This window comes from Prionailurus bengalensis, chromosome D4, assembly GCF_016509475.1.
Source record: "Prionailurus bengalensis isolate Pbe53 chromosome D4, Fcat_Pben_1.1_paternal_pri, whole genome shotgun sequence".
Lineage (NCBI taxonomy): Eukaryota > Metazoa > Chordata > Mammalia > Carnivora > Felidae > Prionailurus > Prionailurus bengalensis.
This window is the reverse complement of record NC_057359.1, coordinates 16,356,371-16,625,476: the sequence shown is the minus strand read 5'-3', so window position 1 is coordinate 16,625,476 and position 269,106 is coordinate 16,356,371. Positions and strand designations below refer to the sequence as shown.

General features: G+C 40.0%; 1 protein-coding gene, 1 long non-coding RNA gene and 1 pseudogene across 3 annotated transcripts; 2 read left to right on the top strand and 1 right to left on the bottom strand.

Annotated features, from left to right (window-relative positions):
- Positions 1 to 32,908: 32,908 nt before the first annotated feature.
- RORB (RAR related orphan receptor B) lies at positions 32,909 to 234,258 on the bottom strand. 2 transcript variants are annotated; one of them, XM_043566981.1, is made up of 10 exons: positions 233,988 to 234,258; positions 97,593 to 97,678; positions 91,469 to 91,610; positions 82,115 to 82,516; positions 62,584 to 62,705; positions 61,031 to 61,163; positions 57,357 to 57,464; positions 55,737 to 55,847; positions 52,712 to 52,824; positions 32,909 to 40,428 (listed from the first exon to the last, which is right to left on the bottom strand). In XM_043566981.1, exons 1-10 carry the CDS (start codon positions 233,992 to 233,994, stop codon positions 40,273 to 40,275), a joined length of 1,380 nt encoding a protein of 459 aa, XP_043422916.1. In that variant the 5' UTR covers positions 233,995 to 234,258; the 3' UTR covers positions 32,909 to 40,272. The 2 variants fall into 2 exon arrangements, with proteins under 2 accessions (XP_043422916.1, XP_043422915.1); XM_043566980.1 differs by lacking the exon at positions 233,988 to 234,258 and adding an exon at positions 113,289 to 113,427.
- Positions 109,594 to 110,602, top strand: LOC122475219 (annotated as a pseudogene).
- Positions 234,259 to 234,338: 80 nt separating the features above from the next.
- On the top strand, positions 234,339 to 246,397 carry LOC122475220. Its single transcript, XR_006295118.1, has 3 exons — positions 234,339 to 234,915; positions 235,341 to 235,458; positions 246,291 to 246,397. It is a non-coding gene; the product is annotated as an uncharacterized LOC122475220 (long non-coding RNA).
- Positions 246,398 to 269,106: the final 22,709 nt, after the last annotated feature.

Here is a 269,106-nt window from a genome sequence, read left to right as displayed (position 1 = left end):
TTTTGGGTGTTCCTCACCCTGTTACTATTTTCTGTGGCTTTGCAAAACAAGTTCTGGGTGACTAAGACTTCCTAAACAACCATTCACTGAATGTTTAAAACACAATTGTATTTTCTTGGTGGTGGTTGTTTGTTACTGTTTTAGATGAGATGGATCACTAAGGTTCTAGAAGTCATGACACAGAAGCCCCTGTCCTGGTTTGTTGTCTTTCTCCGATGGTCACCAGCATCTAGCACTAAACATGGCACATTATGAGCTTTTGACATTATTTATTGAAAGAAATAATAAAACCTGCAAATGATCATGGATTTCATTCACTAGGTAATAAATCAGATTTGCATTTTTAATCTAGAAGGGAATGATTACCAATTCCTTAAGACCCAACACAATTCTTTTGATCTCTCTCTGTTTTAATTTTCCAGGAAATAGCTTTTAACAACCTACACCTTGTCTATTGAATTTTCCACCAGTTCTTGCCCTTATCACCGTTGTGATACAGAGTACAGTCCTTCTTACTGGTGACAATTGAAATGAGATGATAAGTTCCCAGAAACTGCCTAGAAATAATCATCACTTTATTACCCTTTGAAAAGAAGATTGATAGAAAAGTCATTTGAAAGATGGTTCATTACCATGCCCTAGTACGATTTCTTTACTCACATCTCTCCAAAGCATGAGAAAGGGAGGATTATTCTCTGAGGTCGGAATTTGAAGTCTGTGTGTTCGCCTCTTTGAAGTCTTGGTATTTAATTTTCTGTAGTCATTTCTTGGGCAATTTTCTAAGAAACTAGTTGAAGCTAATTTATCATAAGTTAAAGTCAAATGACAGAAAAGATTTTTTCCCCCCTTAACAGTCTTTTATTCCACAGAGGTTAGCTTCTGAAGGAAAATGAGGCTTAAATAGCATTTCAAATCTCCAGTCACGTGGGTGGGTACATAGAATAGAAAGCGTTCTGGAAACCACACTGTTTTTTTTTTTTTTTTTATTTAGCACAGTTAATACTTTGTGACTTTTCTTTCTAGACCATGATGTGCAGATAAAATATATTTTTGTGAAATGCCCTCCTAAAAATAATTAGTAAGTTGCTTAATTTTTCAAAGCGAGATTTTTCAGTCCTCAAGGGGTAACAGCCCTTGGTCTGTATCGTTGGCAGACTTTGGTATAACTTTGTATAATTTGTTTAACCTTTCTCTTAACCCCTAACTCTGAAATGGAGATGAGATACTTACCTTTTTTTAAAAAAAAGGTGAACAATAATGAGAGGGCATTTATCAAGCCCTTTGAGAATCTCATTTAACAGGCTTCTTGTGAGCATGGGATCCAGTTCAATAAATAATAAGGGTTTTTCATTTTTGATATTATGTGATCATTATTTAATGTTTACAGAGGATGCTCAGTGGACCTGTTTCAGTATAAACACAAAAGTGGTCTTTGCTATTTCTCCCTTTCCAAGGGGAAAAAGCTCATTGCTCCCTTATTGTTTTGAAGCTTAATTAAATAGTTCAAAATCAGGAAGTTCACCATTTCACAGTGTCTTCTGTTTATTTTGTTTTCCGATGAATTTAGGTTTATGCAGCTAATTTCTTTGTCCATCTTCTGCCCAAAGAAAGCCTCCCATAACAAGTAAAGCCCAAACTGGGCACTATCGTGGGTGATGTTTTGGGGAATAAAAGGAGAGCAGGTTTAGAATCTTGATGCTTGTAAAGCCTGATGTTTTACAAAAATTTTAAATAATGGTGATTAAATTTTGCCTGTAGGGGTCTGTTTATTAACAAAATTCTGGCCTCTAGCTTGCCAGCATCTTTTAGCAACCGTTGAACAACATGAGTTTGAACCGCGCACGTCCACTTATATGAGCATTGTTTATAGCACTGTACTGTAGATATATTGCCCTTGATTTTCTTAATAACATATTCTGTTCTCTAGCTTACTTTGCTGTGAAAACAGAGTTCATCACACATATAACATACAAAATATATGCTAATCACTGTTTATGTTATTGGTAAGACTTCTAGTCAATGGTAGGTTATTGGTAGTTAAGTTTCGGGGGAGCTAAAAGCTATGTACAGATTTTCAGCTATGGGGGGGGGGGTTGACGCTCCCAATCCCTCTGCATTGTTCAAAGGTCAACTGTAACCTCTTTTAGAATTCTCATCTTCTCCCAGTGATTTTTTTTTTTCATTGTGAAACTTTAGACATTCCATTTGCTATATTAGTATCCCAGAGGCCTTACAAGTATTATGGTAGAAACCCTATGACTAATGACTGTCCAAATGTGGACATAACAATTGCCTTTCCTTGCATGTATTTGGGGGAATCATCATTGATATCATGTGGTTGCATTTCAGCTACTAACGAGTCTTTTTTCTCTGTTTCCCTGTCGGTCACCAAGTAAGAGGTTACAGAGCCTCAGGATGCTTTGGTAACCAAAAGAAACTCTTAGTGTGTGTTATAGGCTAAAATATGCCTTCCCTTCCTTCGCACCTCCCCCCAGATTCATGGGTTGAAATCCTAACTCCCAGTACCTCAGAATGTGACTGTATTTGGAGATAAGGTCTTTAAAGAGGTAATCAGGTTAAATGAGGTCATTAAGGTGAACCCTGATCCGTATTACTGATGTCCTTATAAGGAGAGGAGATTAGAGCATGGACACACTCAGGAAAGATCATGTGAAGACACAGAGAGAAAGTGGCCACCTGCAAACCGAGGAGAGGTACCTCAAAGGAAACTAGACATGCCAACACCTTCCTCTGGGACTTCCAGCCTCCAGAACTGTGAGGGAATTAATTCCTTTTGTTTAAGCCACCCACTCTGCACTACTTTGTTATGGCAACCTTAGAAAACTGTTGTAGTTTGTCGCCATATTTGGGAACTCCTTACTTACTTTCGAAATTTTGTAGATAAGGACTTGAAGAGCAGAGAGACTGGTAACAACAAAGAGGAGGAGGAGGAGAGATGATTGTTGGATGCATTCATCTGCTGGGGGAGAGCACAGAGAGTCCTCATGGATGGTGGTAGGATTGTAAATTGTTTTATTGAGGGAGTAGAGGGCGGTGTGTTCTGGAAGTTCACATGAATGCGACAGACGAAGACAAACATGGGCTGGGGCTTCCTGAGACGGGATGATGACTGCTGAAGGGCTTCTGGGGATATCTTAGGGGATGGGTGGGGGGAGGTACACTCCTTAGTTTTGTACCACTGTTCAGTGTATATCCTACTCAAGAAATATTTATAGAGCCTTGCCATATCTTATGCCCTGACACTGAGGTTAGCCTTATTAGATAAGACCCATTTCTGTCTTCAGGGGTCTCCAGGACAAATAAAGAGTTTACAAAATGCTGATAATTATTGCTGAGCAGCAATAATTATAATGATAACTTATTAATACTATTATTATAGGTAACGTGTTGAGCACTCATTGTGTTTAAGGCATTGTGCTAAATGTATACTATGTGCAATTTCACTTATCTGAACCCCAACGTGATGGCTATGCCCATTATAAAGATTTGAAAATGCTGGTTGTAAGTTAAGTGACTTAATTAAATCAGCCACCCAAGGGAGAGCTGGGAGTTAAAGCTAGATCAAATCAGTAACAAAGAAGACTAGGCAATACTAGCCAGCATACTTGGAATTACTAGAGCATGCCTGAAAACTATAAAACACTTATGAAAGAAATTGAAGATTAAAAAAAGAAAAGGAAAATCATTCTGGGCTCATGGATTAGAAGAACAAATACTGTTAAAAATGGCTATACTACCCAAAGCAATCTATACATTTCATACCATCCCTGTCAAAATACCACCAGCATTTTTCACAGAACTAGAACAAACAATCCTAAAATTTTTATGGGACCATAAAAAACACTGAAGAGTCAAAGCCATCTTGAAAAAGAAAAGTGAAGCTGGAGGCATCACAACTTCGGACCTCAAGTTATATTAGAAAGCTATAGTGATGAAGACAGTATGGTACTGGCACAAAAACAGACACATAGATCAATGGAACAGAATAGAAAGTTCAGAAACGGACCCGCCACCATATGACCAACTAATCTTTGACAAAGCAAGAAACAATATCCAAGGGAAAAATGATAGTCTCTTCAATAAATGGTGTTAAGAAAACTGGACAGCAACATGCAAAAGAATGAAACTGGACCACTTTCTTATACGCAAAAATAAATTCAAAATGGGTGAAAGACCTAAATGCGAGATAGGAAACCATCAAAAACACAGGCAGCAACCTCCTTGACCTCAGCCCTAGCAACTTCTTACTAGATACATCTCCTGAGGCAATGGAAGCAAAAGCAAAAACGAACTATTGGGGCCTCTTCAGGATAAAAAGCTTCTGCAAAGCAAAGGAAACAATAAAAGTAAATGGTAGCCTATAGAATGGGAGAAGATATTTGCAAATGATATATCATATAAAGGATTAGTATCCAAAATCTATAAAGAACTTACCAAACTCAACACCCAAAAAACAAATAATCCAGTTAAGAAATGGGCAGAAGACATGAACAGACATTTTTCCAAAGGAGACATCCAGATGGCTAACAGACACATGAAAATATGCTCAACATCACTCATCATCAGGGAAATACAGATCAAAATCATTATGAGATACTACCTCACACCTGTCAGAATGGCTAAAGTCAACAACCCGGGAAATAACACATGTTGGCAAGGATGTGGAAAAAGGGGAACGCTCTTGTGCTGTTGGTGGGAATGCAAACTGGTGCAGCCACTCTGGAAAACAGTATGGAGGGTCCTTAAAAAGTTAAAAATACCTTATGACCCAGCAAGGTGCTACCAGTTATTTACCCAAAGGACACAAAAATACCGATTTGAAGGTATACATGCACCCTGATATTTATAGAAGCATTATCAACAATAGCCACATTGTGGAAAGAGCCCAAATGTGCAATGACTAATGAACGGATAAAGAAGATGTAGTATGTGTACACAGTGGAGTATTACTCAGGCATCAAAAAGAATGAAAGCTTGCCATTTGCAATGATGTGGGTGGAGCTAGAGCATATTATACTAAGTGAAATAAGTCAGTCAGAGAAAGGCAAATATCATATGATTTCACTCATTTGCAGAATTTAAGAAACAAAACAGATGGGGCACTGGGGTGGCTTAGTCCGTTAGGTGTCTGACTTCAGCTCAGGTCATGATCTCATGGTTCGTGAGCTTGAGCCCCACATCAGGCTCTCTGTTGTCAGCACAGAGCCTGCTCTAGATCCTTTGTCCCCCTCTCTCCCTGCCCCTCCTGTGCTCAAGCGTGTGCTCTTGCTCTCTCAAAAATAAATAAACATTAGAAAAAAAAGAAACCAGGCGAACATAGCAGAAAAAAAAAAAGGCAAACCATAAAACAGAATCTTAACTATAGAGAACAAACTGAAGGTTACTGGAGCGGGGAGATGGGTGGAGGGATGAGTTAAATAGGTGATGGGTATTAAGGAGGGGACTTGTGATGAGCACTGGGTGTTGTATGTATGTGATGAATCACTAAATTCTACACCTGAAACAAACAAACAAAAAACAACCAGAAAAACAAAAGAATTGCTAAAGCATGCATTCCTGAATAGGCTGAAATGCATATTTGAATGTCAGGACCTAATTTAGGCCATCAGATGAGAAAATCCAAACTGTCCTCTGTGAAATGTTACCTTGTATCTTCGGCATCTGTCCATTTCAAGGGTGGGGGGGGGGGATCTTTCCTGCACAGTTAATGGCCATTTATAGACTATGTGAGTCCATGGTAAAGCCACTCCCTTTTGACATCATCACAATGTAAGTGCAAGAGGATGAGCGGGTTCTTTTAAGTCTGGCATTGTGTATGCCAGTGAAATTTTCTGCCTCTACTATGCTCTTTTTTTTTTTTTTTTGCCTTCCTAGACAATTAAATATTTTTTGGTGAACACGGCAACTAACTATTGGATAGCATCTCATGACATTCCAGTTTCTCAAATTACAGTGAAAAGTAGAATCTATGAAAACTACAAAAACTTAATCAGCCTGACCATCACACTGTGTCCCGGGAGGCCTTGGAAGATGGATTATAATCAGAGGGTTGCTTGAAGTACATGGAATTAGAACAAAGAGAGTTAGATAAATCAATTATTTAATGGTGTCTGACTAAGACATCCTGTTTCAACCCATCTCGTCCAAAGGGATGGGCCTGCTAGGGGGAGTGCAATACCAAAGTCTATAAAACTCCAGACTGATTCCAGAGGATGCGACAGGATTTCAGTTGGACTCTTAGATTAGCCTTAAGAAATATGGACCATAATTTCTTATGGAAATTTCTTATGGAAAATGTGGAAATATTTTCTCACCTCCTCTCCCCTCCCCTCCTCTTCCCTTTCCTTCCCTGACTGCAAATGTGGACCAAGAAACATCATTAATTTTACAAGCAAGGCACCAATTTTTTCCAGAAATGTAGAATTAGAAAATGTGAGAGCAACAAAGATAGATGAAGTAATGAGATCCAAAGAGACTGTGCTTTGCCCAAAGTTAATATAACTATTTTCAGAAGAGAGACTAGAACTCAAGCCTTCTAAGTCACCATCATTTATCTTAATAATGGCCAAATTTGTGTTAAGGCAAATAGTGGTCTCTTGTTGTATTAAAATATTTCTCTATTTTCCTGGAAAATATGCAGAGGTTTCTGAGACTAAGTTTTTAACTTGGAAATATTTATATGGCTGTCATTAAGATGAGTCCAATAAGATTTAATTGTCTATGCTTTTCCATAATGATAATTCATGAGATATGTGATTGCAGAATTCTAGTTGCAAAATGATACTGCAAATTAATGCTTTTAACAATTCTCTTTACTTATTTGTATGTGTATATGTATGTATGTGTGTTTGTATAAGTGGAAAGTAGTTATTTGAATACCAGGCTTGGGTAACCATTGAAGATATCAAGTGAAAAGATTCTCTAACACTTGGAGTTCAGTGAATCTGTAAGATATTTCATTTATTGAGGATGATTTATGATCATTTCCTATTACCACAAAAAGCCTCTTAGCCCTATGGTATACCTTGAGTTTTCCCAGAACGGGTTACAGGGAATGGTAGAAAATTCTCTAGGCTTTGGAGCCAGATGGACTTAGGTTTGAACTGAAGCTTTACCACTGAATAGTTTGTGAGCTTGGGCAACTTGTTGAACCTTTCCGAAGCCAGTTGATCCTCTGAATATGGCAGGATAATCTGTTCATAAACTGACTTGTGTTTCTTCTTGCTATTTTCCATCCCAAGAACATAGGTGGATGCACTTGTCTCAGAGCATTAATGGCTTCATTCAGAAGTTGCAAGGTCCCAATATGCTAACCCCTTACTAAGATTTCTGGAACATTGATGAGGGCTGGAACTCGGAGTTGATGAAGCAGAGGAAATCTACCCCGGGAAAGAAAAGAGGAATTCATTCCTAGAGATAGGAAAGATGGTGGTGTTTTTGGTAAGAGGTATAGGGCTTGTGAAAGGGCTAGTTCATGGATATTAGGAGGAGTGACTGAGAACCATGGCCTGAGAAGTCATAGGGAGAAATGTATGTCCATGCTAGTCATGGACCAAATGGAGCCTCTTGCCTGTCAGTGAATCACATGGGCTGGGACCCTGGGCCTGATGGCCTAAAGGTTAGAAACCCTTCCCTACTTTCCAAGTGCCCAGTAAACTACCTTTGTTATTACATGTTTTATAATTGTTTTATAATATGGCTAAGATTGACCCTTACTATTTTAGAGAGAGGGGACTTCTATCTAGATTTAGAAAAATAAGGAAATGTGCCATTTCTTGTACCTGAATGTTGTGGAGAACATTATCTCTGCAACCTAATCTCTGTCAAATAGGATTATTCTGAGAATTAGAGATAACATGCCTAGAGCACTTAGGGCAGTTTCTGGCACAAAATAGACATGCTGAGCAATTATTAATAATTATTATTTAAGATATTTTTATTTTGTCATCAAAGCAACCCCCAACTCAAGATTGGTGGAACTAAAGCTACTTCTCTCTTTTTAAAAAAAATTGACTTTATTTTTTTAGAACAGTTTTGGGTTCACAGGAAAATTGAACAAAAGATACAGAGATTTCCCATACACTCCTTGCCATACATAACCTTCCCCATCTACTCCTCTTTTCAAACAGAAGAGTAATATGATAGTTCATGAGATTGATCCTAGAATGCCAAAATTGAAGGAGTCCTATATTAGGGAATACTAAGCAACAACGGTAGACACCAAAATGTGGTGACTTAACATTAAAAAAAAAAAAGTTTATTTCATGAGAGAGCACAAACAGGGGTGGGACAGAGAGAGAGCAGGAGAGAGAATCCCAAGTAGGCTCCGCACTGTCAACACAGAGCCCGACATGGGGCTTGATGTCACCAAACATGAGATCATGACCTGAGCCGAAATCAAGAGTCAGATTCTTAACCTGCCGAGCCACCTAGGAGACCCTTTCTTTAGAAATCTTTAATAAAAAATTCTCCTTATTTAGGAAAGGGCACACTTTTGACTAGCTGTCCATATCTTGCACCAGGCATCTTCAAAATATCATCAGATATATTCTCTTTTATTTTCCCATTATTCACTTACAATGGCAAAATCTGACACAAAAAGAAAGATGTAATTAAATGAAAGTAGGCTTTACTGAGCACTGCTAGTTTGGTAACAGCTACAAAATATGTCCATTGTAACTTTTCTTTCGCTGCTTGAACCCCACCCATTTTCCCCCTTACCATCCCTCTAAGCAACATCATGTGAAATCAAACATGTCTTGCCCTCATTTCTCAATTGCCTACAACCAGCTAGCAGGCATATAAGCAGTGAGGTAAGAGTAGAAATTTACATAAGGAGCCTATTAATATACTATACAAATGAGGGTCCTGTGGAGAATGTTAATTCATTTCTTACACTGAATGGCCATGATCACTGTAAATTTTCATCACGGCAAGAGCTAAGATGGAGGGGGAAAACTTGGGATATACCTAAGAGATGGGAATTGACTACATTTTGTGAAGAAAGTTAATTATCACCTACCATTTCCACAAAGTAGAGGGACTTAAAGGGTGCTTTGACTTCAAAGCTTGGGTGCATAAGCTTGGGAATAATTTTTAAGAGTTCTCTTGGATCATTTCTTGAAGAGCAGTGAGTAGGGAATTGAAACATTTTAATAAAATATTTCATTTTATCAGATTTTAAAAGTGAACCCATTTCTACAGTACTATTATGAAAATTTATGATCTCTTTTTTAAGCTGCCTAAGAACCACGGCTGATAGAGCGTAGACTGGACTAGATGTTATCTTTTGTGACCCTCTCCTTCCCCTGCCCCATAGCAGCTGCTCAATTACTTTATTGGTTAGTCATTGATTCATTGATTTAACTAAGATTTATTCACTGTGCCAAGATTAGCAAGGTGGCTACTCACAGGTCTGTGGGAAGACACATGTTTAAAAACCTCACTCTACCGCAAGCTACAATTGAGCCATTTGCAAAATGCTTTTAAAGTCAAGTGAAGGAGGGACACACTCCCTCGAGAAGGAAGGGAGGGCTTCACAGAGAATGATAAGAATTTTACCTGGAGAAGGGAATGGCAGCCAGAAGAGATGCTTCGGAACTGATGAGTAGTTGTGTGGCTATTCCTAGGGCACATCATGGAATAAGGTAGGAGGTGGTAGGAAGTGCAAGTAGGCATGACCCTGTAATTGACTGAGTTCTAGCCAATGGTATGAACAAAAAGATGTGTTTCACTTCTAGGGATGACTCATAAAGCCTCCCATGTGTTCTCCTCAGTGTTCTTCTCCCCTCCCAGCGACTGGACTGTGGATACCCAAGGGCAATCTTGAGATTCATCTGTTGAACACGGAAGAACCGCTGTCAGCCTGGGCCCTAGACTGTTAAGTAAGCAAGAAACAAATGTCTATTTATTCTCCTTTCAAACAGGAGAATTTGGGGGGAAATTTGTTAAAAACGTCTTCCATGTAATTCTAAGGAGTTAAGTTTTACCATGCAGGCTAGGGAAGTTAGGAACTGTTCTCCACATATAGTTAATACTGACTTAATTAATTAATTGAGCAAACATTTATTAATTATACACTGAGTATAAACTTCTTGGCCTTAGAAGTAGGACACTGAATATGATGTAGACCCTGCCCATAAGCAAGTTGCGGTTTGGTGAGTGATTACAACCAGGAGAGATGGCTCTTAGGGTTTTTTGGGAAGCCCTTTAATTGCTCATCCCAACGACTCCTTCCAACTTCACTTCATATCACCATTACCACCATTATTTCTTTGATGTGTCTGAAAGAAGTTTTTCTCAATCTATGTCAAGCACATTTTTAGAAAATACTGCTATTTTGTTGATACCTGTTGTGTATAGGAAGTCTGAAGCAGCAACAATGACAGGTTTTACTGTCACAGGGTATTCTATGAGGTGTATACTGAGGGACACACAGACCCAAATCAATTGTCATAGCCCAGGGTCGAGAGAGAGAGCAAGTACATGCAGGGGATCTCCTATGGGTGCTTAATGTGCTTAGCAAGAGGAGGCTTCCTGGAGGGGCTCAAGCTTGCGCTGAGTCCTGGGGAAATGAGAAAACTAGGGAAAGGCAGGGAGAAGGGCATGCCCAGCAGAGGGCGTGGCGGGGAACAGGAGCATCAGTGTTTTGGACCAACTGCTGTGGTTGCCTTGTGGAGGAGAGAGCGGAGGTTGAGAGTGGGAAATGATATGGTCGCCTTGATAAGTGAAAGGTCTTGAAGAAAGTGTTCAGGCTTGTTTGACCAAGATCTATTCCTTGATAACTATATAATAATTTAAGTGAGATGTGTAGGGAGAGAGGGAGCAAGGAAGGAAGCCCACTTTTATTGACTCAGCATAGCTGTCCCATAAATTCATTCTCTTGCTCCAAGAAACCTCATAAAACAATGAACATCGTGGCCCCGGTATAAACTGCCAAAGATTTCTTTGGCCACAGTCTACTTTTCAAGGTTGTTGGCACCTCTCTCATGGTCTGCGTGTCCTGGTCTGAGAAGTGAGTGTTGCATATTTGAGCCTGGTTGGTATTCCTCAACTACTGGTTTAGTAAGAGACCAATTTCATTGTACCTCAGGGTCTTAACTTGGGATTCAGGAGAAGCTTCCTGAGCAAAACACACAAAGAACTGTAGGTGCCCATGATTTTAAACAATAAAAAATGTCCTTGCCCTGTTTCATTTTTAGAGGAAGTAATGATAACGGAGGGGTAAATCCTCTAGCAGGGAAGGAGCATTTCAGCTGACCAGGTAGAGTTTCTCAAAAGGCCATGGACCATTGGTCCTCCTCATTGGGGTCATCGGCTCCACATTCTCCAGGAGTTGGAGGAATCTCCTGATACATGCTCTGGCCACAGTGCAGTCTAAGTTTTCTTTAGCAAGACAAGACCAAGGGTTTACTGGAAGGAAGGAGAAAAGTTTCGTGAACTGTTCTTAACTTTAGCATCAACTTTCCCAGCTGTGGCCATTTCAAAAATGCCCTCATCTGGTGCTGCCTTCCAGTATCTTCTCTTTTTCTACCGGTATTAACTGATTGCCTGTTTTAAACATCTGTGGGCCGTGTGCCTGATCCTTGCATCTCTGACTCCTGCCCCTGTTGAAAGTAATTCTTATATCATGAGAAAGTCTTCCCGTTGGATATCTCTGATGTACCTCCAACTCCTGCAGAGGAAGTATTTCATTAGATTTTGGAGAATTAGCAGAAAGCTCTGTCGGTCGCTGGGCAAAGGGGGATTCTACTGTGTGGACCTCCCCTCACAGCTGCTCGCCTACCTGGGAAGGCTACTTTGGCCCTCTCTTCTGGGAAGAAGGAAGCCAGATAAATGAGCAGTATCTTTGTTCCTCTCTTCTGACACAGAGAGCACCCATGCCTTCTGATCTTATTTTTGGCCCCACTCAGGTACAGTTCCCTCCCCTGTGTCCAGCGAGATCAAGAAACTCACCCCAGCCTCCACACTGAGCCTTCCGGCCCCACCAAGGACTTGAACTCGTGGTCCCAAGAGCAGGATGGATTAGCGCTCAGGGCTCCCACGCTGACTCTATCAAAGCTTTCCTCCGCACATCTCCATTATGTGAACAGCTCTGTTAACCAAACCTATTATCTTTCCCCCTTGGTTTCAAGTTGAGAAAGGGAAAGCAACTTCTTTAATGGCCCACAGATTGATGATTAACATTTTACATGTCCCTGCTGCTAAGTAAAAGAACTGCTTTGTGGACAGTGAAAATGCCTAGGAGAAAGAAGCGGGAGTCAGCTTGGTTTATTAAGTTGTGCTGCCTCATTAATCACAATCTTTTTTTATGGCCGTACTTAAAGGCCCATCCATTGTACTTCTCGGGAATGGGGTAGATCAAAAACAAGTGCTTTTAGTGCACCTTTGACATCTGGCAGAGCAGCCGGCTATGTGCGATATTGCTCTCAAGCAGTGTGGGGAGCTGCATTTTCTGTGACCATGCTGGCCCTTCTGATTTAAGCTACTGCAGAGGGCAATGAATTACCTTAAAGGAGCTCCACTGCCGAACTCCCAAGTTTTATGCCGGACCCCTGCCAGCTTCCCCACTTTATGAGTATGAACAATCAGACAATTGAACTGATTTGACTTTGCCACTCCCGGAGTTTCACTGCCGCGAACCCGGGGATGTAATGATGGCAATGCCATGCTAAGGGCTGCCCTGCCTAGCAGCGGTGCCCGCTGCCCGTTCAAGTAGGGCACCCATTCTTGTTAGCTGAAAACTCTTCTGATTTGCAGCAAGGGGAAAAACAGATCCCACGCAATCCGATTAACTCAGCTCCGAATGTTATTTTCATTTAACACTGTGGAACTAGGCAGTGTCCCAATTTTTGTTTTTAATGGTAAACTCATTAAAAGGCAGGGTTCTTTAGCAAGGAGTCTTCTAGCACGGGTGTGGAAGGCACCCGCCAGGTCCCGATGCAGGTTGTTGACACGCACACTTAGAAACTTACGTGCATAACGCTCTGTACCTACCTGCTCCATACACTGGCTCAGGCTTAACTTAGCATTGTCAAAAAAGGGCATCCGGTCCAGTCACAGTCTGAAAATGGGTAATTGGCAATGTTTACAACTCACGGCAGTGTATACTCATTCTAGCTCTTTGTGTGAAACTGAAGAGAAGTGCTAAGGTTTAGATCTTGTAAATTTTCTGTATCAGAGACCATATTTACTTTCAGGATTTATTACATGTAAAACAAATTTCCTCTAGAGGCACCTGGAGGGCTCAGTCAGTTGAGGTTGAGTGTCCGACTTCGGCTCGGGTCACAATCTCGCAGTTTGTGAGTTCGGGCCCCGTGTCTGGCTCTGTACTGACAGTTTGGAGCCTGGAGCCCGCTTTAGATTCTGTCTCTCTCTCTCTCTCTCTCTCTCTCTGCCCCTCCCCTGTTCACACTTTGTCTCTCTCTGTCTCTCTCAAAAATAAACATTAAACATTAAAAAAAAAAAACCCAAAACAAATTTCTTCTAATGTCTTTTGAAAATTACGTTATTGTATAGACAAGAACAATCCAATGCTCATTGTAAAAAAATAAATACATAAAATTCAAACAGTGCAGCAGAGAATCCAAAAAGATTGTATAAGTAATCCACTATCTTACCACTGAGAGATTCTGATTATCAAAACTTCAGACATCTCTGTAAATGTACACTGATGGATTGTTTCATTCATTCATTTTGCATCTGTAAGAATGTAAATATAGTTAGAACAGTGTGGAAAATGTGATCCAGTGTCTGTAAAATGAACACACACAACACACACATTTAAACATAAAAACACCCCTGGGATATCAGTCCCCTATGTTTAAATGTTTGCTTGACACAGACTGCTAGCCCTGGACTCCAGCAGACATCTAACACGATTTAATACCTAAACTCTTGATTTGTCCCTCCTCACCTCAAAAAAAAAAAAAATCCTCTGGTCAGAAGCTGCAAAAACTGGGGCCCGGGCCTGTGTTTAAGCTCCTTCCAGGTAAATACTGGTGACTGGGCTAGAGGGAGAGGTGGGGGAGGCATCCACCTGTCTCCCCAGTCTCTGGGGAGAATAGCAGTCAGCCACTATTTTTTTTTTCAATATATGAAATTTATTGTCAAATTGGTTTCCATACAACACCCAGTGCTCATCCCAACAGGTGCCCTCCTCAATACCCATCACCCACCCTCCCCTCCCTCCCTCCCCCCATCAGCCCTCAGTTTGTTCTCAGTTTTTAAGAGTCTCTTATGCTTTGGCTCTCTCCCACTCTAACCTCTTTTTCTTTTTTCCCTTCCCCTCCCCCATGGGTTTCTGTTAAGTTTCTCAGGATCCACCTAAGAGTGAAAACATATGATATCTGTCTTTCTCTGTATGGCTTATTTCACTTAGTGTCACACTCTCCAGTTCCATCCACGTTGCTACAAAGAGCCGTATTTTGTTCTTTCTCATTGCCATGTAGTACTCCATTGTGTATATAAACCACAATTTCTTTATCCATTCATCAGTTGATGGACATTTAGGCTCTTTCCATAATTTGGCTATTGTTGAGAGTAGTCAGCCACTATTTTGATGCATAGGTGTTGCTCAGCTCCTTTTGGATTTATTTCAAAAGAAATTGTTTGCTTGTATATAGTTGTGCATTTCATATGTCCACGCGAGGAGGGGAGCTCAGGAGCCTCCTATGTCACCATCTTGGACCAGAACTTGAAGTGGTTTATTTTTTTGAGTCTTTTCTCCTTGGGAGGTCAAGGCAGAGGAGAGGCAGGACAGACTGTTCCCCATGTTCCAGGAATCCTGGGCCAAGGGTCCGTCTGCTGCCCTGAATCTCCTGACCTACCGCTGTTTAGCAGTTTTAGATGCCTTCCACGGAAGCTTGATTTGAACCATAGCTGGTTATCAGTGATTACATTAAAGCTTTTTTTTTTTTTAAAGAACATTCTTGGGACACCTGGGTGGCTCAGTCAGTTGAATGTCCGACTTTCGGCTCAGGTCATGATGTCACGTTTGTGAGTTCGAGCCCCGTGTCAGGCTCTGTGCTGACGGCTCGGAGCCTGGAGCCTGCTTCGGATTCTGTGTCTCCCTCTCTCTCTGCCCCTACACCACTTGTGCGCTGTCTCTCTCTGTCTCTCAAAAACAAATGCAAAAAAATTATTTTTCAAAAGAACATTCTTGAGCCTATATTTATCAATACCAAATCATAACACTTAATTTCAATTCTTTATAGGCAATGAGTTTACTGTCTTTGCTTTAAAGATGTATTCTCCACTTTTTAATCTTCATAATTTTTGTCTGGAGTTCTGCATTGTATCATTTGAGACAAAAACTCTTTTTTTAGTGTTCAATTTTGTAATAACTGAAGTAAGGATTTAGATTCATCAGTCACCTCTTGTGATTCTTTAAAGCTTCATTAAAGGCAGTATAGTGTAAGGTCAGCAAGTTTCAAATTTGAATCCATAGTGCTGCAGTTCAAATCCTGGTGCCCCTTCTTGTTGACTGTATGATTTTGAGCAGAAAAGCAAACCTCTCTCTGTCTCAGGCTCCTCACTGGAAATGGAGAATAATAGTAGTAGCTTCCTCATTGATTTGCACAAAAAGATTGGAATGAATGACTATAAGCACCCAGGAGAGTGCCTAGCATATAGCAAGCGCTATTAACTAGTATTATTTTCTCTTTTCTTTGTGTTTGGCTCATCCTTCAGTGTTTTGGTAAGTGTTTTGGGGACGTGTCTTCTACTTTATCCAGAAAAAGTATATAGTTACTATTATTCTGCAATCTTGCATATTTGAATACAATTTATTTTTATGTATTTATTTATTTATTTTTGCATCTTCACACAGGAACAAGAAATTGGTGGAGTAGGAATCTTGGATAATAATTCTTTTTCTCTGAAAGCTAGTAAATAGTGTTTTATTGTCTTTTAGCATTTACTGTTGCAAAAGTCAATGCAATTTTTGTCCCTTGAAGGTGAATTGTTTTATCTTCTTGGATTAATTAATCAATTCGATAAATATTTATTATGCTGTTTCTGTGTATGAGATGTAGTTATATGCTTTAGGTATATAACAGCAAACCAAACCTTGTGAAGCTGACCACCTCATTGAGGTATAGGGTGGGAGGAGGAATTAGCTAACTCTGGGTAATTGGGTAATAATTAATTAGCTAAACTCCAGCGTCTGAGGGAACAGTTCCCACAAGACTGCTCTCACTTCTGACACCAATTACAAGCTTGGGGTATTCACAAAACCACCTTCAGATTTGATGATTCACTAGAAGGTCTCACAGAACTTGCTACAGGCTTTTATGCTCATGGATATGGGTTATTACAGGGAAAAGATACACATTAGAAGCAGCCAAAGAAAGAGAATCATAGGGTAGATACTTAGAGGAGTACAAAGCTTCTGGTTGGCCTCTCTCCATGGAGTCATGGTGGCATTACCTCCTCTTGATCATGTTGTGTAACAATTGCCGAGCCAGGAGGCTCATCTATTTTTTACTGGGCTCAATTGCATATGTAACCTGCCTTGCTGTATTTTAGTCTCTAGCCCCTCCTGGAGGTTGGGCTCCTACTTTTAGTCTCCTATCTCTCTGGAAGTTGGAACTGATGTGGCATGGCCGAAAGCCCCCATCATAACTCACGTTGTTAGATTTTGTTGGATCCGGTGACCAAAACATCTAGATTAAGACACTCCTATTAGGACATTCCAGGGAGCTGTAGTTCATCTCGAGGAGCCAAGGGCAAAACCCAGACCTCCTTTTGGGTGAGGTTAATTCTTCACTGCACACCAGTATGTATACAACAAATGCAGTGAAGAGTAACAAAGCATAGTAAGGGGGGTAGAGAGAGCAGTGGAGGTGCTTTTTCTTGTAGATGGGGTGGCAAGAGAAGTCTCTCTTGAAGTTGTCTGTTACATCGCTTTTTTCATAATTAACTTTTTGTCTTCTTGATAAATCTACTTAATTTTGATTAATTTCTGCTTTTGTCTACATTATATCTGTCTACTTTGTGTTTATTTTATTCTTGAGCTGAAAGCTTAGTTTTGTTTTTTAAAACATAAGAATATATATTCACATATATATTTATTGGTTCACACATATACATATTGCATCCCATTAAGTATTGGTATTTAGAGCTTAGATTACTTTCATTTCATTTCTTTTTTTTTTTAAGTTTATTTATCTTGAAAGAGAGAGAGAGAATGCGAGTCGGAGATGGGCAGAGAGGGAGAGAGAGACTCTCAAGCAGGCTTTGCGCTGACAGCACAGAGCCCAAAGCAGGGCTTGAACCCATGAATCATGAGGTCATGACCTGAGCTGAAAACCAGGAGTTGGGTGCTTAACTGACCGAGCCACCGAGGCACCTCAGATTACTTTTATTTCTAAACAATTTTTAATTTAAGAAGTTTTGATTTCCTCTTTATTCAGAAATTACTTAGAAGTTTATTTTTAAATTTCTGGGTGCTTTTTTTTTTGGTGGTAGTGGTGTTTTTATTTTGTCCTTTAACTTCTAATTTTTTTCCATTGTGGTGAGTAATTTCTTCTTTTCGGAATTCATTGAGAGTTTCTTTGTGACTCAATACACAGTCCATGTTTACAAATGTTCCGTGTGTTTGAAAATAATGTGCATTCTTTGTTTATTGGGTACAGAGCTAAATATTTATCTCTTAGATCAAAGTTGTTAACTGTCTAAATTTTCTTGAAAAACAATTAATTTTATCTTCTAGGATCTGTGATCTGTGTGATCTATTGTAGCTTTTTCAATTTCTCCTGGGAACTCTGATGGATTTTGATTTATATATTTTAAAACTACATTGATAGGTACATTAAAAAGTAGATGACTGTTGGGTGCCTGGGTGGTTCAGTCAGCTGAGTGTCGTACTCTTGATTTCAGCTCAGTTCATGATCCCAATGTTGTGAGACTAAGCCCTTCATTGGGCTCTGTGCTGAGTGTGGAACCTGCTTGGGATTCTCTCTCTCTCTCTCTCTCTCTCTCTCTCTCTCTCTCTGTCTCTCGAAAAAAAAAAAAAAGATGACTGCTCAATCTTTTAGGTGGATTTGAAACTTAAAAAAATGCTAAATAGTCCATATTATAATGTTCTTAAATTCTGTTTTGTCTATCTTTGTATATACTTAAATGGTATTTTTGTTAGCAATTATCTAGGGCATATTTTTAAATTTCTTTATTTGCAATGTTCATGTGTCAATTTGTTTTGAGGCTCTCTTAAAACAAGACATATTTAAATTTTTACAAAAACCTGATTTGTGCCTCTACCTTTAAAAGGGAGAATTAACACATCTGTTTTAAATTATTACTATGCATAAACTTCTTTTTGAGTCATTTCATTACATTTTCTACGTATTATGCTTTCTGTTGTTGTTGTTGTTGGTATTGTTGTTTTTCTCATTTTTCCTCTAGGAATTCATTGTGTTGACTCTTTTTCTGCTTTATGAGAAAGTTTGTTCATATGGGCTCTGTACTTTTATTGTTAATTTGTCACTGAACTTTATAGTATTATTAATGTAGTGAATGAGATTTTTTTCCATTTCATTTCTTAGTGATATAATTTAAAATTTAGGTTTCTGCATATTTATCATCCATGAAGCTAATGAAATTATCTTTTTACTTTGAATAGATTTTTGAAAAGTAGTCTTTTGGATTTTCTAGATATTGTTTAGACTATAAGGATGATTTTGCATTCTACAGCTGGATTTTTCAAGTGCTGATTACAAATATTGATGATCTTCTTAGCACCCGTTTTTCCCCTAATGGGCTGTTGTGATGCTCAGATGAGGGATATATGTGAAAAGCATTGTAAGGTGTAAAGAAGTCTGCCATGGTTGGTCACTATTATCAGAGTGGGCCCTCAGTCAATATGTGCTGATTCAGTCTGATACCTGACTTGGCCACCTTTACCACATGTTTCCTTTTTCAATTATCTGTGACCTTTCCAAAAGGCATATGGGATCCTGTGCCCAGAGACTTAGTAGGTTCTGTGGGAATTACTTATTCAGAAATGAATTACAACATAAAGCTTCCTTTTAGAGGCAGACATTAGGTTTTTTGGTTTTTCATTTTGTTTTGTTCTTCTGTTGATTCTGACAACACATCTGTCTAACACATGCATCCCTGTGGTCATTTGGTCAAATACAAAGCTGAGCAAATGCTTGCTTGAGCCCCAACCACCTGGCAGGACTTTGTTGTCTCAGCAAGAGTCTCTAGACTAGGAAATCCAAGGACACATTTCATTCCAGCTGAAGGCAGGACTATGATCTGATGATTTACTGTGAGACCCAAGCTTTACTATAGGCACCGTTTGGAATGGAAAGCTTGGGGATTTGCATCCATCGGGCACAAGGACCAGGAGCCAAGAGGTGAATAATAGACCAAAGCTGTTTCACCAGCTGGTGAGACTTTGTGATTGAATTCCAATGCAGGTAAAGTTGTGTTCATTACAAAGGGCAATTAGGCAAGCTGACACAGACCTTGCCTACAAGGGCTAGGGTGTTGGCCTAGAAGAGCCCTAGATTCCCACGAGACAAGTGGAAACTTGGAGAAAATATCCCCTGGCTTCTCCTAGGTTGAGTTCCATGAACTATTTCCTAACTAGAGAACTGGAGAGCCTCTGAGAGTCTTCTTCTGCTTTGTGCTCATCAGATATGTTCAGGTGTCAAAGCTGCTGTGACTCGTGTTGCTCCTTACACAAAAATAATACATTATTATCAAATATTAAGATTATTCATGAAATAATAATCATGTTTGCCTCATCCCTTGACTACAGATATACATATCAAATTATTCTTAACACCCAAGAAATCTGAGGACTGAGAGAACAAACTGAACAACTAGAGGAAGAAAAGATGACACATTGTAGTGTGGAAGGTAGGAGGTACAGAGATGTGATTTAGGGAAAAAAAGAATCACAGGTGCTGTAGAGGGGAAGTAGTCCTGATCACGGTGAGGGGAGAGAGAGAGAGAGAGAGAGAGAGAGAAGTAAAGAAAGCAATATGCAAAGGATTGCATAAGAAAAATATTCACAAAAACTATTGGAGGAGGAAACATAATCTGGTATTATCCTAACACACAGAAGACAGAGACCTAGACAAAATGCCAAGATGAAGGAATCTTCCAAAGAAAGAACAAAAGAGGTCGTGGCCAAGGATCTAATAAAAACAAATATAAGCAATGTGCCTAAATCAGAATTTAAAACAACAATTATAAGGATACTAGCCAGGTTTCAGAAAAGCATAGAAGACACCACGGAATCCCTTACCATAGTGATGAAAGATCTAAAAACTAGTTAGGTTGAAATAAAGAATGCTATAACCAAGATACAAATTGACTGGATGTAATGACAATAAGAATGGAAGAAACAAAAGAATGAATAAGTGATACAGAAGATACAATTATGGAAAATAATGAAGCTGAAAAGAAGAGGAAAAAAAATTGGATCATGAAGGTAGACTTAGGGAACTCAGTGACTCTATAAAGCATAATTACACTTGTATCATAGGAGTCCCAGAAAAGGAAAAGATGGAAACGGGGGCAGAAGGTTTATTTGAGCAAATTATAGCTGAAAACTTCCCTAATGTGGGAAAAGGAACAGACATCCAAATCCAGGAGGCAAAATAACTCCTATCAAAATCAATAAAAGTAGGCTAACACCAAAACATATTGTAGTAAAATTTGGAAAAATACAGAGATAAGGAAAAAATCCTGAAAGCAGCCAGGGAAAAGAAGTCCCTAACTTACAAGGGAAGACAAATCAGGCTTGCAGCAGATCTCACCACATAAACTTGGCAAGCTAGAAGGGAATGGCATGATATATTCAATGCGCTGAATGGGAAAAATATGCAGCCAAGAATACTTTATCCAGCAAGATTGTTATTCAGAATAGAAGGAGAGATAAAGAGTTTCCCAGACAAAGAAAAGCTAAAGGAGTTTGTGACCACTAACCCAGCCCTGCAAGAAATATTAAGGGGTGCTCTTTGAGTGGGAAAGAAATACCAAAAGCAATAAAGCTAGATAGGAATAGAGAACATCTCCAGAAACACTGACTTTATAGGTAATACAATGACACTAAATTAATATCTATCAATAATCACTCTGAATGTAAATGGAGTAAATGCTCCAATCAAAAGACATAGGGTATCGGATAAACAAACAAACAAACAAACAAACAAGAAACTCATTGTAGAACTAAAGACACCTGCAGATTGAAAGTGGGGATGGACAACTATTTGTCATGCCAATGGATGTCAAAGCCAGAGTAGCCATACTCACGTCACACAAACTAGATTTTAAACCAAAGACTGTCACAAAAGATGAAGGGCACTATATCATAATAAAGCAGGCTTTCCAATAAGAAGATCTAACAATTGTAAATATTTATGCCCCCAACTTGAGAGAACCCAAATATAGAAATCAATTAATAACAGAGAAACTCGATAATAATACAAGAAGAGCAGGGGACTTTAACACCCCACTTATAGCAATGGACAGATCGTCTAAGCAGAAAATCAACAAGGAAACAGCTTTGAATGACACACTGGATCCGGTGGACTTAACAGATATATTCAGAACATTTCATCCTAAAACAGCAAAATACACATTCTTTTCAAGTGCACATGGAGCATTCTCCAGAATAGATCACATACTGGGTCACAAATCAGGCCTCAACAAATTCAAAAAGAATGAGATCATACCATGAATATTTTCAGAATACAACATTATGAAACTGGAACTCAACGGCAAGAAAAAATTTAGAAAGACCACAAAAACATGAAAGTTAAAGAACATCCTGCTAAAGAATGAATCGGTTAGACAGCAAAGTCAAGAAAAAAAAATACATGGAAGCAAATGAAAATGAAAACATGACTGTCCAGAACCTTTGGGGTGCAGTGAAATCAGTCATAAGAGGGAAGTATATAGCACTGCAGGTTTACATTAAGAAGCAAGAAAAATATCAAATATACAACCTAATCTTACACCTAAAGGAGCTAGAAGAGGAACAGAAAATAAAGCCTAAAGCCAGCAGAAGGAAAATAATAAAGATTACAGCAGAAGTAAATGGATATAGAAACAAACAAACAAACACCACAGTAGAACACATCAACCAAACTAAGAGCTGGTTCTTTGAAAGAATTAGTAAAATTGATAAACCCCTAGCCAGACTTACCAAAAGGAAAAGAGTAAGGACCCAAATAAATGAAATCATGAATGAAAGAGGAGAGATCACAGCTAATACAACAGAAATACAAACAACTATAATATTATGAAAAATCATACACCACCAAATTGAACAATCTGGAAGAAATGGACAAATTTCTAGAAACATACAAACTACCAAAATTGAAACAGGGAGAAATAGAAAATTTTAACAGACCCATAATCAGCAAAGAAATTGAATCAAAATTCTTCCAACAAACAAAAGTCCAGGGCCAGATGACTTCCCAGGGGGATTTTACCAAACATTTAAAGAAGAGTTAATAACTATTCTTCTCAAACTGTTCCAAAAAAAAAGGAAGGAAAACTTCCAAACTCATTCTATGAGGCCAGAATTATCTTGATTCCAAAACTAGACAAAGACCCCACTATAAAGGAAAATTACAAGCCAGTGTCCTTGATGAAGATGAATGCGAAAATTCTCAACAGGATACTAGCAAATTGAATCCAACAGTACATTAAGAGAATTATTCACCACGATCAAGTGGCGTTTATTCCTGGGCTACACAGATGGTTCAATATTCATAAATCAATCAACGTGACATACTACGTTAATCAAGGAAAGATAAGAACCATAAGATCATGTCAATCATGCAGACAAAGCATTTGACAAAATACAGCATCCATTCTTGCTAAGAATGCTCAGCAAAGTAGGCATAAAGGGAACATACCTTAATATCACATAGACTATATACAAAAGACCCCAGCTAATATCACCCTCAATGGGGAAAAACGGAGAGCTTTTCTTCTATGGTCAGGAAAATGACAGGATGGCCACTCTCACCATTGTTGTTCAACATAGTACTAGAAGTCAGCCTCAGCAATCAGACGACAAAAAGAAATACATCCAAACCAGCAAGGAAGAAGTCAAACTTTCATTCTTTGCAGATGACATGATACTCTATGTAGAAAACCCAAAAGTCTCCACCAAGAAATCTCTAGAACTGATATGTGAAGTCAGCAAAGTCATAGGAAATGTACAGAAATCTGTTGAATTTCTGTACACCAATAATGAAGCAGCAGCAAGATAAATCAAGGAATGGATCCCATTTACAATTGCACCAACAACCATAAGATACCTAAGAATAAACCTAATCAAAGAGGTAAAAGATCTGTACTCTGAAAACTTATGAAAGAAATTGAAGATGACACAAAGAAAAGGAAAAATATTCCATGCTCACGGATTGGGGGAACAAATATTATTAAAATGTCTATACTGCACAAAGCAATCTACACATTTAATACAATCCTTATCAAAATATCACCAGCATTTGTCACAAAGCTAGAGCAAACAATCCTAAAATTTGTATGGAATCACAAAAGTCCCTGAATAGCAAAAAGAAATAGAAATAGAAAAAGCAAAGCAAAGCTGGAGGCATCACATTTCTGGACTTCAAGCTATATTAGTTGCAGCAATCAAGACAGTATGGTACTGGCACTAAAACAGACACATAGATCAATGGAACAGAATAGAAAACCCAGAAACAGACCCACAACCATATGGCCAACTAATCTTTGACAAAGCGGAAAGAATATCCAATGGAAAAAAGACAGTCTCTTCAACAAATGGCAATGGGAAAACTGGACAGCAATATGCAGAAGAATAAAACTGGACCACTTTCTTATACCATACACAAAAATAAATTCAAAATGGATGAAAGACCTAAATGTGAGATAGGAAACCATTAAAATCCTAGAGGAGGAGAATAGAATCAGCAACCTCTTTGAGCTTGGCCCCAGCAACTTCTTACTAGACATGTCTCCAAAGGCAGGGAAAATAAAAACAAATGAACTGTTGGGACCTCATCAAGGTCCCAAAAAAGCTTCTGTAAAGCAAAGGAAACAATCAGCAAAAGTAAAAGTGGCCTATGGAGTGCGAGAAGATAGTTGCAAATGACATATCTGATAAAGGGTTACTATCCAAAATCTAGAAAGAACTTACCAAACTCAACACGCAAAAAACAAATAATCCAGTTAAGAAACGGGCAGAAGACATAAATAGACACTTTTCTAAAGGAGACATCTGGATGGCTAATAGACACATGAAAAGTTGTTTGACATCACTTGTCACAGGGAAATGCAAATCAAAACCGTGGTAAGATAGCACCTCACACTTGTCAGAATGGCTAAAGTTAACAACACAGGAAACAACAGATGTTGGTGAGGATGAGGAGAAAGAGGAACTATTTTGCACTGTAGGTGGGAATGCAAACTGGTGCAGCCACTCTGGAAAACAGTATGGAGTTTCCTCAGAAAGTTAAAAATAGAACTACCTTACAACCCAGAAATTGCACCACTAGGTATTTACCCAAATGATACAAAAATACCAATTTGAAGGGATACATGCACCCTGATGTTTACAGCAGCACTATCAACAATAGCCAAACTATGAAGGATCCCAAATGTGCATCGATTGATGAATGGATAAAGAAGATGTGGTATATATATATAATGGAATATTAGCCATCAGAAAAGAATAAAGTCTTGCCATTTGCAATGACATGGATGGAGCTAGAATGTATTATTGTAGGTGAAATAAAGTCAGTCAGAAAAAGACAAATACCATATGATTTCACTCATACGAGGAACTTAAGAACAAAACAGATGAACATAGAGGAATGAAAAAGAGAAAGAGAAAGAGAAGCAAACCACAAGACGCTCTTAACTATAGAGAACAAACTGAGTATTGATGGAGGGAGGTGGCTGGGGGATGGGCTAGATGGGTAGTGAGTGTTAAGGAGGGCACTTGTTATGATGAGCACTGGGTGTTATAGGTAAATGATGAATCACTAAATTCTCCTGAAACCAAGATTACCCAATATGTAAACTAACTAGAATTTAAATCACAACTTGAATCAAACCACAAAAATAAAAATAAGCTTTCTATTAGGCATTCCAGATCTTTTGTAACCAGCCTACTTTTGACTTTTTTTCTACTAATCTTCCACCATTGCTCACCATCAATTCAATTGTCTAAGGAGCCAGGCAAGTTAGGAAATGAGTAGAGAGCAAAACTAGAGAAAACCCGTCTTGTCTAAAGGGACAAATTTTCCAGATGAGAATATGGGAACATTGTTGTTAGATCTTCTGTTTTGTATAAAAGGATCTGGAGATTCTGATTTCATATGAAATTTACTATTTAAGAAAAGCCCAAACAAAATGTGTCTGAGGGTCATATTCAGATCACAGCTACCAGTGCTCCATGTTATAGACTTCTCACTCTGTTTTTGCACGTTCTTTTCCCCCAACTGGAAATATTCCTTCTTCTGACAAACATCATGTCACACAGCTCAGGGCTCAGTTCAAATGGCACTCTTTCTCTGGATCGCCCCATTTTCTCCTACAGCGATTCCCAAATAGATATAATTACTCCTTCTTTCCGGTTATCCGAACCCTCTGTTTAAACACTTTGTTTGAAATGTGTCACTGCTTTTGTTAGCTGGTCTATCCACCCCACAGTGCTATGCCATGAAAATCTCAAGGACAGGGGCCATGCTAACTGCCTTTTTATCCTCTGGATCTGGTATAATGCTTAGTGCATAGTAAGCACTCAGTGTTTTTTTGAATGCATGAAGGAAATAGACATGACTTCGGGATGTGAGGCCTGAGCTCAGCTTTTTTCTGCTTAACTTTTATACGTTATTTTAGTTTGTTTTGTTTTGTTGATCACAATGCCTTGCCTTTTGGCAGTTGTTATCCCTGACCTCTAGGGAAAAGCATAAAAATAGCTAATACAATCTATGTGAAAAACTAGTGTGGAAAAACAATTTGCTAGTTGTTTTGAGCAAATGTCTGGGCTCTTTCGTTGAAGAGTTTATCTTTAAAGAGTATTTTACTGCACAGTCCATTGAGGGCAATTGGGCAAACGTTTGTTCTTGCCAGGGTGAAGGGGAATGTGTGAGTGAGGTAAAAGCTGGATATTGGACAGAACAGTCTAGATAGCACCCGGGACTCCTCTCCAAAATGTGAATTAGAAAGAGTAATCTGACTGCTACCTTGAATCTGTCTGGATAAGAGATTTAAAATCTAAGAAATAGAGAAGTATTTCCCATAGAGCGATTCCATTTAACTAGCTGAGGGTTGAGTCTCCACGAGTTCATATAACATTACTTGTAGGAATGTAATTCTTAATTTCGGGGGGGGGACAGTATTTTGGAAAGGAGAATTTGGAGAGAGAAAACTTAAAACCCCCATCTCCTCACTAACCTGGAATAATCAATTTTAATTTAAAAAAATCAATAAGGATGAAATTTTATTGTAGTTGGATGATGTAGAATTAAGTTATACACCAGGGGATTTTTTACAGGGGAATATTATTTTAATAATTAATATTTTTATGACTGGTTCCTCCAAGACTCAAAACATCTTAGGGCTCAGTTGCTTTAAGAACAAAACAAAAGCAACAGTTTCCATGTGTGTATCTTGTTTTTATCTTGTCTAGTATGTGCACAGGGAGTTTCACTGTGTAATGAGCAAGAATTCCCTAATGATGTGGATGTGGGGCTTGTGGAGGGAGAGTTTCTACAGACTGAGGGTCATGAGAGTTACTATTTATTTGGGGAGAGTCTTTCCTGACTCTGCTTCCCCCACTTATCTACCCCCCAACCCTCAGTCAGCTCCATCCCACCTTAAAATGGCATTCCCCAACTCCCCAAGATGTCAGAGAGCTGCAGGGCTTCAGGTTTGTAAAGTGTGGTGAGGATGGAAAGTACCAAGGAGGAAGTTGTTAACACGTTCTAGATGATACTAAATAGTATCAGTATGGATCACAGCTCAGGTAAAACTTTCCTGCCACTTGGCAGATGGAAAGGATTGTTAATTCCCTTCTCCATCCTGCTGGTTAAATATTTTTAGCTGGCTGTGAGGAAGTATAAATTCTCGGTTCATGTTTGGATAGAGAAGTGGGACATCTCATATCTGGGAAAAGTACATGGAAGGATGACGGAGGGTTTGGGATTGGCCAGCCATACTTGAATCTCGGAATTCACACTTAATTCACTTACCTCTTAAATGCCTCCTATAGCATTCTTTAAACAACTTTATTTCTTCCCTCTACCCCGTTATTTTCTCATGCTGCTTCACCCTCTTTCCTTTGCATTATGAACAAGTTGTGTGATGTGTGGATTATTGGTTCACAGAGGTGTTCAAGAAAAACCTTTATTTTCTTGAGATCAATTTTGAGTGTCATCTCATTGAGTGGGTGGGAAACTACAAAATATCATTGGAATGAACACTATATGAGAGGAAGTAACTTGTCTGTTTGTTCATTACTTCTTCCCTAGTTTTTATCAGCTGAATCGTGTCTCTTAAAAAACAAACCACAAAATATTTTGGCTTCTTAACCCCCGGTACCTCAGAATGTGATCCTTAGATATAGGGGCTTTATAGTGGTTATTGAGTTAAATTGAGCTCATTAGGGTGGTTCCCAATCCCATATGACATATAAAAAGGGGAAATTTGGACACAGATACATGCACAGGGTGCATGCCAGGTGAAGGTGAAAGCAGAGATTGGGATGATGCTTCTATATGCCAAAGATTTCCAGAAAACCTGAGAGGTTAAGTGAGAGGCATGGAACAGATTCCTTCTCACAGCCCTCAGAGGAAACCAACCCTGCCGCCATGTTGATCTTGGATTTATAGCCTCCAGAACTGTGAGACAATACATCTCTGTCATTAAACCACCCAGTCTGTGGCTCTTTATTACAGCAGCCCTAGTGAACTATTATTGTAACGATTGACACACTGGCTGGCCATGGTAGGTTCTTAATAAGTAAGAGCTGGATGAATTAATAACTGCTGTCCCCCTCACAGGGGAGGTCTCTGCCAGGCCTAGAAATTGGGACTAAGTGCCTGTGTTCTAGTCAACATAATCACTGTGTATATCTTCATGATCCAAACCTCGAAGATGAACATTCTCTTCTTTGGTGTTCTGTGTGAGACAGAATCATCCTTGCTGGGACCGGGACGCAGGAGCCTGGGACTCAGCTTTCTACTTTGTAAAAATCCTTGAAGTAAGGAATTGAGAGCCTAAGGTGTGAGTTTGAAGCCGAGGAGGGAAAATGGAAAAACACAGATGAATTTCTCAAGAACAGTCTTTCCACAATAGCCAGAAATTGTTCAATTCTTCACATAAAAGGTTTGGGATCAGGTCTTCTCTCCTGTGGGTCAATAGCACAAATCAATGTGTATTAAGTATGTCTTTTTATTGTGATGCTTTGACATTTGGGGCCTTGCTGCCCCTGCAAAGACTAAAGACTCCCCCCTCCCAGGGCTAACCAATTCCTAGGATAGTAAATGATTCCCGGAAGCGATCCCTTCCAAATGTCTAGTGGCCAGTCGGAGCCCCTGCGCCAACCACTTCTTTTACTGGGTTCTCACAATCTGCTTACTGTCCCCCCCCCCTAATTATCCAGGGGCCAGGTATGGAGGAGGACTAGAGACGGGTCCTATACCCCAGAGCCTGCTGAGATTATCCAGATCCAATGTTCTAAATTAGTCAATCCTAAACCTGCTCATCTTGCCTCATCAGTTCCTTGCCACGGAAACCACAAGAAAAGCTCTTTCCTGGTTTCTCCCCCATTCCTTCTGCCTTCTGACCAACCTGGTGCTTCCCCACATGGCATGGCATGGAATGGGTGCCCCCCTCTCTTGGGGACTTGGCAACAAACTCTTCAATGGTCACTATCTCCTGATCAGTTGGCCTCACTGTACCTGAATAATAACAAAACATAGGTTTTAAAACACAGGTGTCTACAAACGCCATGTTCTAAATGCACATATGACTGATACCATTGATATGGACAGAATCCCCAGTTGCCCCTCTTGTCACTGATAAGCGTTACTGGTTGTTCTGAAGAGGTTCTTCAAATGAACAATACTTGTCATTATGAGCAGGTTATGTTGTGAGAGATCTCTGGGATAACTGTGAATTTTTAATGTGTGCAAAGGAAGACTGGGGGTCGGAAGTGAGAGATGTATTTTATTTAAGGCATTGATATGGTAAAGAGGTTTGGTCACACAGTGCTCGGCTTAGTCTCAATAAGCCAAACCAGCTTTTTTACTGGGATAAAAGATAGGACAAAGAAGATTTTGTCTATTTTTTAAAATTATTATTATTTTTTTAACGTTTATTCATTTTTGAGAGTCAGAGAGAGAGGGTGAGTAGGGAAGGGGCAGACACACACACACACACACACACACACACACACACACATAACACACACATACACACAGAATCTGAAGCAGGCTCCAGGCGCTGAGCTGTCAGCGTGGAGCCTGACATGGGGCTCGAACTCACTGACCATGAGACCGTGACCGGAGGTGAAGTTGGACGCTTGACTAACTGAGCCACCCAGGTGCCCCTGCTTTTGTCTCACTATTAAGAAATTTATTAAATAATTAACAGTGTTTTTAAAAAAAAAGAAAACAAAAAAACCAGAATGGCAATGATGAATGAATGACGAGTGATAATGACTTCAAGAGTAGAGTTAAATAGAGAATAAATGACCATCTGTAGGAGTATCCTGTAGTTGTTTTTGTAGTTAGTAGATTGGTTGTAATAAAATTGATCATTTATAGTTATTTGTATTATGTCGGTGTCCTCTTGTATATCCACCTCTCTTGGACCCTAAGAGCAGAGTCTAATCTCTATCTGTCGTATTTCATGATTTGTTATTTCTGGTGAACAGTGCCCGGCATATAGTAGCGGAAATAAATATTTGTTGAATAAATGTTTGTTGCAGTACCTGGTAGGAAATGAAATGAGAGACTTTCTTGGATGCCTTTCACATTGGTGTCGGGACTGCTAAGTGTTTCTAAACCCCGGTTTCCTTTATCCTGTGGCCATACGAGTGGACAGCATTCCCCACAACCTTTACTGTTGTTAAGCCAGGGGCCTAAATCTGATTGGTGGAATGTGGGTAGACCAGGTCCATCCAAACCTACTGGGTAATCTTGAATGCTCTCTCTTGCTTTCCACATCTCCTGGCCACACGCAAAGTAGCCAATGACTAAGAAGTGGCTTACCACTTTGCTGCAACGGGAATGCAGGATTACAACTGTAATAATTTCCATCTCTTAAAAAGCAGTAACTCCGCTAAAATTTCTTACTTGTACCGTGAAATAGCTAAATAAGTGATCTGTTCTCCAGATCCTCTTTCCCTCTTTTTTTTAAATAATGTTTTATAATGTTTATTTATTTTTGAGAGAGAGAGAGAGAGAGAGAGCACAAGCAGGGGAGGGGCAGAGAGATAAAGGGAGACACAGAATCCGAAGCAGACTCCAGGCTCCGAGCTGTCAGCACGGAGCCTGACATGGGGCTTGAACCCACAAACCGCGAGACCATGACCCGAACTGAAGTCAGACGCTTAACCGACTGAGCCACCCAGGTGCCCCAGATTCTCTTCTTTTTGACCGAGACTTTGTGATTTGATCAGACCAGACTGGGGGATTTGAGAGGGGTATACCAAGCCCGGGCTATTATGTCCAATTTGTTTTACAAATTGGGCTCCCTGGTTTTTCTGTTTTTGTTTTTTTGTTTTTGTTTTTGTTTTTGTTTCTTGCACAGCTGAGTCGTATGTCTAACCTCTAATAGCCACTCAGGCTCCTTCTCTTATTGCTTTTGGTTAAATCTTTCGAGAAAAGAGGGGAAAGAACATTCTTCTGGTGCCCTTTGCCGAGGGACTGCCATTTACACTTTCCCTGCTTATGGTAAAAAACATGTCTAAATGGGGTGCCTCTGCAAGAAGGTGATTTGCTCAAGGGTAAAACCAGTGACATGGCAGCAAGTAGCTGGGAAGCTAAAATTACAAAAGGAAAATGGACTTCAATACATGTAGTGGACACATGTATTCAGTGCTTACACAATGCCATGCCCTGCTTCATGAACTCGGGAGATTTAAAGATCTGTGAGACATAGCTGTAAAAAATTTTTACAGTATCTTATTTTATAGTAATAGTTATTCAACCAGTTATGCTTACCAAGGTCAAGTTCTGAAAACAGTGAGAGAGTGTAGCCCGGTGTGTAGCCCGGTGGCTTGGTCATGTGAGACACCCCCTGCCTCCCACCAAGTTGGCATTAGGGGTCCGCTTCACTTTGGCTTCTCTGATTGGGTCAGGCATCTGCTGCCATGTAGAGTATGGTGACAAACCCTGGCCACTGCTTTGCTCTCCCAAATGTCTCATGCACACTAGTGTGGTGTGACGCTGGGGACATGTCGCCAGTTCTTACTCTTAAATAGAGAAGAGAATCTATGGATGGAACAAAGCTGTGCGCACAAAAAATGGCTTACTTCATAATTTTTGATAATGCTATCAAAGGTTAGAAACTGTCATCCTGTGTGGTCCAACCGGAGTTGAAAAGGGTGAAGTTTCATTTTGTGTTTCACTGCTCCCTCGATCTAGGTTTCTGGAAAAAAAAAAAAAAGATTTTACAGTAAAGAGTTTTTTGATCAATTGTTGGTGCCAATTGGCATGAGCCTGGGATAGGTGGAGATAATATATGTGCTGTCTCCGACCAGTCATTTGAAGACCTGATCAGAAACCAAGGGACAGACATGGTGCTCTAACAGAAAGATCGGGGAGGTTCTGTTTTTGTGTCCTCTGATCAGGGCCCCATGCAATCTGGAGGTCTGGAAAAGAGATGTTGCTTGAAACATTCTGCAAGGATTTCCACTGTTTCCAAAGACTGAAGTTGGGAGGAACGTTACCGAAGCCTCTCTAAGGCTCATCTTGTTGTGTGGGTCAGTGCCTTCAGTTTTAAAATCTGTTAAATCTTGCTTTAAGCTATTATTCTTGGAGCATTTCAGCTCTAGCGACGCCAACATGCAACAAACTCCAAGCACCTGAACAATCACCAGCCTCTCTCAGAATTGCCTTTTTCAGCATCTCTGAGAGTCTGTGATTATCCTCAATTACTTTCTACCACATCTCCGCATAAAACTCAGGGTGTTCATATGTCGGAGCATTGAATTTGGTGATGGAGCAGCGTGGTCTTGCTTTGTTAGAAAAAATCAGACCGAGAGATTTCATCATTAGTTATTATCTGAAAGCTTTCATCAGACATAGGGATTGTCACATTTATTGTAAACCTGTGGCAAGAGGTTCCAACAAAGTGTTTGCAGAGGCGTTGCTATGGCTTTGCTAGTTGGGGCTTTCTTTCATGAAAATTCTAGAAAAGGACGGCCACCGTCTTTGAGAGCTGCTGTTCTTATTTCTTTAAATTTCATTATTTATTTATTTATTTTTATTTTTGAGAGAGAGCAGGGGGGGAGAGAGAATGAGCAGGGGGCAGGGACAGAGGTGGGGGGGGAGAGAGAGAGAACCTTAAGCAGTCTCCATGCTCAGCATGGGCTCAATTCCATGACCTTGGGATCATGACCCGAACCAAAATCAAGAGTTGGACGCTCAACCGACTGGGCCACCCAGGTGCCCCGCTGCTGCTTTAATTTTAATTGTAACTTACAGTGAAGTGTGGGTCTTCTCTCAATGAGCACTTCTAACTCAGGCCAGGTCCATGAGGGCAGAAGAATTGCCAGAAAGAAATTACCCACGATTTCTTGGAAAAGGGGCAACTCTGTAGGTGAGGGCCCATGGGATAATGTTTCGAAAGCCAAATTTATCTTTTTCATTCCCTCCTTGTTCCCTGTCAGGGGAAAGAAAACGACTAGGCAAGATTTTCATCTTTTTCTTCTTTTAATTTTGTTCAGCATTAAAGGAGGGAACTTCATAAACATTGATTGTCATTTACAGAAAACATTCAGAAATCATGTGTGCATTATCAGGGAATGCTAACAGTATTCAACTAATAATTTACAGGACATAAAATAAGGACAAAAACCTATTACATTCTAAAGTAATATAAAACTCTTTTTTTTAATTGTTAGGGAGTGCTGTTTTATTCTAGTATATTTATAATAAAAAAAACCCAAAACAACAACTCAATGCTTACTTCCTAAATGACTCAGGCTGCAGTTTTACTCACGTACACAGAAATTAGGGCTTATATATTAAACAAGGAGAGAGAGATCAGAAAATTGTAGATTTTAAAACTATATGTCACTGGGTTTATTTGTGGTTTGCCTTTTGCCTCTATAGGCCAATAATAATAGTAATATACGGTAATAGTGTAATTAAGCTCCAGAAAAATCAATGGTGACTATGGGAGGCATTATTCTTTTTAAAAAGGTACAATTAATATGCTTTTTAGAGTGAATGCTTTTATTTTTATGTATGTTTGGCAATGCAACTCTTGTGCATTGCCAGCAACGGTGTGCATGCTAACAAGAGATGTCAGGTGCACCTCACGGCCGCCCCTCAAGGTGCGATCCTGGTTGGTAGGTACAGCCGAGCCCCCGACAGTCCCCGGTTCCCCAACCGCTGGGGGACTTGGAGTCGTTCTTCACTTTAGACGTGCAGGTTGGAGCTAACATAAAAATTAAATTTCTGAATGTTGGAAGCATATGAAAATCATTTCTCTCAATCCTAAAAGCAGGGAAGCATTGTCAGGGATTTAAAAAATACTGGAAAGTCTCATTTAAATCTAAATATCTTTTTTTTTTATTATAAATTGATCATCATAAAATACTAGCCTTTTAAAGTCCTATTTGGGATGCAGGAAAAGCATCAGGTTCATCGGACTTGCTCCTGCCTGTGTTGTTAGAGCTCATATCACCTTCGATCTTCCTCCCTCTTGGGCTCTCCCCCAACCCTCCCCCAGGTTCTTTACAACATTTATTTGGTGAAGGTCAGTTATGGCTTCAGCAAATGAGTGATCTGACCTCAGGCTACTAATACGAAATAAACGTGTATAAAAATATTTTGTTCATCAGAAAGCAGAGTTTGTGTTCCTTAAGCTAGTCCATGCAGAAGGGATTTGGACAAAGCCATTTGCTACAAGGAAAGATGACTTATTCAGGCGATGTGTTTTTTTTGTTTTGTTTTGTTTTGCTTTTGTTTTTGTTTTCTTTTTAACTTTCCTTTTTCACGTTGTCTAGTTCAGATAGCGTTTGCAGGTCTTAGAGGCCAATCTTCAGTACAAATTCTTTGGAGCACATCTAATCGACAGCCCTGTCCCTTTCTCAGCTGTATTACAAAAAGAAGTGTACACATGACACCAATGGCCCGTCAAGATGCTTAACCTGTTTACAACCAGTTTCTGAGAAGTACATAACACGCAGAAAGGAAGCAAGTACATATTTGCTCTTTGTTGGTTTTCCCCCTCTAAAAAAATTGTTACAAAGTCTTAAGCTTAAACAGAGACATAGAAAAATCAGTGTATTCACTGTCTCCAGTTATTTACAGCAAAAATTACAGAGACAGCATACATTGTATTAGACCTTCCACAAGCATATATTAAAAGTAATTACATTTGAAAAAATATTTTTATTTTTCCTCTACATTTCTACAATACATACTCAGTTTTCTGTGGGTGTGGTTTTCATTCTTGTGTGTGTGGTTCCTCGGGTGGAGGAGACAGGACTGTGCTTGGGTGTGGGGTCTGTAGCTCTTCAGACATACCTAACGTGTGTCACGACAGAGGCACGCAGATGTCCTCCGTCAGCTACCGCCAGAAGAGTACGGTTTCATACACGGATCGCGCTGCCCAGCTGGGGTGTAGACACCCCGTGCCTCCCTCAACTGGGGGCTTTTTCAATTCTGGTAACCTTGTGCTTTAGTTTTGGCCATGAGAACAATCACTGAGCTGCTTCTTCTGACCCACTGGAGGTCGTGCTTACAGTCATGCAGGAGGCAAAGATTACTATGGCCAATTCACTTCGAAGGGATCTCAGCAGCTTAGGCAAAAAGTGCACAGACAGATGACCTCCATCTGTTGCATAGGAATCTGAGGTCCCGCACTTCAGAACACGGAGGGGACTACGTTATCACGACTATAGGATAAATTCTGCAGATACGACTAAGGGAAAAATGAAACTTGTCACAGATAGTGAAGCCACACATTTAAAGAGACACACCGAGACTCAAAAACGTAAAAGTCGTGCATTTGACGTTCAGAAAAAAGTGGCAAGAAATCTAACCACCTGGCTCTGCGAAGCTAAGAGTTTGGGCAAGGCAAATAGAAATGTCCTTTATATGCCATCGTTAAATGAATTGTCTTCATTTTTAGACTGCTGTGTTTTCAACGGAACTCTTACTATGTCCTCCGGTAGTGATAGTCAAATATGGAAACCAAATTGAGTATCAGTGGGCAAGAGTTCTGCTCCCTCCCACCCCCCCACCCCCCACTCTAATTCATTCTGAGTCCTGTCTGGCCAGACTTGCTGCCAGGAAACAGGCCCTTGGATTCAATTTTGTGCTAAACCAGAGGTTGCAAACTGTGAACCTTTTTCTGCACAGAGATGTATTTGTCTGGTCTGCATTAGGCTCTGAATCAGCTGACATCACTTACAACCAGACAGATGTTATAAGATTCAGAAGCTTTAGCCACACTTGTGCTTTAGCTGACGATCGGATGTCCCTTTTCAGATGGGGCATTTCCTTGCCAGCTGGCCATTGGACCACTTGCGCTCATTTGCATCGGCTCCCTGGCCCTTTTAGGCTCTTGGATTTTTAACCCTTGCTTTAAGGGAACACGTGCCTCTGGTCCTGAGACCTGGCCCCTGCCTGCCCCTCCAAAAATAGGTGGTCAACTCTTGTCTAAAGGCCCATGTGGTTTCCCATATCAGGTTGCTGCTTTCATTAACAGCTGGAAACAGAAAATTAAATACTACTTCGTCTAAAGCAGATGGTGGGCTTTTTTGTCTTCTTTATACAGGGGGCTTTGTGCAAAGTTTCACTACAGATGCATACTTTCAAGTTATTGCTGTTCTATTGAACGGTGGCTCTGTCAGGGCACAGGCATCCTTGCCTGAATTCACTGCCAATTGCAGTAACTTCATTGGAAGTGAAAGTGTATGGAAAAAGAGAGTCAGGGAAAAGTTATTTCTTCTAATTTCCAATAGCAGTGGAATTTTTCCTTGCTTCTATAATAAATGGAAAAAAAGAACATGGAACAGAACTGATATCATTTGCATCTGACTGATGTTTTTGAAAAAAGCTGGTTAAGTTTTAGGTTGTCCTTGGGACGGAAGAATCGCTTTTGCATTCAAGCCTGGTACGCTTGGGACTGTAGAGAGTGAGCGTGAGTTGACTAGCCATGTGCGTGGTTTTCTACAATTTAGCTTGACTGCTGTGAAGTTATGTGTCGAACAAGGCAGCTACGATAGGAAATGTATGGGTGTCTCCCCGGAATCTCTTATTCATGTCCAGAGTTGACTGTGATTTAGGGTGTCACAGATTGTGTCCAAGAAGTTGAATTACCCAAGAGACCACCACATTCTCCGTTTATGCCTACACTGTGGTCCTTTATTCCAGAGTCCTGAAGACCAGTATTTCAACAAGGGAAATCCAGAAAGGGTATGCTTGTAAGGGACACCTCTACTCTCAGCTTTCAGTCTCTGGGGAAAAAAGAGCCACAGAATAAGGGACACAAAGATGACCCAAGTCACGGACAGTAGGAGTTTGTGTGGCAAATTAAACCAAATCTGGAATCCCTTCTTCTCCTGCATTCCCTCCAGAATCACAGTGGAATTTGAATTCACACAGCTTTACCTCCCTTGTCAGATTCAGGTAATGCCACTCAGATTTCTTATTTTCCTTGCTCAGGACTTGTACAGGAAGCTTGGGGCTGCTTGGGAGAGACATATTCCTATTAATAGGGTAGCTGGATTATTTGGCTCTTAGCAGATTTCAGAAAATGAGACTAAGTTGTCCTTATTCATGTGCAACTTTTCAACAAGTCCAAACAGTTAACAACACAAAGTTACTGCCTACTGTTCTGAAAGCCTTGTCAGAGAGGTTCTCTCCCTGGCGTATTTAATTTGTGCCATTTACGTTTTGTTGTCATTTTCCTGTTTTTTTTTTTCCCCTCCTTTTTTTTTTCTTTTTCTTTTTTTTTAATGAAACATCCCTGAGTGGTTACAGTGCAATATCTGTGCCAAGCAGTGATTGTCATTTACGAAGCAAGAAGTGAAATGTACAGGTCACGGGTTCTTTCTTCCAGTGCCCGTTTTACCATGAAGGTGTGGTGAACATTTGTGAGTCTTCGTAGGGAAGGGACAGAGATTGCATGTGGTAAGGAAAGGCGATCTTAGCAAAATTTCAAAACGCCTCGGGATGTAGTCACAGGAGATGTTCAAAAAGGCAGCTTTTCAAGGCGTTTGTCGTTACCACTGAAAATGTGACTGGTGGTCTTTTAACGGACAGATTTGGCAACTGTGGCGAAGATGGCAATCTCTTTTCTCAACCGAAGTGGGCTGAGCGTGTACTCGTTTCCACTGTTTTGTTCTGGTTCGGTCGCTAGCTGTTTCCTGTCCCCTAGCTTCAAAAGGTTCATGCGGTCCCAGTGAAATGCTTGCACTAGTAGAAACGACAAACACATTCAAATCGAGTACCTCCTGAGGCAAATGTGGGGAGCAATCCTTTTCCTACACCACCCATGGGGCAGGGAGGAAAAAATTCTCAGCCACTTCATCAACAGAACCAATTTAAACCCTCTAAGGTAAATTGGAGGAAACAAACGATTCCCTTTGCAACTGAGCGGGAATTGCAGGCGGACGATGGAAAACACTAGGCCAACAGAACAATGAAAACAAAGTTTGACATAAGTTCAAAGCTCAAAGGGAAACACCAAGCAGACACGTTGAGCATTGCCTATCACAAGCCAATCATAAAACATACATTGCATTTGGAAACGGCTTGGTTTAATCGAGCGCCTTCCATTACCCTGTTTTCCTAGCAATCAGTAAAGTAATCTTTCCATTAGAAGGAAATATGACTCTTGGAATTAATTCTTTATACAAAGAGCTAGCAGGAGTGACATTTACACCAAAAAGAACTGAGTCTCTACAGCCACATAATAAGCAGTCTGCAGCTGTCTTCTTAGACACCGAAGGTAATTTGGTTCAATGTAGTTAAATTAATTGAATATAACAGTAGTTGAGAAAGAGAGTCATTATTTTAAAGCCTTTTTGTTTTTCCCCATTGGTTTAGCATTCATCAATCATGCGGTGGGAAAAGGCTCTGTTTTCTAGAGAAAAGACTAGCACTACTGTCTGATCATCAACGAGGGGTTTTGTGGCCTTGCGGAGACAGCTCTCAAGACCACGTAACTTCAGGAGAGCGTCAGAGATTAAAAGGAAATCAAGGTTTCCACCGATGGAAACTTTACCGAGCAGGTGTGCGTGTGTGTGTTTGACGAGGAGAAAAGGGCGGGTCCTCGGGAGCTGGCTGCTGGGCTTTACTCACAGGAGAGCGTGAATGTCACTGAGTTACATGAGGCTCTGCTCCGGCTTCCTTTTTAAAAACTCTTAATTTTGGATCGGCTAAGACCAAAGGCATAGGGCCTCTGGAGCACAGGCAGAACAAGCTGCTTGGGATTTATGCTTTTCTGGTATTCAGTTTGCTTGGGGAGCAGGTGGAGAGGTGAGACTTATACTAGGAAGTCTTAATACTCCAAGCCTCATATCCCCTCTTGTATTCTGTGTTTTTGACAAGTTGCTAAAAGAAAGAATCCCAGGCCAGACGGATGATCTAATTGCAAACTGCATAGGAAATAGTTTGGGCTTTGGGGTGTATTAGTTCTACGGAATAACTCCGATGTGTTTTCATTATCTGTCAAGTTCTTGCTCTGTGTTTATAGTACAGCACTTTGGAGTTGAGAGAAATTAGAGGACCCCCCCCCCCCGCTAGAAGGACATATCACATCCTGCCTCCCCTTTTATTGCTGCTTTTTCTAACAAATGTAGCAAAGAGAGTGAATATAAAGAACCAAGCTCTTTCTACCTCTTCGTTGCCAAAAAAAGCCCCCCAAAACAAAAAAAACCCCTCAAAAAACAAAAAATATCAAACCCAGACACAACAGGTTAGAGAAAAAATGTCTACATGAAATGGCATCGGGGCCCTGGGTTCTGGTTTCCTCTGTGACTCTAATTTTATTAGAAAAAAATTGCTGGTGGTCAAACCTACAGACTGCATTTCTCTGGTGACAACACAGTGAGCACCAAAATCAGTTTCTTTACCCACCTGAAATCCAAAGGAAAAAAAAAAAGTGTTTTATGTGTCCTGGTGAAAAATAGGAAATAGTGATTGGTCAAAAAAGTCCTGGACTCCACAACGTTATCTGTGGCCGAATTCTTAAAACAGGAAAATGGCTCCAAATATTCCCCCCACCCCCCCACCCGCCGATATTTACCATCCTGACAAGGCTTTGATGTCATTGATAGAAACAGAGTTCTTATACAGAGGCCGTGCATTATATTTATTCCTTTGTAGACGTTATCTCTGAATTGGTACCATCCTGCCATCGACGATAGTTGAAGATTCTGGCTGGGAAAACAAAATCCTGATTGTCTAACATAAAGGTAACATATAACACAGAAGGTAAATAATATAAGAGAGCCTGACTGAACCTCCTTTGTTAGTATGTATGGGATTTTAGGTCACAGTGCATGTGCATGTATAAGTAATAGTCATATATAATATTCTCAGATATTATATGCTTATTACATACATGCACAGTGCTTTCCAAGACAGCTACAAATTTACACATGCATCAGCTATCTAAAAACATAGAAATAGGTAAGCCTATTAAGTGGAATTTTCTTAAATTATATTTGAACAATTAACAGGAAAAGTAATCATGTAAAGTACCGCTCTGTTCTTGTACGTATCTACAATAAAATTCTATAAACAGTTGTCTCCCAAAACATACCCGAATAAAATAAAATTAAAAAAAAAAAAAGATAACACCCAGTGTCCTATATTTGTATATTTATGGTCATTTCAAAAACAAACAAATAAAAGAGCCCCACTCAGGTGCGTATTTACATTCTTCAAACTGTAGCGGTGAAAAATAATTCTATTAAGTGCAGGACATTCCTAATGTTGCAGTAGTGACATTTTTCTTAAGTCTTCATGAACACATTGCTTTTGTCTTAATGGTGACGCATTCCACGACTAGGAGACAGTTCTCTCGTTGCCTTCACTTGCAGACGGTGGCACAGTCAGGATTAAAGAGCTCCTTGTACAATGGAGGAAAGAGTGTATTCACTATGTCTGGATGTGATTGTTTAAATACCTGCAGCTTCTCCCCGTGCAAGTTGCAGACCGCCGTGATGGTTGGTATCTTGGCTATTAACTGCGGAGTCGGGAGACCAGGGTCGGGTGTTGTTGTTGGGGGGGCGGGGGACGGGGAGTAGGGAGGTGGGGAGAAACAAAAGGGGAAGCTCATTAGTGCTCTGGCTTCTGAATCAGGGTCCTTCCTGGCCTGGGATGAAGGAAAATGGTTTTGGGAAAAGACGTTCACAAAGAAAGAAGGCTCACTTTCAGCTTCTCCTTCCCAACAAAACAAAACAAAACGCACCTCCTACCCCCCTCGGGAGAATAGAGAAGGCAAGCCAGCGGGGCCAAGCTTCCTGAGTCACTGCTCTTAAATAAAATGTGTATGGGAGGTAGTCGAGTTTAATCGATACGAGTGGGTGCTTTGCAGCCAGGCTGACTGAGTCAGAATCCTGGTTCCAAAATAGCTAAATGGCTGTTTGGCTGTGAAATACTCGGTCTCAGCTTTCTTATTTGTAAAATGGGCCTACTCATATTGTTGTGTGCACTGAGGTAATTCATATAAAAGTGGTAAGAACACTATAGGTGTGAAACGCAATTGGGAGCTAATATTATCTATTATTTCCCAAAGATTTTTATGATATGAACACGAGATTCTCGGTTTTGGAAGGCGACGTTGTTAGGAAAGGTAGGACCTAAACTGTACGAGGCGTGATCCATAACTGTCAGGACTAGCCTGCCTGAATCTTTCTAGTTCTTTCCCACTGTAACGCATAGAATGAAGCCTATATTTAATCAAGAGAGAATTTCAGAGGTCACTGGCACTTGCTTCCTTGAGGCATTTAAAAAACTCGTGGGGGAATATCCACTTACCATTGGTAGGTTTTATTGCATATGTATCATGCAGGACGTGATTTTATTTTATTTTTTTTGAGTTCAAATACCCAGAAGACATTTTAAAATGTCCACGGTTTGCAAAATGCTATAACGTTCTTAGAAGATGAACAGCTCTAGCTTTTCACATATTTATAATTTAGGAACATGTAGAATTCATCATTTCATGTCAAAATTAGCTTAAAACCAAGTATCATTGTGATCAAATTACTGTTGGAATCAGATGTGTTCTCATATAGAGAACACTGTCAGAAAAGATAAGCCTGATAGTTTATATAGCTGACCATAGGAACACTTGAAAGTGACGATAAAAATAAAATGAAATAAACCCCATCTAGTCATCAGCTAGGCTCATTGTGCCCCCTCCCCTATTCGGTAATAAGAAGCAATTTTCAGCCTTTGGAGTAAAAGAGCAAATAATTAGTTACTTTGTGGCTCTTCAAAATCAGAAATTTTCACATTCATTAACTTTCCTTTTAACAACTCATGACTATGTAACCACACTATGAGCAATTCAAAATACCATAAGGATTAGAGCTGTTGAAATATTCTTAAAGGGATCTAGAACACATAAAGAAATTTGGGGTGTGGACTTTCCATTTCCAGGGCTATTTAACGATAGGGGTAGCAAGAAGAAATGTGAAATCTTTGTTTATGGAATGGATGTTAAGTTTTAGACTGAGAATCCAGACTTTCTTTCCAACATTATGAGTTACTTAAACTCATAGCAGGCACTCTGCTAGCTGCCAAAATGCTTAAGACAGTACGGTTCTCTGCTTACAACCACCTTGTGAAGACAGATGTGAGTAACGTTACCACACACTCGAAAGCAGACTGAAAACCTGCGGTGGGTGCCATGCAGGAATGATCTAGAAGTGGTAGGTAAAAGGACGTTCTGACTTCTTCTGTCAGGCCAGGGAAGGCCTCCCCGAGAAAGTGCCATTTAAGCTGAGCTCTGAAGTAAAAGCAAGAGCCAAACAGATGTTGGCGTCCATGATATGCCGCAGGGCCAGGCATAAAGATGGCGTCGTGCTTAGCGCACTGGAAGAATTGAGCAGTATGGGTGAGCAGGTCTAAGGGAAAAGCGGGAGAGATGGACGTGACCAGAATCCGCAAGTCTATGTTAAGATGCTTCGGAAGGGTTTCGGGCAAGCAAGAAAGATGATAAGAATCACACGATCGAAGAGTCACTTTGGTTCCAGGGTAGAAAATGGTGTCTTTTCCGTATTTTCACAGGTAAAGATTATCCCAGTGTCCACATAGCTAAGGTCCCTTGGGAAATCATCCAAGCTCTCTCAACCAACTGGTTCACACAGACGGAGACTACAATTTGGAACACTTCTTATACATGACGGTCTCCCTGAAATAGCTATTGAATGCAGGGAGGTTTTGAAAGCTTTCTATAATCATCTGCAGTTGAACTGATGCTATGCAGAGCTCCTGAAACTTCCAGATGTGATTCTATAATGACTGCCAACCTTTACTCTGCATAAGAATCACTGGGGTGCTTCCTAAAAATGCAGATTCCTGGGATCTACCCCTAGGGACTCTATTTCAGTAAGTCTGGGTGGAGCTGAGACTCCACGTTTGAAACAAACATCTCCTGGGATACTGATGGACTCGGTCCATGGAATGGACATTAAAAGACACTATTATAGGGGCTTCTGGGGGACTCAGTCGGTTAAGCATCTGACTCTTGGTTTTGGCTCGGGTCATGATCTCACAGTTTCGTGAGTTCGAGCCCCGTGTGGGGCTCTGCTGGCAGCACGGGACCTGCTTGGGATTCTCTCTCTCCCTCCCTCTTTGCCCCTCCCCCACTTGCACTGTCTCTGTCTCTCTCAAAATAAATAAACTTAAAAAAAAAACTATTACAGAGGTTCAAATCATATAAATTTACAACTAATTTTCAAAATTGAAAAGTAAATTCTGTATCGAATTTGAAACAGTCCTGGGAGCCAAATGGAAAGTCAGCTCCTTCTCAGGAGGCAGAGACAGAATCATCATTCCCAGAGAAGGGAGGTTCCATTTGCTTAGCTCTATTAGTTTGCTGGGGGGACAGGTAATGGGATTCCCTGAGTTCCCTATGACACACAAATACAACATAGAGAAGATTAGCCTAGTGATAAAAACAAAAACAAAAACAAAAGCTATGGGTTAGAAAGCCCAACTGTTGGGTTTGAATCGCGGACCTGCTATTTACAGCTGTGTGATCTTGGGCAAGTCAGTTAACTTCTCAGCTTCCTTATCCATCAGACGGTCCCTACCTCAGAGGATTGTTGTCAGGGTTACCTGGGTCAATCCAAACTGTCTATAGCGGTGCCTGGGACATGGTGGCCATATACGTGTTAGGTGTTATGCTTCCGTTTCCACATAATGTTTCCTTCAAAGAGAGGAACAGTCAAGGCTATGCTCGATCAGGGGGCAAGAACCCAACGTAACCCTTAACTGAGCACCGAAAATGGAGTCACGTATTAATGTATGGGGAAATCAGCCATTTACTTTTGTTGAAATGAAAAAGCAACATCATATGGATGATCATTTTTTTGGAGCAATTAAAGTAACTTGCTGATCTAATAAACTGTGATGTATAAAGTAGAAGCCTATAGAATTCTTTTTTTTAATTTAATTATTTTTTTAAATTTACATCCAAGTTAGTTAGCACATAGTGCAACAATGATTTCAGGAGTAGATTCCTTGATGCCCCTTACCCATTTAGCCCATACCCCCTCCCACAACCCCTCCAGTAACCCTCTGTAGCATCCTATATAATTCTTAAAACTTTTTTTTTTCCTTTAGTGAAGGGGAGATATGAGAAATTAGATGCATAAGAGGATGACCCTTCTGTAGTTGCTCATTTGCACTGGTAATATTTAGCCATGAGTTCGGCTTTGGAAAATGAATATGGACTCTTCCTTCCTGCTCCAAACTGGGGTTTAAGAAACGTCTGGTTCGGGTCCTAGCTCCTCCCTCTTTTATGGGATTTGGATCTTATCCCTGCTGCTCATCTGTATAATGGGCCGAGATGGTGAGGATAACTTTTTCTTAAGGGCAATGGGGCTGCTTGAGCAAAGAGCACCCTAACCTGCGTGCTCTTGGAAGAGGCTGTTTTAGAAGCCTCCAGTCAGCTGTGGAAATAGAAGTTCTGACAGGGGCATCCATCACTCCGGAGGCGGGAAGGGCCAGGAGGCCATGTGGACACAGCAGCAGCACTTGTCAGAGCCCAGAAGGGCCTGGTGGAGGAAGCAGCAGGCAGTCACTTACTTGCTCATTAATATTATGTACCGCAGCTGGGGGACCCCCATTTCAAAGGGAGTTTAGAGCAGCCTCCGCAGCAGTTAATGGCTCAACAACTTTTTAAACAGCTGGGGAGGTGATCCAGAAGCATTTGGAGATGGAGGGGGTAGTCAATTTCAAATCATCATGAAATGTCTTCATGTTTAAATAATCCCCATAGCAGGAGTAGACAGAGGGTCTAGAAAAAGGCATTTTCACCCTCCTCTTTCTCTTATGACCAAGCATTTCCTATAAGGAAGCTTTAGCTTATACCTACAGGGGTTGACCAGAAGAAAAAGCAGCTGTTGGAGAAGGGCCAATAATCCTATGCTTCTTTCTAGGGAGTGGTTTTATTAGAAAATCCACAATTTTATAACTAGTACATTCGATATGGAAAATGGAACATGCAGAGGGTAAAACTAGTGATTTTGTTCATACGGGCTTCCCGGCCATTGCGATGCCCTCCAACCTGAAGCAGGAAGCCAACGATGGTTTGACCAAAGTGGAAGAAACTTCAAAATCACTGATAAACACAGGGCACATCAAGTGAGGCTAACTATATCCATTTCACTTGCTCACTCGCTTTTCTATATTTTTTATTTTGCTATTTCCTTATTTCTTTATGTTTAGCTAGACCTAGACACGTGGATTAGAATTGGAATATCGGTTGGGGCGCCTGGGTGGCGCAGTCGGTTAAGTGTCCGACTTCAGCCAGGTCACGATCTTGCGGTCCGTGAGTTCGAGCCCCGCGTCGGGCTCTGGGCTGATGGCTCAGAGCCTGGAGCCTGTTTCCAATTCTGTGTCTCCCTCTCTCTCTGCCCCTCGCCCGTTCATGCTCTGTCTCTCTCTGTCCCCAAAATAAATAAACGTTGAAAAAAAAATTAAAAAAAAAAAAAAGAATTGGAATATCGGATTTGAAATATTCATCAGGTCATAAGCCTTCCCTGCCCGTCCTCACCCTATCCTTGGCATCCATGTGGAGCTGGCCAACTAAAGTGGCAGTGGACATTGATTCATCTGCGGTCGAAATCTGGAATTGGACCGAGAGCCAGCAGCTTACTTTCTAAATGTAGCAGAAACTTCCAGTAAGTGAAGAAGCTGAGAGCTAGCTGTATTTCACCACGCGGACCAGGGAAGCAGACTCAGCTGGTATTCAGGGCGGGGGAGAAGAAGGAAGGCTTTCCGATTCCTCGTTCCAGGGCCACCCTGAATGGTGGCCGAGTTTTCATCCTTAGGTTCCACGAGATCTCTCTCCGTTGTTTTATTTTTTTCTTTTTGCTTAAGCTAGTGTGAGTTGGTTCCTATTACTTGTTATTACAGACTTCTAATGAATGCACCAACTTCCAACTTGACGTGTGGGAAGTTGCATCAAGACCTCTCTTTTCATTTACGGACCGTTAGTCTAATGGAGAACCTCTGGGATGTCTGGGTGTTAGACATGTGGCGCACGTCAGCAAACTCTGGACGGCTAAAATGGACCAAAATAATCTGATCCTTCACAGGAATTCTGCAGGGGAACCGCTCAGGAACACCACCATGTGTCATCACCACTTTCTCCCTTGCATCTGGCACAGAGCACATGCTCCTAATAAACATATGCTGAGGTGGAAAACTACCCCAGAAGAAAGCTGTATTTCTTGAGTATGGATTCAGAATTTGAAATCTTGAGCGACGTGCTGAATTTCTTTCTATAGTTTTGCCTATGCATGGGTTATTTTAAAGCATAAATACCATTGTGAGGAAGCCGGAGAAGCCTAAGTAGGCCTTCTGGGGTGCCCGGTTTCACCCAGGGAAGTGGTTATGTGGGTATGTTACCTTTGTGATCATTCACTGCGCTATCTACTTATCATTTAAGAGCTTTTCAGCATGTGTTATACTTTAAAAAGCATGGGATTTTTAAAAAAATTTTTTTCTTAATGTTTTTATTTATTTTTGAGACAGAGAGAGACAGAGCATGAACGGGGGAGTGGCAGAGAGAGAGGGAGACAAAGAATCGGAAACAGGCTCCAGGCTCTGAGCCATCAGCACAGAGCCTGATGTGGGGCTCGAACTCACAGTCCGTGAGATCGTGACCTGAGCCGAAGTCGGACGCTCAACCGACTGAGCCACCCAGGTGCCCCCATGAGAATTTTTTTAACGTCTATTTATTCTGAGAGAGAGAGAAAGAAAGAGCATGCACGGAGCAACTGCACAAGCAGGGGAGGGGCAGAGACAGGGAGGGAGAGAGAATCCCAAGCAGGCTCCGCACTCTCAGTGCAGAGCCCAACATGGGGCTCAATCCCACGAACCATGAGATCATGACTTGAGCTGAAATCAAGAGTTGGATGCTTAATCGAGTGAGCCACCCAGGTGCCCCAGAAAGCACAGGAATTTTCAAGTGTGAAAAAAGCCCTAGCCAAATAGAAAGAGGAATGAGGAGGCTCATCATTTAGGTAGGGGCTCCCAAGTACTTGCTGGACAGACTGCTCTTTAAGATTAAAGTGACCCCAAATCCCTAAAGCCACCTATTAAGAATTCTAGTATAACACCTAGTGTCTTCCAAGAAGAAAGCAGACTTTAGATAGCAACATTCCATTATTAGTCAGGACATAGTCTGTTTTGACCTCATTGAGAAAACAACGAAGGTCAATGTAAATGACGCTGTGCGGTTCTCATCCATCTCTCAGGATTTGCTCCATAGACTCTGTGAATCAACATGGTTGTTTTTTTTTTTTTTCTTTCTAAATCTAAATCAGAAGCACACCATTAATGTGAGAGTGACCAGGAATGACTCCTTTCAGGTAAAATTTCAATTTGTTAACATGTGAAATAGAGCTGTCTAAGCCTTCCATCTTGTAAGGTTTTATTTACTATCTTGGTTCTGTTACAGCAGAAAGAGAGGCTTCCCTCTCTATGTTGACAGTACAGTTTTGCTGCTGTTATGCTAGAAAGGGCCTCGGGATTTAAGACGTTAGTGTATCTGTTGGCTTGTACCTCTCCCAGCTCAACCCCTCACAGTTCTCTCTGGGAAGGCTAGAGCCTTCCAGATCTGAGAAAATGAACCTCAAGGAAACAGATTTGTCACCACATGGTGCAAACATTGTTCTTGTTCAGGACAATCTCTTTCCACAGTTTACCTGAGCTCTCTCCTGTGTTTTCATTAACATGGTGCAAACTTAGACGACTACCTTATGGATTGAAGGGTTGTGGTGGAACACCTTCCCTGGCAGCAAAGGCTTAAAAAGAGTGGAAGAGAGAAAGCCACAGGGGCAGGTAAGAACTTTTTGGCCATCCAGGAATAGGAGGAAAGAGAGGAGTGAGAGACATTCTGAGCTTTAGCATAATAACTAGACTCCTCCATATTCTAGAAGAATTAGAAGTTCCGTTGGCACAGAGCTGTATGTTTAAAAACACCCAGAAGGGTGGCGTGGCCCATCTATAGGGCATGACAAGGCATGAGCAATTGAACACTGTTTGGAGAAGTGAATTGAAGGCATGGTCGTCGCTGAAGTTGTGGTAAAATAAAATGGCACTCCCTCCAGTCCCTGCCTATGGCGAGATGAGTGAGCTTGGGGGTCCGACTTGCCCTACAAGCTCTCCACGCCTTTCCATTGGATATGTGTTGTTATGGAGTTTGCTACTTGTAAACTTCTCAGTACAGCCTGGGGCAAGAACATACCTTCAGGAGGGCTGCGTGTCTTTACAGGAGTGCTAGGCAAAGTAAATATACTGCCTAGTATCTCACGAGTCTGATTATCCAGGAGACTCAACAGTAGGGGCTGAAGACTTTACCAAACAAGCCTCCAGCTATGGCCTGACCCAGAGGCTGCACTTAGGGTAGGGCTGGGATGTGAGCAAGTCGTCCGGATCAAAGCCCTGCCTTTGGCCATGAGTGTGCTGCCACAACCTGGCCCGAACTAACTTGGCTCCTTTGTTTCCTTCACCCTCTGTCCTCTGGTCTGAGCAACAAAAATGGCAGATTTAGTGACTTGTCATAAAGGAAGCCCAGAGGCCAGAGAATGGAATTGTCACCAGTCTGCAGCTGAAATAGTCACTGCACCCTGGCAGTGGTCATGCTGGTCTCAGCTGAGTGGAGAAAGAACCACAGGAACAGGAACTCCCCCAGCACGCTCCTCTCCCAGGAAGTAAACACCTCAGACTGAGCCACCACGGCACCCAAAGCACAAGGTGATGGAGCCCCGGCTGAAGGCCTGACAGGAATGCTGAGCTCCGGCCGGGGGCTTCGAAAACACTGTGCTCTTTGCAGCTTTGGGGCCAGAATATCATCCTGAGCTAGATCACTGTAGCTTCAAGACTTTGAAGCTTTAAGACCTGGTGAGAGCAGTCTATTTCTTTATTAGCTGTAATGGTAGAATTACGAAAAAGTCCTTAAAATGAGTCCGTTGCACTGAGTATTAGAGGATGAATGAAGATGTCAGGAGCAAGCTTTGTTTTTCTCTCTTGGAGTCAAAGAACATTCTACAGAAGGGACCTTAATGACCAGCCAATCCAACCTACTCATTTCCTAGACAGGGAAAGTGAAATTCAGAGAACAGATGGGAGCTTAAAAATATATATGTTGTGGGTTTTTTTTTTTCATTTTTTATTTTTATGAGCTTAGCGAAAGTGACCAGTGTCCTCTTGTTTCCTGGCTTTTCAAATCCAGGATGCAGACAGATCTAACCATCACTTATGAGTTCAAACATACCTTGTACTTTCTTACCTCTTATCATTTCCCCATCACTTAGAATGCCAAACCCCATCTCCTCAGCCCTCCAACTTGCATTTTTTAAAAATGTTTGTTTATTTATTTTGAGAGACACACAGAGAGAGGAAGCATGAGCAGGGGAGGGGCAGAGAGAGGGAGAATGAGAGCATCCCAAGTAGGCTCTGTGCTGTCGGCCCAGAGCCCAACGTGGGGCTCCATCCCCCAAACTGTGAGATCATGACCTGAGCCGAAATCAAGAGCTGGGTGCTTAACCAACTGAGCCACCCAGGCGCCCCCAGCTTCCATTTTTTGCGTTTTCATCCATTCGTGATTAACTCAAAAATACCACTTCCAATAAAAATGTCCCTGCCGAAACAGAATTTCTTCCGTCCACAGCTACAACAATAGCACTTACATACCGTACCTATTATGGACGTGCAGCTTGCTTGCACGTAATACCACTCGGTCCTCACAATAACCACATGACCTTGACACTACCCTTAGTCACATTTTACAAATGAGGAAACTGAGGCACAGAGAAGTTAAGCCACTTTTGCAGGGTCACTCAGCTAGGCAATGGTTCTGATGGTTTATTATAAATATGCTACATACCATCACGATGCTGATAAGGAAAGGAAAATAAGTTCTCCAAAAGGTTTTTTTTTTTTTAAATATAAATAACTAAATCAGCAAAATGATTACTATATTGGGATTGAAATCGTCTAGTGAGTGGATACAGAATTCCTGAATTCTCATACCGTCCCTAGGTCCAAGTTTGGTTGAAAGGATAAGGCACGGCTACTTGAACTTTCATTTCAGGAAGTGAGCACGGCTGAAGTGTGGTGGAGACTGTTCTTTCGGGATGAAGCCCAGTGACTGCATCCGAGCCCTGCCTCTCTCACCTGATGTCCGTTACATTCCTTCAGGGGCAACCTGGTCGGCACTATAAAAAGTCTTTGCACATCACCCAGAAGGCAGATGTACCCCAACTACCGCAGACTTGAATACCACAGTCGGGTATGCGCACATTTTTCTAGAGATGGGTTTCATGATGTTTGCCAGGCTCCCCAAGGGGTCTATAAATAACAAATATTAAGAACGGTTGGCACTGTTAATAGAGGCACTGTAGAGGCCGAAGAGTTCCACGGCTATGAAGGCAGAAGGGGAATTTCTGCAAAGATGAGAATTTGTGGTAGGATAGACAAATAAAATGATTTCTTTTAGCGGGCACGATGAGAGGGCGTGCCTATACATCGATCGCACAGGGTCCTCACAGGGTTAAAGCAGTCAGGAACCTGAGACACTTACCCATCCCTCCTGCCACCCCCAGCCCTTGACAGCTGAGGAATCTGAGACTTAGACAAATAGAATGACTCAGCCAAAGCCACAAAGTTCAGGACTGGGATAAACTAGAATCCAGGGCTCATTCTGTTTCATGGTCCCTCCACCTTAGCTGGTGGTCCCTCCTTAGTTTCATGGTCCCTCCACAGAGCATCCTATTAAAATGCTGGCTTACAAGGAGGGGCCACACAAACCCCTATACCTACACATGACCTGTGGAAGCAATGCTTTGTCATCTGGCTCCAGTGAACCTTATACAAGAAATAATCCTCTCCTAACTCTTTCTCTGCTCCCCAGTTTTACAACACTTTATAAGAATAGGACTGAACTGTGTACTTCTCCCCTGAAAGATGGCGAGTGGAGAGGGGAGGTGACCCACAGTCAGTGTTTTATTTTTATTTTTTGTTGCCATTAAATATCTTTCATGCTTTAATTTCTGTCTCCTTTCTATAGCAAATACCTCCGACTGCCACCCTTAGAACACCAGGAGGTAAAAGATGGTGTAAGCGTGAGAATTTATGCACTGTAATATCTTAAACCTCAAAACATCTGTACAAAAGCAAAAAATGATAATCCTCATTATCCTCACATCAAGGCCTTAATTTTAAGACGGCAAATATGGGGAGGTCTTTGGGACATCCGAAATGCAGGAAACATCCCCTTCCATTAAGTGGCCAGATGTATTTATGGTATATTCTGCAGAGCGATTATAGAAACAGATGCATATATTTCTATAACCGTCTTTTCTGCCCAGGAGATCTGCAAGCATGTGGAAGGTTTGCCTTAGACCCAAAGAAAACTGAGGTGCAGAGACCAGGTGATTTGTCCTTGCTCACATAAAAAGTAGAAAGTTCTACCAAAGATAACTATCATTCTTCACTGTAAAATGAGGTGTTCATTTGAATAAAAATGTCACCATAATGAAACAGCATATTTGATTCATAGAGGTTTTTTTTTTTTTAAAGGAGCCTCTGTATGTGTGAAGTCATATCTGATAATATCTCTGAGAGAGTCTTCCCCCTTTTTTAAAAATAAAGAACTTTAAGAGCAAAGTGGGAGGGTTTTAATGTTTATAAATATAGACTAGGATTCTTATCATCTTTAACCAAGAATATGCCCCATTTCCTAGTTGCTTACCGGCTAAAAAAGTCCAGTTCTTAAGAAATCAAAGATACTTTATGATCTAAAATAATGCTGAGTATCAATCATGAGAATATACTTCCTCTTATGAGGATTCTACTCCGGTAAACATCTCTTCTTAAAGATCACTATTGTTAATTAAGCTGAACCAAGAAATTGATGGCATTTTGCCCCTGGGATTCTTCACCATTTTGAAGGGACCCCAGGGCATATCTTGTGTGAAAAGATTAGAACTGAAGGAAAATGTACAAGTAATCAGTCTAGTGTTCTACTCTGGGAAGGACTCTGACTTACAAGACACCTGAGAGGAAACCAAGCGGTATCTATTCGACTATGACCAATGCCAGGGAGCTCACAACCTCACCATGGTGTACCCCTCTGGTCAGCAATTTTAATCATTAAAAAAAAAATTTTTAATGTTTATTTATTTTTGAGAGAGAGACAGAGCGTGAGAGGGGGAGGGGCAGAGAGACAGGGAGATGCAGAACCCGAAGCAGGCTCCAGGCTCTGAGCTGTCAGCACAGAGCCTGACGTGGGGCTCGAACTCTCGAACCACAAGATCATGATCTGAGCCAAAGTTGGCCGCTTAACCGACTGAGCCACCCAGGCGCCCCTCTTATCATTTTATAGTTCTCTTATTTTGAATAAATATCTACTTGCTCTTAACTTTGGCCCGCATCTGACTTCTAAAGTGACACAAAGTCTCCTCCTTCATCACATGTCAATTTTGAAGGCTTGATTCCCTGCTTCATGCTTTTGTTTTTCAGATAAAACGCTCTAGGTTTCTTTGCTTGTCTTCCTATGCCTGGGGTTCAGATCCATCAGTATCATCCTTTCCTAAGAAAGGCATTCTCCTCTCAATCTATTATAATTTACTAGTCTCCCTTTTAAAATGGCCACCTCGACATTTATGCACCTTTGGTAACTTCCAGAAATTGTTGCTGCTGATAAATGCCTTTGCTTTATAACTAGCCCTTTTTGGCCATAGTGCTTTGAGTGGCCACAGCTCTACGATCTGAGGACGTACCTTTGCCAAGGTCTCGTCATCCAGGTGATTCTTCTGAATCACATGTTGAAGTGCAAAATAAATTTTTTCCTGAAGCTTCTGGACCTTCCTTGGTTCTATCAGCCAGGCTCGGTCTGACAAAGGAAAAGAATTAGGTAAGAAGGGAGGGGATGTAACCTTTTACCTACGTATATAAGTGCTTAGTTTCCGTTTACATAACCGCACATATTTTATAAGAAATACCCTGATGACAGTAATGCCAGATACACTGACACAGGACATGAGGATGGAAGTAGTTAGAACCCAATGGTTCCAATAAACACCAGTATTTTTTTTTTTTTTATTGCCTGTGACCATTTACATCTCTCACTCTTTTTGGGGGACATATCCTTAGATTCTTTCAAAGTAGAAGTCAGTGACTTACGAAGAAAATGAATTATAGAAGTAAGAAAATCTGCACAGGACTGTTTTTTGTATTCAGGATTCCCCTTCCCTTTTTAAACTATAATTCCCCTTCCCTTTTTAAACTATGCTATAATTCATAGAATCTGCATGTATCAGTTTCAAAAATTCAATCCCCCAAATTTAACTAAGCTGTTTTTCTACATGGAATTTTAAAATGGTGGATAAGATAATCCCTCCTTTCCTTCTTCCCATCCTACCTTCTTTTCTTTTTTCCTTCCAACATCCCTCTCCTCATTCCCTCCCACCCCCTCCCTCCTCCCTTCCTTTCTTCCAAGGAGCTTTATATGCCATGGTGACAAAATTCAGCCCAACATCAATGCCTCAGGTTGGCGCTTCAATGAAGAGACATCTAGAGTCTCCAAATGATGAACAAATACTCATGGAAAAGAACTTGGAAATGATCCATCTGAACACAGTTCAGGTCAGGCAAGAAACTCAATTCTGTAATCCTAGACAGGGTAAGGACAAGTCTAGCCAAGAGTTAAGCAAACCCTTACGTAAGTGAGCACAAAAGCCTTCAGTGACAATTGTCAATCAGAATAAATTAAGTTTCCTTCCCTCTCCCTTCCCTAAACTATCTGGAGCTGAACAGAGCGTGGCTATTAGGGTAAGAACTGGGGGAAGGGTGGGGTCTGGCATGAGATAGAGCAAGACATCTATCTGTCTTTCCTCTCTTTTTGAATGTGACACTAGGCCAGGGTGGCAGACGAGGTATTTGAGAGTTTCAGAAGCCTCTGAGTGTGGGTCTGCTACAAGGACTGGAAGATTTTCCACTAGGTAGAGTAAGAAATGTCCTGTTTCCAAACCCAGCAGAATTTGATGGCTATACTATGTTCTGTTTGGAAAAAGGCTTATAATCCAACTGAGTTCTGACCTATAAACAACAGGCTTGCCTTACATCTCGGGCAATTATCTTCATGGATTATTTAGGCTTAATAACACCATGTCGTAAGTATTTGCTGCTAGGAATTTACTGGCTTATTACAAACGTACCTAACAAGGACAGTGAACTTCGGCAACACGTTCTTTGAGCAAGCAGGAACCCGAATGAAGCCTCCTCCCTCATCTTAGAAACACAGGCTTAGAATGAATCTAACGCTGAACTATATTCCATAAAAACAGTCAAATGCAATAAGAAAGTGGTAGCAAGGAAAATTATTTGGCATGCGGTTGCTATCAGATATAAATCTTTCTTGTCACTTCTCCCATTTATCTTTGTGCTTCTAGGCCTGGGAAACTTGGTCAGGTTCAAAAAAAAAAAAGAAAAAAAGTAAAACCAAAAGAGGCCTAGAGGAACAGCTTGATTGTAGACAGAGCCACAAAAGAAACTGTTAGTGATAACATGCCAAGTGGTAATTTCCATTTTTGATAATGTGGTTAAATAAAAAACAGAAGCACATTAAAAAAAACCTTCATAAGACTTAAAAATAAATAGATAAAGCTTCACTGATAGGAAGGGTAGAGGCTGGGGTTATCGGTAGATATCACTAGAATGACACGTCAATGTACCGTCACCGGTGAGATTAATTTCTTCCAGCCCCACTGAAAACTATGCTAAGGTATCAGAAGGAATCTCGTCTCTAAGGTGGATTTTATAGAAAGAATGAGGCTCTTGGCCGTAAAAATTATTAGGAATGGGTTCCAATAGAGAACTGTAAATGGCACTGCCGTCTCCTCACCGAATTCTAACCGAGCAGACAGCTGAGAGACTGAGTTCTCCTTCTGGCTGAAGGAGCCACGTATTCATTAGCAATCTATACATTTTCGAGCTGGCATATACGTTTAAGCAGCATTTCAATTGCTACGATTCTGTGTGGCCTATAACCGTCACCCCTTACCTTCTCTGAAAATTTTGGTATTTTATTGCATTTTAGAGCTAGGTAGAAATGATCTTCATTACAATGAAGTCAAACCCTATTTATAGGCGAGGAAACTGCGGGTCTGGGAGGTTGAGCATGTAGGGTCCCACAGATAAATGATAGATCCCCGTTCTGGAATGTCCACTGGCACATCAGAGACTCTTCCTTTTCCAGTCTTTAGAGGGAGTCATTTTCCCCTCTGTTGTCCGTACCTCCTTTTAAAGCCCCTAATATCACTAATTTAGGTGGAGAAGCCAACACAAGAGGTATTTAAAGAGGAGAAGGTGTACGTTTTATTTACTTTTGTCCTCATGCTGGATCTCTCATTTAAATACATTTCTACTAAGTCTCACTTTTCTTCCTGGGCATTTTTTTTTTTTTTTTTTTTTTTTTTTGCGATGTCTTTCATTCTCAGAATCAAAATAGGACTTAGCTGTAACTCAGGCCGCCGTGTGTCCTCATTTATCTGTTAAGAAATGCTTTCGCTTGTCTGAATCTGGAGTGACCCTTAGCACACATCCTACTCTTGCTTGTGGGGCAAAATCGGTCATTTTAATTAATTTAAGGCTACATTCCTTTGAGTGGTCCATAAATATCACAAGCTTGTCAAAGTAAACACAGTTCTTTCAAATTTCTGCTGACTACCTAGGTTTAGTGGGGATAATCCACGTTAAAGATAGGACTTTCTTTTTTTTTTAAGACAGAGCCTCACACCTCCTTACCTGGAGATATCAGAACAGCAGATGAGAACAAAGCAATCTCCTCCTCAGTCAGCTGCAAGGAACACAAATTCTTTGCAAAGTCAAATGCTTCATTCACTAGGTCATCAGAACCTGTAAGAGAAGGCGGATTAAGTGAGAACACTTGAATGGAATGGGGCAAGAGTAAGAAAGTCCCACAGTCGAAAAGTTACTCAAGGACTTGCACACGAGGCAACAATATTTCCAAGTTCCTAATAATTATAGAATGAAGAAATTGGGAAACGTCTTGATCAAGTACGGAGTGTTGACGTCACCAATGAGGGGCTGACAGAAATGGTGTATGCTCATTGCCATATTCCCCTGGGAAGATATAAACTAAATCTAATCTTGTAATGTTGAGATGAGTTCCAACTAGAAAAAATTTAATACATGATTTCGGGATCCTTTGGTATAGAGACAGCATTCACAGAAAACCTAAAACATGATGTATGAGGGGCCAAGGGCTGTCAGTCTTAGTGGCACTTGAACCTGGCAATTTAGAACGCCAAGAGGCCTCAAACTGAGATGTTAAAAACGTCTTACAGATGGAAGATGAGGTACCTTTCAATTTGGTAACTTCCCTGGAAATCTTATGGAGGGGGCAGGCGTTCTTGCTTTCTGCTTTCTGATGGATGCTTCAGGTCAGTCGCTTAGCAATTGTGAATTTTGGCATAATAATGCTTCATCCCTACACTGATCCTTGGTAAATGTTTATTTTATGAAGCTGGAAATACAGCCAAGTTGCCTGCCAAGACTTTTCCTCCTTTCTTGAAAGTCTAGCCTTGTAGATGACATGGATGTGTATCAACTGCAGAAGGGAAACGCTGCCTGTCGGATGGACTTGCTGTTAGCTACCATATCAGCTAACAGCACAAAAGGTGAAAGGGCACTGGCCTTCCGTGATGCCCGTGGGCCGGGTATGGAACAAGTGGCACCGTCATCGTGAAAACCTTTCCTGGCATGGGCCCATCTGCTAACGTTCTTCTTATCTGCACCGTGTACTGATGACTGGATGTGAATGGTACACAACACTCCCGAAGATTGACTCTGCCCGTGCCCACCCACAGGAAAGGTCTGGGGATCATTTGGGGCAGGTTGGCACCCACTCTATCTGTGCTTCCAGAGCTGCATGACTTAACAGGAAGAATGTCAGTGCTCTTAGCGAGAAGCCAGTGAAGAAGCTCTTGTTTTAATTAAATATCTTAACTAACGATTATGGATTTACATAAGAAACTTAAGAGATCACCCATGGACCACCAGAGGTCTACCTAATATACTCTGTGGGGCAGTAAGCTACAAGGAAAATAAAAATTGATCCTTCAAAGAATGATCTAGAACACATCTCAGCTCTTCATTGATTTCTGAATGAGGTGTGGTCGATCTCAATGGGGTCTGTGGTTCGCTCCTGCCTTTCATATTAGGATGCACGATTGTGCATCTCACAGGTTGGATAAAATATTGGAGGCTCACCTGGTCCAGACCTTATCAAATGAGATACCAGTTGACATTAAAGAATCAAGGCATCTCATTTACCCACTTCGATCTGAGTGGAGAAACTGAAGGCAGCTAAGAAAATTATGTCACCACCAAAGGTAAACTTACCTAAGGCCTTGAACATCTGCATTCCTCCATATTTTCCTTCAAACAGAACAGTGTTGTTTAATGGGTTGAAGGCACGGCACATTCTCACTAAAACCACTTCCAGGCAACCTATGTATAAAAAAAAAAAAAAAGAGAGAAAATAGGTATATATGTGCAATAGTAAAGCAATTCTTACTGTATTTAGGTCAACAGACTTAAAAAACTTTAAAACACACCCATGCAGATGCACAGACACACACATTCAGAAATGCATCAAGATGTCTTCCCAAGTAAAAGATAACTATATTAGAAAGAGATCTCTCTACATGCTTACGTGAGGAATTAAAGATAAGATACCTTAAATTAAATTAAATTTAAGATACCTTAAAGGTGGCTAAAATGCAGGGCAGCAACAGCACGTGTTGGGGAAGCATACATAGTTTTTGGTTTTTGTTTTCTGGACTAGTATTAAAGGTATTTTCCACTCATGAATTCACAAGGAGCTTTGCAGTTGGTTAACTTTTGTAGAAGTTTTGCTGTTGGGAAAACTTGCTCTCTGTTTCAGTTTTGAACATCCTCCATGTACATTTCAGCACAGGATGACTTTACACAGGAACCCCTTGAGGGTGTTTCTTGAGGGCACCATTTACATCTGATGTCTTGGAAATGAAGTTTTCTTGGTCAAATGAGTTTTGGCAAAATACTGAATATTATCTCACTTCAGAGAGTTATAATCCACATTCACAGATCAAAGGCTTGGGAAAGTCCCAACATGAAGGAACTTGTTCAACCTCGACCCAGCATTTCTCTGAGTTCACTGTTAGCCCGGTGAGGGTGGGACCTTTGTCCGCAGCCACAGGTAGTGGTGCTTATTTCATTCACTAGTATAGCTCCAGGACCTCGAAAAGTTCCTGGCACGTAAATAAATAAATATTTAGTGAGTGAATTAGTTTGCCACCTTTGTTTTTCCCTCTGAACATTTATTGATGTTCTGAGGAACCAGCGCTGTGCAGTTTCTCCACATTATGGACAAATGGGCTTTTGCCCCGAAGTGTGTTGGAAGGTGACGGCCAGACTCAGAAGCCACAAATTTGCAGGAGAGCATGATACGGGTGCTTTGGTTACATCCATGGTGTTCCCAAGGGACCCGTGGTGCCTTTCTTATGCTGCCACTTAATATTTATGTCTCTGTCTTCTTTTTTTGATCTGCTGATTTCTCCTTGCTTTCCCTTATATGCCACCTAGCACAGGGGCTTACACATCGAAGGGGACTTGTCAATATTAATTAAAACAGTGTTTTTCTGACAAAAACAATAATAGGTACCGTTTATTGAGTATTTATAGGGTGGAAGTCACTTTCCTTGGCCCCTTACATTATTTTATTTGCTCCTTACAATACCATTTCAGGTGAATTTTTAAATGTTTATTTATTTGTCGAGACAGAGAGAGAGAGAGAGGATCTGAAGCAAGCTCCACACTGACAGCAGCGAGCCCGACGTGGGGCTCGAACTCACGAACCGTGAAATCATGCTCTGAGCTGAAGTCAGATGCCTAACCGACTGAGCCACCCAGGTGCCTCCTGGGTGACTTTTATTAGCCCTTTCTTATAGGTGAGTTACAGGAGGCTTAAGGAGGTTACGTACTCTGCCTTTTATACTAGAGTCAACATTTTTACAGCAGCAGGGATGTTAAACGATTATATGGTGCAGTGGTTCTCCAATGTCAGTCTATGGACTGGTTATATCTGAGACTTGGCTGGAAAGACAGTGAAGTGGGTTCTGGGTTCTCTTCTAGGAGATTCAGACCCATGGGCCTCAGATGGGGCCTCCGACTCAGAGCAGTCAATATTCTCCTCTGATGCTGCTGATGCAATTGTAAGTTTGGAATTCATTACTTCTGGTCCATCTCTTCATTTTGCAAATGAGGAAGCTGCCATCTACAGAGGTTAGCTCAAGGTCATGTATCAAATGTGGCAGATTTTTTTTTTTTTTTCCCAAGGAGAGCTGCAAAAATATGTTCCATCCCACATGCTTTTTAAGAGCCTTACCACTCCCCCATCAAGAAGGATCCATGTTCAGGGCGCCTGGGTGGCTCAGTCGGTTAAGCGTCCGACTCTTGGTTTCGGCCCAGGTCATGATCTCACGGCTTGTGAGTTTGAGCCCTGCATCGGGCCCGGTGCTGATGGTGCAGAGCCTGCTTGGGATTCTCTCTGCCTCCTTCTCTCACTGCCTCTCCCCTGCTTGCTCTCTCTCTCTCTCAAAATAAATAAATAAACTTAAAAAAAAAAAGGGGGCAGATCCAGTTCATCTACCCTTGAGCCCAGGTGAGCCGTCATGGCTGCCTTGACCAATAGAGTGGGGTGGAAATAGAACTGCATGACTTTTAAAGGTAAGCCAGAAAAATGCGATGCACTGTGGCCTTGTTCTCTTGGCGTGCTAGCTTTTGAAACCTCACAACCATGCTATGAGAAAGTCCAAGAGGCCCATGGAGAGACTGACATGGATAGGAACTGGGGCCTGTGGCCCAGAGCCTTGGCCGAACTCGGGATCGTCAATCAGCACACAGTGCCAGCCGTGTGAGGGAGACAATTTAAAAGCGGATCCTCCTGCCTTCCGTCAAGTCCCTCAGTGAACACCACATGGAGCATTCCTCGCTGAGCCCTGCTCACATTGTAGCTTTGGGAGCAAAATAAATGATTACTGTCATCTTAACTAAGTTTTGGGGTTGTTTTTAGCCAGCAATAGATAACTGATAGGTCAAGTTCATGTTTGGGTCAAGGTCTGCATCAACTTTAATCACGTGGTGAGAAAGCAGCAGCGACTTATACCTATTCTATTTGGCCCAAGTTCAAATGCCAGCTTTGCCATACGTTGGCTTTGTGATATTGAACACAGCCCTTCACTTCTGAGAATCTCCCCCTCCTTCTATAAGATGGAAATAATACTGGTGTCACGAGACTAAATGAGCTGTCATGGGCAAACATTAACATATGCAGGTGCGTTATCACACGCACACGTATACATATTATGCTTAGTACTCTGGCCCAGGTCCATGAGGGTTAACAAACACCATGGTGGCTCTTATTTTCTACTTTCAAAGCTGGGGGTCAGGGAAAGAAAATTTGTTTCCTGTTTGGGTAATACCATCTGCGAGGTCAGTCATGTGCGGAATTTCTTGAGCTCCTTCCTAAGTGTGCGTGTGTCACAGAGCATGTGTTGGAAGAAGGGGAGGGAAGGATTAGAGCTCAGGGAGTTTCTCCGGGTCTATACTGGCTGCAGGCTATCCTCATTAAAATGATTGGAGATGACCACAGAGGCAGAGCTCTGCTAGCCTGGATCCCCACCCCCCCCCACCCCAACAGAAGGCAAGTAGTGCATTTTAGAGCCAGCTCAGCAATTCAGCCACCTTGACACGCTAATTACTTGCACTGCCTGTCAAGCTGGGTATCTCAACCTCCGCAATTAATAGCTCCACTTTCAATAAGCAAAATTGTGTTTGACTTCAAAGGGGAACTGAATGAGTATCAGGGCATTTTTATTACTGAGAGTTTCCTTTGGGAGTTGGCTGACAGTGTGGGTGGTAAAAATGAACTACATACTGGAAGGAAGATTTTTCTACAGCCAACACTGAGCAAAGGGTTGACCACCCCCCGGGCTAAAACAGGTGCCCCACCCATGAATCTTCTCCTCGCTTACCTGACTTCAGAAGTAGAATCTGATCATTTTGACAGAGCTCCATGAAGCCCGTTATCCGCTTTGCAAACTCTACCACATACTGGATGGCGTGAGTGATCTGGATGGCGCATTGCTGCCATAGTGCTTCCCTGGACTTCAAGAGACGAGACACACAACGTACATGGAGCAAAAGCAACGTGGAGAGTCAATGCAACATTCAGGGTTTCCCTCCTGGAGCTCACCCGTCACTTGGGGCCCAAGGTGGGACTCTACCCCATTCCTTCCAAAGAGGAAGACAGTATTTTTGAACAGACTGTTTTGCCCTGTTTGAGCCTTGCTACGGCACAAATGTCAATGTACTGAGACCGAAATAATGGAAACACTGCAATAATATGTAAAGATAGATATGTACGGTTTCTTTACTCTCTTTCTCCTCCTTCTGCTCACCTAAACAAACTCAGGCTCTTAGTCTGTTTTGTGAAAACAAACTTTTGCACTGAGGACTAGTGATTTCGTTCCCAGGCTTCTGTACGGTCACTTTTATGTGTGCCCAGCAGACACTATATCTGTAAGATTTTTACGTTGTGTTCTTTTCCCGGAACTTACGGAGGTTGCTTTTTTGGTATAAAAAGAATTTCACGGGAAAAGACCTCAAATCAAATCACTCTCTTAAGTAATATAGAATCTCAGAAATGTATTTTGATCCTGGGGTTATTATCTTTGGAACTGGAAACATAAATCCAAGTGTATTGATTCTGCTTTTTATTGACCATAACAATACCTATGCTTTTGTTTCCTTATTTACATAAAAGGGGTAAGATATGATTGTTCCCGTGGAGAAAAATCAGTATTTTGTAATCATATGTTCAGATGTAGACACATTTATATATTTTATTTAAAATAAAATGATAATACCAGTCATTTACTAGTAGATCTTGTAATTGTGGCTATCAACCCCACAGGAAAGTAACGTGAATATATAACAGCAGCAAATTCCTTCTCTTAAAAACTTCTCTAATGGACAAAGTAGCAATCAAAAGAATAATGGTAATAATAATGAGGTGAGTTGTCTTTTTTTTTTTCCCTTTGGCCTTTTTAAACATGTAGGGCAAGAGAAACATTAAAGGTACTTTATTGCATATCTTTGTAGTATAGATTTACAACTATTATTACTGCTATAGTTTCTCAATCGTTTCTCTTCCTTGCCTGGCCCCAGGAAGCCACCGTGAAAAGGTTCTAAAGTCATCTGATGTGGGCACAGTCTCCCTGGTCACTTAAATAGGGCAGTGGTTTTTTTTTTTTTTTTTTTTTTTTTTTTTTTTTTTTTTTTTTACTTGGGGCGGTTTTGCCTTCCAGGGAACATTTGGAGACACCTGATTGTGACAACTGTGTGTGAGGGGGCTGCTATTGGCATCTAGTGGGTAGAGACGAGGGATGATGCTAACCATCCTACAGCGTGCAGGACAAGTCCCTACACAAAGGCTTATCCAGCCCCAAATGTCAATAACGCTGAGTGAGAAAGCCGGAAATAGAGACATCACAGGGAGAAACATTGTCATAGTTTCCCAGAGTACCTTGCTCTGATAGGCTTTAATTTCCTCGTAGGTGTGGGTCTGCCATGCCAGCTGGTGCAGCTCCTCCGTGGTGTACTGACACGTCTCCAGGTGGGACTTAATGATGTTCTGTGCAATTCGATCTGTGGGAAAGAATGTCAGTTTGAGGGCTCGTGAATACATTCTCGCTCTGCAAAGAAACAAGCGCTTCACGTTTACCACCGGAATACCTTTGGAGACACTTCAGTTGTACTCGACTGTCTTTAACACTACTTACTCTCTATCTAACAATCTCCAAGCTGTTGTCCTCTTTTTTTCTCCCAATTTTCAGTCTTTTAATCAAAATTTACTGCCTTTACTTCCCCCTTTTGGTCACAAATCTGAGGGCTCATGAGTTGTAGAGTGTTCAAATAATTATTTTAAAAATAAATACAAACGACCACGTTTCCTACTCTGTGGCCTAAAATTCCACTAACAGTCTTGACATGTATGGTCCAAAGACTTTAAAATATCTTTAGAATCACGAGAGCTTTTCTTTAAAAAGGTTAAAAAGAGAAAATGATTACATTCACAAAAAAGCAGGAACAAACACCATCAAGTCTTTGGGGGCTGTTTACCTCAAATGAGTTGTATTCGGTATTAAACTTTCAATACTGAACATTCTTGATTTGGAGGTATGGAAATTGAGCAACAGAACCAGACACGGCAGATTTCTCAAAAATCTGCAGCGAGTTCCCTGAAGTTAGATACAGCTGTGAGGAGGTTCCCTCAAAATCCCCCCGCTCTTTGAAGAAGGCAACATCTTGGGAAACCAAAGGACACAGGGATTCTGTCTGGGGGGCCTGAGTAGAAAGGAAGACGACCACATTGTCTGCCTGATAACTGTTCTTGGCTAATAGAGAAATAGATTTTTTCTAGTGTTTTAGGTCATGCCATTTCAAATGCAATTTCTGTTCTTTCTAAATAGCCATATTTCATTTCTCCAGGATAACTCTCAAAGCAGTGCTTGTAAGTACCTTCCTTTTATCTCGCTAAGCTTCTGGTATATGTGGTATGAAATATATTGAGCTTTGGTGATGTAGAGAATAAAAAAACGGAAGCTTGCACCTCTAATGAACTTTCCAAAAAAAAAAAAAAAATCTTGTAGAGCGCACTGCCTGGCATATTACAAACACTGAATAAATGGTACCCATAATTATCATTATTAGGACATTCTGTAGAATTTGTCATCAGGGAAGCAATGCGATGCCTCCAATTGGCACAAAACAGAGGTATTTAATTTTGGAGTCAGTGCTACTGAAGGAAGCCATTTCAATGTTTACTAGAGTTTCTCAATCAGAACCATCAAGCGCTAGATGTAGAAGATGCTACAAAATGCTAACTTAGGATTATAGTCATGCTCTATTGGGTTCCTCATTTAGCATTTCTAGACTTTCATTGCTTATCATATTCTAAAATCCTTTCTTTAAAAAATCCTATATGCAAATTTTATTGAATATCCTCCTATGTTGTTAAAAAAAAAAGGGCAGGAATTACTTTATACATCATATTAAAATAGATGTCATGGTTCATCATTTTTCAATTTCACTTGGGCAGTCTAATTACTTAGAAGCTAAAAAAAAACATATCTATTTCTCAGTCAGTATATAATGAAAACATAAGATTTCTATGGCTTTCTAGTTTTCAAACCTTTATCTTCTTGGTGTAGTCTGTTTTCGTCTTCAAAGATATGCTGATTTGTCAGTAATTTACAGGCTTCAGGGTTTATAAGCAAAACTACAGCAGACACTCAAAACTGCATTATGAAAAACTCTTTATCTGTTCCTTTATGGCATCTCCTGGGAACTACTGGCCAAGGTTTAAAAATTCTCTAGCCTTCTGCCACGAAAGCTTGGGGATGTAGGGCATAAGGAGGAAGGAGTGGGCATAATAAATACATGGACAGGTTAAGGCAAAATTGGAAGTTAAATCCACACACAGGCTTTAGGACTCAGCTCAGATGTCCATTACTGGTGAAGGTTTCCCTCCTCCCCTGGCCCTTTGGTAGAGGGGTCGGCGGCTGTTACACTTGATTCTACCTCCAGAGCTCTTATTCCGCTCAGACTTGCACAGTGGTTATTTGTTTGGGTCTGTTTGTTTCTTACCCTTCGAGGTTGTGTGAATTCTTCAAGAGCTGGACTGTAGAGCCCAGCACAAGTGACTTCATATACTCGTTCAACAAATATTTTTTGAAAGGCTATTATGAACCAGGTTATAAAGTATAGTTTTTTTAAAAAAGGACGTTGTCTCTTTTTTTAAAAGGATCTTACAATATCATGTATCATATCATATCATCATATCATATTGTATCATCATATCATAATATAATAAATGCCCTTGAGTTATTGTGGGAGCTCAAATAAGAATGTATCTAACTCAGTCTGGAGGAAGCTGGAATACAACCACAGAGAAGATGCCTGTTGATCTGGGTCTGAGGAGACGTTTGTCACATGGAGAAGAGATAGGTATACCTCAGGTAGAGGGAGTGATATTACAAAGGTACAGATAGAAAGCTAGTTAGGAGCTAGATAATTTCTCATATTACATTTCACGTCCTTACAGTCCTTACCTTTTACAACCAATTTCCCTCTTACTGAGGGAATGAGGGAGTGACTTTAGATCCATTTTTATAGAGCTAGCAAGTGGTGTTTTGAAATCAGGTTGTCTTTCCCGGCAAGAACACTATCGTGCTTACGGCACAGAGTGCATGGAGAGATGGGGAGAAATGAGACCAGGCAAAGAAATTGTCACTAGAGATCCAACAGCTGAGTAAGGCACGCCGAGGAATCTGGATTTTAACTTTAGGCAACGGGGAGCTAGTAGAAGCTGTGAAGCAGGAGAATGACACGGTCAGTTTTTTGTCTTACAAAGGTGACCTTGGCCATGGCAGAAAGATGAAGTGGCATTAGGGAGTACGTGAGATTAATCAGGGTTGGTGATCATTCAAGCAAGATACGAGGAGGTTCTGGATTCAAGACAGTTCTGAAATATTATGTACAGGACCAGAAGATGTGGCTGAGAGGGGGTGGAGAGAACATTAAATACGGAAGGTGGTCAACCAATGTTGAGTTAATAAAGGTAATATTGAAAATGTCCATCTATCCATCCATCCACCCACCCACCCACCCACTCTTCCATTTTCTGCTTTATTTCACAAGGATTTTAGAAAGCTTATACTGATCCTGTGTTCAAAAATCTTTTTTTATTTTTTAATTTATTTTGAGAGAGAGAGAGTGTGCGTGCAAGCAGGGGTGGGACAGAGAGAGAGAGGGAGAAAGAGAATCCCAAGCAGGCTCTGTACTGTATTACGTAACTTGCTCTGTACTGTCACCGTGAGATCTTTTTTTTTTTAACATTTATTTATTTTTGAGAGAGAGACAGAGTGTGAGTGGGGGAGGAGCAGAGAGAGAGAGGGAGACACAGAATCCGAAGCAGGCTCTAGGCTCTGAGCTGTCAGCACAGAGCCCAATGCGGGGCTCGAAATCACGAACTGTGAGATCATGACCTCATGACCTCATGAGTTGAAGTCGGACGCTTATCGACTGAGCCACCCAGGTGCCCCTCGAACCGTGACATCTTAAAGCCTAAGCACGCACGATGGCTTTGAGGTCAAACATCGAACGTGCGCTATTATTTCCCATGCCCTTGTGGCGAGAAATAGAAGGCAAATCTCTGTTTGACATAAGATTTATAACTATCAGCGACAGTAAAGACACAGTAGTGGCAGCTGCAGGACAGCCCTTCCCCACTTTGTTCCATGGGTCTGCCATGCAGAGGCAAGCCACATGCAAAACCTGACGGCCCTCTCAAGGCTCAGGTCAATAAAACACAGGGTAAAGCTAGACTTGGTCCCACGGGAGCAGGGCCCGAGGGCACGTTCTGTCGCTGAGAAAGATGCATGGCCATTAGAGGAGATGGTCTGCCTGGACTGAGAGTCTGCAGTTGTGAAAAGGGGAGAAGGATTTAAGAGGAAGGGGACAAAGGGAGAGACAAAGAACACAGTATACAAAGTTCCTGCTAGGAGCCAAAGGAACTTTCAAGAGTCCTTGCCTGGAAAAACAGAAAAGGTAATAGTAAACGCAGTCCTCTCCAGGGACCGACCACATGAGAAGCCCAGACAAAGAGACTGAGGTAAAAGAGTAGAGGACAGAGAATCTTTCTGGGCAATCGCACGCCCTTCATCCGTTTCCCGGACTTGGATTGCAGTTGCTTGTTAGGGCCCAGTTCTCGTCGGATTCTTTAACCAGCGTGGGCCCTGGGTGGCACATGTTACAGACAGAGCCCGCCCGCACGGTGCTGGGATGAGGGGTTCGACAGCAGTATGGCCCAGGTGACTGGCAAAGGGGAAAGTTTCCCGCCCTGAGAAGCAATGTCCATGAACTCTACCCTCTGCTCTTCCTGATATCAGGGATGAGGCTAGATATTTCGAAAGTGGATAGGAACACGCAGCTACATTTTCTCAGGAGTTAAGATTGTATATGTGTTCTGTACATGTTCAGTGAGATAGTGGTTTGTCTCGCTCACTGAGAGTACGCAAGCTGCTTTGCTAGTTTATAAAACGATGTCAAGGAATGAGAAAAAACCAATTTTATATGCTCAGTCACTTCTTTTCGATCCTCATGAGGTGAAATGCAAACATAGATGCTGGCAAGGGAAAACTGGGTGTGTAATTACAGGTTAAAGTCTATGATCCTTATTTTCTGTTTATAAATTGTATGAAAAAATGGCTTGCTCTCACTTTCTCTCTACCCCTGCCACCGCCCACCGCCCCCCCCCCCCCAAATGGCTGTTGGTTTTTAGACTTTGACCCTGCTACTTTTCTTTATTTTTTAATTTTTTTTCCAACGTTTATTTATTTTTGGGACAGAGAGAGACAGAGCATGAACGGGGGAGGGGCAGAGAGAGAGGGAGACACAGAATCGGAAACAGGCTCCAGGCTCTGAGCCGTCAGCCCAGAGCCCGACGCGAGGCTCGAACTCACGGACCGCGAGATCGTGACGTGGCTGAAGTCGGACACTTAACCGACTGCGCCACCCAGGCGCCCCACCCTGCTACTTTTCTTGAAGGAAGGCTTGTTGGCACACAAGACTTACAAGCAACTAATAGAGTTGGTAACTTCACATATTAAGTAATTTTCTTTATGAGATAGAAATAACAACATCTGAGCCAAGTGTAGGAGTCATCCTAGAAATCTTTAAAATAACTGTTATAGGGAAATGTTTATGGCACAGATTTTGGTACACATATCTCCAAACTCACCGAGTTGCATATTTAATAATAGGAACAGATTTTTGTATGCCAATTGTCCCCCAATAAAGAGAAAGTAACCGATATAAAAAAATAAAATAATAAAGAAAGTAACTGATATAAGCAAATTACCATCGTTGATGAAACAATTCTAAAAAAAATATTTTTAAAATTGTCACACTTCTCTGGAACTCTTAGGGGGTAATCTTAAATCCACTTATGATGTGGGCGATAAGAAGAGAAAAATTAAAATTTTGCAGAGAAAGCTGGAATAAAATTGACGGTAATTCTCAGTGGTGTGTGCAAAAATTACAGAACCCTGGGGCTGGAGCTAACCTCTTTCTTCCATTTCCAAATGGACTGTATCTAAATAATTCCAGAAGTGAGTTGGCTCCCTAGTCTCTGTGCACACCTCTCCCCCATCCACATCAATGTTCATCATGATCTGTTGAATAAATCAAAAAAGTAGGAAGGAAGTCTTTTCTTAAAGCATTTAGAGATGGTTGAGATGCATATGATAAAGTTCACAAAGGTAAAGGGAGTTTTAAAGATCAATCATAACATTGGAGCTCTTGGGTGGCTCAGTCCGTTAAGCGTCTGACTTCGGCTCAGGTCATGATCTCGAGTCCGTGAGTTTGAGCCCCAAGTCGGGCTCTGTGATGACAGCTCAGAGCCTGGAGCCTGCTTCAGATTGTTTCCCTCTCTCTGCCCCTCCCCTGCTCACACACTCTCTCTCTCTCTCTCAAAAATAAATAAACATTAAACAAAATTAAAACATTAAAAAAAAAAAGAAAGGGGTGCCTGGGTGCCTCAGTCAGTTAAGCGTCTGACTTCGGCTCGGGTCATGATCTCACAGTTCCTAAGTTTGAGCTGTATGTCAGGCTCTGTGCGGATCGCTCGGAGCCTGCTTCAGATTCTGTGTCTCCCTCTCTCTGTCTGCCTCTCTCCCACTTGCATGTGCGCTTGCTCTCTCTCTCTCAAAAGTAAAATAAACATTAAAAAATTTTTAAAAAGCTAATCATAGCACAATGCCAAAAATAATATTTGGAAGTAACCCTTAAAGAAATACACGAAAAATAGTTTTTCATATGTACTGCTCCGCACAGCAAAGCAGTTTGGAAACAAGTCGTCCAAATTAATTAATTCTCTGCAGAAAAAAAGGCTACGTGTGTCTATTTCAGCGAGAAATACATAAACTGACAAGCAAGGTGACAATTTCTTGTTTATAACTGTGATGCTATAAAATGAGGACCAGCTTGCAGCTTTTAAAATAGCAAGTGACCTTCTGCAACTCTGATTTCAACCAGTCAGCGGGTTTTTTTCCACCAAAGGGGCTTATTTTAGCCCTCACTAGACATTTCAGCAAACGGTGCTCTCCAAAGGCTGCAGCATCTCTGACACGGATTACACAGGTGGTTTCATTAGAATCCCACATCCTGGGAGCGGGGAAAGTTGAGTATATCTTTAAAAACTGCTGCTTTCAGTGTTATTACCAAGAGCACCGTGGCCCAACTGTACCAAGGCGAGAAAGCTGAGACTCCACGCTATATATAGGACTAGAGGGGGTTGCATCTGAACTTCCTAATTCTTTCTCCTCCCCCTCCTTTTTTTTTTTTTCATGAGAAAGTACGGCTTCTTCTTGGTGAACTATACCCTCTATTCATTTTCCTCCACAAGAGATTTCTTTTAAACTTGGAAGTATCCTCCCTAAAATACTGTATCTCAGCCTCCATCAAAATGATTAATGAATTTTTAATTTATCACTTGCCTTAAGGATCTAGAGAACCACTCAATTCTCTGTTTCGTTTGTACTACTAGTGTGAAAGTGGAATTCTTAGGGGATTTACTTTGAATGAATGCCAGGATATCTCTACGGACTTGCTCAAGGCGAGTTTTAAGTGCCTGTGTTAGGTTTTTGGGATATCACGATTCCTCAGAATCCACGCTCCGAGGCAGTGACTATAATATATTAGAACAACTGGTTGAAAAGTGAAACATTGAACCAAGTGTGCATTTTGCTTTTTGACCATAGACCGCTAGGTTTGTACATTTTCTGTCATTACATAGAACAAGTGTACTGGTTAGGATGCACTAGGAGACAGTGTCAGAGAGGACAATGTCAATTTTAAGACCTTTCTGGTTTTTCTCATCTCTACTTAGTGATTATTGTTTTTCTAGCATAAATAGAATTGTGCTGTCAGCATAAAAACATCAACAACCTTTAAGCTTAATTAAAACGGCCACCTATTAGTGACGCATAGCCTCGACAGGAAAGTAGTATATTTGTAGCATTTAAGTTTCTCAAATTCTTTTAAGAAGGAGCTGGGGCATGAATAACCCACAGTCCCTTTGTTGGCGCACTTTCACCGTCTAACCACCATTACTCCCTCACCAGTGAATTAAGAGAGCTTCTGGTCTCCTTTTCGTACAAATTCTATTGCCAATTACTTTATCAAAAACTGGCATAACAGATTTGTACTTCATGTGGACTGAAACCAAAATGTTCGTAGAGTTCTTCAGAAACAATACATTAACAAAATAAGAGACGACGTCCCTAACTCTAAAAAATGATGAAAAGGTGATCCACACAGTTCAACAAAATAGGAACATAGAGAAAAACAATGAAAAAGATAAGTAATAGTATTATCTGAGCAAAGACTGAATGAATGGATGGTTAATAAAATGGCGAACATTTTCTCAAATTTCGGGAGGCTCAGGTAAGAGCATTTTAATAGAAGGAAAGGAAGCACAAAGTAAAGCGTAAAGAAAAACTGAAAGAATCTATCCAGCATTTGTGTTAAAGCCAAATGAAAAAAGCATCATGAGCAGCAAAAGAAATGAACCACCAAGGGGCGGCTTTCTTAATAATTTAATAACGGAAAGCTGTTTGGAGTCGCCAAGTGTTTTGTTTTATTGCGATGGTATATGTCTAACTTGGGGGGAAATTATAGTTTCTTTTCTTCAAACTAGCTGATAAAATTGAGAAAGAGTCTATCATGAAAACATTACATTTCAAAGTTAACTTTCACAGTGAAAGATCTCCTTCAAAGAACAATCAGAAAACATCAACTTACTTCAATGTCCTAGAGTTGATGAGTTCTAAGGGAGCTATCTTGTAAAACAGCAGAAGCCAATATGGACCCCTTTAGACTTCTCCTTTGTGCCCTTTGGGACGTCACTTAATATCTTAGAGTCTTAGTGTCTTTGGGTTTGATTTTCTATCTACAGAAGGATTTAGCAGCAGAGACATCTTCTAAGGGCTGTGTGAAGCATGGCGACTTGAGTCTGAGGGGCTATGTGGGAATTTCTCTTTGTTTTGATTCATAAGGGGAAGTCTTTCAGAGTTACAGACAGTGAGGGTACAGCTCACAGTCTGAAAAGCATTTGAAGAGTCTCAGATGGAACAAACAAGAACAAGGTAAGTCAGAGCCCATTAAAATCCTTCCCTGCTCTCTTGAAAAAAACTGCACCTCCATACCCTACCCAAAGGACAATTAGTGGGTCACAAATGATGAAAACCTAATTATGAAAACTGCTCAGGGCCATCATTAGGATTGACTTTTTCTATTTGGATTTTGTTGGCATACGGATTGACCATTAGGTAATTAATTTTAAAGTTTATTTATTTATTTTTGAGAGAGAGAGAATCCCAAGCAGGCTCCACACTGTCAGCACGGAGCCCAACGCAAGCCTCCAACTCGCTAACTGTGAGATCATGACCTGAGCCAAAATCAAATCAAGAATTGGATGCTTGGCGGGGGGGCACCTGGGTGGCTCAGTCGGTTAAGCATCTGACTTCAGCTCAGGTCATGATCTCACGGTCCGTGAGTTCGAGCCCCGCGTTGGGCTCTGTGCTGTCAGTTCAGAGCCTGCAGCTTGCTTCGGCCCCCACTCACAATCTGTCTCTCTCTATCAAAAAAATGAATAAATGTTAAAAAATAAAAAATAAAAAATTTAAGAGTTGGATGCTTGGGGCGCGTGGGTGGCTCAGTCAGTTAAGCATCCAACTTCGGCTCAGGTCATGATCAAACTCAGGTTTGTGAGTTTGAGCCCCGCGTTTGGGCTCTGTGCTGACAGCTCAGAGCCTGGAGACTGCTTTGGATTCTTTGTCTCCCTCTCGCCCCTCCCCTCCTCGCACTCTCTCTCTCTCTCTCTCTCTCAAAACAAATAAATAAATATTAGAAAAAAAAAAAAGAGCTGGATGCTTAACTGACTGAGCCACCCAGGTGCCCTGGATTGACCGTCAATTTCCTCCTCCTCCCCTTTAGTCAATGTACTTCTGACCTTAAGGAAAAACTAATTCAGAGGAAATCTTTGGAGGTAACTTTTACATTTTCAAACATTTAATCTAAAATTTTAAAAGTAACTTGATTACTTAAATAAGGCCTTTAATTGACTAGTGTTTTAAAATAAGTTTTTTCTAAGTCATCTAGCACCAAATCGTCCTACGACAAACCTGTCTGAAAACCACAGAGCAGTTCCACAATGAGTCTTACAAATGTGACTCAAATTTAAAGAGCAAAATTTTTTCTCCTCAGCGTTGAAGGCATTTTGTCACAGGAAAAAGTTTATATCCAAAAATAAAAGCAAAGCAATAATAAAGTAAAACAAACAAACAAACAAACAAAAAGTCTTTCCAGCTTGGAACACTTCCAACAGATCTCCCCACATTTGTGAACATCACAGAGGTAAATCCTGTACCTGTTGAGCAGAAGAGCCTCTGAAGTTGGTTGTATCTTCTGCCAACAAAACCCGAGTGTATTCACCTCCAGTCACCTGGCCATCAAATGCCATGTCTGTGTTCCATGGCCCATGTGGAACACATGGTTAACCTTAACCAGTTTTTCCCAAAATAGGTGCTTGAGACTATGGTGAAAGTGGTACATATCCACTCCAGTCAGTGGAAAAGCAACTCAGGGCTCTCACCAAGAGCCAGTGTCAAAGCTCTCAATGACCTGAAACGCTCTTCTGACATGGGGGCTATTTCAGAGGCTACCTTATAAGCATAGACATTTCCTCCCTCCACAAGCCATAGGCAGAATCTCTCTCTCCTTTCCTCTTCCTTACTGTGGAATATTTCATATCTACTATGGCTTTTGAAATTGAGTTTATAAAGTGGAATTGGTTTTCTGGCAGCTTCTCAATATTGATTGATTAATTGATTGATTGGCTGGTGGATTTTAGAGTTTTCTTACAATGTTCTGAATTCTGAATCCAAAATTAATCCCAAACTCGTATCTCTAGGAAAAGTCTACTGAGGAAGATCAATTTTGCGCATTTTTGTAAAAAAGAAAATTTAATATTTGTTTATTTTTGAGAGAGAGAGAGACACAGAGTGTGAGCAGGGGAGGGGCGGAGAGAGAGGGAGACACAGAATCTGAAGCAGGCTCCAGGCTCTGAGCTGTCAGCACAGAGCCTGACGTGGGGCTCGAACCCACCAACTGTGAGATCATGACCTGAGCTGAAGTCGGACGCTTGACTGAGTGAGCCACCCAGGTGCCTCAATTTTGCACATTTTCAACTGAAAGTCGAAAAGGTGAGTTGGAATAATTACCTCACATAGCGAATGCTAGCACATTAGGAAAGCTGTATTAGTGGGGGTACAAGCATGTAGGGACTAATATGCATTCACGTACAAATACTTGAATTGCACGTATGTCTTTGTATTGCTTATAATGTAAGCCATATTTATATTTGTTTGTAGAGCCTTGCTGGTCACAAAGTACTTTTGTATCCATTATGCCATTTACTCCAGTTGTGGAGAATTGCTGCACTGAGCATACTAAAGTGGGTGCAACATATCAGTGGGTGATTTCAGATCATCTTTGAGAGGTTATTGAAGAAAATCTATAAGGATATGGATTTGAATGACCCTAGAAAAGAACTATAGTTCCCTGATCCTAGGACACTCTAGAATAATGCATGGCTACGGACTGGTCAATACAATAGTGTGACCACGGTAGAGATCCCAGAAATGTGACAAACGGAGTTGATTAGCCCAGTCCCCATACTCAGGAAATTTCTTTTAAGATAGAAAGCAGGATTCCAGAAATAGCAGCCTCTCCTGTAGGTGGCAAAGAACAAAGGGGTGTTAAAATTTCAGAGGAGTCGAGGAAGACCTGACCAAGGTGATCTGGGTAGGTCTGGGAGGTGAGGACAGGTGGATTTACCTTGAAGCTATGTCTGTACAGCATTTCATCCTTTACGTTGAATGTAACTAAACTTGGGGCATTTGGAGATTGGTTGCCACCTTCTTTTTCAGCTGCCTCTGGTTATCCTTGAAGCTCATTTTAATCTGGTTTCTTGTTTTTGTTTGGTTTTGTTTTTTCAGGAGCAGGAATGGAGAGAAGATGCTGGTACATAGTTCTGGTTTGACTGTGGTTATTAACTGCGTCATGGACAGGGTCATCCCACCCCCTAAGGTCTTCCTCCCTGTGAAGGAGGCAGGGCTGGCCATGGTCTCAGGCTAGGGTTTGAGCTTCTCTCAGGACAGTCTAGTTGCCAGCAAGCCCCCCTCTCCACCACCCTACCCTTCTCTTTGGGAAGTGGCTGTAACAAAGGGAATGTCTATACATAGGATCAAAGCTCCCACCACAAGGTGGGAGAGTCATAGTTTTTCAAAGTCATTATATGCAATCCACCTGATTTTTCAGATGAAGAGACGGAGCCTCAGAAAGCTGAACCAAGTTTGAACAAAGTCACATGGCGAGCATGTAGAGTAAGGACTCTCAATTTCAATGTGGTCCCTAAACTACCTGCAAAGGGCCTGTGGTTGGGGACGGGAGCAAGAGGTATTAGAGAACAGTGGAAGCTCACAAGGTGTCTTCTCCAAAAGCACGACAGGAAAAACAAACAACACTGCATTTTCCTTTTCCCCTATTGCTCGAATCATTTTTCTCATTTAGTCTATTTTTATCCATTTCAATGACTAAGCAGACAGTTGTTCTGGAATCGTGTGCGTACCTGTCTTTGCCACCAGTGCCTTGAGAGGGACGAGGGAAATACGTAGCTAGAGTTAAATTCTATTCCCTGTACCATATCTGAACGAGTAGTTAAATATGCATAGAGAAATGTATATTTATTAAATATACATGTGAATATGCATAGAGAGATTCAAGCAGTTATAGAAGATTGATCTGTAGAAGCATGTGTCATTAAAGGTGCTGCCTTAAGACCATAGCACCTGCTTGGTGTTAATAAGTAATGATTAAAACAGCAATCTTGATCGAATCCCCCAAATAAAACATACTAGCGATATCCACTCTGTCTCTGTGTAGACTTCATAGAATAAAGTGGTAGTGGAAGGGACTAGATCACTTTCATACTCCCCTCTTTTTGTACTCTCCTCTATTAATACTCAGCATCTGGAACAGGTAACTTTTTTCAAAAAAGAGGTTTACGTCTAGTTTTGATGCTTAAAATTTCAGGCTCCATAAACAGAACACACAAGAAAGATGAAACTAAATCTACATTTAAGATTATATAGGCGAGACCAAGGAGTTCATATTTCTTTGCCTTTATCTGGAGAGAAAATTACTGAATACAACAGCCAACTCAGGTAATGTGTGTAAAAGGCAGTTTATCCCCTTAGTCTCACAGCTACCTTGATGGATTTCCCCTACTGTTTTTAAAAGCATATTTGCAGGGCACCTGGGTGGCTTGGTCTGTTAAACATCCGACTCTTAGTTTCAGCTCAGGTCACGATCTCAAGGTTTGTGAGTTTGAGCCCCACATGGGCCTGTCAGCACAGAGCCTGCTTGGGATTCTCTCTCTCCCTGTCCCTCTCTCTCCCTTTCCCTCTCTCTCTGTCCCTCCCTTACTTACTTGCTTTCTTTCTCTCTCAAAATAAATAAACTTACCCACAAATGTATGGCCACCTAATCTTTGACAAAGCAGGAAAGAATATTCAATGGGGTAAAGAGAGTCTCTTCAGCAAGTGGTGCTGGGAAAACTGGACAGTGGCATGCATAAGAATGAACCGGGATCACTTTCTTATACCATACACAAAAATAAACTCAAAATGGATGAAAGACCTAAATGTAAGACAGGAAGCCATCAAAATCCTCGAGGAGAAAGCAGGCAAAAACCTCTTTGATCTTGCCCGCAGCAACTTCTTACTCAACACGTCTCCAGAGGCAAGGGAAACAAAAGCAAAAATAAACTATTGGGACCTCATCAAAATAAACAGCTTCTGCACAGCGAAGGAAACAATCAGCAAAACTAAAAGACAACCAACGGAATGGGAGAAGGTACTTGCAAACGACATGTCAGATAAAGGGTTCGTATCCAAAATCTATAAAGAACTTATCAAACTCAACACCCAAAAAACAAATAATCCAGTGAAGAAACGGGCAAAAGACACGAATAGACACTTCTCCAAAGTAGACATCCAGATGGCCAACCGACACATGAAAAAATACTGAACACCACTCATCATCAGGGAAATACAACACAAAACCACAATGAGATACCACCTCACACCTGTCAGAATGGCTAACATGAACAACTCAGGCAGCAGCAGATGTTGGTGAGGATGAGGAGAAAGAGGAACACTTTTGCACTGCTGGTGGGAATGCACACTGGTGCAGCAGCCACTCTGGAAAACAGTATGGAGGTTCCTCAAAAAATCAGACATAGAACTACCCTATGACCTAGCAATTGCAATAGTAGGTATTTATCCAAGGGATACGGGTATGCTGTTTTGAAGCGGCACATGCACCCCAATGTTCATAGCAGCGCTATCAACAATAGCCAAAGTAGGGAAAGAGCCCACATGTCCATCGATGGATGAATGGATTAGAAGGTGTGGTATATATATATATACAATGGAGTATTACTCAATAATCAAAAAGAATGAAATCTTGCCATTTGCAACTACGTGGATGGAACTGGAAGGTATTATGCTGAGCGCATTTAGTCAGCGAAAGACAAATATCATATGACTTCCCTCATATGAGGACTTTAAGATACAAAACAGATGAACATAAGGGAAGGGAAGCAAAAATAATACAAAAACAGGGAGGGGGACAAAACATAAGAGATATGGAGAACAAAAGAGATATGGAGAAAAAAAGAGATATGGAGAACAAAAGAGATATGGAGAACAAATGGAGGGTTAGTGAAGGGGTTGTGGGAGGGGGGATGGGCTAAATGGGTAAGGGGCACTGAGGAACCTACTTCTGAAATCATTGTTGCACTATACACTAACTAATTTGGATGTAAATTAAAACAAGCAAACAAATCAACAAACTTAAAAAAATTAAAAAGAAATGAAAGCATTTGTTTGGTTATTTGGACTATCTTATTGTCTAGCTCCTCACAGATACATTATCAATCATCTTGGAACTTAAATGGGCTTTCGTTAAGAGTATTAGTCCTGCGGAATCCCCCAGCCCATCTGAGAGCGACGGCGGGGAGGGCATACAAGAGTCTCCCCTTTCTTCTTTGCTTGCTTGCCGGGTACCCCTTCCCCAGCATCCCCTCCCTACCACCAACCACTGCAAAATTTTACCCCGAAAGATAGAACACATCTTCATGCCAGCTTGCAGTGAAATTCCAGCTAAACCCAGTTAATACTCCTGCCTAAATATTCATCTGCAGCTTACTTTTGTCCCTGCGTTATTTCATCGCTTTTCCTCCGATGGGATTTTGAGAAACCCAAGGGTACAATTCTTGACATGTTTCATATTTTTGTTTGTTTATCCACATTTTGTTTTGCCTTACCAAGACCATGGGAGGAAGCCATCTCTGATAAGAGATATGGCTCGGGGCAAGCCATACCCCCCTCTTCCTCACCTCCAGGAGGGTTTGTGGTAACATCATGCCCAGGACTTACAGTAAAGGACGCACTGAATTGCAATGAGTTTTCTTCATGTCCACGTCGTAGCTGGTGAGGGCAGGAGCCACGGTCTGCTGGTTGTGAGTGCCTGGCACATTTCAAAAATATGTTTTTGAAAGAATGCCTGGCAGTCTGAGGTAGTAACCTACGTTGGAATTTAAGCTTTACCACTTAACTCACTCTGTTCAAGGAAAATCCCCTAATTTCTTCATCTGCACAATGGAATGATTTTGTCACTACCCACTTGAAGGCATTGCTATGAGGTTCAAAATGGCCAACATGCATTTTCTACACTTCTCTCCTTACATTGGGTCTTAGGTCCTTAACCTAAGAAGTCTGTAGTTTCTTTGGTACATTTTTAGAAAGACAAGTTTGGATTTTCTGGGGGATATTCCTGACTCTGATGATATTCCTTAAGCTTACTTTTTGGGATCTCCTGCTTTTGCTTATACACTTGTTTGACGCTTTTTATAAAATATTTATTCACTTATTTTGAGAGAGAGAGTGGGGGGGAGGGAAAGAGAGGGAGAGAGAGAATCCCAAGCAGGCTCTACACCATCAGTCTAGATCCCGACGTGGGGCTCAATCTCACCAAACGTGAGATCTCGACCTGAGCCCAAATCAAGAGTCGGACGCTTAACCAACTGAGCCACCCAGGCACCCCTGTTTGATGGTTCATAAACATGTATTTTTATTAAACAATTCCAAGCTGTAAGGCCATATTCTACATGAACTAGTCCGAAAACTGGTTTTACAGCTGTTTTTATGATAATTCAGTATCAGAATAGTGTCCTGCTTGTACACAGTTCACTGTTCCTTCAGAAACCAGAGGAAGCAGACCAGGATTTCTAACAGCCAGGCACGATGTTCAGAAATCCTGTAGCGCCCTTACAGCCTTCAATTCACCCAGTCAAAAATGTGGCTAAAATCAGATTGTCTCTTTTGTCTGCATAGGGTTTGTTCTGTGACAGCTTGTCACCAGCTAGATTAGTATAGATGCTCATTAATCAAGTCAGGTCAGGGGAATCTGAGTGGCTCAGTCGGTTAAGCGTCTGACTTCAGCTCGGGTCATGATCTTACAGTTCACGGGTTCGAGCCTCTCATTAGGCTCTGTGCTGACAGCTCAGAGCCCGGAGCCTGCTTTAGATTCTGTGTCTCCCTCTCTCTCTCTGCCCCTCCCCCACTTGAGGGTCTCTCTGTGTCTCTCTCAAAATGAAAATCAACATTAAAAAAAATCAAGCCAGGTCAGAAGGTCAGCTTTCCCACTCTGAGAGCTCCTTTGTAGCACCTAGAAGAGCAACAGGCAGGCAACAAACACCAAGCATGTTTTGCTATGGGAACGCCAACTAACTTGCGAGGGGCTCCCTTTGTCTGGTGGGAGGGCATATAATATGATGGTCCAAAGAATCGCTTTTAATGTTACTCAGACCTGAGCTCATATGTTTATTATGCTTTTTTTTTTAAAGTTTTGTAATTTCTGAGCCTTTTTTTCCATCTGTAAAATGGACATAAACATACTTCCATAATAGGCATAATACAATTGTTACGAAAATTAAATATAGGACGTTGCTCAGCACAATGTAGGTGCTCAATAAAAGGTAATTATATTGTCTGTAACAGCTGGTAATGTTATTAATTATCACAAGATGAATAAAATTGCAATACCATTTCTATTATAATAAGGCGAATGCTTGATTGGTACTGTCCTAAGAACTTAGGAATATTAACTCACTTCATCAACACACACTGGTGGGACTATTGTTCCAGGTTTACAACTGAGACTCAAAGAGGCTATTAGGTAACTTGCTCATGGGAAAGGGCACACCCGGTTTTGAACTCAGGCAAAATTCAGCTCTAGAATCATACCACCACCCCACACTACCGATGCCTTTCTGCCCAGCGATGCTGTTGCGGACTTAATGTTTTCGTGAAATGAGTGGCAGTTTTCTGGATGGTGCAGGAAAGAACAGTGTATCCCATTACTGCCGCTCGTCAAAGGTACCTACTTTTGATACCCATGGCAGGAGCTTGTGTCCACTAGATGGCGTTGTTGTGTTAACGAAACGAGAACCAAGTCAACACTTTGGCTTAGGAGCCAGCTAAATTTGAGACCAGCCACGACAATCTAATTCCATGCCTGACAGTCTGATGGAAGAAACCTCCAAACTTGACAGCATATCCAGAGAACTCTAAAGACTAGTGGTACCGAGAACTAGTTAGGAAAAATCTATGCTGGCTTTTTTCTGAGCATCGAAGTTTGCAGAAAATCTGGAGGCGTTTTGAAACCATGTAGTCCAAACACATCAGTTCATAAATAAATAGACTGAGGGCCAGAGAGGAAGTGTTACTTGGGAGAAGGGTACCCAGACTTGATGGCTTTGGCTGTAGTTCTCTTTCCCTAATACTTCCAACTGATTCTAAATCACAGAGAAACTGCTTTCTGAATTCTTGGAAGACTTTCTAAGTCTTTGTACGGGGCAGAAGACTGCCCGACGATGACGAGTTTTTGCCTCATTATGTTTTATACAGATGTTCAAAATCAGTAGCAGACTCAGACACTTAGCTATTAAGGAGAAAATGGAACCTATTTCTTTTTCTTTTTAACATGTCTCTTGGAAATTGAGTGAGCCCACCTTAAAAGACTGTCCCTATTGGTTGACAGTGCAGTTCGTGGATATTAAACCCAGAGCGGGTAACAGGGTAATAGATAAGCAAAAGGACTCTGGAATCAGACTGTCCTGGTGGACCCGAAGGTACCCTGGGAAGGTCATGAGACATCTCTAAGCCTCTGTGTCCACGTCTGTAAAATGGGAATCCTACTTTTACTTATAAGGTGTTTGTAAAATTTAAATGTATGTGAAGTGCCTGTGACATCGTTAAAAAACAAGGTTAAAGGGAGCAATAATAATGAATAATGAATTTTTGTTGCGATAGCGGATGTTCTGTTTTCTGTGTCTCTCAGTTGTGAATGTCTTTACAGGGGCTTTGTCAATCACCTCTTCAGTCACGGTCACGTGCTAAATTGCTGAACGAGAGAAATAACGTTTCAGGTTGTATAACTGTGTAACATCACTTCTTCCTCACCCAGATGGCAGAAGTAGCCAGGATACATATGGCGTGTGCTTCATTATGTGTTCACGTCAACTTTATTTAAAACACTCGTAGGCTCCGGGCTCCTACTCACAGTTTAGACAGAGAAGGTGACTGGCATCCAAATAATAACAGCTAAGAGCAATTGAACACTTGCCGAGTGTCCAACATCCCTCTGCTTTGCGAGTATGAACTCAAAAATTCTTACTTACAACCGTGTGATCTAGGAACTAACACTTTTCTCTTTTTAAAGAGGAGGAAGCCGGGATCCAGCAACTCATCCCAGCTGAAAGAAGCCAGAGTCAGCATTTGAACTCAGGTGGCCTGGGTCTTAAGGACTCTGCTCGGCCAGGATGAGGTCAGGATGAGAGGGGGAGGTTGCTCCAAGGTTCCTGAGACCCAGCTTGCTCCCCACCCCCCAGCACCCAAATACCACAATGAAGCCTGATAGAGACATGCAGCCTTGGTACCCAGGAGGCTCATGTGTTAAACCATCAATATTTTTATAGCAGTTAGTTGATGAGCTCAACTGGTTAAACATTTAATAGACTCCTGAGCTTAACAGGGTAAAACAAAGTTGTAACAGGTCGGGAGAGCGCATACCTAGGGACAGGGCACTCTTGAGGACCACGCCTTAAGGGATCAAAGCTCACTGCAACCAAAGGAAGGTCAGGTTGCTGAAGCAAGCATGCCATCGTGCCTGTGACTAGCCCTGTTCGCTGTAACTCATTTGTTGCTCGTATGTTCCGTGACATTCCAGACTACCCTCTTTTCACTGCCAGTGATTCAGACTCTATTCCCATGTAGAATTCATGAATTCAGATTTACAAGAGGCTTAGCCATCTTTCTGGTCTACCCCTCTGCCTTTGAAAAGAAGCAAACTGAGGTCCCATTTGCTTACGGTTTGTCCCAAGTTATCTTAGAGCAAGAATCGGAGCCCTGCTCATTCAGTTATCACATACCCGTTCTACATCCCTTCCCTATTTTATTTTAAATAGTATCACTCAGAATTCTTGCTGAAATTCCCGTGTTTATGCCAAATTGAGCCCAAATCCAACAGATAGGTTCTGTTCTTTAAGGATAGCGTCTTTCCGTTTTCAATTTCTTCTCTCCTCCTTTGCTTGACATAAACTTTTATGGGGCTGGAGAACAATGCCATTTATTACAACACACTTTTTAAATCAGACAGTCTTATTATTATCATTTTTTTTTTTCTTTAGAAGCCACGAATGCAAGTCATTGACTCTACACCTGAGAAAATGCCCGGCCTAAACAAGACCATGGCAGCTTCAAAGCGCGATTGCCAACAGCGAGGTGGGGGAGGAGACCGCCACTTACCGATTTCAGTCATCGTTATCCCGGGTGCTAGCTGCCCGTTGTTGAAAGAGCTATAGGTAAACAAGTTGGGTACGGAGGTGAGGTCATAGATAGGTTCTTGCTTTATCTGTTTGATTCCAGTCATGTCAAGTCCTGACTGATCAGGGGACGGCTGGCCGGAATCCACGCTGTAATAGCCCTCGGACTTGGGCAGGTCGATGACGTGTCCGTTGGCGTAGGCGCCGCCGGCCTCGTTGCTCAGGTTGCCCAGGCCGTTGCTGATGCTGCCGCTGTAGACCCTGGCGAGGGCTTCCGCCTCCCCGCTCTGCTGCTGCCGCTGCTCCTGCAGCCGCTGCTGGTGCTTCTGCACCTCGGCGTACAGGCTGTCCCTCTGCTTCTTGGACATCCTCCCGAACTTCACAGCTGCGTTGGAGAGACAAGCAGAAGAGGGCACTTGGGGTTATCATTCCCGATCCATCCGAGGGGTCACGGACGGTTGTCCCCTCGGCATCCAGCGCACAAAATCCCAGCACCATAGCGGAAGGCTCCGTGCGTTCGCACCCCACATTTGGTGAAAGGCTATGTTCAGGGGTGTTGTGCTGGTGTTATGAGCAGAGCGAGAGCTAACCGTGAGCTAGGAAGGAATGCCAGGACTTAAGTTTATTTCTGATGGCCATGAAGTTAGAAGGCATATTTCCTGGTTCTTTCTTACGTGTGGGGGGAAAAAAATCCACAAACCAAAAACTACAAATGGTACCTGCTGTTAAAATGTCAACCAACATTCAATATTAGCTTCCCCTACTAAGCATTAGGGTTCCTAGATTGTTGGATAGGGCCCTATTATTTCACCATTTTCATTTTTTTTAATCTCTGGACATGCCTCACCTTTTCATTATAAATGTTTATTTATTTTTGAGTGAGACACAGAAAGAGAGAGGGAAACACAAGCGGGGGAGGAACAGAGAGAGAGGGAGACACAGAATCCGAAGCAGGCTCCAGGCTCCGAGCTGTCGGCACAGAGCCCGATGAGGGGCTCGAACTCACGAACTGAGAGATCATGACCTGAGCCGAAGTGGGACGCTTAATCGACTGAGCCACCCAGGCACCCCCTCACTATTTTCTACACAGCATGTTGGGTAAGGCCAACCCTGTGGGCAGGGTGATAAACGCAATTTTAAGTAAGTATTTGTCTTCAGCTGGCTTTTGGGATCCAATTCAAAGAATATTTGGAAAACAGCAATCTTGTTAAGCCCAATACTCAGCAAGGAAGCCCACAGCCACCCCTCCTTTCTTGTTCTACCAGCCCCAAGTTTTATATTGCCCTTCTCTTCTGGCAAAATCCTTAGCCATCGTGAGGAAAAAGGAGGAAAAGTCTCTAAGAGGTCACAGAGTAATCTGAGGATGCTTTGATCTGAATTCATTGTTTCTTAACTGGTAGAGTTTGACCTCCTGGTTTGTTATGGATATTGACATTCTCCCTCACAAACTGTCAACTCCCAGTTTAGGCTGTGAATATTTTAAGTGAGAGGCCACCTTGTCTGCATCATCAAACACCATGTCCTGCAGTTCATGTTAACGGTGGGGACTACGGCAAACTTGGAGGCTCCTGAGTTTCTATTTTCTTTTCTTTCGTGACAGTGTTCTCATCACCTGTTGGTATTTGGAAGCCCAGGGAATGTAGAAAGAAGGAAGTGGAGGGTAGGAACAGGTCCAGTTCCTGGATTCAGTTAGTCGGGTTCGTGAGAATGATTTCTGAAAATAACTACATGGTGAAGTGCTTAAGGACTCCCCAGCACAGAGGGCCCACAGAAGAGATTCCTACTGTGGAAGAGCCACCCCCCTCCCCGCTGGCCGAGTTCCATCAGTGCTCGTCTTCTCCTTCTGTTGGCTACAGTTATCAAATTTTATCTGAGCATCGGCTGTTCAGAATGGAGACCACATTTCCCAGCCTCCCTCACTGCCAGGTGCAGCTATGAGATTAAGTTCTGGATAAGAGGAGGTAAATAGAAATGCTGCATATACTTCTCAGTGTTGGGGCTCACTGTTTTCTTCTTTCCTGCCTGCTGGATTGTGGATATGAGGACTGGATTTGTAGCAGCCCAAACTTCCTGTTTTTCCTTAATCCTCAGTAAAAAAAAAAAAAAAAAAAAATAATGTTCAGGCAGGCATTCTGACGCTGCCTAAATAGAAAAACAAAGGGGTGATTTATCCAGTAAGTTTTCTGAATGAAGACAATTCATCTGTTTAATTCAGACCAAACTCCCCTTTCTACCTCTACTGTCATTTTAATAGAGTCTCGAATCATTTAGATCATTGTGTTTAACTTTGTTGGTAGAGATACTATCTTTATTAGGTTCTGTTTCTCAGAGACACATGGATTTGCTTATTAATTGCCGTGATATTTCCAGTTTGTCCATGGGGCAAATCCTAAAGTAAATTTTAGGGAAAGCATTCCTTTGTACCTTTCTATTATAACTTTACAAATATTATATATATTATGTAATATAATAATTTTTAAATAAATAAATTTATAAATAAATAAATATAAATTCTCTGGGGAAAAAACTTTTTATATCAGAAAAAAATAAATCATGATAACTTTTGATTCAGGAAGGACTTCCACCACCCCCCCCCCCGCCCCCCCACCCCACCCCCAGCAAGATATGAATGCGACATTCTTCTTTATTTGCTAACCTGTCTTTTGCATTCAGGTAGGTTCAGAACAGCAATTTGTTACAGAACTCCTGAGGATGATACAAAATTTCTATCTATTGGTAGATTAAGATTTTGGTGGAAGTAGATTACTTTCTGAGTTACTTTAGTAGAAGAGCTTTTGCATTTGTTTGTTTAAAATCTATTAGAGAGCAAAGACTGAGAAGAGGAGGCTCTTCTATCATGGAGACATAAATGCAGTGCCTCCTTTTAAAACCCTTTCCATTTAAACCTTGCTTTAGATTTCCATGCACTCTATAGTTAGGTGAAATATACTTGTGGTAGATTGATTTCATTAATGACCCTGATTCCTCTTAACTATTTCGATGACCTTCCTGGTGTAAATATGCAATGCCCTTTCATTCCAGGCAGGCACCCTGCCTCACCACTTGCCTCAGGGGCACGTTGATGAGGGAGCTTAAGGCAAGCTGACAGGCGACACCCCCCCCCCCCACAACCCCTACCCCCAGGTGGGATATGTGTGATATTCCTCAAGCACTCCTGGCTGCCCAAGAACAAAGGAAAGGGGGAAAAATGATAGAGATCATAGTCCTGAAGGACCTAAAAGTCTCCATCAGCCCTCCAGAGTGATTGTGGGAAATAAAGGCTGAAGGAAATGGCATATAGAACTCCATTTCCTTATGGCCTGCAGCGCATTGATAAATACTGAGGCAGGCAGAGTAAAATGTTTCTCCAGGAACTAACTCCTTACTGTCTTCGTGTTAATGCTTTGCTAGAGGGAAAACAACGTTAGCTTGACAACAGCTCAGCCTCCAGTAACCAGTGAGTCTTTAGCATATGAAAATCTCTCTGGAAACTTCCCTGGGACTTTACCTCCCCCAACCCCACAGTATATAACCAGTCTCCCCTGGTTCCCTGGCAGCTCTTCCTGCCCACGGGTCCTGTCCCCATGCTTCAGTAAAATCACCTTTTTTGCACCAAAAGACATTTTCAAGAATTCTTTCTTGGTTGTCAGCCCTGGACCCCATGAGCCCCACTGTCACCCCCCAAAAACCTCATCAATGTGACCTGCTTTGGGCCAGTGAGATACTGACATACGTGATACAAACAGAAGCTACAAAAGTTCTTAGGTGACTGAATCTCTCACCACAAAAAGGATGTGCCTGCACTAGCTTGCTAGACGATAAGGTCTTTCCAGAGAAGGCCATCTACCCTCAGCAGAGGCACAGACTGACCTCTAGCTGGCAGCTGATGAATGAGCGAACCCAGTTAAGACTCTACATTTAATAATTTTAGGTCCAGAAATCTGCTGTTGACCATAGATCTCATAATCCAGGCAAACAATGTCAAATCAGTAGGCTGTCAAGACCTCTGTCCTGGTAAACATCTGAAAACCCAATGGTGAATAGTGATGCCTTTTCCAAGGTATTGACTTATCAGGTCACTGAGCAAACTGAAATATTTTCAGAGACGACCTAAAGCTCCACTACATTTTGGAACTAACAGACTTCATTCTAAATAAAGAACTTTGCTGGCAATTACTCTAATATTATTTTAGAATAGATTTTTCCATTCATGTCAGAAACAGTGATGTCCTAGTGGTTTTGTGCCCCTTTCCTATCATAAAAGTAATGGCATATTTGGGGAAAACAGTTACGGTACATGGAACAAATAAATCTACCCAACTTTCCTGACATGTATAGAATCCCTTTGTCACTACCTGTAAAAACATTTGTTGTATTCATAGGGGTATTTTTTTTTTTTTAATTTTTTTTTTCAACGTTTATTTATTTTTGGGACAGAGAGAGACAGAGCATGAACAGGGGAGGGGCAGAGAGAGAGGGAGACACAGAATCTGGAAACAGGCTCCAGGCTCTGAGCCATCAGCCCAGAGCCCGATGCGGGGCTCGAACTCCCGGACCGCGAGATCGTGACCTGGCTGAAGTCGGACGCTTAACCAACTGCGCCACCCAGGCGCCCCCATAGGGGTATTTTTAACAAAGGCTGTATTAGTGTTCTATTTTCAAGGATTAGCATTCTTCTTACCACTACCCATTAATCAGAATGGCACATGTTTTAAGTGTTTGCCCCTCTCAGACTTGAATCATTCTGTTAATGATTTTCACTTGAGTATAGAGGCAGCCTCTTGTTAAACTGCTAGCTCTCAAAGAAACTTGCACGATTCTGTATACATTGCAAGTGCCTTATAAATATTCAGTGATGGTGGTATTTACTCATGATATGCTCTTATCACTCACTCTGATCTCATACTAGCAAAGAACGATTTTATGCAAAGTATCGGGGATCTTTTCATTTTTATTTGGATTGTGGCATTCTAAGTGGAATGGAAGTTTTTGGAGTAACTGTAAAACAAAGTCATTGCTTCTTTGAAGATTTCTGCTTACCAACACACGACAACTAGATATATGCTGTTGGTTTCAAGAGAGCCCAATTGTAGAACTATCATCTGTGACTTTCTGTAGTCATTTTGGAAATTATTGTATCTCACAATCTTCTGGCTGTAAAGTTCACCATGCTTGTATCTTGTTGCTTCCCAAGTAAACTGGTCTTAATTTAACTTTTTTCAGTTTCAAGGATGTGCCTTTTTTTTATAGTGCTCTAAGCTTTGAACGTTTATTTATTTTTGGGACAGAGAGAGACAGAGCATGAACGGGGGAGGGGCAGAGAGAGAGGGAGACACAGAATCAGAAACAGGCTCCAGGCTCTGAGCCATCAGCCCAGAGCCCGACGCGGGGCTCGAACTCACGGACCGCGAGATCGTGACCTGGCTGAAGTCGGACGCTTAACCGACTGCGCTACCCAGGCGCCCCAATATAGTGCTCCGAGCTTTGTAGAAAAGATCAGATTCAATCTACCCAACCTTATTCCTAATTTCAAAATATTCTCTCACATCCCTCTCCTTTTCCAATAGAACTTCCTGTGATGATCGAAGGTCATCTATGCTTTCCAAAATGGTAGCCACAGGCACATGCGGCTATTGAGCGCTTGAAATACAGCTAGTGTGACTGAAGAAGTGAATTTTAAGTTGTATTTAATTCTAATTAATTTAAATTTAAATAGTGACATGTGGCTACCATTCTGGATATCGGACAATGCTGTTCTGGATAAATAGAAACCTAATTTGTGAAATGTGTCCTCGTAAGGTAGCTACTTACATATCGTTAGGAGGATACCTATTCAATTATTGCAATGTGAGTATCATGTTTTCTCTTTGGGGCTCAGTATCTTCCTACGGACACCAAACATTTTTCTGGTTTTTATTTGTTTGTTTGTAGTAGTACGATTGGAAACAGTTTATCCGAAAGATTCCTGCAACTAACATTTATGAAGCTTCCAGTTAAAAAGAAAAGTAAATATGATGGTGGAGAATATGTGATGGGCATATACATGCTATCAGCTCTCACACATAAATACATGCATGTCTTCACCTTTAAAAATTTTTTTTAAGTAGTCTTCACGCCCAGTGAGGAGGCCAACGCGGGGCTTGAACTCATGACCCTGAGATCATGACCTGAGCTGAAATCAAGAATCGGACGCTTAACCAACTGAGCTACTCAGGCGTCCCGGTTTCACCTTTTTATACACATAAACACACGCGTATATATTCCAAGTGGATTTGATTTTTGATTCTCTGCCCAAACTAAATTTGAACAAATCTGTTACTGCTGAATTTTTTTGTCCACTCATCTATGTGCCATCATGGCTAATAAACCATGATCAAAGTGGAAATTCAGGACAGAATGAAAGTCCAGGGATTTTAAAAGTTATATCAAGCTATCTACAAGTAGCCATCCATGGTTTTTCAGTGGCCACGTAGGTGAAATAAACATTCTTGGTACCATGCATCCCTGACCGAAAACAAATGCGATTATCAAAATGAGGATGCCACTTTGTGTCTGAAGGAACGTGGGCAAGGTGTATGTGGAAAGAAGCTAGGTATGAGGGCATCTGAACTTGGTTACTAGCACTACTGTGAAAGCACTTTGAAAATACCTGCTCAACCAGTAGAAAGTAAATATAATCAATTAAGGGCAGGGGAAGACCCAGCTCTCATTGCTGGGTCCTCACTACAAATAGGTAATCACCAATAAGTTCAGGGATTTTTAAGCCATCAATACCACAGGCCAGACATTACATATCAAACAGGAGATAAAACCTATTCAGCTACCCTGGTATTAGTAGAATTTATTTGGTATAAAGGAAATACTCTTTGTAATCAAGGTTCAGACGAAACTTCCTCTTGCGTAACAGGAAGAATTGTTCTCCCTTAGGAAGAATCCTTTTTTTTTTTTCCTTCTGCTGGAACCTCTTATCCTCATTTCCAACCACCGCTCCTACCCTGGAGCATTTCTCCTTGTCATTAGTTTTACATAAGACACAGTCAGGAGGTATTTTGGAGGATGTCCCTGGCATCCTCAGAATGGTCTCTGGATCTAAAACCAAGATGGGTCATTATCCTGAATCTCCAGTATCTTCAGACACTGTATTGTTTTTACTTGCAAGTTTATATGCTACACTACATTTCTTCCCCCCCCCCCCCCCCCCCTTGAGAAAAGATCATGGCTCTGTCCATTAAATGACCCTCCCTCCCAACACACTTTTTTTTTTTTGCCATGGTATTCAAACAATCTCCTAGATTTTGTAGACATTGGACCATAAGCCCATTTCTTGTCTATGATTCTGTTCACCAGCACAGACCAAAGATCTGCCCTTCCAAAAGAGACACTTCCTTTTATTGTAGGAAGAAGTAACAAAGAAAAATAACCAATGGCTCAATCTCTTTGCACAATTAGTGGAGTTTTTCATATACTGTCAATTAATACGCTGCCTCCATATAGCAGAAACAAAGTACAAAATCACCAACTAAAGTTCCCGTAGAATTGCACTAAATAAGTGCTTAAAACCACTAAATCCCCACCTTCCACTTTCTTCACTTTAGTTATGTGAAAGTACACACCCTAGGAGTATATTTACATGGCTAGCAAGTCTAGAAAAGCAAATAAACACAAAGTCAGGTAGTTAATAGAAAAGCTTGGAAACATATCTCTGCAGTTTTAGAAGCTACCTCTAAACTGAAGGGCTCAAGGTCAAATTCTTTTTATTTTCTGGATCCAATTTGCCTCATAGGTATACTTTTATGCAATACAAGTTTAGGTGGGATGGGAAGTAGAAAAAAAGGTAAACTTTTATGATATAAGTATTTGGAGAATGCAAGCTAAGAAGTAAGCAGTTTTTAGGTTTAGATATCAAGACTTATGCAGAACAGATTCTATCCAAATGAGTAAAAGGCTCACATTTAATTTAATAGCTCATAAAACTCCCTATATACCAAGAGATGGTGTATGCCAATTATCCCTATTTCTTTAAGATCTGGAAGTCTCCCTCTCTCCCTCCATCTCTCTGTCCCTCCCTCCTTTCTTCCTACCTTCCTTCCTTCCTTCCTTCCTTCCTTCCTTCCTTTTGTCCACACTACCTTGAACTTCATTAGAAGAATGTGACCAGGAGTAGAGAATCTACAATGATTCACATAAAGAGAATAAGTACCAGGGGAACTGTCTGTCTCAGGCTCTAGGTAAAAGAGAATTCCATGGTTCATTCAACAAACATTTAGGTGCCTGCCTTTAACCAGATCCTGAGGATACAGTGAGAACAAGACAGAAGTGCCCTCAGGACTCAGGGTGGCTCACAATCTGATACAGAAGTGCTGTAGCCAGTGTCGGGGGTGAGAGGGTGGGGGTAGGGTGGGAGATAATGAGTTTAGACGAGTGCTTAAAAATGGAAGCAACACTAGATAAAATTCTTTGTGTGTGTTTATTTGTCTTCTTTAATTAATCTAAGAAAATCAGTGGGGGGCCCAGCTCACCCATTTGGGTCATATTCTGAGAAGGACACCAGTTACACAGCCCTTTTAAGGCTTGGACTTATGTAATGGCTTTTGAAATTTTCATGATGCTTTAGAAAGTCCATGGCCAATAATAGTAGGGCTTCTGGGCTTCCTATGGAAGTAGGTTCTGCTGCTTAATATCTCCACACACCAAGCAACTCATGTACTAGTCAGACTCACCCAGTGACAAAATGGTCCTGGTTTGCCTGGCATGTTCCCTGGTTTTAGCTCTGAAAAATCTCACATCCTAGGAACCACTCATGCACATGCAAACTTTTGAACCTAGGCCAATGTGGCTTTCACCTAACCTTATTAGTACAGCTTGCTCCATGAGCTCCAGCAAAGTCTTTCCTGTATTCCTATTTCATGGGCAATGCAAAGTTTTTACAAGTTCTACCAGCACATCGTTTTCTTTTCTTTTTATCCCCAATTCCCTTTGTCTAAAATCCTTACAATGGCGGAGAATATGTGATGGGCATACACATGCTATCAGTTGGTCTATGGAATATAGACTCCAGCAAAGCATCCATGTGAAAGCCTTTAATTTTTTTACCAATGTTTATCTATTTTTGAGAGAGAGGGGGTGTAGTGGGGGGAGAATATGTCAGAAAGGGAGGGGCAAAGAGAGAGGGAGACACAGAATCTGAAGCAGGCTCCAGGCTCTGAGCTGTCAGCACAGCTTGAATTCATGAACCACAAGACCAAAACCTGAGCTGAGGTCAGATGCTTAACCAACGGAGCCACCCAAGCGCCCCAAGTGAAAACCTTTAAGTAAGAACCTGGAAGGCATGTCTTACCATCTCTCGACATCCCGAGGGCAAGACACTTCTGCAGTCGGCAGTGTTGGCAACGGTTTCTGTTGGTTCTGTCGATTAAACAGTTTCTCTGCCTTGGGCAGGAGTAAGAGGCATTGTTTTGTTGGCTCCTCCTGAAGAATCCCTAGAAGAAAAGAGAATGGGAGGGAGATATTATTTATAAGAAGGAAAACGGAGATAATTAACATACATGTTTGAGACAATTAACATACACATTTGCTATATTTTCTACCGTGAATGTAATGGAGTTTAATAAAAAAAAAACAACAACTTTTTTTGGATACTTCTCCTTGGATATCTTACAGATGATTTGCCTGGGGGAAAATATGTACCATCTACAGAGATAGGAAGGCATCTTTCATTCATTCATTTAATCAGCGTTTACTAAAGACATTTGTGCACTGTGTTCTTTGCAAAGAAAAACAGGACAGGGTTCCGGGCATCAAAGGAATGGCAGAGGACAGTGTCACTGCTAAGCCAAATATGACAAAACTTGAGGAGGAAAATAACACAGGCTTATGTCAAGTGCTGTGGGGGACATTGGTCACAAGAGCCGTACTGAGGAGGGTGGGTTCAGCATGTGCCAATATCTTCCCGGTTTCTAAGAAGCATTTTACCCATTTGAAAAACTTTAAATATGCCCAGAAGGCATCTGCAAGGTTGTTTTTTTTAAACCAGTGATGTGCCTTATAATTAACCATATTTTTAAATAAAGCAAATATGGTATATATAAACTGTTCAATAAGAATAAGCAATAAATAGGGGCGCCTGGGTGGCGCAGTCGGTTAAGCGTCCGACTTCAGCCAGGTCACGATCTCGCGGTCCGGGAGTTCGAGCCCCGCGTCAGGCTCTGGGCTGATGGCTCAGAGCCTGGAGCCTGTTTCCGATTCTGTGTCTCCCTCTCTCTCTGCCCCTCCCCCATTCATGCTCTGTCTCTCTCTGTCCCAAAAATAAATAAACGTTGAAAAAAAAAAATTAAAAAAAAAAAAAAAAAAAAAGAATAAGCAATAAATAGACTATAGAGATGTAGGAGGTTTTCGTGCAAGTTAGGTTTCTTTCTGGTACACAGTTAACTGCCATGAACCATACATTACCATTCTAAATAAATCCATAACTGAGTTAATTATTAAAAAAATTTCTTTGGGGTGGCTAGGTGGCTCAGTTGGTTGTCTGACTTCGGCTCAGGTCATGATCTCGTGATTTGTGAGTTCGAGCCCCACATCAGGCTCTGCACTGACAGTGAAGGGCCTGCTTGGGATTCTCTCTCTCTCCTCACTCTCTGTTCCTCCCCCACTCCTGCTTTCTCTCTCTCTCTCAAAATAAATAAACTTAAAACAAATTTTTTTAATTAAAAAATTCTTTGGATACCATGTGCCTTAGCCATCTTACAAAAAACCCTGAAGGTGGGGCAGGGGGCTCCTGGGTGGCTCAATCAGTTACACATCCAACTTTAGCTCAAGGCACGATCTCGCAGTTTGTGGGTTCGAGCCCCACGTCACGCTCTGTGTTGACAGTTTGGAGCCTGGATCCCGCTTCAGATTCTGTGTCTCCCTCCCTCTCTGCCCTCCCCCTCTCATGCTCTGTCTCTCTCTCTCTTTCTGAAAAAATAAACATTAAAAAAATTAAAGAAAATGTTAAAAAAAAGAAAAGAAAACCCTAAAGAGGAAAATCTGGGTTTCCTCGATTATCAGCAGGAGGACAGAGCAGGGCTGGGACTAGGGTGTGGCTAGTCAGGCACCCATCTTGGCCGCAAAATTTAAGGATTGCCAAAAAACCTGTCAATCAGGGTAAGTAATATTTTAACACAATATATTAAGAATCAACATTAATGCAAAACACCCCAAAAAGTTTAAAGAGGATCAAGATCATCGATTTTCCTTTAGTTTTGGGCTCTCCTAGACATGGCCTGTCACTATAAAGAGAGCTTGCCACTCTTTTCTTTTTTTTAAGTTTATTTATTTTGAGAAAGACAGAGATGGTGTGAGTGGGGGAGGGGCAGAGAGAGGAAGAGAGAGAATCCCAAGCAGGCTCTGCACTGCCAGCACAGAGCCGGATTCAGGGCTTGAACTCAAGAAACTGCGAGATCATGACCTGAGCCAAAACCAAAAGTCGACGCTTAGCCGACTGAGCCACCCAGGTGCCCTGTGAGCTTGCCACTCTTATGAAGAACTTCGGAAATGGGTAACTCGGAAATGGGACAAGAGAGAAAAAAATGCCAACTGGTTTTGTGTTGTAAGCCCCAAGCCATTCAAAACAAGGACTAGTTTGGTCCCCACGGACCAGTGGTGGCAGGATGAGATATCCAACTGTCCAGTGTGAATGAGTTCACAGAGCCCTTTCAAACAGAGATCCCATCCAAGCTGCCAGGGATTGAAAGGACGTACTCCATATACAAACGGTCCCTGACTTCAATGGTTCAATTTACGATTTTTCGACATTACAGATGGTCTGAAAGCAATACACATTCAGTAGAAATCATACTTCGAATTTTCAATCTGGATCTTTTCCCAGGCTAGTGAGAGACAGCACGATGCTCTTTTGTGACGCTGGGCAGGGCTGCGGCCACAGCTTCAGTCAGCCCAGCGATTGTGGGGGTCAACGACCGATAGCGCTCACAGCCATTCTGGTTTTCATGTTCTGTACAGTATTCAATAAATTACATAAGACATTCCATGCTTTATTACACAAGGAGCTTTGTGTTAGGCGATTTTGCCCAATTGTAGGCTAAAGCAAGTGTTCTGAGCACATTTAAGGTGGGCTAGGCAAAGCTATGATGTCCACTGGGTTAAGTGTATTAAATGCATTTTTGACTTAAGATGTGTTCCGCTCACAGTGAGTTTATAGGGACATGACCCCATGTAAGTCAAGGAAGATCTGTGCCAGCAAAGGTGTCAGAAAGCGAAACTTTGGCCCATCAGTCTTGGTGAAAGATGACTTGGGAATTTACATTTTCAGAAAGAATTGGTGGTTTTTTATCTTCGGATACTCCAGTGCCACTTAGCAAAAGAGCTGACAGAGAAGACTTCTAAAGTCACAGCTACAGGCCTAATTTAAGGCCAATTTGACATTAATTACGAGGCATTTCTTGCTTATCTGTTGCTCATTATTGCAAATGAGGTTTTTGGCACGAAAAAGAGATTCTGTTTCAAATGTTATTGAATGAATAGGAATTTGAATTAAGTGCGCAAGCTGAACTGATGTTATTTAAAATGGGTTGTTCATGTTGACTCAGAATGGTATTATGAAAATTCAGAGGTTGATACCGAATGCGCTGACACTGACATCTTATTCTAAACGGAATTTCTTGAGTTTTCCAGTTGGAGAAAAACACAGCATATTTACAAATGTGGGTTTTTCCATGAAAAAAAAAAAAAAAAAAGTAGTGCCGCGTAAAATGTCATTTTGACTAAAACTTCAGAGTATGCTTCAAAATAGCATCATAATTTCTTTGATTGTGTTTCCTGCTTTAAATAGAAAAGATGGCCGTACCCTACACACTTGTTTTAGCTGTTGGTCTATGGAATATATTTGTAAGGTTAGTTAAACCTTCTGTGTAAAATGTTTTGCTTTTTAACAGGAACATACCTTCCTATTTTGAAATCGGGCATTTTCCAAAGAGAGCTTTCACAAGGACACAGATCTCCACTTTGACACTGATCTAAAAATATATATGCTTGGTGGGTACTTAATAAACTAGACCAGAGGCCTTAAAAATACCTACTAAACCAACACAGTAGTGTAAATGCTTTCTCTGGAGGGTTTGGATTCCGAAATTATTAGCATTTATGAAGAAAACTATTTGCCTACCTCCTTGAGGTAGTAATAGCTTACTCTAACGAGGGTAAAAAATTGCTGATTAGGAATTTTGCTTTATTGTGTCTTCTGATGAGTTGAAAACTTTGCATCAAGGTGGATAACATGCAGTTCTTAATCATAGGTCCGCAGAGCAAACAGAGGAATACAAGGAATATCTCAGGATGTTCAAATATGGATTATCACTAATCACCTTCGAGGTCAGGATGTCGATGGGCGAGTTACGTTCACGTTATTCTCCCTTCTCTGTGTCCTCTTCCCACTTTAGTTTCATTTCTTTCTTTTCCTTTTCTTTGCTTCAGTTTCAATTTCAGAATTCATACTTTTTGAGACCATTATGAAGACCTTGTCAAGTGTTGTCATAGCATGACTACTGGAGAGTTATGGTATGTTTTGTCTCATGTATGTTTGACTCTGTGAGGATTAAGATTAGTCCTTAGAATCCGTGATCGTGTTACATCTCTTTCAGGCTACTTATTTGTTTTGTTTTTTTTTTTTTTTTTAAATTTTTTTTTCAACGTTTATTTATTTTTGGGACAGAGAGAGACAGAGCATGAACGGGGGAGGGGCAGAGAGAGAGGGAGACACAGAATCGGAAACAGGCTCCAGGCTCTGAGCCATCAGCCCAGAGCCCGACGCGGGGCTCGAACTCCCGGACCGCGAGATCGTGACCTGGCTGAAGTCGGACGCTTAACCGACTGCGCCACCCAGGCGCCCCTGTTTTTTTTAATTAAAAAAATGTTTTAAGTAATCTCTACACCCAATGTGGGACTTGAACTCACAACACATGCTCTATGGACTGAGTCAGCCAGTGCCCACAGTCTACTGATATTAAATTCTTTCTGCTTGCATCTTTTTAAAAAAAATTTAAAAGTTTTAATTATTTATTAGAGATACAGAGAGAACACAAGTGGGGCAGGGGCAGAGAGAGAGGGAGACACAGAATCGGAAGCAGGCTCCAGGCTCTGAGCTGTCAGCAAAGAGCCCAACGTGAGGCTCGAACTCACAGACTGTAATCATGACCTGAGCTGAAGTCAGACGCTTAACCGACTGAGCCACTCAGGCGCCTGCCCTGCTTGCATCTTTGATCAAAAATATGATTGTTTTCATCAATAACTTCGCCAACATATCACTTTTCACTCCCAGATTACACTGCATTTTGTTCCGGTGACACGTTGCCCTTTGAAATTAGGTGTGGAATTGTTTCTTATTTCCCCCTTGACACTTAGTGTCTCTTGTTTTTCCTTCTAAGGAAGAATTTTAAACACTGTGAAGTTTCAAGTTTCCCTTATTTCAGATTAAGTCTCCGTTAACTGCTATTTTCAACTTTGTATTTTAAGAGCATCTTGCTCATAGGAATTAGGTTGTTTTTGGAAGGATTGGTTCAATGTCCTTGGAGGGGAACGCTGGACCAAGAATGAAAAATCCTGTGTTTTTGGCCATACTTTTTCACTAATTAGATCAGTGATGTTGGCCAAATGACATAATCTTGTTTATACTTCATTATCTCATTGAAAATGAGGTTGGGGCAGATAATTTTTAATTACTTCAGAGATTATCTGGTATCCTTCTAACATTCCACGACTCTACTTCTTCTTTTCTGGAATGTGAGAATAAAGGATGAACATATGCATATTGCAACTGTTACCTTGAACTTCTTTTGTAAGCAGATAAGGAAACATAGGCCGTTGGCTTGCCATCTTTAACCTTTGGTTGTTTCATACAGTAATAAATGCCCTTGAGTTTACTGAAGGCAGTACAGTTAAAAGAGAGCAGGAGGCAGTATTTATATCTCTGTAAATGTGAATAATTCAAGCTCTTAATTTTTTTTTTTTTTTTAACGTTTATTTATTTTTGAGACACAGAGAGACAGAGCATGAACAGGGGAGGGGCAGAGGGAGAGGGAGACACAGAATCAGAAACAGGCTCCAGGCTCTGAGCCATCAGCCCAGAGCCCGACGCGGGGCTCGAACTCAGGGACCGCGAGATCGTGACCTGGCTGAAGTCGGACGCTTAACCGACTGCGCCACCCAGGCGCCCCATCAAGCTCTTAAATAACAATCCATTTTCCAGTCACGGTTGACCAGTTAGACGATCACAAAAAGCTGAAAGGCCAAGAACGGGAAGCCAACCCACCCACACACCAAGCAGAGATTCCCGAGTGTCAGCAGAAAGCACAAGAATCCTTTAGCAGGCCCTCTTTAAAAAGATGTCACCACGCACACGGTGACATACACGGATGCCTGGGGCAAACACAGACGCTGTTGGCAGTGTCCTGTCAAAGTCCCCCTACCTTGCAGCCTTCGCACGTGATGACTCCGTAGTGGATCCCGGAGGACTTATCGCCACAAATTTTGCATGGTATCACTTCAATTTGTGCTGCAAGGGGAAAACAGACATTTTGAGCTTCTTCCTTTTGCTTGCCTGGCTCCCTCCCCACCTCCCCCTGGCACGACCTGAGTGTTGGAAGACCCTGGCGTGGGCTCACCCACCACTATTGGCCCGGCTTCCTGAATCTTCTTCTAAGTGAAAAGGTATCTGTCCATCTACCAAGGTTTGCTTTGCTTTTCGAAAACTACAAAATATAACCAGGGACCGGAAGTCTTCTAAACTCTTACTTCACTGCTTTCTCCTTTTTATTTATTTATTTTTTAAAAATGTTTGTTTTATTTCTTGTTGAGAGAGAGAGAAAGAGAAAGAGACAGAGTGAGAGGCTGAGGGGGAGTGGAAGAGATAGAGAGAGGGAGAAAGAGAATCCCAAGCAGGCTCTGCGCTGTCCGTGCAGAGCCTGATGTGGGGCTCGAACTCACAAACCATGAGATCATGACCTGAGCCGAAACCAAGAGTCGCACGCTCAACCGACTGAGCCACCCAGGCACCCCTGCTTTCTCCTTTTTAAACCTGACCCGGTTATTGGGGCACCTGGGTGGCTCAGTCAGTTAAGTGTCCGACTCTTGATTTAAGCTCAGGTCATGATCTCACGGTTCGTGAGTTTGAGCCCCGCATCGGACTCTGCACTGACAGCTCAGAGCCTGGAGCCTGCTTGGGATCCTGTCTCTCTCCTTCTCTCTCTCTCTCTGCCCCTACCCTACTTGCACATGCTCTTGCTCTCTCTCTCTCTCAAAATAGACAAGTAAACTTAAAAATTTAAAAAAAAAAAGCACATTCAAAAAATAAACCTGACCTGATTATTAATTAGACTAAAAAAATCCCTTGAACCAGTGGCTTCGGTTTTCTTATTTTGCACTTCAAACATCAAGTCACTGAGAGTTATCATGCTGCTTTATTTCAACAGTATTTTAAATAAGTAAACAAAGCAAAGCTGAAATGGAAGGGCGTGATTTTCTAAATAACGTGGCTGGATGTTTACTTCGAGTATGTCAGTGGTGACAATATTTATTGAGCACACTCCATACGTCCGCTAAAATAATAAAAGTTGTTGACACCAGATATATTAGTGACACAGATTATTTCATTCATAAAAAAAATCGATGCATGGAAAAACCAGGAGAAAATGATAGAAAATGTGGCTCCTATGACTTCAATACGAAGAAAATAATTTCGTGGAGATGAAGACATTAGGGTTGATTCCGAAGACTGTTGGGCTGTAGTGAAAGGAAAAGGCTGTTTCTGCAAGCAGAATGGAATGAAGGACGTCTGGAATGACTGTGGCTCGTGATCGTTGAGACAAACACCTCGGCTCCACTGGAGACGTGGGCCATATGGTTGGGTAGAGGGAGGGATAAGAGATTATGGAGCTCCTGGGAGTTAGGCAGAGGAATTTCTACCTGATACCACTGGCCACAAGGGCTCAAGGGAAGGAACGGGGTGACGACAGGATCAAAGTGGTGGTTTGGGTACCTCTGCTAACTGGAAACAGGCAGGAGACTAAAAGGCTATTCCGAACCCGGTGTCGGGAGATGGAAGTGTGGAAGACGTCAGTGGCAGGATAAGGGGAGAGGGAGAAGCAAATAGAAGGACAGTTCTATGAAGATAAATGAAAGAAAGGACACAGAGGTAGAAACTGATGAAGCCTCCAAAGATGACTTCTAGCTTCACCCTTAGGATGAGGTTCAACAGTTGGTTTGATACAAACGGAATTGTTGGTAAGGCAACCACTTTATGGAACATGGTGGGGGTGGGGGACAGGATTTCCAGTTTGCATGTGTGCATGTGCAAGCACCTGTATACAGAACCCTCTGGAAAGATGATTTTAAGGCATCAGCATTGAGGTTATGGATGAATCCACGAGATAAACTTTATTTAGAATGTAGTAATTCCTATGTCTCTGGTAGTATTCTAAGTGTTGTTAAAATTATACACACCAGGAAGATCTGCTATTCCCGTTCCCAATTTAAAATAATTATGCAAAATATGCCTCAAAGTGCTTTGTACATCAATCTGCCATGTGGATGCTTTTCTACAGTTTCTCACCCTTGAATATACAACACAGATAAATGCAAGACATAACCCTCATTGTCTTACTATTTTACATTTTAAAAAAGATAATACTTAGTTTGAGGAGAGCATCTTAAATTTTTTTTGAAATTCAATATTTCACGGTATGTTCAAATCATCTTTATAAGCAAAAAATTCAGCATTATGGCCTATTTTTCATATGAGAAAACTCAGAATCCAAGTGGTTAATGATGCCTTTGAGTTGAATTGGGAGATGGCAACCAGAAATTAGCCAATTTTCCTGATATTTTGTTCTGTGACCCTTTCCCTGCTTACCACAGAGACACAACATGAATACAGTTTTAAATTTCTGTATTATTCTAATAGTGCCAGCTAAAGAGACAATGATAAAAATATCAAGAGACGAGACAAAGTCAACTAAAATACTTATTAGACTAATATTTCTAGTGCTTCTGTTTTTTCAGCTTTCAGATTATATGAACTAGTATTTGTTTTCAAGATTTTGTGATATGGGGAAAACATGCGAGATCTGATGTAATTTCTATTCTGTTTTCCTGGATTCCTGTCCCGAACCTGATAATGATTGGGTCCATAGGTAAGATAAAAGTCTTATTTTGTTTCCTGGTTTATAAAGTTAGCTGACAAACTTCATAGATTTGTGAAGTTTAATGAGATATTTTATGTTGAACTGCCTTGCAAATAGTGAAGAGCTACAAAATGTCAGTTTTTAACAGCGTCGGAATCATTGCTAACTGGTACTTCTAATGCTATTGGACGAGAATTATGACAAGCCACATTATTATTCCTTTACTAAAAATCTTATTTAAAAAATACAAATGAATGACACTATACATAATTTGTATTTTTTTTTTTTAGCGATAACCTGTCACACAGTGGATTCTTTACAATGATTACAAAATTGACTAAAAATACCAGGTATCCATTGTACAGTTGTTAAGCTTATATGATATTAAGTCAGAGGTGCTCTTTGCATAAATTACTCCCCAGGGAGTAACTTACACGTGGGGAGAATCTGCTTCAATAAGTTCTTAATTATAAAATGATCTAACTCTAAAGGAAATGAAAATAGAGGTAATTTGCCCCCTAGGGTGTGAGAAGATGTTTTTGAAAGCCACAAAGGTTATCTTATACAACTTGGAAAATACAAATGGGATCAGGAATGATTCGGTAGAGTATCTGCATATTTATACATATTTATTATCTTAGCTCAACATGTAATCCTGAAGAACCATAAACATTTTAACAGTATTTTTAAAGAGAAAGAAGTCACTTAAAAGGACATACGTGTGTTGATATGTGTGGGGAGGGATTATCAGTTCAGAAAACCCATGGCCACTTTACCTATTAGGACAGAATGGGTTATATGAGGTTTGTTACAGGTGAAGATACTTTTTTTTTTTTTTTTTTGAGAGAGAGAGAGCGCGCAAGTGAGCAAAGGGCAGAGAGAGAGAGAGAGAGAGAATCCCACGAGGGGCAGAGAGAGAGAGAGAGAGAAATGGGGCTCACCCCAAACAGGGCTCGTGTTTTACCCGAGGTGGGGATCATCCTTACCTGAAGCAGGGTTTGAGCTCACCTGATATGAGGCTCGAACTCACAAACCGTGAGATCGTGGCCTGAGCCAACGACAGATGCTTAATGACTGAACCACCCGGGCGCTCTAGCTGAAGATAAACGTAAATAATGGAAAACACTAATCCTTTTCCTTTGCGCTCCTTTAAAATACACTGCTTCTGAGCTACAACATCATAGTTCATACTATGTATTTTATAATACTTCAAGGCGGAGTATTCCAGACAAAGATGAGGACAATGCATGACGTAATTGCTCCGATGTTTGCCCCTTCCAAATGTCTAGCCATTACTCCAGCCACTGTCTCCCGGGCAGTGATCTTGCAGTGAATGCAGACACGGTGGCATGCTCTTTGTCATGGCTTCAGGCTGGACATCTAGGGAGGATTGGGTGGCTTGGACCCCACCAGCTGTGACAATGAAGGTGCTCTAAGGAAACTGTGGGGGAAGTTCAACTTTCCTCCTTTTGCACGACTCATGGATCGATTCAAAGGCAGCGTTCTCTGAGTGACAAACGTAGGGGAGCCCCCATGCCCTGAGAGATGGCTCGAGGTGCGCTCTTTTCTCACTTTCTACATTGCTTATATCTTCCGCTCCCTTATATTATTTCTATTGGTAATCCTCTGTGGAGACTATACTTAACATTGCATTTACCAATGAAATCTCTTTGTATACAAAAGCATATGTAAGTTTTTGGGGGAAATGATATTCTTAAAGAATATCATGAAATATTGAAACTAATTTGATGTTGTACCTTGTATTAGAACACTTAATGAAGTACAATTAACTTAACACCCTATGATTTATCAGGAAGGTCCTATTCAATAACTATAAACTAGTCACAGTTTGTGTCTTCTTTGAAGATGGCGGGTCTCTCCTCTCCCCCCAGCACCTCCTGAAGGCCCTTCCTTGCTTAGCACCCCTTACAACATTGCACAAAGCCACTGTGTGTTCAGTTCTTCCTGATTATCAAAACGTGCATGTCTTTTTGTTCTGCTCCCTCAGAACCCCCTGCTGGTGAATGCAGGTGTTAAGTGAGATGAACTAATCCAGGCTAATGCATTCACCAGAAAATGCATCACTTTGATGCACCAAAATACCTTAATTCTTTTTTTTTAAGCTTATTTATTTTGAGAGAGAGAGAGAGGGAGAGAGAGAGAGAGAGAGAATGAACAGGGGAGGGGCAGAGAGAGACAGGGAGAGAGAGAGAATTCCAAGCAGGATCTGGTGCTGTCCACCCAGAGCCCAATGCAGGGCTCGAACCCACGAACTGTGAGATCATGACCTGAGACAAAATCAAGAGTTGGTCACAGGACCAACTAAGGGACGCAGGTGTTCCCAAGATACCTTAATTCTTAAAAGAATCCATCAGGCATGGTAGTCACAGTGGACTGTGCAGGCACTTTCTGGTCGAAGTAAACATTTTTATTGCATGTGTTCTTGTGGCTCTCATTTCCCCATTTCATCTCCTGTAACTCAACCTGGCCCCTTCTATAGTCTGGGCATTTTAAGCCCATGGAGGAAAGGTTCCAGGCCCAGATAATACTTAAAAAAAATTTTTTTTTCTATAGAGACCAAAAGAGAAGTTGTATAGCTCCTTAAAGCAGTAATCCTGATTTTCTTTCTTTCAGTACAATCAAGAGATTTGACATATTCCTTTTTATATTAAAAAAAAAAAGCTTTAAACAATACTGATCTCCCATATTTGGGCTGAGGAGTAATAATCAGAATCTTGAGATCAGGGTGGGTATATATTTTGGAATAGGTCCCCAAGTGATTCTGATATGGTCAGAATCTGATATGGTCAGATTCTGATCTCCCATTGAGGATTCAACGAATCAAGTCCTGAGCTAGGAATTCTCTGCAGCAGGAAAATCACCTGCAAAGGAAATAAGACCCAGGCACAAGGTGGTAATATGAAAACACAAAGGATGGGGCTACTGGGTGGCTCCGTGAGTTAAGTGTCCGACTTCAGCACGAGGCATGATCTCGCGGTTTGTGAGTTCGAGCCCCACGTCGGGCTCCGTGCTGACAGCTCAGAGCCTGAAGCCTGCTTCGGATTCCATGTCTTCGTCTCTCGCTGCCCCTCTCCCACTCACGCTCTGTCTCTCTCTCTCTCTCTCAAAATAAATAAACATTAAAAAGAAAATACGAGGAAATGACCAATAATTTCTCTCTGTGTCCTGACCTTTGGTTTGGGCTATACTTGTAGCATCTTGTTTTCTGCCTTTTTTTTTTTTTTTTCCTTAAGGGAAATAAGAGGCATCTATTCAGTGCACAATAACTTCCATTCCTGGATACTGGGTTTGCTCCTCAGTTCCTGTTTCCCAGAATTTTACAGTTCTGCTAAAAGTGGGCAGTGCAGGAAAAACTCTTAGTGTCTGAAAGAAACACAATTTGCACATACGAAACTTCCAATAAGGATGACTCTTGTGGTGAAAATTCCCTCTGCGCCCGGTTTCAGCAGCCCAAGTTGTACTGTCTACCATTTGTGGGAAGCCCACATTAAAACCCCTGATTGTAGCTTCTCCCTCACTTCACTAGCAGATGGATAACTTTCTGCCTTTATGAGGCGTACGATCTTCTGCTGTCACCTAAGAGCAAACCTATAGGATGAAGCAAGTATTTCTAAGATCTGGCTCCACTCTAAGTTTTGAGTGATCAGAAAAGAGCCCCAAGATTGAGGCGGAATGGAAGTGTGGGAAAAGGAGACCCTTAGGAAAAGAAGTAAGTGTCTTTGAGCTTCGATGTCATGCTAGGTGGTGAATCTAAGAGATTCCTGACATTGGACCAGGTACGTGTTCACGTACGTCTCTTCCGGGCGCACAGCATCTCAGTCCCAGCTTCCTGCTTAAATGCCACCTAGAGTGCTTGCAATTCAGTGCACTCTAATTCTTACTAGAATCCTCCAATTCCTCTATCGGCATTTGGGATCTCCCTTTCATCTTAACCTCTCCTCTCTCTCCTCTGTAATATTCTGCGTGGTGGTCTGTGTGAGTCTTCACTTCCCATCAGTTGATAGACGGCTTCTGAGCGACCTATAGATAAGATTTATTTTTCTATTATTATATCCCTGTACTACATGTCATTGGAAACTAGGGTAAGAAAAAAATTACTCTCAGATGAGAATGGCAAAAAATGATTTTTTTCAAAGGCATGATTTATAGGATTATTATGAAGGGAGTTGACTTATCTTACATAGGAGCCTTCAGCCCCGAAGAATTGTTCGCCTATGCTAACTCTTCAGAAGACTGAAATAACAGAGATTGAGACCAACATAGGACAGTAGCAGCCATTAGTATTATCATTAATAGCAATTACTGATAATAAGGGAAATATCCCCCTTGAAAGTCGTAGTGGTTTTAAACTCGTAAATTATGAATTAATTCCCATTAAACACATCTTGTCCTATCAAAGTTTTAATTATAACAAGATAATGTGTGTGTAGAACCTGACATCATTCAGGATGAAAGCAGTAATGTCTTCTGTATGGCATTGGCATGATCTGGGGGCATGTTAGAAATGCAAAGAATCAAGATTTACCTAAGACCGATTTGAATCAGAATTTGCTTTTTAACAAGCTTCCTAGGACAGACAGCATTGAAGTTTGAGAAGAACTGTTCTGTGATGTCCAGGTAATTACGGTTGTAGCTATTCTGAGAACTAATGGCATTTTTAATTTCTCCGGCATTAAGGAAAATTAGAAACTATACAGGATTCCGGAAAAGCAGTTCCTGCTATTGTCTGTTAGGTATTTCTCTTTTGTTCAAAAGGCAGGAGGACACTTGAAGGGTTAGTTACAAAAAGCCCTGGTCATTAACTGACAAGGCAGAAGAAAGAAAAGCCAGAAACATCTTGCATTGCTGTCATTAACACCCAGTGTACCCGGTTTCCTTTACAGGTTTCACGATTGTGAATGGCGTCTACATCATCTTCATGCTGTTAACACTGTGTGGTAGTACGTCCTCCCTCTTCTGTGGACTTGCTCTTGGGGTCTGGCCCATTAGCTGACTCTCTGGATACTCTGGCAGAAGAAAGTCTCCCCTGAGAAGACTTTCAAAGGTAGTTTTTCTACTTAAAAATTTTAATTGCACAATTTTTTTTTTTTTTACTTCTTTTGGTGGCGGTAAGGAGGTGAAACAATATTTGAAACAGGAACGAACTAATTTCAGCTCTCCGTGGTAATTCCGGAAATGATACATTTGGAAAGCTGCCCCATCTCGTGGACGCAGATTAGGTAACACGGAGCTCAGGGGTCATGATGGCCACTCATCATATTCCTCCCATCTATCATCACGCTGTCCTGAGCCATAGTACTCAAAGCGTGGTCCCTGACCAGCAGCACAGCATCACCTGGGCGCTTGCTAGAAATTCAGGCATTTGCTTAATACCTTAGGCCAGTATAATCAGAATCTGCATTGTAACATTATCTCTGTGATTCGTATGCACAGCGAAGTCTGAGAAGTTCTGGGAGAAAGAAAGGGAAGATAATCTACAATTTAAGTCTCAGGGTTGTCTGGCCCCAAACCACAACTCCATGTGAGGAGAACTTCGTATTGAAAAACGAAGACATGTATTCTTGCTAGTTAATGTTTTCAGCCGCAGAAAGAAGAAAACAGCCATTATTTTGCTTCGTGGAAAACCCTGTCTCTCGGTAGTTCCTTCGTGTGTTTCTGAGCCCCTTTCTCTAGTCTCCCTTACAGCTGAAATCTTCAACAGGAAGCTCATGTTTGTGAAACACCACCTTCACTGAAGGAGAACAAGAATGGCGAACTCTACACAGGTGACTCAGAGTGGCTCAGGCAGGCTTCATTCCCTTGATAAAAACTCAAAAAGAGGAAAAACCCCAGTTTCTGGAAGATGAAAAAAAGACAGCTTTTCTATGTTAAAAATCAAATTGCATGAAGAGTATGAACAGACAAATCACAGACAGACAGAAAATATTGTAGCACATGTATCTGATGGAGGGCTTTTATTCAAAATATTCAAAGAGTTCTCCAAATTCAAAAAAATGGGCCAAAGACCAGAACCATACACCTCAGCAAAGAAGGTATATGGATAGCAAATAAGCGTATGGTGAGATGCTCAACATCCTACGTCTTTAGGGAATTAGAAACTAGAACAACAATGTGATGCAACTACATGCTTATCAGAATGACGAAATCTAAAAAACTGACACCACCAAATGCTGGCAAGGATGCAGAGCAAAAGGAGGGCTTATTTGTTGCTGGTGGGAAGGCAAAATGGGACAGCCACTTTGGAAGGCAGTTTGGCAGTTTCTTATAAAACTACATCGTCTTACCCTAAGACCCAGCAACTGAATTGAAAACTGTCCATACAAAAACCTGCACTAGGGGCGCCTGGGTGGCGCAGTCGGTTAAGCGTCCGACTTCAGCCAGGTCACGATCTTGCGGTCCGTGAGTTCGAGCCCCGCGTCAGGCTCTGGGCTGATGGCTTGGAGCCTGGAGCCTGTTTCCGATTCTGTGTCTCCCTCTCTCTCTTCCCCTCCCCCGTTCATGCTCTGTCTCTCTCTGTCCCAAAAAAAAAAAAAAAAAAAAAAAAAATAAACAAAAACCTGCACTAATGTTGATGGCAACTTTATTCATACTTGCCCCACAAACAAGATATCCTTTTTAAACATTTTTTAAATGTTTATTTATTTATTTAGAGAGAGAGAGAGAGAGAGAGAGTGCAAGTAGGGGAGGGGCAGAGAGAGGGGGAGAGAGAGAGAGAATCCCCAGCAGGCACCAGCGCTGTCAGCATAGAGCCCGACGTGGGGCTCGATCCCACGAGCCATCAGATCATGGCCCAAGCCGAAATCAAGAGTCGGACACTTAAACGCCTGAGCCACCCAGGTGCCCCCCAAACAAGATGTCCTTTCACATGTGAGTGGATAAACCAACTGGGGGCATGCAGACAAGGAGTATTATTCAGTGATTTAAAAAAAAAAAGGTGACCTATCAAACCATGAAAAATCATGGCAGAACCACATAGGCATACTGGTAAGTGAAGAAGGCAGTCTGGACAGGTTATGCACTATATAATTCCAAGTCTATGACATTTTGGAGAAGACAAAATAGAGACAGTAAAACAAAAGTCATTTGGGGGATGGATGCCTCACCAAGTAGGTGAGGCAGAGAGAATTGTTGGGGGTGTGAAATTGTTCCATATGATATGAAGATGGACACATGTCTGTCTATTTGCTGAGACCCATAGAAAGACACAACACAAAGAGTGAACCTTAAAAGTACGGACTATAGTTAATAATGTATCAGGACTGGCTCCTCATTTGTAACAAATATATCACACTCATGCAAGGTATTAATAATAGAGGACAATTGTATGTGTGTGTGGGGGGGGGTGAGTAGATATACGGAACTGTACTCAATTATTCTGTAAATCTAGAAATACATTCAACATTCTATTAGTTATTTAAAATAATTCCACAAAAGCACTTCTATTTTCGAGGTAGTGAGGATCATGTGAGACGGCCCAACCAACACAAGTAAGGGATACTTTAAGACAATTGTTCCAGCAAATATTTATTTGTTTCAGGCCACAAACACATGCACATTCAAACTTCCATCTTCAAAATGAATACAGTGATTGGACAGCCCCACACAGGTCTAAATAATTTGAATACAGGGCAGACTCAGAGACTGCTAGATGCACATGGGGAAGAGATGTTGATTTTAACTGGGGGGAGCCTGGAAGGTTTGTGGATGAGGCGGTTTTTGAGCCACCTCTTAGACGGTGAGCAGGACTTCAAGTGGTAACTATAGAGGAAAACGGCACCCCTAAAATTGGTGACTAAAGATTGAAAGGAAAATTCAATGATGAGAATAAAATTCCAGATGAGGGATGTAAACTTATTTGGGGGGGGCTCGTTATTGGGGTTAAATGACAGCAAACAGTGGCAGAATGCTTTCAGAATTATCATACAACTATGCTTTCCATACGTAGTCACAGACAACAGGCTGAACTACAGGAAATTGTCACTTTTTTATGCAAGGAAACACTCAGCATTGGCAATTTTATATGGCTCAATGGAGTGTTACTGTTCACTGTGCTCTAAAAGGTGGTTTATATACTACTTTCTTAATGTTTTATTTATTTTTGAAACAGAGAGACAGAGAATGAGCAGGGGAGGGGCAGAGAGAGGGAGACACAGAATGTGAAACAGGGTCCAGGCTCTGAGCTGTCAGCACAGAGCCTGACGTGGGGCTCGAACCCACGAACCGCGAGATCATGACCTGAGATGAAGTTGGACGCTTAACCGACTGAGCCACTACTTTCTTTTCAAGAATACTTGGAAAGGCCAGTTAGCTGGGACATAGGTGATAAATATGAAAATAAAGACATTAAATTATATATCTGAAAATTCAAAGGTTGGAACAGGAACACTAAACACACACACACACACACACACACACACACACACCCCAAGAAAATCCCAAGTGACTCAAGTTTGGGATGGAAAGCACACAATACTACTTCTCATTTTCTTCATTGGTAGAAGCAGTAGAGACCATTCCTGAAGTTCTCAGCACCTGTTCAGAGAGTTCAAAACCAAGAAAAATCTGTCTCTCTCTGCTTGGTGGAAAAGAAAGACTAAATCTCTTGAAATATGTTTAAAAAAAAAAGAGACATGGAAGGACCACAGGGAGAAGAACTAAGTTATATTCTAAAATGCAGTGATCAGAATCCAATATCAATGCCTTTGCTCTGGAAAAGGGAAACCTTGTAAAATAAAAATGGCATGCCATCCTCTCATAAGATATTTGGGTGGATCACTGTCCCATATGAAGACAATGTCCACATATTATCAGAATGTTAGCACCATACTAACATTTTTTCCCCTAATGTAATAGTGTTATTTAACTGGCTCATAATGTCCTATAATTTGCTTGGATGACCAAAAACTAAACAGTGGCATTATTTGTCACCCTTTCATATTTATAAGCGTATCTGTTTTTTTCATATTCTCTCAGCCACTGATGCAGAAATTGATTATATAAGCAAACTTTAGCACGTAGATGAGATATTTACATCTGTTTTACGTGTCAGAGAGACAGAGGAGAGAGAGACAGAATGAAATGGAAAAGGAACAGTTACTTCAAAGACTTTCTTTGCCATCAGAGGGTTGGTTTAGGGAAAAATTTGTATGAAGAGACACTGCAACAGGACATTAGGGAGTTTTCACTTATGGGAGGACACTTTGGATGTAAAATGGCATCGGTGACTGTACTATAAGAACTCAGATTTTAGGCGAGCGCTTTTGGAATTATGGCAGCCGTGGATATCCAAGATAAGCTGCTGGGAATCTCTTGGGTTGACTGTTCCTGGATCCCCATTTTGAACTGTGGATACGTCCCGGATTACATTTCAGGAAGAAGTAATCCTTTCTACGACAGGACATGTAACAATGAAGTGGTCAAAATGCAGAGGCTTACATTAAATCAAATGGTTGGAGTGGAATACATCCTTCTGCACTCTCAAGAGCCCATTCTTTTTTATCATTTGGAAGCAACAGCGGCAGTCTTCTACCCAAGTTATCCCACTGGCTGATTCCTGTATCATCGCTGGAGTGATCTACCAGGCACCAGACCTGGGGTCAGTTATAAACTCTAGGGTGCTTACTACAGTGCACGGCATTCAATCAGCTTTTGATGAAGCTGTGTTGTACTGTCAATACCATCCTTCCCAGGTTATTGGTGGCACTTCAAAGATCGTGAAGAGCAAGATAAAGTCAAACCTAAAGCCAAAAGGAAAGAAGAACCAAGCTCTATTTTTCAGAGACAACGTGTGGAGGCTTTGCTCCTGGACCTTAGGCAGAAATTTCCACCCAAATTTGGGTAGCAAAAGTCTGGAGAAAAGCCTGTCCCAGTGGGTCAGACAAAGAAAGAGGCAGAATCTATACCAGAGACTGTTAAATCTGAGGAAAAGGAGACCGCGAAGAATGTCCAACAGATAGCGAGCACGAAAGGCCCCCGGAAAAACGAATGAGGCTTCAGTGAGTGCTGGTCAGAGAGAAGCCTGCAAGACTCCTCTTGTCCATTATTGGCACCTCATTACCATGACAGGCTCTTGAACTTTAAAATTCTTTGTCACGACCCTTCCATTTGTATAGAATGTGCTTGTTCTTTAAGAAGGATGTAAGGATCCTCATGCTTTTGATAGGAGTATTTTTTATGTATCTTTTGTAACCTTTCCCCTACTAGACTTGAGCAGCCTCTTACTCAAATGTATACTGCTATATATACATCTAAAAACAAAATAAAAGTATTTGTATAAATCAATAAAAAAACCCTCAGATTTTAGGCACTCATGTTTTGGATCATCTGCAAAAAAAAAAAACTTTATTTTTAAAGTTTATTTATTTATTTTGAGAAAGAGAGAGAGAAAGTGCACACGCAAGTGGGGGAGGGGCAGAGAGTGGGAGAGAGAGAGAGAGAGGGAGAGAAAGGGAGAGAGAGAGAATCCTGAGCAGGTTCCACACTGTCAGTGCAGAGCCCAATGCAGGGCTCGAACCCACGAACCATGAGATCATGACCTGAGCCCAAACCAAGAGTCAGATGCTTAACCGACTGAGCTACCCAGGCGCCCCTGATTTTATTTTTAAAGCAGATAATGCTACAGGAGCAAAACATATGGCAGGTTTCTGCATTGAGAATTACATTATTATATCATTCATGTTCTAGCAAAGGCATATATAGGTTTAGTTCATCCTTACATAAATGGCCTTTTTCGAAAAATGAGGCACGTAGATTTTAAAGGAAGGTGTTCTCACCTTCACGCAGCACCAGAAATTATTTCAGGGGTCAAATGATAACTCAGGATGTCACCCTCAAAGCTCTGTCTTGTAATTTCACCCTATGCGAAATATCACAAAGGTCCCGTATCAATGTAGGCAAAGGCTTAGCCACTCAACAAATGGAGAATTATGAGTGCACAGCTCCCTCGAAGACCAAAGTGTCTGTTCTGCTGATATTGCACACTTTCCCTAAAGAGATTACCAGCATAATCCTAAACATTATAGGACCCAAGCTATCTTATTTTTGAGCTCATCAGATCCAGCATGCTGCACGTAATCCGTCCCAGCTTTACTCAGTGTTTATGTAAGCTGGGGAAAGAATTGTAGCACCAACGGTAACCAAGTACTGAGAACAAATATCGTCATTTTCAAAACACACTTTACCAAGTTTCTTTTTTTTGCTACAAGCCAAAAATGCATAATCATTGTTTGATAGTGTATGGTAACATTTGCATGGGGATGTTTGTGGCTGTGTTTCCTATACATTAGTTTCTACCAAAGGCCCTTTGAGAGGCTACCCGTGGACTGAATTGGTAGGAAAAAGTAAAGTGTTTTTTTTTTTTTTTTGTCATTTCTTTAGAGGTTTGAGTTACTTTGGAGATACTTATTTTGGGGGGAAATAACGGAGGAAAAAGACTAGTGAAAATCAGAAACTGCTAAGCACAGTACTAAGTATTCTACGACAGTGACTTCACAAAAGCTGCGATTTCAATTTAGGATATTCCTTTTTATTGCACTAAAATTTAAAAGGAAAGTAAAATATTTGTTTCTCTTTGCAATACGTAAACACACATTGGCTCATATAATTCGTTTAAAAAAATGAGTTGTGTGTGTGTGCACATGTTCTTAAAATCAAAACCTGTTTTCTGTAATTTTATAACAGGGAAAATTCCTGTTTTTCTTTCCACCCCACCAAATCAGGAGAGAAAGGAACACTTATGTTTACCTGTCAGCCTCTGCTAATTGTAATTCAGACCCAAAGAGGATTAAGTGCATAGACGTTAATACGTCCAGTGTTATTAATTTCTAAACAACAATAGCAACAATAACCTGAGTAAATCTGTCAGTAGTGAGGATAAATAGTTGTTTAAAGACTCCATTGATGTCACAACTGCAATCTGCTGTTAATGGCTTATTTCACTGATACAGTCTTCAAATACATACATTGTGAAATCAGCGAATAATTGCATTGAAATAATATCCATTCTTGTCTAAAATTACAAGCAACGGGAGGCTCGAAGCATTGTGCAAAGATGTAATTCCGAGTTTATAAACATTTGGGGAAGTTTTAGTTTGATTAGTAACTTTTTTTGAATAATCGTTAGTTTTGTATTATTTGAACCTAACAATTATGTTAATTTACATTTTAATATTTCCAACTGTTGTTCATTGCTATTTAGTACTAGCCAAAAAATGGCAAAAAATCATACATCATATTGCCCTGAAATATTTTTAGAACAAAGGCTCAAAACCTTTCTATGTTATGAGATAATGTGCGTTTAGGGAACTAGGTACTAAGTTGTTAAAAATTTAGCAGAAAAACTCAAATAGGATTCACCTGATTGTTAATAATCATTCAACCAAATAGATCTGTTCTTTTCTTTTCTTTTCTTTTCTTTTCTTTTCTTTCTTTTCTTTTCTTTTCTTTCTTTTCTTTTTTCTTTCTTTCTTTGTTTCTTTCTTTCTTTGTTTCTTTCTTTCTTTGTTTCTTTCTTTTTTGAAACTAGATCTTTTACATAGGAGGAACTGTGTGGTATAATATATTTATGAACTGAATATTTAACAAGTCAGAAAAGTGAAATGATCATAATAATGATAATGCCAATGACTAAAATCAGAGCTACAAAATTGTGACAAGGATGTTCATAGAGTTAACCTCACGCTCGTGTAATGTGGCTGGTGACTACCTGAATTCATTCTCAAAACTCATGCATTTGGTAATTCACTACAGGGTATGATGATACTCACATATAAATATGTTCTCCAGTGTAAAATAAAGCCTGAGTGGCTTATTTATTATATACATTTGCAAGTCAGAAAATATTTTATTGTTCCCACACCTAGACCTCAATTTCTTTTGCTGAGAGCTTACAAACGCTTACTGTTTTACCTGAAGGATAGTTCATACAGCTAAGCGTCAGAAGAGAGAAGAAAACGGAAAACTCACCAGTGGCGTCAGCTTTAGTTTTGAGCTCGTTCTCACACATTTTGACGTTAGCAATTAAAAGTCTAACTGAGAAATATTGCACTTTTCCCTGGAGGTCTGACGGCTGCCCCAGTGTTACTCCACAACTAGAATCCCAACAGACTGCATTAATGAGATTAAATGAAAGAGGGAGTTAAAGGCATCAACTGTTCCATTTCATTAAGTAAGGGTGAAGGGCTGCCCAGGCAAGGAAGGCAGGAGGGAGGATATTGGCTTTTCCTTTTGATAGCACTTATTCACAAAAGAATGCAGCATTTGCTAAATCACAGTCAGCAGTTTAAAAACGTTATCCAGCTGCCCCCCAGAATTGTATGGAAATATATTATTTATATATATTTATTCTGCACTTAAATTCTTCTTTGTTCTCATCCCTTTGCAAACAGATCCAATAGGCATGTGCCATGTAAACAAGGGTCGTCTCTGTGATTCCAAAAGTATAATGCAATTTTCCTTCAGAATTACTTTGCTCCAATGATTCTAGACCCTCTGTTGAGGTCCAGGGATGAAGGATGGTATGAAGCTATTACCGTGGTCCTGTTCTTCTAAATGTTGGATCATAGTTGTCTATGGAGTAATGAATACAGCACGAGATTTTAGAAGAGCATATTAGAAAGAAAACACGCATGCCTTACAGCATGTCTGTGGCAACAGAGCCTGGGAACCCGGTCTGAGGACTTAACACTAGGTGGGTCACCAACCTCAACCCTGAGGTCTAAAGTGACTTCATTCTTCCAGCATGCCCCAGTGCTCCCACTTGTAAAATAAGAATGACCAAGTCACCTAGACAGAAATTTCTGATCCTCAACCCTTGTCACCAGGAAGGATAAATATATTACTATGTAAAAATTGCGTTAACTTCCATAGAAAAGAGCATGATCTTTATGTGAGAGCAAAATGCTCCTGAGCAGCAGCATTATTTAACCTTTGCTTAGAGTTACCAGATTGATTGAGTGATGAATCTCAAACCTTTCTCTTCACCTTTTTCTTTCCTACCATCTGGGACAGTTCTTATTTTCTTTTCACTAATCATTTGTCACAAATGTTTCTTGATCTTCCCTACTATTCCTCTCTTCTCTTAAACATCTCTGTTTTTTCCTGACCTGCAGTAGAAACTGCTTTCCTTTTTTTTTTTTTTAAAGTTTATTTATTTGAGAGACAGAGCATGAGAGAGAGCCAGGGAGGGGCAGAGGGAGAGAGGGGGAGAGAGAGAATCCCAAGCAGGTTCTACACTGTCCGTGTAGACCCCGATGTGGGGCGCTATCTCACAAACCATAAGATCATAACCTGAGCCGAAATCAAGAGTCAGACGCTTAGCCAACTGAGCCACCCAGGTGCCCCGAAACTGCTTTTCAAAGGGAAGTAAGGCAAGGAATGGTGAGGTGGTCAGAGGAGGCTGTGCAAACCCACTCGGTATTATTGTCAGCATGGTGGAGCTGAGCCCAGTGGTTCTCAGCTTTGGATGCCCATTGGAATAATCTGGAGAATTTAAAAATATTGATGTCCAGGGATTTCTCTCTTACCTTCTTCCATTGATTTGTTTCGTGTGGGCATATGGGGTTTTTGAACAATTCCAAAGTGATTCTAACGGGCAGCCAGGTCTAAAGACCCCAGGAATGATTCTCAGAATCACCACAGACGCATGTCACATGTACAGGTTCCTGACGCCCACCAGCCACTGAGTCAGAATCTTCTGAGGAGCCTGGGAAGCTATTGTAGTAAGCACTCATGTATTGGCAATGATTAGATAAGTTTTGGGAAAACCTTGGACTTTGAATTAGGACATCTGGTTTTAAATTCTTGGGTAGGTTACTTAACGTTTTCCGTGCTTCCGTTTGCATATCTCTAAAATAAGATCACAACACCTACCTACAAGATCACTGACCACTCCAACCACCATGATTACCCCGGGACCCTATGTATCTACCACTCATTGGTCCTGGTATTCTTCATTAATCCTTCTCAGATGCTTACGTTTAACCTTGACTATAAGCTCCTTAGGGATAAGCACTCTCTGTGTTTCCCAGTGTCTAGCGTAGGGATTCAATAAATGTATGGAGCCCATCAGTGGGTGAGTATATGCCTACTGATTGACTGCATCACTGGGGGATCATACACAAGTCTCACTGCCTGTCTGCTCCCACCATTTCCTTTACCTCAAGTTTCACTTTTCTGGCTATTGGATCTTTGGGGCTTACTGGCTTGCTGCTCCTTAGTGGAAATAAGAGAAGGTTAAGAAAAAAAATTTTTGCCTCTTTGTGTTCTTTATTTAATCTTAATTTGTAATTGGTTCTTAGTGTAGGAACAAGGTTGGAAAAAATAACCTCTCTTGATTTCCTCTTTTCCCTTAATCTATGACTCTCCTTCCTCCCCTTTGTGAATCATCTAATTGCCTCTTTGAACTGTTGTCCCACTGGTTTAGGTCTTTCTTCTGTCCTGTTGGTGGATTGCTTTTTCTCTGGTTAGAAGTATTATCATTAGTTGACCTCTCCTCCTGGATGACTCTCCCTGGACCCCACTCTGCTGTAGGCAGAGGCTCTTATATACTTCTCACACCAGCGTGGTACTTAGACTGTCTCTGGTATCACAAGTCATTAAGCTAGAGGGACAGAAAAGCTCTTAAAAAACAAACAAACAGGGGGCGCCTGGGGGGCGCAGTCGGTTAAGCGTCCGACTTCAGCCAGGTCACGATCTTGCGGTCCGTGAGTTCGAGCCCCGCGTCGGGCTCTGGGCTGATGGCTCGGAGCCTGGAGCCTGTTTCCGATTCTGTGTCTCCCTCTCTCTCTGCCCCTCCCCCGTTCATGCTCTGTCTCTCTCTGTCCCAAAATTAAATAAACGTTGAAAAAAAAAAGAAAAAAAAAACAACAACAAACAGACAAACAAACAAACAAACAACAATTCCCCAAATTTAGGGAGGAACATGAGAGAAGAAGCTTCTTAAACAAAAGAAATGTCATAACAGAGGAAATGGCTTGGGGCGCCTGGGTGGCTCAGTTGGCTGAGCGTCTGACTCTTGGTTTTGGCTCAGGTCATGATCTCATGGTTTGTAGTATTGAGCCCTGTGTCCGGTTCTGTGCTGTTGGATTGGGATTCTCTGTCTCCCTCTCTCTCTGCCCCTCCCCCACGCGCATGCACGCACTTTCTCTCTCTCCCAGAAGTAAACAAATAAACATTACAAAAAGAGAATCAAATAGATTGATTTCATAGGAAACACGTCCTCTTTGGCGTTGGGGTTCTCAAAGTACAGGTCCCCAGATCAGCAGGGTCAGTAGCAGCACCTGGGAATTTGTTAGAAATGTGAATTCTTGGACCCAGTCCAGACCTACTGAATCAGAAACTCTTGGGGGGCGTGGCAGGGGTGTCCAGGTGCTTTCACAACCCTCCAGGTGGTTCTGAAGCACAGAGCCACTGGTTTACAGCATGGGTTTTTCAATCAGGAGGAGCCAGAGTTAATTCACAGCTCTGTCACATTTTGGTCGTGTGGTTTGGACAAGTTCTTTAATCTCCTGACACCTCAGTTCTATCATTTGTAAAATGGCCATTAGAACACCTACCTGATGGAAGTGTTGAAGAATTTAAAGTGAGCTAATTCCTGTGAAGTACTCAGCACAGTCCTAAGCACAAAATAAGCACTCAGTTCCTCTGGGCCATTACTCTGATATTACCTCAGTGGAGAATAGAAAGTAGTTTGTACTTTAAAAACCTCCGCTCTCTGCTTTTACAAATGTCTCAAAACTTAGCTGCATGTTAAAATCACTTGGAGACCTTAAGAAAATATATCTGATTCCCAAGAGACTCACTGCAGATTAATTCAGTAAGAATTCTGGAAGTGAGGCCAGGCATTTTTATTTTAATTTCACAGAGGATGACAAGATGATTCTGATATACAATGTAATATACTGTTGTTATATATTAAAATCAATATTAAAAGAGGTGTGAGATTAAATGCAGGTAAGGATGAATCATGAGGAAAGTCAGATGTCATATTCATTATTTCCATGATTTCACCCTAATTCCATGGTACAGAAGTACAGGGAAATGCTAAAATGTAGGTTCTAGACCAGGGTTCCCCACCTTGCCATTACTGACATTTTTAGGCTGGACAATTCTTTTTTTCTGGGCAGCTTTTCTGTGAATTGTATTTATCTCTGGCCTCTATCTGTCCTCTAGATGCCAGTATCATTCCGCAGTTGTGACAACCAAAGCTATACCAAGTATTGCCAAGCATCCCCTGGGGGGATGAAATAGTGACAACTCTAGTTCTAGAGTTTCCGTGTCTGGATACAAATCCAGGCTTTACTATGTAACAGCTGTATGATTAGAGCAAGCTACAACTCCTTTGTGCCTCAGTTTCCCTTCTTCTGAAATGGAGGTAATAATACTTCCCTCATAGAGTTGTGTTGTGCGTTCGAAAGATAAAAGAGAAAATGCATCTAAAGCCCTGAGAACAGCATCTAGAGCATGGCAGACGTTACAGACTGAATGTTTATGTCCCCTCAAACTCTGATGCTGAGATCCTAACTCCCAATGTGATGGTATTAAGAAGTGGGGACTTTGGGAAGGTCCCCACTCATGAGGTCATGAGGTAGAGCCCGCATGAATGGGATTAGTGCCTTTCTAAAAGGTCTCTGGAGAGCTCTCTTGCTCTCTTTTCACATTGTGAGGAGACAATGAGAAGTCAGCAGTGGGCAGCCTGAATGAGAGCTCTCACCAGACCCAACCATGTCAGCATCGTGATCTCAGACTTCCAGCCTCTAGAGCTGGGAGAAATTCGCTGTTTATGAGCCACCCAGTCTATAGTACTTTGCTATCATAGCTTGAATAGACTAAGATAGTACATATTTAGTAAATGTCAGCTATCATTTATGCATATGTGTGTGTAGATGTTATGTTATATATGTATATATAGCATATGTATGTGTTATATATGTATATATAGCATATATATATATATATATATATATATATATCTTGATAGTCTTATTTTGATTCCAAAATACTGGGAGAACTCTTTTCCTAAAGTCTTTACATGCAAGTTGTATATCCATTCATCAATTTATTCCCTGCGTAATGAACCAGAACGACTAAATACTCATGTACGTCCTGGGGTCTGCCGCTGGTGTAGAAGACAGAGAGAAGAGTGAAAGCATAACAGAATCCGAGCAGGGTGGTTTCTATCCTTTTGGAACTACACATTAAAAAAAATTTTTTTTAATGTTTATTTACTTTTGAGAGAGAGAGAGAAAGACAGAGCATGAGTGGGGCAGGGGTAGAGAGAGAGGGAGACACTGCCTTGAGAAAGCAGGCTCCAGGTTCTGAGCTGTCAGCACAGATGTGGGGCTCGAATTCACAAACCATGAGATCATGACCTGAGCCAAAGTCGGACGCTTAACCGACTGAGCCACCAAGGCGCCCCAAGTAATTTTTTATTTGCATAAAAAATGCTGAATATTTTATAAAAGATTTTATTTTTTAGATCAGTATTAGGCTTACAATAAATTTGAAAGAAAGATTTTCCACACACCTACTGCTCACCAATGCGCGTAACCTCCCCCATTATCAACATCCTTCACCAGAAAGGTACATTTTTTTTTTTTTAACAAGGATGAGCTGACATTGACACATCATAATCACCCAAAGTCCGTAATTTACATTAGGGTTCACTCTTGGTGTTGTACATTCTATAGGTTTGGACAAATGTACAATGACTTATATCTATAATAGCATACTGTCCTAATAGCATATAATTTCACTGTCCTAGAAATCTTGTGTGTTCTGCCTATTCATCTTCCTCTGTCGCTTCCCCAAGCAACCACTGATCTTTTTATTATTTCCATTGTTTTGCTTTTAATATTTTTGATATTGATATTTTTGATAAATGGCTTAAATCCAAGCCATTTAGGAGTTGAGACCTGAACATTGGAAATGGCTGAAACCTAACTTCTTAAATTTGGTATTTGTTCATTTAGCAAATCCATGATTGTTGAATGCATCCGATATTTTGATAACTGAGTTAAATAGCTTCCCTTATGCATTCCAAGTATGTAACTGTACTTTGCAGGAGGGCCAAGAGATTTCCCTGGTTCTCATGTAGCATCTGTTTGGTTACGGTCAATCATGGGAGGTTCAGCACTTTGCAAGACATCCAGTTTCACTATTGCATTCTCCTGCTGATCAATCAATGATGATTTCCTAAAGCCCACATGTAGTATGCCCACAAGCCTTGCTGAAATGAAAATATGATGCCTCTGTTGTTCTGTTGGTCTTATCGTATTATAGAGTTATAAAAGCTCTATCAAAAAGTGCTTGGCAGGGGGTGCCTGGGTGGCTCAGTCTGTTGAGTGTCAGACTTCGGCTCAGGTCACGATGTCACTGTTCACAGGTTCGAGCCCCACACAGGGCTCTGTGCTGACAGCTCAGAGCCTGGAGCTTACTTTATATTCTGTGTCTCCCTCTCTCTCTGCCCCTCCCCCACTCACGCTTTGTCTCTCTCACTCTCTCTCTCAAAAATATACATTAAAAGAAAAAAAGTGTTTGGGGTTAGTTTGCCATAACTTAATTTCTGGTGTCTCAAGATGAGTGCTGGTGATACAACTTTACCTCCCTGGTCCTATGGCTCTAGTTAGTAATTTGTTCTAAGGTTTTGCTATTGAGGGTCTTTAGTGCATATGTGTATATATGCATATATATGTATAGACATAACACATATCCATATCTGTATACACATATGGTATAAATACTTGCCTATATGTAATTCATCTTTCTCTGCCTGTTTCTGAATGTGGGGCATTTTAGTTATTTCTAATCTTCGGGAAGATTTTAGTTTGCCAGGAATCTCAAAGATTACCACGAAAGAAGAAACAATCTGCAATCTCCAATATAGCATTCATCTGGAGACTTGTCCTTACTTAAAGTAGCTAACTTCGCCCTCACAACCCTCTATTCACTGGTAAACTTCAACTCTGCCTTAACGACTCTTGTGCCTCCTTCCAGTCTGAAAGTCATTCTCCCGAGTGGAGGAGACACCATTGTTAAAAAGATGCAAAAAGATTGATACCATTAGAAGGTCTTCCAAGGTATCTTAACTTGGAAGTTGACTTCAGATAAGCTCCTCCGTAAGCCTGTATATGATGGAGACTAACATTACCCGGTGCCATGAGAGACAGTAGTAATTTTGCATGTTGCTGGACTTGCATCAGTGGATGTGATAGAGAAAAATCTGTTAGAAGATGGCTGACGGGACTGATAGGGAAATTCCAGTCCCCAACCAAAGGCTCCCCTTCTGTGTTCTTCTTTCCACCCTTCTTGCCGTGCTTTCTGCTAATGCGGGATGTGGAAGTAACAGACTATAAATTGTTCCCTCTGCTTATGCTCAGTGCTCAGACCTCTGGAGAGTGATCTCTGAGCCCGCCTGTGTAAAATAAACCTCCTGCCTTCCAAGATCTCCGAGTGCCGCTTGGTTCTTCAGCCGGGTGATCCAGACCAGGTTCCATACCAGATGAGCTTTGAGGGCTTTAACCGGACCTGCATTATTGGATATTCTTGCATGGGCTTCATACATACCAGCTCAGAATTTTCTAGCAAAACCATTCTTATTTCTTAAGAGCCTGGTCTTCTTTCATTGCAGTAATCAGGAAAAATAACATTATAAACATCAGTAATTTTTGACCCTACGTATCTAGGCTCTGTCGCTTATTGCTATGGCTTAGATTCTTTTTTTTCTTTCTGTATAAAGGCACCAACAGCATACCCTAATTTATATTTACATGAGAACCAGGCAATCCTGAATCCAGAATTCAGGTACGTTCATCAGGGCTAAGCCAACTCAGTTTTGCTCCAAAATCAGCAAAGGAGTTGAGTTTCTCATCTTGTATCTTCTAAGGAACATATTAGCCAAGAGACAACTTTTCAACCGGATACAGCAAATTCACTTAAAAATGTAGAGCCCAAGAATGGTAGCATTATCTCCGTGTGCAGTCCACGTTTGCATTAGGAGAAAGAAATCTGTCCCTAAAGTACCTTGCAAGATAGAACTGTCTACGGTTGTTTTCCTTCAGTCCTCCTGGGACCTCTTACACATGTCACGGCCAACCAACATCGTGAATATTTTTACTGAACAGAATAAGAAACAAATGGAGTATGTAAAACACAAACAAATCACATGTCGGTAAACTAAATGTAGATTTAGCATCCTTGAAGAACAAAATCTTTCCTCTGTAACTCAAAAGTGAAAGCAGGAGTTCACTCTGATCTAAAGTTCAAAGCAGGAAATCCAGAGGACTGATCAAAGGCAAGTAGATGGGGCGCCTGGCTGGCTCAGTTGGTGGAGTATGCAACGCTTGATCTCAGTGTCGTGAGTTCGAGCACCACATTGGGTGCAGAGATTACTTAAAATATTTTTGTTTGTTTTAAAGGCAAATATATGAAGCCATTCACTGTTTTCATGTGCAGAATCCCCCTCCAGGGCCTATAGAACTACAGGGTCTCAGCTAGCAGAGACTGAGAACTTAGTGTGTTAAAGAGCTTCAGCTGCATTATCTTATGTATTGTCACAACTCTGGGAAGTACCGTGAGTACCCTCAAGTGGCTGGGAAAGAGACCGGGTCGCAGTGGGGCTAGGAAATAGAACCTTATAGTGGTGGTCTCAAAATGCGATCCACAGAGGAGTAGCCCAGGATTGCCTCCCATTCCTCTGTACTTGTTAGAGTGCACATTCTTTGGACCACCCAGGATCTACTGAGGTGTGGTCCAGAAACTCCAGGAGTGAACATTATACCACTCTGTGTTTTAAGAAGCCCTCTGACTGATTTTAATGACTGCTAAAATCTGAGGACAGTGGCTTGTAGTCCACATTTAATAATGGTGAATCCATTTCTGTGTTGCCCATGCTCTAAATCATATACGCAAGGTATACAGACTTGTTCACAAAGGTGAGTGATATTTAGAAGCACCACAATGAAGACAGATGTGTTTACTGTTAAGTATTAAGCATTGCTTGTTCCTTCTATTTGAGTGAGTCCTGAAGGCCTGTTACTAGCTCTGGGGGTTTCAGCAGGCCTAGATGATTCCAGCAAAGAAGGACAAGTTGCATATTACGCAAGCCTTTCCCTCTTTATTTTTAAGGAGCAGACTGACACTGGGTTATCTCCTTGCTGGGTGCAGATTAGTGCTTGCCATGGTGGATAGCGTGCCCACACTGTGAAAAATGGAACACGTCACCACTGCTGAGGTTAAAATTCCACAAAATGTTTCTCTTGCAGACACTGCTGGCCCATAGAAAGTTTAACTAACCCATAGTGCTGTGAGTTTTTCGTTCTAAAGTTGACCTGGGATCCTCCTAGCCCTCATGAAATATGATTACCTATTATAAATCTGTGTGTCTGGATGAGAAACGAATTGTGACTTTATCTTCTCTTTCTACATTTTAATCATGATATGAAGCGGGGGTGGCATTTTTGTCACTACTGTTTTTACTTAGTATCATTAAGTGCCTTTACTACACTTCATGGGGGATGTTACTTCAGAACTCAAAGCAAGATTTAAACTCTAGTCCCCCTGAAGAAAGAAAGGGGAACAAAGAACAATGCATGCTTAAATTCATCTCTCCCTTTGCTTCCTAGGATTAAAGGGTTACTGCGTACAATCGGGAGGCTTACTCTATTTTGCCACAATAAAGGGTAAAATAATGTGTGTGTTGGGGGGGGGATACAATTTAGCCAATGTAGTGACACTGCCCTGACATTTTTTTTATATTTTGTTTGTTGTCCTTAATACTTATTAGGTGTTCAAGTCGCTGTCTTAAGCACTATTAAGTGGTAAATTAAAGTTCTTTTCAAACTGCTTGAAAAGCATTATCAAAATATTGCTGTTTTGGAGGTCAACAAACCCTGAGGAATTTTTAGTGATAAATGTCATATCAAAGACTTAAAGACTTCTTTTCTTACCCTATTTAGGCAATTTTGGGGGGGGGGGTGCAGCTGAGATAAAATCACCAAGTAGAAATAATTGCTAGTTAACACCATTACATTTAGTAACAAAAAATAACTGGCTGATCTGCAGGAATAAACACTGAATTATTGTTTTATGGCTGAAAATTAAAAACTGTATCCCATCGGCTAAAGAATCTTTCAGATGAGTAGGGCATGAATGCTGCAGGAACATTTCAATAAATAAAGGACAATACATATCTTTGACTCTGTGACAGAAACCCTCATAGAGTGAATAACCCAATTTGCCCCTGCCCTTACAGCTAATGGGTCCAAGAATAGTGAATGCTTGGAATCTGAAAATTATCTTTTGTTTGCTGAAGGCAGTTGATGGGTGATGTGTTGGAGAAGGAACTGCCTTAGGTATGTTTCAGAAAAGTGCTTATTCTGATTTTCTGAAAAAAGACTAAATGGCCTCACTGAAGAGTTTATGTAGCTTAGGGTATGAAAAGATAAAATCGTTAGGATACCTTAAAACAGGAAAGAATTCAAACATTTACTCAAAAAACAAATCAGTGTGAGACTTAAGACAGAGCTAATCAGTACCGGATGCATCGTCCTGCCTTATTTGAGATTCTAGATCATTTATTCTGAAAATAACAATGGGGCTTTTTTTTCTTTGAAGGATCTTATCCTATATAAATTATATGGATATGTGAACAACAAAATAACATTTTAGGCTTAAGCTCACATTCCATGTATAGGAAAATAATGCCAGCATACTGTGTTCTGTCCACATGTAATGGAATAAACTCTTTGCAATGGACTGAACATTTGTGTCTCCCCCAAATTCATATATTGAAACCTCAACCTCAAATATGATAGTATTAGGAGGTGCAACCTTTAGGAGGTAATGAGGTTGTGAGGGTGGAAGCTTCGTGAATAGGATTAGTGTCCTTATAAGAAGACGGCAGAGAGCAAGCCAGCATGTGAGGATATGAGAAGTCTACAACCCAGAAGAGGGCCCTCACCAGAATCTGACCTTGGTCCCAGATTTTCAGCTTCCAGCACTGGGAGAAACAAATTTCTGTTGTTTCTAAGCCAGTAAGTCATGATACTTTGTTATAGCAGCCCAAATGGACTGACTCTCCCCTCTCCCTTTCCATGTTAGCATAATGGTAAAGTTGGAGCACACTTAGACCAGGCCAACACCTCGGTTCACCCTCTCCCACTTTCTAGAGGATTTCCAATTGTCTGTGGGTTTACATATGTAAAGTAGCAACTTTACAATGTCATATGTTAATCTGAGTTTCTCACAGAATAATAAATTGGAGCCGTCTACAAGCTACTCAATTACATGTTAATTTCAGTTAATCAACATGATAAAAACTTGTAATCCACCAAGTAAATTACTAGTCTAATGTAAAAATGAACCAGTGGAACTGTCATTTGCCTATTTTAAGAACTGGAAATAAAAAGGGCTTGTAATATTTAGTTAGAGATTGGCCTTGAGGAATTCATGGCCTTCCCAGTGACTCGAGGATCACACTTTGAGAGACACTAGTTTGCAGCATGGGCTCCGGACCTGTGCTCATGTTCTAGTCCACTCAAGAGATGCATACTTAGTCAAGATGATCAACCTCGCTGTCTCTTGGTGTTCCCATCTAACAAATTGGTGTGATAATTCCTACCTCAAAGGGTTATTGGAAGAATAAAATGATATCCTGGTGCAGGGTAACTGGTCCATACGTGGCACACAGAAAGTGGTCAGCATATGGTAGTCATTACTAAGCATGAAAACTGCCTATCCCATGGGGGACGTATATGTTTGGGGGTTGACTACCCGAAACTCCTATGACTTGGCGTATCGTGTATCAAGAAGAGCTGTCCCACTGACCACGCATTCCTCCCCCAGATGGGACCTCACCTCCCAAGCTAGTTCTTACTCCCTTTAATTCCATGACAGGAAAAATTACACCTAATGATTAATTCAGCAATAAATTCTTATCAAATGCATACTAATTGCCTAGGCCAGTGCTCATTTACACTCTCTAGTTATGCAGCTACCACGTTGCTTGTTATTTTGGGAGAACATTATAAACACTATCATTCTTACACTAATTATAACGGCAATAATAGTTATCATAAATAACAATACTTTATATGGCACATTTTTATGTACATTTCTATGTGCATTTTAGAATTTGAAAATGTTCACCATTTATAAATGAAACCAATTTACATAGTGAATAATTTCTTGGCAAAGCAGAAGGAAAGGTATTAAATAACAGATATGGGGAGAGGAATTGTTGCCCAGACACTGGAGTTCTTCAGACAAAAATGGAGCTATGTCATTCTGGGGTCATCCATTTTTAACCCCTGTGCAAAGATGGCTAGAGACGAAACAGTTCAGGGACACGAGAGCCCGTTAACAAGGTCAGCTGCGAAGGGCGGACCCACACTTGTGGTCACATTGTACATCCTGTCATCATTAGAGCCAAATGCTGCAACACGTCTTTCTCAAGCACAACTTCTTTCCTTGTCCCCAGAACTTCCGCCTGCACTGTTTTTATATAACATAATACACAGTGCCAAAAGACAGCATGCACACATCTTTAAAAAATATTCTTTGAAACAATACAAAATTCATCCATTTGAAAATTCTTGAGTGCTTATTGGTGCCGGGTTCAGGAATTTAACCAACAGTTTATATAAGAAATTTCATTTACATCTTAAGATTTGATTTGATTTTACTTTTGTTTTAGATAGTGTGTACACGTGCCTGTGTGCTGGTGTGCTTGTTGGGGACGGGCAGAGAGAGAGAGAGAGAGAGAGAGAGAGAGAGACTGAGAATCCTAAGGAGGCTCCACGCTCAGTGTGGAGCCTGACACAGGGTTTGATTCCATGACCCTGGGATCATGACCTGAGCCAAGATCAAGAGTCGATTGCTCAACCAACTGAGCCACCCAGATGCCCCACATCTTAAGATTTTATTTTATTAATTCTTTTAATGTTTCATTTATTTTGAGAGAGAGAGAGAGAGAGAGAGAGAGAGAGAGAAGGGGAGGGGCAGAGAGAGAGAGAGAATCCCAAGCAGGCTCTGCACTATCAGCACGGAGCCAGATGCGGGGCTCACACCCATGAACTATGAGATCATGACCTGAGCCGAAATCAAGAGTTGGACACTTAACTAACTGAGCCACCCACATGCCTCACATCTTAAGATTTTAATCTGAGGAAAAAGCGCAAAGTTTCAGCAAAAAAGCCACAGTGGAAGACATTTTATTCTGCCCGGAGGAACAGTGGGTAGGGTTGCTCTCTAAGGTTTCCAGTTTCCTGCAAGTACAGTGAGGGTGGTGGCTTTGACGAAAGGCCAGCCAGGAGTTAGATGCACTGTACTGATGTAGCTGGACCCCTGGTCAGCGTGATGTAGAGCAGGAAGAGTTGGTGCTGGGTGGCTAGCTTATGCCATGAGCTAAGCTAAGTTCAAGGTCCAGTCTTGCTTCTAAGGGGAGAATGTGGTTCTTCCTTATCACTATAGCTTGTGCCAAGATTGGGGGGGGGGGTTATGTTGCTTATTCTGCACATTTATACTAGAAGTATAGTCTTCTAGTAGCTATAGTCTAGGCTTACAGAAAGGAAAACTCATCCACTCCCATTCACCCACCGAGCCATAACAGGTTGCTGAGAGTTTGGAGTGAAAGTGCCCTGCCTGCATGACTCCAACCCCTTATTTTGCTCTTGATTACAGGTCCCTATAGACAGGTGGGCAAATAGGATTTCTAGCAATGTCACACAGTATTAAGTCTTTCTGCAATGAACATTTTGGAAATCTCATAGGAAGCTTTATAGTAAGAATTGAGATACTTAGAGTAATAATTTCTTTTCACAAATTTAATATGAGTGTCCTCAAGGGAAAGTAAATACTTTATTCACATGTGTTAGAACTTGTATGTGCATCAAATAACTCTGATATGATAAATAAGAGACTGTTTGTCTCTGATGGTTAGAGGTGAGGGGGGGGCATTTATGGACTATCTTTTGAACTATTAAAATACTGTGTGTATATTATTTGAATATTCCCTATGCAGAATTAAATTCAATTAAAACTTAAAATAAAAACCAAACAATTGTGAAAATAGTTTCAAATAAACATTAATTTTAGGAGCTATGTAGTACTTCTTTAAATGGTTTGCCTTAATTCATTCAATTTTATCATAAGTGGTATCTAAGTTGTTTCTAAGACTTTTTTCCCTACAGTAAAATGCACATTTCTGTTTTATTTTCTTAGATTCCCATAAAAGGAACAGCTAAGAAAAAGGGCATAATTATTTTAAAGTTTCTTTGAACACTGAGCATGTTATGAGCATGCCTAATTATACTCTTTCTGACATTATTATTATTATTTCAAAACAGTAATTGCTAATGGAATAGGTGAAAAATGGCCTCTTGATATCTCAAGGTTATAATATGATAACATATTTACCCCGGATTCACTTCTATCTACCATTTAACATAAAATTGTGGTTCTTGTATAGTTTGTATCTGAGGAATGCAAATTACCAAAAGCTATTAGTCTAAGAAAATTATAATTTTAAAAGGAAATTCGGTCAAGTCAACCCTAGGTAGAAATAGTCTTTAGGTTTCTTTTGGTTTTGGTAAGATCTGCACTATTTTAGTTCTTTGTTGGATGGACAATGCAGAAGATAAACATTAGGACTGATAAAATAGGATTGTACTTCAACAAAGATTTTAGTATATGTGCTGCCGAAGCGAGCACAACAAAGATTTTAATTTATTGCTGTTTCTAGTCCTGGAATTCATCTTTGGAATTTCTTACTACCTTAATATCTGAGTCTATCTCAGTCAGAAAAGTATACCAAAGCCAACAGGAGACCTTTGAGTTGGTTCAGTTCATGTTGCACCAAATGACAGGTTTGGGACCATCTGTTGTTCAGATGAAATGGTGACTATGAGTGACAGTCTGGGTGGCCCATTAGTGATCTCAGGGACACGAAGTGCCCTCGTGAGGGACTTTGTGAAGGTTTCTGCATCCTAGGGAAGATGGCCAAAGCATCTCAGTGGTGAATAGAGAGGTTTAGCTTAATTATGAATACAACCTTCACCTACAGATAGTTTCCATAATCTGATTAAGGACACCACCAAAATCTGAAAATATCTCATTTCTCACCTGCTCTGTGTCTGAAATTTCCCATTTGATCAGTTACTCCTTTGTTGAAGATATTCCTATCTCTAAGGAATTCCTTTTTTAAAAATTTATTTATTTTGAGAGGGAGCACGAGCAAGTGGGGGAAGGACAGAGAGAGAGGGACAGAGAGAGAATCCCAAGCAGGCTCGATGCTGCCAGTGCAGAGCCTGATCCTGGGCTCGAGCCCATGAACTGTGAGATCACTACCTGAGCCAAAATCAAGAGTCAAATGCTGAACCGACTGAGCCACCCAGGTGTCCCTCTAAGAAATTACTTTTAAGAATGAAACCACCTCTAAGGGCCCCTGCTCTTCTGAATGTGAACTAATTGTTTGGGGCTCAGGAGCTCAGCAAAGCTCTAAGTGAAGGATACATGGGATGGATAAGCTTTAATGGAGAAGGGGCAAGGGATATGCCTAGAGCTTCCCCAAGTGTCATCATTGAAAAGTAGTCTTTATGAAGCAGTGGCAAAGTTTGGCTATCTTGGGAGATGACATGAGACCAGCCAGGAGATGGCAGGATAAGAAGGGAAATTAGAAATCTGTGAAAGAAAAAATTCAACCCCTTCACAATTTGTCTAGGGCTGGTCCTTGTCTTCAATTGGTCTGGGGAAGTTCCATACCAGTACTATTTCAGTTTCTGAAATAGCTTGGATTTCTGGGATGTTTGACGTTTGCTTGGCATGGTCTGGCTCAGAGATGATCACGGGGCAGCCATTAGGACCCCAGAAGAAAGTCAGATATGGTGTAGCTAGAAGACAGAGCTACACCTCTGCCACAACTCACCCTTATGACCCTGGACGTGTCACTGAACCTTAATTCTCAATGTAGCTATAGTACTTACAACACACTGGCGATGATTTATTATTTCAAGTGAAAGAATAAAAGTTCTATAAATGCTAAAGTACTCTGAAATTACAGAATGAATACTATTGTCAGTTTTGCCATTATTATTAACAGTTCTCTAGGATTTTGCAATCTTTGGGAGCAGGGGAGGAAAAGAGGTGACCACATTCATAAGTTTAGTAGGTTGTTTTAGTTTTTTCCTTTAATTGTGGAAGAAATTACATAACAGATATGTTTTAAGTACATTCACCCTGTTATGGATCCATCGTCTGCATTCATCTCCAGAACTTTTCGTTTTCCCAGACTGAAACTCTGTACACTAACTCCCCATGCCTCCCTCCATCTAGTCTCTGGAAACCACCACTCTTTCTGTCTATAAACCTGATTACTTCTAGGTTTCTTATCTAAGTGGAATCAAACACCCTTTGTTCTTTTATGACCAACATAGTTCACTTAACATGATGTCTTCAAGATCTATGCATGGTCAGAATTTCCTTCCTGTTAAAGCCTGAATAATATTCTATTATATGAATATAACACACTTTGTTTATCCATTTATCTATAGGTGGCTGTTTGGGTTACTTCCGCCTTTTGATTATTGTGAATAATGCTGCTATGAACATGGCATATTGATTTCATTAAAAAACATTTCATGTGTGTGTGGTAGAAGCAAATTCCATAATTTTGACCTTGGTGGTCATTGAATAATAGCTAGCCTTTCAATTCATGGGATTTTTGTGTCTGATGGAAAGACTTTTTGGAGTTGGGAGCCCAGTGTTTTGCTATACACAGTAGAAACAAACCTAAGTTAGCTACGAAGAAATGTGTTTAGGAATTGCAGCCCAGTTAGAAAAGCATGTGTTATTGGTAATGTGGGCCTGTCGTGTAGACCTCTGTGGCTTAAGGAGATTCAATCATCTTTCTCTGAAGTGCAGATAGACACTGAGCTGTCAAGGCTTTGAAAGGGAAATCTTTGGCAGGTTGGCACAACGTTTGGAAGAAAAGCAGTGGAGAGAGATTATCTCCTGGCAGTTCATCTTGTAGGAATTACAGACTTTTAGAGTGTTATTACAGGGCCTTTTGGAGATCACTAGTCTACCACTCCTCTCCTCCAACCTAGGACCCCAAATAATTGATGGTAAATTGACAGTCCAAGAGAGTGAAGTTAAATTCTAGATCAGCACAGTCCAATAGAAATATAACGCAAACAATATACATAATTTAGAACTTTTCTAGCAGCCACATTAAAAAGTAACAAGAAACAGTTAAAACTAATTCCAATACGTTTTATTTAACCTAATACGTACCGAATATTATCATTTCAGCATGTAATCAATACACACATTATTAATGAGATATTTTACCTTCTTTTTCCATACAAGATCTTCAAAATTTGATATGCATTTTACACACCCATCTCAACGTGGATGTTAAATTTTTCAACGGTTTAAGTTAAATATAGTTCTGCCAAAAGAATATAGCTGAAATAAGTGGAAAAATATTTTACACTGCTTTAATATTTAAATTATGATTATATATAATTATAATTATATTAAATAAAAGTTAAATAGTTTTAATTTTTAGGGGCACGTTTCTAGTGCTCACTAGCTACGTGTGGCCAGTGGCCGCTGTCTTGAACAGTGCAGCTTTAGATAATACTTCCTTTCAGTTACAGAATCGAGGCCTGATATTCGTAGCCCCGTACTTATGCTGGTATCACTCCTACTTCATAGAGAGCGTAGTTCTCAAAGTGTGGTCTAGTGAACAGCAGCATCTGCATCACCTGAGAACTTGTCAGAAATGCAAATCTGAGGGACCTCTCCTAGACCTACTGTGACAGAAATTCTGGGGGTGGGACCCAGCAATCTATATTTTAGCCTGCCCACCAGGTGATTCTGATTCATGCTCCAGTTTGAAAACTACCACGATAGGTCTAAAGGCTTTTCTTGGGGTGAGGGATGCCAGGAGAACAAGAGCCTCCAATTTGCAGTGCTATCCAATAGAACTTTCTGCGCTGTCCAATATCACACGCACCAGCCGCATGGCCACTGGCCACGTGAAACAGGGCTAGTGCAGTAAGGAACTAGGTTTTAAATACTATTTAATTTTGATGACCTTAAATCTAAATTTAGGTAGCTGAGTTTGGCTAGCGGTTATCGAATGAGCCTCTCTTACAGGCGTGGGGTTTAGTGACTGTGCAGGGTCATTGGTCCAAACCTGCAGTGAGTTAAGGGTTAACTCAGAGGTGGAATCTGATAGGCAACAGCCCTGCCTTCTCCAGGGTTACTCTTTTAGAACAGAGATGAAGTGGATTCACTGAACCGGTGTGTGTTCTAAACCCAGGATTACTGGAATCAAAACAACCTGTAGCCCACTGCTTGCTCAAGACTTAGGGACTTATTTTTCCAGGTCAGAAGTAGAACTACAAGTTCTGACAAGGAGGCTATGACACAATAATGATATTTTGTAATTAATGATTGCACAAGCTGTTCTCTTTCTTTGGCTCTTGAGTTATCACAGTGGACAGTCTATTAATTTTTTAATGGTACAGGCAATCTGGCTGTGCTTATGGTGACCTTTTGTATTTTTTTTTTTTTTATTTGTTCATTCTCTTTTCTAGAAAATGCTTTCTGGAGCTGACAAATGTCCCTACCTTTCTCCTGGACCCTTTCCCCCTCCACAGTTCTGGAGCAATTACTATGGTTTCCTTGAGCGTCCAAAGTATAAGCATTTTCCACAGTGACAGAGAGAAAAAGAAAATGGCTGTGTTTCCAGGTACTAGATAGAAAAACCTCAGTGCTATGACTCCTCTTACTAAAAATGACAATGCATAGGAAGACAAGTGGCTTGGATTTTTTGTTCGGATCATCACATCTTCCTTCGACCAACTTAACTCCCATGTTTCTCTGGACGTGAGCCATATTTGATCATGTGACTGATGTAGGTTGTATGGAACTAGGATGTGGTTTCTGATGAACTGTACCTGGCAAAACAGAGGGACAGCGTAGCTGGCGGCACCACTGGGCCCCGTCACAGCATGCTTTGTAACGCGGGTGCAGCCATGAGGGTAAGGTGCCCTCAAAACAACTCCAGTTCCTGAATCTCCCATCTGCCTACTCTTCCCAGAGACAGGAGACTCAGCTTGTACCTAGTTGTAAATGCTAGAACTTTTATGACGGCTGTGCCATTTTTATTTGTAAGTAGAACCAAAAACAACAACAACATATAATGCACAGAAGGTACCACATAAACTAATAAACTGGCAAAATAATTCTGTCGTTGACCAAAGGAAAGTGACACAAAGCTGTTGTTCTCGATACGTCTACCTGAAACCTTCCCGAACAATGGTCTACCTCATCCATCTGACACACCATAATTGGCAGACAGGGAAGTCTGATGGGAAAATAATGATCTCTTAAATACCTGAGAATGAAAAGCAAATTAAGTTAGCACAGTGTAAAAGGCATGTAATTACATAATGTCAATCCCGTTTTATACTGTTTAGTCTTAAACAGCACACGAAGAACGGGCATGTTTAGGAGAGAAAAAATAAAGTACGTCTTTAGCTGGGTTATGCCCTGCTTAGCCGGTGGAGCAATGATTGTACCAGCAAGAGGCTACCTGTACCCAAAGTCTTCTCTTTCTCCAGCCTGTCCTAATTTGTACCAACCCATGACAGGGTGAACATCATTTTGAGCCAAGGATTTTTTTTTTGGTTCATAGATGTGTTCCTGAATAGGAAGATGACCGGGCTGCACATGGGTCAAAAAGGAAAGAGTCACAGACAGCCTTAAGTGGCCGAGAGAGACCCAACTGAAGGAGGATCCCGATCTTTGGCTGTACCCAAGTCTGGCTTTGCGACTTCAGGCTGGTTTTTACCATCCACCAAAAAGGAATATTCTCGGGGACTGGATTTGTAGAATGATCCGTGGTGATGATAGGGAAGCCGCATACAATAAAAAGGGCAGGAAATCCCAGAATGGAGAAGGATGAAGGGAAGCTGACAGGCTCAGTGGCATTTGGATCAGAGAGCCCACCTGCTCACTCTCCCAATCCTTTCCCTACCTTTCTCCCTTCCTGCTTTTCTTCCTTTTTTCTTCCTTTACTTTCTTCCTTTCTCCTTCTTTCACTGTTTCTTTCTTCCTTTCCTTCCAAATGGAAATACTAGTATTTTATATATATATAAATATACAGTATTTTATATATACATAGTATTTTATATAGTATATATACTATATATACTTATATGTAAAATAGTATACTATAGTATACTATTTTACATATAAGTATATATATATTTATATAGTATATATAGTATATATAAATATATATATTTATATAGTATATATAAAATACATAGTATTATACTAGTATTCCAGTATTATATACATATATGTGTGTGTGTGTGTGTGTGTGTTCTTTGCAAAAACTTCATAGAATGCAGAGATCTAAAGAAGAAAGTAGATGCAAGTAATCCTATTTCCCAGAGAAAAACCACTGTTAAAGAGTTTAGAGTGTATTTGTTATGAACTTTTTCCTGGCATATTCCCATTTCTCTCTCTCTCACATATATGTGTGTGTGATAATGTAATATAAAATATATATTTGAATTAAATATACTATATCAACATACATGTTAGGTACAAATTGTACATACAATTTCCGTGATACTTTATACTCAGCCCTATTTCTGCATATCCCCTAAGAAGCAGGCAAGTAAGAGTCAGGGTTCTTTTGTTTGAAGTTTAATTGAAATGATCCTTAAGAACCTGGAACCGGGTGTTGAAATATGGGAAGGGCATGTTGACATCTCTGAGTCCTCAGATATATCACGGGCAAATGCTATGTGATGTTCATAAATGTACATCTGGCACAAAAGCTTCATTCATTCCAAAGGTATACTATAGTATATAGAATAAATTAGGGTCCAATAGAGAGGATGTTCCTAATTTCAGTGTGTTGATGTTATGCCAGGTAACCTTTATCCCTTTAAAAACATACTAAAGCCTCATATATCCAGAGCGATATAGCTTTGAGCCTTTGCAAATTCCCCTCAAGTGCTGTGGTTGCTCTTTCAAGCACCGAGATTTTTCTCCTGGAGCCTCTTCTCGTGGAGAGGTTTCTAAAATAGGTTGCATAAGTTTTATCTTTCTTTAAACTAGTATTCTGAACGTGATTTAACGTTTTGGGAAGGTTCCGCTCCCTTTTAAGGATCCATTTCACTGATGTAACACACTGTGGCCTGGATCTTGTGAGGTATAGAAATGTTGGTATCGACACCAAAATGGTTTCAGATGGCTGTGCTGTCTGAGCTCTTCTGCCTTCTGTTTGCAGATCTCTGTCTCTTTCTTTATGGACAATCTATTGCCCTTCTGACTGAATCAGTGCGTTTTCCTGGGGCAACAGCATTAACTGTCCTGTCCCTTTCTTTCCATCCATTCCAATTCGCTCCTTCTAGGGAGGCCTTGGAAACCAGATAACCGAGCTTGCTGGAATTGTGTATAAAGTAGAATAAAACAGATGAATAAAAATAGACTCAGAATTAGGCCCGTCCTGATTCTACACGGAAGAATCAGCTACATGAGCTTCAGTAATTAGCTTCGTTGCCTATTTTGGTTATTCGAATTTTTTTTTAATTAAAAAAAAGTTGAGTCATGAGTACGGTGCCTGACACAAACAGTCAATAAATATGTCAAATTGAATGAAACTAAATTTCTGATGTGTATCTGCGGGTTGAGCTATCGATGGATAAAGGGCGACACTTGGACACTATCAGGATCTGGGCGGACCCTTAAAAACCACCGCAGGTAGAAAGCTGCTGTGACTGTCACCGGCTCAAGAAACAGTGTAGACCACCTGCTCTACAAGCAGTAGTACACAAGCAAGACCTTCCTAAGGTTCAGCAAGGTCTTCACGGGCCTGTCACCAACGAGATTCTCCAGTGCCCTAACTCCCTTCACCCCTGAATCGTGGCTTTTGGAACATCCTTGACAGGCTCACAGTGTCTCCTGGCATCCATTGTAGGTTTTGAGACACGTTACTGAGACACGTTATTACCCAGCCTGAGTCTGGCTTCTCAGATTACACACAGGCAGTATCTGCTTTCCCCCTTGAGGTCCTTCACATCTACACTTCCACTGGCCCCTAAATCACCTATTCCTGGAAAATTTGCCCAGCAGTGAGTGATACAAGAATATCATTTTCTTGACACCCTTGGCTGTATCTTACTCTTCTTACTTCTACAAACTATACAGCAATGTCGTGGGGATATTCCAAAAAACCTGGGGGTTGGAGCTGGTCAGCAGTCTAGGGGACCTCCCAGGGCAATGTTTCCTCAGCCTTAAGGTACACAGAAATACTCTAAAAATGCAGATCTTGGTTCAGTAGGTCCCAGGATGGACTTGAAAGTCTGCATTTCTAATAAATCCTTCTACTCCGAGTATTACATTTTCTCTACCAACAAAGCCAACTCCTGTCTTGTTATTCCTGATGTTCTGCATTCCCACCTGTTATTTTCCAGGGAAAAAAAAAGCAGGAAGCAGGAGATTGAGGGCTCCTGGCAAAGTGAATATGGGTGGCGATGGTCAGTTTCCTATCAATATCTGAGCCACTGTACATAGGAGTCCACTCCCCATTTTGCTAAACCAAACAGAAACAAACCCTAAATAATGATACATTGCCAGCACACACAAAAAATCAACTGTCATCTCACATCGCAAACACACACACACACACACACACACACACACACACACAAACTTCTCAATAACATTCTAGGCATTAGAAATGATGAGAAACATATCTGGTTAAACGTAGGAGTTAGGGTCCCTTCTATTTGTTGTACATTAATAAATGAAATGTAGTTTATCTACTGGAATCCCTGTGATATAAACAATTTAATGGGAATACATTTGGCTTCCAGCTGTCAGTGAATTTAGGTAAATCCAGCCTTGAGAAAAACATGCTTTATGTGAAAAACAATTTCAAATTCCCTGAAAGCACCTATTTATTATCTCAACCATATCACTCTAGAGCAGTTAAATGAATAATCAGACCAGTCACCAGGACTTTATGATCTATGTCCACTTAGTATCAGCTTTCCACCTTTAATTAGAATGTTTATGGCTTTGTTTCGTCTATGTTTGTTTGCTATAAATCTTAAGTTTTCTTTTTCTTTTTGTAACTAGGGTGTGTTTAACTTTTGTGTTCTCCTAAAACATTTTTAAAGCTAAGGGATTTCATCTTAAAAAGAGAATTAATGAGAAGACGGGATGTTTTACCTGCTGAATAGACATCAACTCCTGTCATGGAAGGCCATTCATTTACATGCAGACTATCATGGTCCCAATTCAACATTGGGGTGACTTTTTTTTAAGGGCAATAGAAGGTTAGCTGAATTTTAGAAGCTCAGTCTACATTAAAGTCCATCTTATAAGATCTCAGTTTGGTTAGAAATTTCAGGGCTTTCTAGTATTTGGTGGAAGATGTCTTCACCATTCCCCTTTCCACTGCCATGCAGGGGCCTCTGAAATTTCCTTTAAAATCACCAAATTGCTCAGATTAGGAAGCTTTCCAAAGTGAAAATACAAATAACTCCTAACATGCAACAAAGTACCCTTTGGCATTCCTTGTGAAGGACAGGATACAAAGCTGGACGGGTCAGAGTTCTTACTTAGATTGACAGCCAATCATGGAAAGAGCCTTACAGTGTGTAGGTCAGTATGCATAACATTTTATTTCTTTTTATTTTATTTTATTTTATTTTATTTTAGAGAGAGAGGGAGAGAGCACAAGCAGAGGAGAGGGGCAGACGCAGAGAGAGAGAGAGGGGGGCGGGGAGAGGGAGAGAAAATCAAGCAGGCTCCATGCTCAGGGCGGAGCCTGACTTGGGGCTCAATCCCCTGACCCTGGGATCGTGACCTGGGACGAAATCAAGAGTTGGGCGCTCAACTGATCGAGCCCCCCAGGCACCATGCATAACATCTCACAAGTATTATCTTATTTAATCCTAATGAAAATCCCCATTTACTGGCGAGGAAATAGAAGATTGTGGAGGGTAAGTAAATTTCCCAAAGTGACACAATATGTAAGTGTAGAATCATAACTTGAACTAAGGTCTGGCTGAGATCAGAGTATAGACCACAGCACTATAACTCTTAGGGTATAACCCAGTCTATTAGCAAATACTGTTACTATATGACTGATAAATAATTTATGTTACATTTTAGAAGGACTCATAATTGACACAAAAGCAATCAGTCTGTCAACAAGCATATCTGAATGCCTCCTATGTGCCAGACGCAAACCTAGGCACTGAGGATAGTGGTAACCAAAAGAGATGTGCCTTTCTCTCCAGCAAGGGGTGCTGCTACTCAGTGTGCTTAGTGCGCTTAGTCCTAGAATCAGTAACGAGTGCTACTACCTCTACTATTATCATTGCTACTACGACTTGGACCTTGCTATGTGCCACGCAGGATTTTAAATGCTCTATTATCTCCTTGAAACAGGTACTGTTGTTATCTTTGTGTTACAGATAAGGAAACTGAGGCACAGATACTAAGCGACTTGCCCAAGGTCACACAGGTAGTAAGTGGAGGAGGTGGAATTAGAATCTAGGCAGCCTGACACCAAAGTCCATGTTCTTAGCTGCCACAGAAAGCCAATCATTATGATTGAAGTTGATCCTGGCATTCAAATTTCATGCTATAGAATGAATTAATAGCAAATTGCCAACTGCAACAGAAAGAATAAGGTGTGGGGCACCTGGGTAGCTCAGTCAGTTAAGCATCCGACTTGATTTTGGCTCAGGTGATGATCTCACGGTTCATGAGATCAAGGCCCGAGTCAGGTTCTGGGCTGACAGACGGCAATTGGGACAGCCTGATTGGGATTCACTCTCTCCCTCTCTCTCTGCCTCTCTCCCATGCACGCTCTCCCTCTTTCTCTCTCTAAACAAATGGATAAATAAACAAACAAACTTAAAAAAGAAGATGTGTGTAACTAGAGACCCAACCTAGTGTCTGGGTCTGAAAATGCTTCTCTGAGGAAGACCGGAGGCTTGCAGTTTGGGATGGAGTGCAGAGGGCCAGCTTAATAGGTCCTTGAGAGAGGACAGAATGGGAGAGGCAGGAAGGTGTGTGAGAAGCCCCTATGATGCTCTCATCCTATGGTTTTTTCTTTTCCTTTTAAATTTAGTGTCGTGGATGTGGAGATAAGGAAGGAAAGTGAGGAAAGGATAATGGATATTTATTGAGTTAGGGTCCTTCGCTAGATGCATTCCAGACAATAAATGACTTTTAGTTCTCACACATGTCCTGTGACACCATTTAAAGAATGAGAAAACTGAGGCTTCCAAAGTGACTTGCCCAGAGTCCCACAGCACGTCGGTGACACAGTCAGGTTTTAAATCCAGTCCAGTCCTGGGCTCTTGTCACTGACCATGGGGACTCTTTTTTTTTTTTTTTTTTTTTTTTTTTTTTAATGTTTGAGCGAGAGAGTGCAAGTGGGGGAGGGGCAGAGAGAGAGAGGGACAGAGGATCCTAGGTGGGCTCTGTGCGGACAGCAGCGAGCCCACTGTGGGGCTTAAACTCACAAACTGTGAGACCATGACCCGAGTCAAAGATGGACACTCGACTGACTGAGACACCGAGGTGCCGGGGACCCTGTTTGAAGAGAAAACTCTAAGTCATGGAATGGGGTCAGGACCTGTATAGTCAGGTTCCAGAAATGGAAGAAATAGTAGTGAGACCCAGAAACCCCATTACAATTCTTTTAGGGTCACAAATTTTTTCATTCAATCACTGAAGAACCCCTCCCCCCTTCCTTAATTCCCCTTCCTGCCCATCCTATGTGCAAAATTACGAAACTCTTAGATTGAATCTAACTGAGGGAAAAATGATTCCAAAAAAATGTTATGACCTCAAACATGGATAAGTTTTTGAAAGGAATGTTTTAAAAATGTCCTATAATAGCATGTCCAAGCCATCCTGCTCTCTGAATGTTAACACAGTGTTTCATTTTAGAGAGAAATTATGGTCAGAATCACTCTTTTGCCAAACATGCATGGAAAAGCCTTTATCTCTTTCTGGGTCTCTTGTTTTGTTTTTTTTTTTTTTTTTTTTTTTTTTTTAATTTTTTTTTTTCAACGTTTATTTATTTTTGGGACAGAGAGAGACAGAGCATGAACGGGGGAGGGGCAGAGAGAGAGGGAGACACAGAATCGGAAACAGGCTCCAGGCTCTGAGCCATCCGCCCAGAGCCCGACACGGGGCTCGAACTCCCGGACCGCGAGATCGTGACCTGGCTGAAGTCGGACGCTTAACCGACTGCGCCACCCAGGCGCCCCTGGGTCTCTTGTTTTTAAAAAAATTCCATCTAATGGTCAGAGCCAAACCCAAAGGAAAAACAAGAAGAAATAAGAAACGTTAACAGGGACAGCAGGCCAGAGAAATATACAACTGTTTTCCTCAGAGGATTAAAAGATATCTCGCTCTGAATCACTTTGTACCCATGCAACAAGGTAATACATGTTGTTTAGCTGACTAAACAAGATTCCATTGATAGCTTAAAAGCTCCGAGTGTTCTTATGTAATGAACTATTTCATGTACTAATGCCTCAAAAAGAATGAGAAATGCTTTTTTTTAAATCTTTTCTTCAGAAGAAAAGTTAACTGAATGATGAATTAAGAATATAATACTCTTGTTCTAAATCAAAGAATACTCAGCCATAATAAATGATGAGCTATAATAATATTAGGTCGTATATAATGCATTTATTAGGATGAGAGGTAAACTCATTTCCATCGCTAGCTTTGGCTCTTGAAAGCATTATTTTATGTGGAGATAAAAAAGCAGGTATTGATTTTTTTAAAGGCAAACATCCAAATTTATTGACTTGAGTTTGCCAAGGTCAATATTTTCCTCACAGAGCAATATATCCGTACGTTTACTGAGGCGCAGAATCAGGTTTTATACTGTTATACATATTCTGGACACCCTGTGGTGTAGACTTTCAGAGTCCTTAGCCTAAATGCCTTTCTTTAGGTGAACAGATTGATTCTCACTGAAAGGACGCTCTAACCGATGCAAACCCCAAATCCCCAAACCATCAAAACATAAATACAGAGCACTGTGGGTCCACATGGTCGGCATTCTTTTAATTATTTTTTAGTCGTCCATAGGTTTTCCCATAATTTATCACACCACTGTCCATTTACATGAAGTTGTTAGTTTTATTTACGGAGAAAGTGAAGCTCAAAGTTAAACAGTCTGTTCTGCAAGGAAATACCAGCTAATATTGGTGCTAAGAAAATGCACACCTTGGTCAGGAGCCCACTGGAGACCAGACATGACTTTTAATATGGAGCATTAGATAAAGAAACAATGCATTCTCATTGACACAGACAGGAAAGGGCAATGCTGTTAATTTTATGATTACACTGAAGCTAAAAACTGTTCAGTCTGACCAGTCTCCTGAGTGATGCCAGCACACATTACTAGAATTTCTCTCACTATCTCTTCTCTGCTCGAAATTCAAGTACATGGCAAAGCACAAATAAAGACATTTGCCAGGCTCAGAGAGAAGATCCAACTTTGTCCATGTGGAGTGGCATAACACAGAAGCAAAAATAAGAGTTCCAAAAATAAAATTCTCTGAAAACACACATAACACACACACACACACTCGTACATACACAGTTTTATTTTTCTTGAATCAGTAAGTACCAATAAAAATAAGTGAAATATATTTCTTCATAATATAAGCTATCTGTTAGTTCTAGAATTTCATATGCCATTGGCATCTCTCGATCATTAGCACTGTGGTAAATTATGGACATGTCCAGTGCTAAATATCCTGTATGAAAAACAGTGGTGTGGGTGGGAGTGGTGAGGAGGGATGAACAGGTGGAGCACGGAGGATTTTTAGGGCAGTGAAAATACTTTGTATTACTATTATGATAATGGGTACACACCCTTATACATTTATCCAAACCTATAGAACGTATAACACCAGGAGTGAACCCTAAGGTAAACTGTGGACTGTGGGTGATTATGATGTGTTCGTATAGGTTCATCCTTGTTAAATAATGTACCATTCTGGTGAGCGAGCCTGAGAATGGGTAAAACTATGTATGTGTGGGGGCGGGGAGTATATGCGAAGTCTCCGTACCTTCTTCTCACTTTTTCAGTGAAACTAAGACCGCTCTAAATAAAGTCTAAAAATAATGTCTTAAAATTGGCTGTGTAGATTTTTAAAAGTATATCTAAATGCTCATAAACTTACTTTGGGTGAGAATGAAGTGATAATATGCATACGCCTAAAAGTATTAGTTGAAAGCTAAATGTCAATAGCTTCTCATGGGGGAAAAAGAAGGGACTGATTGATAGCACACAGTAGTCCCGCCTTATCCACGGGGGATATGTCCCAAGACCCCCAGTGAAAACTGCAGATAGTCTGAGCCTTACATATACTATGTCTTTTTCAAATGCATACATACCTATAGTAAAGTTTAATTTATAAATTAGGCACAGTAAGAGATGAACAACTAAAATAAGATTGTGATAATACGATGTAATGAAAGTTATGTAAATGAGGCCTCTCTCAAAATATCTTATTGTCCTATATTCACCCTTCTTGTGGTGGCGTGGGATGATAAAATGCCTACATGATGACACCAAGTGAAGTGAACGGTGTAAGCATTGTGACGTAACGTTAGACCACTGTTGACCTTCTGACAATACATCAGAAGGAGGACGGTCTGCCTCCAGATGGCGGTTGACCACGGGTCCCTGAAAGTGGGGAAATTGAAACCGCGGATAAGATGGGCTGATGTACCAATGAAGTTGTTCTTCTTCATAACCTAATGGTTAAGACAAACAAAAGGTAGACTATGGCTGTCATCTGACTTCCCTCTAACATTTAAAATTCAGAGAGACAGGAAGACTTACCACGATCGCTGAAAAGCAACAGATCTTCAGTTTGACAAACCTTGAGTAATTCATGATCTGGTTGAAAAATCTGATAGCAGACCCTTGCTTATATTCTTTACAAAAGCTCCATATAGAATATGGTTATTTAACTTTTGGAGAACTCCGTTAACTTCTGTATTTTCATACATTACTCTTTGGGTCCCTGATATATTTTGAAATTAGGCTAGGGAGAGTGGTTTACAAAATTTGGAATAAAAAGACTTACTTAGGATAGGCAGATGTGAGATACATCCTAACTTATAAGAATCTGTTGATGGGGAAGAGTCACAGTTATAAAATGCTTCCAATGCTCTCAGTGAAGCGTCTACATTTGAAAAAGGGTCACATCTATCTGTACAAGATAACATTTTTAGCCTCAGGCAGGACTTTGTGTGCCTACAGGTTGGGTGACTCCGCCATTACCCTGAGGGCCTCTGGCTGGACCACTGCATTAACGCTGAGATTAAAAGGGAGAATGGAGGCCTTGTCCACCAGAGCCCCGGGCGTATTATCCCATAGCATTACATTAGTGCGGTTGTTTTGTATGTGACAACACAACTTTACATCCACGGACAGTCAGTCCAAGTGTCAGAATCCTTCCAGCATTTAACTGGTGATCTCCCTTTGAAGGCAGGCTCCAGATTCATTCCATTTCTGCTTTCCTTTTGCTTACAGCTCCCTTAGTCTAAGGGTCTGCCACAATAGTTGCTGAAGAAAGATGCGTAACTATTGGCAAAGCATGGGTCTCCGTTACCGGTAAACAATGAGTTTATATAGAATAAACTCATATCTAGCTAAATGTGTCCTTAATGGTTTCTGTCCTCTGTGACACTGACCTGACGTGAAGAACCGTAGACTCTTGACTAAACAGATAACCTTTCCAATGCAACGAACGGCCTTGTGGAAGTCCCAGACTGCTCCAAAAACCTAGCACACTACACTTCCCGGAGAAAGAAGAAGAAATCAACATTGAAATCAGTGCTTGCTACATGCCAATCATTATAGGAAGTCTTGTTTCATATAGTATCTCACTGAATCCTCACAACAACCCCATAGGTGGTTATAGGATCATAATACTCATTTTGTACCAGGCAACTGAGGCATAGAGAAGATAAATGTTTTGCCTAAGGTCGTCTAGCCAGTACAACTCCAGACTGACTGGCTCCAGAGAACGTCTGCCACTCCATTATACTGTCTACAGTGCTGTTGAAATGACAGAGCTGTATTAAAAAAATTAAAAAAGGACAAAACTCATGGGTAAGATTGCATAGGGATGGGAATAAAATTCTGTATGATCTGCAACACAGAGCCTACCAGGAATAGCCCATTTAATGATATCAGTGGATATCAGTGGTCTTTAATTGTCAGTCTGTGCAGTCAGAGTCTCAATCTGGAGAGAATGTTTATCATCAGGACTAGCATAGAGAGGGACAGCACAGGCTTTAATCCTCTGAAATGTCTTGTTAGCATCATGGAAGCCCTCGTGGAAAAGTTTCAGTTTGTACCAGCTCTACACAAAGATAGCATTTGCATAAACTTGAGAAAAGCCAAGGAAATTCTGAGCATGTTTCCTAGCGAATTTATTTTCTGGCTGGGCAAATGCTGAATTCTGCCTTGTGGAGGGAAAAGGCATCTTTAACTTGTAGACTACCCATCAGAACTAACACGGAGCATATTTGGAATCAGCCATCAGAGTCTGAAACATTTGAGAGGTTTAGAGCTAAGTTGTATTTACTCCTTAGATGCTACATCTCAACTGTAAGCCAATGCCCTCACATCCAGGAAGGATGAAGCTGGTTTATAGTCTGAAGGGTTTGTCTTCTGTAACTAGCAGATCATCGGCCTGGGGACAACTTTTGGCTAGACAAGCCTATTTGACTAGACAAGATGATTATTTTTGGCAAATAATTACACGTAGAATTAGCAAACCAAATAAAACAGATAATAAATACTCAGAAATAGGAACAATCTTGCAAAGGGAGAAAAAGGGGCATTGGTTTTGCAGAATTACCAGGACTCTGTACAGGAAATGGATCAGTGGATCCATAGGGACTGTCTGGATGTTCAGGGAAGATGCTTGGGGCATGTGAATCTTTGGGAATTGCCTGCGTGTGTCAATGCCCGTTCTTTAGTCCAAAGATTGCTTCATAAACCATGTACGTAGGCAATAGTAAATTTCTAAAGAGAAACACATGAGCCCTAGAATTAGAAAGTAGGTTTGTGTCCGTTCTAGAAGTGGTAAGCCTTGCAGACTTTGGGGGAAAGAGGATGGGTATGGGAACCTAGGTATGCATTCCCTACCCTTTCATCTTCCCACACCAGGGTGTAGTCCATGTGCCATACAGCTGCCTTGTGTATCAACAGAGCCCTGAGGACACACAATCCCATGCAAAGATGGGAGCAAGTGGTAGAACAGCCTAAGTCTTCTCTTGAAGACATAGCAACTTTCACTTTACTAACCTTTGGAAGTAAATTTTGACATCTACCGAAGACTGGATCTATTTTTTCCCCCCAAGGATCAACTGCTGAGATCCTACAACTGTGTAACTTGTGCATATAAGAACTTTAGGAGGTTGCAAGCTCAAGTACCTTCTCAGGTTTGGGTAGGCAGCATATGTGGCTAACAGCAGTTGAGCACAAGACAACAGGGGATGGTGGAGACTGTGGCGAGCTGGGAAGCGTGTGCTCTGTCCAAAGGAGCAGCTTTGCTCAGATCCTGCTGCCAGTTGCTAAGCACGGCTCTAGACATAAGGGGTGCCCCAAATTTTGTGTGACATCTTCCAATTTTTTAAAAATGTGTATTTATTTGAGAGAGAGAGAGAGAGACAGAGCAAGCACACGCACACAAGTGGAGGAGAGACAGAGGAAGAGAGAGAGAGAAAATCTCAAGCAGCCTGCCAGCTCAGCGTGGAACCCCAAACCAGGCTCAATTCCACAACTCTGAGATCACGACCTGAGTCAATGTCAAGAGTCGGACGCTTAACCGACAGCCACCCCGGTGCCCCTTCCCATTTTTTAACATCGGTAAATGGTTCGGGTATTTTCAAATCCTGTAGGGGTCAAACAAAATAATACTGTTGCAGGTATTTTGCTAACAGCCTTCCAATTTCTAACCTTTGTTAGGTTCTTTTTAACTTAATAATTTGGTCACATTTTTAAGTGACGCTGGCATTCCTCACCCGCCATTCTTAGGCCATTTTTCTAATATTGGTGACAACTTCCACTCGTCTACTTAGCCTCTCGGCTAAGCTCTTTTTTGTACACATAGTAAAAGCCAATTGGAAAATGGTATCAGAGACGAGGAGGAAGTAAATTACCACAGAAGAGCTAAAAAGCTCATAATTTCCACCTTAAACCTTGGTCTTATTAATATCATGGCCCAATAAACTTAGCAAACCAGTCATGAACTTTTCCATTTCACTTAAAATATAATGCTATTTTGGGTGTTATTTCTTCTGACAGAATGCAATATTTCATCCACGCTGGGAATTTCAAGAAGAGATATACATAGACACTGGATAGATGATAGAATGTTTATGTTGTCACCATAAGCCCAAGGAATCTGATTTTTCTTTGAACTGATTGATATGGGTGAGAATTCTTTATTTTTCTTCATGAGTACAGACTTTAAGTAAGAACTAAAATAATAATGCTATTTTTAAATGTAAAATAACAACTATAGCAGGCATCTGAGTTTCTAAAGCTCTAGAGAAATAGCGGCATAAAAAATATAATCAAGTGATCCACCAGAGGAATGCCCCATGCTTTAATGCATACTGGTGGTCATGGATTCAAAACCAAATGTTGGCTCTTGGGAGGATCACTTCATGAAGAGACAATTTCATTGCAGGTTATACAGACTGGGGCCTTTGACTAGATTGATGCAGGTGCATCTGTAGGAAGAGTGGGATATTTGAAGAGATGGATGTAGGCTCACATTTTATCATTAATGCCTCTTGTGCCTTTGCATTCTGGTTTGAGGGCTACACACTTTTTCCTCTCAAGTAGATAGAGGTATTTCCTACCATTTTGGTGAAATTGCAAAGTCAATCAGTTCACTGCTGGTAAGCTTGCTAATAGAAGCCTTCCTTTGGTCTTAAGTTCCTGGGATAAGAGATAAAAACAAACAAACAAACAAATCTGGTCTCCTTAGTAAATGATCTCTTCATTTGCTAGTCTGATTTTTATTCATCAGCTGATGAAGGAATGGAGCACATAGAAAATGTCTGTTTACAGTTTAAGAAAAAGGAGACCTTCTGGATCCCCCACCTTTGACCATGATCAGTTTTCTGTAGAATGGTAACATTTTTGGTGCCTGATGTTGCATAAGCCTGTTTTCTAGGGCTCTGGATCTTTTAGAAGGTATGGGCTAAGTTCTCCAAATGCTGGTGAAATTTTATGAGGGAAGAAAGAAACTGGGAAACATATCCTTACTTCCACTTTGGGACCCAACGGAGATATGTAGGGTTTCTTGGGTTTTCTGCTACCAGTGGCAGGGACTTGAGCCTTCAAGATAGAGTGAAGGAGTCAGGCTGTTTTCCCATCTGAACTTCTGGCTCTTCTCCACAGCCTGATGGGACAAAACTCCATTCTCATCTGGAGATTCAATGGAGTATTTGATTCTAAAAGGGTATTTGATTCTAACTTTCCATTGCTTAATTTTGGACTTACTAGAGAAGTTGTCCTCACTACTACTTTTTCTGTTATAGAAATTCCCATTATATAGTTAGAGTGACTGAGGCATGGTTTATTTCAGTGATCTCCCCAACGTAAGGTGATATCATTGGTATGTAGAGTGTTCTTGCCACTCAACTGGGCTGATTTCTGTGAATTCCTTGGGGATTACAGCAGCTTCCTTGGGTCTCCGGAGAAAGCTACAGCTAGTTATTTGATCTACCATCCCTCACAAATAAAGTTTAGTGGCTTTAATTTCCTTCCTTGGAAAAACAGTATATTCCCTAAATCATTATAGAATTCTTTTTGAGGAGCTGCAGTAATAGGTAAGAGAAGTGACATTTTCTCTCAAATCATTCCATAGCCGCCATTAATTAGTACACCAAAAAGACTTCAATGTCTCACACTGTCTTGCAGGCAGTAATTCTCAGAAAGATGATTCTGAATCCCAGTTAAGGGGCAAGTCAGTGAAATAAGTCAGACAGAGACAAATACCGTGTGGTCTCACTTATATGCTGAATCTAAAAAACGGGACTCATAGAAGCAGAGAATAGAATAGTGGTTGCCGGGGCAGGGAGAATGGGAAATTGGGAGATGTTGGTCAAACGGTACAAACTTCCAGTTATAAGATGAGTAAGTTTGGGGGATCTAATGGACACCATGGGGACTACAGTTCACAATGCCATGTTGTACATTTGAGAATTGCTAAGAAAGACCTTAAATGTCCTCTTTATCACAAAAACAACAAAATGGAGATTTACAACAAAAACAATGGTGATGGCAATTACCTGAGATAAACTATGTGTTAACTAACCTTATTGTGCTAATCATTTTCCGATATACATGTGTATGAAGTAATCACATTTTACACCCTAAACTTGCCCAGTGTTATGTGTCACTTATATCTCAATAAAATTGGGGAGGAAAGGGGGCAAAAACACCAGAATAATTTCACTTTTTTGAATATTCATGCAAATCTTGGCAAGATGTAACATTGGCTTAGCAAATTAACATAGAACATAGAACATTCAAGTGTATTTCATGCATATTTTGGAGACTGTCACAGGGAAGTTTATGTTAAACTGTCTGATGATTGCCTCATTTCTTGTTGAGGCTTGCTACATGTGTGTCACTTCTAAATTTTACCTCCTCTTAAATAAAGGCCTTTTAAAGCTATTCTGAAATGCCTTCCAATGTTCTCTGGACAAATATGTCTATCCAAAGGGAACACAAACTGTCCCCTGGCAGAAGGGAGCCAAGGCTGACTGACACAAATTGAAATCAAAATCGAGTACTTTCAAATTCTTACAGTTGATGCTTTAGAAGATACTCCCATTGTGGTGATGTGACATGATGGGGAAAGTGCTTCTCAAGTTCAGGATTGCAATTTACATGCTTAGGCAAATAAGACTTCTTTTCCACCCCCCATTTATTTACCATCAACATTTTAATCTTGTGTGTCTATGCAACTCTTGTGCGTAACAACACGGTAGCTTTTGGTAAGAAAAAGAATGGCCCACCCCTCAGAGTCCAGTTAGCCCTGATGTGACTCAAGGAGGAAAGCCTTTGGGAATTCAGCCCTCTAATCATGCTTAAAAGAGGCCGCCAGAACTTCAAACAAACAAACCAAAGAAAGAAACTGAAAAAGAAAAAAAGTGAAAGTACACTCTGCAATATGTAACTTATTGTTAATATATAAATAAATAGTAGTCTTGCTATTACCTAACACTTAGTGTCTACTAGTTTTAAGTTCCATGTCCATATGCTTGACTTGCTCAAAGTCAAAATTGGAAACGCCTTAAGGAACTAAAATATTATGTACTAAGTGTAAATTATTATTTCAGATGAGGGAATCATGGAATAAGCATTAGAAAATCACAAAAAGAACTTAATGATCAGATAAAAGATTCATTTATATAATATATATATTTATATATGAAATGAATACAGTAAATAAACTGGCTTGCTGGGAAGAGGTACTCATCTGCTCATCTATCTATTATCTATCTATCTATCTATGTATCTACCGTCTATCTATCTATATAAAATCAAGGTCAGGAGTGCCTGGGTGACATAGATGGTTGAGTGTTGGACTCTTAGTTTTGGCTCATGTCATGATCCCAGGGTTGTGGGATTGAGCCTTGTATCAGGCTACGTGCTGAGTGTGATTTTCTCTCTCTCTCTCTCTCTCTCTCTCTCTCTCTCTCTGCCCTTCTCCTGGTCACATTGCATTCTTTCTCTCTCAAAAATAAACATAAAAAAAAAAAAAGGAATCTACCACTTCAAATAAACTTCTAGTATTCAAAATAAAATCTTTTTCACTGCATTTTTATGGTACAATTTTTAAGAATCCATTTGAAAGACAACTGTGTCCCCTGGCTGTCATAACCAACTTCCCAGAGTCCTTCCATGCCCTGGACCTGGACACATTCACTAAACCAAATTAAATATAAAAAGGACCATCCCCAAAGAATATGTTCAGTTTGCATCTTAATCGTGCTCTCTGTAAACTGTTACTATTCTTTCTCACATGAGCATTCGAAGGCCTGATATAATCTGTATTTTCCCTGACTTTCCTAGAACACCTATTTTTATCTTCTGATCTCGGTGGTCATTGGAAACAAGGCTTAAAATGTAGAAATAAGATTGCTCTTGGCTGACCCCTACTGGCCCAAGACTTTCAATACAGAAAAAGAGCAGCAAGAGAAATGAGAAAGGCCCAGAAGACAGAATGCTTAGTTCCAATTTTTGTTCAGTGTTACTGCCCTCATTTCACAGGGTTGGAAACTGAGGATCAGAGAAGCCAAATAACTGGAAAGTAGGAGAGCAGTGACTTAAACTCAGGCTTGTCTTGTTTCTAAGCCTGTTTAGTTCAATTTCACTTTGGGGGTATCACTCTTTACTTAAATGTCTCTGAGGAAGTATTTGCTCTTGAGTTTTTTCAATTTTTATTTATTTATCATGAGAGAGAGAGAGAGAGAGAGAGAGAGAGAGAGAGAACGTGGGAGGGGGAGAGGGAGAGAGAATTTCAAGCAAGCTCCATGCTGTTGGCACAGAGCCCAGTGTGGGGCTCCATCCCGTGAACTGTGAGATATGACCTGAGCCAACACCAAGAGCTGACCTTAACCGACTAAGCCACCCGGTTGCCCCATGTTTGCTCTTGATTTTGGAGGTGATCTACCACTCACCTCATGGTCTGTAGCACTCATTCTCTCGCAAATGGAAATATACAAACTACTTTGCCTATTAACTAGCCTGTTCCACGTGAAGACTCATGTCCAGTGATGCCTGCGATTGTTCTCTAGAGCAAACGTAGGATGAGGCGAATGAAACCAGGTAGATTCGTAAAAGTAGACCTATGGCCACCTTGCATTTAAGCTCCTGACTCTAATTTAGGGAAGTGATAATTTAGAAAGCAAAGGGAAAAACACAAAGTTCATCCACAAAAGGGAGGTGGGACTCCTCTATAGAACCATTTGGACATAGTGAAGAAACTAAACCCGATTGATAGAATCAATTTCAGAAAGAAACCGAGAACATAAAAGAAAGAAAACAGCAAAATCCAATTGTTTCCATGCATAAGATCCACAGATCATGCAGATACGCACACACCCGGAACCTCTGTGGCACTCGCCTGGGAGTCAGGAAGGTGTGGTGGCTGAGAGCATGGATTCTGCGACCAGTCCCCTTGGACACACAAACTGATTCCTCCCATTTCTAGGCTGTGCGACTGGAGATGAGTTAATTAGCATTAGTGTGCCTCAGTTTCCCTATGGGTTCATTATGAGTATCGAGTTAACATATATAAAGAACTTGCCAGTAATGGCATGTTGTAAGTCCTAGTTAACTGTTAGCTGTTATTATTATATCAGAATGTTCTTAATCAAAGGCTTTTGGAACCCTACTGGTATGAAACTAAAAAAAAAAAAAAGCCTTTCAAAATAGCATTTTCTTAGTCTCTCAGTTGCTTCCATGGGCAGTTTCAAAAAATAGAAACTGATTAAAATTTTCAGTTTAAAAATGAAGCAATACAAGCTGATGGGATAGTTTTCCAAAATGAAATCCAGAGGTTTTCATGCTAGTCTTTTTAAAAAAGATATATGTTTGCATTATAATCATGGCCACATGTACAAGGACAATTCCATTTCCTCCCTCCTACTGAGCTCTCTTTTGTCCACTATGAAATCTTGAATTCCCTTTAAGTTCCTTTCTCCCTGAGCCTAGCTAATGCTCTGGTCTGCCACTGTTGCCCTTATCCCCACTTCTGTGATGTTTCCATACTTCAAGGCGGGCCACAGAATGGCTGGCATACAACTGGGAATTCCTGCAAGGCTCGCCAAGTTAACGGTGATTAGCTGCTACAGACAGGAGCCAGGATCAGGGTAGATGGTCCCAAACAATAGGCTGTAACATTCATCCGCAAAAGCTTTCATCTCGAGAACATAACCTCTTGTGAGATATAACCGGAAGTCTCAAGGGTAATTGCATTTCGCTGGAATCAAACCTAACAAGTATTTTATAATTAAAGATCATGCTGGTTTCCTTTACCATCACCTGCAACTTAATCATGTACTTGAAGCTTCCCACAAATAGCAAGGCTGTTTAATATTTATTGAACATCCACAATTACCTCTACATTTTGTTTCTCTGGAAACACTCCTTTGGTCTGGCTTCTAGGGACCTTGAGGAAGACCATTATTTCATTAAGAAGGGAGGCAGAGAAATCCTGTGTGATAATATCATTAATGACACAAGCTTACATTTCACAACGACTTTTCGTTTACAAAGTGCTTCCACATGTCTCATCTAATTTGATTTTCACAAATTTCTGTGTCCGATTTGTCCTCCTACTCTGTGGAATATAATATTCCCTGTATCTTCCATTAAGGAGACTGCTCTTTATCCCTTCCCCTTCTGACTTGCACTGTGTGCAAAATTTCAGGAGGCAAATCCCTAACTTGTAGACAGGAAAGTGGGTGCCAGTCAGACCTTTAAAAATTGAACCTTTTGGGGGGGGCACCTGGGTGGCTCAGTCGGTTAAGCATCCGACTTCGGGTAATGATCTTGCGGTTCGTGAGTTCAAGCCCCATGTCAGGCTCTCTGCTGTCAGCACAGAGCATGCTTCAGATCCTCTGTTCCCCCCACCTTCCCCTCTCCCACTCGTGTTCACTCTCTCTCTCAAAAAATAAATAAATATAAAAAAATTAAAAAAAAAATTGGGCCTTTTGGGATAGTTAGCTTATTCCTGGGTCAACGTCCAGACATGTACAATGATTTTGGAAGCCTGTAACAGTGAATAAGTCACCGCCGATGGAACATTTTGCAAGCAACCTATAAGAGCACAGGCTTTGATGTCAGGCACATAGATTCAAATCATCCTGGCTCTGCCACTATCGGGTAGACCTGAAAAAGTTTCTCACCTTTTCTGGTTAAGGGAGTAGCAGCGCTAAGCCATGTGAACGGACGTTCAGTTTAAGTGAGAAAAGAGTCACAGCCACACAAACGCAGCTCTCTCCCTTCCTCCCTGAACTGGCTCTTCCAAGTGGATGTTGCCATTGAGAAATTCTAGAGCTGCCATTGAGGCTGAGTCTCAGCTTCCTCATTTGGAAAGTAAGAGGAATAATACCTATTTTTCGGGGTAATTTTAAAGACTAAACAAGGTGATTCTTTTATCACAGAGGCATAGAAAAGTCAATTTTGCAGCTGCTGTTAGTAAGAGTGAGGCATGCTTTCTGCCCTTTCTGTACCAGTCCAGGTACTTGGAACGTCCACGCTCATTCACACATGGCGCAATTGACTTTTGAAAAGAATCGGGACGTACTTAGAGTAATTTGAATTTCTTATGCTTCTTTGCTTCTGTATTCTTCTCGAACAAATACTCCTTTGCCCCCAACCCGTGCCAGGCTTCAGTCCCAGACAAGCTTTGAACCGAGCAGCGTTCGGCACTGGTTCTCCCTAACGGAATACTTCCTTTTTGGAGCATAGCACCCTATCTTTTTCTCTTCATTTATCATCTCAGAGGTCACTAGAATGAAAAGATCTCTCGCCTTCTTGCTAATGTCAAAATCGTCTCACTGTGGGCTTGGGTTCTCAACTGTATCGCTGGTTTGGGGCTTTTTCATGGTCTTTCCAAGTTCCAGATTTACATGATAACTTTACGTATCAGTTACAGAGGATCCAGGAAGGCTGAAGTTTTTACGCAATTCTGACTTTGTGAGACTTTGTTCCTTTACAATAATCTGGTTACACTGTAACATGGGCGGTGATATATGCCCAAAGGCTAAACGAATTGTGTTCTCAGCAGATACCGTGCTTAATTTCAGAGCTCTTTAAGGCTACTTCCTTATGCAATTGTTATTAACAGTGTATTTTAATGAACAGAGAACAAGATATGAAGGGAAAATGTCCATGAGGTGCTAGAAGATAATTTGAAGATAAACATTCAAGGAAACCAGCTTGACATATTAAGATGACTTAACAACATGGCAGGATGGGGGCTCTTCCTCTCATAAACTCGTTCTCTAAGTTCAGATAGTACTTGATTTACTCAACATTGTGTCTACAGAGGACCTCCTGACAGTGACTCCGTGCCGGGACTGTTTGCTGACAATACAGTGGGAGGCATGTGTGTGAATGCAAGCTGTCCTTGCCCCCTTTTGGGGGAGGGGTGGGTATGATAAGGACAGTGCCAGCCGATCAGGGAAGCCACAATGGGGAGGCAGTCAGTCAAAGCTGCGGCTATCTAGCATGGACATCGTCTTCGTCTTGCTGGGGTGGTGTGGGTATCATAATGGCTCCTCTGTTCCTTTAAAATGCTGCTCAGATAATGGCCCGGCCTCCCACGCACTCGGAGAGGGTGCCTCTAGCTTTACGGAAACCCAATCCTGACCACAGACCTTATTTCCCCTTGCAGCTTTGATACCCTGTCCAGCCAAGTGACCCTCTGGGGACACAGTTGCTGTGTCTTTCGATGTGCTCCACAGTGGTTTTCGAAATTGCTTCAAGAGCACCTGAGGACAGAGGTACCCCTGCCCGCCCTCCCCTCTCCCTCTCATGGCACACAGATATTGTCAAGAGTTTCATTAGTGAAGTTCTTTAACATTCATCTATGGAGACAAGCTGGCAGTTCGTTATCGCATTGAAAGGCAACCAAGAGAAGTTGGAAACCAGACTGTAACCGGGAGAATTTTTGCCAAGTGCTTTGTCCTTGCCACTTTCTGAAGCAGTGTAAGTCATTAGCAAGCCCATGCTAATTGAATTTGATTTAATGTCAACACTGTCACAGTCACATAGAGGACACCAATAAAATCCCAACCCTGTTTGCGGCAATCATTAGGCCCGGTTTTTTCACAACAAAAGCCCAGGCTTTGGTTGAAGGTTGTCCCATCAAGCTTAGAGAACACAGTGCTTTCCTGGCCTTCCATGGAATAAATTCAAACGCTGAAGTCATCATTTAGAGTGGACCCAAAACTGAGTGGGAAACATCCACTTGTACAAATGTCACAAGTGGCTGATGGGCCCGTCGTCAGTATCTGATGTGTCACCCCTTCAAAACAGTTATAGATCACACCTGAATTTTTTACAGGATGCACCAGTTGATCAAATGGCCAAGATGGCACCCTGTATTTTGTTCAAAAACTAAGCCTGATAGAGTTAAGATGTGGAAACAGTGCATTTGAAAACTTGCCAATGGTTTCAGTGATCAAAACACATGTGAAACCTATAACCTCAAGTTATATATTTTATAGGTTGGGAAAGTGGGCCTCCTGACTGAATTACCAAAATAATTGAATGCCAAAAAAAAAAAAAAAAAAAAAAGGTGAGATCTTAGTACTCTACAGTCAAAAGATTCTGAATGGTGGAAATCATCTGTTCAAATTCAGCTATAGTTTGCTAATTTTTAAATAGTCATTCGATAAGCAATTTCCTCACATTCTAGAAATTCTCATCCTTTGTGCCACATACATGACAACACAATGGGGAAGATATTTTAGTGGCATTGGGGCCTGTTTGACTGTCCTGTTACACCTGGATGAGGAAATATATGAAGTAATGAAGTGAATCCTGCTGAGGAAAAAAGGAGATTTCAGCTGATTTTAGCTAGTTAGTCCCAAGACTGGCCTCGAGTGAGAAGGAAAAATATTCCAAGGGGTTTCCTTACCGGGTTCAATTTAGCTCTGGGCAATGGCAGTGTGGTTCTGCTGGTTTTGTATCTCGTTGCCCTCAAGATCACCCTGTCTTCCTCCTGTGACCTGAACTTAAAGGGTGATACCATTGCCTCATCAATTGCCAATGCCACCAGTTCAATAACCGGATATCACTGTGGGGCATCTCTCTTGATGAGCGGCAACTAGAGATCTTGGCTTTCTCCAAAAATAGCCTGCGTGACTATGCCAAGAGCATCCCAGGTTTCCTCAGTCATCCAAGCTCAGGAAAGACTTTTCATCCCTGCACTTTCTTTGAGATGCTTTCATAGTCAACTAAAGATTGCATTTCCTGTGACTTCGGTCTTGAGACATAACTGACCATGGCATTTTCTCTAACGCCAGTACCCATGACGTCCATTTTTCTTTAAAACCAGCAACAATCGTTATATAAATAAATGTGATCTGTACTCCCCCTTCCTGTTGAATTTAGTGGTTTGAATTTTAAAAGAGAGGGGGAGAGAGAGAGAGAGAAAGAGAGAGAGAGAGAGAGAGGCTTTTATTTCGTCTCGCATGGCACAATAAGATTTCCTCTGGGGAACCTGCTTTCACTCAGCTCTGGCAAAAGTCGCAAATTGATATCTCGGGTGGAGATACGGTAGAATTTAGAAGTCCTTCCCCAGGTAGGGACAGAAGGTTCCCAGAGGGCTCTGTATTGTGCAACATAACGTAAGGTGGGACCAGGTAGGAGCCACAGGTGAGAGGGGGAGGTGCAGACACAGGAAAGACCTCAGCGTTCACTGAAGGAACGTCCCCTCTTAGCTCTGCTGCAGGAGATGGCTCAGAGACATTTATGCCACCCTGCATTTCAGCCTTGCCTCTACTCCAGGAGAGCAGATGGCTACATTAACATCTACAACCTCCGATTTCATCTAACGACAGGAGCAGGGCATAGTAGAGATGAGAGTTATATTAGATACCAGCACTCTCCTTTATGGAACTTGTAAGTTCAAAGTTTAAAAGAGACTTACTTCTTTTTCTATTATGAATTGAAAAGGGAATTATGATACAACACTTCTAAACTTTTGGTGATGTTAGGTGCTCCCCAGAAATGGTAACATTTGATTAAAACATCATAGATAGTTTAAGTGGAAAAAAAAACAGGATAAAATTTAGTTTTTAAAGTGCTTTTAATACTGGTAATGTTTTTTTTTCCAACATTTATTTATTTTTGGGACAGAGAGAGACAGAGCATGAACGGGGAAGGGGCAGAGAGAGAGGGAGACACAGAATCGGAAACAGGCTCCAGGCTCTGAGCCGTCAGCCCAGAGCCTGACGCGGGGCTCGAACTCACGGACCATGAGATCGTGACCTGGCTGAAGTTGGACGCTTAACCGACTGCGCCACCCAGGCGCCCCTCTGGTAATGTTTTTTAAGTAAAGAGGTGAGATGGTGAATAGAGAATTCTACCCTCTCTTTTGAGGAAAACAATGACTGTCCAACTCTAATAATTAAAAATAGTAGCTTTTTTTTTTTTAATGCACAGGAGCAAATGCTCTAGTAAAAAATACTGCCCTGTGTACTCTGCACGTAGTTCTATAACTCATCAATTCTTTTTTTTTTGTAATGTTTACTTATTCTTGAGAGAGAGACAGAGAGAGACAGAGCACGAGCAGGGGAGGGGCAGAGACACAGAATCCAAAGCAGGCTCCAGGCTCTGAGCTGTCAGCACAGAGCCCGATGCGGGACTCCAACCCATGAACCGTGAGATCATAACCAGAGCTGAAGTTGGATGTTTAACCCGCTGAGCCATCTAGGTGCCCCAATATAACTCACCAATTTTCACAAGCGGCTGCACACTACTCTAAAAGAAGTGTATAATTTAAGGGACACATTATTAGTCATGGTATAGGTGAAGTACTTTGTTTCAAATATAATTTAGACAATATATATTTAAGTTCTATTTTTTCTGAACAGTAATTTTGTTCCAGATTTACTGAGGTATATAGTTGATGAATAAAATTTTTTTAAAAGTATTTATTTCTGAGAGACAGAGAGAGACACACAGCATGAGTGGGGGAGGAGCAGAGAGAGAGGGAGATACAGAATCCAAAGCAGCCTCCTGAGCTGAAGTCAGATGCTAAACCGACTGAGCCATCCAGGCACCCCTGATGAATAAAATTTTAAGATGTTTATAGTGAACAGGCGATGATTTGATATACATAACGCATTGTGATACACATAGACATTGTGAAGGGATTCCACTCATTGAGTTCACACATCTGTCACCTCACATATTTGCTCTTTGTGTGTGTGTGTGTGTGTGTGTGTGTGTGTGTGTTTGAGAACACTAAGTTAAATCACAGAAACAGAGAGTAGAGAAGTGGTTGCCAGGGGCTGATGGGTGGGGAAAATACGAAGTTGGTAAAAAGATACAAACCTTCAGTTATTAAGATAAATAAGATCTAATTACCTAATGTGTAACATGACAACACTATATTGCAGAGTTCAAATTTGATAATAAGAGTAATTAAACTGTTCTTAGGAAACTCTCTGACCACTGTAGATACCAACATCAACCACACGATGTCACCAATAACTACAGTACCGACTTAGAGCTCTGGGGAAGAACTTTAATGCATGCATTTCCCCATAGGTTAAATCATTTCGTATTTTGTTCATGAATTTTCTTTCTATTCATCAAACTACAAACACTTAATATCAATCTATTACTACATTTTTATTATTTACTATTAATTTATAACTATAGTGCAATTCTCAGAATTTATACATTTCTAAATTTATTTTTTAAAATATTAATAATGGAATTTAAAAATATCTTTTCAAAATATCCATTTGCTTATTAACTTTCACATATGTTATGATGATATAATTCAGGAGTGAGAAGAATTCATCAAAGATTACGTATTGAACACTGACTCTGCTGTGTTGCAGAGATAGACACATTTATAACACGTGCGCACACACACACACACACGCACACACACACACAGCTGTATTACACTGTAGTCCAAATCAATACTACCTTCTGGTATTCTTTTCTTATGTGAAAGTTGGAAATAGGATAATCTTGCCCCTCAAAATTATATCAATCATGTTTAATATTTATTACATAATTATGCTTTTTGGCATAACACAAGATTAATTAAAATAATATTTCACTTCTCTTCATGAAGCAAAGCCAATCTTTTCTACTTCCAATTGTTTTCACAGATGCATTCTGAATATACAAGGTTAAAAAAAGTAAACATAATGTGATGGTAAAATCCATTTTTTTCTTTAAAATGGTTTATCATAATATTATGCTTAATTATGCAAATATGCTGGAGGATTTTTTATGGGTACATCAGCCAAATTCAAATACATTAAAGATGACAAATACATATTCATTTACACATTCAACACATATACGCCTGTATGCGAGATTCTATTAATTTAACAAATAATGACATGTAATGATACATTAAAAAGCGAGAAAGTATGGAAAAAACTATTTGACAAACTTATGTAAAAATCCCTTTTACTAAAAATAACTCTAAGTTCTAGGGATTCATATTTTTTTGTTGTTGATTACTCTCTATGTCATTCCCAAAAAAGTTTCAGAGGAAGAAGGAACTTTAGTGTTATAAGATAGTTTCATTAGCCATAAAGAATATCCACTGAAGTTTTCAATTATTGGAATGTATAAGATGTTCCTTTCTAAGGTACATAAGAGAGGGAGGGAGAATAAAAAACATGATCTCAACCAAACACTTTAATAAGATCTGAAAAAATGGAATAAAAATTTTAAATGCTTCCAAATATTTGGCAGGGAAAACATATAACTGAATTTTTTGTGGTTATGCCTGATGTTTGACTTTATCTGTATACAGCCAAAGAAACAGAAATTTGCATTTGTATTATAGTTGTCAAAGAGTCACATTTGTGAAAAATGCAGTGCATGGTTTTCTCTTTATAAGTTCCCTGAGGTGTTTTTAACTTATTTATAAACAAGAATATCAAAATTTAAAGATCATTTCAAAGAATGAGTTGGGCCTCAAAAAGCAACACACATTTTATCTTTGAAGCAAAGTATCTGTGACTGGTCTTTACATGACATTTCAATGCAATACATCAAATTTATTAAATAATCTTACCCCCAGACACCATAAAGTACAATGTAAATAGTTATTACCTTTTTTGTATGTAACAAGCACTCTAGAATTGGCCTCACTTTTTATGCTGTCATCATAATGAACTTCAGCAAAAATTAGCATTGACATTTCTAATAAACCTTGACTATGGCCACACTATATAATTTAATATATATATATTTAATAACATACATTCCTATAAGTGTATATGTATATTCCTAGTTCCTTTGAATGCAGTCCTTTTAACAGCAACAAAATTTAAAAAATGGATCTCGCATTGTTATAAAAACTAAGAAAAATAAATCTGAACTTTGTAAGCTAAAGCTTAAAGTAATGGCAAATAGGTATTGCATTCATTAATAAAATCAAGGAAAATTGATTTTCCACAAATTTGTTTTTTTGTAGTCCATTCAAATTTTTCCCATTTGTGTGTTGCGATTGAAATAGGTTGATATATGCTTTATTCATATGATAACGTCTCAAGAGTTTATATTCATTTGAGGAACAAACTCTTTAACAAAAACGTTACTATTGGTACATTCACTATAATTTCTTTAGCAGGGGGATAGCTCTTACATGTGCCTAGAAGAGTATTTCTTATAATTGGAAATTTTGTGAAGTTTATGATTTTCAATATTTGGTATAATTATGATGAGGGATTTTCATAGCTGTAGAATTGTGACACTGTAAATATCCCGAGGAAACTATAAATATTTTAATAGATATTTATATTTAGAGATATAATCTTAGATTTAGGTTTGAACTGTTCATCTAATCTAGATGAAAATGCTAATTCAAATTTTAAGACAAGTTTCTAGATTTTTGGGGATGGAGAAGAAATGTTTACTACTCTCATAGTCATATTTTTTTGGCTAATTCTAATCATTAGGTGACCTTTCTTTATCCCCAATGTAATGACCTAAAAAAACCACAAGAATTTTGCTGGATTTCCATTTTCAGAAAATTTACATAAATATTTGCTGCAGGCCAATATGGAAACAGAATACTTTACACCTGAACCAAGCAGCTTTGGGGGAGTGCTGTCCAGTGCTGAATTTTATTTATTTTGTTTTGTTCAGCAAAACTGCACTTCTAACATGTGAAAGATGTTATAAAAGTTTGAAATATTTGGGTCTATTGGGAGTACTGAGAGCAGGAAGGAATGGAAAATATGAATGGAAATGATACGCTCGATGATTAAACAGGAGAATTTACGTGTTTAAATTACAGATTTATGATTAGTGAACATATAGAAAGACTCTGAGTTGTTAAAACTCTGGGTTGTAAAAATAAAATGACATTAGATTTAAAAGCTCTGTGACAAATCATCTGACCGCTCCTGATGTTTGCTCTGTAATTGGTAAAAATGTGTTTTCTTTCATGGCCCTCCAGTCGAAAGGAAGTATAGATATTTGCAATATATTTGAATAAAAGCACCCGCTCACCCAAGAAAAGAGATAGGCTGTTTCAGAGTACTGAAAATCAGACTGCTGGGTCTTTACATTTCATAAGAGGAATCATTTTCCTTAAGACTGGCAGCAAAGTTTCAGAAAGAGAGGAGATGATGGTGCTGAATTAAATTTGATATGTGCCATTGCTTTGAAAAAGATGGTACCCATCAAAATTATGGTTTCTTTGTAGACCCTCATTGTCATACCTCCCCCACATTGACATACCTCTCATTGTCATAGAACCCACACGGTTCCTGTTCCTGAGAGCCGTAACATTGGGGAAGTCTACTCTTCACTCCTTGCCATTACCTCCTGTTCTTCCCCTTTTTCCTAGTTTGGTTACATGAGCTTAATTACTAAGAAGAAAATGTGAAGGCCCAATTGAACTGTGTCTAAGATGAATCTTGCTTCATCTCCTTTGGAACTCACCAGCTCTCCCAGGACTAGAAAGTCCTGTCAAATAGAGGGCATCCCTGCCCCAAATGAGGCAGGTAAGCAACAGCTTTTGGAAAGCCAAACCCACAGACCAAATTCCTTTAAGCAGAAGTTTCTGGGCTATTTTAGGTTCCCCCAAAGGCAGATAATTCATATCTAGTGATGACATCAATATGGTTCCATTGCTGAAATACTAATGACTTCTCTGATTTAATTGGGGCTATTAGCGGCTCCGTAGCTCAGGGGTTAGAGCACTGGTCTTGTAATTGGGGCTATTAGCCTTACATCTTACCTCACTTCCCACAGCTAACTTAGAGAGGGATTATCAGAAGCCTTAGAGACTTATAAAAGATGAAGATTTAGGTGGCATAAGGAACCCCTGTAGAAATATAAAACTGTTGATAATAGTATAGGCGAGATAATAAAATGAACATTACTGATAAAATAATGGAAAATAGCAGAAATACCATGTCCTTCAAAAATGACAAGAAATGTGTATGCAGTATACCATAACCTTCCAACATCTGCATGAAGCAGGATTATTTTTGAGGTTCTAACTTAAATGTTTAGATTTCATAAAGCTGGGAAAAGTTGGAGAGCTGTAAAAGCATTAATGGAGAGAGTTTTGACGAATGCATTTCTGGTCTTGAATTTTTATCATCCCTTTGCTTTCCTTTCAACAGTTGAGGTGATAAACGCTGGTAAAGGACAGAAGAGAAAGGGAACAGATTTACCCCTGGGTAGGGGACTATCTGACCTCCCTCAATAGATAACAAATACATAGGTGATTACAGTATTTTTCACTAATACTTTGTCAGTGCTTGAAAGCGAGATTATGACGCATGATGTATTTCTACAGAACCTTTTTAACAGGGAATTTTAGGACCAGAGATCATCAGAACATCTTATTCAAAGAGCCCTTGCCACTAATCAGGGCAGTTTCATCTGAATTAGACAATTCTGATATGCATGTAAGAGGAGGTCTTGAAGGGGATATGATTTATGCCGAAGTATGAAGAATAAAACTAGGAGATCTCACTGACAGAACGGCCACGGGTCAATCACATATAACACGAAAGAGACACAGTTTGCCAACACACAAACAGAAAAGCTTAAACAAAAATGTATGAAAAAGATGCTTTTTAAGAAAAAACATAAGATATTAAGACAGGTCTTTATATCGTACGTTTTGAAAGAAATGTAAAGATAAATAATCTTTATCTTAACTTGACTTCACAGTCTTTAAATTGAACTGCTTATAAGTCATGTAAGGGCCCACAAAATGGAGTGTCTTTAAAAATAAAGACAATCACATTGATCTGTAAGATATAGAGTGCTTATGATGAAGTCTGATGCTAATGCCAACTAAAACTGAATAATAAACGATAACCAAATTCATCACATGTGTGAGTTCTTAAAAGTTTATTTATTTTTGAGAGAGAGAAAGACAGAGTGCAAACAGTGGAGGAGCTAGAGAGAGAGGGAGACACAGAATCCAAAGCAGGCTCCAGGCTCTGAGCTGTCAGTGCAGAGCCTGACGCAGGGCTCCAACTTACCAACTGTGAGATCATGACCTTAGCAGAGGTTGGACACTTAATCAACTGGGCCACTCAGGCACCCCTCATTTGTGTGATTTTAATCAAAGTTCTGATTTTAATGTGGTTGTCTCAACAATTCACTCCTGTAACCAAGGTTGTTAAGTGTTAAGCCAAAGAAGGAACCGTCAACAGCAACCCCATGGTTCTCTCTAGCAATTCTCAAACAGAAAATTTATTTGTGCAACTTTGTGAATAAGTGGATTTTGCCTGGGAAGCTCTCTTCTGAGGGCATATATTGTGGGGTGTGTTTGCAAAGGGTGAGTGCTAAGAATTATCCTGTTATCTGGTATTTATGTCATTAGGTCCTGGGTACCAGTTTCAAGTAATAGAAATTGGAACCACCACTGAAAGAAATTTAACAATAAAATAGGAAATTTTAAAGAGATGCCTTATTTTCTCTTCATGTATCTGACAAGTGCCTATTGCATTAAAAATAAATTCTTTGTAAGAGTCACCACTGCTTGAAGACGCCAGTGAATCAATATTTACTCAATCCACACTGAGAAGATGTAAGTAGCAAGATGTTTGGATATTTTCTGCCAATCAAAAAGCTACATTTCCCTCTATGTCACCAGTCTAAGCCTAAGCTCCTGGCATCTTTACATCCTTAAAAAAAAAAGCACTAGGACTGAGATTCAGATCCTTTAAATCTCCACCTATCAGTGCTTTGTCTCATCCTATTTTTTAAAATCTTCTTTTCATTTCTAAGTACTTTTGAATCTTGGAGGATGCTATTTAAAAAAAAAACATGAAAACCATGTTTATATTCACTCTATTTACCTTTCACCAACTGGATATTTACAGACTATTGAAAGAATCACGGTCACTTATACAAAGTATGACTACAGAAATTCAAAAGGGGAAAAAAACCCAGAGAAAACAAGGGACGGAACAGTCAAAATAGTTCAGTTCTTTTCAGAGCTATCCCAAAATGGGAGAAAATGGTGGGTTTGCAAGTTAAAGCTATTTATGATTTATGTAACTCACAGGGAAGTAGTGATATAGTAGATGCAAGAAAGGCACACTACATGAGAAAATGGTTTTCTTGGAAAACAATTCTAATAAAGAGGCATAGCTGTCCTCACCTCGAACGTGAGGCATAAACACAGATTATGCTTCATTTATTCTTGCTCTAAGTTAACGAACTGTGGCTTTCATAGCCCCACACCTATTACATAGCTCAAAAACAATCTATGCAACTCCACCATGAAGGAGAAGGACATACGTTTAGGACGCTGACCTTACAGAGACTTTGAGGGGTTAGCGTCTGGTCTAAGGTAACATGGTGGGAAGGAGGTGATGCTAGCAAATGAACTTAGGTTTTCTGATCATAGTTTAGAATCCTTGATATTTTACGGTATAGAACATTACATATTGGAGCTTGATGGTAAGTGTTGTTTAGAAGAGGAGGAATGTGAAGCGGGAAGCTTAAATGCTGCAGTGGCAATTCTCTTTTCGTCTACGGATCTATTCTCTTTTCCTTTGTTTATGAACATCAACACTGGTCTTCTCTGCCTTGGGGCTTCTTACTGTATTTAGCCATTGAGAGGTACCTACTTTCACTCCCCCTGTTTTCTGGCACAACACTGGCAGTGATTACCTCCCTCAAGACTATCGTTTTTCTCAAATGCGTCCTCTAGGCCCTATCTCCCACAAAGTTCTAGCTCTAGCTCTTAACAGACTATCCCAAGGGCACGACTTCCTCTTTTGCCGGTTTTAAGTGCCTCTGCATCCCTTGTGGGTTTTCCTAACCCCACCCATATGTGTGAACCCTGTCCCTTCGTTATGAGTCTCTTCAAGACACATCACTGTCAAAAATGCACAACTTCAATCTAATCATGAGGAAACATCAGACAAACCCAGTGAGGGACTTTCTATGAAATAATGGGCCTTTACACTTCAAAATGTCATCGCCATGAAAAAACAAAAAACAGAAAAACAAAAACACGCTCAAGACATATTACAGATTAAAGGATACTAGAAAGACACGACAACTAAATGCAACGTGTGACCCGACTGGACTCCAGACAAGATTTAAAAGTTTTGCTATAAAGAACATTATTGGGAAAACAAGTGAAATATAAATAAGGTCCGCGCATTAGGTATTGGCAATGTATCATTGTTAATTTCTTGATTTTGATGACTGTAGTGTGAATATATGAGATACTGTCTTTGTTGTTAGGAAATGCACATTAAAATACTTAGGGAAGTGAAGAAACATCATGTCTTCACCTGACTTTCAAGTGGAACAGAAAAAACTAATAATGTGGGGCCCCTGGGTAGTTCAGTGGGTTAAGCATCGGACTTCAGCTCAGGTCATGATCTTGAGGTTCAAGAGTTCTAGCCCTGTGTTGGGCTCTGTGCTGACAGCTCAGAGTCTGGAGCCTGCTTCACGTTCTGTGTCTCCCTTTCTCTCTGCCCTTCCCCTGCTATCTCTCTCTCTCTCTCTTTCTCTCTCTCAAAAATACATAAACATTAAAAAAAAGAAAAAAACTAATAATGTTTATGTATATAATATATACATGGTGATATATATAATCTCTCTCTATAGTCTTTATAAATGTGTCTTTCTATATTATATATAAAATTATACAAATTATATATAATATAATATACATAAATTATATATATATGGAGAGAGAAAGAGAAGGAGAAAGGAAGAGAGAATGAGAAAGAAATACTGATCAAGTGTTAACAATTTGGGAATCTGGGTCAAGTGCACATAGGAGTATTTTGTACTATCCTTTTAACTTTTCTGTAAATCAGAAATATTTCAAAATAAAATCTTTTAAAAATTAAAAAAAAAAAAGGTTTTTAAGAATTCTAGTGAGAGTGCTATCTCATACCAAGACCCTCACTGATAAGGATTCTAATCTCCATGTTAACTGCTGTCTACTAAAAAATGATAATCCCACCGTTCAACCCTTTCATTGCTTCACAGCCACATGAGCCACCATGGTGAAGGCCTGGGGAGGAGAAAAGATGGCCACCTAGCTCACCAGGTCTAAGAAGGGGTAAAGCAGCAGGAGAGTAATTGAGGTGCCTCCCAAGGCATTCAGAGCCCTAGCTTTGCTCCTAGTTGGGCTTCACAAATAAATGCAAATTTATGTTTCTTGATATTCTCGACATAAAATGTATCACTTAATGTCATGTATTATATATACAAAAATTTATTCCCATCACACACACACACACACACACACACACACACACACACAGAACATTGCAGAGGAGGTCAAAGTACATGATAAAGACTTCAACTTGAATTCCTGCTTCTTTTGACCTAACTCTGATTTGTCAAGAGTAATATTTCAGCACACCCTTGTAGGTAAGATACGGAGTCACACCTAACATAATTGGATTAGCAGGATAACAGATTCAAATATGCACCATATTTGGATGTAGAAGATTCACTGGTTCAAGGGTAGCAGAGTCAGGATTCCTAGTGATTTGGAAGATACCATCTTAGGCAAATGATCCAGATAACCGCCATCAGTGATATAACATACTGGTCCCTGATACAAGGTATTGAAAAGGACACAATATCACTTATATGATATTTTAGCTGAAAATGGAAATTCACTCTATTCATGAGAAAACATCAGATAAGCCCAAACTGAGCTGAGTGAAATTCTACATAATACCTGACCAAGTAGTCATCATAAGTGTTAAGTCCAAAAAACACAAGAAAGACTAAGAGATTCTCACAGGTTAGAGAGGCACATCAATGAAATAAAACACGGACTTCTGGATTCGATTTTGGAAGACAAGAACAATAGAGGAAACACTAGAGAAATTGTTAACATTAGGGGAAGTTGACTGCAGGGTCTATGTGAGCTCTCTGTATATATTTGCACTGTTCTGTCGGTCTCTAAAATTATTTAAAAATAGAAAATAAAAGATTGACAGGGATTCATTCTTTGTAATAAAACTATTGCAATTCTATCTTGAATATTTTAAGTTTTATGCACAAACATGGCACATTAAGTCCTAAAATGTTATTTTATATGAGACATAAAAGGTTTGAAATTTTAAACTCATATTCATTTAGTTGGTGCTTATAGAGAGACGTTGAAGAATGATTCTAAAGGCTCAGAGTATTTATGCAAAGGCAAGATATTTACTTTGAGTATCTTTCAGGAGAATGTGGTACTTTATTCACTATCTCCCCTGATATTCAAGTCTATTTTTGATTGACACTTAGGACAAGAACTAGAGAAACATACATTGCTGGGAGGGGTTACTTGATCAGCTCAAATTCCTCTCATCTCTGGAAAGGACTCAAGGGAGAAGATTTCTACTGCTGCAATTTGGTGCAAATATTTCTTCTTCTGGTTCCATCCACTGGGATTATGTAGAAAAAGCATGGCTTATTCTTTCACACAAAAATGAAAGAAAAATTGCACCTACTGGAGGCAACATGATCTTTAATTTGTTAAGGGCTGGGAGGAGTAACAGCTTCATATCTACTCCATAGACTGAAAGCCAAGACCACTGCCTGATGCTACATTTCAGGCCTAATCTTCATGACAGATGTATTTTCAGATAGCATCATGGAAATGTCATACATTTCAATAGTTCTAAGAGGATCATGTAAAGGAAACTGTAGCCTCCTGGTTGTAGTAAAAAGAACTATTTATTTGTCTTACTTTCACTTTTACTGGGGCAAATGCTTTTGAAATTATAGGTAAGTAGTAATCGTTTATACCTACTATATCGATCCTGATTATATGTAAGTTAAATCCACATATTAATAGATAGATTTCAAAAGGATGACCAAGGCCCTTTGAATCTGCTTTAAGATTTACTCAACAACCTTCAGCCTCTCTTTGGTAAAATCTCAAATGTTTTTACCCAAAGCTAAAGGTTATGAGAATATACATGTTTCTACGGATATACATACATGTATGTATAATTAACATACAGTATTCTATTGGTTTCAAGTGTAGATCATGGTGATTTAATATTTTTATACACTAAATGATTCCCGTGGTAAGTCTAGTTACCATCTGTCACTGTATGATGTTACTGCAATATTAGTGAGTATATCCTTTATGCTATGCATTACATCCCATGACTTATTTATCTTCTGAATGGAAGTTTGTACCTCTGAATCCTCTTCTATTAGGTAGAAGAACAGTAAGTAATCCTACGTGTTTGGGCTGCTCCTCAACTGTGCCCTCTTCTGGTAACCAACCTGTATCTGTAAATCTATTTCTATTCTGTTTGTTTGTTTTGGATTTGTCTTTCTCTGTCTAACTTATTGCACTTAGTGTAACGTCCTCTAGGTCCATCCATGTTGCTGCAAATGGCAAGATTTCATTATATGTATTTTCTTGAATCTATGAATAAGTAACTCTAATCATAATTTTCCCCCTGTATATTCACTTTAATAATCTGCTTTAGAGTTTGAGGTGATCAGAGCACAGCAATTGGTAATATATGGAGATACAGTGCTCTCTGGCTTGCTTTGTGTAAGATAACAATCTTGTGTTGCTGGAGAATTTAAGACATTGTGCTACAATGTGCCTTATGCCCTACCTCGGATTGAGTGCTTTCATTACGCACTCACAAGCATATGATAGATTAAAAATATCCTGCACTTTACGTTGTGACCTGCAATCTGAACTTTTTAGACTAGCCAGTAAGGGAAATAGCCAAAGGATGCTTCCAGAGATAGATTCGTCCTCTTAAATGACACGTTGTAGGAGAACCATGAGGTTTTTACATGTCATTGAAGAACCATGAATAGAAATGGGTAAATTGTAGAGGAAACAAATGCTCCAATTGTCTTAATATTTTTCAACACCTTGGCTATAGTTTTTTGAGAAATATGAGTTTCAAGAAGGATTCACTCCATATGATTATTCAGTATTAATACACTCAAATGAGATTTTGTAAATGGTTTGTAGTCTAACTTACAATGGGTTGTCTAATGGGTGTATGACATTTACATGGAATTCTTTAATTTTTCCTTAGTGTCCCTGCTCCGAAGACCGTGAGAACATCAACTCAACCACTTTCTGTATGACCTTGAACAATGTCTTTAAAAGAAGAAGGCCTTGTTTTCCTTTATAAACGAGATAGGATAATAGTATTATATCTATGGAAATGCTATAAGTATTTCAATATTGCTATCAAGGTATATTCATCTCCTTGGTGGTAAGATGTTGTAGAAAACCAGAATATTACTATTATAATCACATCTAGCTCGAATGAAAAGTAAGCCCAAAGGTCCTGTCTTTGTGTATAAAACTCCAGTCTGAAAGATCTAAATTTGCTTTTAAATTTCATCAACTTTCTAGCTCTATCAATAATGTGCAAAGTCAAAGGTGAAACTCTGGCTATATTAAAAACAAAACAAAACAAAAATAACTCACGGAGAGAAGAATAGTCAAGGAAAGGTGGTAGCCGAGGATATTGGGAAATGGGTTTCAGGGGCCAGAGGCAGGAGGGATGGCCCCCAGGAACTCCACAGGACAGCAGCCTCATTTTCACATTCTGGCCAAAGCAGCTCTGAAATTTCTGCCTTCCATTAATGACTGCACCTTGGATCTAGGAAGGCAATGTGTCTAAAGACTCATTATATTTTAGAAGCCACTACTTGGCATTCTGGTAAAGAAGGTAAAGAAAACAACTTGCTCAAAAGATGCAAATATGCAAGGAAATAGGGTTTACTGAGATCCTATGCCTTGGATTTTGCAATATAATAGTAAATTCCATATTTTCTACCCCACTAGCCCATGGTGGTTATGAAATCCTATACCCCAAGTTTGGAAAAATGGGTACTAAATAATGCATTTTAAAATTGTTAACCACACTCCAGTTCAAGAGATTGAAGTCTTTATTAAATGGGTCTCTCCCTAGAATGTTCTTTTCATAATTGTTGCTAACAATGACCACTGACATATGTCTGCTTTTAATCAACCCTCTCCAAGGAGGACATTTAGCAGACAAGTGCTCACATCCTTTCTAGAGCTAAAGTCCCAGGATAACTGGCAGGTAACTTGTCTCAAGCCCTATATAAAACTACATTACAACACAAATTTGAATGGCTTGTGAAGAGAAGTGGGGTTTGCGGATTCTAGTTGTTTCTCCTCCTATTTCTTCTCATAATTGTGTTCTACCTTTCTCCCATTGTATTGCCATGATATTTTTAGTCTGTCTCCCCCAGAAGACGAGGAGCCCTGAAGGTCGGTACTCTGATTCACTTGTTTCCATGCTAGGGTGTGCTGAGTGAATGAATGAATGCAGTGTATCTTAAAAAGTGAATCTTCTGGTCATTAGAGTTCTGATGTCACCACATGGATCTGTTTAAATATAACCTGAGAGTGGAAATGACAGCTAAGGTAAGAAGGTAGAGAAAGAGGAAAAACTGACAGAAGTGATTGGGCATATCTCCAATAGGAGCCAATCCCAGGGCAGTAGATAGATTTTCAATGCTGCGTAATAGCACTCCCCAGCTCTGATGGTGACCTCTCCCCCCCTTCTTAGGCTCAATTGAATATCCTTTCAATCTGTAGGCACACAAACTGGATGGAGTTGCCTGAGGTCACAAAAGAAAGGTAGCTTTGTGGGGTGTTATAATTCAAATGGAATAGAACATTGATCAAGATGTCCACATGATATGAAAAATAAAATATATAAAAATAGCATTTTTACAAATATTAAGGAAAATACATACTCCTTGACAAGAGAGCACAAACCTATGTGACCATCTGCTGGCAATGATTTGCTATTGAGAATGGGACTAGAATAGGTCATTTACATTTTCTTCTTGTTTTAATATTTTAAGAATTTTATGTAATAATTGGTTATCACATCTGAAGTTCTAGAAGCTTGAAAGTTAATAGGAATATACAACACGAACCAATAAATGTTACTAATATGAGCAATGGGAAGGAAATCAAATATGGTGTTTTCTCCTTGTTAAAATATCAAAACCAAAATGGAAATGAAAGGGCAAGACAGAATTCCTGTGTCTATGCTTCTGATTGCTACAATTTGTAAATGAGGTTGCTTCAGTTGTGAGAAATGTCAAAGAGTTCTTTGCCATTACCACAGTTAAAGACAAAGTTCTGGAAGGCTGTCTTAACAATGACAGTGGGATCTTCTGTCAACGCGCAAACCTTCCCTTAGCCCAAATCACACATTTGGGTGTATTCACATATCTGAATACCTTACTGTGTGTTGCCTGAGATGTTCCAGCGGCAAATCACAGAAACTGTGACTTACGTTGGCTGACGTGATTAAAAAATTTAGTAAGTTACTTAAAGCACCTGGAGGCAGTACAAGTTCAAAGAACAACACCATTAGCATTCTGGCTGTCCTCCTGGCACTGCCCTCCTCTGTCTGTAAGGTTTGCTCTTCCAGTTGGCTTTTCCCATGGTTTCAAGATGGCTGCCAGCTGCACCTTCGGCCACTTGCTTCCTTATTCATGTCTCCGGAAGAGCAACAGACCCTCTCCCCCCGCAAGTATGGCATGAAAGTCCTTCCTATCAGTTTATTCGGGCAAATAATGACATTAGAGAATGGCCTGTGATGATTGGCTTATACATCTTTCCAAGACTAATCCCAGGCAAGGGAGGGTGGTTCTCTTAATTGATTTAGACTGCAGATAGGAATAGGATCCACAGTGCCTGAGTCTTATGTACTAACTGGGAAAAGTTTGTCCCTGGGGTTACAAAAAAAGAAAGAAAGAAAGAAAGAAAGAAAGAAAGAAAGAAAGAAAGAAAGAAAGAAAGAAAGAAAGAGAAAGAAAAAGAAAATAGAGAAAAAGAAAAAGAAAAAAAAAGGGCAGAGGGTTGAGTGCTGTGGGGTTCTAGTGAATATAAGAAAAGGGGTCAATAAATACCGGGTAGACAAGGAATAGTATCTACTACATGGTAGTACAGTTATAGTGAGAAAAAATTATCAAGATATAAATCAGACACCCAGACTCTATCGTGGCGGGGGGGGGGGGGTTGGCATTAACAAATCATTTGTGAGGAAACTCACAGAATTGCTGGGTTTCAGCTATTGCAACAGTAGCAAGCTGGTGTAAAAATAATTCTATGGCCCCATTCAGCTCCATTATCAGATTGTTACTCATTCCCTTCCTCCCCCTATCCTGGCTGCCTGCTCCCCAGAACACAAAGCACCCACTACAGCATATAGGTAAATACTTTTAAAGGAATGACTTCCTGGTGAATTTTTTTTTCTTTTTCATTTTCTTTCTTTCTTTCTTCCCCCCCACCCCGCCCCCGACCCCCCATTTATCTCATGGCCGATCAGCCAATTGCTATGACCCAGCAAAGCAAAACAGTGTGTGGTGCAATTATCTGGGAAATATAAGACCATCTATGCCATCAGATAATGCAGGGAAGGGTGGGCTTTGTTTCCTGAACAACCTGCCTGGTCACTGTGGATGGTCCCCAAATCCTCAGATAAATGGACAGCCCTCCACTTTTCTTTGGCTGCATAACTCCGGCTCTTTGTGAATCAGGATCAAACTCCTTGCTGTAGAGATAAGATCATTTATGCCACATTTTAAAAGCAAGGGTTCCTTTTGAAAAGCTCATTTTCCTCTTTTAGTATCATATGACACTCTTTCACCATCCCAGAGAGGGTCCTAAGACCTACAGCAGAGGTGCTTGTGTTTCTACAATAGCATATATCAATAATAAGTTTAAGATATAAATGAGTTGAATTCATATTATGCTTCTGTCTTCCCACAAATAGTTTCAGGAACTTACAGATATCATTTCAACAAAAGCCTTCTCATGGACGGCCATACGTAATATGTTGAAATTTCTGAGAATAATTATTGTGTCTGTATAAAAATTACAAAGCAGAAAAAAAGGCCACCGATTTGTAATGGGAAACTTGATCTCCATGAAAGTGAATGAAAAACTTGCAGATACATGCAAATAAAAGAGCCATTGATAGTTTAGGACTCAACTAATAAAAAGAAATCACCAAATACATTTTTTAAAATGCAAACACTGGCTAAACTGTGGAATCGGCTGTAAGCGCTTGAGAGGGGACTTCTCTGAGAAATTTCTGCTGGGCTTACAGATGCTAATACCTTCCTATTTTCCCACGCTGACATCATATGCAAACTACCATGTCAAGAACGCATTTGCAGAATACATAAGCAGTGGAATGAAACATTATTACTTCTTATTTGCAGCTGCTGCCAGCCCCTGAGCCCAAGCTCTAATTGGAATTACAGTGCATTTAAAAGCAGTGGACACTCCAGGACCTGAATAACATACACAGAGCCGCCATCCAAGACCTACATTCTTTCAAAATGCATACTTCTGAAAACTCGAAAGTTAAATAAACCCCCATGCTTTGTGACTTGACAAATGCAGCGTTTTAAGGATACTTTAGCAGTTGTGAGTTCCAATCTTTGCAAAGTTTTGTGTGGATCGTTTTAAGCAGTGATAGATTTAAAATGGAAACATACCATACATGTATATTTACTAAGGTCCTATTTTTCTTTGATGACAAGTAATTTTTAAAAGGCTGTTGGTTTCTTCTGGATTCTTCTCCATCGCAATGAGCAAGCTCCCACTTTAAATGTTTCCTGATTACTGGCTGCTTCTCAGGCTAAGAAAAGCTGCTAAATCAGCTAGGACAAAGGTCCCCACTGTGGTGCATGAAAAAGAAGATTTACAGTCATATGCTATGCTGAACAGCCTTGTCAGGGCAACACAGTGCCCTGCGTCTGTGACAGGCTAAAACAAACCACACGCCAGCTCTGATTTCAGTCTTACATAAGAGGCAGTGGGGCTGTGGCCTCAGTGCTCAGGAGAATAAACTGGAGTGGGAAGGAGGCATAAGCGGGGGGAGGGGGCCAGGCTGTGCAATTAGCATGTGCCTCGTTTTAGTGACCAATTTCCTCAGATAGCTGATTCTCAATGTTGATTTGCTTCTTTGCCCATTTCTCCCCCCTCTCCGACTCCTCCTCTGCTTACCTCTTATGCACATAGACTCACTTGCAATCACACCTGCCAGAAATAACACCCAAGCATTGGGGTAACTGTATCGTATTTGGCTATATTAACAACCATAGAAAGGAGATGCCAGGTGAAGTTCTAGGATAACAAGATCTCTTTTTAGCGGGGACTGAATTCGTAATACCATCTGACCGGCAAAGAAAGGAGGGGGTACACTGCTATGGCCTGGTGCTACCAAATAGTCACTGGTCATCTGAATTTTCAGGCTAGTATTTCAACTATCTTTCCACTTCTACTGGGACCTTTGTATTAATTCATTCCTCAACAAACAAACAAACAGAAAGCTTGTATTCAAGCTATGATCAGATAAATGCTTGTGTAAATAGATAGTGGACCGATCTATTCTTTTTTTTTTTTTTTTGTAAGTTATTCAAATTGCATCTGGAAGAGGCTGGACTTTGGGTAGTTCTACACTCTCTTCTAAGGTTTAGCTGTGGCTAAACAGGACTGGCTGTGCCTGCTCATTATTTATGCAGCTTCCAAACAACAAACTCCTGCAACTGTCCAAAAAGAAACGAAAGAGCCCAGGGCTTGGGTGAAGCATACCTTTCCCTGATGTAGGATAGGAGAGCGCAGACAAAAAGCAATGACGATTGGGCCCAAACTGGGCTTCTCGGGTTGCAACTGCAGAGAAAGGAAGGAAGTCCAGTTCAAGATGCAAACAGACCACACCAGGCGTCAGGAGGCCCAGGTTCTAGTCCTGGTTGTGATGCTAACCAGGGTCATCTCAAGCAAATCACATTATTCCTCTGCTTCTCAGCTGCCTCTCTTGTGCAATAAAGGTTGATCTAGGGGCTCCTGGGTGGCTCAGTCAGTTGAGCGTCCAGCCTCAGCTCAGCTCACGATCTCACGGTTCATGGGTTCCAGCCCCACGTCGGGCTCTGTGAGGACAGCTCAGAGCCTGGAGCCTGCTTCCGATTCTGTGTGTGTGTCTCTCTCTCTGCCCCTCCCCTTCTCATGCTCTGTCTCTCAAAAATAAATAAATGTTAAAAAAAATGAAAAACCCAAAGTTTGATCTAGGTCAGCAGTTCTCATACTTTAGCATAGGTCAAGAACGATGACTGACAGATCTTGTTAAAGCACAAATTGCTGGGCCTCATCATCAGGGTGTTTGATTCAGCAGGGCTGGGGTGGAATGTGCATTTCTAACAATTTCCCAGGTGATGTTGATGTTGTGAGTCAGGGAACACTCGCTGGGAACTACTGACCTAGACGGTTTCCAATGGATCTGCAGGTTCTAAAGTACTGCACGTCATTTCATGTGCAGTCTAGTGTTATACGTGTTTATGCCTGGGTCAGGAGAACTGGAGAGTGGCCATAACTCAGCCTTCCATGGTTTGAGTAGAAAATCACAAGATTCCAGTTTTCTTCGAAGTCATTCACTTGACAGTTAAAACAGAAAGTGATGACAAATGTCTACCTGAAAGTGTAAAATGCTTTTTTTTTTTAAAATTGGCAATCAATTTGTGTAGACAAATTGACCTGCAAAGATATAGATGGAAATTCATTTGTTGGCAGCTTCATGTTAATAGACTGTGCTCTCTCTTTGTATCTTCTTTTCCTGCATTTAAAATCATGTTTGTTATATACATTTCAGCATAGTCATTACATACTTGAAAGTCACTAAGAGAGTAGATCTTAAATGTTCTCACTATAAAAAAGGAATAGTAATTAGGTGATGTGATGCAGGTGTTAGCTAATTTTGTGATATCTAAGTGTATCAAATCAACACATTGTAGTCCTTAAACTTGCACAATATTCTGTGTCACTCATATCTCAATAAAGCTGGAAAAAATAAAAATCCTGTTTGTAATATAAATACACCTCATTGTTAAGGTGACTCTAGTTGTTGGTAAATAAATGCTGGTCTCTGCAGTCACTGGTGAATCACATGACGTTAATTCTGATTCTAGTTCTGTTGTTAACAAAATACAACCATAATTAAGTCATGTTACCACTCTGGGTCTCAAAGATCTTATCTACAAAATGAGAGCATTCTTGCCTTGAGTTAACAATATTTGTTTATGGTTCTGGATTTCCAAATATGTAAGTACATGAAATGTATATCTGTTTTAGAACCAAAATATAAATGAAAAAAGAGACAGACTATAGAAGTCCCATCTGGTAGTTCTAGATTTAAGGTTAGATAATTGTTTCAACAATTTCCTCTTACCAGGACGACCCCAGATTGGTCTTCCTGCTTCTGTTTCCGCTCCCTCCCTCTCTGGGTAAGATCTCCCAGTGGTTTCTCATTGCTTTCAGAATAAAATCCAAATTCTGTACTAAGGCTCTTACCCTTCCCCAACCCCACTTTTTCCAGATAGCCTTCTCCTAGTTTCCCAAACTTGATAGTGACCTTCCCTGAACAAGGCAAGTTGGTTTCCTTCTCAGGGCCTTTACACCAACAGGACCTTGCGTCTGAAATGCTCTCTAGGCTGAATCCTCCCTTCAACTCAGATCTCCAAAGAGATCCTCCATGACTGTCCAACCACTTTCTGTCACTTAGTCTTGTGTTAACTGCGTAGCATTTGTTACTGGCTATTGTTCTTGTTGGATATTTACATCTTCATCATCTGTGTCTGCGCACAATTCCTATGAAAATGTAAGTTCCGTGATGGCAGGAATCCTCTCTATACTGATCACCCTGTTCTTAGAGCCTGGTAGAGTACATGGTGAATTATATATGGTCAATACATTCATTTGTTGAATGAATGAATGAATGAATGAGTGAGTGAATGATGCTACAAACATGATATGGGAGAAATCGTTTTGCTCTGCGTAGAAACATAAGCCTATATTAAACTAGTTAAACATTTATATTGTGTGTGCATATTGTATGTTAGGCACTTTTCCAAAGTATATAAACACTTACTTTGCATATCAAACTTAAGCTGTAGTACCATCATCATACTTCATGTTTTACAAATGAGGAGATTGAAGGGGCGCCTGGGTGGTGCAGTCGGTTAAGCATCCGACTTCAGCCAGGTCACGATCTCACGGTCCGTGAGTTCGAGCCCCACGTCAGGCTCTGGGCTGATGGCTCGGAGCCTGGAGCCTGTTTCCTATTCTGTGTCTCCCTCTCTCTCTGCCCCTCCCCCGTTCATGCTCTGTCTCTCTCTGTCCCAAAAATAAATAAACGTTGAAAAAAAAAATTTAAAAAAAAAAACAAAAACAAAAACAAATGAGGAGATTGAAGACCAGAGAAGTTAATGGACTTGATAAAAGTCAGAAAGCCAGTAAGTACCTGGTCAAGATTCAAATCCAGGTTGTCTATTTTCAGCATATGTGCTCTTACACATTATGTAATGGATGGTAAGATGAGGCTCTTAAGAGAATTACCCCCTCCCAAAAAATAAATAAATAAATCCTTACCAAATGACTATCCCATTTATGTTTAATCATTTCTACTGATAGAACTCTCACCTCTTCGGAATCAGCCCATTTTGTATATTGAATGCTCTGGTAAGAAGTTCTGCCATATCCTGTGACCCCAAATTTCTCCCAATGTTTCCTCTACCCGTTGGTCCTACTTTTCCTTAAGGCCTACAGAACAAATATAATCTGTCTTCCACATGACAACCCTTCAAATTTTAGAAGCTATTTAGCACTGCCTACCCAAATCTTCTTTCCTCTAATCTGAACATACCTTTATTCTTTCGATGGCTTCTTGCTTGGTAATACTTTAGCTCTCCAACTATACTGGTTGCTTCTTTAGTCTATATCCTCTAAAAATTCGGTGCCAGAATTAAATACAGTATTTTTCTTATGGTCTGATCAACACAAAAAAATGGATAAATTTTCTCCATCATTATTGATAATACAATTATATTAATGAATGTTATTAACAGAATTTATCAATGGGTATTAACAGAAAAAACAATGACTTTACGGATAGCCAAATCACCTACTGATTCCAACTTTTATTTGAAAATTTTAATTCACTTGTGATGTAGCAAAATTCTTTTTTTTTTCATGTTTATTTTTGAGGGGAGGAGGGGCAGAGAGCAAGGGTGACAGAGGATCCGAAGCAGGCTCTGCGCTGAGAGCAGAGAGCCCAATGTGGGGCTCGAACTCACAAACTGTGAGATCATGAGGTGAGCTGACGTCAGATGCTTAGACTGAGTGAGCCACCCAGGTGCCCCTTATTTTCTTTAATTGTATAGCTTTGTGTTAAAATCATACTTTATTTTTTAAATAAAATCAATATCTTAAGCAAGTTAATCAGTTGAAACAATAACACCTGTGACAAGATTTCTTTTTCTACAATAGTGTTCCCTCAAACTGTGGACCACTGTTTATCAGTGGGTTATAAAAACTTTGTAGTGGATCGCTAAATCTCTAATTTCCTTAAAGTAAAAATAATTATGGAGAATGTCAAACACACAGAAAAGTGGGCAAAAGAACACAATCAACTAACAGGTGTATGTCACCCAGTCTCAATGATTATCATCTTATGGCCAATCTCATCTCAACCTCACCTACCCTCTCTCCTCCTGAATTATTGTGAAACAGATTCCAAGCATCATATCATTTCACCTAAAAACAAGAACATATAAGCGCTTTTTATTTTGGTAACTACCAAATTATTATCACATCTAAAAACAAATGCCTCAATGTCATCACATATTTAGTCATTATTCAAATTTCCCATGTTCTTATAAACAAATTGTACAACCAACATTGAAAAACTTGAAGATAAAGAGCGCAGCACATGGAGTAAGGGCAGGCACTATTTTATGATATGTAAATTTATGTGCACAATGTGTGTGTGTGTCAGCACGTGTGTATGTGCACTGGGTCATAAGGAAAATCTTTCAACAGTGGGTCCCAGTCAAAAAGTTTAAAAAGCCAGCTCTGGATGTGTAGCAATATTATTTACCAACATACTGAATTTTACCTGAGCATAGTTCTGAAACATAATTTCCTTTCTTCAGGTGAAGAGTTAACAAAATGAGTTCTAGACTCATCCATTCACTCCCTTTGTTACTATGGACAGATTACTATATGCATCCCTAGGACTTCATTTGGGAAACAAGTGGGAAGAATTAGCTCAAGTTTTCCAAACTGTGATGCTCTGAGCAGTGGGTCCACTGGGTATAGCATAAAGGTTTGGAAAATGCCACATACCGTATCACCAACTTGAAGAATCATGATGCTCATTAATAGCATTCAAGAAGACTCAGAAAGAACAGAATTCCTTTTAATATTTAAACCTTTTCTTCCCCCCAGAACTTTCTTCTTTCATAACATTAATCAACATCCCTGGATGATCTCAGGAAAGCCCCTTCCAGTTCTAATGTTCTACATACTGCAATTCTGGGGTCTAACATTAGATGATACCGAAGAGTTAATGTTCTTATATGAGAAAGGCATGGTTTCATTTGATTAGAGAAAGGTATCTGTGAAGAAAATCGAAAGCATAGCCCTGAAGTTGGTGGTGAGATTTATACCTCAAAGAGACAACTGCTTCCTTCCAGAGTTGCACCCCGGATTATCCTGTGGATTGAGACAGTAATCAGAGTTTGGAGACATCCGTCTGACAGTGATTGCTGCTGTGTGCCCTGAAGCGTCCGGCCAGATAGCCTGCCTGTCCACACTGCCATGCCGTAGCTGTTTGCAGAATTTGCTGCTAACCCTATCTGGCTTCGTCCAGAGTTTGTGTTGTAACAACCCTGTCTGGTTTGCCACATCCAGGCTGGTTATTTTCTCTGGATTCCCAGAGATTCCATTTTAGAAACAGTACTTTATTATGCCCTTAACAGTAATCTATCCTCCTGGGCTACAACTGGGCTGCCCCTTGGCCACTCTGCCTGACAAAAGAGAGAGAGAGAGAGAGAGAGAGAGAGAGAGAGAGAGAGAGAAAGTCTTATTTTAATATATTTGAATTAACAACTAGTTCTATGCTCGAAAAATCTTCAGCAGTTCTGTCAAATCAATTAAAAATATTCATGTTGTAAAACACAATCCACAATAAAGTTTTGAAAATCAAACAATGGTAACCACTATCATTTTTTTTTTCCAGGACAAACTTCTTGAGCTGCAATTACTCTGAGAGATTTTTATATATATTATGAATATATTATGAATATGCTTAAGATTAAACAAAACGAAATTATCTAAGTCTCCAATTATATTGTGTTATTTTAGATGCCTAAATTTCCAATAATGTGAGAATAAATTTAATTTGCTTCAGTGGGCATGCTTTATCTCTAGATCAGTGCTGTCCAATAGAGTATAATGCAAGCTTCATATGTAATTTAAAATTTTCTAGAAGCCGCATTTTAAAAAGCATAAAAAGAAACAGGTGAAATTTTAATAACCCTTTTTAGTTAACCCAGTATATCCAAAGTATCATCATTTTAACAATGTAAGCAATATGAAAATCATCAGTAGGATATTTTAATTTTTTTTTTTTTTGGAGTCCTCAAAGTCCATTGTGCATTTTATGCTTGTAGAACTTGTCAGTTTCAATTAGCCATATTTAACTGCTCAACAGCCCCATGTGGCTAATGGCTGCCATATTGAACAGTGCAGCTCTAAATGTTCATGTATTTGTTTTTTGTGCTGCTCCTTTAGATTTTGCTGTTTATGACCAGCATATAGGACTGACCCAAGAACTGCTTTCTTCCAGAGTAGTTATATAAAAGGGGAAGAGAAAACTGTTCGAAGTGACATCCTTTTCTGCCAAATGGACTGTCAAGTGGTAATTGAAAGGTAGAAGGGACCCAAGTTAGCATTGTCCAATTAAGAGGAAGTTGAGGAGAGCTAGAGATAAAAGCTACTTTTCTTTTGCTGGAAACTAATAGAAAAGCAGTTCTCAACCTGGCTAGGCTAAAAGACCACTTGTGGCGTTTTTCCAAACTTATAGTTACCCAAGCCCCCTCCTTGCTCTGCTAAATGAAAATTTCTGGAGATGGAGTTCAGGTCTAATTTGCAGTCAAAGTTAAGAACCACTTATCAGTGGTTCAGTTAATCAGTGCTTATTAAGTCAGTTAGGGCTGGAAAAGGGTACAGTTCTCAAAAGGGTGAGTTCTCTTCCTTACTGTCATCTGCATGGTATTTGGAAGTGACTTTTCTTTCATCGTATTTTAAAAGCATAGATTGGTTCTTTTCTACTTTAATTGAAAAAACACCCGAGATTAAAACAAATTCCACCCTTAAAACATCAACTGAATTAATGGTGGGAATATATAAAACACTTCAAAATAATTGAGAAAATATTGATAACTGTGTTTTTTTGGAATTTGAATTTCTATAATAAATTGATGAGAGCACTTAGTGTGGTCCGAAGAAAGGGAATTAGAAATAACACTCTGCCCTTAAAGGGGTAGAATGACACAAGCATCTCAGAGAATGTCAATGAGAATGTGAACATGTCCAACTTTCACAGAAAATTATTTGACAGTAGGTTGAAAGTCTCTAAATACTCAGCATTTGGTCCAGTATTCCCACTTTGATGTGGTTAAAGACAAAGAGTGTGAAATTTGAATAATGGATGGGAATCGCATCATTCTTAATAGATTTTATTTGAAAGAACATAAATATCCAATAATGGTACAATTATTAAACAAATAGGATGTTTTAAGTAGAATATTCTAAATGAAAGCTGCACAGTGAGTAGGCTGCTAAATTTGTTTGTAGCGTTATCTCAAATTTGCAAAACAAAAGCATATATTTATACATATGCATAGAAAAGGCTGGAAGAAAATTCACCACTAGATGTCAAAGGGCTCACTAACCTTTGTTAATGTTTTTTGTTTGTTTTTTCGTTTTTTATGTATTTCTGCAATGTCCACACTCTCTGCAATGACTAGTTACTACTTTTGAAACAGATAGTGCTTTCTGGGTAGCTGTCTTGTGCAGGGAGTGGAGGCCACCATGTAAATGGTGGTTCCTGAGCTTGTGCAGTGCACTGCTTGTGTAACTGTGGGCGGCAGCTGAGATTATGTTGTAAATCCACTTATTCTGAAAAAAAAATGCAAAATAAGAAACACTATAAAGAATTCATCTGGAAAAAAAAATACTGAATTCCACGGGATGAAGGAAATCTTTTCTAACCAGAAAGCTCATTTCTAGTAGGTGATTTGGCCCTGTGTTATCTTGGAATCATATATCGTTGATACTTCTCAGCCAATAGGCACTGCTGTTTCGGAGAAGCTGGAGATGTGAAGACACTTTCTAAATACAAAAAACAAAACTAACCTCTTATCTCCACAAAGGTAATACCATTTCAATGCAAAAGGTAAGGTCTGCCAAGTAGAGAGGGTGACCATAAGCAAAGTGACAATAACAACAGCTACCTCACACACATGAGACGATCTCCCTTCTTTCCCTGGCCCTGTCCACCATGATCATCCCATTATTGGTAATGCTATTGCCCGAGATGCTCATGCTAAGAAAAACAGGGACTCATCCCTGCCTGATTTCTCATACACTATATTCAATCCATCAGCAACTCTTAGTTCTTTCTTTAGAAAGTATTTTAATATACTTTTAATACATTAAATACTAAATGTTAATAACTCAGTATCAAAAAAAAAAAAAAAAACCCAAAACACTTTCAGGGCTACGGTTGTGGTCCAAGACACTACTTTATAGCCTGGATTAACCATGTCAACTCCCCACTCCATCCTTGAGGGGATTCCCATTTTTACACAAGATAAACTTACATTCCTTGCAATCGTGCACAAGGTCCTATGTAATCATGGATTACGGTAATCATGAGCACTCTTTCCCCTTTGAATTCTCTGACTTTATCTTCTTGCACTTTGCTGTTCACTTAACACATCAGGTATTCTCCCACCTCAGGGCCTTTGCACGTGCTGTTCTCTCTGCTTGGGATGCTGCTCTTTAGCTGATATCCACATCTTTTACTCCCTCACCAACTTGAGATCTAGGCACAAATGTCACCATTTCAGTGAGGTCTCTCTAACCACCCTATTTAGAATCCTGCCTCTTGAATCTACTATTAGAAATTCCCAGAAATTCCCAGCTATAACAAACCTTCCCCAATCTTGGTTCCCTTATCTTCATCCAGTACCCTTCACTCTCAGCTGCTCTTTTGTCCTTTGTTAACTGACAGAAATTTGTGTTAAAAAAAATGATTCAAGAAGACAATTTAGGTGATACAAATAAACACTACTCAACACTTCACGAAATGGACAGTCTCTGCTTGGAGAACCACAAAATGGGGCAGCAGGCAGGATACTTTTACAGGATAAAAAATAAAGAATAAACAACAAGGAAGAGAAAATGAAAACAAAAAATCTGACTAGCTGCGGCCACACCGTTTACCTTGTTGAGGGTGAGAAGGAACAAGGAACCAAGTAGAGAGCCCAGAGTTGGCTCAATGCTTGGGGAATGGCTGAGTGAATGTATACTGTGTTTCTGGTCAAAGGGAGCGTTTATAGGGACACAAAAGTTATCTAAGTTTCGATTTGCTGGTGCGGTAGGAGCAGGTCTGTTTTGGACAAGAGTGGCTCTATCTTGGGCCTAGAAATCTAGTTCAACATTTACAATCATCAAAACTGCCTTCCCACATCTCCCTACCTCCACACCTTAACGAACCTCGCCTCTTCTTCCTCTCTCTATCTTTCTTCCCTCCAAGGAAGATCAAAACTTATCTGAAGCCGTGATCTGCACTCATGCTCGGATCCCATTCCTTCCTCCCTGCCTCTGGGCTGTGCTTCATCAGGGATCACCTCACATACATTTTTCCTATGGTTTTCCATCCTCTCTACCAACCTACAACCTCTGATCTCTCCTCTTAAAAACAAAATACAACCAACACAACCCAACAGATTTTGATCTTGACACTCTTCTTTCCTCCTTCTCATTGCCAAAATTCTTAGAACACAGCTCTTTGCTCTATTTTTATCACTACTAATTCATTCGCAAGTGATTTAAGATAGCTGAATCGGAACCCCCAGGTGTGGGTTCTGATTATACGCATTGCACAAAAAGAACAGAGTAACACCAGTGCCGAATCCACAGGTGATGCAGATGCACTGCGCTGGGCTGAGAACCACCGAGAACTGCCTCAGCTCCTGCCAGTCTGTTTGCTACCTCCCCAAATTTTTCCATCGAAGCTTTTCAGTGGTTAACCTTCTAATCATCAGAGCCAGTGACTTTTTCTTAGCTCTCTGCCTCCTGAAACTCTCATCAGTTTACGAAGCCATTGATTATGTCTTCCTTCTCAACCCCATCTTTTTCCCCCACTTGCTTCTGTGATGGTGACCTACAGTGGCTCTTTGCTTTCTTTCTTTCTTTCTTTTTAATGTTTGTTTATTTTTGAGACAGAGGGAGGGAGAGGGGCAGAGAGAGAGAGGGAGACACAGAATCTGAACCAGGCTCTGGGCTCTGAGCTGTCAGCACAGGGTCCGACACGGGGCTTGAACTCACGGACCACGAGATCATGACCTGAGCCAAAGTCGGATGCTCAACCGACTGAGCCACCCGGGTGCACCGGTTCTTCGCTTTCTTGATGCATCTTTGTTAGCAACTCTTTCTCCTGCCTCCTGAGTGCAGACAATCCCCCAGGGTTCTTACCTCAGCCCTCATCTCTTATCTCACTAGAGTCTTGAAATAGAAGCTGCTTTAGCAATTTCAACAGTGACCTTTTCGAGATGATTCCTCAAACTCTGGCATACCTCTCCTTTCTAGGTGTAAATTCAAATTTCTACCACCGTCCCACCGTCACCTTGAGTCTGCCATGGATAGCTAAAATCAACCCCATTATTGTTTCCTGTAACCCCAGTTTGAAACCTCCAAGTCCTTTTTCGATTATTTTATCTAGATTATCCCCAATAATCAAACAGAAGCAAAAGCCCACATTTTCCCTTTCTGCCAAGTCTTTGTGTCTGTCCTTTTTTTTGCATAACAGAAAATTCTCACTACTATCACTCTCCTGGATTAAGAAACAGCCTGTAAATATCTTTCCATTGATAATTTTTATCTTTTTATTTGTATGTGTTTGCATATTATTAGATTAATATGCCTGAAACGAAATGTCGACTTTGACTCTGATTTAAAAGCTCTACCAGTGATTCATTTATAATTGGTTCTCACTAATGATAATAGACACATCATGCCCCCTGGGGGAAAAAAATGATTTTCAGGTAAAATAAGAGTCACTAAACTAATTTCCATATTACAGATTATTATTCTCATGCTCATTATAAATCTCCAAAAAGGATGCATGAACTGTTTCCAAACTTAATTGACCCCGGAATTTTTTTCCTTTCAGAGGAACTGTCCTAACTTAACCAGATGATTTCTCTACAACTTCTCTCCAACCTCACCTCTCTGCCTTTACCCTGGTTTGTTCCTCTTCTTGAGGGGAGTACCTCTTTCTGTGATTCTCAAAGGCCTTTCTCAGACATTAGCTATGTTAAGAAACTTCTCCTAATTGGAGAATCGGATTCATCCACCTGCTGGAACAGAGAATGACTTAGCCATGATAATGTAAGATATAGTTACTATAAACATAGACTTGGGTCATGTCAAAGAGTCCACTGGGCTAGTTTTCTTTCTTTTCTTTTTTTTTTTTTTTTGCATAAGATAATGGAGAGATTTGATAGATTAAAAAAAGTCACTACATTATTACCTCTAGTAGATCTACCAGTGTGACAGAAATCACCGTTATTTAAACAACGTTTTGGGTTATAACAGGGCATCCAAAAGGCCCCATTTGAAGCACAAAATTGGTAGGGATTAGCTTTAATTAAACCATGGGCTCCAGCCAACCTAACACTAGCTAGCTATCCCTTTGAAAAGCAAAAGGAAGGATCCCTGAAATGAAGCTGCAAGAAATCCTTGTGGCAATGGAAGTAGAAGAGAAGAAGAAGAATCCACATTTCTGGCGTAAGTACATTAGGATTTCCAAAATCAGTTCCAAAACCTTTCCACGTTAAAGTGCCACAATATTCTGTGTAACGGATCCCAATTTTAAGATGAGGTAAACAAGCTTCTGAAGAGTTCAATGTCCCCACCTTCCCCATGGTACACAACCAGTTAGTGGCCATGCTGAATGCAAATTCTTTCCATTTTTTTACTGTTCATTTTTTTTTTTTTTTTTTTTTGAGAGAGAGAGAGAGAGAGAGAGAGAGTAAGCACGAGCAGGGGAGGGGCAGAGAGAGAGGGAGTCACAGAATCTGAAGCAGGCTCCGGGCTCTGAGCTGGCAGCACAGAGCCTGACGCGGGGCTCGAACTCACAAACTGTGAGATCATGACCTGAGCCAAAGTCGGACGCTTAACTGACTGAGCCACCCAGGTGTCCCTGAATGCCAATTCTAAAGATCTGCTTTCAAAGGTCTGTTTATCCCTGTAGATGATGAGGATCTGGCTGTGACCTTTGTCATCCTTCTGCAGGCTGGAGTTGACTCAGCTGATGGAACTGGCTAGGGGTGGGGAAGTCTTCCTCCCAGAGGATCGGGGTGCACATCGAGGGGAGAGGACTGTCTGTAGCGTTTCTGCAGGATGTGCACGGTAAAAAATCCAGAGGAGAGCTTGTGGTGATGGGGCCCCAGAATCAAGGCCTCCAGGAACTACAGTATTGCACATGAGCCTGATGAGGCAGGGATAGGAAGGGGCAGGGTAAACATGGAGGGAGGAGGGAGAAGAGGTTCAGGCTCTGAAGGCGGCCGATAGCACAGAACTAGCCCTCTAAACCGGGAGCACTCCCCTCAGTGAACGTGTGTATTTATTTATTTTGACCCACTGTGTGCAAATTAGAAAATTACGAAGCAATCAGCGGAGCACATCCCTTCCCTTCCCCCATCTTTGCTTTTAACAATTTCCAGTACAGAACTGTGCAATTGTGCACAGACATCCTGCGGTTGCTGGAAACTAAGGAACGGTCTTTGCGTGTGTGTGAGTGAAGAAAAGAGGGCTTGCTGTACCGGTGTGGGCCTTTTCAGCCTCCCTCACGTGACCAGATAGCAATCAACATCAATAGCTGTGTCCTCAAATCAGAAGGATAATGATAGAGAATGGAGCAAACAGGGGCACCGAGGCAAAGGGAGTGTGTGGAGGAGGCGGGGGCTGAGGGCGAGTAATGAAGACAGAATAAGAAAGCGAAAAGGCATTGTGCCTGCTGACAGTACATTTCACCGGCTCTTCCCCACCAAAGCGAGTCACTGGCACACTATTCTGAAAGATTCCATCCAATTTAAGCCCTAGGTCAAGGGATTGGAAACAAAATCCTCTAGCACTTGAGTCTAGCTTCAAGGTGTTCTATTTAATTGCAAGCCCACATCACATCCTCGTTTACACAGAGAGACGAAACTAGGCTTCCTATTATATGCATTTAGCTGAGACTGTCTCCCAGTAATTTCTTTTCGTGCTCAGATGAAGTGATATTAATTTCCTTCGCATTACCACAAAGGAAAACATTTCCCAACTCTCTTTTAAAGATCATTGATAAAGGATTATATTAGCTTTCGATACCAGCGATTAGGGAGACAGTAGCTACTGACTCAATTTGTTTTTATTGGAACACATATGCATCATTTCGACAGTTCAAACTCTTCCATCAAAGCTAAGGTCTTTCTTTTTCACTCCAACTTCCTTGGGCTTCTAAATTAATCTGTTTTTCTTTATATAAGGTTTTTGCTTTTTTCCCCAAATATGCTCAGTCTTGTCGTCTCTTATTTATTAGTCACATATTATGTATCACTTTTTGTTTTCTGAAACATGGTTAACATATCCTTGTTTTGAATTTTATAATCCCAATACCTGAAGTCTTTCTGAATCTAGCTTTGCTGTCTAGTGTTTCTGTCGGAATGCCTTGTTTCCTTTAGCGTTTGGGTCATTTTTGATTGCTAACTTACGTTTCTTAGAACTTTTTTCTGAATTCTTTGAGATTTGGATTGAAGTTTCAATTTTCTAGAGCAGATTGCATTTGCTTCTGTTAGGGATCTGAGGGTACCGGCAATTATTTAAAATACATTTTTGAGGGGTGCCTGGGTGGCTCAGCTGGTTAAGCTTCCGACTCTTGATTTCGGCTCAGGTCATGATCTCAGGGTTGCGTGATCCAGCCCCGCCTTGGCACTGAGCATGGAGCCTGCTTGGGATTCTATCTCTCTCTCTCCCTCTGCCCCCCCCCCCCCCCATTCACATTCTCTCTCCCTCTCTTAATAAAATAAAATAACATAAAATAAAATAAAATAGTAAATTTTTAAATTGGATAGTGTTCCCCCCCCACACACACATAGGTCCTATAAACGTGGGATGCAAATCCACAAAAGAACTATTTTGTGGTTATGAATTTCCAAAAGAAAGACTTTTTCCCTCTAATGCCAAGGGATTAATGGCCTTTCCCAGTTTTATGTGGGGGGGTCTCTCACTAGAATCTCCATTTGGGGAAGGTCCTAAGATCATTATTCTGTCTCTTCAACTCTCTCCCCCACCCCCCGTGGTCATCAAAATGGAAGGTCCTGGGGGCTGGCAGAATTCCTTGGGGCTGAAAAACGGCTTCCATGCACCTCTTCTTCTCTCTCTCATTCTGGATTAGGTATGTTTATAAGTTTATTGAAGGCAAAGCATTTTTTTTTCTATGTAGAACTTTATATTTAAACTCTGAAAATCATTTACACTTTAAACACATGTCAAAACGATAAACACTCCTTTTTTGTTTTTTTTGAACAGCATCATTGCCAACACACAAAAATGTAGCTTAGGAAAACAATAAATCACAAGTTGAATAGATTCCGTTTAAGAAAATGGAAGGTGAGGGGCACTGGGATGGCTCAGTCGGTTAACCATCAGACTCTTGGTTTCAGCTCAGGTCGTGATCTCATGGTTTGTGGGTTCAAACCTTGAATCCAGCTTTGTGCTGAGAGCACAGAGCCTGCTTTGGATTCTCTCTCTCCCTCTCTCTCTCTGCTTCCTGCTCATGCTCTCTCTGTCTCTCTCTCAAATAAATAAAAGAAAAGAAAAGAAAATGGAAGGTGATTTAGAGGATAAGATGGTTGTTTACAGAGGGGATTGTCCTTTACTGTGGACACCACTTTTAGTTCTTAAACTATCTTTTAAATATAATAGTATAATAATAGCCTCCACTTCCTCTCAGTTTTGTTTTCCCCTTTTTTTTATGCCTCTCAGAAGTCTACTTTTTTGACTCTGGCAATGTACTCTTGTTTCTCATTCTCATTGATTGCTGGTGGGGTACAGCATGGTACAACCACTACAGAGAGATGGTTGGGAATATTTAGTAAAATAACAATTGCACTTACTTCTTGACCCAGCGATATCACTTCTGGAAATCTGTCCTACAGATTTACCTGCATGCCTACAAAATGGTGTACTTATGAAGTTGTTCACTGAAGCACTGTTTGTGAAAGAAAACATTCCAAATGATCAGCAATGGAGAGATGGTTAACCCAAATATAGGACATCTGACCAATGGAATACTTTGCATCTAGGAAAAAGGAGAAAGTTCCATGTACTAATAATGACATGTTTTAAAAAATATATTAAATAGAAAAAGCATAAAGTATAAAACAGAATACATTACATTCTTCCTTTGGACAATAAAGGAGGAAGTTACTAGTATATTTGCTTAATGTATTGATTTACTTAAGTATGTACCTAACACTTCAGGAACTCTTCTATGTATTTTTTTATGACTATCAACCCAATTCATCCTCATTTAAGACCCTTTAGGTAGATGATATTATCTCTGCTTTTGCAGGTGAAGAAACTGAAACACAGGTTACGTAATATCTCCCAGGTCACATAGCTGGGAATAGAAGGATACACAAGAAACTAATAAGAATGATGAACTACAGTGGAGTAGATGGGGCGAGTGGGGTTGGAACAAGAGATCCCCATGTATACCCTGTTTATATATATTTTATGTTTTATATAATTTTTAGTTGCTTTTGGTGCTGAGGGGCTGGGTGGGTAGGTTGATCTGGTCTATGTAATTATCAAACTTCAGGTTTTTCTGGAATTGTGCTTGAAAATCATGTTTACTTTTACCCACACATGACAATCATAATAAAAGGTGGCCTCTGGTTTCCTATCCCCCTTTGTTACTTTACCTGCTTTATATTAGCTCATGATATTTACCAATAATGGTCATTTGTATTATTTTTGTTGTCATGTTTCTTTGTTCATGATTCGTCTCTCTTACTGAAATAATGAATAAAATGCTTTCTGAGGGCCAGAACCTTATCTAGTCTATTGATACTATAGCCCAGACACTAAGAGATAATGGTCCCCTTTCAATAAATATTTATTGAAGTTACTAATAGAACGTGACAGCTTAATCTCTCTACATAAGCATATACATTCGAAGTGAGTGGTTTTGTACATAATTTTCTGCTGCTTTCATTTGTTCTCATCCGAACAGTGACCAATCTTGGAATGCCATGCATTCATTTTCATGGTCTTCTGGAATTAGTTTCTCTAAGACATTGCATTTCAAGGGGTGTTACAAAGAGCAACCAGCAACTTCTCGATGAAATCTAATGCAAAACATACCTCGAGCTTTAAGAATAAAGGTACGTGCTTCTCTCTGATGTTTGCTACGGATTTCTGCTGTGGTTCTTCACTGACTGCTTATTTTCACAGGCCTTGCTCAACATATGAAACACATTCATGAATGCCCTTCTACAGAATTTGTTTTACAATTTAATTTGATCTCTCTAACCTCATAAAAAAATGAACTTTTTCAGCATTTGTTTTTCTATCGATGTTCTCATGAGTAGTGGCAAAGGAAGTCACTCAGAATTTTGTTTTTGTGTCTAATTGCAAGAGTCCATCAGTAAAGACATTTCAGGAATAAAGACGAAAACAGCCACTGTTTTCTTCATGGAGGGGGGTCATTATTATCTCCATTTTTTAGATTACGGAGCTGAAGATCAGGGAGGTTGGGGAAATTGTCCAAGGTCACACAGCCCAGCTTGGATTCAAACCCAATTTTATCTGACTCCAAGGTCCATGCTCTTCATCACAACTGGACTACTTCCCTTTTACTATTTAGCTTTTCTTTTTAACCCTGTTTATTTATTTATTGTTTGCATCGTTGTCTTTTATTGCAAGCAACTCAAAATTATTTTATGAAGTAGATCATGCATAATAAATAAATACATATGTATACAAATGCCTCCCACAGTTCTCATTTTCTTTGTATATGAACTGAAATTAATAATTACTAATACAAGGGGCGCCTGGGTGGCTCACTGGGTTAAGTGTCAGACTTTGGCTCAGGACATGATCTCTTGGTTCATGGGTTCAAGCCCCGCATGGGTCTCTGTGCTGACAGCTCAGAGCCTGGACCCTGTTTCGGATTCTGTGTGTGTGTGTGTGTGTGTGTGTGTGTGTCTCTCTCTGCCCCCTCCCCCATCTCGCCCCGTGTCTCTCTCTGCCTTTCAAAAATAAACATTGAAAAAACATTTTTTATATAATTACTAATACATAATTGAAGTAATAATTGAAGTACACAGTATTTATATTGCTATTGCTGAAGCAAAACACTACAAGAGAAAGTACTTTCACAGTAAATTGTGCTAAAGAGGTGGCCTCTTGGAAATGTTTTCCCTGCTTTTCAAATCCTAGTTTTGTTTTCTTTTATTTATCTTTAGGGTTTTTTTTATTGTGAATAGTGGGCAAATGCAGATAAATTTCTCCAGTGATAACATTTCATTCCACTTTTAAAATTACCCAAGTGTTCTCGAGAATAAGAATACTGTGTGTTTTATCAGTTAACGAAAAATCTTTTTATTATTTCTATGTACTGCTGAAACTCATCAAATGACATTTAAAACTTCAAATGGCATGAATCTAGTCAGCAATGAAGCTCTTTGAAAATGTTTCATTTTAAACTAATGAATAAAATGCTTACTTTTGTAGCAGAATGAAGAAAGTTAAAATGTCATTCTTATTTTTAGGAAAACAAACACCTGCTTGAAGATTTCTTACATTTAACCAGGGTTGAGGGTTTCATGTGGAGGAAACAAATTAGGCTTTTCAAGTTTCAGGAGGGGACTTGCTTTTGAGTAGACAAAAGTAAGAGGCAAAAAATAAACCCCTTAAGAACTAGAAAGCCGTGCGTACAACAGTGCCTTTGCTTTCAGATGCTTAAAATATTCATGTCCCACTCACCTCTGTTTACTACATAAGTAAGAAAATGTAGTCTTTATTCTTCAAATCCCCTAAGCAGAAGCCAGATTTTTGTGCCAGAGAGCATGTGGAGGAGGTAATGATGAAGGAAGCATTGTGATGTCCTTAAAAATATTACATTAGGAGAATAAAGGTTTCCGTCCCACTTCCAATTCTGTTCCTAGCTGGTTCTATAACCTGAAGTGAGTCATTTAAGCTCCTGGGGCTCAGTTTCCTTATTTGTAAAATGGGTTTTATATCTGCCTAATACATATCCTCAAATATTGTGGGAATCAGTTCAAATAAGTGAACTGCACGTGCAAAGAAGAAAAGTTCAGTATCAATAGAAGAGAGAGAATTCTTCCTTATGTGGGTCATGAGCATGTTCACACATTTGAGGAAAGCTTAAAAATGCTTCCTTTTCTATGCAAGTTAAAAGGGTTTTGAATGGCAAATATTAAACTTCTGTCTTTATCACTGTCTCACCAGGTGACCTTGGGCTAGTCAGCTGACACTTCCTCTTTGTAGTTTTTACATCTTCAGGATGTCAGGTCCCCCCACCCCCCCCCCCCCCCCGCCGCCCCACCCTTTTTCTGCAATGGGAACAATTTAATAAATGACTCCAGCTACACAATCCATTTTTGGAACCTTGAAGTTACTGACTTGGTCTTATTACTGCAAGACAGTCAGAGTTGGCAACTGATTTGAAATAGTATAGCCAATGGGTTTGCTAAAGAAAGTAAGGGAAAGGGGGATTGTGAACGGTTTATAATCTTTAATTACTTAATGGTGCTTTAATGTTCCCAAAAGAGGTGAAGAGTTTCAGTTAATGTATATTTCCAAGGACTTACATAAACTCAAAAAACTAGTTTGCTAACACAGTGTCCTTTCTTTACATCGCCCTACAAGATTATGTCAGAGTTAATATAATTTCTTTAATCTCCTCTTCCTTTTCTACCACCTCTTACATTTCTCCTCCTCCTTATCGTCATCATCATCATCATCATCAAACACTGAATTCCTACTCAATTTTAATGCAGTGCCTTAGCTCCTTTAAGCGCAGAAAGTGTAACAGCTGATTCCTCCCTTTTTTCAAACCAAACCTAAAAATAGATGTTATATTAACTATTTAAACCTAAATTTTAACTAAGCCTGCATTTAAATATCTAAACCATCGACTCAATAAAGTCTTGTCTTTTCTTAGTTAGAAGCAAATTTGATGGAAAAATTTAATACTTTATACAAGCAGGGCAATTTTTTTTTTTTAATTTTTTTTTTCAACGTTTATTTATTTTTTTGGGACAGAGAGAGACAGAGCATGAACGGGGGAGGGGCAGAGAGAGAGGGAGACACAGAATTGGAAGCAGGCTCCAGGCTCTGAGCCATCAGCCCAGAGCCTGACGCGGGGCTCGAACTCACGGACCGCGAGATCGTGACCTGGCTGAAGTCGGACGCTTAACCGACTGCGCCACCCAGGTGCCCCAAGCAGGGCAATTTTTTATATGTGATGAGACTTTGCAATAGATTTATTTTTTATATATGATTATGTTGTTTCCATTTGGGGGTTATCTTTTGGGCCAATGACCTGAGATTGTTTTCAGACACAATTTATTATTTCTTACATCTGTAACTTATAGATAATCAACAACAACAATCCTAAAACTCTACAATACTTTATTATTGAGTCATTGGTTTTTAGATTTAGTTCCTTATATTTGAAAAATATTAAATACGCTTAATTTGTACACCTCTAAACTATACATTCCAACACACATTATTAATAGGTTTCTTTTATTAGCAAGTTACTGCCTTCCTCCAAATATGGATAGCTCTCGGGAATGATTTTCATGATATACCTTGAAACACTTCTGAAGCAGCCAGGCGTTGTGTGTGTGTGTGTGTGTGTGTGTGTGTGTGTGAATATGTTTACCATGAAACAACAAAGGGAGTCTAAAATCTGTGCAAATACTGAAATCATTTCTCAACATTCTTTTTAAATTTTTTTTAATGTTTATTTATTTTTGAGAGAGAGAGAGAGCGAGCAGGGGAGGGGTAGAGAGAGAGAGGGAGACACAGAATCCAAAGCAGGCTCTAGGCTCTGAGCTGTCAGCACAGAGCCCGACGTGGACTCGAAATCATGAACCCATGAGATCATGACCTGAGCTGAAGTCAAACGCTTAACCCACTGGGCCACCCAGGTACCCTCAACATTCTTTTTTTTTTTTTAATGTTTATTTATTTTTGAGACAGAGAGAGACAGAATGTGAGCAGGGGAGGGGCAAAGAGAGAGGGAGACACAGAATCTGAAGCAGGCTCCAGGCTCTGAGCTGTCAGCACAAAGCCAGACGTGGGACTCGATCCCATAAACTGCGAGATCATGACCCGAACTGAAGTCAGATGCTCAACCGACTGAGCCACCCAGGCGCCCCTCAACATTCTTAAGTTGAGAGATAAAAGTGGGAGTTTTTGATTTCATGAGGGTAAAGAGAAGGCTTCTGAGAGTGTATTTCACTGGAAGTAGGAGGAGAAACATGGGAAAATTTATCCCAAGATTTTTTTCATCTGTCATCCTAAGCATAGTTCTGGAATCCCAGAGACATGGACGTATATTCCCATTAGGCAGAGGCTCCCTTGATTTAGCCACTCTGAGTAACTTAGAAGCAATTGGGGAAAACTGGGTAGCCTTTATCCAATGAACAATGTCAATCCCTCTCCTGTGGCACAATGATTTATTTTTTATCTCCTTTCTCTACGTATTTTACTAAAGTGAACTGAACAGTATGTCTCTTTTTGTAAAAGGCACGCACGCACACGCACACACACACACACACACTCACACACTTCTATGTTGCTTTGGGAAAGACTGCAGTTTTCATGTAAAATAACTGCATGTTTCACCTTGTTCTCCAGGGCTCCAAAATGCCAATCTTGTGATGTGCTGTCACAACTTATGCGTGACTGACTGGTTACAGTGCCCGCTGATCTATATGGAGAGGTGAGAATTTGTCACTGTGCATAAGCAGAAAGATCAGTCAGATACAGTGATAGATCTGTTCTTTGCCTGGATTCGTCTGCTGCTATATTAGGGTAGCTCGGCAGCTGCCAAATCCAATTGTTAGTCTGGGCTTGTGGTTGAGAAAACAGGAAAAGAAGAAATGATGTCCTGACATAGCCACTTTGGGGTGCAGTAGCTGCAGAGTGAAAATATTGTTGTGATAATTGTATCAAGATACTCCCTGACTCCACATCTACCACGGGGGATATAACAGCTGCTTCAGCATCCTTTCTCAGGCAATGCAGAGAGTTCATATGTTTGGCTTTGGGGTTCAAGTTGGCATCTGGGGTGCAAGGGGGCAGACAGGGTCACACAGAACTCCGTCTGACTTTTCTAGGCGTGCTAATTAGAATTAGCATTTGTAATTAAAAATTAAGCCATCACTCTGGTGCCAGGGGCAAAATATGGCCAAATGACCCTTAAACAAGCTGCAGTAGTGTTCTATAAAAATATTACAGATTTTGCAAAACTCATTAATGATGCTGAAGACAATGTGCTCATTAGATTGGAGGGTATAAAATGTGCACAGTAGCTTATCTGCTTTTGTGCTCATTCACTCAGCTGTGTTCATTACTATTCATGTGGATTAAAGAGAGAAAAAAAGAAATAAGATCAAAGAAATAATATCAAGACATTATCAATCATATTTAACTGGTGCCCTTTGACAATCAACCTCCATTCAGCATTCCATATCTGAGAGGAACTTCTTTCTCAGAATGCTCTTTGCTCCCAAAGGGCATGCTGAAAGGCATTCTGTTTATCCTTCATCCCTTAATGAACCTGGCCATTTTAATAATAGCAAGAAAACAGGGAACACGGGGAAGAGATACGTATGAACTAGCAGGAGAAACTTCATCAAAAAAGTCACATTTGGACTCAAGTCTGTTGGAGAATACTCTGGAGAAATGAATACTTTTGTCAACAGATCAGTTATCCAGATGCCACAGTGGCCATCCGCTATTCGGATGGATTGTTTTCCCCATCACGACATGGCTAAATTAATGAGTCAATGGTAAAATGTCCACCTTTAAAGGGCCCTCTACCAAATCCATCCTGCAAATTTTTTTTTCAAGAACGTCACCAACTCATAATTCTTAGTAAGAGAACAGAATCAATACTCTTCAATGTCTGCAATTTCAGCAGCAGTGCATACATTAAAAAAGAATTAAAAACATTTCTCTAGGTCCCTTCTAATTAAGGAATCATAACTACTGTAGCTCATGGATATAATAACAAAGCCAAACTTGTGTAAGAACTGGCGCCATTATCTCCTTGGACTGACATTCAGTCATGCAATCAATTTAAATAAGCTTGACAGGCCCATCCACATTAAATGAATTTTTAAAGTTAGGGGGTAGATTAAAAAAAAATAATAAGCAGCAGAGCTTGTTAACCCTTGGAGAACTGCATTGTGATTAAAAACAAAGATGTGGGGGTGCCTGGGTGGCTCAATGGGTTAAGCGTCTGACTTGGGCTCAGGTCATGATCTTGCGGTTCGAGCCCTGCATCAGGCTCTGCGGAGCCTGCTTGAGATTCTCTTTCTCTCCCTCTCTCTCTCTGCCCCTCCCCCACTTGTGTTTTGTTTCTCTCTCTCTCTCTCTCTCTCTCTCTCTCACTTTCTTTCTCAAAATAAATGAACCTAAAAAAAAAAAAAAAGATGTGGAAGAGACCCTGCTTCCGTCTTACTGTCATTAGCATTATTCTGGGTAAGAATATTGCTGGTACTGCCACTGTTAGTAATTTTTCAGGACACTTTACAGAATGATTCACAAATGCAGATCTCATCATATTCCCAGGGTGGGAGCAGCCAAATAAGGGCTCCTGTAGAAGTATAAAGAAAAGTCTCGCAAAATTTTGCATAAATATGAGAAAAGCCACAGGAACAACATTTTGACACTGACTGGATCCTATCAGAAGAAAGTATCTATCATTTTGCTTCAAGGGGAAATTGCATTTGTGAGATAATTCCATAAAATGGATTAGAAAGTCTTTGAACGATGTTTGTGCAGAGCAGAGGTAGCAAATTCAAAGGGCTAGGCAGGTAGCAGAATGAGTGAAACAAGTCCAGTGGGCTCAGAGGACAGACAGTGTGTGCCCAGCTAAAGAGGGAAGCTGCTTCTTGGTGGCAGTTGTTGCCCTGTAAGAATGGAGACCCAAAGCTCCTGATGTTTTACAAACAGAAACCGGAAATTTGGATTTTGGCAAAGTTTCCTGCTTTTAAAATGAGGGCAACTTATTTCAAAATGAGCCCAACCCTTAAACTAACCAACCAAAAAGCAGCCAGACAAAACAAGACAAAAAACGCCATTGGGATGCATCATACCAGCTGCCATTTGCAATTTACGGAGCATGTTATCACATTATCCGCGATCGTTAAGTCTCCTGAATATATGAAGAAGACTGTATACGCTGAAGACAGGGATTGTCATCTCAAAGAGTATTATTATGTGTATTTGGAGAACTGACCCAAGTAAAGAAAGCAATTCTCCAACAATATTGCAAAAGTACAGTGTGCTACAGCATTGCATTCTTCCTTTTACTTAGTATTTACCTGGTAAGTATTTACTTCCTTTTACTTATTCTTTTTTTTTTTTTTTCAACGTTTATTTATTTTTGGGACAGAGAGAGACAGAGCATGAACGGGGGAGAGGCAGAGAGAGAGGGAGACACAGAATCAGAAACAGGCTCCAGGCTCTGAGCCATCAGCCCAGAGCCCGACGCGGGGCTCGAACTCACGGACCGCGAGCTTGTGACCTGGCTGAAGTCGGACGCTTAACCGACTGCGCCACCCAGGCGCCCCTACTTATTCTTAATAGTAAGAACGGATCAGATTTTTTTTGAGAGATAAAGACCAGAAGGAGTGAATGAAACTGGAGAGAGAAAATAAATTCTAACCTTGGAGCGGTAGTTGAAGGTAAATATCAGACCCAGTTACTGAGAAAAAGGGAAGAAGCTGGGTAGGGCAGAGGATCTGTTTACATTCTGAATGGTCTTCACAGACATACATTTCTAGGCAGTGTGACTGCTGTGGAAATAAGACTGCAATCACAGTTGGTCATTTCCATGATGTGTAGCAAAGCAGAGGAAAGAGTTATAGAAATATTCAGGTTTTGATTCTTAGAAACTCAATATTGACTGCAGAGGTCATGGATAGCTGATCAAGGATAGGTAAGCTTGAAAGAAAATTTCTGATTGCAAACAATTCCACGGCATTATATGTTCTTTTATTTTTATGCACAGTGACAGTGTGTCAGCTTAGATGAAAAGAAACACTGAAAGTTTTTCATGGGCTTCAAACATCACATAGCATTAATTCCGATGAAAAATTTCCAGATGTGACATTAAATAGCAATAATTTTGACACTGTGAATTTCAAGGCTAGGAATTCATCACCCCCTCCATGTAAATGGCACCCCATCTGCAAGAAGACTTAGTCTTTAAAACAGATTATCATCCAAGATTTAGCATGGTTAGACTCAAATTTTACTGGGGAGGCATGGAGAGAGAAAAGCTATTGTGAGTTGACTTATATTTATTTTTCTTCTTCTTTTTTAAACGTTTATCTGTTTACTTTGAGTGAGAGCACAGGGGAGGAGCAGAGAGAGGGAGAGACAAAATCCTGCTAACAGTGCGGAGCCCAGCGTGGGGCTTGAACCCACAAACCGCGAGATCATGACCTGAGCCGAGATCAACAGTCAGACGCTTAACCGACTGAGCCAAGCTCCCCATTATATTTATTTTTCTTTCAAAAGAAGATATCATAAAAATGTAGAGCTTATTTTTTTGTGTATCAAAGAAGCCAAATAATATTAAAATTTGATTGTCATCCTATTTAAAGAAGGCAATTATACAGTGGTTATACATATCTGAGGGTCAGATGTCTGAACCTAATATGTCTGAACCTTACAAACTGATCTCGTAATAGAATTGCATTTTATAGGAGGATAAAGTGGCATAAAACCATGAGTTTGATATTTGTGAAAAGGGAATGTCATTTAATCAGGGAGGGAAATTCAGCTTCCTCATTACTTCGAGATCTTCACTCTTTGCCTGGACATAATGTGTAGATGACGGGGAGCTTTGGAGACACTTTTGATTTGGCAGAGTGCTGCACACGTTGGAACTGGACAGCTTTGGGGTTATGGCTGTGTCTTAAAAAGCAGAAAGCTTGAAACTACATTTTACCTTGATCAGTCATTGTCACTTTGATACAATAATCAGTGAAATCCCAGTGCTCAGGTTGTCAGTTTACATCTTCAACCAGATGTGAGCCCACTCATGCTGACTGACAACTTTCAAAGCAAACTGCCTCCCCAGCAAAGTGTTCCCATGTACCCAGAGTCTCTTTATGAGATAGTGTCTTTGTGGGGGAGGGGGTGCAGCGTTATCCTTATGTTGCAGAAGAAACGTTGAGACGAAGGACTTGATAGTCTAGTGCCTCATGAAACAACAAAAGAGAAACGAAGGGTTATAAATCAATAGATTTCTGGGATAAAAATCACACTTAATACACGGAAATGATTGGGGTGCCTGGGTGGCTCAGTCAGTTGGGCGTCTGACTTCAGCTCAGGTCATGATCTCTTGGACCATGAGTTCAAGCCCCACGTCGGGCTCTGTGCTGACGGCTCAGAGCCTGGAGCCTGCTTCAGATTCTGTCTCCCTCTCTCTCTGCCCTTGCCCCGCTCACGCTCTGTCTCTGTCTCTCAACAATGAATAAATGTTAAAAAAAAATAAATGGAAATGATTAAGAAAGAAGATGTCATTTAAAAAATATCTCAAGTGCTCATTGGGAAATAAACAATTAGCCCACATTAGGAATGAAAGATAGAAGAGCTGCTGTCTTTAATTTGCACCTAAAAAATGAAATAAAGGAAAATGAGTAATTTCAGGCCAGAAGCCATCCGTGTTTCTGCCTGATTGGTAGACGAGTGCCTTTTGATTACCAGCAAAAATGGCAAGACTTGACAATTTCTCCTCTACTTCGTCCAACGTCCCCGGATCCAGCTGACGAGAAAGACCAAATTTCCTCTCCAGGCGGCCATCTGGCCAATTTCACTTGCAGAAAGCTTTGCAAAGATTTCACAGCAGCATCCACAACTTGGCCGGTGTCCTCTTTAAAGATATGGGCATCACTTTAGCTGTTGGGGCTTTATTTGGTTTCAAATTCAGGGTATGTCAAGTATGATAGTTTTGATTTTGCTAAGCCCAAAGAAAAGAGAATTTGCAGTTGACTCTCAAAAGGAGTGCATACAGCCATGTTTCCTTCCTTAACCACTGAAATCTAATAGGGAGTAAAATTTTACTTCTCTTTGGAAAGTATTTTGGATATGTGTAAATGCTCTTTCATAATACTTGGGCTGGGCTTGGGATTTATGTGAGATCTGTAGAAACGGAAAAGGAAGATCAGTCTTCGGAGGAAAACATGAATGCTTCCATGTTTGGGGTGAGAGAATATTTGCACTGCACCTTTTGCCGAGGCATGACATCAGTCTGATACACTTCCATGTGATACTGCTCTGGGGTGTTCTAAATTAGTTAATATACCCGTTTAATGACAAATCCTCATATTTAGGATAGACACTAGTTTTTCTTCTCCTAGGTATCATGGTCTTTTACACACAGACATGTAATAATAAAACTTAGTCTCCAACATTTATTGTTTACTGTGTTATTAGGCACTATTAAAAACACTTTTAAAATACTTTGTATTAGCTCTTTTAAATGAATTTCTTATTTTGATTGTCAGAACAGGATGCTCAGCCAGGTACTATTACTATGCCCATTCTGATGATAAGACATGGAGGCAAAGAAAGCCTCAACTTTCAAAGACGTAAATATCGAAGAAAATTCTACAGGGAGCGGAGGCTGTGGAGAGGTTTTTTTTATGATTAACAACTAAATCATTAAATCTGATCTTAATGTTATATTTTTCCTAGCATTCCATTAACCATTCTCAGCTTATTGGGTCCTTATGTATCACCTTTGTTCTTCTGTTCGATCTTCTTGCCACTACAAACTACCCTTCTTCCCTTCCTTCCTTTTCCCAGTAACAAATCAATCTTCAGAAGGCCTGGGGTTTCAATACCTCTTCCTTTTATGGAAAAAAAAGAACCACATTATTGTCTAAAAGTTTGTGCTTCCAAATTCTCTGATGGCATGAGGAATTACTTTTGAAATTATTAAACTTTTGCTACTTGCAAAAATACTCTCTTCATTCCTTAACCATCTTCATGGATAGAAAATATGGGATTCCCCTTTGAAAAAATGGTAAAACAAAGAGAATTCAGTCAACATTTTGATGAAAGAAGCTTCATGAGTTTGAATCCTGCTGGTCTGAAATCCTAGCTCCAACAGTCACTAAGTAGATGACTCTGGGGATGTAATTTAATCTCTCGTAACTTCACATCCTCGTTTAAAACATGACAGTAATCACAGTATCCACTTCATGGGTTTGTTGTGAAGATGGAATAAAGTCACGCATGCCAATCCCTTAGCACAGTGCCTGGAACACAGTAGGCACACAAGAAATGTCAGTTCCTCTTCTTACCAGTGCAATAAAACCTAAAACCAAACCCACAGAACTGGTGCCTCCTACCTCTTCAATAAATGCTAATTGCAACATGGCCAGCAAAGAAGAAAATCCTATCAGTAATGCTACAAAAAAGGACACATTACATTCATAAGAAATAATTTTCAGTTTGGCCCTGAATTGAATTGAATTGAACTGAACTGAATTGAAAACCCAATCGTAGTCACAGTTAATAGTGCACAGGCTGCTTTATCGGTCTCTATCTTTCTCTCATTTGATTGCACGTTACAGGTGGAAAGGGTAAGAAGACATTGGCCTGGAACACTAAATCCTGGATTGAAACATCTAGGGCTGCTGCCTTTCCCACTGCCAGACACACGTCTGTGCGAGGAGAGATTAGGAGACACTTGAGACATTGATGCCTGAGGCTTGCATTACTAACCATAATAAACAGTTTTCTTTTTTCAGTAAAGCAAATACGAAGGGAGCAGCTGTACTAGAATAGTATTTTCACAGTTACTTCTAGTAATAACTGCACTTTAAAAGTGTTTTCAACACTTGGACTACAAGAATCCGCCACTCCTTTTACGTAGATTACAGTTTTTACTGAAGTAGGGTCATTTCCTGCCCACCTCTTCCTTCAAGGTTTCTCTGCTCCTTGCCCCCACTGAAAAATGATCTCTTGTTTTGTGTCACTGAAGTTTAGGGAAAAGGAAGTGACAGATTTGGAGTGTCTTTTAAAAACAGATAGTTTAAAAATAAATTATGGCAAACTATATTTATGGTCATCTGTTGATAGTCTACATAGATCTCAGTCTTGGAAGATTTGCTCTGAAACTCCATTTGGAAATCGTGTGCAATTACGTCATCACTCACAACATGGTGTTAACAGCCATCTATCTTCAAGTGCATGAAGTCGACTGGCTAACCTATAAACATGCTGCTGGAGAGATATACACACAGAGAAATATTTTGGAAGAATGAAAATATTCTTAGTCAAAGTCTGGCCTCATTTGCAGTGACAAATGGATTTGAAGGAAATTCTCTAAACTCTTAAGAAATGCACATGGTACGTTGTGCATTTGTGTGAGTAGAGCTCGAACTCAGGCCCTGGGAATCTTAGACAAAACATGAACTGCTGTGGGCTCAGTTCTCTGTTCTGTAAAACCAGGGGTTGAACCAAATGATACCGAGTTTATGAATTCTAAAATCATTCTTGGCAATAATAAACATGGCTATCCTTTTATTGTGTAGACAGATGAAAATAGTAATTCCCTGAAACTTCTTATCATGTTATCACCTCTATCCCTCTTGCTTTATTTTTCTTTGTAGATATGATTACCATCACAACACTATAGATTTTACTTTATCAAAATCATTATTATTGTTGTCTGTCTCTCCCTCCTGGAGTGTAGGTTTCATTAGGGTAGGGATTTCTGGTCTTTTCTGTTTGCTGCTGTATTCCCAGATCTTGGAACAGTGACTGGCACATGATAGGTGCTTAGTAAATCCTTACAGAATGAATGAGTCCTATAACTATTCATAATTTAGCATCCTGTTTTCTGTAGTAGAGTACTGTAATTAAAGCGTCCCCTTGCATTCTATCTAAAACTGCTTGAGAATAAATTTCCGATTTAAAATTTGAATAATAATCAAAGTCCTTTCACGCTGAAAGTTGTATTACTAATAACAGATAATGGTCGACTGCTCAGGCTAATAGTTTCTAGGTCCAAATTCTCATGGGTGTTATGGCTAGCTTTAATTAATTAGGATGTTTTTCCCAAACTGTGTTTTGTGAATAGCTGTAAATACATCAACATAGAATATTATGGAATAGAATTTAGATCTTTAAGCCCAATATTCCACTCAGTGAGGTTTATGTTTATAAACAGCCCTGAAAGTCAACCATACCAAGCTGTGCTTGAACATGTCAAAGATTGAGCCCAACACAGCTTTCTTAGGCAATTATTCCCCATTATGGATGGAAATCTGCTTTTTAGTAGCTTCAACTCATAAGGCTTGGCTCTACCAGTGTCATAGAATGTTTCCCTCTCTAACATTTAATCTTTATTGTCTTTGTTTTTTTATTTGGGGGTGGGAATTGGTAGGTTGATATTTATTATTGTTGTTTATTGGCTTGTTTGTATTCTGTGTTTTATTTATTTTTTTAAGTTTATTTATTCTGCAAGAGAGAGAGAGCATGTGAGTGTGAGAAGGGGAGGGGCAGAGAGAGAATTCCAAGCAGGCTCCACGCTGTCAGCACGGAGCCCAGCGCAGGGCTCGATCCCACGAACTGTGAGATCATGACCTGAGCCAAAATCAGGAGTCCGATGCTCAACCAGCTGACCCACCCGGGCACCCCTGTTTTTAGGGTTTAAAAAATTTTTTTTTAACATTCATTTATTTTTGAGAGACAGAGTGTGAGCCAGGGAAGGGCCAAGAGAGACGGAGACACAGATTTCGAAGCAGGCTCCAGGCTCTAAGCTATCAGCACAGAGCCCAACGTGGGGCTTGAGCTCATGAATCCTTAGATCATGACCTGAGCTGAAGTCAGACGCTTAACTGACTGAGCCACCCAGGCTAAAAACCCTGTTTTTAGGGTTTTAAAACATTCATTGCTGAAGAGGATAATCACCTGCTTTTTCTTCTGATCAGCCATGAGCATCCATCTCTGCCTTAGGTATTTCTTCTTATATTGTTATAGAAGTATATTTTGAAATTAATTATAATCACATAATTAAAAAAAACCAGAAATCATGGCAGCAAGACCAGAAGTCATGGGTGACAGACACGGTACTGTGCATCTAAGAAAATATACCTTTTCCAAATTTCTGGCACAATCTTTAATTTTTGGAAGTTGACAGGAAGCTTCTATTGGATGTCTCACACAAGCATCCCCAGTAGTCTAGAATTGTGAGAAACAAGCATTTGAAGAAAATGTACCCGCAGAACTGTGGCAGCCTTGGTCTACAGAAGTGAGAAAGGACAGTGAGTGCACACGGAAGAAGAAACTGGAGGACCGTGACGGACTACCCAGCTGAGTCTCAGTAAATCTTCAGGCTTTTTCTCACTGAAAAGTGTGTTGGTAAACTAGAGTGATGAATTTCAAGCTGCAATGGAGAATCATTTGGAAGTCTTTGCTAAAGGGGATGTTTGTTAAGTTACTGGGCCCCTTAGTGAGAGATTCTGATCCAGTAATGTGTGCATTTTAAATAAATTCCCCAGTAGTTCTCAGCAAGCCAGGAGCTGACCACATCTTGAGTGGTTCCAAATTAGGCAAGTCTGAGAGTCCATTTTGGTTTTCTGACTGTGAAAATAAGTACGTGTGAAAAAGCTGTAAATTAGATAGGAGCAGACGTTACTTTTTCTTAAAATTACTGCATCACATCTTGTATTTTCTAACTAGAAATCCAAAGGTCTTGACTTTTGCTGAGAAGCTGATTAACTTCTTCTTCTTCTTCTTCTCCTTCTCCTCCTCCTCCTTCTCCTTCTCCTTCTCCTTCTTCTTTTCTATTTTCTCAATGTCTCTCAGTCTCAGCTTCTGTGCTGGAGTCACCTGAGATACTTCTGGTAAGAGATTCTAATTTAGTTGCAGATTTCAGTAAGCAAAAGTAAACACTCATCAGGTTGCTGCTAGAATGGGCATGGAAAACAAAAACAGTAGAGTTCTACATTGATTCTAAAAATTGAAAACAGGTCTTCTTTAATCTACTCCTCTTCCTCTAAGTACATCTGAACTAAAAAGCAAGTTTCCCACATACCTGGTCGCTTGCTGTATTCATAGAGGTAACATTCTAACATGTGGTGTGGTATCTTCTTTTTTAAGAGGGACTTAGGAATCAACATCTGGCTGGTTTAATAATTTGTGAAATGCAAGATTGGAAACGGAAGATTATTTGACCAGTTACAAAGATAAATCTCTAGCTTTCTCTAAGAAAGAATAAAAATAAAGTTCCATCACTCTACTACCTGACGATTAACTAGTCTCTATAATGGTTTGGGCTCCAGCTGAGTTCTAAAAAAGGATCTCAGAAATGACTTCTCCCTGCCTTGATGTTAGAAATCCTTTTTATATGGCATGCAAGCCTTTAGCCAGTGATGAAAAATCAATATAAGCTCCAATTCTTTATAACTTCTATATTTTACTTACAAAGGATTTAATCAGTCACAGTAGGAATTATGGCACATAGTACTCTTTTCTTTCTCCATTCAGTTGACAAAATGAGGTATTGCTTGTTTTCTGAAAATTGGAGTTAACACCATCATTCTTGATCTAAAGATGATATAGTTCGGGTTAATCATTTATGTTTATTTACCAGCATTGGGGAGGTAGATCACTGCGCAGACTCAGCTTTAAATTAAATTAAATATAACTTAGTGAGTAATTTTTAAATACTATGTAATGCCCTGAGCTTTGTGCTAAAGCAAATCCAAGGTGAAAAGTAGTAATTTCCCTTTCTAAAAGTCTTATTATGTATAATTAGGATCTAAGATATATTTTCCAAGAAATAAAAATAAAAAAAAATAGGAAAGATCAGTAGGTTTCCAGATGTTATCTTTGCAGTTATATAATTCTATTTTTTCCCTTTTCATTGTTTGAATATAAAATGAAGACAAATAATATAATTTTTTGAATTTGGCTTTTCATATTTGAGCTATGATGGTTGATCTAGGCTTTGATTACCAGACAAGGGAAGAATCAATAGTGGTTGAAAAAAAAGTATTTACATTATGCAAATAGAGAAGAGACCACAGGAGTAGCTTGAGTGAACAATAGAATAAATATTTAAACATCATCTTCTATAAATTAGTTAAACCTTTTCATGCATGTATTTAAATCACCAGCTCATCTTATGGGAAGGAAATGAAAAGGTCAGCAGAAAATAAAGTTAATTAGCTTCTCAGCAGAAGTCAAGACCTTTGGATTTCTTTCAAGATCTCCTAAGACTCTGTATCTAAGAGATGATAATGATATAGTTGTGGTATCAATTATTTATAGCAAGTTTCCCCCCAATTTCATTCTCCATCACATCTAGTAAAATTGAATTTCTTTTCGGGCATTGCTCTTGCTTGGGTTGATCTTCACCGTTCCTTTCCTTTCGCTGGAGGCATCTCACCTTTCTTCGGGCCTTTTCACATGCAAGGCAGATTAAGTCCCCCCTCCTATGACCTTATAGCCCTATAGGTAAAATTCCACCCTGGCAAACCATTATGTGTTATAATTACTAGTTGGTCTTATCTCTGGCTCTCTATATATGATACGATCTTTACTCATTTCCCTTTCTTCTCTCAGAATCGAGCACGGGCCTTGGCACATAATATTTGCTTAAAAAATTGTGGTTAACCCAGTGAACGAAGCCGTGTCGATTATTTCCATGCTGCAAATTTAAAACTAGTGGCACGTGATATTTACTTAAAAAACTGTGGCTAACCCAATGAATGAAACCTTGGCAATAATTTCCATGGTTCAAATTTAAAATTCTGGTGTGTAGTACCATGAATTCTTCTCAAGAGTTTTTCATAACTCAGGAATTAAAGATGGAGTATAAACATTCAGCTACATAATCAATTCATCAAAATTGTCTGGCCACACTTATTACTGATGGTAGAAAAAAGATTTAACAGGAAACAAAAGATTGTTTATTGCTATTAAAAGAATTAAATTTAAGAAGTGCAAACACTTAACACTTTAATAGTCTCCTAGAAAAAGAGTCCAGCTGGAAAGCTAGAAAACGTAACAAGTGGCTTTTTTTTTTTATTTCAACATTTGATTAATGGGCACTAACAATACGGTCAAAGATTTTATTTTGAAAGTGCTTGGCTGGAGTGTTCTAGCTGTGAAATGTTCATAGATGTAAAACAACACAGATGCAAGGACAAATATACATTTAAATCAGATCCTTGGCCGGTAAATATGGATTTGTGTTTTGTATCCAATCCAGTGTTCAAAGGTACAAGGTGGAGATCTAGAGATCTCTTCTTTAATCCCATGGCAATTCTAATAAACTTCTGCCAAAGGTAGAGGTGTTTAAAGAAAAGGATGAAAATGGGCAGATTAAGGAAATGCAGAGGAAGATCTGGGTCAGGCAAACTCTCTCACACGAAATAAGGGGAAAAGTTACAAGAACTGAGATAACGTGAATGGAATACAGAAAAAAGAAGAAAAGATGGAAAAACAACAAAAGAAGAGGGAAAAGGAATCAATCCCAAGGGGGAGAGATGATAAAAAAAAAAAAAAATTACAGGCAAAAAGGATATATTCTCATGTAGGAGAATATAAATTGAAAACATAAGACTATAGCTTAGATAGGATTTATAGACTATATTTTATTATACATCATATAAGTTTATAATAAATTTACATATAAATTTTAAAAAATGACATGGGGAAAAAGGATATATTCTCATGTAGGAGAATATAAGTTCAAAACATTAGACTATAGCTTAAATAGGCTTTATAGACTATATAGTTTATATATAAATTAATTTATATATAAATTAATCCTACTATAGAGAAGAAAATTTGGGAAAATCAAAGCTAACAACCTGAGTCAAACATCAAGAAATACTACCAAATGCTTCCTGCTTGTTAAGTACCTAAACTCAAACAGCACCATCCCTGAGCTATAAATCAGTGTGATGAGCTAGGTTAATAAGGATTAGAGACAGAGCTGGAAGCCAGAAAAAAGGTATTCACAGGCATTTTACATTTTCCTTCCTTCTTTTTTTTTTAGGTTAATAGTGATTTGCAGTGACGCCCCTATTCATCAAAACATTTCCTTCCATTCTTTAGTTTATTATCCGGGTACAGTAGAAAACCAAACAATGACTTCAGCTTATAGGTTGTTCCCTGTGAAGAATAACCTGTACAGATTCTGATTTATGCTGTTTCTCTTTTTGGTAACCAGTATAAAGAACTGAATATCAACACCATCCTCCAGGGAAACAAGTCACACACAATACGCTGCATTAAATGATCTATCTTAGCAAAATCAAAGAATTAGGCTCTCTCCTTACTGAGGAAAACAACCAATTTGTGATCGGTGCTCAGGTTAATAATGTGAACTCAATTTCTTGGCCTATATTTGACCTAAATACAGATAACTTAGAAAATAATGCCCCCCCCCCCAAGAATCCATAACCTGGAGAGAATAATTTTGGTCACTATTTCCTGAAGAGAAGGTGATATCTATCATCTATTTTTCTAATGCTTGTGAAATTTTGATGTCAGGCACTTTGGATCTAAAAATGCTTGATCTCAATTATTATATTAATGATGTATCAAGTAATGGCCATTTTCAACATGCTCGGTGGAAATCAATAAGTTCAGCACAGTGCAGTTCTCCAAAGATGATCAATTTCTCAGAGAGCTGAAAATGTAAAATTGAAATTGAAGGTGTGCTGCTATATTCAGCAACTACAAATGTTCTTTGAAAAGAAAGCTATTAGTCCATCTGTCTATCCATCCCTCCATCCCTCCATCCATCCATCCATCCATCCATCCATCCATCTATCCATCCACCTCCGCTTGGCTGCAAAAGGGGTCTTAAGTGACTGCTGAATAAATTTTTACTGAATGTATCTGTGGTGTGACAACAGAAAACAAAAGCCAGACAGGAGCAGAACCAAGGCCTGTTGGCAGCAGCAGCAGGAGACAGAGGAGGTAATACAGAACAGCATATTTATGAAAGATTGGAATATTCCAGCAATGTTGCTTTACCAGTCCTTGTGTTATCATAGTAAACCATCCAAAGGTGGGTAAATGTACTTCCATACCATCACAGACAGAAAAATGAGGTGTGGTTCCATTTCCTGGATGCATTCATTCAACATCTGTGTTGGGTACGATATTTTTCAATGGGGATAAAATGGTGAAAAATCAGTCTTGTGACAATCCAAGATTAGGGATGAACCGTAGAAACCTGATTCTTTTGGCTTACCCGTGTTACTCAATAACTGAATGACATCACCATGAAGTTTCAGGAGATTCCTATGGAAGTGTTCTAAAATAGATTATTGAGAGCTCTGCTATTTAATATAGAGACATCATCCACTGTTGAGACTTTTATTTGCTGTGAAGATTTCTTGTAAAGTTTCTGAAAAGGCTCACTTGTGCAAGTGTTTAGAATTTATTTTGATCAGATTTTAAAATCTGAGTTTAGTTTTGCACTGCAGAGTAAATGATGGCCCCCCGTTTTATCCAATGAAAGACCCTGGGCTAATCCTTTTGGATTATGGTGAAAGAAAAGGAACACTTTAGTTAATTATAGAATGAGTTTGCATGATTTATCATCCCTAGATCTGTGATGGAAAACTTTCAAGGGATTCAATATACATGTGGTTATTTTTCTGGAGGATACTGTTGTTGTTACAGCTGGACTTCACCATCTGAATCATCTTGGGCTTATGATTAGACCCCTAAATGAAACATTATTTTGAATAAATCATCTTCCCAGAATAAAAACAAGAATTTCGGCTCAAGCTCGGTGATGAATGCGGTGGTACAATCAAGTTTTAGTTCACGGCAGGATTTAGAAGCTGGGAAGTTGTTTTGCAGATGTATTTTTCTAGCTGCTAGAGAATGCCAGCTAGCATCCGGCTAACCAATAAACTGCATACAGGTCAGTCACATGAAGATCGTTGCCTCAATGCATTTTGACCTGATTAATCCATCTGCTAAACCACAGAAGTTGACCATTTATTTTGTATTCATACCCAACAGGCCCAAGTGGTGTGGCGCTACAGAGAGCAAAAAAAACTAAAGGAGGTGAAAGACTCTAAGGTTGGTGGTAAGGCTTTAGCTGTTCTCAGACGAAATGCAACATCAACACACCACAGGCAGGTTCCTAGTACGCGGCGGAGCAAGCCAGCCCCAGAAATATGAGCAACATATGAAATGCACTGCAGGTACATGAGGCTAACTTTTTAACGCGCACACATTATACTTGATTGCTATCTATCAGATAATAATCGTATTGCGAGTGAAGTTCCTGCTATATTTGGTGTTTATTGCCTCATTTAATTCTCGTACCTCTCCGACGAAGGAGGTCTCAGCCTCTCATTAGGGGAAGAAACAGAGACTCAGAGGGGAGGGACTCAGAAAGTAAGCAGGGCAGGCAGAACGACTCTTAATTTCAAAGCTCAACGTTTTCGATTTTTTTTTCCTTTTCTTTTTTACATCAGTCTGCCTTCCGCTACTATCCTCCTATAGCCATCCACAGAAGTAATGTGGGCTCTTTGCACTAACAACTTTTTATTTGTGTGGCAAAAATTGCTTGTGAATGACAATCTATTAGACTTTGTGGCTGCAATAGAGGAGAAGGAATAAGAATGTCTAGGCTGTAGTCTTATCGTCCCCCTGATTGCTTGGTTAAGCTGCTGACTTTTTTTTCTTACAGCATTGGAAAAAACGTCTTTCTTCATCTTCTATGAAATCCTTAAGGGCAGACTTTTTCTTTTTCTTTCTTTCTTTCCTCTCTCTCTTTCTAAGTCTTTATGTGTTACCTACCTGTAGCAGTTAGTAAAAAAGTGGGCCTTTCACCGTTGAAGAAGGTTAACAAATAGCACACTATTGTACCTGCCTCTCAGAGGTATTTTAATTGATATGTAGTTAACAAAAGATGTGGTGATGCTCCTGGAAATTGCTGTGAAATGTGAATAAAAAATGATCAACTGGACGACAGGCACAGCTTGTCAGGCATGTTTTTAATTTGCATTTATGTAACTTTCCTATTTCTGGGCATCCGTGTGAGGACACATTTAAGAAATTAAAAGGGGAAATTTATTTTTCCAAAATGTTTGCTGACCTTCACAGCACAAAAAGCAATGAACCTGAGATTCCAAGACGACAGACTGTCGGGAATTGTAAAGATGACTCCGGCAGTGCATTGTTCCGGCGGGAGGAGCTCAGGCCTTCCGCTAACAAAAAAGTCTAAGTCAGCATTTACTTAGAAAATTTCTTTTAAAAGAGTTACAGAGGCAGTCCAGAAGTATCAATATTCCCTGTACAAACTCATATCTTTGTTCTGTTCTCTTGCTCTTGTGCCGTCTCTCTCTTTTTGAATTTCCTATAAAAGCTAAATTAGGTCTCAAGGGTTCTGCACCACTAAGCAAGGATCTCTTCTAGTCCATTGTGATGGAAGTAAATGTACTCAGGAGGGAGATGTACTTGAAGGAAAGGCTAAAGTATCTCCCTTCATTGAATTCCCTTATCTCCCACACAAGCTACCCACCCTGACTTCTCTAAATACTTCCCGCGAGTGCGCACGCGCACACGCACTCCAACTGGCCCTCAGCAAAACAGTGCAATAGGCAGGATATTTATCTTAAATCAGCACAACCTTTCTGTGCTCGCCCCATCTCAACTCCGTCTAGAGAGGATGGAAGGAGCTTTCAAGTTTACAGGCCCTTGAGGTCTCTTTGTATCCCCTATGAAAGCGCGTTCTTGGGAAAGGATTTGGTAAACTCATTTACCACGGTATAAATGATATTGAGACTAAATTTCTCAGTGGTATGTACCTTATAATAGAATTCAGGAGCAATCAGACTCTTATTTTGAGATCTGTGACCCTTACTATAGTTCTAATGAATTATTGTGTTACTGGTGCATTGTAAGATGTGGGGCTATGTAGAAATACACTCTAATTCTAATAAAGTTGGAGACCAGGCGCATTGTGCAGGACAGACCTATTCAATTTTAGAATCACCAAGGACATTCCAGGTCAGGATTTTGGAATCTCCTGGTCCTGACGCAGAATCCCAGTGCGCATACCTTATACCTGTTTAGTGCCGAACTAATCTATAAAAATCTCTGATCCCTCAATAACCAGAACAACAGAGAACCAATACTGGTAACATAGTATTATTATCATGCTTAAAGGCATGAATCCATGGACTTTGAAAGCTGGAGGCACCCTGGGGACAATCTTATTTAGAGACAGGGATGCCAGCCCAAGAGCTGACTTGTCTGGGACACACAGTCAGTTAAGGGTAGCAAAATGCTTCTTGGTTTACATTTTAGAACTCTTCCCACTAAATCCCCAGAAGACAGTCTGGATTTTGTAAGACGGCAAATCATCACCTTGTTGGATACCGCTTGCATTTGGGTGCGAGCCACGCATTCTCCAATTAAGACGGGCTGTGTGTGAGACAGGTGCAGTGTATGGTCACTGGCGGCAATTTTTAAAGATGAATGTTTATAATAGGAAGACCGGCGTTCAAGTGACTTCGAATGATCATCTTTTCATCCCAGATGCTCACTTAATGGTGCCAAAAAGGGTCATTTTAATATATTGTGTGTGACATAAACAGAAAGGTGAACTAGAACTTTTCTCCCCAGGCCACTCACCTAGCTTTGCCCTGGCCAGCGCCCAGGAGGCATCTGAAGGTCAGGCACCCCAGCAAAAGCCATTGAGACAGAGGAGACAAAGAGTAGGACATCAGCTCGTGGCATCCGGTGGCCATAAGTGAGCAATGGGGAGAGGGGAAAACACAGCTCCTAAAACCCTAGATTCAAATTCCAACTCCTCCCGGTGCTCTCTGGGTAACCTTGGACAAGTTACTTAACCTATCTGTGCTCCATTTTCCTCATCTGTGTAACTTGGATAAAAAAATTTTTTTTCTACTAATTTCAAGGACCTATTCTGATGATTAACTGAAGTAATTAATACAAAGTGCTCACAACAGTGCCTAGAATATAGTAAGTGATCAGTTAGAATTAGCTATGATGATGCAGAAGTATAGACTCATGCCAGGGGAACATGGGCCTTATAACACATTTATATTTATAGAACATATTATTTCACATGATCAATTAATTGTACTGGCATTTTAAAAATAAGTATCTTTACCTTTTCTGGAAATTCAGCCCTAAGTAGTGAAATAATTGTTTTCAAAAATGTCCACTGCTTGTAAGAATACTGGTTTTTGTTTTGTTTTGCTTTGTTTTAATTAGTAATGTCTGGTGAGAAAATATACATTTTTTTTTCTGGATTCAAATAGAATTCATCAAATGCCTTTCAAACATTACGGCTTTTATCTATATAAAACTTTGCATTCAGAAATAGGTTCTGCCTGAGAAAGCAGGTTTTGGACTGCTAACAAGGTGCTAACATCTGCACCACAACACTGTTCTTTTCTGCCAACCGAGTCGGTTTGTATCTAATTAGACCGTAAGATGCTAGGCTGAGTATAGTGCACGTTATATAAGTCTCACCATTTAGATCTCCCAATGTCAGTACCTTCCGTTACAGCAGAAAACTCCGCTGAAATTATCACCCTCCTGATGGGAATCTTAAAAATGAAATGATGAACACAAGCGTTCGTTTGTTTTTTAAAAAACTCGTTTGAGTTTTTTTTTTTTTTTAAATTGCACATGCATTTGCAGGTGTGTATTTGCAAGTAGATTCATATGAAATTTTTGAGTTCTTCCTAATGGAAAGCATATTTTTTTAGTGGGAAAAAGAGGAAAGAGTCGACTATTTTCGATCCTTTGTGGGATCTTTATAGGTTTGTGTGGTAAGGTGTGGTAAAACAAAATAGTGAGTAGCTCCTACATAAAAAATGGTAAGTTCCTTCAGCCCCCTCCAAAAGAACAGATCAACGCTCTGTAGCTATGGGGGGAAAAAACAAAACAAAACAAGATGGGTATAACAATATTTAGCGAGACGGTATGTGGGAAAACATTGCAATTTATATCTGGTAAATGTTGTGTCTATAAGCTTTTTCAGCTGATCGCGCTAAACGAATGTACATAAATATAAGGAAAAAAAGCACCAAACTATCATAACAATCTTGAATTTCTTCTCTGTAATTGGATGCAATACTATGCTCAGTCAGTGTTTTGAAATCAAATTCACCAGGTATGGTAGGACCTGGTAGGTGACAGTGAGGACACTTATTAAGAGAAGTTTGGGGAGGGGGGCACCTGAGATGTCAGTTAAGCCTGGTGACACCGGGGTAGGCCCCACCAAGCCTCCAGATCTCCTCTTTTTATCTAGTGACCCCTAAATTGTTAGGAGGTGAATTTTCAATGCAGAAGCAGTCATATATTTCAGTTTTTCAAAAGTTCAAACTCTAGGTCCCCAGCCTCAATTCATCTTGCGACAACAAAACTCTTCATTTGGAAGTTCAGCATCTCTCAGTTCCTTCCTTGGTCTAACCAAATTTCTACTTCTCAGAGAACTCTTTGGGAAAATTGTGCATATGTATAGGCGTTGGTCTGAGGCTCTCTGAGCCTCAGCTTTCTCATTTGCTATATAGAGATAACAGCACTTCACATTTTTTTGTGACAAAAATTCAATGAGGACTAAACGCCAACGCACTATGCTAAGTACTTTATAATGCTATCTCAGGTAATTTAACCCTGGCAATGACCCCATGGTGCAAGTGTTGTTTATCTTCATTTTACAAAAGAAAGTGAGGCCCAGAGAAGTTAAGTAATTTGCCCTAGGCCACACAGTGCACACTGGAGGCTGGACTAGAACCCGAGTGTCTCACTTTTAATGCCTGAGATTGTAACGAGCTCCCTAAGAGGTCAAGAACCTAATAGAATAGCTGACACACGGTAAGGGTTGCATAAATGTTAGTTTCCTCTCCTACATTTTGATTCATTTGAGGTGGTATACACATATAATTTCTGCCTTATACTTCTGTCCCCAAACTTTTGTCCATTCTGTCCTCCCCCCTCCCCCGGAAAAGTTCCTCTGCAATTCCTTGCTAATAAAATTCTACACAATTGGAAGGTTTGTTAGTTCAAGTGGCTGCCCACAAAATTCATCCTAATCACTGTAACATTGACCTTCTCACTTCCGAACTCACCTAGCCTTTACCTGTTACAGGAATCCTTTGGCAACGTGTTGTGCTCTTAGTTAACAATTCACATATGTCCCTTTGAGACCCCAGGGGTTCACTTCTCAAGAAAAGTGACAGCATTTTGCATTGGTCAAGGACACAGAAAGCAGTAGCCTGCCCGGGCCTGAATCCCAGTATTGCCATTTACTAGATGTGTGACATTGGACAAGTTACTTAACCTTTCTGTATCTCTGTTCTTTTACCTCTCAAATGGACCTGATAATAAGCACTATTTTATCACAAGGTTGTGGTGAGGATTAACGGAGTTAGTATTTGTTAGGAATTAGACCTGAACATGACAATTATACGAGCTAAAAGTTACTTATTTTTTTTTAACAAATAAATTTTGTTCATTGGATATTTTCTGACGATTACGTAATGCTTAGAACATACCAGATACACCAAATATTTGTTCATCAGCTAGCTCAGTGGCCATTTTTGAATTACTTTTTCTCATGCTTCATTAATTTGAAGTTTCAAATACCTATTATGCACGGGTAAGGTATAGAATTTGGAGTTGGAAGTTCCAAGTTGTCTGACCTCCAGGGGTTCAAACTATAGAGAGGATAAACATGTAAGAAGTTATGCTTGAATATTAATTAATCACTCAATATGGGAATGTGTATAAATAATGTATTGCAGACTCGTTTTATTCGTTGGGGCCAAGCTGCCTGGCATTTCTTAGAAATAGGTCTCCTTGTCTAACATCTAAACTCAATGAGGTTTACAATTCTTTTCCTATTCTCTTCCATAGGGCATTGTACAGCATGCTTTTAGTACATTATCTTTCTTTTAATGCTTAAATACTTCCATTTACTCACCATTTATTGGGTGTCTGGTTTTGTGATGGGAATACAAAGTTCTATAAAAGATGCGGATCCTTTCTTCAGGCACTGGAAAGTCCAGCGCTGGGGCCAGCAAACTATTGCCCACCCAAATCTAGCCTAACACTTGTTTTTATGAACACAGTTTTATTGGAACACAGCCACGATCATTCATTTACATATGGACCATGGTTGCTTTTGTGCTACAGTGTCAGAGTTGAGCGGTTGCACACAGAACACATGGGCCATAAAGTCCAAAATATTAACTACTGGGGCTTTATAGAAAAATTTTGCTGGCCCCTGGTCTGGCAGAATGTACTGAAATGCCTCTTTTTTGAGAAGGATATTATTTCTATCTCAGCATTGCTGGTTCTGAGGTTGGTGGTCATCCAGAACTTCTATAGAGAACTGGCACTTTAGAAACATGAGCTCGGTGGGGGCTCAGTCGGGTGAGTGTCTGATTTTGGCTCAGGTCATGATCTCGTGGATTGTGAGTTCGAGCCCTACGCTGGGCTTGCTGGTGTCAGTCTGTCAGCGAGGAGCCTGCCTCAGATCCTCTGTCCCCCTCTCTCTGTGCCCCTCTCTCTGTCCCTCCCCTGTTTGCACTCTCCCCAAAGTAAATAAATATTTAAAAAATAAGAATTTAGAAACCTGAGTGAAATGAACAGTTGGTTATTGTCCAAAGTATCTCAGAAATGACTGTGCCTGGTTATCTATGAAAAGTCAAAAGAGAACAGGATATCATTCTTGGTTCTTAGAGTTTGAAACAGTTATTGCCTAGGTACTCAACCTAATGTAGTTCCTAAGCTATTAGGATATCAGGTTAATATGGACCTGAAAAAACTTGCAACGAAATTGCAAAGGGTGCAATTTCTGAGACCTTTTAGAGCTCATATTTTTAAATAAAAGTTACGAATTTCTCCTTAAATATGCTAATGAAATCTAAATCTCAAAATCTTTTGATATCCATATCATACATTTGAAAAAAAATGCATAAATAAGGTCTTCTGTAACAGGAATTTTATAACATACACTTTCCTCTTTAAATTCATACTTCCATTTCACTCCCCCTGCTCCTTCCAGAATTTTATTTGGATGCCAACATTTTCATGTTTAAAAGACTTTTTAAATCACCGGGTTTACTTCTCACCAAGAAAAGTATGTTTATATATTCAAATTTAGCATTCCCCTCCCACCCTGGACATGGGTTCTGAGTTACGGTAACATTTCTTCTGGATTGATTTATTGCTATTGTTATCACTACCACACAACTGATACAAATTGCACAAATATATAACAAATTTTATGCTTATTAGACATAAAAATAAGTTTAAAGGAAATTAGTCTCTTAATGAGCCAGATGGGGCTCTTTTTTTCTCTCACTTAATTCTGGTACCTATACTTGTCTATTATTTACTCCTAGAATATGCTACAGCTTAGCCTCACTTTCCTTCCTATTTTTGTGTTTAGCAATGTTAAGCGCTGAAAGATGTATTCACATAAACATATAGACAGAAGCGAAACTAATTTTGCCATGGCAATTTAACTCACTCTTTAAACTCCTTCTGAAGCATACACCTCAAATCACATAGCGTTCTATCATCAAAAACTATTTTTAATGATCTAAAGAAACTGATAATTTGGTTAGATCTTCCTCCAATTTTGTTGAAGTTAAAGAAATGGAAACTACCTGACTTGCAAAAGGATGTTTTGCTCCTTCATTAGAATCATTCACTTTCTCAGCATCAAATCAGTATTTCAAGTTGTCTCTGTTTTAGGGCAATGGCAACTTTTCCATCTTGGGAACCGTGTATAGCCCATAATAAGATTTGCAATGAATGGGAGTTTGGCCTTTTGTGGAGTGGAAGTGGGGCTGTTGTGTAAGGGGAGGTGGGGAAAAGGAGCCAGCTTTTTCAGAGAACACCCGTAAAAACCGAGGACCTGTAAAGTGATGCTGCCTAGAAAGCCTTCATGTTTCTCCATCTCAGCGCTGCGGGTATTTGTGACAGAATAATTCTTTCTGGGATACCAGAATAAGGTGTTCCCGACCTTTACCAATCGGATGTCAGTAGCGTCTCCCCAACTGTGGCAACCAAAACTGCTCCTAGACATTGCCGAATATCTCTTGGGACGCAAAACCGCCACCTGTTTTGAACCATGGCCCTAGGGGTATGAGTACCCATGAAGGAAGACTACCTTAGCAGTGAACATCACACTTGAATTCTGCCCTGCAGGGTACCAATGCGTTTTCAGCAGACTCAAGGGCAAACTGGGATTTCTTATCTACCTCAGAGCATAGGAATATTTATAAATTTCCCACAACCTTACCAATAGGAATCAATTAATCCTCTAGCTGCTTACATTTTGAGACTTCAGTATGTCTGTGATTGGGTTCTTTAATATCTCCAGGGATTGTAAAACTCCACAGCATTGCCAGGAAATACATACGGGCTACTTTAGTGGAGGTAAAAAAGGCAAGTTGATTAATTTTTCTATATGCGTACCCTGATCTTTCCTCCAATATTTGAAATAATATATTTCTCAAATGAATATGAGCCTTTAGAGACAAAAAAGGCAGTATTAACCCACTCTTAATAAGATCTTAGGGAGAACCCTTCATTTCTCAGTGATGGAGAAAGCTTTTTCTTAACTGCATATTATTATTATTATTTACATTATTGCTATTTGCAGTACTTTTTATGAATTATAGCTTATGGCTTTCAAGACTAGACTCTAAGATCTTCAGAGAATGAGAGTGAATCTTATCACCCCTGTATCTTCAACACTTAGGATAGTGCCTGATAAATATTTGGTTATGAACGAATGAATAGTTGTGCAAGTATGAAATAAGTTAACTGTCTTAATGTGTCATTAAACTTTCACCTTACCCCTATTATCATCCTAGCTGAACTCAGGCAAATGGATGAGCTAAAATACAATGAGTCATAAATAAAGTACAGCCTTACTATGCCAAAGAAATTGAGCATTCACTTTGATACTAAGGACTAATCTACAAAGAATATATGGGAAATTTAGAATGCACAAAAAAAGGCAATGACAAAGAAAATAATTATCTGGTATCTTAATATCTAGAAGTGACTTTTAACATTTTTTGTATGTTTTTGTCAATTTCTTTTGTATGCATTTTATTTACTTTTAATTTTTTTAATATGAAATTTATTGTCAAGTTGGTTTCCATAGAACACCCAGTGCTCCTCCCAACAGGTGCCCTCCTCAATGCCCATCACCCTCTTTCTCTTCCCTCCCCCCCCCCCCCATCGATCCTCAGTTTGTTCTCAGTTTTTAAGAGTCTCTTATGGTTTGGCTCCCTCCCTCTCTAACTTTTTTTTTTCTCCCTTCCCCTCCCCCACGGTCTTCTGTTAAGTTTCTCAGGATCCACATAAGAGTGAAAACATATGGTATCTGTCTTTCTCTGTAGCACTGCTAGGAATTTACCCAAGGAATACAGGAGCACTGATGCATAGGGGCACTTGTACCCCAATGTTTATAGCAGCACTTTCAACAATAGCCGAATTATGGAAAGAACCTAAATGTCCATCAACTGACGAATGGATAAAGAAATTGTGGTTTATATACACAATGGAATACTATGTGGCAATGAGAAAGAATGAAATATGGCCTTTTGTAGCAATGTGGATGGGACTGGAGAGTGTTATGTTCAGTGAAATAAGTCATACAGAGAAAGACAGATACCATATGTTTTGTATGCATTTTATATAACTTAGATCACATAATATATACCATATTTCATTCCAACTTTTTTTTATTATGACCCTTTAGGTTTAGTGAGGTGAGGAATGATATTGTTCTTGCTCATCATTTTACCCCTAGAACCTAAAACACATTGTCAGGTATGTATAATCATCACCTAATACTAGGGAAGTATACTGAACACGCGGTAAATACATATTAGTGTAACAGCGACTATATACTGAATGAAAGTGTGCCCGTAAAAAAAGTTTCCCTATATTATTGAAAATATCATGATGACAGTACAGTAAGTCTTCAGGCACAAGTCTTTAGGTATATAGGCTTGTTGATACTTTATTTCCTTTGGAAAGGTTCCCAGAAGGTGAATTACTAGGCCAAAGAGTATGATCATTATTTTTTTTAATGTTTATTTTTGAAAGAGAGAGAGAGAGAGAGAGAGAGAGAGAGAGAGAGACAGAGACAGAGTGCGAGTGGGGGAGGGGCAGAGAGAGAGACGGAGACACAGAATCTGAAGCAGATTCCAGGCTCTGAGCTTTCAGCACAGACCCCAACGTAGGTCTCCAACCCATGAACTGTGAGATCACGACCTGAGCTGAAGTCGGACACTTAACCGACTGAGCCCCCCAGGCACCCCAAGTATGATCATTATTAAGCCTTTAGGCACAATGACCGTACCAATATAAACACCTGCTATAGAATATGAGGGTGTCCATTTCATCACACCCTGCTATAGTTTGACAGGTGAAGATGCCGTTCATATTGTTCTAATTCTTTAATAAGTGAGGCTGAGCTCTTCCTCACCCAATGTTTATCAGCCAATCACATTTCCTCCTTTTGGAAAACAGTTGTTTATGTTTTTTGGCTGAGGACTATTTTTTTAAGGCACTGAAACCATACTCTTAAACCGCTAAAAAGCACTTTGTTTATATTTGGGGGTTTGCTTTGGCCCAGCTGCCCCAGGCACGCTCCTATCTCGCCCGTCCTGCGTGTCTCCCACGATCGCTGCGGGGATCGTCTAGGTGGCATCCACAGAAGCTGGCTGGAAACTACAGAGCACCACACACAGGTAGGAGATTATTTTCCTTCTCCCTGCTGTTACATTTGTAAAGATGTGACGCTGTGTGTGTCAGCTCCTCTCAGGTCTACACAGTCCCTTTTTAAAATGTTTTCAGAATTTTCCTTAAGAGCAGCCACGGTACAAAGACTGACAGAATTAATGAGCACGAAAAAAAACCATATCCCCATTTCTAAAAGACAGAGTAAGCAAAGCAGGTATTTTACATGAGGTAAAACACAGAATCACCTGAGATAAGCCTACAATTTCCCCCACTATGATATTATTAAACACACCAGGTACTAAATATAAGATGAAGACAACTCAAATGCAGATTCTGGTGCAGTCCATTTTCTTTCTAATAGTAGCTGTAGTCAAATTTAGTCTAGTGTGGGAGTCGGGACCATTATAAAATAGGATCAATTCGAGACCTGGAGAACGAACAACAGGGTAGGGACGGTGTTTCGAGCTCTGTGTATGGTACAGCTTACCGAAGGGGCCTGAAAAATCAATAATAGTGCACGAATGATTGTGCTTTTAAAGAAATATGAATGGAATTCACTTGAAAGCACAAAAATTAACCATCTAAGTGGCAGCTTGCTGTAAGGAATACTATGGTTTCAGCCAAAATGCAAAACACATTACACTGCAGTATTGTTAAGGCAGAGCAGAACTCTGTATTTATTTACAATTCATGTCAAATTTAATTTTTTTTTTCTTTATGTGGCAGGGCACAATTAGACATGGCTCCCCCTTAAGTTGTTGAGATTTTTCCTTAAGAAAATATTTTATGCTTGTACAAAACAAATTATTGGACAGGATGACGCTTTTGATGCAAATGATGTGCTGACGGGACTTTCAATCCCAGTCAATCACAAAATTGATTAAACTCAGGTGGGTCATCGGTGGTATACTTGTCTATTCAACCCATTGCTTTGCTTGAAGTGCTTATGGCCAAAGATAGATATCCCTCCTCTAGACAAACATAAAACTCGTAAGAGAAAATTGACAAGCTGAGGGACAAATGAGCAGGTTAACATTATAAATTATGAGGCAAGTGCATGTCGGTTACTGAATGAAGAGGAACTTCATATTTAAACATCAACAGTGTTTATGGCTACCTTCCCGTAAAGTTGTTTCCTTCCTTAAAGTAGATGCAGATAACGTTGGGATCTTAGTGGAGGAAAAATCTGTAAATACAGTTTGACTCAGAATTTGACATCTCTGTAAAAGATGGCATTTAGTTTATAAAACCAATTTTAGAATCTTTGAGGAAATTTTACTCTGTCTATATTTGGAATTTGTCATTATCTTTACTGGATAGTTTCTATCGAGAATCTGTAGGTATGTCCATAATACTTATTTTAATGCTTCCTGGGATCAGTAAATGTCATTCCCATTATTTTAGGAGTAAAAACAGTGGAGAGGTATTGTTTGCCCAAGGGGATCTTGTGATTGAGTAGAAAACAATTTTACTTCACGATTAGGTATTCTTTATATGGCCGAAACACTCATGAGAGCTTTGGTAAAAAGTTTTATCTCGAGGGCCAATGCTGGTCACACGGTGGTGGAAGGTGCATCTGCACTTAGCAAGTCTGAACGCCGTAATTTATTAGGCTGCTATGTAACTGATGTCCGCTGTGGGTGCAGCGGTGGCAAAAAAAAAGTCATACAGCCTGAGAAAGAAAACACAGAGTAACGAAAATAGAACTGGAGTCAGAGTCAGAAGCCCTCGATTGAAGTCAAATTCTGATCTCAACCCTTTTTAACAAATAATTACGGACACGTCATCTATTTTTCTCCTTTACGAGAAAAGGATGTAGTCAACACTGGAGATCTGAGAAATTCAAATGAAACAAAAAGTATCTAAGGAATTCTGAAGGAATTTTATAGGAAAACCACTTTTCTTGAGACTTAGAGGGCACCTATTACATACTGTAAGTACTCAGTAATCAAGATTTATGGAATCACATTGAAGCACCATCCACTGTTGGGAGGTCAGCTCCCTATCTGTCATGTGTTTTCTTTTACTTCTTTTGGTCACTGTAGTATGATTAAAAAAAAAAAGTCTTTGTTTGACTCTAAATCAACACTCATCGCCAACCGCGTTAGATTACCTTTCAAAAATCATTAACGAAATTGAGGTGGAGAGGAATTCAGTATCAATTCACTTCATTAAAAAAGAACACTTTCCACAACAAATAAAATAAATTCTGACTAACTCTGACATGGATGGCAGCCAGAACTGCCCGTTAGAAATATTAGTAAACAAAACAAAATAAAACAAAAACATAACTGGAAGGGTGTTAATGCTACCCTCCTGGCATTCTTATTATTGGTATTTCTGAGCTGTCTTTGGAAAGATAATCCTTTCCTTTGTTCCTTTGGTACTTCACTTTTTTATTTTAATCGCAAGAATGAAAATATATGTACAAGGGTGGAAGTGCCTAGAATTAAACCTTTTGAAAGATAGTCAGCATTAAAAAAAAAGAATATTAGACTGTTTTAAGCTTAAGTTTTGAGCAAACTGATGAGTAGATTAAGATCCTAAAAATTTCAAAATGAATTTATCTGTTTGTAAAAAAAAAAAAACATATTATTGCCAAGAAGCACTGCACCTTAATGATACGATGTGTTTTTCCTGAACAAATGTTCCTCTATTTAAGCAGACTGTGTGGCATTTGCTCATATTCAATAACTGTGGAAATTTGGAACAAGGTTTCTTCTTTTTTTTTTTTATGAAAAAGTGTTTAATTCCTTTGCTATGTGCCAGGAACAACTTATGTACAAGTTAATAGGAAATTTTCTGTGTAATAATTTTATTATTTGACCTGACAATAATACTGGTGGCCAACTATTCATTAGAAACTCAAGATGTCGAAGTCGTTTCAACTTGTGTGCTAATTGTTTGATTCTGGGATCTAGAAGCTAACAGCTGCTGGATGGTAAAATATGACTTGTACGTTCATTCCAGCTCAAGCGATACACTGAAATTTTTACTTGGGAATTTAGAATAGGGGTCTAATTCATGCTAATGCGGTGTTATGAAACACATCTGAAGTACTTTTATGACCCACGCCTTGGGCAAGTGAGATGAAACATATTTTAAATGTAGCTCGAAAAAGAACTAGTTACAATGATTTTCATTACACTATTTAGGCAAATAAAAATAGTACCACTGTCTGAATTTCCTATTCTCAGAATTAATTACAGGCAACAACACATTCTGATCCCATTTAACGGGATTGTCTTCAAATAGTCTTTTTAATAGAAGGATCAAAATAGGGGGTTAATGTTTACTAACTACTAGGCATATTTCCATGAGAGCCAGAGTGAAAATCTAGACTCATATTACATACATCACTTCCAAGTAAAACCACTGTTCTCCACAAAGATTCAGTCTACATTTGCCACCTAGAAAAGCACACTGGCACAGGAATATCGTGGATCTATGTGTCCACTGTTGTGTAACACACCAGCACCAGTGCAGCAAGAGACGAGGGAGGAGGTGTCTAGAAAAACTGTTGCCTTCTTAAATAACTCTTCAATCAAAGCTTCTAGAAGCTACAGGGGTCTCTGTGTCCCCTCTCTTCCAACCTCTCCCCTTTTAAGAAAAGCTCCAAGAAGAAATGGGGTCATTAAGCCGCCTCTGGAATTCTTCGAGGGCCAAGAAATAAACAGATCAAGTACAACAGCTGTTACATCATCAGGGTGTGTTATAAGAGAAGAGCACCCTTCCTCAGTCTAATAAAGTCCAATTAATAATCAGCATTTTAATAGACATATCTGTTTTTCAAGACTGAAAACTTATGACTCTGCCTTGCTAGCCATGTAGAAGTTTGAAGATGCAGTTCATGCTAATGCAGACGGTTATGACCGAGAGAGGCAATTTGGCTGCCTGGAAGTCTCAAATGGTGAAACTGACTTTGGTGAATTCTCTCCAGCCCCGGGTCTGGTTGTGAGCTTTGTAGGCTCAGAAACTTGATCTCACCAGTGTTTCAGAGTGGATGAGATCTCTGTATGAGAATTCAAGGTAACAAAGCTCACAAGAGCGATTGTATAAGACCAGAATGCCAAATTATCACTTCAAAATGAAGAACCTAATTATGAACTGCAGTGGATACTTTTTTCAGTCTGATCAGTGATTTACCTACAGATAGTGTTGGGAAGGGCATGGCCAATAGTTCCTTTATACACTCACATTTTTATCAGGATCTAGGAGGCCAGGAATCTTCCTTCTTTAAATATGCTTAAAAGAAAGAATAACTCAAAAGTCGCCAAGACCATTATGTGTTGACTTTATAGTTTAATTTCCAGAGTTCAATCTTATATCCAATTTCTTAGAATGGAAGAATTTGAAGAATATAACTTATGGCCCTTAGACACTGCTGACATACCCTATCACTTCAGTAGATTTTATTCTCTCCAATGTCCAGTAATCTAAGATACCTCCTAGAGCAGATATCATTACTTTCAGGCATTACCTTAAATGTTAAAGAAAATGACTCTCAATGTGTATCAGCCATTTCCTTATTTTGCAAAATTAAGAACTTCTCTGATAAAAACAAGTACATAAGGACGCCGTAAGGTGTCCCTCCTTTTTTCCCTCCCTGGTGCTATTTTTTTTCTTACGTGCTCTAGTCTTACAAAATTATTTCTCTCCTTCAGTACATTTTCTTTTTGTAATTTAAAATTACCTTAGAGGTTTCTTTTAATTGTCACTTGAAATCATTTTACTAGTAAAAGTTTTGTATGAGAACAATACTACTACTTGTTCTACATCAGGAGCGCTCTTTTTGGAATAGTCCTGATAAACTAAATTTCACATAGTACCAACTGAAAAGACAACTGGGGAATACAACAGAGAAAATTTTAATATATGTCATTCATGATGAGCCAATTACCTAACTAAACCTGGACTTCTATTCATCCTTACAGGCGCATCGCAAATATCACTTGCCCTGCAAGAGTGGTTCTGATTGTGTCTCCACAGCATTCTCTTCTGCTCTTGCTTTGACCATGGCTTTAACTCACGAGTTGCGTATTCTTTACCAACGTGGGCATGCTTAAGGCTCAGTTCTGTGCCTTGCTTTGAGTAGATGCTCAATAAATCATGAATAAATAAATGTGAGTCGCACACATTCCTACTCGTGTATAGGTATGTCTGCGAAAGATGAAATCTTAGGCCTATACTTTTTAAAATGGAAACTGGAAATGGAAACATTTGGGAAGATGATCTTATCCTTGTATTTGAGAGTCCATCTTACTTCGGACTCTGAGAAATGAGTGGCTCAATGAGTTGGACAAAGTTTTCGGAACAGAGGAGAATCAAAATTAGCTGGTTCCAAATAAGGGAAGAAAGATGTATTTGGAAGTGGTATTCAAAAAACAGTCAGAAGATTAAAATAAAATATTTTATATTTTTTTTTGTGTGTGTGGCCGGTAATACTCATTTATTCCATGCCAAGAAATGACTGTAAATGTCAAGGCCTTTTAAAAATAAGCTTTTGGGGGCGCCTGGGTGGCGCAGTCGGTTGGGCGTCCGACTTCAGCCAGGTCACGATCTCGCGGTCCGTGAGTTCGAGCCCCGCGTCGGGCTCTGGGCTGATGACTCGGAGCCTGGAGCCTGTTTCGGATTCTGTGTCTCCCTCTCTCTCTGCCCCTCCCCCGTTCATGCTCTGTCTCTCTCTGTCCCCAAAATAAATAAAAACGTTGAAAAAAAAATTAAAAAAAATAAAATAAAATAAAAATAAGCTTTTGCAGTTTCCTTTTTAAGGATGATTTTCTGTCCAAATTCATAGAATACCTTTTGTACTTCAGATTTAATTTAAAATATTATATATCTGCTGTTGTCACATGTTCACAACATAATTCTAATGTAAAGAATGTAACAGTCTTTGAAGAAGGATGCTTTACCGAATAGCCATATGAAAAAGTTTAAGAATGTAATTTAGATTAACTTGTAATATTCATTGTTAAAAAAGCTTTCCTATGAGATAAAAATCTACGCAACAGTTTTCCTTAAGCAACCCAAATCTTTCATATGCCCCACGGTACCAGGATACTGGGCTCACGTGAGTACAAAGTGAGAGCTGGTAACAGAAAAATAATTCAGTACACAATCAGATTAATTTTCCCATTCTTTGCTTTCTGTAATTCCTCTGAATTAGAGAAATAGAACCCAGGACCACATGATATGATGAATAATCACACACAAAAATGACATCAAGAGATACTTGAAGCAAAATACTTTGGCAAAGTGAGTTACAAAGTCAGCCTACGCAGCCAGTTAATAAAATATTCATGAGGCAGAGGTGAGCATGCCTAAGTCAGAACAAATTACTTTTGCTCTTTTATAAGAGCATGTTTTCCAACCAGTTTTTAGCTTCGTGTTTTGGAAAAAGGTGATATGTTCATTGTGTCTTTCGTAAGACCTTGCCTGAGCCAAGAACATCCTAATTTAATTCTAAGGCGAAATTTATCATAAAAGTATAATAATTATTACAAAGTTATATTCCATTCCAAATATTCATAAAATAGGCACTAACCAAGAAAAATACGTGTTATATTAAGAATAAAACAGTATACCTTCTAAGTGTTATTTTTAAATGTTTTAAATGCTTACTATGCAAGGTATTAAACAATGTAGGTAAAAACATATATATTGAATAACATTTTGAACTCCTCAGATACGCACAACTAAAATTGCACTTATTGAGGAGAAAACAAATCTGGGGCTTGAAATATTGATGGCCACATGATATATCTTTTTATTTTATTTTATTTTTTACGTTTTAAAATTTACAGCCAAATCAGTTAGCATATAGTGCAACAATGATATATCTTAAAGGGGAACAGAGCAGACCGAAATTCCAAGTGGCTTGCAATGCATAATAATTTGGTGACACTAAGATCACACTGTTTTTTCGTAAGAACCAACCCCCCTCAATGCCATTAGTTAACCACATGGTTATTATAGTTAGCTTGATTCACTATAAATGCCGTTATAACACCTGTGGTTTCCCTCATTAAGAATTGAATGGATGGGGTCAGGGGTTGAAAGGGCAGCATATGCACTATGAAAGAACTAGTTAACATAGCCTATTATATTGGTGCACTGGTAAATCTCATTTCTATTCATCAGATGATTAGTTCAATCAATATTTATTCCTCTATGCTCCCTTTGTCTTGTGCTACAAAGGAGACATCCTTCAATTCATGGCATCAGCCTTGTTATCTATGAATTTGTAACTTAATTTGAGAGGGAATATTTTATTTATTTGGCAGTCCTGAGTTCTTTGATTCCTTTTCTCTCTAATTATCATTAGGTAGTATAATGGAGTTTTGTGTAGATTATTTATAAATAGATGCCATTAACAGTTTCTTTTTATGCGACTCAAGTACCACATGTATTCATTTCTTTCTTTTGAATGCTCTGGAAAGTTGCTTCTGTTTCTCTAAATATGTTTGAATTTGGAAGTCTGGATTGTGAAAGCAAAGATAAGAATGATTTTCTCTCTCAAATATTCATTCTTCTTGTCTGAGTGGGCGGTTATAGGCACATACATATACATATTGTGTATCAGTGTGTATCAACAGACGCCTCCAAAGACTGCTATTATCTGCTAGGGATTCTGTTAAGTCAGAGATTCTATTCAAAGTAAGATAAATATTTGCAAGAAGCTGTAATTGGAAGATGATTACAAAATTACAGGAATAATACTTTATGTGTAGAGCGCTCATTTTATCAAAGGTCATTATTCATTCCATTGCAAAAGACTTATTTCATTTGTCTACTTAATTTCTATCCTTTAGGTAAGAATGGATGGAATGGTAAAACCACAGATTAATTAGTAAGCACAACGTCCACTCCTAATGTTTACTTTTCTGTATATTTTAACATCACAATAAAATGTTTCATTAATGTCTTTTACATTAAATGAACAGCAATATAATTTAAAGCCTTCATGTTTTGTTGCCTTTATACGACAAACACAAAGAAAGAAATTCTTTTCTTAACGACAGAATAAGAAAAATATACGTATATACTAAGCCACCTCAATCACTAATAACTTTTGCACTAATAACATAAAGTGCTCATAACCTTTGATTTGTTTTAATCTGGCCAGAATTTGATGGCTTTAACCTGGAAATTACTTCTCTTGCTTCCTCATATAATTATCTGTAAGGCTTAGATTTCAAGAATGTACAGTAACAATGATGTTATTGTTCACAATTTAAAACCTTACTTGATTTACAAATTTGCCGAACACCAGCATATCTACCTATGTAGAATGTTTTTAACTTGATAGTTTACTAGAATACTTTTAAACTCTGTATTAATTGAATGCTACAATATGCACTTTAAATTAGAGGTATATATACTCATGGCAGTGAAAAAATCTGTAAGTGTTGCGATTCACACTTTTATTTTTTAGAACTATTGTAGTAAAAAGCATAAAAACTACAATGGCCACATTATGTTTCTGAAAGGTGGACACAAGTTTATAAAATGTGATATAATGGCTGAAAAAAAAAAGTTTTGCTTGTCTTTCTCTTTTTATCTACAAAAACTTGAGTCATGTTAAAATCCTAGTGCCAATTCTATATATGCTACTTTTAGGGAAAAAGTAGGTATTATTACATAGTTCGAGTGGCATTTTCATGAAGACCAACCCTAAAACTTAACATTTTCTTGGTGCTGTAAAATCCTTGGTGCTATAAAATCCTTGTTGCTGTAAAATTAGGTTTCATGATTCTGTAACATTTAAATTTGAAATACAGTGTATCCTCATCACGTTCACACCAGAATAATTGCTTTTAAGGCTATTAATAGTTTAGTGTTTAACAAATTGTCACCAAAATAAGTAAAGGCTAGCATTCATATTTAAGAGTATAAAATAAACATGCTATTTATGTTAAAGTAAAGCTTCACATAAACTACTTTAATAATGATACGAGAAATCATCTTGTAAGGATTTTCTAAACAGTATAGCAAAAGCTATACCATTCTTGATGTAAAATCCAGGACTTCTAAGTTTTAAATGAATTCTAACAAAGGCGTTTTAATCTTGTATCCCTCATGTTTATGAGGCCTGCTGTTCAAAAGTTCCCCCTTTATATTTCCAACCTGGTTTCCCAGTTCCTGATTATCTGAACATCTAGACAAGTAAAGACAACCCTTGCTGTTTCTAAGACATATCCCCAAAGCTGAGGATGTCCGACACTTCTGTGTCATAAAACTTGCTGTAAATTCACTCAGGGTGTTGGAGATGGGGGGAGGAGAGAGTCCCAAGTGGTAACCACCTAGGAACATATTTTATGTTTCTGGCTACATATTTTTTTTCCCAACAATACTTGAAATACAGCTTCAGAATTTTTCTTTAAACTGTTTAAATGTTCACATTTCTAGGAATAAGGACAGCTTACTGATGATTATTTAATGAACATTAATGGACTATTCACAGACATGTCCTTCCAGCAATGTTTTTTTTTTTTTTTAATTGGGAAAGGTGGAATCTTGGTTAGAAATATTTAATTGGAATTTGTGGAAGAAATTAAGATAGAAATCTCGGTTAGAAATATTTAATCGGCATTTGTGGAAGAAATTAAGATAGAGAACTCGTTTAGGAAATCGAAAGGCCTGGCCAGCAGGACGTTCAGAGCTCCAGACTTCCAAAGGGCTACCATGCCTCTCAGAGCAAGCTACTATTTTTCTCAAGTTAGCAGTTAATAAAAATTAACTACCTGAAAATAATAGATGAAAACTGGGCTTTCAAAAAGCCAAGCCCCATCCTTGTTTACAGCAAGCATAAAACCAGATTTCTAATCCATAGAGGCCACAATCACCTATTGATTGTGAGGACATCTGTGCCCCTGTTTTGGGAGGTAGGGCTTTCTGCGGAGGCAGGGCTGAAAAATCTGACCATTTCCGTGTGCCTGTGTACTAAACAGCTGACAGGTTTCTCAGGAAGGAGTCTTGAAACCCACACCTGTGCTCACCCGTTTCTCACCTATGGACAGGGTCCAATTAAAAGTCTTCCCTTTCGCCTTTAGAAGCTATTAGAAGCTATTCTTTTCGAATGCAATCTGCAAAGTAGCATCTCTAGAACTTAAGTGGTACCCTCTAGCAGACAAAGGGTGACGTGCTTTGTGTGCCAACAAATACAACCTCCTTCGCCCCAGGCCAGCCCAGAGTAAGCCACCGAGCTAGGGACAAATCAGTTCAGCAGTGGGCACGATAATGACCTCCAGGATCAGAGCCTTTTAACCCCTTTCTTACCCCTCGAGCTTCCGTTGAGATAAAGTCTCTTTTAACTACCACAGATCTGCCCGAGGTCGGAAGGAGGTGGAGGGTGGGTGGGTTTGCTGGATTGGTCCCTAGGGAGACCACTTAATCCTGGTCCAAGTTTATGTCGCACAAAGCGTCCTGACTCAGGATAGTTACCAACTGCAAACACTGAAGCCGAGGCCAAGGCACTGACAGGGACCCCTTGGAGATGGGGAGAGTGTGTGTGTGTGTGTGTGTGTGTGTGTGTGTGTGTGTGTGTGTGTGTTGGGGGAGGGGCGTGCACGGGAGAAACGGAGTGGGTACACAGTAAAGCCAAGTTCAAAAACCGTCCCCTCCCCTTGTGGTAGGCTGATTAGTATCCCAGGCACAAGAGAAAGCTGATTCGATTCAGCTCTCACTTCTCAAGTTCACACTCAAGTTCAACCCCGACTTCCACAAGACCTCTGAGTAGCCTGGATCTCTTCTCAACCTATCCTTAAAGAACAACTCCTGCCTTCCGCGGGAAGGGGCAGTCTGTAGGAAATGCACAGGGATGGCTGAGGAGAGACAGTGAAGGAAGGGTCAACAAAGGAGAGCCTGGGAGGTAGAGGAAAGGAATCTGCCACCTTGTAAGCTTGCAAATTTTTCTCCAGTGCGAATCCCCGGGTCGCCCTTGTGAGTTAGAACTTGTAAGCTCTTCTGGGCAGCCTGGCTGGCGTGACGCCTTCTGGAAAGTAGGTGTGGGCTTCGAGTGGTTTCTAAAGGTGAGCCCTAGGCGAGGCGCCTGGCTTTCAACCCTTCAAGCTGCTGCCGTCCCTGTAGCGAGCGCGGTGGCGAGCCCGGACTGCCTGGGCATACAGCTCCTTCAGGAGCAGCGCGATCAAGCTACAACCCACTCCTGCCTCATACTCCTCGGGTTTTCTTCAATTTAAGGGGCGAGTGAGCGGCTTTTACGCCGCAGGTGCTAGTGCCGGGTCGCAGCGTAGGTGACTCGTGGTTTCGGACCTTCAGAACATAAGAACACCGCCACGGGAGGAATGTTGGAAGGGTCGAAGCAAGGGAATTCCGGGCGACCTGGCAGCCCCAGACCAGAGGAGAGGAAATTGAAAGGAGAGCGGATGGTGGTGAGATGGGACAGAAAAAGGAAAACAAAGACCCGGGGCATCTTTCACTTAAAGGTTCTATACTCGCCAATTGCCCAGTATAGTTTTCTGAAAGAATTTAGACAGTGGAGCATGCGACCAAATCCCCAACTGGGCCCCTCCACCGGAACCAGCTCGCCAGCGCAGATGCCCCACTCCCAGTGCACGGGTCAATCAACCATCCCACCAGACCGTCCCTGTCCCTGATCTTCAGCCACTTCCCTCACACCCACTTCCTTGCACAACCTCTCTGTTCCTTCTCCTCCTTCCCTTTTCCTGCCACGTCCCCAGTGCCCAGCCAGCTAACCCAGTCCCTGCCCCTAGTGTCAAGCCATGGGGACTCACTATGCCCAGCATGGGGAGCCTGCCGCCTGCTCCCTCGGGGCCCTCCTAGAGAGGTGCTGGGGGAGTGAGTGGGAGGTGTGCACTGCCCGGTGGAAGGTGACGAGTGTTTGCAGTTCTTCCTGTCGGTCCACCTGTCGCCGGGTCAGGGATGTAGGGAGCCAGGGGCTGGCCGTTTCCAACTTTCTGTTACAAGGACCCGGAGGGCACGCGGAGGGTAGAGGAGTGCCCCCACAAAACCGAAGAGTGGCCAGGAAGAAAAACGGGGGGTGGGGGAGGTGAGGCAGGTGCCCAGAGGCTTGCCGTATGCCCATGGCACTCTGGCACCGGGCCCGCTCTCCAAGAAAAGAGTGAAGTTGTGGCCGAGCAGAAAGTGAGGGAGTGCGCGCAAGAAACTGAGGGTCCCAGCACTGCGCGGGGAGAGACGGACAGAGTGACTCCCTAGAGCCGGCCAGGCCATCTGCAGGGGCAGCCCAAAGGGTGGCCAGAGGAAGCGTCTCTCCCCTGTCCCCCGCGCGCTGCCCCACAGCTGCCAGCTCACCCCGAGAGACCTGCCACCGCCGTCGCCGCTGGGGGTCTTGGCTCGAGAGCTCACCCGGCACCGCCTCCCGCAGCGGCCCTTCGACAAAAGAACCTTCTCTGACGCGGGGAGCGCGGGCTCTCCTATCCTCTGGAACTTTCTCCGCACAACTTTTTTCGGGGTGGCGCTCGTCCCTGGACCGCACGGGCTCCGCGCGAGGACCTGGCCGGGGCGTAGCGCCGGCGCAAGAGAACCCGCACAGGGACGATCCCGGAATCCGCGTCCAGTCCCGGGACACCGCCCCTCTGCCCACCACTCCCACGAAGGGACGCGTTCGCGGGCCGGGACGCCGGTGGGCCTAGCAAGCCCGAGTCTGCGTGCCCGCGCGCTCCCGGCTCGCCGCCTGCCCGTGCGCCCGGCGCGCCCCACCCCGGCAGGCCACCGCTGCGCGCCCGGCGCTTCTAGCCGCTTCTGCCGGGAGGCAGCCCGCTCCCGCTCTCCCTCCACCCAGGGTCCGCTTCCGTACCCGGGAGTGACAAGCAAACACGGCTCGGTGCAACTCGCGGACGGGGAGACCGCAACTAGCGTCGCTCCCCTCTCCAAAAAGCGCCCTCCTGCGTCCCTCCAGAACTCCCGAGAGGCATCAACACCTTCCCACAACTTTCTACGTCCAGGCCGCTCGTAGCCCACCTGCGAACGCGAACTCGAGCACTGCGCGCCGCGAACCTCTCCCCCCCCTCCCCCCGGGCAGCGTGCGCTCCCCTCCCCCATCTCCCCATCTGGCTGGAGTTGGCCGGACCCGGGGAGCCTCGGGGTCCGCGGGCTCGCTTACCTCGCATGGTGTGGCCGCTCTCCCGCTCCGCGTAGTCATGAAGCTGCTCCCAGCCCGAACCCCGGAGAGCCCAAAAATCCTGCTCAGCACGAGTGAAGAAGGTGGTCGGCAAAGAGCTGCTCCGCCGAGAAAACCATCCCTTTAGGCGGACGCCGTGGCCAGAGGGTGACGTTTGCCGCCGCCGCCGCTGCTATGTTAACAGTTTTGATGATGGTGGTGATGACTGTTTTGATGGTTGTTTGGTTGTTTGTTTTCAGGAAGGGTGGAAAAAAAAAATGGGCTGTCTGGCTGGTGCCTGGGTTTTGTTTTGCTTTTGTTTTTTTTTTTTTCTTTTTTTTTTTCCTTTCTCTCTAATGTGCTTGCTTTTTAAAAATGCCACCGCCTCCGGCTCAGAAGATTTCTTTTGTGATCACTTGGACTGAGGAGGAGGAGGAAGGGCAGCAGCGGCAGGAGGAGGAGTTGGTGGTGGTTTTGTTAGTTACAAAGAAGGAGAAGGAGCAAGGGGGGGGAAGAAAAGGAAACAGAAAAGGAAGAAAGGCGGTGTGGATGGCAGAGCATGTGCGTTTTCACATGACATCTGTGCCTGTTAGCGGATCCAGTGAATTTTCACTGTTCAGTTACAGGGAGGAAGGGAGCGAGAGAGAAAGAGAGGAGAGAGATGGAGAGAGAGAGACGAGAAGGCGCTTATACGCGAGGGCGGGCTTGGCCGGGACTTCCAGGCCCCGCCTCCTGTCAGGGCCGCCGCCAATCAGAGCCCGGCAGAGCTTGGAGGGGGCGGGGACCACGGGGGAGGGGACGCGATTCCCGGAGCGGGGCGGGGGGTTGCAGCCTGGAGCCCGAAGACAGCCGGAGCTGAAACCGGTCACTAGACACTGTCCGAACTGGGCAGAGGAGGGGGAAGCGCCCAGAGAGTGGGGCAGACCTGCAGGTGACATTCACTTCCGACTCGGGGAGGAGGGAGAAGGCACTTGACCAGTCCTTTCCAGGCGAGGGGCGCGGGGCTCCCCGGGTCCCACGTTCCGTCCCTCTCTCGAAGCGATTGCCTGCCCCGGTAGTTAGTTTTGAATTTATGGCAGCGCTCCGCGGAGTCCTCTCTCGGTAAACTCCGCATCTCTGGCGGGGGTTTCCAGGAGCAGGACGCTTCAGCGTTAGTGGCAGAATGATGCAAATCAACTTCATCACTTTGAGCATAGACCAAAATGCAGTCCCGTGCAAGTGTCATCTGCTTCCTTTGAAATCGTCTTTCAGATGCTTCCCGTCCCGAATCCTAAAAGCAAAACCCACGAAACACTAAGATTTCGTCTGTTAAAAAAAATTGTTTAAAAAACATTTTAATATCTTCTTTTTGTCAAGGACATTTTTATTAGCACTTGGAGGATCTCCTGGCATTGGGCTACCCTATTCAAGGATAACAGCCTCAGTGGACAGTGTGGCCACCTCAGTGATGCAAGGGAAATGGCTGAGGCCAGAGGTATGATTGTCTGGTGCTGTTTATTTGATTGAGGTGCAGGGCTATTTAGGAGGGAAGACTTTTAAATCCACTTGCGATCAGAAGACACTTATCTATTTATTGGAGACTGGCAATTAAACGTAAGTATTTTGTATTCCTTAGGTGAAAACTGCCATTTATTTGTATTTTGATAAAAATCCAGTGCGTATTTCAAAACTGTTCCTTTGCAAGTTTCCCCTGAGTGGACAAAGTAAACATATGGTGATCACATCTACTCCCTCCCGCTGCAGTAGGGTAACTGGTCCCCTCAAAGGCAGAGGTGAAAAAATTGGCTTCTTCCACTTGGTCTTAGGCATTGAGGCTTCAATTCATTAGTCTACCTGTTGGCAGAGCGGGCCTCATCATCATTCATGTGCCCAAATAATTTGATCTTTACTGGTATTTATTCAGATTTCGTCATGTAACACAAGGTGCGGTGCACAATTGGCAATTATGTAGTTAATCACTCCACCCTATAACTGCGAAGTAGTTTGTACTCGCCCCCCCATTTATATAAAAAATAGATTACTTGCTGAATCTTCCCTAGCGCTGAATTGACTTAGCCCTGCTATATGCCCTTCAATTTGCAAGCCAATGTGTAATTTAGAAAAATTTTAGTATTAAGACTGAAAGTTGATTGAGTCTTTAATTAAATGAAATGAACAAAAGGAAGTGACTGTTCAGAATAGTTATTCCCTTATAAATACCTTTCCCCTAGATTTGTAATTGACACAGTAGTTAATCTTTTAAGATAATATTTAAGGCTCCCTGGTTTTTATCATTTTTAATCAAGTAAAATATATTCATCATAACTACATTAAAGCTGCACTAAGTTATGCCTAATTTAGTTGCTTCATTAAAAATTACTGAATGTAAAATAGTCAAGAAACAAATTGTGACTATATCATTTTAATTTTATGTGCTTCCAACAGAGACACAGGAATGGTGAAAGTTCCCAAGTCTTTGTAAACACTATAATTATTATTGTTGTCATTATTTTAGATTTCTATTTCTGATTAAAGAGAAATTTCAGAATTCAAGAATTTTAACTCTTTCTTCGTCTCAAATTTCTGAACATTTATTGAATTCTTAAATTTCTTTTGCTGCTGCAATATCTGTAATTCTTAAAAAAAAAATTCAACACATATATGACAAGTGCCTGTCCCCCTCCTACACGTTTTTATGTGACTTTTGCTTTGTCGGCACAACAACGCATAATTTTGCTTACGACTCTATCACATAGTTTTTAATCCCTTCTGAATACTTCTGAAAAAAATTGTCAATTAGAAATACTTAAGTTATATCATTTTCAAAACTGTATATATATACATATTATATGTGTATATATGTATACATGTGTATATTATATTATATTATATATGGTGCTACAAAAGTATTTCTCTTTTAGAGTGGAATAAATGTTGATCACTGGTTATACTGTGGTGATCTGGGATATTTTGGATCTTCCCAAAAATTCAAAAACTGAGTTCTTGAGCATTTCTAATAAATTGCAAGTTATGTCAACTGAATGGAACCTATTTGTGTAAAATAAATATTCAGGACTTAAATCAGCATTTTCCAAGAAGTCATAAAATAGTTACATATAATCTGATGTTTTTGTAACCTATCTGCCAGCAACTATCCATATTTTGATTGGCATAATAATACATTAATATAATGTCCTTGCTCACATGAAGTGCAGCGTCGGTCATTACTTGAATGATTGTAGAGCTGTTTGGTTTCCTATAGTCTTGAAGCTCTGCTTTTGGCTCTGGGCCTGAAAGATGTTCGAAGCTGCTATCTAAATTGTGATAATTTTAAATGAAAATCAGTAGGTCACATAGCACTGTGCTTAATCTCAAGAACAGAGACAATTTTACTTACGTTCCTGCTAACTGTGTTCTGAACATACCACCATCCCTCAGGTTCAGCTCTAAGGACACAGAGTAGTAACGACAAGAAATATCTTGACAGAGGCAAAGGTTTGTCATGAGCCAACCAGTTAGGGTGAACACGGCATGTAGGATTATTTCGATCCTCAAATGCTTCAACCAAAATAGGAAGTAATGCTTCACCACATTCTGAGCTGGCCAGTCTATAGATTCTACTTAAAATATCTCTGCATCTTGGAGGAACATTGGCAATATTGATAATAACATTACATTTAGAATGACTAAAAGACTGGGTGTTTAGGGGGCTATGTGGCTGTGAAAGTCATGACAGATACACAAAGCTACCTTAAATACTGGGAAAACGAGAAAAAAAAAGATAACTTTATATGTTTAGACCTATTAAAAAATAGAAAAGGTGAAGTACTGAGCTTACTGTTGCTGGAGGCAACCAACAAAGATTGAATGAAAAACTTTGGTAAAGATGCTCTGGTTTACAGATTTCTTTAGTGGGCTGAGAACTGTCTAGATTAGCTCTAATATCTTCCGCAACTCTAAATGTATTCACATGGAGACACTACTGCCCCAGCAGCTGCAGCAGACCTGTGCTTCCTAACATGAGAACAGGAGCCAGGATTTCCCAAGACTTTGGAAGAGTTCTGGGTACTTTAAGGTGCTTGATAATTATTGGCTGAATGAATGCTTTCTACTCTTTTGTCCCCTGGATGTGAACCAGAAATATAGCAAACACCTAAATAAGAGCTCTTCTTTCTTAGTTTCTAGTGGGGAGGAGAAGGGGAGGAAAGAGAGAGAGAGAAATGAGAGTTTTCTTTTTTCATTTTAAACTCTCCTAATTTGTGGAAGAAAAAAAAAAGGAACACTGATGTTTGGGTTTGGTTCCGTAATTATAAAAGAAAGCAAAATCTAGTTATTGTCATATTTGTTACCATTCTGTTTTATTCTCAGATGGAAGGTTTTCATAATTTTTAAAATTCTGCTTCATTTAAAAAAATGTTTATTTACTTTTGAGAGAGAGAGTGTGTGAGCACATGTGTGAGCAGGGGTGGGAGGCAGAGAGAAGGAGAGAGAGAATCCCAAGCAGGCTCCTCACTGTTGGCACAGAGCCTGATGAGGGGCTTGAACTCATGATCTGAGCTGAAGTCAAGAGTCAGATGCTTAACCGACTGAACTGCCCAGGCACTCCAAGTTCTGCTTTGTTTTTAAGTATGAATGCAAATTCAATAACTTTTCAGAATGCAATAAGAGAAAATATGTTTAAAATGTATATCTTGTGCTTTATGTAATAAATTGGAAAGAATGCATGGGCCAAAACAAAATGAACCCCAATAGGTGGGGTAAGGTAAGCTTTAGGAAAATGGCAAATTAGATTAGGGGAAAAAAGAGCTAACATTTATTGGATAAACCACATAGTCTATCAGCCTCTCTAATTTTTATTTCCTTAAAGAATCTACATGGTGTGTATTATATCTCACTCCCCTAACCCCTGCCTTTTTTTTTTTAAGATAAAGGCTTAGAAAGGTCAAGTAACTTGTCTAAGATCACAAATCTAAAAATGTTGGATCCACGATTCAAACCCAGATATAGTCTCTAAAATGCAAGTTCCATTTTATTGTTTTCAGTGCTAAATTCCCAGAATCTAGCATTTTTCCTGGCAAATAGTACATACTCCAAATGCACTTGTGGACATTTGGACTCTTGTCCACTGCACAGTACAGCATATCTATACATTCCATGACTGAAGCTAGTTATTTGCTAAATGCCATTAAATAAAGAACAGTGACTTTAGAGATCAAAGGATACTGTGAAAAAATTATTATGCCTGATTCAGGTCCATCACGGAGTCTAGGAAATACTTTTGTAATAAATATTTCAGGTCATACTAGTATGGGGCTGAATTAAAATGGTACCAGTAAGGGGCTCCTGGGTGGCTCAGTTGGTTAAGCGTCCGACTTCGGTTCAGGTCATGATCTTACAGCCCATGTGGGGCTCTGTGCTTATAGCTCAGAGCCTGGAGCCTGCTTTGGAGTCTGTATCTCCCTCTCGCTCTGCCCCTCATCCACTTGCCTTCTGTCCCCCTCTCTTTTTTTTTTTAATTTTTTTTTCAACGTTTATTTTTTTTGGGGGTACAGAGAGAGACAGAGCATGAACGGGGGAGGGGCAGAGAGAGAGGGAGACACAGAATCGGAAACAGGCTCCAGGCTCTGAGCCATCAGCCCAGAGCCTGACGCGGGGCTCGAACTCAAGGACTGCGAGATAGTGACCTGGCTGAAGTTGGACGCTTAACCGACTGCGCCACTCAGGCGCCCCTGTCCCCCTCTCTTAAAAATAAACAAAGACATAACAAAAATTAAAATGGCACCAGTAAAAATGAAAAAAAAAGGTGGGGGGAAAGGTTGGACATGTTTTGAAAGGCAAAAGCTATAAAGTCTAGTTCATGATGATATGGTGGTACTTGTGGGCAGTGCGTTGGTTAAGATGAGAAAGAAGTCAAACCACAGCTTCATAATTAGGAAGCTGGTAGAATGAATATACCATCAATAGAAATAAGGAAGGAAGGAAGGAAGAGTAGGTTCTTGACTGAATAGAGGAAAATGTTGAGATTAATTTTCAGTTTTTGTGTATATTGATGACAATATCTAACAGATGGTTGGGTAGGTAGAACTGAAGATTTGGAAATTGTTAAGAGGTGAAAATAAAGATTTTTAAGATGCTCCAAACCATTAAGCAGAAGCAAAATAACATGAGAAGAAACCAAATGTCTCTTTTTAAGGAGTAGGAGGTGGAGGATAATCCAATGAATAAGGGGATGGATGGGTGATGGTGGACTATGTTGGTATTGTATCAGAGAAGCCAAAGTAGGGAAGAGTTTCAAGAAAGAAGGAATGATCAACAATGTCAAATATGCAGAGAACTCAAGGGCCATTGGGTTTGCTGATTAGGAAGTTATTAGTGATTCCCAGGAAACCTTCAGGACAGAGGACTAAAGAGCTATTAAGTCACGGATGAATGCAGGGAAGAGTTTGGATTTTCTAGTTGTTTGGGGGATGGGAGAAGGGTGGACCATTAGCTGAAAAGATGGTAAATCAAGTGTTCTCTCTCTCTCTCTCTCTCTCTCTCTCTTTCTCTCCACACACACACACACTTCTTTCCTTCTATATAAATCTGGGACTGAACAAAATGGTAATTTTAAATATAAAAAGAGAGTCTGAACAAATGAGATCAGTGGTCATAGGTTAGCTTTGGTAACAACAGCACCTTTTCTTCTGAGACCAAAGTCAAGAAACAGAATGGATAGATAAAGACCAAGCAACATTGTAGAGTTAATGGGATTTGAAAGCATGGGTAGAGGGAAAATATTAAGTTCTAGGTGCCAACAATTAATTTACCTGTGCAATCCCATGCAAGTCACATTATTTCTGCATCCCAGTTTCCCCATTATACAGTGAGTATCTTTTTTTTTTAAGTTTTTATTTAAGGGGTACCAGGGTGGCTCATTCGGTTAAGCCTCCAACTTTGGCTCAGGTCATGATCTCGGGTTCATGAGTTTGAGCCCCGCGTTGGGCTCTGTACTGACAGCTTAGAGCTTAGAGCCTGCTTTTGATTCTGTGCGTCTCTCTCTCTCTGCCCCTCTACCGCTCTCACTCTGTCTCTCCCTCTCTCTCTCTCAAAAATAAACATTAAAAAATTTAAAAAACTAAAGTTTTTATTGAATTCCAGTTAGTTAATATACAGTGTAATATTAGTTTCAGGTATACAATACAGTGATTCAACAGTTCCATGCATCACCCAGTGCTCATCACAACAAGTGCAGTGAGCATCTTAAGGACAGTAACTCTGTCATTTTCATTTTGGTATCCAGCACCTGGTGTTCTAGAAACTGCTTGTTAAATGATTTAGTTCAACTTGACAGTTGGATCATTAGTGAAACTTTTGTCTCAGTTTAGTGCTTGTCCTGTTATATTTTGGTAAACTCCCAATTTTTTATCATGACCCTTGAAGACTTAAATATAACAAATCCCCATTTACATAAGCTAGATTGAGTGGATCTCCTTTTGTTGCAAACATACAAGCTCTACCAAAACAGGCTGATTGAAAAAACATCAAAGGCACAAACTAACTACTGGCTGCCAGTATGTTCCAGACACTACATAGTAAAAGATGAATTATGCTTTATTTTATAAAACTAGATTAAAATATTTTAATGTTTCTTTAGAAGAATAAATGCCTGTGAATAGCTAATGAAATTACTTCAAAAAATAAGGTTGGTTCAGAATGAATTTAAATGTATAATAATGCTTAGCCAAAAAACCAGAAAATACACTAACATTAAAAAAATTTTTTTTAATATTTGTTTATTTTTGAGAGCTAGAGAATGAGCAAGGGAGGGGCAGAGACAGAGGGAGACACAGAATCCGAAGCAGGCTCCAGGCTCTGAGCTGTCAGCACAGAGCCCGATATGGGGCTCGAACTGACAAACTGTGAGATCATGACCTGAGTCTAAGTCGGATGCTTAACCAACTGAGCCACCCAGGAGCCCCTACACTAACATTTTAATAGAGAGTAACCTGAAGAATTAGAGGGAGAGTGAAGACTATAACATTTTTTTGCTATATATTTTGTACTGTTTATTTACAAGAGGTAAATGTGTGTGTGTGCATGTGTGTGTGTGCGTGTGTGTGTGTGTGTGTGTGTGTGTGTGTGTGATAAAAAAAGATTTTTTCAAGACAACCAAAGTAGAAAAAAAGGAGATTAGTACAGGGGACTTCCCTTACCAAAACTTAATTGAAAATCATTCCAATAAAAATAAAATATATTGTTGGGGCACCGAGGTGGCTCAGGTGGTTAAGCGTCCGGCTCAGGTCATGATCTCGCAGTTCATGAGTTTAAGCCCCACGTGAGGCTGTCTGCTGACAGCTCAGAGCCTGGAGCCTGTTTCAGATTCTGTGTCTCCCTCTCTCTCTGCCCTTCCCCCACTTTCACTCTGTCTCTCTCTGTCTCTCAAAAATGAATAAACATTAAAAAAAATTAAAATATATATATATTATCACAAAAGTAGGTAAGTATCAGAGCATACATAAATGATTTAAGACTGTGAGAACTTTATATAAAAATCAAAATGGATTTTAGGTTCAGGTTAGAAAATATGCATTTTTATATCATGGGCAATGCCAGATTTCTATATCATATCACATACAAGAGTACATTTCAGATGATTAGAGAATTTAATGAAATATATAAGTAAAAGCCCAAAATAATAAAAGTATATTTTTGTGTATATTTATATAATGTGGATAGGGGCAAACTTTTCCAAAGTAGTAAACCCAGTCCCTATGAAAATAAAAAGTTAGATGTATGTCCCTATGTACAAAGTGAAAAGGTGAATATTTTGAATGGCAAAAGTCCCCCCAAAGAAAGTGAAAATACACACAGCAGACCGGAGAAAATACTGCTGTAGAAACAAGTAGTAGTTTTTATAAAAATGCATACACACTTATACATTATAAGAATTGGATAAAAAAATCTCAAAACAGGGGTTGGTAGAGAAGAAAGGGGAGCTGCTTAATTTAGATTTTTTTCCTGATTGTTTTTGCTATAGATGAACATTTCTCCTTTGCGTTTGTATTTGTTAATGCTACTGAAAACTCCCTTTCCAAGATCACGTGACAAACTTTAAGATACTTTCTTGTTTGTTATGAACTAGATGCAAATGGAAGGTTTCGTATGCCTTCATCTTAGCTGCTGATACACTGCAAAATTTATCTTGAATTGGCTATTTTTCTCTATATTCCTGCCCCATCAATTCAAGCTACTGTCCCTCACCTACCTAGATGGGTACCAGGTTCTCAGAATTTGTCTCTCTACCTCCATTTTTGCCCCTTAATCTATATATTTTCCAACTGGCAGCTAGACAGAACATTAAAAAATGTTAAGTCATATAATAGATAACCCCTTGCAAAAAACATTAGAGTGTCTTTCTATTGCACTTAAAAATAACCTTATCAGGGCTTACAAAGAGGGTGAAAACATTCTGGTTTGCACTGACGCCCTGAATAATTATTAGAAGTGCCCTGTTTCATTCTCAAAAGTATTCCAGTCTGAGCAATACGTAATACAGTTGCCCTAATCGTAAGCGTCTGCTGGCTTAAAGGTTATGTTTTCAGAGAAAATCGTCCCTCATCATACTATCTAACAGAGTACTCATTCATAATGCTTTTTCAGAGCATCTTTTTGTGATCAGATCATAATTATGATTATTTACTTTTGTCTTGTTATTATCTAATGAAGGGAATGAATTAATTTATAATTAATATTATTATTTGCCCTACGAGGCAAGGACCACATCTCTGTTATTTTGTATCGTATCATCAAGACCTAGTATGATGGTTGACACCTAGCCCATGCTTAATCGAAGTTTGTTCAATAATCAGTAACTTGGACTGATTGTCAAAATTTAAGCAATGTAGGGGCACCTGGGTGGCTCAGTCAGTTTAGTGTCGGACTCTTGATTTGGGCTCAGGTCATGATCTCATGGTTGGTGAGTCCAACCCCACGTTGGGCTCTGTGTTTTTTAAAGTTTTCTGTTGGTTAAAGTTCTCTCTAGCTGCCAATTGGAAAATATATAGGTTAAGGGACAAAAATCTGGAGGTAGAAAGACAAAATCTGAGAACCTGGTCTTCATGTAGGTAGGCAATGGACAGTAGCTTGAATCCTCCTTGATGAGGCAGGAATATAGAGACAGCTCATGTGCCCCCTCTCTCTCTTTCTCAAAACAAATAAACATTAAAAAAATAAAACTTAAGTGATGTAAGTAATGCTTTTTGTTTTCTTTTTGAAAACTTGGCCTATACATTTGCTAAGATGTCTTCATGTCTCATTATGGGCACATTTAAAATATATGTGGTATTAAGTTTTTCTTTTTAAGACGATATATATCGTGATGATTAAGTATATCAGTTCTGGAGTAAAATGAGACAAAAAAACACCCCCCCCCCAAAAAAAACCCATAAATTGTTTTCCATTCCAGATCTGCTATTTTTAATGTGAGCTGGTAGTTAACGTGCTTAAAATGCGCTTAAAAATATTTAAATAGGACTAATGAACTCAAAAGGATAAAAGGAGATATGCTAACATAGTGCTTAGCACATCATGATCATGCAAAAATCATCAACTATTTATAATTTTATGACTTGCTTGTGGAATATCTGTTTAATGAGTTAGCGACAGCAAAGTTTTCAATTCAGGTCAATTAGACGTTGCCTGTCTATCACAGTTCCCAGTTAATTGTAAACAATCAACAAAAGCACAAATATAAACTAATTTATAATTTTATCAGTTGTTTTCCATTTCCTTTCCCCCAAATGCTTTGTGACCCTGCTTTTTTTTTTTCTCCTTTCTTAGTCTGAATTGATCAATTTTGGAGTATTCCATTTATTTTTCTCCCATTGGTTTGCTGGTTCCACGTCTTTACTATTCTTTTGGTAATCCTCCTAGAGATGAAACATGTCTCCTTGGATTATTAGAACAAATATAAATGAGTACTTTTACCACACTGCGGTCAATGCTAAGACTTGAACACGTTGAACTCTGCTAACCTTCCCTATCCCATTAGTACCATTAGTGTCATTGTTGTCATGTATCTTAGTTCTACATATGTTTTAAACCCCATAAAATATTATTCATATTGTGATTATTATTTTGCATCATCAGTATTCCTTCAGATTTGCCCCAAATTGAGTCATATAATTTTTTTTCTGCATTTTTGTGTTTCTCTTGTGGATCATTTTCCTTCTGCTTGAAGAACTACTTTTAGCATTCCCTTTCATGTCGGCTGCTGCTGCTGAACACACTTGGTTTTTGGTTATCTGGAAATGTTTATGCTGCTTCACTTTTGAAAGATGGGTTTTTTACCGGTTGCTGGATTTCTTTCTTTTTTCCACACTCTGCTCATATCATTCCATTGTCTTCTGTCTTACATCTTTTCTGTTGAAGAGTCACTTCTCAGCATTATGGTTGTTCCTTTGAAAATGATGTATCTTCCTTTTTGGTCTCAATTTTGGGATTTTCTCTTTCTCTTTGGTCTTTAGTTGTTTTACTGTGATGTGTGTAGATGTGGTTTTCTTTTCAGTTGCCCTGTCTGGAGTTTAAAACACTTTTTGAACTTATGGCTTGGTATCTTTTATCAATTGGAAAGTTCTCGACATTTTCTCTTCAATATTGCCCTGGCCCCATTTCCTCTGTCTTCTTCTGGAGGGACATGGCATTATATGCATGCATTATGTATGGCGTGTATATATGTATGTATATGTATACTTTCATTTTGCCCCACATATCACTTTCCCCCTCACTGTGTCGTTTCTATCCTTTTGTTCTCCAGGCTTCCATCAGGTTATTTTATATTCACCTAACTTCTAGCTCACCGATGCTTTCCTTAGCTGTATCTTTCAGTTTGTTGTTAAGTCTATTCGGTCTTTGTTTCAATTATTCCATTTTTCAGTCCTAGAATTTCTATTTGATTATTTTTTATAGGTTCCTATTATCTGGTAAAATCCTCCATCTTGTCATCTATTGTTTTAGATTTTAATTCCAGTATAGTTAACACACAGTGTTACGCTGGTTTCAGGTGTATGATACAGTGACTCAAGAGTTCTATACATTACTCAGTGCTCATGATAAGTGTGCTCTTAATCCCCTTCACCTAGTTCACTTATTTCCTTGAACATATGAATACATTAGTATTTTAATCCATAGGGACAATTTCAATATCATGGTCATCTGTTAGTTTTTATGTGTTTACCAGAATTTTTGATTGAAATTATAGACACAGTCTATAGTTACATAGGCTAATGTCTAAATGGTGGTCTAAATGCTAATTTTTATGGTGGTCTGTATCTTTCTGTGTTTCAGTGAAGATTAAAATGGATAAAGAGAACAAAAGTGAAGGCAATTTTGAAGATTTGAATTTAAAAAAACAAAACAAAACCCAAAAAAACGTTGACAGGCAGGTATGTGGACCAAATGACCCAGGGATTCTCCATTAAGATTAAAGAACTTCCTGTATGTTTCCAGTTCTCAAATATCAAAACTGTTACTGGCAGACTGCTGCATGTCTATAATATCACTAAAAACACTACTCTCTTTTCAACTCATTCACTGAAGTCAGACCATTTCTCAATACAGAATGCTTTCATCTTTTCTATTGGGAAAACAGAAAATAGATGGGAATCTGCATTTTGCTTAAGATGTTCTGAGATTTCATCCTTGGTACTTAACACCACATTTCTTTCCTTAAAATAAAGAATATACAGCTAACTGCAGCTACTTTAGGGACCGAGATTATAATCACCATGCAACTTCCCTTCACATACATACATGCCATGGGATTGCCCAGTTTGAATGCCTGGCAGACCTGGAGACTGACGGCATTTTGATAAATGATGCACATACATAATTTGAAAATCTAAAATGCACTGGCAGAGATCAGGAGATGTTTGTGTTAATGAAAGCATGATTTTCTGGATCAAAGCAGACAAGGGAGGCCCAATTCTCTCAGATGAGGAGGGCTGCAGAATATGTTTAGTGAATGAAAAGAGAGGTTGATGCAAGATGAGCTCTTTAAATAAGGGCAAAGTACTTTATCAATCCAAACCAATTCCAAATAGTCCGTCCTCCTCTCTGGAGGACACTGGGAGGAAAGGTATGAAATCAGCATGCCTTTTAAAAACTCTAAGTAAGTATATCAGGCCTCTCCAGTGGGGCACTTACAATCCCAGTCAGCTGGTACGAAAATCTGGAGAAAGAAATTTTATGTTTTATTTGAATGTAAATTCTCCTCAACCTAACAGCCAGGACATAGAAGACAGAGAGAGAGAAACATGGGAATAAAGGTGGGAGAAGGGAATAAAATATGAGAGAAGGATGTGAATTCAGGGGTTTCAAAAGCCTTGAGAGGAATGGGGAAGGCACATGATGTCTTGAATACAGTGATAACTCAAGTGTATTATATATTTAGTGGCACATGTTTCAGATTAGTCATTCTGTGATGAATGAAGACAAACACTGGGCTGGGACATATGATGGAGAGCAGAAAAGGAAGAAGGGATAAGGAAAAAAGAGGTGTAGACAGTGGAAGCTTTCTTTGTTTGGACCCACTTACTGGCTTCTGGTAAGGGCAGTGGATTACTTAGGACTGGAATTGGTTGTCTTGTTTCCTGAGTAGTGCCTGAGGGTTTGTTTATTTGTTTGTATTTTTGGCAATTCAGTCCCAAGGGTGTTCTCACCATGGTACCCCTAAACTATCTGTCCCTATCTTTAACCACTATGCTCTATGGGGGAAAAAAGAGTGATGCACATTTCGGCTCAGGCTAATCTACAACATCCAAATATGAAACCAGTAATACAGGGCAAAATTTACACTCTCCAGATAAAAGTTTCAGAAAGAACTTTGTTTCTCTTTCCTGCAAAGTATACACATAGCCATTAACTAAGATGTTTTATGATAAAAAAAATTTGGTAAAGTTAATATTGTTAATTTGGAAATTACTTAAGTTCAATGAAATTAGTGCTATGAGACAGCTATTATCTTTAAAGAGGGAGAAAAAGCTCCTTCCAAATGCCAGGAAGTTGACAAAAGGTATAATACATCCAAGTGAATCATTTTTTCTCCACTGTATAGGATTGTTACACTTACAGTACAGGAAAAAGGGGAACAGGGCTTTGAAAAAAATGAATTTTTGCTGGTCAAAAGTCTCAAAGAGTTATGTAATCAAAGCAGAAAAGTATGAAAATAATTAGTCATGTCATATTTGAAATACATGTGTAAGCATGTCCCCAGAGAAGGCTGGTGTATGTCATGTATTTAAACTCAAGTTAAGCTGATAAATGATTGTAGAGTGTTGCTTAGATCCCGTATTTGCTATTCTTGCTTCTGGAGACACTGGTGGAATTTAAATGAAATAGGTAAGTGGAGGCATTCAAAGCAACAGACAAGCATGTGGTTTCTGCCCCACTCCAAGGGGCAAACCGCATTCCTTTCCTGTCCTAACAGATTTGGACAAGGGAGAATATTAGTGTCCAGCAGAGGTCGCAGTGCTGGAGTCAGGAATGGTTCAACAACCACCTACTGGCTGAAAGGAACCGGGAACCTGAAGACCCAGAAGTGGTGATAATAAAAAGGACCGGCCTCTTCCCATAGTTAGGAAGTCAAATCAATATTTGACCTTCAAGCCCCCGAGCTCAAAATTAAGTATACAAAACCAACCATATTCACCTGCCTTAATACTTGTGATTTTTTTTTGAAGTATCAATGAGGAAACTCAGCTATTAATTTTTCATAGTTGCCTTCAATCAACAAGAGTATGTCTTATATACCTGTCTGTTGAGTCAATTATTGTGTGTGTGTGTGTGTGTGTGTGTGTGTGTGTGTGTTTCTGGCTTATTCTAGGTTTATTCCATTTAAATGTTGAGATACTAGGTCTTTAGCAAGTTGGCCGCACGTGTGAGACCAACCTCATCATCTTCATCAACCTCATCAACCTCTTCATCTTGTGAGACCACCTCTTCTGGGCAATAGTAGGTCCTTACATCAGCTCTATGGAAGCATCAGAAAGTCTAAGGAAAAGGCAAGCAGGTTTTGATCCTGTGGACAGTGATGGGTAAGCAAGCACAGTGCCTGCAAGGACAGGGATGTGGTAGGAAAATCTGGATGTTATAGTTATAATAGTTATAAATGACTGAGATGAAACTCAAGGAAAAAAGGAATTATTTTTAAAAAGCAGACGTTGTGGTGGCGCCTGGGTGGCTCTGTCGGTTAAGTGTCTGACTTTGGCTCAGGTCATGATCTCACGGTTCATGGCTTCGAGCCCCACGTTGGGATCTGTGCTGACAGCTTGGAGCCTGGAGCCTGCTTCGGATTCTGTGTCTCCCTCTCTCTCTGCCCCTCCCCCACTCTCTCTCTCTCTCTCTCTCTCTCTCCCAAAAATAAACATTAAAAAAATTGAAAAAATAAAAAGCAGATATTGTGAAGCTACTACTATGTTTACAGGTAGGTTTTTCATTCATTTAAAAATTCATTGAATACAGATTAAGTAAAATCTGACATTTCAGTCACCAATACATTTCAACAGAGCTCAAACCTTGAGTACATTGTGTTACAAAGACAATAGAAATGGTTAAAAATCCCATATTTACTTAACTAGGAATGCTTCTATAAAATATTCTAAGATAGACATAAGCCTGGAAATTTTGCTTTAAAATTTACGTGGAAAATTTGTAATACTCCATAACCAAAAAGTTTAGTAAACACAATAAAAAACAAAGCTAGAATTTATCAATAAGATAATTTTTTTGTGAATCACGTTTTGTGAATCACGTCAAAATTTTATTATTATTTTATTTTATTTTTTTATTTGACAGAGAGAGAGTTCGAGGAGGGGAGAGGAGCAGAGAGAGAGAAAGAGAGAGAGAGAGAGAGAGAGAGAGAGAGAGAGAGAGAGAGAGAGAGAGAATCTCAAGCAGACTCCACGTTAAGAGTGGAGCCCAACTCAGGCTCAATCCCACGACTCTGGGATCACGACCAGAGCTGAAATCAAGAGTAGGATAGTCAACTGAATGCACCACCCAGATGCCCCCAGATTTCATTTTTAATGCTTTATTTTTTTATAGCAGTTTGAGGTTTACAGGAACATTGAGCAGAAAGAAGGATGTCCATATGCCCCTATACTCCACTGCCAGAAGAGTTTTTCCTTTTAATAGAATCTTGCATTAGGGTGGTAGTTTTGTTTTGTTTTACAATTAACGAAGCAATATTAATACATTATTATTAAATAAAATCCGTACTTTACATTGGGGTTCACTCTTTGTGATGTATACTCTGGGGGTTCTGACACGTGTATACTGACACGTATACACATGTGGCATACAGAGTTGTGATTTCACTACTCTAAAAGTCCCCTGCAAGCCACCTATCCATCTTTCCCTCCCTCTTCCCACCCTTAACCCTGGAAACCACTGATCCTTTTACTGTCTCCATAGTTTTGTCCTTTCCAGCATGTCATAGAATTGAAATCCTAACAGTATGTAGCCTTTTTCTGATTGGCTTCTTTCCTTTAGTGATATGCATTTAAGTTTCCTCCATTTCTTTTCATGGCTTGGTACCTTTTTTTTAGGCAGTGAATAATATTTCATTGTCTAGATGTACCACAGTTTATTTATCCTTTCCCTTTCCTGAAGGACATCTCTCTGAATTTCCACTTGGAGCTTTATATAAGTAAGGATGGAGTCTGGGAATCACAGAAAGACCAGTTTAATTTAGATGAATTAAATGGAGAGTTTTGCTGCTGTTTCTGTTTTACACTATAAGAAGCCATATGTAAGTAGGCTGGTACGATGTCTTCATGATTCCATCAGGGACACAGCTGTCTCCTATTGGTTCCTCAGACACTTACAGAATAAGGCCATGTCCTCTTGCTTTTTCCCTGAAGACCTCCAGATATTTTCTCCCCCACCCGCATTACGTCAAGAACAAGGGGGAGGCAGAGGGTAAAAGGTGCAGCATGCCAGCTAATGGTCTTCCCTGGGAGAGAGGGAAGTGGCCCTTGGCAGCAAGAACTGGCCTGGCACTATCTACCCGGCCTTGGTGTTGCTAGGAGCTGGCTTGGCACCCACAGCTACGCCTTGGAAACTGGAGGGACAGCACTAGAGATACCAGAATAATACAAAGGGTTGCAGAGAAAAGATGTGAAAAAAAACCTCTGACTATTCACAACTTGGGCTCGATGTGACCTTACTCCACAGTATTCTGCCCGAGTGGACCACTGCAAATATGGCCAAAACGTTACATTCCCTCTCTGTCTGGATTATGTAAATAGTTTCAGAGAAAACAAACTGAGAGAGCAAGTGGCAAAACTGTGAAATACAGTTATATTTGCAAATAGGAGAACCTAGTTTTGACATTTTCTTAAATAACCAAGATTGATTCTTTAAAACATGAAATAACACAAAGTGATACATAAACACATATGCATTATGAAAAATTCAAATAATACAAAGTGTATGGTGTAAAAATGACAATCCCTTCTCCCCTCCTCCACAATCCTCTCTTTTCACTAGCGGGGGCTGCTGCTAGAATACGAGTGCATTTATTAGAAAACACCTCACCTTATGTTCATACCCACGATTTTAGTTTTTCTTTTGCATATACATATACCTACATGTGTCCCTCTGTGTGTATATGCACATATACATATATACATACACAGGTATATACACACACATATTATGTATACACACATATTATATATGTGTATATACATGTAAAATATTCTACAAATTGCTCTTTATTCCCATGTCAAAAGAATTGCTAGGTATAAGATTTAACATTTTGACATTTTGGTGGATATGGTCAAATTCCAAAATGTCCCTTTCCAATTTTGATTGTACAATGGTGTACTGAACATTCATTTTCCCTTATCCTCATCAACTGAGAGCCCATTTTCCCATTTAGCACTTTGTACCCACTGTTGTTTTAATTTTCTGATCAATGCTGATGTTGAAGATCTTTCCACATGTTGATGGGCCCTTAGGAATTGTTCTGTGTATTATTTTTATCATTTTCTTGCTGATCTGTAGAGGCCGTTTTATACGGCATGGATATTAGTCCTTTGTTGTAAACATGTTAAGTTACGAACATTTCTGTCTGGACCTTCTCTTCTGACGTTTTATGGTGTCTTTTTTCTTCTAGGAGATTTTATTTTTATGTAATGACTTAAAAAATATTTTCCTTTCATCTTCTGGGTTTTGTGTTTTTTAATAAAGTTTTTCCTTACCCTCTCCCAAACGATTATAAGAATATTCTCCCTTGTTTTATTTAAATATTTTATAGTTTGGCTGTAGGTTGATTGCAAAACAGGAACTCTATTTTTTGGTATGCTGTAGGTAGGAACCTAACTTATCTTTACCTACTTGGTGTAATAGAGTCAGAATGCTTGAGTCCATTTTCCAGCTCTGCTATTTGCTTGTACTTCTGTATTACTTGACTCTTTGGGCCTCACTTTTAGCATCACACAATGTGGATAACACTTTTACCTACCTCATAGGATTATAGGATGGATGAAATGAATTCTTCAGATGAAAAATACTTAAAATACTTCTCGGAATAGTATAAGCCCTTCTCCATATATATTAGCCCTGCTCCATCCTCCCAAAAAACCCAAAACCTGAAACAAAAATAGCAACAAAACAAATCCAGTCCTTTCTCTAGTGGACTGATACACAATATTTACTATAATTTCCATTACATAAATGGGTCTTTTTTTTAATTTTTAAATTTAAATTTTCTTTTTTTAACGTTTATTTGAAAGAGAGAGAGAGAGCATGAGTGGGGGAGGGACAGAGAGAGAGAGAGGGAGAGAGAGAATATGGGGCTTGTTCTCATGAATGATGAGATCATGACCTGAGCTGAAATCAAGAGTTATATGCTTAACAACTGAGCCACCCAGGCATCCCTGTTTCTTGACTCTATTCTGTTTAATTGAACTTTCTGTCAATTCCCTCTGTTTTAATTACTATAATTTTAAGACATATTTGCTATCTGGAAGAGCATATACCTCTCATTATTGTTCTTTTTTTTTTTTTAAATGACAGTCTTGAATGTGTTTTTTGTACAGATGAGTTTTCTTATGGAAATTATCAAGTTCCATAAGAAACGTCTTGTTGAGTTCAATCAAAGATCTTAAGTTCCAGACAAATTTGGTTTAAGATTGCATTACATTTGTAAATTACTTTAGTGAGAATTGATATCTTTATGATACTGAGTTTTCCTGGGAAGATGGGAATATGGTATATTGCTCCAAAAATGTAAGTCTTCTTTTCTGTGCCTCAGTAAAATGTTATCATTTTCTTCATATCTTGCCTTTCTGATTATAAATTGGCTGCGGTACTCCACGTGTTGTTACTGTTAAGAGTCAAGCCCAGAGGGACAATGTGGGAGTCTCACCGTGTCTCAATAATTTTGACTTGGACAAGTTCCCATCTCTGAACCAATCATTGTAACAAGACAAATGTGATACACAACTGGCTTAAGCTTAGTTCATGTCCCCCACTGGGAACTCCTGGGTGACAGGAAAATTACCCAAGAGAGTAGAATGTATGTGATGTCAATTATTCCAATTTGGACGCATATTGATATTTGGTCTGATTTTAAAAAAATTTTCTTTTTTTACTAGGTTCTTAAGTATCTTTCTCAGGAGGGACTTCTAGATCTTATGCTTTCTGAGTCCCTGGGTGTCTAAAAGTGTCTCTTTTTTTCTTGTTTATGTGAATTATAAAATGTTTAAAATGTCACTCCATTGTCTTATTTTTCTATAGTAAATGAGAAATTGAAGACTGCCTGCTTTTCTTTATTTTCTACATAACGAACTCTTTCTCTCTCTCTAAAAGAAGCATGTAATATTTTCCTTTATCCTTGGAGTTAAAGTTTTCATCAAGAGGGCTAGGTTTAATATGATTTTTGATACATGAATCTTAAGTATTTGGCTTAGTTTCTTCCAATAGCTCTGTGATTCTTGCTTTTTTCCCTCCTCTTTCTGGAACTTCTATTATATGTATTATATCTAGATTTATCTTCCATTAACTTTTATTTTCATTCATGATTTTCACTGTATATATATATGTATATATGTATATATATGTATATATATACATATATATAAATAATCAAATACATAATCAAATATGTAATGGAATGCATGTGTAGGCATATGTGTGTTTACATGTACAACAGCTCCTTCATCTGGTGTTTGGTATCATTTAATTGGTGGTTTGTTTTATTATTTGATTCCTCTACAGAGGGTTTAAAAATGGAAATCATGTCTATTTTATTTCCAAAATTTTGTTTGTTTTATTGACTTTCCTCTCCTCCTCTCTCCTTCCCCTCCTCTTCCCTTCCCTTCCCTTCCCTTCCCTTCCCTTCCCTTCCCTTCCCTTCCCTTCCCTTCCCTTTCCTATTAAGATAGTTTCTTTAGATTCCACTCAATCTTCCTGAATAGGATCTTCTGTTCTGGTTACTAGCTTGGTCTTCCTCCTTGAAATAACTAAAACCCATTAAATAATTTGTGTTTTGTTTTTCTTTGTCAATTATGCAAGTTGGGGGTGAGAACCTCTTGGGCAGTGCTGTATTGGGCAGCAGTGGAGACAAAAGTAGTACTACATATTTTCAATAGTCTTTTTCTAGGACTGAGGATACTTTTTTTCATGAACTGAGTGGGCTCTTTTACCAATCTGTTGTAACTTTTAAAAAGTTTCAGCATTAAAGTTCTCTGCCCCATGCTTTACTATGGAGGCTGACTTCCTCTTAGTCTGGTTCTTCATGTCTTCTGGAATGCAAGAACCTCCTACAAGTCTTTTCTGGGTGCGGTTGAAACCAGATCCTCAGATGTTTGTAGGGTCTCCTTTAGGCTTTAGAAGTAGGCCACGGTTCTCCCACCTCCTTCCCACTTCCCTACACATCTATCACTGCTTGAGTTATTTTATCTATAAGCTCGCTGATAAAGGAAGCAAAGGGATTGCATTCAGACCACCATCTTCCAAGAGTTGCCTCTGATTTATCTTTTGATAGGAATATATTCAAGAGGATCTGAGGCTACTGTAAGTCCATTCCTCTCTAGCAAATGCAAGATGCATTACCTGTTTTAGTGTATTATTTGCCTTTTGAAAAATTTTATATATTCCTGAACTCTTGTAACCTCATATAATTTATTTCTCTTTGTTCAAATCAATGCTAGGCATCTGGAAGATATAACAATTTTTTTTTAGACTATGCTATTTATTGACCATTGCTTAGTTACCATGAAAGTTCACTCTTCTGAATCATTTATTCATTCAACAAATAGTTTTTAATCCCTTCCTTTTGCCAGTTACTGCATTCAATCCTTCAATGTCTTCTAGAAATCCTCACCTCTCATTAGGTAGCACAGACATCCTGGGGAGAGGACTGTCATGTGGGCTTGTCTGTTCTATTGTTTGACTTAATACAGTTTTCATTTATCAACTTAAAGAATGTTTTGTAACTGTTTTAAAAACATGGCCAGAGTCCTCACTAATCCCACACCCCAAACCTTTACAATGTGACTTTGCAGTTCCTCCCATCAGAATGTGGGGTCTCTTTCCCCACCCTTTGCATCTAGACTGGCCTTTTCACTTGCTTCGGCTAAAACATGTGGCAAAGTGATGATGTGCTGGTATTGAGCTTAGGTCATTCGAGGTCTGGCAGGCTTCATCTTTCTTCTTAGATCCCTGTGATCACTGTGGGAGCCAGTGTGGACTGGCCTGCTAGAGTAGAGATGAGCCATTTCAGCTGAGACCAGCTGAACCACCAAACTGAGCTCAGCCCAACTTGCCAACTTGCCGAATTGTGAGCTAAATAAATGGTTGCTTTAGGCCATTAAGTTCTGGGACTTTTTTTTATGTGGAAAAAGATTACTGATACAATATTGAAGTGAAATTTATAATTTCATTCTATTCACTCCTAATAGGACCTCTGTTAGGATATAGGAAATAGATTGCAAAGTAACTTTGGGCATTTTGTTTCACTTATTTCTATCTTCATTGAATAGGTATCTATATCTATATCATCTATATCTATGTTTATAATATGTACATATATCATCTGAATCTAAATATATTTGTATCTCCATCTACATCAGGAGGGCAAGCTCAGTCTAAATTAGAATTCAGAGTCTAATAAATCTAGTAAGCAGCTCAGCTGGGGCTTATCATAAAGATACATTTGGATGGCTTAATTTGCATTAGAAGGGAGAGGGGCTCTAACGAGGGCATTTTGGAAGGAGCAAAAGAGAGACAAAAAAAAATTGTTTCTTTTCAAGCCCAGATCATGGGCCATATATGAGCCCTATGGGCATTCTCCTCATTTCTGTGGAATGTCATTTTGATTTGGTGCATTGATGCTGGAAAGGAATATGTCTGTTTTGACAACTTGAGGTTCATGTGCTGGGAGGCTCTGACTTAATGGAGGGCATCAACAGAGTGGCAACAGAAAGGTGGGATCTTAAAGTGGAGTTACAGGTGATGGAGGAGAGCTGGGGGGAAACTTGAGAGGACTCTGTGAGCCAGGTGTACCACAAAGAGTGACAAAAATAACTATAGGGGACTAGGCAGGGAGAGGTGGATAAATAGTGGAACCAGAGTTTTAATATTTATATGAATTCAATGCTTTCCATTGGCTGGTGTCTTCTGAAGGTTTTAGGTCACTGTAACAACCAATAATTTACTACCAATGCTCCTTTTAATTTTCTTTTTTTTAATGCTTATTTATTTTTGAGAGAGAGAGAGAGAACGAGCATGTGAGCAGGGGAGGGGCAGAGAGAGAGGAAGGCAGAGGATCTGAAGCATGCTCTTTGATGTGGGGCTCGAACTCACAAACCATGAGATCATGACCTGAGCCGAAACCAACAATCGGATGCTTAGCCAACTGAGCCACCCAGGTGCCCCTAATTTTCTTTTGACTGCATGTTAGAAGTTAAAAAAAAATAAGCTGTTAGAGAAAAGATGTTAATAAAGAGTGAATTGCCTAATGCCAAATGGTAACAATAGACTTTTAATAGTGAAGAAAATCTGAAGTCAAAATGTACAGACAGAAGTAAAAATAGAGAAAAAGTAAAAAGTGTACTTATTTGTCATAAACGATACGGAGAACGGATTAGTGAAGGGAGAGTAATATATTATCTGTGAGTGTTGTGTTGTTTTTCAAAACTTACACTACGTATGTCATGATTTAATTTAGTTTCTCTTGAAAATTTTTAGTTCATCATTGCAGTACTATTTATGACTACTGGAACTCAACATACCTTATGGAGTCAAACATTTTCTGTTGAATTTCCAATGCTGAAAAACAAACGATTTCAGAACATAATCATTATTTGGGTGCCTGGGTGGTTCAGTTGGTTATGCGTCTGACTTTTGATTGCGGCCGAGGTCATGATCTCACCGTCAGTTGTGAGATCAAGCCCTGCTTTGGCTCTGTGATGAGAGTGGAGCCTGCTTGAGATTCTCCTTTTCTCTCTGCCCCTCTCCCACTTGTGCTCTCTCAAAATAAATAAGCATTTTTTTAAAAAGAACATAATGATTATTATATTTAGGAAAACTTCCAAAGACATTTGATCTGAAAAAAGTTTACCCCAATTACATCAAGTTCTAAGTAAAATAAAAATAGCCAAAGAGGAAGGAAAACTACATCATTTGAATGGAGCTTTCTCATTTTTTGGATGGTACCAAATTGTTTTGGTTTTCCTCCTATTTCAATTAACTAGTACTTTTTGGTGCTTTACTGCCCGTCAGTCATAAATATAAATGCTCTTCAAGGGTCGATCCTTACCTCTCTTCTTTTCTCTCATTATTTTCTCCATGATATACTTTCTCTATTCCTTCTAATCTAATGGTGTAACAGTGCAAATGACTCCTTCCTTCCTTCCTTCCTTCCTTCCTTCCTTCCTTCCTCCCTCCCTCCCTCCCTCCCTCCCTCCCTTCCTTCCTTCCTTCCTTCCCTTCCCCATCCTTCCTTTCTTTTTATTGAAGTACAATTAACATACAATGTTATGTTAGCTCCAGGTGTACGACATATTGATTCAACAGTTCTATACATCACTCGGTGCTCACCATGATAAATGTAATCACCATCTGTCACCATGCAACATTATTATAATACTATTGACTATATTCCCTGTGCTGTAGTTTTCATTTCTGTACCTTATTTATTTTATAATTACAAGTTTGTATCTCTTAATCATCTTTATCTATTTCACCCTCCTTCCACCCACCTCTACTCTAGCAACCACCACTTTGTTTTCTGTATTTAATACTCTGTTTTTTGTTTGTTCATTTGTTTTGTTTTTAAGATTCCACACATAGGTGAAATCTTATTCTTTACCTTCACTTTTATCCCTTCTCTGTGTGTTTCCATTTCCAATTTCATTGACACCTCAGTTCGGTTCTCTATCCTACAGTGTCTCAAACACTATCCAATCTGAATTACTTAACTCATCTTTTTCTTCTTTCTTTCTTTCTTTCTTTCTTTCTTTCTTTCTTTCTTTCTTTCTTTCTTTCTTGTTTATTTGTTCTTGAGAGGAGAGAGAGAGAGAGAGAGAGCGAGAGAGCAGGGGAGGGGCAGAGGAGAGGGAGACACAGAATCTGAAGCAGGATCCAGCCTCTGAGCTGTCAGCACACAGCCCTATGTGGGGCTCAAACTCACGAATCCTGAGATCATGATCTGAGCTGAAGTCCGACACTTAACCATTTGAGTCACCCAGGCACACCATCCATCCTTTTTCTTTAACTTCTCTTTTGATGACATTGAATACTGATTATCAACTACCTTCAAAGCCACAGACTTGGACTTCTTCCTTTTTTTTTTTTTTTTTTTTGTATACCCAAACCGAAAGATTTCCAAGTTCTGAAATATCTATGGTCTATGACTACCTGCAGCTGTTCTTTCCCTTCTATTCCTTCCACAACTACCCTAGTTTAGGTATCATTACATCTTACCTAGACCATTGTATTAGCCATCTCACCTGTCACCATTTTTACTTGGCTCATTTTTTTAAATGTTTATTAATTTTTTGTATTTTTGAGAGAGAGAGAGAGAGAGCAGGGGAGGGGAAGAGAGAGAGGGAGACACAGAATCCAAAGGAGGCTCCAGAGTCTGAGCTATCAGCAGAGAGCCCTATGCAGGGCTCGACCCATGAACTGTGAAATCATAACCTCAGCTGAAGTTGGACACTTAACGACTAAGCCAGTCAGGCCCCCTTACCTCAATTTTATCCTCCCATTAATTTGATTACTACATACATATGTATATATCTAGATCGAGATCTCGACCTCAATCTCCATCTAGATCTCGACCTCTATCTCGATCTAGATCTCGACCTCGATCTCCTTTTTTTAAACCTCAAAGTGTTTCCCACTGTTTTTGAGTAAAACCCAAACATATAATCGGTCACTTAAACCTCTTCATTGAGACATACCATTCCAAACCTATTTCCAATTGAACTTCTTTGGGTACCAAAAAGATTTAGTCAAACTCTGCCACTACACATCCTTCCCTGGGTGTGTACACTGATTTCCTTCCTGCCATGGTTCTTTTTTTTCCCCCTGTATTTATTGTAGTGCTGGGTATTTTTTCTTTCCATGTCAAAATATCCATATTATTATGATCCATAAAATTCTATTTCTAATATAATCTCTATTAAATTCAGTTAAAATATACTAAGCATTTATGCTATATTCTATGCTAAGTACATTATCTTGTTTACTTTCATAACAAGATATTACTGTTCTTATATTCTTATTATACACTAATATTTTTGTTATACATAGCTGTAAATATGCCTTTCACAGAACTGTGGCATAAGTTATATTTAATTCATTTGGGCATTTCTCAAAGTTCTTTTGGGAAGGGCAGATGCTCAATCAGTATGAATGCACAAATGAAATACATTAATGTTTCAGTAGTTCTACCACATTTATTCAGATCCTGCATTGTCAAGAAGGATTTAAGAGAGCTTAAATTTTTTCAATCAAAAAAAAATTTTTAAGGGAAGTAAAAAAGGAAAAATGAAGTGAGTTCATATGTAAGATTGGTTCACATTAACGTGAAGTATGGTTTAGTATAGATTGTCAGAGATGAACCACACATTTGGTAGTTAGCCAAGACAAAAAGATCATTTATTTAGAGTATAACCAATTTCAAGAGATGGAAAAGAAGTAAGTTACCAAGAAGGAGAAGCTTAACTCTCAGGAGGATTATGTTTGCTGTAGTAAATTACATCCTCAACACCATACTTGACGTCCAAGGGATGTGAGTTACCTTAAAAACCAAATTTATCCTCAGCGTTACTTTCTCAAGAATGATAGGTAAGTTACCACAAAACAGAAATAACCATACATGAAATGGACTTATTTCAAGAGTGGTAGACCGGGTCATACATTATTCAGGTGACAACTGTACTGAGCTGTTTCAGTGAATTGTAGAGGGCATGAGGATATACTTCATGGACTCTTTCTTCCTTCTCCTCTCTTTTTAAACAGGAAAGAAGAGAGCAATTCAGTGTTGTGATGGGTTTTTTTTAAGATACCTGAAGTTATGAGCTACATAGGGGGTCCCTGTTATAGCCCTTCTACGCGAGGGAAGGAATGACAAATACTTCCACAGTATGATTATACATGTCTATGATACCAAAACCATAATCACGGATATTGTGGTTAGCAATGATGGCAGACAGCGGTAGTACACGCACATGCGTGTGCTCACAGACGTGTGCACGGATGCACACACACGTCTATTTCAATATATATTTGCTGTTATTTCACAAAATAGTCTACGACCAGCTATTTAAACTCAGCTTTTTTCTCTCTCAAGGCTTAATCCTTTTTGTCAGATAATTGTCACTCGTAGTGATTATTCTGTTTTTGAGATGATTAGACATATTTCATTAGTACAAGTAAAGAAACTTCTGAACAAATTACTCTTTAAGAGTAAATAAGAAATTGTGTGTGCCGACTTCAAAAAAGCCCTTGAATTTCCTACCTGGTGTTTACTGTCAAAAAGCACAATAGGCTTTCAAACAGGTTCTCATAAGGAAAAATTCTGTTTGTTTTGTCACACTTTTTCCATTAATTTAAAAACCAGTGAAAGCCTGAAGACACTGGGAAGTGTGACAATAACCCCCAATTTTGAGTTTTCAAAATCTCTTGGGAAGCACATTTTGTGGATAATTGCATGTGCTTTGTGAAAGAACTTCAGAACCGCATGAGCTTCTGGATTAAGTATATACTATTTTAGAAAACAAAAATATCTTTCTTATGCTATCGCACGCCCTCTGTTTAATGAGCCTCATCAATTTATGACAATGATGGAACCAATTGGTTCAGACCAACAGCTCTATAATGGTTATTGTTAGTATCTCCTAAAAATTATGACAATTAATCAAATATCTCCTAAAAGACCAACAATTAGCCAAGACAAAACAAAAAAAGGTTAATAATTTATGTAAGTGTGTTTTTTGTGAAATATGTATAACTTATGCATTGCTGGTGGCATTGTGGATCGGCATGACCCATTTGGAAAGCACTGTGATATCATAAAGTATGCACTGCCATCTAGCATATGGCATAATGACAGGCTACCCATTCTTTTCAATACAATTTATTTTTTTTTAATTAAAAAAAAATTTTTTTAATTTAGAGAGAGAGAGAGAGTGCATGTGAGTGAGTGGCGGTGGGGCAGAGGAAGAGGGAAATACTTTCTTTGTTTCTTTTTTTTTAATGTTTATTTATTTTTGAGAGAGAGAGAGAGAGAGAGAGAGAGCGAGCAGGGAAGGGGCAGAGACAGAAAGGGAGACACAGAATCTGAAGCAGGCTCCAGACTCTGAGCTGTCAGCACAGAGCCCCGTGTGGGGCTTGAACTCATGAACCGTGAGATCATGACCTGAGCTGATGTTAGAAACTTAACCATTTGAGCCAGCCAGGTGCTGAGAGAGAGAGAGAGAGAGAGAGAGAGAGAGAGAGCAGGGGAGGGGCAGAGAGAGAAAGGGAGACACAGAATCTGAAGCAGGCTCCAGGCTCTGGGCTGTCAGCACAGAGCCCCATGTGGGGCTTGGACTCATGAACTGTGAGGTCATGACCTGAGCTGATATTAGAAACTTAACCATTTGAGCCAGCCAGGTGCTGAGAGAGAGAGAGAGAGAGAGAGAGAGAGAGAATGTTAAGTAGACTCCATGCTCAGCATGGAGCCCAATGTGGGGCTTGATCATGACCTGAGCCAAAATCAAGAGCTACCAGGCAGCCCAAAAATATTTTTTTGATGACCAGTTTGTAGCCGTGGTTAGATGACAAATCTAAACCTCTCCTTATATTTCTCTTATGACTAAGTGCTACCGTCTTTCCTGAGACTTTGGGCTAGGTGTGTTTGTAGGTGTGTATGAATATGTTTCTCTTTTGGACAATAACTGCCATTATTCAGTAATTATTATTTTTATCAAACACTATGATACATACTTTACATGTATTATCCCTTTTAATTTTTATAATAGTCCTTTTTGGTAGATATTATTATAACAGTTTTAGAGTTTTGTCAAAACTTGACCTAAAAAAGATTAGTTAACCTAACTACATCACAGCTTGAAAAATGCTCCACTGACAAAATGGCGAAATTGGAGCATATGTAACTGACTCCAAGGCATATTAGCCTTAACTAGTAAACCCTCAATTATTAATTATTTTTATTTTTTACTAATTTTTTAAAATGTTTATTCATTTTTGAGAGAGAGAGAGAGAGACAGACACAGAGACAGAGCATGAGTGGGGGAGGGGCAGAGAGAGAGGGAGACACAGAATCTGAAGCAGGTTCCAGTCTCTGAGCTGTCAGCACAGAGCCTGAGGCGGGGCTTGAACTCAAGAACCTGGAGATCGTGACCTGAGCCAAAGTTGGATGCTCAACCAACTGAGCCACCCAAGCGCCCCTTTAATTTTTTTCAAGTTGAGCAGTATTTGAGTTATTTGTGCCAAATCTTACTTCCCCAGATGCAGATTAAAAAACATCTAGAGTTGTCATTTGCAGTCTGAGTCACATTGAAAGATAGTTGTTGAAACAACCCTATATATGAACCTTTTGTGTGTGTGTGTCTCCTTTCTCAGCTGTCTGTATATTTCCAAAAGTTTTTCTGTGTTTCTTCTAATACTCTGGGATAGAAAACATGTCATATGGACATGATATGTGCCACACTCAACCTTCTCTCTGGGACCCCTTCCCTGTACCCTTTTGGCTGTCAACGGGATCAATCATTCTTTTACTCATAAGTCTGTAGTTCCCAGGAAAATGCCCTTTGAGTGGCCTTGGACTATGGGTTCTACTTCACAGCTGCCCCATAGTCAGTGTTCACAGGGTTCCTTGTCCTGTTCTGAGACCACCTCTGTTTAAGGTCTGTAGATTAGAAGAGGCATCAGATAGATGCAAAGTAATGACACAGGACTGAGCATCAAAGAGGGACATTTCACTAAAGGTGTAAAGAAATGTAACCAAGATTTACTTGTACAGTGAGTGAATATTCTGCAATTTATATGGAATTTCTATTGCTGATGGGCATTAGGTTTGCTTCCCATTTGGGACTATCACAAATTATGCAGCTATGAAACTCTTGTACATATATGCTGCTGAAATACACATACATTTTTATGGACATATATTTAGGCGTGGAATGGCTGGGTCATTAGATATGGTTACGTCTAACCTTAGCATACAATGCCAAACAATTTTCCAAGTGGTTTTGCCCATTTACTCTCTACCAGCCTTTTATGATAGTTCCTAGAGCTTCTCTTTCTCAACAACAGTTGGCATTGTCAGGCTTCTTATTTGTAGAGAATATTCTGGTGGGTGTGTACTATCATCTTTTTGTGACTTTAATTTGTATTTCCATAATGACTACAAAAGTTAAGCACTCTTGCAAATGTTTATAGGACATGTTTATATCTTCTTTTATGAAGTGCCTCTTCAAGTCTTTTGCTTATTTTTTTCTTTCTCATTGTCTTTTACTGAAGGATTTGTACTTCTTTATATATTGTAGATACCAGCATTTTCTTGATTATATGTGCTGTAAATAACTTCTCCCATTCTGTGGCTTGCCTAGTTACTATTTTGTGACTTATGGTAATCAGTTCAAAATCTTAACATGGTCCAATTTTCAACATTATTTTAGATATAGTAATTTTTGTGTCACTTTAGAAGAATCATTGCTTACCCCAAGGTCATTAAGCTATCTTAATATACTTTATATGCTTTATTGCTTACCTTTTACTTTTAACTCTGTAATTTATCTGAAATTTATTTTATGTATGGTGTGAAGTTATTTCCCCCATATGCAGATCTTATTGACCCAGAACTGTGAAGACAATTGTCCTTCTCTATTGTTCTCCAGTGCCACCTTATCATAATTCAAGTGTCCCTGTAGGTGTGGTCAGTTTCTGAATTCCATTTTCTATTCCTTTATTGATTTAGCTATCCTTGCACAAATCCCACAGTCTTAATTAATGTAGCTTTAAAAAGTAAGTCTTAATGTCTGGTGAAGCAACGCTTACCTCCTTTTTCTTTTTCAATTTGACTTCTCTATTCTTGGCCTTTTGCATTTACATACAAATTTTAGGATTCACTTGTGAATTTCTACACACACACACACACACACACACAATCCCTGCTGGGATTTTCATTGTGACTGATTTGAACTTATAGATCAATTTGGTGAGAATTGACACCTTTACAATGTTGTTGTGCAATCCGTGAACATATTTTTTCCATTTGTTCTGTTCTTTTTTAATCCTTTTAAACAATGTTTTATAGTTTTGCTAGAGATGTTAACATGTTTGCTAGATTTATTCTGAATGTTTTTGATGCTTTTGTAAATACTATAATCATAACATTTAATTTTCAAACGTTTTGGTTGAAATATAGGAACGCAACTGATTTTTAGTATCAACCTTGCATCCTGGAGCCTTGAGAAACTCTTGCAGTAATTCTAATATTTTTTCTGTAATATTCTATATCTATATCTATATCTGTTCTATATTATATCTATAATATATTCTATATTATAAGAAATGCTGTATTTCTTATAATATTCTACATAAGCCCTCAAACCATTTGCAAATATCACAAATCTTCATTTCCCATCTCTTTACCATGTATGTGTGTACGTACATATTTGCCTTATGTCACTGGCAGGATGCTCAGAACTATGTTAAATACAAGCGGCGATGGTGGTCATCTTTGTGTTATGCTCAGTCTCGGAGAGAAAGCTTTTACCATTTCACCATTAAGTGTTTGCTGTACTTTTTTTTAAGACTCTATCAGATTAGGCAAATCTCTTTCCTTTCCTAGTTCTCTAATTTTTAAAAAAAATTTAACCATGAAGTATTATTAATATTTATAAAATCTTTGAGCATACTTTTCTGTTTATTCTGTTAATATAGTGAAAATATGTTTTTTCCCTTTTTTCTGTTAATGTAGTGAAATACACTGATTAGTTTTCTAATATCAAGCCAACCTTATATTTTTGTATTCCTGGAATAAACTAAACTTGCTTTCTCTGAATTATGACATACACACACACACACACACACACACATACACACACACACACACATACACTCCACACCCATGTTCAGTATTAACATATTGAATCATGTGCGATATATATATTAATCAGTATGCTAATTTTTTTGTTAGTATTTTTTTAATTAGGTTTTGAGAAGAAATCACATATTATGGAATATTGTGTGCTAGACATTTATCCATTTTCTCATTCAATCCTTCAGCTTTAGGATGTATATATCATCAAACTTTCTATACATAAGAAAATTAAAACTCAAATCATTGATCTAATTTTCTAAGCCATGAAGATAACCTAATTTTAGGTTTCCTGTTTCAATGCCAGTGGATGCCCACTGTTCAACCCACACTTCAATATGTTGCCTACAGTGTAAAGTCTGATTTTCTAGAATAGTATTGAAATGTAGTAAGAATACAGGAAATCTGCAGTCAGAGAAGCTTGGGGACAAGGCTCAGCTTTGTAACTCTCTGTGTAACTTTGGATAAGTGGCTTATATTCCTCAAACTTCAGTGTCTTCACCTAAAAAATGGTGAGAATAGGAACCAGTTCATCAACTTGGGATGGGGATTAAATAAAATAAATAGAACTTTAACAGACACAGGATTATTCAGAGTTTCTGTTTTGGGAGGATCAGTTTTAGTATGTTGTGTTTTTCTAGAAATTTGACTTTACTATTTAAATTTTCAAATATATGGACAGGGATATTACAATATCATCCTATCATCTTTGTAATGCCTTTAAGACCTATAGCTTTGAACTTTATTCATTTTTCATCTTGGTTATTTGTGCCTCCTCTCTTTTTTCTCAATATGTCTCTTCAGAAATTTATATTCTTTTCATTTGGCCAACTTTAATTTTCTTGATCATCTTTATCTTATGTTTTCTTTATTTTTCTTTACTATCTGCTCTTTATTTTTCCTTTCCTTCTGCTTACTTTGGATATATTTACTGATTTTTAAAAACTTCTTGAGATGGATGCTTACGTCATTGATTTTCAGCCTTTCTTCTTAAGCTAGGGCACAATGAAAGGACCATTAAGGCATTTTAACTACATTTACCTCCCTCCTGATTTTATATATGCTATTGTTGTGTATAATATGTAAATATATTGTTGTGCATGTATATTTATCACATATATGTGAGATGCGTATATATATATTTATAGAGGAATTACAGAAACAAAAATCATAGAATTTACTAATATATATCTATATCTCTATATATTTATCTCCTTCCTGACTTTATATGCTATTGTTGTGTATTATATGGGTGTGTGTATATATACATAGAATATAATACACAATATCACATATATATTTAGTATTAATATACATATATTATATATATATTTATAATACATAAATACTATGCTTTTTGTTCCTATAATTTCCTTTAATCTGGGCTAACCCTATGACTTGATTTGACTAACAATGCAGTAGTATGACATGTATAACATCCAAGGCTAGATTTAAGAAACTTGCTCATTTCCGCTTGAGTCCAATTGCATAGAGAGGCTAAGTGACAAGAACACGTGCACTTCAGTCAGAAGCTGCATCTGATCTTCCAGTCTATCACCAGCACTTCTTTGTCAGTCGTGCGAATGGGCCATCGTCAGCATGGCCCAGTTGAGCATAATGACTCCATCCCCAGAGGACACTATGTAGGACAGAAGAACCATCCAACTTAGCTCAGCTCACACTGCAGAATTGGGAGAGATAATAAAAGGTTGCTTTTGATTTAAGCCATAAAGGTTTACCAACCAGCAGCTGGCATCAAGAAGTGAGTGATGGCCAACTGAGCCCTATCACACCAAGGTGAGGCAATGACAGTATTTCCTGTGGACTGGCTACCAGCACCTAACCTTGAAAGTGTGAGTATTAAGCGCTGTTGTCCTAAAAGAGTAACATAGGTCAGTGAGGAGGTTGACACTGCTCCTATCACACTGTATGTTGACCTACTGGAATTTACATTAAAACTTAAAAAACAAAACAAAACTCAAAACAAACATGAAAGAACTGAGCGAATTTGTACACTGTTGGTGGGATTGTAATTGGTGCAGCCACCGTGGAAAACAGTATGGAGGTTCCTTAAAAATAAAAAAATAGGGGCGCCTGGGTGGCGCAGTCGGTTGAGCGTCCGACTTCAGCCAGGTCACGATCTCGCGGTCTGGGAGTTCGAGCCCCGCGTTGGGCTCTGGGCTGATGGCTCGGAGCCTGGAGCCTGTTTTGGATTCTGTGTCTCCCTCTCTCTCTGCCCCTCCCCCGTTCATGCTCTGTCTCTCTCTGTCCCAAAAATAAATAAACGTTGAAAAAAAAATTAAAAAAAAAAAAAAGAAAAACAGAAATACCATATGACCCAGTTAATTCCACTACTGGGTATTTACCCAAGGAAAACAAAAACACTATTTTGAAAAGATACGTGCATTCCTATGTCTATTGAAGCATTATTTACAATAGCTAAACTATGGAAGCAACTGGTGTCCATCAATAGATGAATGAATAAAAAGAATGTGAGATATATATATATATATATATATATATATATATATATATAACTCAGCCGTAAAAGAATGAGATCTTGCCATTTATGATAACATGGATGGACCTAGAAGGTATTGTGCTAAGTGAAATAAGTCAGACAGGGGAAGACAAATACCACATGATTTCACTTATATGTGGAATCTAAAAAAGAAAACAAATGAACAAACATAAAGCAGAAACAGACTCATAAATATAGAGAATAAACTGATGGTTGTCAGAGGAAAAGGGAGGATGAGCAAAGTAAAGGTTGTGGGGGTACAGGCTTCCAGTTCTGGAATGAACAAGTCATGGGGATGAAAGGTACAGCAGAGGGAATACAGCCAATAGTATTGTAATAATGTTGTATGGTGACTGATTGTAGCCACACTTGTGGTGAGCATAAAATAATATATAGACTTACTGAATCACTGTGTTGTATACCTGCAATGAATGTAACATTGCATGCCAACCATGCTTCAGTTAAAAAAAAAAGAAATTGAAAAAAATTTTAAAAAAGGGAATTGAGTGAATTAATAAATATACAACCTTCCCTTATAAATTTTTTTGGGGCGCCTGGGTGGCGCAGTCGGTTAAGCGTCCGACTTCAGCCAGGTCACGATCTCGCGGTCCGTGAGCTCGAGCCCCGCGTCGGGCTCTGGGCTGATGGCTCAGAGCCTGGAGCCTGTTTCCGATTCTGTGTCTCCCTCTCTCTCTGACCCTCCCCCGTTCATGCTCTGTCTCTCTCTGTCCCAAAAATAAATAAAAAACGTTGAAAAAAAATTGAAAAAAATTTTAAAAAAGGGAATTGAGTGAATTAATAAATATACAACCTTCCCTTATAAATTTTTTTTAATAGTGATGAGATGTAATGGTGATTATCTGGATAAATTTCTGTCAATTCTTCATTACATGAAGAAGAAAAAAGTCAAATATAAATTAATTAAAGAAACAGTGGGTGGAAATTAGCTGGATTGTGGCAAAGAAAAAAAAAAAACCCTGGAAATCCTTGAAAACATCTTGAGCTCTTTAATGCAA

What these genes read in the sequence shown, in the direction of transcription:
- RORB (XM_043566980.1), bottom strand. Translation starts at nt 113,328, where the DNA reads ATGTGTGAGAACGAGCTCAAAACTAAAGCTGACGCCACTG. An exon ending in GATTCTACTTCTGAAGTCAG is followed by an intron (nt 57,465 to 61,030) that starts GTAAGCGAGGAG and finishes TTTTATACATAG; the next exon opens with GTTGCCTGGAAGTGGTTTTA. An exon ending in ATGACGAGACCTTGGCAAAG is followed by an intron (nt 40,429 to 52,711) that starts GTACGTCCTCAG and finishes CCGACTCCGCAG; the next exon opens with TTAATAGCCAAGATACCAAC.